At 44.1% G+C, this 288,358-nt stretch overlaps 2 protein-coding genes and 1 non-coding gene across 4 annotated transcripts; all 3 read left to right on the top strand.

Moving 5' to 3' along the window:
* Positions 1–52,317: 52,317 nt before the first annotated feature.
* On the top strand, positions 52,318–194,162 carry LOC120989571 (methyl-CpG-binding domain protein 3). 2 transcript variants are annotated; one of them, XM_040417764.1, is made up of 6 exons: positions 52,318–52,457; positions 141,291–141,450; positions 151,005–151,142; positions 151,233–151,323; positions 151,431–151,608; positions 193,735–194,162. In XM_040417764.1, exons 1-6 carry the CDS (start codon positions 52,390–52,392, stop codon positions 193,901–193,903), a joined length of 804 nt encoding a protein of 267 aa, XP_040273698.1. In that variant the 5' UTR covers positions 52,318–52,389; the 3' UTR covers positions 193,904–194,162. The 2 variants fall into 2 exon arrangements, with proteins under 2 accessions (XP_040273698.1, XP_040273697.1); XM_040417763.1 differs by having other exon boundaries at positions 52,320–52,499.
* Positions 72,306–72,391, top strand: LOC120992683. Its single transcript, XR_005777075.1, has one exon. It is a non-coding gene; the product is annotated as a small nucleolar RNA SNORD71 (small nucleolar RNA).
* Positions 194,163–269,307: 75,145 nt separating the features above from the next.
* LOC120990943 (zinc finger MYM-type protein 1-like) lies at positions 269,308–271,200 on the top strand. The gene has a single exon (XM_040419834.1). The coding sequence runs from the start codon at positions 269,308–269,310 to the stop codon at positions 271,198–271,200; it is 1,893 nt and encodes a 630-aa protein (XP_040275768.1).
* Positions 271,201–288,358: the final 17,158 nt, after the last annotated feature.

Raw genomic sequence — 288,358 nt, 5'->3', positions numbered from 1 at the left:
GAACGCCCAGTCCTGGGGATCACCCTGTAATCAGGAAATGATAATGCCCACGCGTTGACTCTCGGGCCCAGAGGACACGGGGCACAAACGGAAGTAAAGTTTACAACTCTCCTTAAAAGAGAGAAACTTCTTCCGGTCTCCAGAAAAGGTTTCTGGGAGCTTAATCTGGGGCTCAAAATGCGGACTGGAGGCCTGAGGAGTGGAAGAGCCTTGCCCTAACTCAAAAGAGCTGAGTTTTTCCCCTAACTCCTGCACCATCTGCGTCAGATTAGAGACATAGTCAGTCAGGGTCACCAGAGGATTCATAATACAGTGGTTATTGGGCCTGTTAATCTGTAACGGTCGTGTACACACACACACACACACACAGGGGGGAGGGAAGTGACCACTGCGCTCCACCCTTACCCCTGGCCCTGCCTACTTGCCTCGCGAGTCCTAATGACAGGGGACAACTGGACGGCAATCCCTAACTTGGAGTAAGTGCAGGGATGACAGACAGACAAACAACAGGACGTGAACGGACCGAGTCAATACCAGGAAAGCTGCAAAGTACAAATGGAGCAAGCAGAGAATTGTCAGGAGAAGCCGGGGTCATAAATACCAGGAGAGCAGAGAAGTACAAGAGGAGTCCTAAGAGAGTAGTCAGGTGGGAGCCGAGGTCACAATACCAGGACGGATGCGCAGTACAGGAGGATCAGGCAAAAGGATGGTCAAGGAACAGGATCAGGTAAGTATTCAGCAGTCCAACAAATACCAGGAACCTAGAAATTAACAGGCAACCTGTAGCCAGCAGGCTGCCTGTATTTATAGTGGGGAGTGAGGGTCATGTGACGTGGCCAGCGTCACATGACCGACAGACCAACCAGTCGAGCACCGAGTGATCAGCTCGGCGCTCAAGGCAGACTTAGGAGCAAGGAGCCACCCAGCTAGTAAAGCCGCCCTGGGAATGAGGTCAAACACAGAACCTCATTCCAAAAGCTAAGCAACAGTTCTGCAGGCAATGGGGGACCGAGTGCACCTTCGGAACCCCGTGACACATATATTATTGTACTCCGGGGCACTTCCTCATTCAATCCTATTTTTATTTTCATTTTACCATTATATTGCGGGGCAACCCAAAGTTGAATGAACCTCTCCTCTGTCTGGGTGCCGGGGCCTAAAAATATCTGACATGAAGCCTGATTCTCTGCTATGACATGAAGACTGATTCTCTGCTGAGTCGCTGACATGAAGCCTGAATCTCTGTTATGGGACCTCTCTCCTCTGTCTGGGTGTCGGGGCCTAAATTATATGACAATGGACTGTTCCAATGTTGGGTGACGTGAAGCATGATTCTCTGCTATGACATGAAGACTGATTCTCTGCTGACATGAAGCCAGATTCTCTGTTATGGGACCTCTCTCCTCTGCCTGGGTGCCTGGTCCTAAATATCTGACAATGGACTGTTCCAGTGGTGGGTGACGTGAAGCATGATTCTCTGCTATGACATGAAGACTGACTCTCTGCTGACATGAAGCCTGAATCTCTGTTATGGGACCTCTCTCCTCTGCCTGGGTGCCTGGGCCTAAATATCTGACAATGGACTGTTCCAGTGGTGGGTGACGTGAAGCATGATTCTCTGCTATGACATGAAGACTGATTCTCTGCTGACATGAAGCCAGATTCTCTGCTATGGGACCTCTCTCCTCTGCCTGGGTGCCTGGGCCTAAATATCTGACAATGGACTGTTCCAGAGGTGGGTGACGTGAAGCATGATTCTCTGCTATGACATGAAGACTGATTCTCTGCTGACATGAAGCCTGAATCTCTGTTATGGGACCTCTCTCCTCTGCCTGGGTGCCGGGGCCTAAATATCTGACAATGGACTGTTACAGTGGTGGGTGACGTGAAGCATGATTCTCTGCTATTACATGAAGACTGATTCTCTGCTGACATGAAGCCTGAATCTCTGTTATGGGACCTCTCTCCTCTGCCTGGGCCTAAATATCTGACAATGGACTGTTCCAGTGGTGGGTGACGTGAAGCCTGATTCTCTGCTATGACATGAAGACTGATTCTCTGCTGACATGAAGCCAGATTCTCTGCTATGGGACCTCTCTCCAATTGATATTGGTTAATTTTTATTTATTTTATTTTAATTTTAATTCATTTCCCTATCCACATTTGTTTGCAGGGGATTTAACTACATTTTGCTGCCTTTTGCAGCCCTCTAGCCCTTTCCTGGGCTGTTTTACAGCCTTTTTAGTGCCGAAAAGTTCGGGTCCCCATTGACTTCAATGGGGTTCGGGTTCGGGACGAAGTTCGGGTCGGGTTCGGATCCCGAACATTTCCGGGAAGTTCGGCCGAACTTCTCGAACCCGAACATTCAGGTGTTCACTCAACTCTAAAAGTGAGTTATTTTACTGAAACGGTCAACTACCACCAGAATCACTGTTCTCCCGGAGGAACTCCGCAGATCCGTAATAAAGTCCATAGACAAATGCGTCCAAGGACGAGACGGAATAGACAATGGAAGAAGTGAACCAGGCGGTCGAGTATGAGCAACCTTTGACCAAGCGCAGCTTTCACAGGCTGTCACGTAATTCTCAATGCTCTTACGTAACCCTGGCCACCAGAACCTCCGGGACACCAGATCACAGGTGGACTTACCACCAGGATGTCCAGCAAGGACAGTATCGTGATGTTCCTTGAACACCTTGTATCGCAGGCCCTCAGGAACAAACAACCTCCCTGGGGGACAAGAACCAGGAGCCCTCTCCTGGGCTCCCAACACCTCCATCTCCAATTCAGGGTATAGAGCGGAGACCACCACCCCATCCGCTAAAATCGGCGCAGGATCCTCTGAATCACCTCCCCCAGGAAAGCTGCGAGACAAGGCATCTGCCTTGACGTTCTTGACCCCTGGGCGAAAGGTAACCACAAAATTGAACCTGGTAAAAAACAGTGACCATCTGGCCTGCCTAGGGTTGAGACGCTTGGCAGATTGCCGGTAAGCCAAATTCTTATTGTCTGTATATACCGTAACGGGGTGAGGCACCCCCTCCAACCAGTGACGCCATTCCTCAAAGGACAACTTGATAGCCAACAACTCTCTATCTCCAACATCATAATTCCTCTCGGCGACCGAGAGCTTCTTGGAGAAAAAGGCACACGGGACCAACTTGCCAGGGGATAAACCCTGTGACAACACCGCACCAACCCCCACCTCTGATGCATCAACCTCCACTACAAATGGCTGACACACATCCGGCTGCACCAGAATGGGAGCAGACGCAAAACGCTCCTTAATAGCCGAAAAGGCCTGCAATGCCTCATCCGACCAGACAGAGACGTCGGCGCCCTTCTTGGTCATGTCAGTGAGAGGTTTTACTATGGTAGAGTAGTTTCGAAATAAATTTTCTATAATAATTCGTAAACCCCAAGAACCGCATCAAGGCTTTCTGATTCTCTGGTCGGTCCCATTCCAGAACCGCCCGGACCTTCTCGGGGTCTATACGAAAACCAGAATCAGAAAGCAAGTATCCCAATAACGGAAGCTCTTGCACCGCAAACAAACATTTCTCCAATTTAGCATATAATTTATTCTCCCGAAGGATCGTCAAAACCTGTCTCACATGATCCTGATTGGTCTTCAGATCAGGAGAATAAATTAAAATGTCATCCAGGTAAACTACTACGAACCTCCCCACCAAATGATGAAAAATGTCGAATGTTGACGAATCGCTGAAATACTGCTGGCGCGCTCGTCAACCCAAAAGGCATAACCAGGTTCTCAAAATGACCCTAGTGCGTATTGAAGGCCGTTTTCCACTCATCCCCCTCCTTGATTCTGATCAGATTGTAGGCCCCTCTCAAATCCAACTTGGAGAACACCTTGGCTCCCACAATCTGATGAAATAGATCAGAGATCAAAGGCAGGGGATATGGATCCCGGAAAGTAATACGGTTCAATTCCCGGAAATCCAAACATGGTCTCAGTGATCCATCCTTTTTCTTCACAAAGAAAAAACCCACTGTAACTGGAGACTTGGATGGTCTAATATGACCTTTTGCCAAACTCTCGGCGATATACTTTCGCATGACCTCTCTTTCGGGTTGAGAAAGGTTGTAAAGCCGAGACTTTGGCAACTTAGCCCCTGGGATAAGATTAACTGGACAATCATAGTCACGATGAGGGGGCAATTCCTGAGCCCCACCCTCTGAAAAGACATCCGCAAAATCTGAGAGATACTGAGGTAAAGCCGTAATGGACACACCAGAGATAGATGTGCCAAAACAATTATCCGAACAAAACTCACTCCAACCGATGATTTGTCTCGCTTGCCAGTCTATAATTGGGTTATGTTTAGTCAACCATGGCAACCCAAAAAACTATTTGAGCTGGCAAATCCTTCGAGACAAAACAAGAAATAATTTCAACATGTGAATCACCCACCCTTAAGTGAATACCATGAACAATGTGAGTAAGGCTCTTTTGAGAAAGAGGGGAAGAATCAATTGCAAAAACACGAATCTTGTTCTCTAAAGTGAAAATACTTAGTCCTAGATTTTGAAGGAAAAGAAAGTCAATTAGGTTTACCCCAGCACCACAATCAAGGAACACCTAAAAAAAACTCCAGCGCCACCATAGCTGGAAGGAGAAAACGGGAACTGCAGGGAGCTTGCATACCTGCCTGCTCCACCACACCATTCATGCTATCAAGTGTCAGGGAAGTTTTTTTTTTTTTCTTTTTCTCTAGCACTTGCGGTTTAACATAAGGACAAGCAAAAACAAAGTGACCACTCTTTCCACAATAGTAACATACTTTGTGTAATTTCCTAAAGTCTCTACTATCAGTATGGCAAGAAATCTGACCCAATTGCATGGGTTCCTCCGCTACCCCCGCGTTACCTGTAACATCACCCGGGGAGGCAGTAGAGATGAAACCACTCACAGAAGGGATACCTTGCGCAGGGGAAGCCCTATACCTCTCTCTGATACGTCTGTCAAGCCATACTGCTAAAGACATGGCGTTCTCCAAAGAGTCTGGGTATTCATGAAAAGCAAGGGCATCCTTCAATCTTTCAGATAACCCCTGACAAAACTGGCTACGTAACGCGGGATCATTCCACTCTGATTCAGTAGCCCATCTCCTAAATTCAACACAGTAAGCCTCTGCAGTATGTTCCCCCTGAAACAAATTACGTAATCGCGACTCTGCCATCGAGACCCGATCAGGGTCATCGTAGATTAATCACAGAGCCTTAAAAAATTCCTCCACCGACCGGAGCGCCCGAGAACCAGGTGGCAGAGAAAAGGCCCAGGATTGCACGTCCCCTTTAAGCAGAGAAATAATTATGCCTATCCTCCATCTGATGACGATGGACGCAGCCGAAAGTACAATTTGCAGGACTCTCTAAAACGGACAAAGTCATCCGTACCCCCTGAAAATCGATCAGGAAGAGCCACTTTAGGCTCCACACAACCTTGACCTCCTCCTGATGCCAGAGCACTCTGACACTGTGCGACCGAACCACGCAGCTCCGCAACCTCTAGGGATATCCCCTGCATGCAGTCGACTAATGCTTCAATTGCCGTCATCACAAAACCACTGAGTAATGACAGTCAGTTTTGGGCGGATTATAATGTCACGGCGGACGTGCACTCAGACTAACAGATAAACCACCAACCAGGCTCTAGGCGAGAGGCAGGGGAAGGGTCACCTCCTAGCTAATCCCTGACCTCTCTCCCTGCACTGCTCAGCCCACATGCAGACCTTGGTGGTAGGTATGATGTGCCTGGGCTGAAACACCCTAAATTCCCTGAGATGGTGAAGAGGGGAAATAGGAGCAGCCTACTCGCACAGAACCTGGATGGGAGAGATGACACAAAACAATCAAACTAGAAACCACACTTATCTTTCTGAGCTGGAACAGCCAACCTTCCCTCCTAGCTTCCAAGACCAAAGTGATTCCTATAATCCGCTCAGAGCACTGGGCTAAAGTGCTATTTAAACTAATGACCCCACCCAGTGCACCTGATGGGAGGCGGATCCAGCACGGCTCCAAAACAAAACACTAAACTCGTGCTGCTATTCTGGCCGACCTCCGCACATAGTCAGGGCGGGGCATAACAGTTCTCCCTGTAACAAACTGCGCAGCTTAGATTCAGCCATAGAGACCCGGTCTGGGTCATCATAAATCAAGCCCAAGGCTCTAAAAAATGCATCCACCGACCGGAGGGATGGTGAACCGGTCGGCAGAGAAAAAGCCCAGGACTGCGAGTCCCTATAATGATCCCCACTCTTTGATTCTCGTCACCAGATGACATCGGCCGCATACGAAAATACAACCTGCAGGACTCTCTGAACTGAATAAAGTAATCACCACCCCCTGAGAACCTATCAGGGAGAGCGACTTTAGGCGCTAAGCAGACCTGATTTCCTCCAACGGTGCCAGACGCCAAAGCATTCAGACACCGTGTAACAGAACTGCGGAGATCAGCAACCTCCAGCGATAATCCCTGCATGCGATCAACCAAGGCATTCATATCCTCCATTTTGCAAACAGCAGGGATATGACAGTTTTTTTAGGTGGGTTATAATGTCACGATAGGTAGGTAAGCGGGGAAATAACTAAACACAGGAAAACAAACAGAACAAACGACTAGGCCCAAAAGCTAGGGAAAAAAGGGTCACCTCCTAGCGATCCCTAAAAGCTTTCCCTAAACTGCTGTGCCCATGTGCATACTCTTAGGGTGGATATGCACATGCCCTCGTGCCTAAACCTAAACTCCCTGGGCAAACGCTAAGCAGCAGGAAAAAAGGGAAGAGGCAACCTGCTTCTTCAAACCAGGAAGAAGCAAGCGTCTCCCTAGAGGCCTAGATAAAACACACAAAGGGAAATGAAGGAAAGGACTTATCTTGAGCAAAGCTGGAGCAGACGATCCACCACAAATCAAGAGCTCCCAGGAAAGAACTATAACCCGCACAGGCCACTGAGGGAAGGAGGGATAAATAGCCTTACTAACAATGAAACCCAGTACACCTGAGGGAAGGTGGATCCAGCTCAAACCCAAATCAAAACAAACAAAGTCAGACATGTGCAGCCAGTCTGACAGATCTCCGCACATTCACAGGGCAAGGCGTGACATAAAAAACACACACCAGTTGTGGGTTTGCTTTTCACAAGAAGCATTGCTTGATGTGAATGATGCCTCTCACAAAAGAGCTCTCAGAAGACCTATGATTAAGAATTGTTGACTTGCATAAAGCTGGAAAGGGTTATGAAAGTATCTCCAAAAGCCTTGCTGTTCATCAGTCCACGGTAAGACAAATTGTCTATAAATGGAGAAAGTGCACGTTTACAGTTTGTACAAGAGCACCTGGATGTTCCACAGCAGTACTGGCAAAATATTCTGTGAACAGATGAAACCAAAGTTGAGTTGTTTGGAAGATACACACAACACTATGTGTGGAGAAAAAGAGGCACAGCACACCAACATCAAAACCTCATTCCAACTGGGAAGCACGGTGGTGGGGGCATCATGGTTTGGGGCTGCTTTGCTGCGTCAAGGCCTGGACGGATTGCTATCATCGAAGGAAAAATGAATTCCCAAGTTTATCAAGACATTTTACAGGAGAACTTAAGGCCATCTGTCCACCAGCTGAAGCTCAACAGAAGATGGGTGTTGCAACAGGACAATGACCCAAAGCATAGAAGTAAATCAACAACAGAATGGCTTAAACAGAAGAAAATACGCCTTCTGGAGTGGCCCAGAGTCCTGACCTCAACCCGATTGTGATGCTGTGGCATGACCTCAGGAAAGCAATTCACACCAGACATCCCAAGAATATTGCTGAACTGAAACAGTTCTGTAAAGAGGAATGGTGAAAAAATACTCCTCACTGCAACTACAGGAAACGTTTGGTTGAACCAGTTATTAAATCCAAGGGTTCACATACTTTTTCCACCTGCACTGCGAATGTTTACATGGTGTGTTCAATAAAAACATGGTAACATTTAATTCTTTGTGTGTTATTAGTTTAAGCAGACTGTGATTGTCTATTGTTGTGACTTAGATAAAGATCAGATCACATTTTATGACCAATTTGTGCAGAAATCCATATCCTTCCAAAGGGTTCACATACTCTTTCTTGCAACTGTATGTAATACGATAGATTCCGAGTTAGTGATTGCACCCCGGAGATGATTGGTCTAGATGATTGTTCTGTGTAATGCAAGGCACCAACGAAACAGACCAGTGAGGATGAAGTCAAAGGGGTTTATTAACAAAATAAACAAAGTTCAGATAAACTTCACTGGGCAAACGTCAAGCAAACAAAAAACAAAGGAAAGTCAGGAGTAGTCCCGATCCGTGCAAAAGTCTCTGTGCAACTTGCCAGGGAAACGGATGCGTCACAGAAAGAACCGGGTCCTGGGTCCCACTGGAACGGATGGAGTCTCAGCAAACTTCAGTCAGTAACTAGCAGTACTGACCTTCACCTGGATAAGGAAGGATAACAGTGGGCACTGACCGACCTGGGAGGCCACCTTTTATGTGCCTGCTAACAAATCCCAGGGCGCCAAGTGTCCACTCCCCATAGGTCATAATCCTGCTCTACACCTGAGTACAAGGCTTTGGTCGATCATTAGTCAATTAGACCAATGCCGTCACCCTAATCTGCTTTGAACTTGCAGCCAGGTGCTATTCCCTTCGCTGGTCGGCGAAGCGCATAAGAAGCGCGTGCGCGACCGCGTATCCCCTTGCGAACCAGTTTTCGAACGTACAGTACAGAACAAAAGTTGGAACACACCTTCTCATTCAAAGAGTTTTCTTTATTTTCATGACTATGAAAATTGTAGATTCACACTGAAGGCATCAAAACTATGAATTAACACATGTTGAATTATATACATAACAAACCAGTGTGAAACAACTGAAAATATGTCATATTCTAGGTTCTTCAAAGTAGCCACCTTTTGCTTTGATTACTGCTTTGCACACTCTTGGCATTCTCTTGATAAGCTTCAAGAGGTAGTCCCCTGAAATGGTTTTCACTTCACAGGTGTGCCCTGTCAGGTTTAATAAGTGGGATTTCTTGCCTTATAAATGGGGTTGGGACCATCAGTGGCGTTGAGGAGAAGTCAGGTGGATACACAGCTGATAGTCCTACTGAATAGACTGTTAGAATTTGTATTATGGCAAGAAAAAAGCAGCTAAGTAAAGAAGAACGAGTGGCCATCATTACTTTAAGAAATGAAGGTCAGTCAGTCAGCCGAAAAATTGGGAAAACTTTGAAAGTAAGGGCTATTTGACCATGAAGGAGAGTGATGGGGTGCTGCGCCAGATGACCTGGCCTCCACAGTAACCGGACCTGAACCCAATCGAGATGGTTTGGGGTGAGCTGGACCGCAGAGTAAAGGCAAAAGGGCCAACAAGTGCTAAGCATCTCTGGGAACTCCTTCAAGACTGTTGGAAGACCATTTCAAGGGACTACCTCTTGAAGCTCATCAAAAGAATGCCAATAGTGTGCAAAGCAGTAATCAAAGCAAAAGGTGGCTACTTTGAAGAACCTAGAATATGACATATTTTCAGTTGTTTCACACTTGTTTGTTATGTATATAATTCCACATGTGTTAATTCATAGTTTTGATGCCTTCATAGTTATGAAATTAAGAAAACTCTTTGAATGAGAAGGTGTGTCCAAACTTTTGGTCTGTACTGTAAATGTGGATGCACGACAGGCTCTGCGAGAGTGCGCGAGCGCGTCAACATGGACACCGGAATGGAATCCGCAATAGGCACCGGAGACAAGCTCGGCCGAAACGTACTGCCACTAGCCCGGCCAAGCTGTCCCCGAAAGCCATGCGGTCTTCCCCGCATCGGCTCGCAAAGGGGTCGGAGCTGGTGTATCAATGGAGACATGCGTAACCTGTCCCGCAGCTCCACGAGGACCCTTTTTGGTCACACCGGAGTGCGATACAGGTGAGGATCTTACAGTCTGCCTGGGGGATTAACAAGACTTTTTTGGGGGGATGATAACGGAACAGGAGAGGTGAGTGTGGATTCTGAACGGCAGTGCAGGTGTATGGAAAACTGTGTCGGTGGTAGATTTAGTGGGGCACAGCCTGCCATAATACCTTCACTAAAAAGAGTGGAGGGGATATACGTGGGGTGAATCTGTGGTGTATTATTACCGGTGACATTGCTAATGTCTGGAGAGAATAGTGGAGTGTGAAATTCCAGATTGGATGCTTCTGCTATGTTGTCTTTGAGGTTCAGAGGAGTATGTGTTTGTGGTTGGATAGTATTTACATGAACTTGTATTGGTGCCTGGTTGGTATTAAAGTTGTTTCGATACCCAAATTTTGATTTGGTTTCGATACCATAAAAAAGTATTGTGATACTCGATACCATTCAATACCACGCTGAATTTTTTTTTGAAAAAACACAAAAAAAACTTTTGATTATTTAAACTTAAAATGTTGATTTAATTAAACAGAAAAACCTCACTTACTATTAACGTTAGGCACATGGGGTCCAGTCCAAAAGCGGTGCATCAGGGGGGCTTCAAATGGGACATGGTGTCAAAAAACCAGTCCAGCAAAATCTGCCTTCCAAAAACCGTATGTCGTTCCTTTCCTTCTGCGCAATGCTGTGTGTCTGTACAGCAGTTTACGACCACATATGGGGTTTTTCTGTAAACTACAGAATCAGGGCCATAAATATTGAGTTTTGTTTGGCTGTTAACCCTTGCTATGTAACTGTAAAAAATGGATTCAAATGGAAAATCTGCCCAAAAAAGTGAAATTTTTAAATGTTATCTCTATTTTCCATTAATTCTTGTGGAACACCTAAAGGATTAACAAAGTTTGTAAAATCCGTTTGGAATACCTTGAGGGGTGTAGTTTGCAAAATGGGGACATTTTGGGGTGGTTTCTATTATGTAAGCCTCACAAAGTGACTTCAGACCTGAATTGGTCCTGAAAAAGTGGGTTTTAAAAATGTTCTGAAAAATTTCAAGATTTGCGTCTAAACTTAGGCCTACGCTTAGGCCTTCTAACGTCCCCAAAAAATAAAATCGCATTCACAAAATGATCCAAACATGAAGTAGACATATGGGGAATGTAAAGTAATAACTATTTTTGGAGCTATTACTATCTACAGTCGTGGCGAAAAGTTTTGAGAATTACATAAATATTGGAAATTGGAAAAGTTGCTGCTTAAGTTTTTATAATAGCAATTTGCATATACTCCAGAATGTTATGAAGAGTGATCAGATTAATTGCATAGTCCTTCTTTACCATGGAAAGTAACTTAATCCCCAAAAAAACTTTCCACTGCATTTCATTGCTGTCATTAAAGAACCTGCTGAGATCATTTCAGTAATCGTCTTGTTAACTCAGGTGAGAATGTTGACGAGCGCAAGGCTTGAGATCATTATGTCAGGCTGATTGTGTTAAAATGGCAGACTTGACATGTTAAAATGAGGGTGATGCTTGAAATCATTGTTCTTCCATTGTTAACCATGGTGACCTGCAAAGAAACGCGTGCAGCCATCATTGCGTTGCATAAAAATGGCTTCACAGTCAAGGATATTGTGGCTACTAAGATTGCACCTCAATCAACAATTTATAGGATCATCAAGAACTTCAAGGAAAGAGGTTCAATTCTTGTTAAGAAGGCTTCAGGGCGTCCAAGAAAGTCCAGCAAGCGCCAGGATCGTCTCCTAAAGAGGATTCAGCTGCGGGATCGGAGTGCCACCAGTGCAGAGCTTGCTCAGGAATGGCAGCAGGCAGGTGTGAGCACATCTGCACGCACAGTGAGGCGAAAACTTTTGGAAGATGGCCTGGTGTCAAGAAGGGCAGCAAAGAAGCCACTTCTCTCCAAAAAAAACATCAGGGACAGATTGATCTTCTGCAGAAAGTATGGTGAATGGACTGCTGAGGACTGGGGCAAAGTCATATTCTCCGATGAAGCCTCTTTCCGATTGTTTGGGGCATCTGGAAAAAGGCTTGTCCGGAGAAGAAAAGGTGAGCGCTACCATCAGTCCTGTGTCATGCCAACAGTAAAGCATCCTGAGACCATTCATGTGTGGGGTTGCTTCTCATCCAAGGGAGTGGGCTCACTCACAATTTTGCCCAAAAACACAGCCATGAATAAAGAATGGTATCAAAACACCCTCCAACAGCAACGTCTTCCAACAATCCAACAACAGTTTGGTGAAGAACAATGCATTTTCCAGCACGATGGAGCACTGTGCCATAAGGCAAAAGTGATAACTAAGTGGCTCGGGGACTAAAATGTTGACATTTTGGGTCCATGGCCTGGAAACTCCCCAGATCTTAATCCCATTGAGAACTTGTGGTCAATCCTCAAGAGGCGGGTGGACAAACAAAAACCCACTAATTCTGACAAACTCCAAGAAGTGATTATGAAAGAATGGGTTGCTATCAGTCAGGAATTGGCCCAGAAGTTGATTGAGAGCATGCCCAGTAGAATTGCAGAGGTCCTGAAAAAGAAGGACCAACACTGCAAATACTGACTCTTTGCATAAATGTCATGTAATTGTCGATAAAAGCCTTTGAAACGTATGAAGTGCATGTAATTATATTACACTACATCACAGAAACAACTGAAACAAAGATCTAAAAGCATTTTAGCAGCAAACTTTGTGAAAACTAATATTTTTGTCATTTTCAAAACTTTTGGCCACGACTGTATTATAAAAGTAGAGAAATTGAAATTTGCTAATTTTTCTAAATTTTTGGTAAATTTAGATTTTTTTAATAAATGAAAATAAAATTTTTTGACTAAATTTTACCACTGTCATGAAGCACAATACGTGATGAGAAAACAGTCTCAGAATGGCCTGGATAAGTAAAAGCTTTTTAAAGTTATCACCACATAAAGTGACACGTCAGATTTCCAGAAAATGGCCTGGTCCATAAAGGGAACCTGTCACCTCTACTATGCTACCCTCACTGAGCGTTTCTAAGTGTTCATTGTGTTAACCTAATCATATAAATTACACTTTTAATTTCATTTGCAGACAAATTCAATAAGTATTATGCATTTTTGTACTTCCCGCCTTTTATGCAAATTAACATAAAAAGTATCAGTGCCAGTCTGTATAGCATCAGTGCCAGCCTGTATAGCATCATTGCCAGCCTGTATAGCATCATTGCCAGCCTCTATAACATCAGTGCCAGCCTGTATAGCATCAGTGCCATCCTCTATAGCATCATTGCCAGCCTGTATAGCATCAGTGCCAGTCTCTATAGCATCAGTAGCAGCCTGTATACCATCAGTGACAGCTCACCTGCAGCTGGTGGTGCAGTGGTCGCAGAGTTGGAATTGACAGGCGCTGTGCTGGGGGCAGTTCTCCCTGCGGTACCGCTGGCCACCCCGCTCAGATCTGTGGAGTAGCCTGCATTCATCATGATGAGAGCCGCTGCAGTAGCGCAGTTGTTCTGCCAGCACAGGGAGCCACAGTAACACTGCCAGAGCCATTCCTGAAGTCTCCGGGAATACTACGCAGCGCTCATGTTTGGAGTAGTAGTCGTAGGATCTCTTCCTGCATAATCTTCCCCCGCAATGTGCAGTTTCCTTTCCCGCAGCTACTTGTAGTGCCTTCAACATGACTTGTTACACAGAATCCATGGACATCTGCGTCATCAGCACTGCCAGAGGAGTCTGACTGCGCGCGCTGATCAGAGCAGTCTCCCCCCTCAGACATATTCCCCCCCTCTCCACAACTCCCTCAGCTCTGCGCTATATACCCCCTCAGCCATATATCTATTAAGCTACCACCGGCTGGGCTGCACTGTACACCCGATTGTCTGTGTTTATCCAGCTTTGCTGCATGATTTACCTGTGTATATGGTTGCCAAAGTAGACAAGGATATTGATACTTTGGACCTGCTGATAATATGACAGTACATGAAATACCCTCGCTTAGTGCCCGCAGTTGAGCTAATGTCCCCATAATGTATGTCAGTATAAAATACCCCTATATAGTGCCCCAGTAAATGCCCTCATAGTGCTCCTCTCCCCCTTCCCCATAGTGTCCCCCATAATATGCCAGTAAAAAAATGCCCCTTAGTGCCCCCAGCAGATGCCCCTATAGTGCTCCTCTCCCCCACAATGTGCCAGTAAAAAAATGCCCCTTCTTAGTGCCACCATATGCCCCAATAGTGCTCTACTCCCTAATAGTGCCGCTCTCCCCTATAGTGCCTCCCATAATGTGCCAGTAAAAAATGCCCCCTTAGTGCCACCAAATGCCATAGTGCCCCCCATAATGTTCCAATACAAAAGGCCCCTTTAGAGCCCCCACTTCCCCATAGTGCCCCCAAATAATGCCCCTATAGTAACACCAGATGACCCATAGTGCTGCTCTCCCCTATAGTGCCCCCCAGAATGTGCCAATAATTAAAAAAAGCCCCCAGATACCCCCTTAGTGCTCCCCCATAATGTGCCAGTAAGAAATGCCCCCATAGTGCCAGCTCCCCTCATAGTGCCAGCCCCCCCCATAGTGCCAGCTCCCCCATAGTTCCAGCCCCCCCATAGTGCCATCCCCCTTATAGTGCCAGCTCCCCCATAGTGCCAGCCCCCCCAAAGTGCTAGCTCCCCCCCATAGTGCCATCCCCCTTATAGTGCCAGCTCCCCCATAGTGCCAGCCCCCCCATAGTGCCAGCTCCCCCATAGTGCCAGCCCCCCCATAGTGCCAGCTCCCCCTATAGTGCCCCCCATAGTGCCAGCCCCCCGTATAGTGCCAGCCCCCCCTATAGTGCCAGCTCCCCCTATAGTGCAGGCCCCCCCATAGTGCCAGCCCCCCCATAGTGCCAGCTCCCCCTATAGTGCCCCCCCCATAGTGCTAGCTCCCCCATAGTGCCAGCTCCCCCATAGTGCCAGCCCCCCCCTATAGTGCCAGCTCCCCCTATAGTGCCCCCCCATAGTGCTAGCTCCCCCAAAGTGCCAGATCCCCCACACAGTGCCAGCTCCCCCCCATAGTGCCAGCCCCCCCTATAGTGCAAGCCCCCCCCTGTAGTGCAAGTCCCCCTATAGTGCCAGATCCCCCCATAGTGCCAGATTCCCCCCATAGTGCCAGATCCCCCCCCATAGTGCCAGCCCCCGCAAAGAAGAAAAAAAAAAAAACACTAATACTTACCTCCATCAGCAGCGATGCAAGCCTCTTCCGGCCTGTGTCCCTGCTGTGTGCTGCCCGGCTCAGGCGTCGCGATGATAATGAAGTCGTCGCGCTGCCTGAGCCGGCCTCTGATAGGCTGCAGGCATTAGTGCCTGCGGCCTATCAGAAGAACAGGGGAGGGACACGCCTCTCCCTCCCCTGCCCCACAGCACACAGCACGGCCACAATTACATCCTGGGCCGCGCCGCCTGTGGTGATCGGCGGTGCGGCCCTGAATTATTTAGGGCGGCCTGGGGGGCAATTGCTAGCTGATACAGCTGATATTTATTCCTTATTAATGGCACAGCACCAGGCACCCCTCTTATCATGGCAACCTAGTTTCTCATCAAGTTCTGTAATTGTTTAATAATATTTAGTAAATAGACCCGTGCAGCCTCTTATCAAGTCACAACATTCCACTGACAATGATGGCAGATGTAGTCAATAGCAGCACTGGATAGGATGTCCTTTTCTTTCACTGTAGAATTATTTGTTTTAAGCTATATATGCATATTGATATAGTGTACCTTATTTTTTGCCCTATAAGACGCACCGGCCCATAAGACGCACCTAGGTTTTTGAGGAGGAAAATAAGAAAAAAAATATTTTGAACCAAGAGGTGTGCTTTTGGTGGGTTTTGAACTAATTGTGGTCTGTGGATGGCACTGTTATGGGGGATCTGTGGATGGCGCACTGTTATGGGGGATCTGTGGGTGACACTTATGGGGGATCTGTGGGTGACACTTATGGGGGATCTGTGGGTGACACTTATGGGGGATCTGTGGGTGACACTTATGGGGGATCTGTGGGTGGCTCTTGTTGGGGTCTCTGGATGGCACTGTTATGAGGATCTGTGGATGACAGTTATGGGGGGGATCTGTGGATGACACATATATAGCATCTTATGCTATGTGTCATCCACAGATCCCCTCCATAAATGTCCCTGTAGTGAATGACCCTCAATACACGCTGGGGGCCGGCCTCTGCTTTTATAATGACAGCGGGGCCCGTGCAGTGACTGTATTCTACTACACGGGCCCCGCTCACTGTATAATCCTATGTCTAATAGTTAATTGTAATTGTATGTAACCACATAAGGAGCGCTGTGTATTACCGGTACTTACAACTACAAGCGCTCGCCGGTAGGTAGCAGAGAGGAGGGAGGAGGCAGGCCGGGAGGACGGACGCTGGCAGTGTGAGTCATACGTCATGCGCCGCCCACTTTATGAATGAAGCAGGCGGCGTGGGTGCATGACGTATGACTCACACTGCCAGCGTCCGTCCTCCCGGCCTGCCTCCTCCCTCCTCCCTCCTCTCTGCTACCTACCGGCGAGCGCTTGTAGTTGTAAGTACCGGTAATACACAGCGCTCCTTATGTGATTACATACAATTAACTATTAGACATAGGATTATACAGTGAGCGGGGCCCGTGTAGTAGAATACAGTCACTGCACGGGCCCCGCTGTCATTATAAAAGCAGATGCCGGCCCCCAGTCCCGCCTCCCTCACGGCTGATACACCCGCCGCACGGCATCGCGGCGGGTGTATCATTGAAAACTCAGGAAAATCAGCAGCATTCGCCGTATAAGACGCACTGCTATTTTCCCCTCACTTTTGGGGGGGAAAAAGTGCGTCTTATACGGCGAAAAATACGGTACATTATCCAATTCCAAATTTGTGGATTTGTCTTTGTATAATGGTGTTTAGACCTCCTTTCACCTTCTATCCCATGTGAAGATATTTGAAGTCTTTGCAATATCTTATCTTCGTTTAAATGGGTTTGCCATTCTGAGGCACAGTGTTTTATAGATTCCCCCCTGCAGTGCAGGTAAATTTTCTCTAACCACTGTTATCAAATGCTAGTCAACATCAATCATCAGACAGGGGAAAAACTATGAATCCAAGAAACAGACTCCACTCTGAATCCCTAACTGTATACAGAGTATGCGACTGCACCGCATGTGATAGTTTGTCTGATATTTTATATTCACTAGCATTTGATAACATTGTCTAATACAAACAGTTCTGTGTTGTAAATGTACAATGTAGACACTGTGCTGTGTATTACATTTTTCGGTACACAAAATATTGTTTTATCCTTAGAAACAATGCAGTGTACAATATAATGAGTGTTAAAGGGATCGCAGTTGCATAGCAATCTTGTATTTGTAGAGACTCCATGAAGGTGAATAATACTCCTCTCGAGATGAGAAAACAATTTTACTTAATTTATCCTTGTGTCCTTATTGTCCACTCACAGGCTTTGCATTTGATTCAGTCACTTGCCAGAGTCCTGTCTTTTCTGACTCCTAGTCCCTGGTGGTGAGTAGTAAAAATATTGGTGTGGGAATTTAATTATACTTCATAATATTGTTCTTCTATTGTCTACTTACAGGCTTCTCAATTCATTTAGTCCTGCGCCATGATTATTGTCTGGTCTTATCAGACTTTCCAACAGTAATTCCAATTTTGTGTTTACACAATTATAATTTTTTCTAATTTGCTACTTATTATCCCCGTACAGGATTCACATTTGATTCACTTGTCTACGAGTGTCCGGTCTGATCAGACTTCCTGCCGGTGAGTAAAAGCCATATCCTTGTCTGTCATTTTTAACACTTTATAATTTAGTGAATTTTCAACTGTATACTTTAGTGTCCAGTGTTAATGGACTTGTACATAGTTTTGCGGTTGATGCTACAGATCGCCTGATTATAGTTCTGGGCAATATTTGTTATTATTCGCAACATCGGTGTTTGCCAATAAATATACCGATATTGCTGATCATGACCGCCTTGCCCATGACAAATTCTGCTGTCCTGGTGAGCCCACCAAGCTCTTTCTTACCTTCCCTTCATCTCCCCTGTCAAAATCTCCTGAGTCCTGCGGCCATCAGAGCGTTGCCACGGATTAACATGCCAACGCTCCATATGGCAGGCAGGCCGTGAGAATTATACAGCAGCTGGAGTTAGTTGCTGGGTTGTCCATGCCCCCAGACCACCAGGGAATCAAAATATTCCCCCTACCAGGGCATGTAAAAAGCAGGGAGTGTTTTAAAAAAACAAAATAATATTTGGTTCTAAAAAATACTAAATGTTTCAAGTTCTAAAAAATTAAAATGATCGCCACCCCATGTAACCCACACTACACCAACACACACTGCATTCATTATATACACACACTACACAAACACACATACCCTACATTTACTAATTAAATACTCTCACTGCATCCATTCCATACATAGATATTAAGTAAATCCGAAAATGTGAATGGCATATATATTGTGTGCTTTTACCTTAATTTCTAAAAATTGTTATTGCAATAATCAATATAGGTAAAACCATAGTTTATATACACTGCACGGTGTTGGATTTGACATTTTTCAGTGTGAAATGGATAGTTAGACTTAGTAGTTACATATGTTAACTAGTTGTTAATTAGGGCAGTTAGGGTCCTTTTTTTTTTGTACAGTTGTACAATGATAATTGTGTTTTATTTTTATAGGTAGACACAGAGGCAGACACTCAGGCGGTCCGCTGATAAATTCACTTTAAAGGGTGAGTATTATAAATACAGTCATTCTTATTAATTTGTACATATAGAATAGCAAAGAATGTAGCTCTTAATTTTTCATGTACATCAAAGATGGAGAGCTCTTCTTTGGAAATAGAAGATTTATTAAAAACGAGGAAGAAGGCTGGAGGATCTTCGTCCAATTTCATGCATCGCCCATCGGAGGACATTCAGGGATCAAAAGAACACAATCGGCTATCTCCACGAGATTCTTCTAGCAATCTAAGGCTACTTTCACACTAGCGTTCTGCTGTCCGCTCGTGAGCTCCGATTGAAGGGGCTCACGAGCGGAGCAGAACGCTTCCGTCCAGCCCTGATGCAGTCTGAATGGATGCGGATCCGCTCAGACTGCATCAGTCTGGCGGCGTTCAGCCTCCGCTCCGCTCGCCTCCGCACGGCCAGGCGGACAGCTGAACGCTGCTTGCAGCGTTCGGGTGTCCGCCTGGCCGTGCGGAGGCGTGCGGATCCGTCCAGACTTACAATGTAAGTCAATGGGAACGGATCCGCTTGAAGATGACACCATATGGCTCAATCTTCAAGCGGATCCGTCCCCCATTGACTTTACATTGAAAGTCTGAACGGATCCGCTCAGGCTACTTTCGCACTTAGAAATTTTTCTAAGTTATTAATGCAGACGGATCCGTTCTGAACGGAGCCTCCGTCTGCATTAATATGATCGGATCCGTTCAGAACGGATCCGATCAAGCGCTAGTGTGAAAGTAGCCTAAATGGGTACACAATAATTATCTGTCTCTTTTGCGATAACAATGAAAGCTGTACACAGGTTAACATCTCAATTCTTATAGATCCAGGAATGTGATCAATGCCAGAAGTCTGGAAAACCGATATCTGCTCCACAGCTGTTACAGTGTATTAAGGTAAATATCTACTATAGTATAACATACCCAAGGTATTAAAAGATTGTTAAATTGCAAATTAAATATATTTGTTTCTTCAAATTAGGTATTCGCTGTCTGGGAGCTTGTTGGGATTGACTTAACCGGTCCTTTTCCCCAAGACAGTGGATGGTTTTCAATACATTTTGACGGCTACCGATTATTTTTCCAAGTGGGTGGAGACTTTTCTACTGTGAACAAATTGTGCTGCTGAGGTGGTACGCCATATTTGCTCCATGGTGTATCGACATGGTTGTCCAAAGCGAATTCTTTCAGACCAGGGTAGAGAATTTGTAAATCAAGTATGTGTAATTCCCCTTTACTATTGTTTGTAACATTTATTTGGTAATTTGTTAGTTGATTGCAAATATGTTGTGAAATTTTTTGGTTTTTTATTTTAGTTTAGCTCAACGACCACTTGTGTACTATTCTTGGAATTGAAAGAAGCGTGACAGCGGCTTATCACCAACGACTAATAATAACCTCAAAAGGCAAGTTTAATTCGATGTCTGTTTTCATTTCTGCTTTTATTAGCACTTTGATCCATTTGGTCAGTTAAAGAAACAGTAAATAGTTCTGAATACACACCTTTTCCTGACACTATAGGGTTAAGGAAACATTTTTTTGTTCCAGGGCCCTTCTGCTTACTTTTAAATAGTTATTTTTACTCACATTTTCCCAAGTATTGTCATCTTTTTGTGGGTGGACCAGTTGATGCACCGTATCCTTGACTGAGATAATGAAATCTGAACATCTCTTAAAAATCTAGTCTTTTTCATATGAAAGCATTGGGAGGCTATAGGACATGTGTTGGAAAACGCAGCACGGCACAAATCGACATCTCCTCCGGTGGATTTTGCAGTGCACATGTTTATATAGTTTTCTGCTGCAACCAGTCAATTCTGCATTACTTATAATAGCCTTTTTCATAAGTGTATCTTGTATATTTTCTTCATTGTAGAGCTCTAACAAAATTGGTGAATGAGAAGCAAAACAATTAGGACGTCTATTTAGACGCTACACTATTTTCCATAAGATCCAAGGTCCAATCCACCACCAAATATTCACCATTTCTTTTGATGTATGGGAGAGAGGCAGTATTCCCCGCCGAGGTTTCCGTTGAACTGCCAGTGAGTTTTTTTTATGTGTCACCTACAGTTAAATATCATGATATAGCATACATAAAAAATATTTATTATGCACATATCTATAATCGTTCTGCTTGCTTTATTCTACATAAGTGCCACATGACATTGTTATAACCTTAGGACAGTAATTTGTTTGTTAACTATTATCTGATCAACTTTTCTGCCAAGACCGTATGTAATGATTGTGTTGACATTCAACCCCTTATGGACGGGCTCATTTTCACCTTAAAGGGTTTGGCCACCTTATGCATAAAAAAAAAAAAATGGCCCCAGATAATAACTAAAGCGATATTAGTATAATGATAGATATACTGTGTATGTATAATTTTTCTAATGTGTTCAGCATAGTATGCTCCCATAGATGACAGGCTGTGTGGGTGGAGCTACAGCAAAGTGAAAGTAAAAATCCCAGCATGCATCACATCAAGCATCTTCAGAGGAGTGGTCACATGACATCCCTGACCAACTGTGCTGGGCTCACAGTGGGTGTGGCTGGGCTCCTGAAACGTTACCTTACTTGCCTCATTTACATATTTTTTTTAACCTAAATATAAGCACTCAGAGCTATGCCAAAAGTATATTATGGACGTGCTAGCGGCTACCTAGCAGCACATGTCCACAGCTCCATAGTCAAAATCCAGGTCACATTATCCCTTTAAAAAAAAAAAATAATCTGTTTTACACAATGAAAGCATTTTAAAAAAATACACACATATATACATCTCCTCAAACATGACGGGTACATAGTTCTCCAGGGCTTCCCTGGAGAAGGCTTGTACGATGACCTTCTTCATGTGCTTGTGCTGGCTGTCATGCAGATTGGAGAGGCAGTCGGCCCCCAGGATGGTACGGACTAATTCTGGCCAGTGCAATAATTTTTTATTTTTTTTTAAGTATACATATTAGGTATCGCTGCATTTTTAACTACCTGCTCTACAAAAATATCACATGGCCTAACCCCTCAGGTGAATAAAACAATAAAATAAATAATGTGTAAAAACAACCAGTATATGTTCCCCATTTTGCGAACAACCCATATGTGCTCGTAGCCTGCTGTATTGGCGCACAGCAGGCCTCTACAGGCAAAGTGCAAAATATGGTTTTTGCAGGCCTGAATTGGCAGACATAGATTTTAGCTGCCATTCAAATCGCTCCCAGGTCATGGTCTGACTGTAATTTGGAGTCTGGTAGAAAATGTCCGAACTCCAATATTGTCAAACGTTTGGCTTCTTTACTACGCCCATATGCAGCACGAGTCCCCAAAACGTCTTAATCTCTGCTGCATCTATTGGGGTCCAACCTAGGGGTCTAGCGTATGGCAAACTAGGGTTCTGATAAATGAATTGTTGGTTATACAAATTGGTTTGGGCCACGATTAGAGTTACAAAATATTCAGAGAAGAAGATTTTGAAAAAATCTAGCTCAGTGAAGCCCGCACAATCTAACAGAATTCCTGAGTGGCCCACAAACTCAGAAATTTGGGGCTGAAAATTCTCAGGGGGTGGGGTCCATGTGGGCTCCATCAGCTGCTACCCTGGGGCACCTTCTAGAGGGTCCCTCATCAGCAGATGATGATGATCAGGAGGTAGAGAAGTAGAGGAAAGTGGCATCCTCTTCTCCCTCACTGCAAACTCGGTATCAGAGGCTAGCATGGCGTATGCCTCTTCAGCTGAGTATAGTCATTGGGATGAATGGGACATATATTTTTTTTGGGGTGTGAAACGTGTAAACCTTTATTTAGTGTGAGGGATGTGTATGTAGTGTTTTCACACATGAAGGGGCTTGTAATAAATTTTAAATTTAATTTAGAAAAAACGTTTTCTGCAAATATAATTTTTTTTGCGCAAACTGAGCAGACACAATCAGTAATGGACACAGGGCAGGGAACCAGGGTAACCACCAGGGGTTAATCAGGGTTAGGGGTACAGGGCAACAAGGGGTGTCCAGGGATAACCAGGGGATGCAGGGGTAACCCAGAGGTTAAATAGGACTATGGTTACCAGGGGGGGTATATCAGGGGTGTAAAGGGTTACCAGGGGTATCATAGGGGTTACCAGGGGTAATATATGGGATGGGGGATGTGGCGTTGGTGGGATAGGGGAATAGGGGTTAATAGGGGGGTGGTGATACTTAATGTTTCCGGTAGGGCTATTCCAGTCCAGAGCGCAGGACGCACTCTCCTGGGTCCGGTCCTTCAGGAGGGGGCGGCCAGGCACTAGGGTCCCGATCCTCCTCAGCGCCGAATCGCGCTCTCCTTCTGAAGGGGGGGTAAGGGCTGCAGGGGTCGGGTCCGGCTTCAGCCGGGGCGCAGGACGCGCTCCTCTTTCAGGTGGGGGGGGGCCGCGATCCTCCACCACGAGTGCAGGGGCCGCGTCCTAAGCGCCGATGCGCTTATCAAGGTGGGGGCCCTCTGCTCACTTTCAGAGTGCCGGGGCCGCCGGATATTTATCCCCCCGGCGGCCCGCACTCCCGCGCCACCAGGGGGCGCGCGCGCGCACCCACACCACAGTGCAGGACACGCGGGCCGGCGCGGTGAGATGACGTCACCGCGCCTGCCCGCGCGCCGCAGGGCCGCGTGCACTTGATGACAGGCGGGAGATCCTTTGATCTCCCGCCTGTAGCTCTAAGCATTCCTGGACATCGCAATGGTAATTGCGATGCCAGAATGCACATAATAGAGTGAGCGGAGGTATCTCCTCTCTCTCTATTATGCTTAATTATCTCCAGCAGGACTGCAGATAATTAGAACAAAAGGATTCAAATTCTATTGAATTTGAATCCTTTTGAGTTCACCAGAATGACCGGACCTTGTCCGGTCATTCTGGCGCCTTCACCCAGATTACATCAATGTAAATGCTTGGGGCACATCTACATTGATGCATCTGTGTCCATGTAGGGAGGGGGGGGTTTATATGGTATGGGGATATATATGATAAGGGGGCATTATAGGATACAGGGGGCATTATATGATATATCTATTAAGGGGGCACATACATATATGAATTCCCACAGGGGCATGAATGAGACCCTGGGGAATATCAGAGAGCACAAGCCCCTACAATAGCCTTTACATCATAAGGGGGCACAAGCCCCTACATCATAAGGGGGCACAAGCCCCTACCTCACATATTTCCCACAGGGGCCACCATGAGCCCCTGGGGATCACCATGGGCAGACGTGCGCAGATGCTGGGCACATCTGCGCACATCGTCCCATGATGCTATGTCTAATGTATGCACATATATACCATACATACCCGCACGTGTTTGCAGGCATGCATGGATATATATGCATACGTCTCAACCGTTCCTCAACAATCCCCCTGTTGTCGGAATATAATACGACAATATAATGGGGGAACGGGTTGAGATATATTTGCCCCCCTTCAACCCCATCTTTGGTGGAAGTTCAGGAAGAACTGTAGTGCACACTGATCTTTAGGTACTTAGACATCCCTCTTCCTCCGACCTTCCCTTCACCGTAACCTACTCCTCCGTCCACAGGATACACCATCTTCTTCTTGACATCTTTAGGATACCACACACCCACAGTCTTTTAAACAGTCTTTTCGTGTCGGCCACCCCCCCTTTGGAGTGACCACACCCCCACAGTCTCTCGGTAATTGCCGATCTTCAGGTGTCGTCCCCCCCCCCCCCAAATCTGGAGCGAGTTCACTCTTTGCAGTCTTTAACTGGCCTTTCTTCAACAGACTTTTAGTGTCAGCCACCCCCCACTTTGGAGTGACCACACCCCCACAGTCTCGGTAGTTCTGCCGATCTTCAGGTATGGCCCGCCTCCAAGGAATCTGGAGCGGGTTCACCCTCACAACCTCAGTCCCAACTTTCTTCAATCACCACTTTCGTCCAACATCTGTTTCCATCTTGATGGGTGAGGTTCTCCCATGGACAGATTAATAGGTCTTTACAAGGACGGTCAGAAGCGGCGATGTCACAGTACCTAAATTCTACTGCGGAGAACACCTCCGCCACACTACACCTCCAGCCCTTCCCTTAAGAACTTCACCGTTCCAGGGTTCAAGGTGGCAAATGAATGATGCCTGTCCCTATCGTGACCTAACCTTATCCCCATTCACACAAAATACAAGTCACATCCCTCCCAACACCACCAAATTCCATTAAATGTGTGTACCCATAGAGACTCATGCAACCTGGCATATCTCTACACCTCCAAAGACACAGGTAGGTCGCAGACCCCTGTGTCAATGGGAAACGACTATAGGATGCAAATGTGTACAGCCAAATTATAACTCACCGCAATGCGTTGGGCGAGTTTCCCTGGGTATAGGCTGTCACACATTTGTACCTAGAGTGTCTATGGGTACACAATCAACCAACAAACATAATCAATATATATACAATACAATGTGCTATGGGGTTTCAGGGTAGTACATGTTATACGTCCCGAACCCTCATAGGAAACAAAGTGTCCATAAAATATTTGGCTACAGGACAAAGTTGGAGTTATGTCCTGAGCCTCCTCCTCCGGATAGTTCTGTAAAGTTCTGTCTGGTTCTGGTGTATTTGGTCAGTAAGTCCCTTGACCCTCCGATTACGATGACCAGAACCAGAAGAAGTTTCACTGGGTGAAACAAGTGATAAGTTCTTCCACCCAAACGTCTCCCAAGTCTTCCTCCAGAGCCTTAAATAATGCTCCCGCTGGATTGTGGCACAGTCTTCTCTAGAACACCTCTAGGCAGAGGTCGCTTAGTTGCCAAAATCCAGTGGGATCCTCTGGAGCTTCACAACAGTGTCAGGGGGAATAGCTGGTCTCTTCTGTGGCGTCTCCTGGGTTTTTCTTCCGCTCCATATAAAATCACACCTATGGCAGAAGAAAATACCAGGCGCTCCCAGGGGAATTTCTCCCCTAACAGTGCAATTAAATGTGAAAATTCCCAGCACCAATACCTTTGACCCATGTGTAGAGAAAGGTATTGGGCTGCCCTTTATCTCACAGGGCTCCTCATTATCCCAACACTGGTGTCTGAACACCCTACCTTCAGAGGATAGCGTCCTCTGCTGCACATCCCTCTGCACCAACAGATAAGGATGGCCGCCCTACTAGGTTAGGATAACTGGAGTTCTGTGGACAAAGCACCATCTTGTTATTGATGGCACCGCATCCCTGTCCACTCATGTGTACCCAGGCTGACTTCCCCCTGTGATCCCGTCTTGTGGAGGCCCGCAGAACCAATGGCATAGTCATGCCCTGGCTCCCCAGGACCCCACAACACAAGAACACAGTCCACACTCTGCTGCCAAACACTCTGCGTCCAATCCCCATCAGAGCTGTGCTACCTGACCGGACTAGAATTAAGTGCGCAGCACAACATTACACCAATGTTGTCTGTCCGCCCCAGTCCCCAGCGCAACACAGCCCTACCGAAAACCTTGAGCACAACAGCGCTATCTGTATCGATCTGAGACCCTGGCTGCCCAGAATAAAATCACATCATCCTTTGTGTAGGATTTCCCGTGTGAAATTATCTGCTCGCAAGCCTATACGTTCTCGATCCACAGTATAACACTGTTCCACTGCAAGGGGACACAGAATGAAACAGACAGCAGATGGGACTTACACCACTACATAAATCAGCATGGTAGAACACATCCGCAGACAAGGACTACCACCATCAACATCAAGAAAAACTCACAAACAGATAACAAAAACACACAACATGGACATACACAGGGAACAAACGGTGTAACAAATAGTACAGGGGTGTCAAATGTTGCCTAGCCTAGCTTGGCCACTCTGACCCCTCAGCAGCTGGTGATGCTGCCGAGAGGTAACCCCGTTATGGCCAAGCTGACTAGACCCCACTGCCCAATTTGTTACCTGGCTGATACTGTTGGACACATTGCAATTACTTGCACAAGGGCAATTCCTTGCAATGTGTCCTTTGTTCCCACACCTGAAACACGTGACTTGGTTTCCTGTCCTGTGTGTTATGTTCCTATCTGTTTTGCAGTGTCTCGCTATGTGACCTAGGCCACCACATGCAAAACATCTGATGTTTGCTCTGCATGACCCAGGTCCATCTACACTGCAGCCGTGCTCCCTTCTCCTGAATTGTTCCATCCTCAGGGACGCACTCTTCACGACAGTTCTTTTTCCCAAAGTCAGGGAAAAATCTCTGTTAGTCTGGACCGGCTTGACCTGATGATCAGACCGGTCACAGACTACTCTCCCCCCTTGTGGCCCTGCACAGGGCAACGTTTTGGGAGATTCCGACCCTGGCTTTACGGAAAAAGAAAGGGCCGGCACCAACTTGGTGATAACCTGTTGCATGCCAGACATTAGCTGGGACCTTACAGCAACCTGAGCCTTCAATTTGTCTACCGTCACGTCAGAAGAGGCAGTCCGCTCCTTGAAGGCCTTGACCTCAGTAAAAGAATGAGTCAACTTAGCCTCAATTTCCTCCTTCTGCCTCTGCAGCTCTACTAACTGTGACTCTATCCTAGCCACCTGCGCATCTCGGTCAACAGTAGACTGCACATTCTCTGCCAGCTGTGCCCGCAATGCCGAAACCTGGTCCGAATTACTGGCACAGCATTGGCAGTGAATGGCCGGAGGAATTGTCTCAATTGACTGAGACACCAGCGCCACTTCCTTTGGCTTACAGATGCTAGCCTCAAACGTATGAACGAGTTTGGCGAGCATCCGAAGCCGTTTGGTGGCCTTGTTCAAAACCATCCGTTTGTTAACACAAAGCTTGTCATAAGTACAAGCCTGTGCCAACAAATCGGACCACAGCATTTCTGCTGACTTGTATGTAGTGGGGAGGATGGGGTTAAATGTGCTGTGTCTGCTCAAGTGTTGCAGTGTGGGGAAGTCCATACTCACCGTTTGATGAGCGTCCATTTTCTCCTTGGGGCCGTATGCCGCTACCACGAAGATGGATCTCCTTCAGTGACATGTCCGCTTCTCCCTTGCAATCACTTGAGCGATGCTTGTTGGTGCTGTACTTTTCCGTGTCTTCTTCTCTTACCCCAGCGACGGTGACCGTGTAGAGCAAATACAAAAATATTAGTACACAGATAGATTATAGATTCTCTGCTAAAGATTTTGTTTTATTTCTGGTACTCCAAGGGAAGTGTCGCTTCTCCTGTACGAATTATCGGGTACTAGACGCTCAGACACTCCGCTGACCGCATCTCTCCTGCCCGCTAATTCACAGTATCAGCGACCCTCAGCCTTAAGACCAAAAATAAACGCAAAATCCACGCAGTAGGCCTGGCTCGCCAATGTAAAGGGGGAATATTAATCACCAATATTTATGCAAATATCTATAATTAATATTTATAAATGGGAGGAACCATCTAGTGATAACTCCGCCCATTTATGCCTTTATATAATAACAATATCTTCGCTATTCTCTACACTAGTCACTTATGCTAACTGCACGCGCCTAACTAACTCACTACCGCTAACAAGTACACGCTACACAAAGGGTACAAATATAACGGTATTTATTACTTACAATACACTACGCACGCAATACAGTAAATACACACTACATTATACAATCCTAAACTACACTACACATTCCCAATTCCACCCATAAACTAACTAGACAATTCACACATACAAGTATATTAACAATCCACCCCACCTGACTATTCACTGTCCCTACGGGGTACGACGAAGGGTTAAAAAGGATTGTTTGCAGAGCAGAGGCATGCTCTACAGAGGATTTGTTTGCAGAGCAGAAGCATGCTCTATAGAGGAACCAGGGCAGGGAACCAGGGTAACCACCAGGGTTAATCAGGGTTAGGGGTACAGGGCAACAAGGGGTGTCCAGGGATAACCAGGGGATGCAGGGGTAACCCAGGGGTTAAATAGGACTATGGTTACCAGGGGGGGTATATCAGGGGTGTAAAGGGTTACCAGGGGTATCATAGGGGTTACCAGGGGTAATATATGGGATGGGGGATGTGGCGTTGGTGGGATAGGGGAATAGGGGGGTGGTGATACTTAATGTTTCCGGTAGGGCTATTCCAGTCCAGAGCGCAGGACGCACTCTCCTGGGTCCGGTCCTTCAGGAGGGGGCGGCCAGACACTAGGGTCCCGATCCTCTTCAGCGCCGAATCGCGCTCTCCTTCTGAAGGGGGGGTAAGGGCTGCAGGGGTCGGGTCCGGCTTCAGCCGGGGCGCAGGACGCGCTCCTCTTTCAGGTGGGGGGGGGTCCGCGATCCTCCACCACGAGTGCAGGGGCCGCGTCCTAAGCGCCGATGCGCTTATCAAGGTGGGGGCCCTCTCCTCACTTTCAGAGTGCCGGGGCCGCCGGATATTTATCCCCCCGGCGGCCCGCACTCCCGCGCCACCAGGGGGCGCGCGCGCACACCCACACCACAGTGCAGGACACGCGGGCCGGCGCAGTGAGATGACGTGCACGCGCGCCGCAGGGCCGCGTGCACTTGATGACAGGCGGGAGATCCTTTGATCTCCCGCCTGTAGCTCTAAGCATTCCTGGACATCGCAATGGTAATTGCGATGCCAGAATGCACATAATAGAGTGAGCGGAGGTATCTCCTATCTCTCTATTATGCTTAATTATCTCCAGCAGGACTGCAGATAATTAGAACAAAAGGATTCAAATTCTATTGAATTTGAATCCTTTTGAGTTCACCAGAATGACCGGACCTTGTCCGGTCATTCTGGCGCCTTCACCCAGATTACATCAATGTAAATACTTGGGGCACATCTACATTGATGCATCTGTGTCCATGTAGGGAGGGGGGGGGGGTTTATATGGTATGGGGATATATATGATAAGGGGGCATTATAGGATACAGGGGGCATTATATGATATATCTATTAAGGGGGCACATACATATATGAATTCCCACAGGGGCATGAATGAGCCCCTAGGGAATATCAGAGAGCACAAGCCCCTACAATAGCCTTTACATCATAAGGGGGCACAAGCCCCTACCTCACATATTTCCCACAGGGGCCACCATGAGCCCCTGGGGATCACCATGGGCAGACGTGCGCAGATGCTGGGCACATCGTCCCATGATGCTATGTCTAATGTATGCACATATATACCATACATGCCCGCACGTGTTTGCAGGCATGCATGGATATATATGCATACGTCTCAACCGTTCCTCAACACAGTATTAGAATGTATGGGCTCCGAGGAGCCAAAGTAAGTTATTTGCGAAGTTGCGCAAGACTTTATTGAATATCTCAGGTAGTTGATTTTTAAAGTGGAAAAACACTTTAAAACTTGAAACTGAACTCGGCTTCGGTTCAGAAATACTAGACTGGACCGAAACAGAGTTCAGTTTATAGTTTTAAAGTGTTTTTCAACTTTAAAAATCAACTACCTGAGTTATTCAATAAAGTCTCGCGCAACTTCGTGAATAACTTACTTTGGCTCCTCACGGCCCATACATTCCAATACTGTACGGAGACAAATCACTGTACAGTATTACTCCGACGTTTTGAACGAAGAAACTTAGGATGAAGCATCTGAAGCTCGCTTCGCTCAACACTGACCATTATAGACGCCTGCGTCCGTCTCAATGCACAGCTACAAGCGCCTAGAACACAGAAGAACTGAAAAAAAATTTAAATAAATAAATCAACAAAAATATATAGAAAAAATTTGTTGTTTCAACAATAAGTTTTTATTAAAAAGAGTCAAAAGGGCAGCTTTCACTTTGACTTGTACAGTAGAAAATATATAAGAATAAATATTGGGTGCGGAGAACATACAGAAAACCTGTTCTATTCAGTAAAATATGTCACATACAACGTGGCCTCCCCAGATAGCAGCCCGCAAACAAAATCACACTGCACCCCCCCCTCTGCATACAAAATCACACTGCACCCCCCTCTGCATACAAAATCACACTGCACCCCCCTCTGCATACAAAATCACACTGCACCCCCCCTCTGCATACAAAATCACACTGCACCCCCCCTCTGCATACAAAATCACACTGCACCCCCCCTCTGCATACAAAATCACACTGCACCCCCCCTCTGCATACAAAATCACACTGCACCCCCCCTCTGCATACAAAATCACACTGCACCCACCCCCCCCTCTGCATACAAAATCACACTGCACCCACCCCCCCCTCTGCATACAAAATTACACAGTCCCCCCCCCCCCCCATACAATATTAGGCTACTTTCACACTAGCGTTCGGGGCTCCGTTTGAAGGGTCTCACAAGCGGCCCCGAATGGATCCGTACAGCCCCAATGCATTCTGAGTGGATGCGGATCCGCTCAGAAGGCATCAGTCTGGCAGCGTTCAGCCTCCGCTCCGCTCAGCAAGCGGACACCTGAACGCTGCTTGCAGCGTTCGGGTGTCCGCCTGGCCGTGCGGAGACAAACGGATCCGTCCAGACTTACAATGTAAGTCAATGGGGACGGATCCGTTCGATGTTGACACAATATGGTGCAATTTCAAACGGATCCGTCCCCTATTGACTTTCAATGTAAAGTCTGGACGGATCCGTCTGAATAACTTTCAGACTTAGAATTTTCTCTGAACTATAATGCAGACGGATCCGTTCTGAATGGATCCAAACGTCTGCATTATAGGAGCGGATCAGTCTGTGCAGATATCAGACGGACCCGCTCTGAACGCAAGTGTGAAAGTAGCCTTACTCAGCCCCCTCCTGCACACAATATTACACAGTCCCCCCCCCCATACAATATTACTCAGCCCCCTCCTGCACACAATATTACACAGTTCCCCCCCATACAATATTACTCAGCCCCCTCCTGCACACAATATTACACAGTCCCCCCCCCATACAATATTACTCAGCCCCCTCCTGCACACAATATTACACAGTTCCCCCCCATACAATATTACTCAGCCCCCTCCTGCACACAATATTACACAGTCCCCCCCATACAATATTACACAGTCCCCCCCCATACAATATTACACAGTCCCCCCCCATACAATATTACACAGTCCCCCCCCCATACAATATTACACAGTCCCCCCCCCCATACCATACAATATTACACAGTCCCCCCCATACAATATTACACAGTCCCCCCCATACAATATTACACAGTCCCCCCCATACAATATTACACAGTCCCCCCCATACAATATTACACAGTCCCCCCCCATACAATATTACTCAGCCCCCTCCTGCACACAATATTACACAGTCCCCCCCATACAATATTACACAGTCCCCCCCATACAATATTACTCAGTCCCCCCCATACAATATTACACAGTCCCCCCCATACAATATTACACAGTCCCCCCCATACAATATTACACAGTCCCCCCATACAATATTACACAGTCCCCCCATACAATATTACACAGTCCCCCCATACAATATTACACAGTCCCCCCCATACAATATTACACAGTCCCCCCCCATACAATATTACTCAGCCCCCTCCTGCACACAATATTACACAGTCCCCCCCCATACAATATTACACAGTCCCCCCATACAATATTACACAGTCCCCCCATACAATATTACACAGTCCCCCCATACAATATTACACAGTCCCCCCATACAATATTACACAGTCCCCCCCATACAATATTACTCAGCCCCCTCCTGCACACAATATTACACAGTCCCCCCCATACAATATTACACAGTCCCCCCCATACAATATTACACAGTCCCCCCCATACAATATTACACAGTCCCCCCCATACAATATTACACAGTCCCCCCCATACAATATTACACAGTCCCCCCCATACAATATTACACAGTCCCCCCCATACAATATTACACAGTCCCCCCCATACAATATTACACAGTCCCCCCATACAATATTACACAGTCCCCCCATACAATATTACACAGTCCCCCCATACAATATTACACAGTCCCCCCCATACAATATTACACAGTCCCCCCCCATACAATATTACTCAGCCCCCTCCTGCACACAATATTACACAGTCCCCCCATACAATATTACACAGTCCCCCCATACAATATTACACAGTCCCCCCATACAATATTACACAGTCCCCCCATACAATATTACACAGTCCCCCCCCATACAATATTACTCAGCCCCCTCCTGCACACAATATTACACAGTCCCCCCCCATACAATATTACTCAGCCCCCTCCTGCACACAATATTACACAGTCCCCCCCATACAATATTACACAGTCCCCCCCATACAATATTACACAGTCCCCCCCCATACAATATTACACAGTCCCCCCATACAATATTACACAGTCCCCCCCATACAATATTACACAGTCCCCCCCCCATACAATATTACACAGTCCCCCCCCATACAATATTACTCAGCCCCCTCCTGCACACAATATTACACAGTCCCCCCCATACAATATTACTCAGCCCCCTCCTGCACACAATATTACACAGTCCCCCCCATACAATATTACTCAGCCCCCTCCTGCACACAATATTACACAGTCCCCCCCATACAATATTACTCAGCCCCCTCCTGCACACAATATTACACAGTCCCCCCCATACAATATTACTCAGCCCCCTCCTGCACACAATATTACACAGTCCCCCCCCCATACAATATTACTCAGCCCCCTCCTGCACACAATATTACACAGTCCCCCCCATACAATATTACTCAGCCCCCTCCTGCACACAATATTACAGTCCCCCCCATACAATATTACTCAGCCCCCTCCTGCACACAATATTACACAGTCCCCCCCCCCATACAATATTACTCAGCCCCCTCCTGCACACAATATTACACAGTCCCCCCCCCATACAATATTACTCAGCCCCCTCCTGCACACAATATTACACAGTCCCCCCCATACAATATTACTCAGCCCCCTCCTGCACACAATATTACACAGTCCCCCCCCATACAATATTACTCAGCCCCCTCCTGCACACAATATTACACAGTCCCCCCCATACAATATTATGAAGCACCCCTGCACACAATATTACACAGTCCCCCCCCCCCCCCAGGGTTGCCACCCGTACAGGATTGACCCGGACAGTCCGGGTTTGTAATCCTGTGCCCGGGTACAAGCTTTTCTTAGACCCGGGCACAGGATTCATTCAAACTGCAGTGTGGACGTCCGACCGAGACTCCGATGATCCGATCGCATAAGCTGTCACTGCGGCGGCCGGGTGATCAGCTGAGCGCAGCGATCAGCTGTCCCTCCCTCCTCTACAGTCTCTACAGTGATGCCAGGCAGCGCAGCCTCAGAGGAGAGCGCTGTGTTCAGTCTCTGGTCTCCCTCACTCCTCCCCTGCCTGCCTCCCTTCCTCTTAGTCCCTCCCTCCTTCTCTCTGATAAGAAAGTCAGGTCCACAGGAAGTGACATCAGAGAGAGAGAGAGGCAGGGAGCTCCGTGGGAGAAATCATTCTTCTTCTCCAGTCCAGCTCCAGCTGCAGTCTGCCCAAGTAGTGCCCACTGTGCCCTGCCTGCAGAGTGGTTTTCCAACCTGTGTGTTACCAAGACAGTCCTGACACCTGTCCTAGATAGGCACTTCTAAAAAGGTATATAAAACATTTGAAGTGTGTAAATGTAACAGTGTTTAAAGGGTTTCTACCACCAGAAATACTGTGATGTAGCTGACTGATATAGCGATGCGCTAATGTCAGCACTACATAACAGTATGTTTCTAACATTAGTCCCTGCAGCCGTTTTTGTAAAAAATGCACTTTTATTATATGCTAATAAGCCTCTAGGTGCTATGTGGGTGTAAAATCAGCACCTAGAGGCTCCGTCCACTCACCCATTATCCCGCCCAGGTCCCCTGTTCTGCCTGCCCCGCTTTCTTGATTGATGCCACGGTCCACCGCATCATTGACGAAATCCCGCGCCTGCGCCGTTCACTTGTCTTCAGCGCAGGCGCAGTGAGTGAAGGCTGCTCTCCTGATGCCGGCTTCCTCACTGTGATGTAGTCGGCGCAGGCGCAGTGAGGAATCCGGCACCAGGAGCGCATCATTCACTCACTGCGCCTGCGCAGAAGTGAACGGCGCAGGCACGGGATTTCGTCATCAATCAAGAGAGCGGGGCGGGCAGAACAGGGGACCTGGGCGGGATGACGGGTGAGTGGGCGGAGCCTCTAGGTGCTGATTTTACGCCCACATAGCACCTAGAGGCTCATTAGCATATAAAAGTGCTTATTTTACCAAAACGGCTGCAGGGACTAATGTTAGAAACATACTGTTGTTATGTAGTGCTGACATTAGCACATCGCTATATCAGTCAGCTACATCACAGTATTTCTGGTGGTAGAAACCCTTTAAACAGGTTTCTAAATCTGTCAATCAGAAAAAACGTTATGTTATGTAGCTGACTGACATTAGCGATGTCAGCAGTACATAACAGTGTGTTTTATAACTCCCTGCCTGTCGCTGCTGCCGTTCTCTTGAAATAAAGACTTATAATATGCTAATGAGCCTCTTCAGGGGCGTAATGATCGTGGTGCGACAGCGACCAGGGGTGGAGGCGGGGCATGGGTGTGGCTGGAGGCGGGACATGGGCGTGGCTGGATGTGGGACATGGGTGGGGCCTGGAAGGGGGCCCTCCCTCCATTCTGTTCGGGTTTGGCTTGAAGAAAAGGTGGCAACCCTACCCCCCCCATACAATATTACAATCCCAGGGTAAGGGAATCTGAGGTTTTCTGACAGAACACCCCCACCTCAGCATTCAGTTCTCGATCCTCCCCCCCTCAGCACGTCCACAGGACATGTACCTCCAGCACTGACACTCTCTCCCCCCTCTATCAGTGGTGACCTGCTCTGCAAACAGCCTGATCTCTCTATCTTCCGACACTTCATTTCCCGCTGGTGAGTGACTCATTGACGTCTGAAGGTCTGTTTCTTGATTGGAGTTAGCCCGTTTGGTGTCTGGAGTTTAGCTAAGAATAAAATAAGGAGGCACAATGAGGGCTGCAGAGAGGTGGGGATTGGGGAATCACACACAAGATCTTCTCCTCCGCTTATTCAAGAAAATAATGAGGCACATTGAGGGCTGCAGGGGGGGGGGGCTGCTGTAGTAGTGACAAGCTGGGCACACCTACCGTCAGGGGCTGCTGTAGGTAGGACGGTACTTGCACAGTGTACAGTTTAGGCTACTTTCACACTAGCGTTCGGGGCTCCGCTTGTGAGTTCCGTTTGAAGGGTCTCACAAGCGGCCCCGAACGCATCCGTACTGCCCTAATGCATTCTGAGTGGACACGGATCCGCTCAGAATGCATCAGTCTGGCAGCGTTCAGCCTCCGCTCAGCAAGCGGACATCTGAAGCTACTTTCAGACTTAGAATTTTTTCTACAATATAATGCAGACGGATCCGTTCTGAACGGATCCAAAGTCTGCATTATATGAGCGGATCCGTCTGGGCAGACCCCAGACGGATCCGCTCTGAACGGTAGTGTGAAAGTAGCCTTACCTCACAGGGGATCCGCCTGGTTCCCGCTCAGAAGTCTGACACAGAGTAGGAGCAGGGAGCGCGCCTGTGGCAGGGGCTGACTGGGCATGCGCATTTACACAGCAGCCATGGACGGATCTTCTCCATGTCTCGTGCAGCCATGGACGGACTGGCTGCACATCAGAGCGAGGCTCAGGGGGTGTGGCTTCAGATTGTTTAAAAAATAGGCATATCTTCTTAAAGACATATGTTAGGAAATGTCTTTTTTCCCTGCCTCCCACACAGTTGCTGAAAATACATGGAGAGTGGCCAACCCCTTTAAGGACCAGGCCATTTTTTGCAAATCTGACCAGTGTCACTTTATGTGTGAATAACTTTAAAACGCTTTTACTTATCCAGGCCATTCTGAGATTGTTTTTTCGTCACATATTGTACTTCATGACACTGGTAAAATGGAGTAAAAAAAAAAATAATTTTTATTTATAAAAAAATACCAAATGTACCAAAAATGTAGAAAAATTTCCAAGTTTCAATTTCTCTACTTCTATAATACATAGTAATACCTCCAAAAATAGTTCTTACTTTACATTCCCCATATGTCTACTTTATATTTGGAATTTTTTGGGAATGCCATTTTATTTTTTGGGGACGTTACAAGGCTTAGAAGTTTAGAAGCAAATCTTGACATTTTTCAGAAGATTTCTTAAACCCACTTTTTCAGGACCATTTCAGGTCTGAAGTCACTATGTGAGGCTTACATAATAGAAACCACCCAAAAATGACCCCATTTTACAAACTACACCCCTCAAGGTATTCAAAACTGATTTTACAAACGTCGTTAACCCTTTAGGTGTTCCACAAGAATTAGTGAAAAATAGAGATAACATTTCAAAATTTCACTTTTTTGGCAGATTTTTCATTTGAATAAATTTTTTCCAGTTACAAAGCAAGGGTTAACAGCCAAACAAAACTCAATTTTATGGCCCTGATTCTGTAGTTTACAGAAACACCCCATATGTGGTCATAAACTACTGTACGGGCACACGACAGGGTGCAGAAGGATAGGAATGCCATATGGTTTTTGGAAGGCAGATTTTGCTGGACTGGTTTTTTGACACCATGTCCCATTTGAAGCCCCCCCGGAGTAGAAACTCCAAAAAAGTGACCCTATTTTGGAAACTATGGGATAGGGTGGCAGTTTTGTTGGTACTATTTTAGGGTACATATGATTTTTGATTGCTCTATATTACACTTTTTGTGAGGCAAGATAACAAGAAATAGCTGTTTTGGCACCGTTTTTATTTTTTGTAATTTACAACATTCATCTGACAGGTTAGATCATGTGGTATTTTTATAGAGCAGGTTATAACGGACGCGGTGATACCTAATATGACTCTCGGTGATACCTACTTTTTTTTTATTTATGTACGTTTTACACAATTATTTAATTTTTGAAACAAAAAAAAAACATGTTTTAGTGTCTCCATAGTCCGAGAGTCATAGTTTTTGCAGGATGAGATGACGGTTTGATTGGCACTATTTTGGGGTGCATATGACTTTTTGATCGCTTGCTATTACACTTTTTGTGACGTAAGGTGACAAAAAATGGCTTTTTTTACACCGTTTTTATTTTTTACGGTATTTACCTGAGGGAATAGGTCATGTGATATTTTTATAGAGCAGGTTATTACGGACGCAGCAATACATAATTTGTGTAGTGCATTTTATTTTAATCAGTGATAAATGTGTTGTTTTTTTTTTGCTTTTTTTTTTTTTTACCCAGACCCACTTGGTTCTTGAAGTACCAGTGGGTCTGATGTCTGTATAATACAGTACACTATATAGTGTACTGTACTGTATTTTCACTTTACAAAGTCTCATCAGACTTCTGCCTTTAGCAGAAGTCTGATCAGCACCATGGACAGCAGGAAGCCTGTGAAGGCGTCTGGCTGCCATGGTAACCATCACTCGCTGCCACAACAGAGCAGCAGGTGATGGGGAGGGAGGGGGGCCGCCTCCCTCTCCCATCGGGGGCTGAAGAGGCACAGCAGCCCCCGATGGGAGAGGGAGGGAGCTCCCTCCCTGTTAACTCCTTCCATACAGCAGTCCCTACAGACCGCAGCATGGAAGGAGTTAAATGGCTGACATCACAGCACAGATGTCAGCCGTTTCAAGCAGAGTGTCAGCAATGTGCTGACACTCTGCTTGATAACTGCTCGGGCATCCTGAAAATGAGAGGGGGCGGGCGGGATGTCACGGACCGCGAGGATCAGAAACTTCCGAAAGTGCTGCAAACCACAGGTCTGAATTGACACACAGGACCAGGGTGCCTGCTGATTGATTTCAGCAGGCACCCAGTTCCGATCAACACCTGCCACGCGGCGGTGATTGGAACTACACATGACGTACCGGTACGTCATGTGTCCTTAAGTACCAGGACATCATGACGTACCGGTACGTCATATGTCCCCAAGAGGTTAACTAATCAAAATATATGGTTATTCATAAACATGGTAATCTTAAACATTAGTTGTCCTGTTTTCCATTAATATCTGTCTGCAGATACATCAAAAGTCACTATTATTTATCTGTATTACATTTAAATCTTTTTATCTTAATTTTTTATTTTTTTGGTTAAACAGACTTTTTTTTTTTTTATGTTTTCCCATAGCTTTCGAACATCATTCTTTCAGAGGAGAATACTTATGCTTCCTTTGTAGACAAAACAAAAACATCAATGGAGAAGATTAAGAAAACAACCAAGGAAAACATCGAAAAATCACAGGAAAAACAGAAGATGAAGCATGCGAAGAAAGTGCTGAAGAAAAACTAGGATGTGGTGTACAGTGTCGGCAATGAGGTCCTTCTTTACAATATGAAAAAGAGTGGTAGGAAAGGGAGATTGATAGAGTGTGACTTCTCTGGTCCTTACTTTATCAAGGAGCTGTGCGGCAAGGTGGTGAAACTGGCAAAGTCGGACGGGGTAACCCTTAAGAATAAGATAAACGTCGACCACATCAAGCCGTACAGAAGAAGTGAGAGAAGCGCACTTGACATGCAGGAAAGTGATGTCGACAGGCCTGAGGAAAACAACACCTGCGTGTCCTCCTTACCACAAAGGGCCTCTGTCATCTGTTGGGCAGGACGGTAAAAGGAAAGCACTTATGAGGTATGACAATATTGAATACCCGTCTGTACAGATATATATATATATATATATATATAAAAGAAAGTAGTTATTTATTTTTAGATAGCATATAGCTTTTTTGCATGACACGGAGTGTTTATTAATGTCACAATCAGTGTGAGGGAAAAACTCCACACTGAACACAGGAGGGAAGGGGAACAGTAACTGGGTGGGCCTGGGAACTAGGGTTACAACAGGTCACCTCCGAAACATCCATAATCCGGCCCCTAACTACCTATTAATATGAATAGACCTAGAAGGTATGATTATTAATATGCAGGATACCAATAACCTGATTTCCCTATATAGCCCTGGAATACAGTTCGGACCAGAGGCAACTAATTCCGCCCCACATGGACGAATGGAAGTCTCAGATACAAACAGGGAACATAACAAACACAATACACTGAGAACATGCTTACCTTGAAGTAGAGAACTGGCAACTCAAGCAGTATAACTAACCAGCAATTTGAAGCCAGGAAGAAAACCTATCAACCGCACCTCCATAAGTGAGAAGCTGGCAATTTATGTGAAAGGTAAATTACCATCAAGCAACACCAAAATGAAAGACACAATAAGATCCACAAGGAACTTGTCAATTTAACAAACGAGTTGCCAGTGTCTCAGATGTCCTGGTACCTTCCACTGGAATGTCCGTGGCACTTGTTCTATTTCTTCTTCCAATATGTACTATTGCAGTGTAAAGTAATGTTACCTGTAAGTGAATAATATTAATCTTGACATTTTTTTAAAGCCATCAGTATCTCTGAATGTCAGGCAGAGCATAGAAGACAGAGGTAGCAGTTACTGGTTTTTAAAATATTTGCTTGACCCTGTTGGTCATTTGTTTGGCCTTGCCCTGTTGGTGTGGCCTTTCACTCTGTTGCCGTTTCTGGCATTATATTTTTTGGTATGTATGAATTTTCCACTGTTTGGCAACATGTTTTATCCATTTCCTGTTAACATGTTTGAGATTATAACAAAAAACCTATACAGGTTGAGTTGTTCCCACTTTCATAAATGACGCATAACATAAGTGAATTGCATTTAGTATGATTAGCATATGTAATGCTTTTTATTTCTGTTTGGGGGTTATATTTTGATTAATTATTTGATCAAATTGTGTATTATTACAATACTTTTTTTATGAGTAGGCATACTCAACCTGTATTAGGTATCTGGCTCCAAAATGTATATTACCGACATAGAGTTAATATTTATTATTTTTTTTCTTAGTTCGAATGCTGTGGGAAGCTGAGAATGACTGCTCTGTGGAAGCAGTTGTGGGACCCTACAAGCTATATGTTTCATTGTTTCATACACTGCATGGGAATAATTGGCTGGTTGATGAGGTAAGAATGTACTTTGGTAATAATGGAAAGTTCAAATACCTAATAAGATTATATATATAAGAAATATATTTTTTTCATGCAGGTGATTGATGAATTCATCATCTGATTGCGAAGCATCAGGCAAGTGTTAATGACATTCATTCTTGTGTTATGTTCCTTGTGTTGTTATTTTGCGTGATAACTTTTAATGTATTGAAACAGGAACCTGTTCAACAGTTTGATGCAGTCCTATTATCAGTGTTATTTTACGGTAAAATAGAAAAGCTTGGCAAGGTTAGTGACTTGTTAGAAATCTATTTATACATATATATATATATATATATATATATATACACACACACACTCACCTAAATTATTAGGAACACCATACTAATACGGTGTTGGACCACCTTTTTCCTTTAGAAATGCCTTAATTCTACGTGGCATTGATTCAACAAGGTGCTTATAGCATTCTTTAGAAATGTTGGCCCATATTGATAGGATAGCATTTTGCAGTTGATGGAGATTTGAGGGATGCACATCTAGGGCACGAAGCTCTCGTTCCACCACATCCTAAAGATGCTCTATTGGGTTGAGATCTGGTGACTGTGGGGGCCATTTTAGTACAGTGAACTCATTGTCATGTTCAAGAAACCAATTTGAAATGATTCGAGCTTTGTGACATGGTGCATTATCCTGCTGGAAGTAGCCATCAGAGGATGGGTACATGTTCTCATTCTGTTTACGCCAAATTCGGACTCTACCATTTGAATGTCTCAACAGAAATCTAGACTCATCAGACCAGGCAACATTTTTCCAGTCTTCAACAGTCCAATTTTGGTGAGCTCGTGCAAATTGTAGCCTCTTTTTCCTATTTGTAGTGGAGATGAGTGGTACCCGGTGGGGTCTTCTGCTGTTGTAGCCCATCCGCCTCAAGGTTGTGCGTGTTGTGGCTTCACAAATGCTTTGCTGCATACCTCGGTTGTAACGAGTGGTTATTTCAGTCAACGTTGCTCTTCTATCAGCTTGAATCAGTCGGCCCATTCTCCTCTGACCTCTAGCATCCACAAGGCATTTTTGCCCACAGGACTGCCGCATACTGGATGTTTTTTCCCTTTTCACACCATTCTTTGTAAACCCTAGAAATGGTTGTGCGTGAAAATCCCAGTAACTGAGCAGATTGTGAAATACTCAGACCGGCCCGTCTGGCACCAACAACCATGCCACGCTCAAAATTGCTTAAATCACCTTTCTTTCGCATTCTGACATTCAGTTTGGAGTTCAGGAGATTGTCTTGACCAGGACCACACCCCTAAATGCATTGAAGCAACTGCCATGTGATTGGTTGACTAGATAATTGCATTAATGAGAAATAGAACAGGTGTTCCTAATAATTCTTTAGGTGAGTGTATATATAAAATCTGGAAAAGGTGTACTGGGTATGCGTCCTTATGCACAATTGAACAAATATAAGTGGGAGTAGGACGCTAAAACAAAATAACAAATATTTTCTTAACTTATTTTGTTAGAATAAAGGGGTATCTACTGAAACACTGCATAAAGCAGCAACGTAAATCTACACTCATTAGTGGGGCCCCACCTGAAACAGCCACACAGGCGGCGAGAAGGCCACCATGTGGCAACGATGGATCCCACAACTAGAACCCACCAACACTAAGGGGGCTGAGATACCACAGGTACAGGATGTTATGCCTGGGTAACTAGTACTATCAAGGTAGATACCTGGTACCGGAACACCAGGTATCTCTCCTAACAGTGAATGTCAGCGCACAGACATTTACTGCACTAACATAGTACAGGTGCAGGATACAGATCGGGCAAACACAGTTAGCTCCACTTAGTGTATCTGGAGCTATGATAGCCCTACCCTATCCTTGATGGTCTAGGCTCTACGCGTTTCCATGCATTAAAAATGCATTTCATCAGGAGAAACATGCACCATAGGTAGTACAGGCCACCACCTCTCAGTTGTATATTTAACCGAGGCTGTAGGCGTATACTATCAATGATATAGCCCAAGACCTCTGACGTGGGTGTGAACATAGACACCACAGGCAGTGCAGCCCAAAACCTCTAGGTTGTATATTTAACCGAGGCTGTGGCCATCCACCACCAGTGATGTAATAATAGGCAGCAGTAGAGTGATCTCGTTAGCACCAAATTCCTCTAGTGTGAGGTATGATGTGATCACTTATGATCCACTGTCCTGCCTAGGCTGACAACCTCTAGATTGAGGCGCAGCGTGCTGGTGTGCAGACTAGCCGGCGTTGTAATGGCGGCAAAGCGGCTCCTAGAACGCTGAGATTTACAGGATGAAACCCCGCCCTGCTAGACACACCCCCCGCCTGCCAGCCAATCCGGCCAAGAGGCTCGGTACAGGACACACCACTAGCAAAGCAGTGGGAGGAATTATATCAGTCTCAGGGGAAGCGCGATGCGCCGCATAATAACCAGGGAAAATCATAGCGGTCCAGTGTATACTGCCAACGCAGCTTCAAACCTAATAGTGAATATACAGTGGAGTGAACCACAACCGAGGATTCTCATTAGGAGTGCTGACACTCAGCTACATATGTGGACAAAGGCTCATGTGTATCTACAGAATATCCCTCTAATTAAAAACATGAAATGACGCAGATCTGAAAACAGATCGATGTTCATTCATATAAAGGGGACATATGAGATGGCATCATTGAGGCCGGATGGTTTAATAGTCTTCAAGGAAAAAATCCATCTTGCCTCTTTCTGTAACAGAATGCGGTCACAATCACCGCCTCTAGATGACATCTTCACAGAATCAATCTCCCAGTAACTGAGCAGATTGTGAAATACTCAGACCGGCCCGTCTTGCACCAACAACCATGCCACGCTCAAAATTGCTTACATCACCTTTCTTTCCCATTCTGACATTCAGTTTGGAGTTCAGGAGATTGTCTTGACTAGGACCACCCCCCCTAAATGCATTGAAGCAACTGCCATGTGATTGGTTGACTAGATAATTGCATTAATGAGAAATAGAACAGGTGTTCCTAATAATTCTTTAGGTGAGTGTATATATATATATTTTATGTATTATATATTTTTTTTCTTTTGGTTACATAAATTAATTTAGCTATTTGGGTTTCTAACTTTTCTTCAGATAAAGTTTCCTGTAGAAGATCTGTGGTTATGCCCTACTTCTGGTCGACTTGAAGCGCTTCAATGTATATTTGGTTTCATGGTGAAGGATAACCCCATGAAACCAAATATACATTGAAGCGCTTCAAGTCGACCAGAAGTAGTGGGATCGGTATCGAAAATCTGGTAGGAAAAAACTTGAAATCAACAGCCGCAGTGACATCTGACCTGTTTGCTTGATAGAGCACCTGTGCAGGAACCAAACTATACAAAACCACTGAGACGGCACTCCTACAATTGGTTACCGCAGATCCCTGAAACTACCTCCTGGAAGCTACATCGCAGCCTGTAAGCGTACTACTCGTGGGACGCCACGTTAACCGCAGCACAGCCGGCACAAACCTACAGAACTGTAAGTAAAACTAGTGCCGAATGAGTGTATACACAGGCAGAGCGATTTGATATACTGCTAATTTGTAGCAAAAGAAATGTGAGTGACCAAACTACAAGTCCTCACTCCGATCACATCGAAGCTAATTCGTGAACTTTGTTATCAAAATCCTGATCACTACGGACTGTGTCTGAATAGCTTGGATATTAGGTCCGCTGGACAAATATAATACAAACATACAGAGCAAGAGGAAGGAACAAAAATTTGAGACTCTAATAAGACACCTCTTCCCTAGGACCGTGCATATGAATTTATATTTTAGTGTCTTGCAATTTTATTTATTTTTATAATAATTATGTCTATATAGCATGCAAATTTATGTTTAATAATATTTTATGTATCACTACATATTTTTTCTGGTTTAAATAAATTAAATTGATTGGCTACAAAACTCTCCCATGTGTATTTGAATGTAGGTGTGCCCTACTACCCTTTTATCTATATATTCCTTTTGAAGATTGGGTGTAATCTTCCTTGTAGGTGCACCCATTCTAATTTTTGTCTAGGTAAGCCTTCTCTAGAACACATCTATATTTCAAAAGTGCAAGGGAACTGGAAGTACGGTTGTTTCGGTTAATACTTGTACCGTTGCTCAAGCTACTATTGAGAAGTTAATACATTTTTTGTTTTTTATCAATATTTATGTATTGCTTGTTTTACAGTATATTCTTGAGGATGTACAAGCTAGAAGAACAAGCAGCACAATGGAGCACATGGATCATGTTTCACAGCAACCAGCAGGATTCCAGTAGCTGTGGTGTTTTAATTTTGATGGTAACATTTTTTCCAACATACTAAAAGCCAGTGCTAACAAATGTATACTGCGCCTAAATTTTTTTATTATTATTCTTACAGTTTGCCAAAGAGTTCCTACGCACACGGACTATCTCGGAAGTCAAGACATCTGAAGGAATATATAAGGGATGCACGACTGGAAATAGCTTGTGCCCTACTCCAGTACAAAAGGTCTAGTATATCACACAATGGCTCAAAGCTTTGTCTTCAAACATTTTATTCATACTCAATGTGCACAGATAACATTACACCGTAAACCTATTAGTATTAAATCACTGCAAAACCACTGCATGTGAAAAAAACCATCACATGCCAATTTAACATGCTGCACCATAACATAAAATGTCTTGTTTAATTTTTGTAGGTGCTGTATGAGTCACATCCGGATGGCCCTTCTTTTTGCCACCATAATCAAAAGAGGTGAAAGCATGCAATAAGGTCAGTATATTGTAAGTACATTTTGGAATAGAACGTTTTGAAAATTATTACACCACTCCATTTACACTTACATTGTATTGAGTGGTTCGTGTTTGCAGAATATTTTAAAGACAGTCCAGCAAGACAGATAAACTTAAACACATCCTTTCGACTTTTCATGATCTGCTAGTTTTCTTTTTAAATGGCCTCCTTTCCTTTTATGCTGTATTTAGTTAAAAAGTTACTATAATTTTTTGCTTGTCATCGACTCCTGTATCTACATGTATTCACACTAACCTTGTAAATTTTTATTTTTGTGTCAACTGTGAGGAGCACTGCGGCGGAGGAGGGAGATGAAGAGTTCCATGTAAGATACTCACGGAAAAAGTACAGTGTTGACTTTAAAGTGAATTTTCTGAACTTGGAGTCTCCTTCAGCAGCCATTATTTTACTTACCTGTTTAGGACGTTGGGATACTGTTGTGCTTGTCATTGACTCCTGTATCTACATGTATTCACACTAACCTTGTAAATTTTTCTTTTTTGTGTCAACTGTGAGGAGCACTGTGTTCTGTGGCGGAGGAGGGAGATTAAGGGGTACATGTAAAATATTCACGGAGATGTATAGTATTGATTTTTGTTTGTCACATCTTCTAGTATCCCTTTCCAACCTTTTTTTAATGTATTTTTTCTGATGTTGGAATACTTTGGTACTTGTCATGGGTGACTGTAACGGTATTCTCTCTGCCTTTTTTTTTCTTCCTATCGGCCAGTTGATTGTACACTTGGCTGAAAATTCGGATGCTTCAGACAGGTAATTAGGGATATTAGCAGGCTTCGTTCCCAGTGTGGTTATTAAATCTTTATTTTTCTACTTATCTATAAAAGCCTTTTCTCGTAGGATGCATTGGGGGACACAGCAGCATGGGTATATGCCCAGTTACCACTAGGAAAAAAAAAAAAAGTTGGCTTCTCCCATCTGGGACATACCCTCAGCAGAAGTCAGGAGCTAACCACGTTTGTAAAAAAGCAGTAGTAGGAGAACCACTGACAAAATAACAGAGAACAAGTTCTAAAACAGAGAGAACCCTAACAGAAGACTGAACTATCCTGGGGTGGGATCTGTTTCCCCCAATGCATCCTAAGACAAAAAGGATTTTATGGCAAGTACTAAAATCCAATTTTTCTTGTGAATTGCATTGGGGGACACAGAACCATGGGACGTCTAAAAGCAGTCCACGAGGGAGAGAAGAAACAGCCATGTGGAGCATCTAACACACAGCCGCTTGAAGAATCCTGCCACCCAGAGTGTTATCGGAAGAGGCCAGGGAGTGGATATGGTAGAACTTAGAAAAATTGGGAATCGAGTCCCACGTGTGAACTTAACTATATGAACCCTTTTTTTTTTTTTTTGTTTACCTTTACCAAGTTTAGATAAGGAAACATAGATTTTCGGACAAGTTGTCAAACAGGACTCATCTTCTTTGATAAATGGGAGACGACGCCACATTGTTTTTGTAATAAAGATTTTTCTGTCTGGAGTATTCCATAGTCTTTTTACCAAATGTAACATGTTTTTATGGACTGGGAATACTTTTTTTTTTTTCCCCACATCTGTTCCAAGCCAATGGACTGACCTACAAAAAACCCTTTATCCTAAAGATCCATAGTCGCCAAGACAGCTTTAATTTGTTCTTTTGTGCCCTCAGAAGACAATTAAAAACTGTAAAACTCTGATTCAGATCCGGAAGTATGACGACAATCCCAATCGCCAGATTTCGACCCCTCCAAGTGTAAAGAAGACCTTGAAATCGAGATTTTGTTTTCCCTGTGTTTTGCAGTATAAAAACATGGCATTATACACAGACTTTAAACGATCGAGACTCTTATTTCATCCCGGCTAACCTCTCTTAGTTCCACCTCAAATGATGGATGGATGTATTTAGTTTTTTCCCCCCCCATCAGGATTTTTTTTATTGTTTTTTTTTAATGCAATCAAAATTAAAATTTTTACATTCATGTTTACAATATATATTATTAAACATCAGTTGTACAACAATTTCACTGGTTTGTTGTTTATTCATTAGAACAGGTAGTTGTATGAATTACATAACAAAGGTTGGGGATGCCAATGAGATTGGTTTAGAGAGTATATACAGATATTTAATTATATGATAAATATTCACACATGTATAATTTAACTAATACAATTATTTATGTATGTTTTCATGTTCACCTACACACACACACATAGTGACTAAATGAGTGTCCTTCCGCACATGGACCCACATGTCTGCGCTGAACACAAGGTAAAAAGCAGCTGGTTGGAAAAAATGTCAGCACCCTAATACCCAACTAGGGTCACAGCCCCACTGCTCCTTTATCTGCTCCAAAATTTTCAAGCCACAAAAACTAACACGCCCTGACAGTATTCCCAGAAACGGTTATATGGCTTTCCATGAAAATTCATCCGTATCATACATGGAGGGAGGGGACGACACTGAGGAGGAGCCAGAGGATACTAAAATATATACTTCCTGCCCGTACCTGGTTGTACCTAGCTGGAAACTGCACTTAGTGTATAATGCTTTAAAGGGAACCTGTCATGTGTATATATTTTGCATTATAATCTAACTAATTATATACAATCATTAACTACTAAAGAGTGCCTTAGATGTATTCACTTACTGGTGTGACAGATGGTTACCTCATAATATACACACAAAGATGCCACATGCCGCATGCTAATGAGCTGATTTGAGTCCAGCATGATGTCATTGAGTCCAGTGTATATTTAATTCAGAGATTTAGCCACTCCCCTGCCCACCTGCTGCTGATTCATATGGAAAATAACTGTCACTCAGCAGCAGGTAGGCGGGGAGAGTCAGGAGCTCATAAATATTCATGACTCATCATTATCAGCTGGAGCTTTTCAATATAAGATGTTGGCAGATTGACTGGGTCAATTAAAGAAAGTGACCCAGCATTTTGCTAAGAGAATCAGTCACTTATTTATGTTGCCCCTAGTTAGGACACCATAAAACTGGTGACAGGTTCCCTTTAAACAGCCTCCCTCAGCAAATGGAAACTTCATCTAGAATTTAGAAAACAGTCTCACATATAATGATTGAAACCTGATCAAACGAGGGTGCTATATCTAGAACTCTTTATTACCTTACCACCCCACCGCGATTAAAGTGTCATGGAGTATAGAACACCAGATTTAACCATTGATGAATCCCCATAAATATAAGAATTGTTTAGGAGACACAGTTACAGTATAAGCGTTGTTTAGGAGACACGGTAGTTTAATTATCCATCTTCACATTAATTATGGTTTACCTCATTATTATTACAGCCAATCACATAGGTTGAATTGGCAGATGGATACACATGTGAGCAGTAACACCACGTCAAGGCTTCAACCCTTGTTACTGACCATTCGCACACACCATACTTTTCATTCATTTGGTATTCCAGATATTTTGGACTACACATCTCATAATGCATTCCCAGCATTATGGGAGATCTAATTCACTGCATCTGGACTGACTAAGGTTACCTACCTTTGAACTAGCGGTGATCACAGTACACTATGTTGCAGTAGCTGTGCAAACAGGAGCAGCTTGTCATGTATCAGATGCTCCTTCAATACTACACCCAGGACGCGGGCCTAAAACATTGCCTTCTTTATTATACTTCATGTACTTCGTGTTGCATAAGCTTGTCAGAGTTGTCACACAAAAAAAAAAAAAAAAAATATTAGATTAAATGGCATATCAGACTGATGGTCCCCATATATTCAGTAGACAGACACGAGGATTGTGGGAGACACCGTATTAAATATAAGAATTGGGAGTACTAGACATTACCAATGCACACAGAGACGGAGATTACACAATTCACTGACCGACTGATTTGGTTGCAGATGTGGGACAGGCCCTCTGGCTGGGGTCCGGTTTCTCATCCTTCTCTCAGTGACTAGATCGCTGCAGTTTTGTAGCAAAAAGCATGTAATGGCATATGAGGTCTAGGAAATGAAGATTTGTTAGTGAAACTACAATTGGTCACATCTAACACACAGGCCACACGTACTGCACAGCCCCAAAATATAATACACTGCCCCCCCACATGTAACTTACAGCCACCTATATAATAACACTGCCCCCATCTACCCTCCAATATCTAATGCACAGGCCACCCCTATATACTTCACAGACCACCAGAATATACTTCACAGACCCCCCAATATACACTGCGCAGACAAGGCTGTCACTGATGCTATATAGGACTGATGGGGTAGAGATTGTAAAGTTGGTAAAAAAATAAAATACCTTACTTTGTGTCCTGGTAAGCCTTCTAACGTACTGCAGTAATAAATCAGATGAGATCAATCAGCGCAGCTCAGAATAGCTCCACCAAAGTATGACCGTTCGTTTAGTCACGCATGCGCAATGGCCCATAATTTTTGGCTACCCTCGGCGTGCATGCGCATTGGCCCATAAATCTCACCTACCCCTTGGCGCGTTCACATGCAGTGCAGAGAACTGTGAAATGTCCCTACGTGCCCAGCCAATGAGGTTGCGGGCAGTGCGCAGAGGCCCGTAAATTTCACCTACCGCCCGCCCCCCCAGAGATGGCAGTTGTGTGCTGGAGGGGGCAGCGATGGTGACCTGTTGTTCAGGGAGGGTAAAGATGGTGATCTGTGTGGGGGGTTCAGGGGCAGAGAGGGGTAGGTAGAATTTCCAGCGCAAAATGTTCCATCAGATCTCCCTACCCCTGAGTGCGCACGCGCACACAAATCATAAGGAGCAGTTCATCCTTACCACAGAGCTGAGAGCAAAATATCGAGGTCACCACATAGCAGAGCTGAGTGCAGGATATTGGGGGACACCGCAGAGCTGAGTGCAGGATATTGGGGTAATATCCCGCACTCAGCTCTGCTATGTGGTGACCTCGATATTCTGCACTCAGCTCTGCTATGTGGTGACTGCTAAGGATGAACTGCTCCTCATGATTTTGCGCACGTGCGCACGTGTGCACTCAGGGGTAGTGAGATCTGATGGAACATTTTGCGCTGGAAAATCTACCTACCCCTCTCTGCCCCTGAACCCCCCACACAGATCACCATCTTTACCCTCCCTGAACAACAGGTCACCATCTCTGCCCCACCGCCTCCATACAAGAGATTTACACCCCATAAAGCCCCCCCCTATATCTGCACCCTCATGGCCCCCAGAATATGCCACATGCTCCCTCCTCAGATTTACACCCTATAAAGCCCCCACACACAGATCTGCATCCTCATGTCCCCCAGAATATACCACATGCTCCTCTCCTCAGATTTACACCCTATAAAGCCCCCACACACAGATCTGCATCCTCATGTCCCCCAGAATATACCACATGCTCCTCTTCTCAGATTTACACCCTATAAAGCCCCCACACACAGATCTGCATCCTCATGTCCCCCAGAATATACCACATGCTCCTCTCCGATTTACACCCTATAAAGCCCCCACACACAGATCTGCATCCTCATGTCCCCCAGAATATACCACATGCTCCTCTCCGATTTACACCCTATAAAGCCCCCACACACAGATCTGCATCCTCATGTCCCCCAGAATATACCACATGCTCCTCTCCTCCGATTTACACCCTATAAAGCCCCCACACACAGATCTGCATCCTCATGTCCCCCAGAATATACCACATGCTCCTCTCCTCCGATTTACACCCTATAAAGCCCCCACACACAGATCTGCATCCTCATGTCCCCCAGAATATACCACATGCTCCTCTCCTCCGATTTACACCCTATAAAGCCCCCCCACACAGATCTGCATCCTCATGTCCCCCAGAATATACCACATGCTCCTCTCCTCCGATTTACACCCTATAAAGCCCCCACACACAGATCTGCATCCTCATGTCCCCCAGAATATACCACATGCTCCTCTCCACTGATTTACACCCTATAAAGCCCCCACACACAGATCTGCATCCTCATGTCCCCCAGAATATACCCCATGCTCCTCTCCACTGATTTACACCCTATAAAGCCCCCCCCCCCACAGATCTGCATCCTCATGTCCCCCAGAATATACCACATGCTCCTCTCCACAGATTTACATCCCATAAAGCCCCCCCCCCACAGATTTGCACCCTCATGGTCCCCCAAATATGCCACATGCCCCCTCACAGACTTACACCCCATAAAGCCCCCCCCCCCACACAGCTCTGTATCCTCATGTCCCCCAGAATATACCACATACCCCCTCCTCAGATTTACACCCTATAAAGCCCCCTCACACAGATCTGCACCCTCATGACACCCCTAATACGCCACATGCCACCCTCACAGACTTACAAACCATAAAACCCCCATACACAGATCTGCACCCTCATGGCCCTCAGAATATGTCACATACCCCCCATAAAGCCCTCCACCCCACACACAGATTTGCACCTTTATGGCTCCCAGAATACACCACATGCCCCCTTCACAGACTTACACCCCATAAAGCCCCCCCAGATCTGCACCCTCATGGCCCCCAGAATACACCACATGCCCCTTCCTTACAGATATAAACTCCTGTAATCGCACCAAATTCCACTCCACTACCCAGATATGTCTGCACTCCATAAAGCCCACTGCCCTGAGTGCTCCACATGCCATCCCCAGACCTGTACCCTCATATATGAAATCCATATGCTGCCCCTCACCTGCTCCCCATGGCGCTCTGTGTAATACAGGGCTGCGCACTGCCCACATTTGGTCATGTGACCATGAAGGAGCATGTGACTAGTGACGTTACAAACCTCCTTCCATCAACTCCATTCTAGTGTCTATCATAAGCGTGTTGGATTCCCTGAGAGTGACTGGCAGCAGGATGGAGAGGAAACGTTGGGAGTGCTCGGCTTTGCCTCAAGGTTGGAAAAAAGAAGAGGTGACCCGCAGGTCAGGCTTGTCCGCAGGCAAGAGCGATGTCTACTATTATAGGTTAGTTTAATTTGAGTTAGTAGAACAATAGCCATTGTAGTGATTGGGGCCTAGATGGAAGTCCCTCTGAAGCGTTGTGGTATGGTAACAGCGTGTTCCACAAGGATAGGGATCAGCAGTAAGAATAGGGCTGCGTCTAGATTGGAGTTGCTCCTGGCAGATCCTGCCTTTAGCAGCTCCATTCTAGACACTTCACTAGTGAGTTAACTAGAATGGAGGTAGAACCTGCAGGAGCAACTCCAATCTAGACGGACATGACTGCTGACAGGACTAGAATGGAGTGGCTGGCAGGACCTGCTGATAGAAACTCCATTCTAGTCCTTTCTCTACAGAACAGACTACATTGGAGTTCCTGTATGGAGGATGCTGGAGAAATGAGAATATGAAACACGTTTATCAATATTGGTGCAGAGGAGTTTATTAAAGGATAACTGTCACATTTAGATCCTAATTTCAATTTTAATATATGTAGTTACTAATAACATGATATTCCAGAATCAGTTACTATTAGACTGACTTACCCCATATTGAATAAGATTCAGCCCTTGGCAACCAGTCTGCATAAAACTGCAATTTCACTATTCAGTTAAGATGGCCATCACTGCCCTCACCCTGAGGCTAATCCCGCCTGCCCTCACTACCCAAAATGCATTGAGCTCCTCACATGCACTAGCCAGTAACAATAGCCCCCAAAAGTGTCAGTAACCAGAGCTCTTCCCCCTAAAGGGTTAAAGGGCTTATGCCACCCCCCAAAACTAATTTTTCATTTTTGGGCATATTAAAATCCTTATTGGACGACTATTCCCTATATAGGGCTCTTACCTTGTTCTGTGGCTTTGTTTCATTAAAAATCAAGCTTTGAAAATATGCAAATTAATTCACTACCAGCAAGTAGGGTGTCTACTTGCTGGTAGCCGCCGCATCCTCCTCCAGTTGATTGACAGGGCCAGCGAGCGTCTCCTCCTCCGGCTGGCCCTGTCTGCAATTCAAATCCCGCGCCTGCGCCTTACGTGTCTTCATTTGGCGTAGGCGCTCTGAGAGAAGGACGCTCGCTTCCTCAGCACTTCCTCAGTGACGTCTTCTCTTTCGAGTTTAGAGGTGACGTCATCGGCACAGGCGCACTGAGGGAGTGCTGAGGAAGCGAGCGTCCTTCTCTCAGAGCGCCTGCACCGAATGAAGACACGTAAGGCGCACGCGCGGGATTTGAATTGCAGACAGGGCCAGCCGGAGGAGGAGAGCGCTCGCTGGCCCTGTCAATTAACTGGAGGAGGGGGCGTTTTTTTTAAAAGGAGGATGCGGCGGCTACCAGCAAGTAGACGCCTTAGGCTACTTTCACACGAGCGTTCGGGTGTCCGCTCGTGCGCTCCGTTTGAAGGGGCTCACGAGCGGCCCCGAACGCATCCGTCTGGCCCTAATGCATTCTCAGTGGAGGCGGATCCACTGAGAATGCATGCGCCTGCCAGCGCTCAGCCTCCGCTCCGCTCAGTGAGCGGACACCTGAACGCTGCTTGCAGCGTTCGGGTGTCCGCCTGGCCGTGCGGAGGCGAGAGGATCCGTCCAGACTTATAATGGAAGTCAATGGGGACGGATCCGCTTGAAGATGACACCATATGGCTCAATCTTCAAGCGGATCCGTTCCCCATTGACTTTCAATGTAAAGTCTGAACGGATCCGCTCAGGCTACTTTCTGACTTAGAAAATTTTCTAAGTAATAATGCAGACGGATCCGTTCTAAACGGATGCAAACGTCTGCATTATCGGAGCGGATCCTTCTGATAAAACATCAGACGGATCCGCTCCGAACGCTCGTGTGAAAGTAGCCTTACTTGCTGGTAGTGAAGTAATTTGCATATTTTAAAAGCTAAATTTTTTATTTTTTTTTATGAAAACAAAGCCACAGAACAAGGTAAGAGACCTATATATTGAATAGTCGTACAATAAGGATTTTAATATGCCCAAAAATTAAAAATGAGTTTTGGGGGGTGACAGAAGCCCTTTAATCTCCTGCAGCACAAAGGGGTCCTCTTACCACATGTTGCTTTCATTTATACACTGAGCAGATGGCAGATCTCCTTTCCCTGGTGTGCGCTGCTCCAACTCTGCATTCTCCAGCTCTGCTGAGTGAGGGAGCGTCTGCGAAGTGCAGGGACAGGGAGAAGTGCACACAGCCCAGGCACTGTTATCAGCTGTTGCTGAGGACCTGGCTTTAATCATTTACTTACAGTCCCTGGCTGTCAGTAATGTGAGCCTGCACGCTGCGTGCTCCGTCTATCAACAGATAGACGGACCATGCCTAGCAACCCTATTTTAACCCCTTAAGGACACATGACGTATCGGTACGGCATGTTTCCCGAGTCCTTAAGGACACATGACGTACCGGTACATCATGTGTTGTTCCGATCACTGCCGCCCGGCCGGCAGTGATCGGAACAAGGTGCCTGCTCAAATCATTGAGCAGGCACCTTGGCTAAATGCATCGGGGGGTCCCGTGACCCCCCCATGTCGGCGATCGCAACAAACCGCAGGTCAATTCAGACCTGCGTTTTGCTGCGCTTTCTGATCGGGGATCAGAAACTTGAATATGCCTAAAATATATATGTTTCACCCCCCCCCCCCCTGCACCCCTGAATGATTTGATGGCGGAGGGAGGTGCAGGGGGGGGGGGGGGGGTTGTAGGCGGTGCGGGAGGCGGGCGGTGCCCGCCTCCCCTTGAATAATCGTTGGTGGCCAGTGGGTATACGATATAAACGGTTGACATCTGTGATGCGATGTCAGCCGTTTAACCCTTTCCATACCGTGGTCCGTACGGACCGCGGTATGGAAGAGCAGAGGTTAACAGTCGGGAGCTCCCTCCCTCTCCCATCGGGGGGCTGCTGTGCCTTTGCAGCCCCCTGACAGGATGGGGTGACAGAGGGAGGGAGCCCCCCTCCTTACCCTTCCCCGTCTGCGCAGTTGTGGCCACAACTGAGCAGGCGGGGAAGGTTCCCATGGCAACAAGACGCCTTCTCAGGCATCCTGCTGTCCATGGTGCTGAACAGATCTGTGCTAAAGGCATAGATCTGTTCAGACAAAGTGTAAGTAAAATACAGTACAAAACACTATATAGTGTACTGTACTGTACTATACAGACATCAGACCCACTGGATCTTCAAGAACCAAGTGGGTCTGGGTCCAAAAAAATGTAAAAATCCAAAAACACATTTATCACTGATTAAAAATGAAAAAAATAAAATCCCCTACACATGTTTAGTATCGCCGCGTCCATAACGACCTGATCTATAAAATGGTCATGTTACTTTACCCGAACGGTGAACGCCATAAAAATAAAAAACTATGATGAAATTGAAATTTTGCCCACCTTGCTTCCCAAAAAAGGTAATAAAAGTTGTATGTACGCCAAAATAGTGCCAATCAAACCGTCATCTCATCCCGCAAAAATCATACCCTACCCAAGATAATCGCCCATGAACTGAAAAAACTATGGCTCTTAGACTATGGAGACACTAAAACATTTTTATTGTTTTAAAAATGAAATCATTGTGTAAAACTTACATAAATAAAAAAAATGTATACATATTAGGTATCGCCGCGTCTGTGACAACCTGCTCTGTAAAATTACCACATGATCTAACCTGTCAGATGAATGTTGTAAATAACAAAAAAAAAAAACGGTGCCAAAAAAGCTAATTCTTGTTACCTTGCCGCACAAAAAGTGTAATATAGAGCAACCAAAAATCATATGTACCCTAAACTAGTACCAAAAAATCTGCCACCCTATCCTGTAGTTTCTAAAATGGGGTCACTTTTTTGGAGTTTCTACTCTAGGGGTGCATCAGGGGGGCTTCAAATGGACATGGTGTAAAAAAAAACACTCCAGCAAAATCTGCCTTCCAAAAACCGTATGGCATTCCTTTTCTTCTGCGCCCTGCCGTGTGCCCGTACAGCTGTTTACGTCCACATATGGGGTGTTTCTGTAAACTACAGAATCAGGGCCATAAATAATGAGTTTTGTTTGGCTGTTAACCCTTGCTTTGTAACTGGAAAAAAAATATTAAAATGGAAAATCTGCCAAAAAAGTGAAATTGTATCTCTCTTTTCCATTAAATCTTGTGCAACACCTAAAGGGTTAATAAAGTTTGTAAAATCAGTTTTGAATACCTTGAGGGGTGTAGTTTCTTAGATGGGGTCACTTTTAGGGAGTTTCTACTCTAGGGGTGCATCAGGGGGGCTTCAAATGGGACATGGTGTCAAAAAACCAGTCCAGCAAATCTGGCTTCCAAAAACCATACGGCGCACCTTTCCCTCTACGCCCTACTGTGTGCCCGTACAGTAGTTTACGGCCACATATGGGGTGTTTCTGTAAACGGCAGAGTCAGGGCAATAAAGATACAGTCTTGTTTGGCTGTTAACCCTTGCTTTGTTAGTGGAAAAAATGGGTTAAAATGGAAAATTAGGCAAAAAAATGAAATTCTCAAATTTCATCCCCATTTGCCAATAACTCTTGTGCAACACCTAAAGGGTTAACAAAGTTTGTAAAATCTGTTTCGAATACCTTGAGGGGTGTAGTTTATAGAATGGGGTCATTTTTGGGCGGTTTCTATTATGTAAGCCTTGCAAAGTGACTTCAGATCTGTAGTGGTCCCTAAAAATTGTTTTTTTGTAAATTTCTGAAAAATTTCAAGATTTGCTTCTAAACTTCTAAGCCTTGTAACATCCCCAAAAAATAAAATATATCATTCCCAAAATAATTCAAACATGAAGTAGACATATGGGGAATGTAGTCATCACAATTTTTGGGGGTATTATTATGTATTACAGAAGTAGAGAAACTGAAACTTTGAAATTTGCAAAATTTTGGGTAAATTAGGTATTATTATTATTTTTTTTATGCAAAAAAATTAATTTTTTTTACTTCATTTTACCAGTGTCATGAAGTACAATATGTGACGAAAAAACAATCTCAGAATGGCCTGGATAAGTAAAAGCGTTTTAAAGTGATCACCACTTAAAGTGACACTGGTCAGATTTACAAAAAATGGCCTGGTCCTAAGGCTTTGTCACTAAGGGGTTAAGCACAGGTAAAAATAGGCAGTACAGGGAACAAAAATGTGGAATTAAAGGGAACCTGTCACCAGTTTTATGGTCTCCTAACTAAGGGCAACATAAATAAGTGACTCTCTTAGCACAATGCTGGGTCACTTTCTTTAATTGACCCAGTCAATCTGTCAACATCTGATAATGATGAGTCATAAATATTCATGAGCTGCTGTCTCTTCCCGCCTACCTGCTGCTGATTGACAGTTATTTTCCATATGAACCAGCAGCAGGTGGGCAGGGGAGTGGCTATAGCTCTGAATTAAATAAACGCTGGACTCAATGACATCACGCCGAAATCAGCTCATTAGCATGCGGCATCTTTGTGTGTATATTATGAGGTAACCATCTGTCACACCAGTAAGTGAATACATCTAAGGCACTTTTTAGTAGTTAATGATTGTATATAATTAGTTAGATTATAATCAAATATCCACATGACAGGTTCCCTTTAAGGGGTAATTGAATACATAGTGAAAAATTGAAATAGGGCCACCAAGGTGATATTAATCACCACAATCCAATACAAAAAAAATTATAATAAATACGACAGTTATCCGTTAACCCCTTAAGGACACAGCCTTATTTCACCTTAAGGACCAGACCATTTTTTGCAAATCTGACCAGTGTCACTTTGTGGTGATAACTTTGCAACGCTTTTACTTATCCAGGCCATTCTGAGATTGTTTTTTCGTCACATATTGTACTTCATAACACTGGTAAAATGGAGTAAAAAAAATGCATTTTTATTTATAAAAAAATGCCAAATTTACCAAAATTTTGGAAAAATTTGCAAATTTCCAAGTTTCAATTTCTCTACTTCTATAATACATAGTAATACCTCCAAAAATAGTTATTAGTTTACATTCCCCATATGTCTACTTCATGTTTGGATAATTTTGGGAATGCCATTTTATTTTTTGGGGACGTTACAAGGCTTAGAAGTTTAGATGCAAATCTTGAAAACTTTCTGAAATTTTCAAAAACCCACTTTTTAGGGACCAGTTCAGGTCTGAAGTCACTTTGTGAGGCTTACATAATAGAATACCCTCAAGGTATTCAAAACTGATTTTACAAACCTCATTTACTCTTTAGGTGTTCCCCAAGAGTTGATGGCAAATGGAGATGAAATTTCAGAATTTACATTTTTTGGCAAATTTTCCATTTTAATCAATTTTTTCCACTAACAAAGCAAGGGTTAACAGCAAAAAAAACTCTATATTTATTGTCCTGACTGTGCGGTTTACAGAAACAACCCGATATGTGGTCGTACACCACTGTACGGCCCCATGTCAGGGCGTAGAGGGAAAGGAGCGCCGTGTGGTTTTTGGAAGGCAGATTTTGCTGGACTGGTTTATTTACACCATGTCCCATTTGAAGCCCCCCTGATGCACCCCTAGAGTAGAAACTCCAAAAACGTGACCCCATTTTGGAAACTACGGGATAAGGTGGCAGTTTTTTTGTTACTATTTTAGGGTACATATGATTTTTGGTTGCTCTATATTACACTTGTTGTGAAGCAAAGTATCAAAAAATAGAAATTATGAAATTTCATCTCTATTTGCCATTGACTCTTGTGGAACACTTAAAGGGCTTCTGTCACCCCACAAAACTTTTTTTTTTTTTTTTGGATAGTTATATTCCTTATAGCGCGATATAGGAGAATATAATAGTCTTACTTACTTTCATGCGGCCGATTCTTTAGAAAACGAAGTTTTATAATATGTAAATCAGGGCTCTACCAGCAAGTAGGGCGTCTACTTGCTGGTAGCCGCAGCAGAAAACCGCCCCCTCGCCGTGTTGATTGACAGGGCCAGCCGTGATCTCCTCCTCCGGCCGGCCCTGTCAGCATTTCAAAAATCGCGCGCCTCTGGTCATTCGGCGCAGGCGCTCTGAGATGAGGAGGCTCGTCTCCTCAGAACTCCCTCAGTGCGCCTGCGCCGATGACATCACCGAAAGAGAAGACGTCATCGGCGCAGGCGCACTGAGGGAGTGCTGAGGAGACGAGCCTCCTCATCTCAGAGCGCTTGCGCCGAATGACCAGAGGCGCGCGATTTTTGAAATACTGACAGGGCCGGCCGGAGGAGGAGATCACGGCTGGCCCTGTCAATCAACACGGCGAGGGGGCGGTTTTCTGCTGCGGCTACCAGCAAGTAGACGCCCTACTTGCTGGTAGAGCCCTGATTTCCATATTATAAAACTTCGTTTTCTAAAGAATCGGCCGCATGAAAGTAAGTAAGACTATTATATTCTCCTATATCGCGCTATAAGGAATGTAACTATCCAAAAAAAAAAAAAAAAGTTTTGTGGGGTGACAGAAACCCTTTAAGGGGTTAACAGAGTTAGCAATATCAGTTTTGAATACCTTGAGGGGTGTAGTTTCTTAAATGTGGTCACTTCTTGGAGTTTCTACTCTAGGGGGGCTTCAAATAGGACATGGTGTCAAAAAACAAGTCCAGCAAAAACTGCCTTTCAAAATCCATATGGCATTCCTTTCCTTCTGCGCCCTGCCGTGTGCCCGTACAGCAGTTTACGACCACATATGGGGTGTTTTCTGTAAATTAAAGAATCTGGGCAATGAATATTGAGTTTTGTTTGGCTGTTAACCCTTGCTTTGTTACGGGAAAAAATGGATTAAAATGGAAAATTTGCCAAAAAATACCTGTTTTGGCACCGTTTTTATTTACAACATTCATCTGACAGATTAGATGTGCTATTTAGATGTGCTATTTTTATAGAGCAGGTTGTTACGGACGCAGGGATACCTAATATGTTTTTTTTTTTTTTGATCAAATCTTTTTATTTAAGATCAATTTTTCTTTTTTTACATGTGAACAAAAGCAATAATACACATAAACCCACCCCAACCTCCCCACCCCCTTCCCCATCCCCAAAGTCCAGGTGCAGTTTGTCCCTGAGAAGAGAAAAAAGAAAAGAGTCCACAGCGTATTCCGGATTACAATCCAATGTACATTCGCACAGCAGCTCCTACTTATTACTTTTATAAGGTACCTTATGTTGTATTATACTCATTTTCCTTTATTACTACCTGTAACTTCCCTTTCTCTTTCCCTTTCCAGTCGTTTGTACTAAACAGTAAGATGAAAGTGTTCAATCCATGCATACCATATTTTGTTAAACTTTTTGTTATTTCCTCTTTTTTGATACACATAGCTCTCGAGTTGCACCAAGGTGTGTGTCGTTGTTATCAATTCACTTAGCTCCGGTGGGTCTTGAGCTATCCATCTGGATGCTATCCTCTTCCTAGCTTGATATAGAATGCGCTGGATTGCCAACTTGGCCTCTCTGGAACCTGACACTTCCCCAACACATCCCAAAATACATGCAATAGGAGAACATTCAATCGAAATCTTATAAACCTTAATAATGAGGTCTACCACCTCCTTCCAATATCTGCGTAGACGTGGATAGTTCCACATTAAGTGTATTAAGTCCGCCGACGAAGCACCACACCTTGGGCATGTATCATCAGTACGAAATCCTATTCTATACAACATTTTCGGGGTCCTATATACCCTATGAAGCAGTAGCAATTGCGAGACTCTATGGGCCTCACTCACCGCTATATTTGGAAAGTCAGCCAGCACCTTTTCCCATTGATCTTCCTTCAATCCTGGAACATCTTTTTCCCATTTTTCAAACAGTTGTAACGGATTTTTTTTATGTATGGCCTCCATCAAACTAAGGTAATGCAGCGATATCACTCCCCCCAAGCCACCACCAGTGGCCGTGAGGTCTATAATTAGATGCTTCTGGGCCGGCACCAATTTCTCCTGCCGCTCCTGCACTTGGATGGCGTGTCTCACTTGTAAGTATACATAGAAGAGGGATTTGGGCAATTTGAACTCCTGTTGTAATGTAGAGAAATCTTTAAGGGACGTGTCTCCAAATAATTGCCATATCCTATCCAAACCAAATTTCATCCATGTCCTAACGCTTGAAACCTTATTAAGTTCTGTATACATGATATTTGGCCAGATTGGAGTATACTTCGTATATCCTTCGATTCCTGCCATTTTCCTGGTTTTCCACCATACCCTATGTATTAGATCTAGTACCCCATATTTCTTCCCTATTTCTTTAAAAGCACCTTCCTCTAATGCTGATAGGAGGCATCTCCTGTTAAGCAAGTGTTTTACTATTGTACCTGTCTTATTCACCTTCTCTACTTCACCCCAGCCCCTCAAATGCTGCATTTGGGCCGCCAGAAAGTAAGCCAGGGGGTCAGGGACACTCAGTCCTCCCTGGGTCTTAGACCTACACATGGTACTCAATTTAATCCGAGGAGTTCCCTTCTTCCAGATCAAATCTCTAAAGATGGCATTGAAAGTATAAAACATCCTTAATGGAATCCACACGGGGGCGTTGTGTAGTACATAGAGGAGTTGGGGCATAAGGATCATTTTAAGCAGGTTTGTTCTGCCAACCATAGATAGAGGTAATTTCGACCATGTCTGTACTTTCTTTCTGAATTTATCTAATAATGGTATTATGTTCAGCTCTATAAAATCCCTATTATTCCTGGATACCTGTATTCCTAAATATTTAAAGTTCGACACTACTTGCAGCCCCCCTGCCGAAACAGAATCTACCGCCACGCCATCAGCAAATGGCATTAGTACCGATTTTGACCAGTTAATTCTTAGACCTGACATTTGTCCAAACCTATTAATTATTTCCATGGCAGCTGGCAAGGACGTTTCCCATTCATCTAGAAACATGAGCAAATCATCCTCATATAATGCTACTTTTTCAGTTACCGACCCGTATGTAAGTCCTTTAACCTCCGTTGATAAGCGTAGAGCTTCCGCCAGGGGCTCAATTGCCACCGCAAACAGTAGCGGCGACAACGGACATCCCTGACGGGTACCCCTCCCTAAGTTGAATATGTCTGAAAGGCCCCCATTTACCTGTATTCTAGCCGTAGGACCTGCATACAGCATTTTAACCCAATCAATAAATACTGATCCTACTCCCATCTTTTCCAATACCAGGAATAGGTATTGCCATTCCACGCTGTCGAATGCTTTGGCCGCGTCCAAAGACGCGACCGCCGCATTCAAGGCGTGGACCTGGCCCACCTGAATATTCAGAAAGAGTCTCCTGATATTTATTGCAGTTGACATGTTTGGCATAAAACCTGCCTGATCCTTGTTTATAAGTGTGGCAATAACCGAGTTAAGACGGTTAGCCAACATTTTGGCCACCAATTTGATATCAGCTTGCAGCAATGAAATGGGCCTATATGACTCTGCCTCTACTGGATCTTTACCTGCCTTAGGTATAACAACTATAATCGCCTCGTTCATTGTATCAGGCAATTTACCTACCAATTGGGCCTCATTAAGTACTTCCAATAACTTAGGCAATAAAATTGGGGCAAATTGTTTATAAATCTCGGCAGGTAGGCCATCACTCCCAGGAGCTTTATTGTTAGCCATGTCTCCCAATGCCACCTCTAGTTCTCTCAAAGTGAAGGGGCTGTCTAAAAGTGTCCTTTGGTCCTGATCCAAAGTGGGTAAACGTAAGGGACGGAGGAAATTCCGGATGTCGGCTCCTGTAGCTACAGTTTTAGAGGTATAAAGATTCCTATAGAACTCCAGCAATACTTGGGATATTTTCCCTGTATTAACCTGCACCGTGCCGTCCGTGTCACGCAGCGCCGCCACATAATTAGACTTCTGCTGAGCCCTAGTGATCAGAGCCAGCATCCTACCTGCCTTCTCCCCCTCTTCATAATACGTTTGTTTCAAGAAGAACCGCTTATTACGGGCATTTCTAAGAAGGCGCTCATCTAGCTGCTGCTGCGCCTCTTTCCATTGAGTTTCAAGCTCTGGCTTTGGATCCGCTATATATTTGTTCTCGGCTGTCTCTACCGCTAGGAGCAACTGTTTGGTTAAAGCGCTATTCTCTTTTTTCCGCCCATTAATTTTAGCAGCCAGTATCCCACGCAGATAGGCCTTCATCGTATCCCATACTATTATCTTACTGGCAGAGGGGAGATTTCGTTCAAAAAACTCAGTTAAATCATCTTTTACATCTGACAGATCGGCTAGGATATTCAACCAGAAGGGGTTGAACTTCCATTGAGTAGTTCTGCGCGACACGGACGGCACCATCTGGAAGGTCGCCACGATTGGTGAGTGGTCAGAAATTTGTCTTGGTAAGTATCTAATGTCATGCAATAGGTGACCCATTTCCTCATTGCCCAGAATGAAATCGATTCTGGACAAGGAGCCAAATGTGCTGGAGCGACAGGAGAATTGCCTAGTGTCAGGGTACCTTAACCTCCAGAAATCCAGAATGGCTGCCTCCTGTAGTAACCGGCCGAAGGGAGTGAGATCGCTGCTGACAACCTGTGGGGAAGCCCAAAATGTATCCATTGCCAAACAAGGTATGTTATTAAAATCTCCCATCATTACGGTAGGTACATTTGGTCTTTCCGCTATCAAAGCAATTAGCTGCTTCATCACTTGTGGGGAATACGGTGGAGGGATGTAGACACCAATAATTACACATTCAACTGAGTATAAGGAGCCATGTATGTACACATATCTACCCTCTCTATCTATTTTTTGGGAGAAACAGGAGAACGCGATAGATCTGTGTATCAAAATGCTAACCCCCCTTGCATAGGCAGAATAGGTGGCATGAAAGCAGTGAGCAGCCCATCTCGGTGTAAGAATGTCGGTTTGGTCTGGCAGTAAATGAGTCTCCTGAAGACAGCAAATCAGGGGCTGATACTTCCCAACACCATCTAAAACTGCCCTCCTTTTTTTTGCTTCCTTAATTCCCCTGACGTTCCAGCTGAAAAAGGTAACCTTACCAGCCATCAATACGAACCTTCCATCTATATATGAGTCGGGTCTTGGTCTGACCTGACTCAACAGCGTGTTTATACTGTGGTCTCATTAAGAATAGTAGTACATACCTGCATAACCTGGTTTCTAACTTAACCCAAACATAAAAACAGGACAGACAGAACAAACAACAAAAAGACAAGACAGGAGAGAAAGGAAGAGACCCCTCCTTCACTCCTACCTAAGGTAGTCTAAGACAAGGACACCGGTGTGTCCGACAGGTCCCTGCTATTGCTCCCAAGGGGACTGCAGGTTTAAAGAGTCAACCGTGTCAGAACCACCAGCTCCTCTTACATGTTAGACCTTTAGCGGGAGAAGCGTGACGCACCCTGATTCTTAAAACTATACAGTGCTTCTAAGAATTCACAGTACATTTACATTTCCGCTCTCCACTTCCTCTCTGCTATAATTCGCCTAATGTCATATGAACCCATTAAGTAAGTAAAGTACACAGTTTTCAACAGTGTAAGGCATATTAAAACAATAAACTGTAGATGATAATGCAGCCGCTATCCCTACGTATAAACTGTCTAATCACACAGACACATTATCACGCATTCGCATATATGCAGTCACACAAACCGAACCGCTACAGCCGTCCTTCAGTCGCCATCCGCCTGTGGTTCAGCATTTCTCAGACGGCTTTCGTGACTGTCCACCCATCGGAGGGCCTCTTTGGGGTCTTCGAAGAAATTGGTTCTTCCCAGAGCAACTATCCGCAGCCGCGCTGGAAACATCATGGAGTAAGGAACGTTCAGGCTGCGCAGTCGCCTCTTTATATCTATAAATCGTGATCTCCGCTTCTGGACCTCCATCGAGTAGTCTGGAAACAGCGACACCCTTTGGCCACCAATGGTTATTTCAGGCTGTTCACGGGCTTTACGCAGGAGAATGTCTCTATCTTTATAGTGCAGAATTTTCATGAGAACCGGTCTTGGCGGGGCCCCCGGTGGTAACGGTCTGGTAGGCACCCTGTGGGCCCTTTCCACAGCGAAAAGAGGTGTCAGTCTCTCTTCCAAAGGTATCTCTCGCCCATGTTTCAAAATAATCTGATGGGTTAGAGCCCTCAATCTTCTCCGGTACCCCCACTATACGCACGTTATTTCTCCGTGAACGATTCTCAAGGTCGTCCTGCTTGGCCATTAGAAGGGCTATTTTCTGTGTATGATCAGCAGAGGCTCTTTTTATAGAGGGTACGATATCCTCCATTCTCCCCTCCAGGGCAGTTGTGCGGTCCGCCAGGCGCTTCAGATCATGGCGCACTATGGACACATCTTCCTTTATGGAGCCCACCTGCATTCTCAGTGCCGTTAGTGATTTTCCACATTCGGTAACAGCTTTCAGCACATCCTTAAGGGTGGGTTCCTCTATATCAGGCTCCATTGCGTTGGTATCATCTGCCTCTGTATAGCCTCGCAGCACCTCATATCTGTTGGAACTGCTGGCGGGAATATCATGTGCGCTATTCTCCTCACCCTCACGGTTATGGCCGAGCCGAGACAAAGATCTGTCTTGCTTCCCGCTTGACTCCGGTAAGTCTTCACGTTCCGGTGAGTGCGCAAACTTCCCCAGCTTAGCAGCCGCTTCCCGCTGGATGTCTTTCGCGCGGTCACTGCGCCGTGGCGTGTCAGGCCCGGCGCCATCTTGCAGCTCCCTGCTCGGGCCTCTAGAATCTTTCTTTGGTCCCATTTTGCCCACAAATCAGCAAAAAAACCTTCAGTTTCGGGCGGACGGGTGACAGCAGCACCAGAGCTTCAACTGTGGCAGGTTAAAGTCGGTTTTTTAAGGGTTCTTTTCAGGATAAAAGACGAGGTGAAGCGGGAGCTTTACTCAGCACGTCTGCTCACATCCTCTGCTAGCCACGCCCCTGTCATGTGATACCTAATATGTTTAGGCTACTTTCACACTGGCATTTCTGGGTCCGCTTGTGAGATCCGTTTCAAGGCTCTCACAAGCAGCCCAAACGGGTCAGTTTAGCCCCAATGCATTCTGAATCGATAAGGATCCGTTCAGAATGCATCAGTTTGCCTCCGTTCAGCCTCCATTCCGCTCTGGAGGCGGACACCAAAACGCTGCTTGCAGCGTTTTGATGTCCGCCTGACAATGAGGAGCCAAACCCATCCGTCCTGACTTACAATGTAAGTCAATGGGGACGGATCCGTTTTCACTGACACAATATGGTGCAATTAAAAACGGATCCGCCTCCCATTTGACTTTCAGTGCAAGTCGAAACGGATCCGTTTGCATTATCATGGTAATGCAAACGGATCCGTTCTGAACGGATACAAGTGTTCGCATTATAGGTGCGGATCCGTCTGTGCAGATACCAGACGGATTCGCAACTAACGCAGGTGTGTAAGTAGCCTTACTTTTTTACATTTATTTAAGTTTTACACTAATATCACTTTTAAAACAAAAAATCATTTTAGTGTCTCTATAGTCTGAGAGCCGTAGTTTTTTCATTTTTTGGGCGATTTAGTTAGGGTCTCATTTTTCGCAGGATGAGATGTTTTAATGGTATGATTTTAAGGTGCATATACCTTTTTGATCGCTTGCTATTACACTTTTTGAGATGTAAGGTGACAAAATTATGGCTTTTTTTGCACCATTTTTATTTTTTATTTTTACGTTGTTCACCTTAGGGGTTAGATCATGTGATATTTTTATAGAGCAGGTTCTTACGGACACTGCAATACCTAATATGTGTACCTTTTTTTTTATTTATTAAAGTTTTACACAATAATATCATGTTTGAAACAAAAAAAACTTATTTTAGTGTCTCCATAGTCTGAGAGCCATATTTTTTATAATTTTTTGAGCCATTGTCTCATGTAGGGGCTCATTTTTTGCAGGATGAGGCGACGGTTTGAATGGTACTATTTTGGCGTACATACAACTTTTTTGATCACTTTTATTACCTTTTTTGGGAAGTAAGGTGGGCAAAATTTCAGTTTCATCATAGTTTTTATTTTACGGACGCGGTGAAATATAACGTGTAGGGAATTGAATTTTTTAAATTTTTAATCAGGGATAAATGTGTTTGTTTTTGTTTTTTTACTTTTTTTTTTCTTCCCCAGACCCACTTGGTTCTTGAAGATCCATTGGGTCTGATGTCTGTATAATACAGTACAGTACACTATATAGTGTACTGCACTTTATTTCACTCACACTTTGTCTGAACAGATCTCTGCCTTTAGCACAGATCTGTTCAGCACCATGGACAGCAGGATGCCTGAGAAGGCGTCCTGTTGCAATGGGAACCTTCCCCGTCTGCCACAACTGAGAGAGGGAGGAGCTCCCTCCCCTTCCATACAGCGGTCCCTACCGCATGGAAGGGGTTAAAACGGCTGACAATGAGCTGACACTCTGATTCAACCGCTCGGTCATCCTAAGCATAAACGGTGGGCGGACAGAAGATTGCGCACCCGCCCCCCACATTGCCGCCTGACTCCCGCACCGCCTGCAGGCCCAAAAACACAGAGGGCTGCAGGGGGGGGGCGTTAACTTAGAAATACAGGCATCAGAAACTTGCATAAGCGCTACAAACCTCAGGTCTGAATTGACCTGCGGTTTGTAGCGATCGGCAATGCGGGGGGGGGGGGGGTCACAGGACCCCCCTAGGCATTGTCACAGGGTGCCTGCTGAATGATTTCAACAGGCACCCCGTTCCGATCACTGCCAGCCGTGCGGCAGTGATCAAAACTACACAGGACGTACGGGTACGCCCTGTTTCCTTAAGTACCGGGACATCAGGGCGTACCTATACGCCCTGTGTCCTTAAGGGGTTAATGTATAAATGATACGATAGAGATAGAGATAGATAGATAGATATATAGATAGATATATATATATATATATATATATATATATATATATTCTAATTTTTTTTTTTTACATATAATCAGAATTTTATCTTTCATCCTTTTTTTTTATTTTATTTTTTTATTCTGGTTAATAGGAAGTAAGTTTTTAGTTTTTTCCTCCCTGCCTGGATCTAAAACGGTTTACTTTTCTTTTCACGCAGCCTTTAGGGCTCATGCACACAAACGTATATTTTTCCCCCCTTTCCGTTCCTTTTTTTACAGGTCCGTTTACGAAACCATTCGCTTCAGTTGGTCTGCAAAAAAACAGACATGACATGTGCATTTCGTTTCTATGTGTCCATTCCACAAAAGAATAGAACATGTCACAATGGATCCGCAAAAAACGGATGCAATATGGTCGTGTGTATGAGCCCTTATTATGTCTTATTCTTGAGCGACAAGTTGTATTATTTAATAGCACATTGTAAATTTTTTTTTCATTTTGATAGTTCGGACATTTTTGGCCTTGAAGATATCAATTATGTTTATTTTTTTTATTGTTTCTTATATGTAAATAAAATTAGGAGGTGCCTTGAATTTTTTATATATATTTTTTTTAATGTAATTTTTTTAGGGGACCTGTACTGCAATTTTCTGATCTCTCATACTAGGATGTTTACAGGCTGCCGATGAAACTGTATCTCAGGTTAAGGCCATATTCACACAAATGTGTGTCGGCCATTTCCGTGCTACGCAATGGACAGGCACCATCTGTGTACCCACCATCCGCATCTAGGTTCTGCAACGCAAAAAAGTAGCGTATGCGCTACTTATTTGCATTGTGGAAGCACGAATAGAAATCCACAGAACCACTCAGTAGTGCTTCTGTGGGCTTTCATTCCATGCCTCCGTTCCACACTGCACTGGACCCATTGAAGTGGCATGGCCATTGCCATTTTTGTGGTTTGCAAATTGCGGATCCACAAAATGTGGATACCTGTCGTGTGCATTCCGCAATTTGTAGAAGTGTCCTATATTTGTCCATAATGCGGACAAGGATAGGACATGTTCTATTTTGTTGAGGGGCTGTGGAACAGATGTAGATAGTACACGGGTGTGCTGTCAGCATAATTTATGGCCCCGCTGAAGTGAATGGGTCCTCATCAGACCCACAAAAATTGCAGATGTGATGGCGACCAAAAGTACGTTTGTGTGCATGAGCCCCTACACCTAGGAGGTCCTCCATACAGCAAGTCCAATCTAGCTGGTTCACTACTGAAATGACTAGAACGGAGTTTCTGAAGGGAGGTTCATAATTTCCAGACAGGTGATAGTTGCTACAGAAAGGTCCTTCATACAGCAACTCCAATATAGCTGCTTCACCACTGAAATGACTAGAACGGAGTTGCTGAAGGGCAGGTGGTAGTTGCTACTAGGGTTGTTTCAGGTATTGAAATTTCGATACCCAATCGATACTTTTATGGCAGTTTCAATTCGGTACCGAGATGTTAATTTTTTTTATACTAGGCTGCGCTACTGCGCATTCTAGTATCTGCTTTTATGAGAGAACATGGCCCTCAGCGCGCGCTATGTTCTCACCGGCCAGACAGTGGAGAAGGAGGGAGGGAATCCCTGCCTCCTATGACGCGGCCGCCGCTGAGCCCAATGAAGTCAGCGGGCTCTGAAGCTGCCCGCACCACTGCCACCAATGAATGTGTGGCTAATTAAAGCAGGTGACGGGATGGGGAGGTAATAAACTGCTGTGTCGTCTGAGCTAGTGAGCTCGGCGAGCGGCAGCCTCCTCCTCCTGAGTGTTGTGTGCTCCCCAGCATCATCTTCTTCATTGGTGGTACAGTGGCAGTTATGATCAGAGCCCCAGCAGTGTAATCCTGGGGTTCTGATCGGTTACCATGGCAGCCAGGATGCTACTGGCTGCCATGGTAATCTCCTTGCTGCTGTGTGCACAGGGCAGCAGGGAGACTGTGAAGTCCTATTCACCCTAGTAGATCTCTATTGGGATGAATAGGACAAGGGATTAAAATATCCCAGGTTCTAGCCCGTAGGGGGGGGGGGGGGGGGGGGGGGGAAATAGTTATTAAATAAAGTGTAACTAAGTGTAAAAAACAAAAAAATAAAATTAAGTATAAATTGCCCCCTCTTCCAATTTTACATTAAAATATATCTATATCTATATCTCTCTTTCTCTGTCTGGACGTTCTTTATGCGCGACCAAACGACTGGACCGATCTTCACCAAATTTGGCTCACAGGTACATCAGGTGTCCAGTAGGGATCGTTTTTACCGATATTAAGGATTTTGAACGTTATCGGCATCCACAGTATTTTGCTGATATACCGATAACGTATGGGGAACAAGGATCGCGCTGCTGACAGCGCTCTCCGTGTTCCCTCACCAGCACAGGGGAGAAGGAAGCAGTGTCTCCCTCCCCCCTTTGCTGCTGCCACCAATGAGAGGAGGGAGGACAAGAGGAGGGGAGGGGCTGTGGCCACTGCGCCACCAATGAAGATAACTCTCTCATTCATTCATATACAGGAGGCGGGAGCTGGCTGCAGAATCACATAGCCGGCTCCCGACCTCTGACAAGTAGCTGCAATCCGCGGTAGTTAACCCCTCGTGCCGCGGATCGCAGCTACCGCTCATAGAGGTCAGGAGCCGGCTATGTGATTCTGCAGCCAGCTCCCGCCTCCTGTATATGAATTAATGAGAGACTTGTCTTCATTGGTGACGCATTGCCCAGCCCCCCCCCCCCCCCCCCCCCCCAAGCCCCCCAGTATTAACCATTGGTGGCCACAGGGTCCCCTCTCCTCATCCTCCTCACTGGCAGTTTTGATCAGAGTCCCAGCAGTGTAATGCTGGGTCTCCGATCGGTTACCATGGCAGCCAGGATGCTACTGAAGCCCTGGCTGCCATGGTAAGCTCCATGCTTCTGTGTGCACTATGCACAGAGCAGCAGGGACAGTGTGAGGTCCTATTAACCCTGATAGAGATTCTAGTCCCTAAGGAGGCTAATAGTTAGTAAAAAAAAACAACAAAATATGAATTATAAATAAAAAATTAAGATTTACAAAAAAATAACTACACATTAACAATAAATATTCATTTTCAGAAGATTTGAGTAGGAATTTTTTATTTAAAAAAAAAAAATGAAAATTCACAGAATATCAGTATAAATTATCGGCTATCGGCCGGAAAGTTCACAGATTATCGGTATCGGCCCTAAAAAATCAATATCGGTCGATCCTTAGTGTCTAGGAAGGTTTTAGGCCGGGTCTCAGCTCTCTAGGAAGTACCGTTCCTGAGATATTCCCCAAAAATGACCCACCTCAGCCAATACAAGCCTGTAAGTCTTTCTCTTCAAATCCCAACTGCCATAAACACAGTTTTACTCCAGGTTTCCATAACAACCAGCCCTTTTTTTTTTTACTGCGTAAAGGGGTCGGCCGCTGCGGAGGTCACTGTTGTTAACCACCTCAGCCCCCCTAGCTTAAACTCCCTTAACCCCTTCACGACCGCAATCTGTATATATACGTGATAGCTGCACATACCCCGTGCAGCTACCACGTGTATAGATGTCAAGCCAGCTCTTTAATCCAAGCGCTGCAAAGCGCTTGGATTAAAGCTTCTGCCTCTGTCTTGCTGCTGTCACGGACAGCATACAGTCCAGTAATGTTGGCAAGGGACCAATCAGAGTGGCCCCTTGCCGACAATCGATCCGATTGGTTAGTCTGTGCAGACTAACTAATCGGATTGCGGTAGTGAAAAAATGCCGGTTTCAGGCTCTGAAATCAGGTAATGTGTCCTCGTGCCCCCCCCCCCCCCGATCTGTGCCTCCCATCTCTGCCCCTCCAAGCCTCCCCTTGTGTCCGCCTGCCGCTGAAGTGCTTATCTCCTGCCTCCTGCGGTCCGCCCCCTCAATGCTGGCCGTGACACACTCAATGCTGGCCCCTCAATGCTGCCCCCCCCTCCCCCTTTCCAGCGCTGCCCCATGCCGTGCGGTCCCCCTGCTGTGTGTGATGGCGGCGGCTCCATTCCTGAGCCGCCGCCATCAGCAGAGAGTGTCAGCTCTATGCTGACACTCTGCTGTAACCCCATAGATGCCACGGCAGCGGCATCCATGGGGTTAATAGAGGGAGGGGGCTCCCTCTCTCCACCATCGGGGCTGCTGCGCTGCGATTGCAGCGCCCGATGGTTGCCATGGCAACCGGACGCTTTGCAAAAGCGTCCGCTGTTGCCACCTACAGGGCATCTGATTGTATTATACTTTGCAATGCAAGAGCATTGCAAAGTATAGTACAGCCATCAGCCCCACTGGATCTTCAAGATCCAAGAGGGACTTGATAAAAAAAAATAAGTGAAAATAATAAAAGTGAAAAAAAGTAAAATTAAAAAAATAAATTGCTTTTTCCTATAAAAAATGAAAAATAAAATTAAAATACACATATTAGGCATCACTGCGTCCATAACGACCGCCTATATAAATATAACACATGATAGACCCCGTCCAATAAACACCATAAAAAAAATAAAAATAAAACTGTGTAAAAACAACAAACATTTTTGTCACCTTACATCACAAAAAGTGCAACAGCAAGCGATCAAAAAGGCTTATGACACCCAAAATAGTACCAATCAAACCGTTACCCCATCCCGCAAAAAATGATACCCTATTTAAGACAATCGCCCAAAAAAAAAAAAAGCTATGGCTCTCAGACTATAGAGACACTAAAACATCCTTTTTTTGGTTTCAGAAATGCTATTATTTGTGTAAAACTTAAGAAAAAGTATACATATTAGGTATTGCCACGTCCGTAACGATCTGCTCTATAAAACTGTCACATGACCTAACCCCTCAGATAAACGCTGTGAAAATAAATAAATAAAAACTGTTCCAAAACAGCCAATTTTTTGGTCACCTTGCCCCATAAAGTGTAATAATGAATGATCAAAAAATCCTATGTACCCAAAAATGGTACCAATAAAAACCTCAACTCTTTCAGCAAAAAACGAGCCCCTGCACAAGACGATCGGCAGAAAAATAAAAAACATATGGCGTTCAGAAAATGGACACACAAAAACATAATTTATTTTTCAAAATTGCTTTATTATTATTATGTAAAACTGAAACAAACAAACAAAGAAAGTAGACATATTTGATATCATTGCGTCCGTAACAACCTGCTCTATAAAAATAGCACATGATCTACCCTGTCGGATGAATCTTGTAAAAAAAAAAAAAAAACTGTGCCAAAACACCCATTTTTCAGTTACCTTGCCTCACAAAAAACTTAATATAGAACAATTAAAAAATTATATGTACCCCAAAATAGTACCAATAAAACTGGTACCTTATCCCCTAGTTTCCAAAATAGGGTCACTTTTTGGGAGTTTCTACTGTATGGGTGCATCAGGGGGGCTTTAAATGGGACATGGCATCTAAAACCAGTTTAGCAAAATCTGCCTTCCAAAAACCATACGGCTTTCCTTCTGCGCCCTGCCGTGCGCCCTTACATCAGTTTATAACCACATGTGGGGTGTTTCTGTAAACCGCAGAATCAGGGTAATAAATGTTGTTTAGTTTGGCTGTTAACCCTCAATGTGTTAAAGAAAAAAATGAAATAAAATGGAAAATCTGCCAAAAAAGTGAAATTTTGAAATTTCATCTCCATTTTCCTTTAATTCTTGTGGAACACCTAAAGGGTTAACAAAGTTTGTAAAATCTGTTTTGAGTAACTAACTTGAGGGGTGTAGTTTCTACAATGGGGTCATTTATGGGGGGTTTCCACTATGTAAGCCCCACAAAGTGACTTCAGACCTGAACCTGGCCCTTAAAAAGTGGGTTTTGGAAATTTTCTTAAAAATTTGAAGAATTGCTTCTAAACTTCTTAGCCTTGTAACGTCCTAAAAAAATAAAATGACATTTCCAAAACTATGCCAACATAAAGTAGACATATGGGAAATGTTAAGTAGTAAATATTTTATTAGGTATGACTTTCTGTTTTAGAAGCAGAGAAATTGAAATTTAGAAAATTGAGAATTTTTTTTTTTTTTATAAATTTGGGATTTTTTCATAAATAAAGGTGAAATATATTTACTCAAATTTATGACTATCATGAAGTACAATATGTCACGAGAAAACAATCTTAGAATGGCTTGGATAAATAAAAGTGTTCCAAAGCAATTACCACATAAAGTGACGCATGTCAGATTTGTAAATTTTGACCTGGACACTGGGGCATCAATGACCCTTGGTCATGAAAGGGTTAATGACCAGACCACTTTTTACAATTCTGCACTACACTACTTTCACGGTTTATTGCTCGGTCATACAACTTCCCACCCAAATGAATTTTACCTCCTTTTCTTCTCACAAATACAGCTTTCTTTTGGTGGTATTTGATCACTGCTAAGATTTTTCGTTTTTCCGATATTAATCAAAATAGGCCGCAATTTTCTAAAAAAAAGTGTATTTTTAACTTTCTCTGGTTAAATTGTTCAAATATAATTACATTTCTATACAAGTTTGTGTCAGAATTTATTGTGCTACATGTCTTTGATAAAAAAAATCCAATAACTGTATATTTATTGGTTTGCGCAAAAGTTATAGCATTTACAAACTATGGTACGAAAATGTGAATTTCCGCATTTTGAAGCAGCTCTGACTTTCTGAGCACCTGTCATGTTTCTTGAGCTGCTAGAATGCCAGGATAGTATAAATACCCCCCAAATGACCCCATTTTAGAAAGAAGAGGGGCATGGTGAGTTCATGTATGATTTAATTTTTTTTTTACAAGTTAGCGGAAAATGACACTTTCTGAGAAAAAAAGGGTTTCACAGGGCATTTTTTACGCATTTGGATTCCAAACTACTTCTCACGCTTTAGGGCCCCTAAAATACCAGGGCAGTATAAATACCCCACAAGTGACCCTATTTTGGAAAGAAGACACCCCAAGGTATTCTGTGAGGGGCATGGCGAGTTCCTAGAATATATATTTTTTCCATTACGCCCCATGACAGCACCTGTGAGAGATCCTCCCCATCAGGTGCTGTCATGGGCTCATGGAAAACATATTACCGGTAAGAGTAATTGAAGTATTTTTGGCACAAGTTAGCGGAAAATGATATTTATATATATATATTTTTTTTCTCTTACAAAGTCTCATATTCCACTAACTTGTGACAAAAAATAAAATTTACATGAACTCGCCATGCCCCTCACGAAATACCTTGGTGTCTTCTTTTCAAAATGGGGTCACTTGTGGGGTATTTATACTGCCCTGGTATTTTAGGGGCCCTAAAGCGTGAGAAGTAGTTTGGAATCCAAATGCGTAAAAAATGCCCTGTGAAATCCTAAAAGTACTCATTGGAATTTGGGCCCCTTTGCGCACCTAGGCTGCAAAAAAGTGTCACACCTGTGGTATCGCCGTACTCAGAAGAAGTAGGGCAATGTGTTTTGGGGTGTATTTTTACATATACCCATGCTGGGTGAGAGAAATATCTCTGTAAATGACAACTTTCCCCTTTTTTTATTTTTTTATTTATTTATTTATTTATTTTTTATACAAAGTTGTCAATTTACAGAGATTTCTCTCACCCAGCATGGGTATATGTAAAAAGACACCCCAAAACACATTGCCCTACTTCTCCTGAGTACGGCGATACCACATGTGACACTTTTTTGCAGCCAAGGTGCGCAAAGGGGCCGAAAGTCCAACGAGTACCTTTTAGGAGGGCATTTTTAGGCATTTGGATTCTAGACTTCTTCTCACGCTTTAGGGCCCCTAAAATGCCAGGGCAGTATAAATACCCCACATGTGACCCCATTTTGGAAAGAAGACACCCCAAGGTATTCCGTGAGGGGCATGGCATGTTCATAGAAGATTTTTTTTTTGGCACAAGTTAGCGGAAATTGATATTTTTTGTTTTTTCTCACAAAGTCTCCCTTTCCGCTAGATTGTGACAAAAAGTTCAATCTTTCAGGGACTCCATATGCCCCTCAGCGAATACCTTGGGGTGTCTTCTTTCCAAAATGGGGTCATTTGTCAGGTGTTTGTACTGCCCTGGCATTTAAAGGGTTTCTATCACTTCGTATGACATAATTAGCTGTCAGACACTAGCGATCCGCTAGTGTCTGCTCTGGCCAACCATCCTAATATAACAGCTTTTGGGGCAGCCGTTTTGCTAAAAAAAAGAACTTTTATAAATATGCTAATGAGCCTCTAGGTGCTATGTGGGCGTCATTAGCACCTAGAGGCTCCGTCTACCTTCATAAACAGCCACCGCCCAGCGCGTCCCTCCAGCCCGACCATGTCCTCCGGAATGCGATCCTCCGTGTGACGCAGCGGACGAATTCTCGCACATGCGCCGTGCGCGGCTGTATTCGGCGCATGCGCAGTGAATGTCTGACCGCTTCCCTGCTCAGACATCTCCACTGCGCCTGTTCCTTGGAGTACTATGACGTCATCGGCGCAGTGGAGATGTCTGAGCAGGGAAGCGGTCAGACATTCACTGCGCATGCGCCAAATACAGCCGCGCACGGCGCATGCGTGAGAATTCGTCCGCTGCGTCACACGGAGGATCGCATTCAGCAGGAGATGGGCGGGCTAGAGGGACGCGCTGGGCGGCGGCTGTTTATGAAGGTAGACAGGGCCTCTAGGTGCTAATGACGCCCACATAGCACCTAGAGGCTCATTAGCATATTTATAAAAGTTATTTTTTTTAGCAAAACGGCTGCCCCAAAAGCTGTTATATTAGGATGGTTGGCCAGAGCAGACACTAGCGGATCGCTAGTGTCTGACAGCTAATTATGTCATACGAAGTGATAGAAACCCTTTAAGGGTCTCCGCAATCATTACATGTATGGCCAGCATTAGGAGTTTCTGCTATTCTCCTTAGGCCTCATGCACACGACCGTTGTTTGGGTCCGCATCCGAGCCGCCGTTTTGGCGGCTCGGATGCGGACCCATTCATTTCAATGGGGACGCAAAAGATGCGGACAGCACTCCGTGTGCTGTCCGCATCCGTGGCTCCGCTAAAAAAATATAACCTGTCCTATTCTTGTCCGCGCTTTGCGGACAAGAATAGGCATTTATATTGCCGGGGCCCGTTCCGTTCCGCAAATTGCGGAAGTCAACACGGGCGCCTTCTGTTTTTTGCGGACCGCAAAAAACTGCACGGTCGTGTGCATGAGGCCTTATATTGATCTTGATTGTCTGCAATTGCGGACAAGAAAAGGCATTTTCTATATAGTTCTGGCAATGTGCGGATCCGCAAAATGCGGAAAGCACATTGCCGGTGTCCGTGTTTTGTGGATCTGCGGATCCGCAAAACACATACGGACGTCTGAATGGAGCCTTACAGGGGGGTGACCAGGTAGCAGGTATATCAGACGCTGTTAACAAAACTGCGTCTAATATACCTTTCTAATGTTAAAAAAATCATTCGCTGGCAGGCTGTAGATCAACTCGTTTACCTCTCGATCCTGTGAGTGCGCATACACAGGAAATCTCGCGTCTCGCGAGATGATGCGTCCAGGAGGAATAACCCAGCCGCCCGCAGGACGCATCCCTGCGTTACGCGGTCGGGAGGTGGTTAAAGGGGGCGGCCACTGCGGAGGTCACTGTTGTTAAAGAGGGCGGCTGCTGCGGAGGTCACTGTTATGGGAGAAACTGTCAATCTCTTTTTACGACACACGGAAACCTAAAATGAAATAGATGAAATATACCTGTGCGATGCCGGGTCCTTCTACTAGTAGAATATATAAACATATTACATATCGCCACATCTGAAAAGTCCAAACTATTCAAATATTTTTAAAAATATGCTGTTAACGTCGTAACAGAAAAAATTCTTAAAAAACGCGCGATTCACAATTATTTTTTTTTAGTCACCTTTGTCCCCCCACAAAATAGGACAGGACTGTTCGATTATGGGCTGGACTTAGGGGTGGGCGATATATGCACGATATAAATCGATACAGATTCTGTCCATATCGCCTGACCGCGATATGACCACAGAGCGGTAGTGAATTGAAGAAGCTTCTCACCGCTCCTGAGTCCGCACCGCGCTGTACTGGAATGGCCAGGGCCTGGCGTGCACACAGCTCAGCCTGCTGGCTGATGCTGTGTGTGACGTCAGGTCCTGCAATGCATGCTGGGAAGAAGACGCGACACCTACGGACTGCCGACTCGTCGAGCACCCTGCAGGAAAGGTAAGTATAGAGATTCTTCTGGGGGGGGGGGGCTGTAGGATCGGGGGGGAATCTATTTGCAAAGGATGGCCATGGGCCTGATCTGATGGCACTGGGGGACATGTCTGAGGCAGATGATGGCAAATGCCATGGGGCTTATGGCACTGGTTCTGGGGGACATGGCCAGGTATGGGATATGGCCGGCACATGTAGGCTATGTTTGTATTCAGGCATATTAACTATATCATTGGTGGCGCAGCCCCTCCCTTCTAATCCCCCTCTTCTAAGTATTATATTACTTGCGCGCCCCCCCCCCCCTCCACACGATTAATTCATTGGTGGCAGCTTCTGATCGGAGCCCGAGCAGTGTAATCGCGGGGCTCCGATCGGTTACCATGGCAGCCAGGACGCTACTCAAGCCCTGGCCGCCATAGTCAGCAGCAGGGAGTGTGTGAAGTCCTATTCACCTTAATAGAGCTCTATCAGGGTGAATAAGAATGGGTTCTAGCCCCTAAGGAGGCTAATAGTTATTAAATAAAAAGTTAAAAAAGGTTAACCCCCCCCCCCCCTGAAATATAGAATATATCACGATATAGTGCAATTTTATGTATGTATACCTCTTCTCATATGTATAGCGCTATGGAATGAATGGCGCTTAAATAATAATAATATCGCACATGCTTAAAATTATATCGCAATATAGATTTTAGGCCATATAGCCCACCCCTAGCTGGACGTTCCATAAAATGCGGAATGCACACGGCTTTTTAGGTGTTCGTGGTATTGAGTAGCGCTATACTTTTTTATGGTATCGAAACCGAATCCAAATTTTGCTATCGAGACAACTTTAGTTGCTACAGGAAGGTCCTCCTTCCAGCAACTCCAATCTAGCTGCTTCTCTACTGAATCGACTAGAACGGAGTTACTGAAGGAAGGTTCATCATTTCTGGGCTGGTGGTAGTTGCTACAGTGAGGTCAGGGGAGGGCTGGCAGCCTTAGTCCTGGGGGGCAAATCCAGTCAAGTGGCCCATTTTTAGCCCCGCCCATTATTAAAAGCCCCTCCTACATTTAATAGGCCACTCCCAACACACACTGTACAGCTGACATTCTATAGTTGAGGCCAGTCTCTACACATCATACGGAGAGGGGAGGGTCTGTCCTGGCTGCACTGCCTGCTTATACAACAAGCTACAGCCAGGACGCTCCTCCACTCTCCTCCCTCCCCTGATCCTGCTCAAGGCCTGTGGTTCCCCCCCACCATCTGCCACCCGCCCGTGGCCTGCTGCCCCCTTTGGCCGTCCTCGCCCAGCTCTGAATCCTCCTTCTGCAAATGGCAGGGGGAGGAGCCGGAGCATCTCCTCTCCTACATAGCGCCCCCTACCTCTTACATCCAGTGATGTCACCTTTGATGTAGACTTTCTCTTTCCTCATCTTCTCCATTCAGACCAGACCGCCATGATGATTTTCTGCCATCTCCCGTCTCTGCAGAGATTGAGAAACAGACATTAGTTTCCTGCCACCCCCAATACTATACTGCAGAAACAGTCCCCCTTTGAATACTACTACCACACAGATAGTGCCCCCAATACTGTACCCGCTATGCCCCTAATACTATACTGCAGGAACAGTCCCCCTGGAAATACTACTACCACACAGATAGTGCCCCCTTAAACAATTATTGGCACACAGTGCTCTAAAAAATAACTGCGCCCAGACACTAATAGAATAAAGATAATGTCCCCCAAAAATAATTGTGCTAAGCTGATACTATGCCAGGGTGCCCCCAAAGTAACAGTGCCCCCCAAAATCCCACCAATAGAAATAATTCTCTGCCAGAACACACTTAGTAGTAATAATGCCCCTATAGTGCCCTAGTAATCATGTTCCTCATAGCCCCCCAGTAGTAGTAAAGCTCCCCATAATACCCCCTAGTAGTACTAATTTTCCCTATAATATGACAGTACATGAAATACGCCCGCTTAGTGCCCGCAGTTGAGCTAATGTTCCCATAATGTATGCCAGTATAAAATACCCCTATATAGTGCCCCAGTAAATGCCCTCATAGTGCTCCTCTCCCCCTTCCCCATAGTGTCCCCCATAATATGCCAGTAAAAAAATGCCCCTTAGTACCCCCAGCAGATGCCCCTATAGTGCTCCTCTCCCCCACAATGTGCCAGTAAAAAAATGCCCCTTCTTAGTGCTACCATATGGCCCAATAGTACTCCACTCCCCCATAGTGCCCCCAAATAATGCCCCATAGTGCCGCTCTCCCCTATAGTGCCTGCCATAATGTGCCAGTAAAAAATGCCTCCTTAGTGCTACCAAATGCCATAGTGCCCCCCATAATGTTCCAATACAAAAGGCCCCTTTAGAGCCCCCACTTCCCCATAGTGCCCCCAAATAATGCCCCTATAGTAACACCAGATGCCCCATAGTGCTGCTCTCCCCTATAGTGCCCCCCAGAATGTGCCAATAATAAAAAAAAAAGCCCCTTTAGAGCCCCCAGATACCCCTATGGTGCCCCCCCATAATGTGCCAGCAAGAAATGCCCCCATAGTGCCAGCTCGCTCCCCCCATAGTGCCAGCTCGCTCCCCCCATAGTGCCAGCTCGCTCCCCCCATAGTGCCAGCTCGCTCCCCCCATAGTGCCAGCTCGCTCCCCCCATAGTGCCAGCTCGCTCCCCCCATAGTGCCAGCTCGCTCCCCCCATAGTGCCAGCTCGCTCCCCCCATAGTGCCAGCTCGCTCCCCCCATAGTGCCAGCTCGCTCCCCCCATAGTGCCAGCTCGCTCCCCCCATAGTGCCAGCTCGCTCCCCCCATAGTGCCAGCTCGCTCCCCCCATAGTGCCAGCTCGCTCCCCCCATAGTGCCAGCTCGCTCCCCCCATAGTGCCAGCTCGCTCCCCCCATAGCGCCAGCTCGCTCCCCCATAGCGCCAGCTCGCCCCCCCATAGCGCCAGCTCGCCCCCCCATAGCGCCAGCTCGCCCCCCCATAGTGCCAGCCCCCCCCCATAGTGCCAGCCCCCCCCTATAGTGCAAGCCCCCCTATAGTGCAAGCCCCCCCCATAGTGCCAGATCCCCCCCCATAGTGCCAGATCCACCCCCCCCCCATAGTGCCAGATCCACCCCCCCCCCCCATAGTGCCACCCCCCCCCCCCCCCCCCCCCCCCGCAAAGAAAAAAAAAAAACACTAATACTTACCTCCATCAGCAGCGATGCAAGCCTCTTCCGGCCTGTGTCCCTGCTGTGTGCTGCCGGGCCCAGGCGTCGCGATGATAATGACGTCATCGCGCTGCCTGAGCCCGCCTCCGATAGGCTGCAGGCATTAGTCCCTGCGGCCTATCAGAAGAACAGGGGAGGGACACGCCTCTCCCTCCCCTGCCCCACAGCACACAGCACGGCTGCAATGACATCCAGGGCCGCGCCACCTGTGGTGATCGGCGGTGCGGCCCTGAAGAATAAAAAATATAAATAATAATAATTTTTTAAGACGGGCGGCCCAGCGGCCGTTTATTTAGGGCGGCCTGGGGGGCAATTCCCTCCCTGCCCCCCGGCCCAGCCCGCCCCTGAGTGAGGTCCTCCATACAGCAACTCCATTCTTGCTGGTGACTATTGAACTGACTAGAATGGAGTTGCTGCAGGGAGGGTCTATATGCCGGTGCTTTTTGGGAGAAAAGTTTTGGGGTCTGTTGCTCGCTTTGCCGCAATCTAGATACTTGCAGTGTAATGTTTTTAAATTTCTATGTATGGCATCTTTGCTCCAGCAGTCTGGTAGAAGTTAGACTTTGGTCACATAAGAGATATCAGAGGGGTAATGCCTCGGCTATTATGTGCTACCAGCAGACATCTATAGCAAATATTATTGGGTCCCCACTTTTTAAATGTTTTCCATGTTCATGGGGGTCCACGCCACATTATAACGTGCCACACAGTAGTGATTTTGAATAAGATTGTGTAAGTTATCCACAGGATAGAGGATAACTGACTAATTGGTGGAGGCTGGGACTCCACAGATCCTGAGAAAAGGGATCCCGTTCCCCCAATCCAATGGTGATAACTATCTCCCCTTCTCCTGATCCAATGGAGCAGCAGGTCGGCCATGTGCCCTGCCGCCCCATTTATTCTCTATGGAGCCGCCTGACATTGCCCAGTGTTGTACTCGACTCTCTCCGGATGTCTCATAGAAAATTAATGGATTCCTGCCTGACCTGTTGTTCCATCACTCTTGTCACAAGTGCATGGGAATACATGCAGAAATAATGTGCATATTATGCAATGTGTGCAGGTGCCTTAAACATTTCAGAGAACATGGCGTCCTTAGTGACAGGATGGAAGTACATAGCCAACTTAACATATTTAAAGGGGATATCTGGTTCTAAGAGGAAACCAGTTACCCCACTATTTATATCAAACTGGTGTAAAGTAGAACTGGCTTAGTTGCCCATAGCAACCAATCAGATCCCACCTTTCATTTTCCAAAGGAGCTGTCAAAAATAAGAGGAATCTGATTGGTTGCTATGGGCAACTAAGCCAGTTGTACATTACACCAGTTTTATAAATGACCCCATAAATGATTACTTACCTGCCAGATCCCTCTCCAGTTTATTATAGTTAATGGGGCTGGCGGGCATTCTGGTAACATCCGGCAGTGCTGGATCCGGAGAACTCCGGCAGGCTGTTCTCTGTTGGAACAGCCTGTCTGAATTTATGCTGCAGATGTGGAAGCAACTTTATTGTTGTAATAAAACAAACAAAAAAAATCTAATCTTTCTCATCTGTTTTATTGAAACACATAACCACAAACCACACAAGACAGATAGAAATGTTTAAATATAAACCTTAACAAGCATCGGTCACAATGATCTCCGTACTAAAGCGTTCATACTGACGGGTAGAAGTGATCATGGTGAATTAAAGGGGGTTATCTGGGAATTTATATTGATTACCTTTCCTCTGGATTGGTCGATAATATCAGATAGCTAGGGGTCCGACAACCAGGACTCTGCCAATCAACTGTTTAAAAAGGGCGGTGGTCAGTGAGTGCTGCAGCCTAGGCCAGTGACATAAGTCAATGGGGCGGAGCTACAATACCAAGCACAGCCACTATACGATGTACAGTGCTGTGCTTGGAGAGCTGCCAGGGCGCCAGCTGAGCAGTGATCGCAGCAGCTCCCTGAAACAGCTGATCAGTGGGAGTGCTGGAACTCCCCCTCCCCCTGAGGATAGTAAATTATCAATTACTGGATAACCCCCTTCAAATTAGCCTGTATTGCTGCAAATCCGTACTTTTATTTATATGCAAATTAGGTAATTAGGGAGCTAGCCTAGTTTCAGAGCGCTGCTTTCCCTCCTCATCTCTCCCTCATCGCCATGACTTCATTGGCACATGTGTGGTTGATCTCACGAGGCTTTCCTACTGAGATCTGCACTAGGTAAGCTTCTATGTCAGTCTCCTCTCAGAAGAGTCTTCTTCCTTTTGGAGGAAACCAACATCAGTGCTTGCACAGTGCAGGCCTCAGTAGGGTTAGCCTTGTGAGATCAACCATACATATGCTGATGAATCTCACAGATACAAGCATGAGATTTCAGGGCTGGGCTTCCAAACAATGGAGATGCCTGACCCTGTGAAACAGGCCATGACAGAAATTGCAATGGGGAGAGAGAAGAAGCTGAAGTGGTGGTCCAAGGGGCTAGGCCTGCTTCCTAGTGCTCTGAGCATCTCATTGGGAAAATTAATGATTTTGCTACAACCAAACATGAGATTACAGTAACATAGGGGTCATTTAATTCACCTCGATCAACCTACTAGGCGCTATGTAAGGTAAAGGAATCTGTCGGCAAGATCTTGGACTATTACATGCGTAGCACTGCAGATAAGAATTCCAGATCACCAGTTTTTTCCCTTCACCCATGACAGCACCACGAGAGAGAGGATCCGCCCCCACAGACAGGAAACCTACAGAATAAAAGGGCGGACACACTCCTCCCAATTCAGTATGGTTTCCTGTCTCTGGGGAAGCCTGCAGTTTTTTTTTTTATTACAGGTCCTTCCCTCTGGCAGTGCCCCATGGAGCTATCCCATCGATACCTGCGGTCTTGTATTAGGAGCAGCATCGGCAGGACAAGGGACGGGCAGAGGCACAGCGGATCCCTGGAGGGTTTGATGTGTGCTGGGGCTTTACGGTGCAGGAAGATCGCTGGGCACGAATGCTGATACCGGGGGGAGAGGAGCTTCCGGCAGAGTGCCGAGTAAGTCCTTTGTTTCCGGTCACGTGATCGGCACACTGCGTCGGCCGTGATGTCATCGTGATGCGCCGGTTAAGAGGCGCACTGTTTTACAATGCTTTCGTCCGAAACTGAAGGAAAGGGTTCCCGGGCGTTCAGTTCATGTATCCTGGAGGAAGACAAGCTCACTGAGGAGTCTGCGGTCCCTCCTGCATCGGTACCTTTTAAGGGGTGAGTGACTGGGCTTTTAGCTTGGATTTTATATGCTTATACACTTGTATCTCAGCACAATCCTCCTCTTTAAATTGATATTTTTGTTTATCTGGGATAAAGCTCCTAAAATAGACGTGGCAATTTCCAAAGTCTCCAGGAAAACAGCGTTGCCCTTTTGATATGGGAATGTTAAAAGATCCATTAGACAAGAAGGAAGATTCTTTTCTTAAAGGGGCTTGGGAGGCATCAACTTCCTCCTTTAGACTTAGCATAGCCTCTACTTGTACGGCCCGGTCTCTTATGATATGGTTATCAGAGTTAGAAGACCAATTAAAAACTAAATGCCCTAGAGAGGAGATTCTTGCATCTCTGCCAACAATAAAGAAAGCAGTTGATTTCCTGGCAGACGCCTCTGCCGATTCAGTCAGACTGGCAGCAAAATCCGCCGATTTGTCTAATTCGGCACGCAGATCTCTTTGGCTGAAGAATTGGGTTGGTGACCTTCTTTCTAAGAGCAAGCTGTGTGGTGTACCTTGTGAGGGGGAATACCTCTTTGGGTCTGCCCTGGATGATTTATTAGACAAAGCGGCCGATAAGAAGAGGAAATTTCCAGGATTTCAAAGTTCCCGTCTAGGAATAAATTCAACCGTCCTTTTCGTCCCTTTAACCCCTTAAGGACCGGGCTCATTTTCACCTTAAGGACCAGGCTCATTTTCACCTTAAGGACCAGGCCATTTTTTGCAAATCTGACCAGTGTCACTTTAAGTGCTCATAACTTTAAAACGCTTTGACTTACCCAGGCCGTTCTGAGATTGTTTTTTCGTCACATATTGTACTTCATGACACTGCTAAAATTGGGTCAAAAAAGTTAATTTTTTTGCATAAAAAAATACAATTTTTACCGTAAATTTTGAAAAATTAGCAAATTTCAAATTTTCAGTTTCTCTACCTCTGTAATACATAGTAATACCCCCAAAAATTGTGATGACTTTACATTCCCCATATGTCTACTTCATGCTTGAATTGTTTTGGGAATGATATTTTATTTTTTGGGGATGTTACAAGGCTTAGAAGTTTAGAAGCAAATTTTGAAATTTTCAGAAATCTTCAAAATCCCACTTTTTATGGACCAGTTCAGGTTTGAAGTCATATTGTGAGGCTTAGATAATAGAAACCTCCCAAAAATGACCCCATTCTAGAAACTACACCCCTCAAGGTATTCAAAACTGTTTTTTCAAACTTTGTTAACCCTTTAGGTGTTCCACAAGAGTTAATGGCAGATGGAGAAACAATTTTGAAATTTATATTTTTTGGAAAATTTTCCAATATAATCAATTTTTTCCAGGAGTAAAACAAGGGTTAACTGCCAAACAACACTCAAAATGGGTTGCCCTGATTCTGTAGTTTGCAAAAACACGCCATATGTGGTCGTAAACTACTGTTTGGCCGAACGGTAGCACATAGAAGGAGGGGAACACCATATGGGTTTTGGAAGGCAGATTTGGCAGGACTGGTTTTGTTTATACCATGTCCCATTTGAAGCCCCCTGTTGCACCCCTAGAATAGAAATTTCAAAAAAGTGACTCCATCTAAGAAAGTACACCCCTCAAGGTATTCAAAACTGGGTTTACAAACTTTGTTAACCCTTTAGGTGTTCCACAAGAGTTAATGGCAGATGGAGAAACAATTTTGAAATTTCTATTTTTTGGAAAATTTTCCAATATAATCAATTTTTTCCAGGAGTAAAACAAGGGTTAACTGCCAAACAACACTCAAAATGGGTTGCCCTGATTCTGTAGTTTGCAAAAACACCCCATATGTGGTCGTAAACTACTGTTTGGCCGAACGGTAGCACATAGAAGGAGGGGAACACCATATGGGTTTTGGAAGGCAGATTTGGTACGACTGGTTTTGTTTATACCATGTCCCATTTGAAGCCCCCTGTTGCACCCCTAGAATAGAAATTTCAAAAAAGTGACTCCATCTAAGAAAGTACACCCCTCAAGGTATTCAAAACTGGGTTTACAAACTTTGTTAACCCTTTAGGTGTTCCACAAGAGTTAATGGCAGATGGAGAAACAATTTTGAAATTTCTATTTTTTGGAAAATTTTCCAATATAATCAATTTTTTCCAGGAGTAAAACAAGGGTTAACTGCCAAACAACACTCAAAATGGGTTGCCCTGATTCTGTAGTTTGCAAAAACACCCCATATGTGGTCGTAAACTACTGTTTGGCCGAACGGTAGCACATAGAAGGAGGGGAACACCATATGGGTTTTGGAAGGCAGATTTGGCAGGACTGGTTTTGTTTATACCATGTCCCATTTGAAGCCCCCTGTTGCACCCCTAGAATAGAAATTTCAAAAAAGTGACTCCATCTAAGAAAGTACACCCCTCAAGGTATTCAAAACTGGGTTTACAAACTTTGTTAACCCTTTAGGTGTTCCACAAGAGTTAATGGCAGATGGAGAAACAATTTTGAAATTTCTATTTTTTGGAAAATTTTCCAATATAATCAATTTTTTCCAGGAGTAAAACAAGGGTTAACTGCCAAACAACACTCAAAATGGGTTGCCCTGATTCTGTAGTTTGCAAAAACACCCCATATGTGGTCGTAAACTACTGTTTGGCCGAACGGTAGCACATAGAAGGAGGGGAACACCATATGGGTTTTGGAAGGCAGATTTGGCAGGACTGGTTTTGTTTATACCATGTCCCATTTGAAGCCCCCTGTTGCACCCCTAGAATAGAAATTTCAAAAAAGTGACTCCATCTAAGAAAGTACACCCCTCAAGGTATTCAAAACTGGGTTTACAAACTTTGTTAACCCTTTAGGTGTTCCACAAGAGTTAATGGCAGATGGAGAAACAATTTTGAAATTTATATTTTTTGGAAAATTTTCCAATATAATCAATTTTTTCCAGGAGTAAAACAAGGGTTAACTGCCAAACAACACTCAAAATGGGTTGCCCTGATTCTGTAGTTTTCATAAACACCCCATATGTGGTTGTAAACTACTGTTTGGCCGAACGGTAGCACATAGAAGGAGGGGAACACCATATGGGTTTTGGAAGGCAGATTTGGCAGGACTGGTTTTGTTTATACCATGTCCCATTTGAAGCCCCCTGTTGCACCCCTAGAATAGAAATTTCAAAAAAGTGACTCAATCTAAGAAAGTACACCCCTCAAGGTATTCAAAACTGGGTTTACAAACTTTGTTAACCCTTTAGGTGTTCCACAAGAGTTAATGGCAGATGGAGAAACAATTTTGAAATTTCTATTTTTTGGAAAATTTTCCAATATAATCAATTTTTTCCAGGAGTAAAACAAGGGTTAACTGCCAAACAACACTCAAAATGGGTTGCCCTGATTCTGTAGTTTGCAAAAACACCCCATATGTGGTCGTAAACTACTGTTTGGCCGAACGGTAGCACATAGAAGGAGGGGAACACCATATGGGTTTTGGAAGGCAGATTTGGCAGGACTGGTTTTGTTTATACCATGTCCCATTTGAAGCCCCCTGTTGCACCCCTAGAATAGAAATTTCAAAAAAGTGACTCCATCTAAGAAAGTACACCCCTCAAGGTATTCAAAACTGGGTTTACAAACTTTGTTAACCCTTTAGGTGTTCCACAAGAGTTAATGGCAGATGGAGAAACAATTTTGAAATTTCTATTTTTTGGAAAATTTTCCAATATAATCAATTTTTTCCAGGAGTAAAACAAGGGTTAACTGCCAAACAACACTCAAAATGGGTTGCCCTGATTCTGTAGTTTGCAAAAACACCCCATATGTGGTCGTAAACTACTATTTGGCTAAACGGCAGGACATAGAAGAAGGGGAACGTCATTTTTGGAAGGCAGATTTTGCTGGACTGGTTTATTGACACCATGTACCCTTTCAAGCCCCCTGATGCACCCCTAGAGTAGAAACTCCATAAAAGTGACCCCATCTAGGAAACTACGGGATAAGGTGGTTGTTGTTTTGGGACTATTTTTGGGGTAAATTTGATTTTTGGTTGCTCTATATTAGTCTTTTTTGAGGCAATGTAACAAAAAAATTTAATTCTAAAATTGTTTCTACATTCACTATTTGGTTTTGTGGAACACCTAAAGGGTTAACATAGTTTGTAAAGTAACTTTTGAATACCTTGAGGGGTGTAGTTTCTTAGATGGGGTCACTTTTTTGGAGTTTCTAGTCTAGGCTACATCAGGGGGGGCTTCTAATGGGACATGGTGTCAAAAAAAAAACTGTCCATCAAAATCTGCCTTCCAGAAACCATATGGAGTTCCCTTCGTTCTATGCCCTGCCGTGCGGCTATATAACCATTTACGACCACATATGGGGTGTTTCTGCAAACTACAGAATCGGGGCAATAAATATTTAGTTTTGTTTGGCTGTTAACCCTTGCTTTATTACCGGCAAAATGGATTCAAATTGAAATTTTGCCCAAAAATTGGTGTTTTGGCACAGTTTTTATTTTATATTTTTAACACCGTTCATCCGAGGCGTTTGGTCAAAAGTTATTTTTATAGCGACGACTTTTACGCACGCGACGATGCCCAATATGTATGGCTCTCAGACTTTGGAGACACTAAGCAGGCATCCTAAAACTGCGGCCCTCCAGATATTGTAAAACTACAATTCCCACCATGCCCTGCTGATGGCTGTAGGTTGTCTGGGCATGCTGGGAGTTATAGTTTTACAACATCTGGAGGGCCGCAGTTTGAGGATGCCTGCTCTAAAACTAATATTTTTTGGGGAAAGAAAAATTGTTTCCGTGTCTCCAAAGTCTGAGAGCCATAGTGTTTTATGTTCTCTAGTGGACTGTTGAGGATTATAAAAATTTAGTACTCCATGGAAGTGTGATACTCCCTGAAGCAATTGATAATGCAGAGGCCCGGATGATCGGGGCAAGTGTCACATTGAGTAGTGGTGTCCTTCCGTATCCCCCTCTTGTGACACACTCTGCACTTTTTTTGGGTTCGTCCCTTCTTTCCAGTATGGGGGACCACACCTGGAAAGTGTTGGCCAGGGACGATCCGGGCGCCTCCAATTCCCGAGGTACTCCGGCCTGCTCTTTCCCGGTCCGAAAAGATCAGGTCTTTGAGGACTGCCTCATAGAACTGGAGGAATGTCCCTGTGCTGCCAGCGCTTCGGGATAGTACAAAAGAGTTGTACATGGCAACCTGTACCAAGTAGACCGCAACTTTTTTGTACCATGCCCGGGTTTTGCGCATGGCGTTATATGGCGTGAGGACTTGATCAGAGAGATCAACTCCTCCCATATACCGATTGTAGTCGACGATACAATCGGGCTTGAGGACCGTTGCCGCGGTACCTCGCACAGGGACAGGGGTGGTGCCGTTACCGTGGATTGTGGACAGCATAAGGACATCCCTCTTGTCCTTATACCTGACCAGCAACAGGTTTCCACTGGTAAGGGCACGGGTCTCACCCCTGGGGATAGGTACCTGGAGGGGGTAGGCAGGGAGGCCGCGTTGATTTTTCCGCACGGTCCCACAAGCGAACGTGGATCTGGCGGCAAGGGACCTGAACAAGGGAATGCTGGTATAAAAGTTATCCACGTACAAGTGGTAACCATTATCCAGCAGTGGGTACATAAGGTCCCACACGAGTTTCCCGCTAACACCCAGAGTGGGGGGACATTCTGGGGGTTCAATACGGGAATCTCGCCCCTCGTACACACGAAATTTGTAAGTGTACCCTGAGGCACTCTCACAAATTTTGTATAGCTTCACGCCATACCTCGCCCGCTTTGTGGGAATGTATTGGCGGAAACTGAGTCTCCCCTTGAACGCAACGAGAGACTCATCAACCGCGACCTCCCTTCCAGGTACGTAGGCCTGCTGAAATGTGGCCCCAAAGTGATCGATGACCGGCCGTATCTTATACAGCCGGTCATAGGCAGGATCACTTCGGGGGGGACATGCTGCATTATCGGAATAATGCAGACATTTCCGGATGGCCTCAAACCGGTGACGTATCATGACCATACTGTACAGTGGGGTCTGGTATAGGACGTCCCCACTCCAGTATTGCCTGACACTGGGTTTTTGGACTAGACCCATATGCAGCACGAGGCCCCAAAATGTCCTCATTTCGGCTGCACTGACCGGCGTCCAGCCACCGGGTCTAGCCAAAACTGAGCCTGGGTTTTGAGCGACGAACTGTTGGGCGTACAGATTCGTCTGCTCCACCATCAAATTCACCAGTGAGTTACTGAAAAAAAAACTAAAATAGTCTATTTCAGTAAACCCCACTGTGGGAATCTGGATTCCAGGATTGCCAGCAAAATCCGGAATCTCAGGCTCAAAGTCCACTGGGGGACACCAGCTAAGTTCATCGGCAGGGGGCTCCGGTGGACTTATTTGGTGGGCCGGGAAACCAGTACGAACCCCAGGGCGGCTCGTACTAGGGTGGGCCACAGGATCCCTAGCATGTGGGGCCCCTGGCTCCGCCTGGCGGCGTCTCCGCCGCCTTGGTGGCTCATCGTCATCAGATGATGATGAGGAGGATGCGGATGACAAAAGGAATGTGGGGTCATCCTCATCCTCACTGGGGCTCTCAGAGTCGGAGGCAATCTGGGCGTATGCCTCCTCGGCCGAGAACATCCGGTGGGCCATGGGTGTGTGTGCGTGTAGGTGTGCGTGTGTGGCAAACTTTATTATATGTGCGTGTGTGTGGGGGCAACGGGTGTTCGCGTACTAAAAAGTCCAGGCAAAAAAATGGGCAAGTGTTAGAAAAAAAAAAAGTTAAAACTTGCTGATCAGCGGTACAACGCTGATCAGCGGTCGGTGGGGTGGTGGGGCGGGCGATGCGCTAACAGTGGACGGACGCTAAAAAGTGCCGGCCAGTCAGCGCACGCAGAAAAAAAAAAGTGGGGGTGGGGGGGTGGCTGGTGGGGGGGCAAGTGGCAGGAGGGGTCTGGGTTAGGGTTAGATGGAAGTTTGGAAGTTTGGAATAAAAGTACTTTTTTTTTTTTTTTTCTAACTTACTTTTCCCTTCTTTCCCTGCCTAACGGTGCCTCTCCCTCACTGACCCTAACCTACCTGGGTGGCGATGGGTGCAGGAGGGTGATGGATTCCGATTAGGGGGACACAGGAGCTGGTGCTGGACGATGCTGCACGGTCAGGGTGCTGGACAGGAAGAGGAGGGGAGAGAGGAGCGCAGGAAGTTTGAATCTCGCGCCTCTCTCCCCTGCACCAATCAGCACCTTGGACAGCGGCGTTCAGCACCAGGGCCAGCACCGCCTCTCCAAATCCTCGGACTGCGATAGGTGGTGTATAATTACGCCACCGATCGCAGTCTTTTTCCGGTTCATCGGGTCACAGGACACCCGAATGGACCGGAAACGCAGAAAACCGCAGGTCTGAATTGACCTGCGGTTTTCTGCGATCGCCGATACGGGGGGGTCAAATGACCCCCCCCTGCATTGTTACGGGATGCCGGCTGAATGATTTCAGCCGAAATCCCGTTCCGATTAACCCCTGCGGCGCCGGAGTTCCGATTTTAAGTCAGGACGTACCGGTACGTCCTCGGTCCTTAAGGACTCGGGAAATAGGGCGTACCGGTACGTCCTAGGTCCTTAAGGACTCGGGAAATAGGGCGTACCGGTACGTCCTAGGTCCTTAAGGGGTTAAAGGTGGTCAGGGATCAGATAAAAAGACCAGAGAAGATACAGTCCTGATAAAAAGTTTTAAGACCACTTGAAAAATGGCAAAAAAAAATAATATTTTACATTGTTGGATCTTAACAAGGTTCGAAGTAGAGCTTCAACATGCAACAAGAAGAAATGAGAATGAGACAAAACATTTTTTGAGCATTCAATTAATTGAAAATAACTATTAAACTGAAACAGGCTGTTTTTCAGCTGATCAAAAGTTTAGGACCACATGCCTTTTAAAAGGCCAAATCTGTGCAAAGATGTGTATTCATTGTCATTGTCTGTCAGGTAGTCACACGTTGTGATGGCAAAAGCAAAAAAAACTCTGCCTTTTTGAACGTGGTCGGGTTGTTGAACTGCATAAGCAGGGTCTCTCACAGCGCACCATCGCTGAGGTGGGACGCAGTAGGACAGTCATTTGGAACTTCTTAAATGATCCTGAGGGTTATGGAACAAAAAAGTCAAGTGGAAGACCCAAAAAAATTTCATCAGCACTGAGCCGGAGGATCCAATTGGCTGTCCGTCAAGACACTGGACGATCCTCGACCCCTATTAAGGCCCTTACTGGTGCTGACTGCAGCCGCATAACCATCAGACTGCATCTGAGACTGAAGGGCTTCAAAAAACGTCTTCAAAGACCTCGTCTCCGTGAACGCCACAGAACTGCTCGTTTGGACTTTGCAAGAGAGCACCAAACATGAGACATTCAAAGGTGTAAGAAAGTTTTATTCTCTGATGAGAAAAAATGTAACCTTGATGGTCCTGATGGTTTCCAACGTTACTGGAATGACAAGCAGATCCCACCTGAGATGTTTTCTATGCGCCACAGTGGAGGGGGCGCCATAATGGTCTGGGATGCTTTTTCCTTCAGTGGAACAATGGAGCTTCAGGAAGTGCAGGGGTGTCAAATGGCCACTGGCTATGTCCAGATGTTGCAGAGGGCATTCCTCATGACTGAGGGCCCTCGTCTGTGTGGTAACGACTGGGTTTTTCAACAGGACAACGGTGCAGTACACAATGCCCGCAGGACAAGGTACTTCTTCCAGGAGAATAACGTCACTCTTTTGGCCCATCCTGCGTGTTCCCCTGATCTAAATCCAATTGAGAACCTTTTAGGATGGATGGCAAGGGAAGTTTACAAAAATGGACAACAGTTCCAGACAGTAGATGGCCTTCGTGCGGCCGTCTTCACCACTTGGAGAAATGTTCCCACTCACCTCATGGAAAAGCTTGCATCAAGCATGCCGAAATGAATTTTGGAAGTGATAAACCATAACGGCGGAGCTACTCATTACTGAGTTCATGTTTGGAAGTTGGATTTCTGTTTTGGGGGGGGAGTTAGTTTTTTTTTTTTTTTTTTTTTTTTTTTTTTGGAGCTGTGGTCCTAAACTTTTGATCAGTTGAAAAACAGCCTGTTTCAGTTTATTTGTTGTTTTCATTAAATTGAATGCTCAAAAAATGTTTTCTCACTCTCCCATTTCTTCTTGTTGCTACTTGGAACCTGGTTAAGACGCAGCCATGCTAAATATGATTTTTTGCCATTTTTCAAGTGGTCTTAAACTTTTGATCAGGACTGTAGATTTCGTACCCAAAGGAAAGGTAGTTTTTTTCTTCAATCAGTCCTTTGGGGACAAGAAAAAACAAGATCAACAATGATGCCAGGGCACAGGTAGGGGGCAGATGAGGAAATTTGGGACCAGGCATGGAAGAAATTTCTTAGAGTCCGTGGATTCTGGACACCATTCGCAACGGATTAAAATTTGAATTCCGTCATATCCCTTTAGTAAGATTCTTGCCTAAGAAAACCAGACGGCTCATTCAGGACAATAGTAAATAAAACATTTTTTTTACCTTTTTTTTTTTTTTTTTTTTTTTTTTGGTTAGGAAGTTCAAAATGGAGACTATAAAATCTGCCATAAACCTACTTTTTCCTCACTCTCTCAAAGATGCATATTTTCACATCCCGATTTCTCCAGAACATCAAAGATTCCTAAGAGTCGCAGTCAGCATAGGGGTCGGTTGAGGCATTTCCAGTTCCAGGCCCTACCGTTTGGCCTCCCGATGGCCCCAGGTTTTTTTTTTACAAAAATCATTTTAGACTTAGTCTTAAAAGTTCTAACTCGTCCCCCATTTGAGCCAATTGAATCCATTTCTATCAAAAACCTCACCCTGAAGTTATGTTTGCTAATAGCTTTAACCACCTCAGCCCCCATAGCTTAAACACCCTGAAAGACCAGGCCACTTTTTACACTTCTGACCTACCCTACTTTCACCGTTTATTGCTAGGTCATGCAACTTACCACCCAAATGAATTTTACCTCCTTTTCTTCTCACTAATAGAGCTTTCATTTGGTGGTATTTCATTGCTGCTAACATTTTAACTTTTTTTGTTAATCAAAATTTAACGATTTTTTTGCAAAAAAATGACATTTTTCACTTTCAGTTGTAAAATTTTGCAAAAAAAAACGACATCCATATATAAATTTTGCTCTAAATTTATTGTTCTACATGTCTTTGATAAAAAAAAAAATGTTTGGGTAAAAAAAAAAATGGTTTGGGTAAAAGTTATAGCGTTTACAAACTATGGTACAAAAATGTGAATTTCCGCTTTTTGAAGCAGCTCTGACTTTCTGAGCACCTGTCATGTTTCCTGAGGTTCTACAATGGCCAGACAGTACAAACACCCCACAAATGACCCCATTTCAGAAAGTAGACACCCTAAGGTGTTCGCTGATGGGCATAGTGAGTTCATAGAACTTTTTATTTTTTGTCACAAGTTAGTGAAAAATGATGATTTTTTTTTTATTTATTTTTTTCTTACAAAGTCTCATATTCCACTAACTTGTGACAAAAAATAAAAACTTCCATGAACTCACTATGCCCATCAGCGAATACCTTGGGGTGTCTTCTTTCCAAAATGGGGTCACTTGTGGGGTAGTTATACTGCCCTGGCATTCTAGGGGCCCAAATGTGTGGTAAGGAGTTTGAAATCAAATTCTGTAAAAAATGGCCGGTGAAATCCGAAAGGTGCTCTTTGGAATGTGGGCCCCTTTGCCCACCTAGGCTGCAAAAAAGTGTCACACGTGGTATCTCCGTACTCAGGAGAAGTTGGGGAATGTGTTTTGGGGTGTCATTTTACATATACCCATGCTGGGTGAGAGAAATATCTTGGCAAAAGACAACTTTTCCCATTTTTTTTATACAAAGTTGTCTTTTGCCAAGATATTTCTCTCACCCAGCATGGGTATATGTAAAATGACACCCCAAAACACTTTCCCCAACTTCTCCTGAATACGGAGATACCACATGTGTGACACTTTTTTGCAGCCTAGGTGGGCAAAGGGGCCCAAATTCCTTTTAGGAGGGCATTTTTAGACATTTGGATACCAGACTTCTTCTCACGCTTTGGGGCCCCTAAAATGTCAGGGCAGTATAAATACCCCACATGTGACCCCATTTTGGAAAGAAGACACCCCAAGGTATTCAATGAGGGGCATGGCGAGTTCATAGAAAAAAAAAAATTTTGGCACAAGTTAGCGGAAATTGATTTTTTTTTTTTTTTATTTATTTTTTTTTTCTCACAAAGTCTCCCTTTTCGCTAACTTGGGACAAAAATTTCAATCTTTCATGGACTCAATAAGCCCCTCAGCAAATACCTTGGGGTGTCTTCTTTCCAAAATGGTGTTATTTGTGGGGTGTTTGTACTGCCCTGGCATTTGAGGGTCTCCGCAATCATTACATGTATGCCCAGCATTAGGAGTTTCTGCTATTCTCCTTATATTGAGCATACGGGTAATGAGTTTTTTTTTTTCCGTTCAGCCTCTGGGCTGAAAGAAAAAAATGAACGGCACAGATTTCTTCATTCGCATCGATCAATGTGGATGAAAAAATCTCTGCCAAAAAAAAAAAGGAGGGGAAAGGCCAGGACATAGGAGCTCCGCCCAACATCCATACCCACTTAGCTCGTATGCCCTGGCAAACCAGATTTCTCCATTCACATCAATCGATGTGGATGAATAAATCATTGCCGGGATTTTTATTTTTTTTTTTATATACAAAGTGTTTGCCAAAGCATAGGAACACCGCCACCTCCTCAGCTCATATGCCTCGGCAAACGTATCTTTTACTGCAGAGGAGAAATCTCGTCTTGCAGCGCCGCATACACCGACTTGCGTGTAATCTGACAGCAGCGCAATGCTTCTGTCAGAATGCACATCAGTGCTGCAGCTAGTCGATCGGTTGGTCCACCTGGAAGGTAAAAAAAAGAAAAAACCAGGCTGCAACACAATAATTTAATTAACTTTGGAAGAGAACATCTAAACTTTAACTTTTTGAACTGAACATTAACCTTTTTGCTTACTGGTGTTTGTTTTTTTTTTACCTTTATAGAACAAACCTCTCCTACCCCATGGGTCAATGTGCAAAGCGCAAATCGCCCAAAGATGTGGCGAAGTGCGTTATGCACTTTGTCCCATGTGAAAGGAGACGTTTGCAGCAGCTGTGAGTGAATGGGCCCTAATAGCCCTGTGTGCCTGTCCTGGTGAGATGTGATCCCTATGCTAGGTGTACCTGTGTGTGGTACTTCCAGAAACACTCTCCTAAGCATAGGGCAGGGTGGTCAGGACAGAAATAGCGGGTGTCACGCCTTATTCCACTCCTGCTACAGACACAACATCTTTTTCGGGGTGACGGTTGGGTTGAGGTACCAGCAACGACATTGGGGAAATGTCGCTCGTGTAGACGGCTAACTACACTGGTGGATGGGGCCACGGAACCTTCTGGATACAGGAGGTTCTCGATGATCTCTTCCTGGAATTTGAGGAAGGATCATGTTCTCCCAGCCTTACTGTAGAGAACAAAACTATTATACAGAGCCAATTGAATCAAATATACAGACACCTTCTTATACCAGCGTCTGGTTCTGCGGAAACTAAATACGGAGACAACATCTGGTCATTGAAGTCCACCCCTCCCATGAGCAAATTATAGTCGTGGACTGAGAGGGGCTTTTCAATCACACGGGTTGCTCGCTCAATTTGGATTGTCGTGTCTGCGTGAATGGAGGAGAGCATGTAAACGTCACGCTTGTCTCCATTTCACCGCGAGCAGTTTTTCGTTACACAAGGCAGCCCTCTCCCCCCTTGCAAGACGGGTGGTAACGAGCCGTTGGGGGAAGCCCTGGCGACTAGGTCGCACGGTGCCACAGGCGCAAATCCGTTCTAGAAACAAATGCCTAAAGAGGGCCACACTTGTGTAGAAATTGTCCACATAAAGATGGTACCCCTTGCCGAATAAGGGTGACACCAAGTCCCAGACTGTCTTCCCACTGCTCCCCAGGTAGTCAGGGCAACCGACCGGCTTCAGGGTCTGATCTTTTCCCTCATAGACACGAAATTTGTGGGTATAGCCTGTGGCCCTTTCACAGAGCTTATACAATTTGACCCCATACCGGGCACGCTTGCTTGGGATGTATTGTTTGAAGCCAAGGCGCCCGGTAAAATGTATTAGGGACTCGTCTATGCAGATGTTTTGCTCTGGGGTATACAAATCTGCAAATTTCTGGTTGAAATGGTCTATGAGGGGCCGAATTTTGTGGAGCCGGTCAAAAGCTGGGTGGCCTCTGGGACGGGAGGTGGTGTTGTCGCTAAAATGCAGGAAACGCAGGATGGTCTCAAATCGTGTCCTGGACATAGCAGCAGAGAACATGGGCATGTGATGAATTGGGTTCGTGGACCAATATGACCGCAATTCATGCTTTTTAGTTAGACCCATGTTGAGGAGAAGGCCCAGAAAAATTTTAATTTCCGAAACTTGGACTGGTTTCCACCGGAAAGGCTGGGCATAAAAGCTTCCCGGGTTGGCGGTTATAAATTGTGTGGCATACCGATTTGTTTCTGCCACAACTAAGTCTAAGAGCTCCGCAGTCAAGAACAGCTCAAAGAATCCCTGGGCCGAACCGATCTGAGCCGTCTCAACCCGAACTCCAGACTGGGCGGTGAAAGGGGGAACTAATGGTGCGGCTGAAGTTGGTGACTGCCAATCAGGGTTTGCCAGCACCTCAGGGATTCTAGGGGCTCTACGGGCCTGTCTGTGCGGTGGCTGTGATGGGGTAACTACTGCACGTGCCACCGTACCAGCTTCAACTGCCCTTCTGGTGCTCGCTACTTCACCATGTTGTACGGCAGTGCTGGTACTGGGTCCAGGAAGGGCTGCGCTGCTGGTGTACGCCTCACCACGTGATCCGGCAGCGCCAGCCCCACTCTGCTGCTCTTGAAGCGGATCCTGCGCAACCTGTGGTCTAGCGACACGGGGCCGGGTACGCCTGGTGCTATCAGGGACCTCAGCCTCCTCGTCCGAACTTTGGGTTCAGAGAGCCACTGCTTTCTACAGGTTCATATTCTGACCCGCTAGATTCGTCAGATGAGGGTTCCCACTCCTCATCCGACTGGGTCAGAATCCTGTAGGCCTCTTCAGAAGAATACCCCCTGTTTGACATTTGGACTACTAAATTTAGGAGTATTCCCTGAGACTACCCAAGAAAAAAAGCAAGCCTGTCTTACAAAGGGGAGGCTAGCGAAGTACCGGAGGCCGCTGCGGTTGATAAAAAATATCAAAACTGATTTTTTTTTTATCGCCGCAGCGCGTGTAAAGTGAATGTGCAGTGATCAAAAAATATATATTTTTTGTCACTGCGGCGGGGCGGGCGTGGGTGAACGCACGTGTGGGCGACCGATCAGGCCTGATCGGGCAAACACTGCGTTTTGGGTGGAGGACGAGCTAAGGTGACACTAATACAATTATAGATCTGACCGTGATCAGTTTTGATCACTTACAGATACTATAAAAGTACAAATGCTGATTAGCGATACGCTAAACAGCGAATAAGTGACTGCGGTGGGCTGGGCGCTAACTGATCCCTAAACTACCTAACCAAGGGGCCTAAACTATCCCTAAAACCTAACAGTCAATACCAGTGGAAAAAAAAAGTGACAGTTTACACTGATCACTTTTTTTTCCTTTCACTAGTGATTGACAGGGGCGATCAAAGGGTTAATTGGGGTGCAGGGGGGTGATCTGGGGCTACAGTGAAGTGTTTGGTGTACTCACAGTTCAGTCTGCTCCTCTGCTGGATCCAACCGACGAAAAGGACCAGCATAGGAGCAGACAAGCCATATAACAGATCATATTTACTAATATGATCTGTTATATGGCTTGTGATTAGTTTTTTTGAAAATCGCCGGCCTGCCAGCCAATGATCGTTGCTGGCAGGCTGGTGACGAACTTGTACTTTAACTTTTGCCGGCCCGCGATGCGCATGCGCGGGCCGGCTCTGACCGAAATCTCGCGTCTCGCGAGATGACGCACGGATGCGTCCAGGAGGAATGAATCAACCACCTTCCTTAGGCGGTCCGGAGGTGGTTAACATCTGCCCGCAGAGTGAATGAGATCCAGGCCATCTCCATCAACCCTCCATGTACCACAATCCTAGAAGACAAAGTGGTGATACATCCTTATCCAGCTTTCCTTTCAGAAAGTTGTTACTAAATTCCATAGATCTCATGAGATTTTTTTTCCGACTCTTTAAAGATCCTAGGTCAGAAGAAGAAAGATCCCTTCACTGCTTGGACGTCAGGAGGGCTTTAACTATTTATCTTGCACAAAAGATTGACGCAGAACTCCTTCACTTTTTGTTCTCTTTCAAGGAGTGAATAAGGGTGGCGCAGCATCCCAAAAACTCTATTGCTAGATGGATCGTCTCTGCTATCTCTCTGTCTTATCTGTCCTCTGGTGTTTCCCCTCCTGCGGGGCTGAAGGCACACTCTACCAGAGCGGTGGCCACCTCCTGGGCAGAAAGATCCTCGGTACCTATGGAGGATATTTGCAGAGCCGCCACTTGGTCGTCTCCCTGCACTTTCTTTAAACACTACCGATTTTGAATGGTTCTTCTTCGAGCTCCTCCTTTGGGGAAACGGTTCTCCTTTCTACTCTCCCACCCTCATTGTTTCCTTTGGCAATTCTCTCGTGGTGCTGTTATGGGTGAAGGGAAAAATGATGATTACTTACCGGTAATTTTTTCAGAGCCTATGACAGCACCCTTATATTCCCTCCCTGTTTGGGGTTTTTCTTTTCTGTGTGTTGGTTCTATATTCACACGGTGTAGCAAAAAAAAAAAAAAGTGTATTTAAACGTTTATCTAACAATATGTTGGCTGCCTTCCTCCGGTGCTTGGATATCACACTGAATTGTGAGGAGTGTCCGCTCTTTTATTCTGTAGGTTTCCTGTCTGTGGGGGCGGGATCACCTCTCTCGTGGTGCTATTATGGGCCCTGGAAAATCAAATTACCGGTAAGTAATCATCATTTTTTCTAATGCACCCCATTATGTCACCGAGTGCTCAAATCTGCCCTTAAATACACACCCTGGGCTGCCATGATGTACTAATCGAGGGGGCTTCTGTTAGGGTTAGCATAGTGGTCTGGACTCCTCTGTATTTTAGTCCAGCTCTGAGTACTGACAGTGGAGGAACCGAGGTTAGTAGAAAAAAAATAAAGATCTGGACTCCTTATCTGCAGGACTCCTCATATATTACTGCAGATAACAGTCCAAGACCACGGTGACAGATTCCTTTTAGGGGGAGGCCCTCTTGGAAGAGAGATGGTTTTAATTATGTTGGGTAACGCTACATTACATTGCCATGGGTTACATATAGTAAAATTAGTTGACATTCCCTGCTTATAGCTGCTCTTTAACAGTATAAATCTTTAAACTGAAGACTCTTTTAAAAAAAATTATATTAAATTAATGACCTTGAAAATAATATTGCTACTACAGGAGGGGGGGGGGGGGGGTGCAATGCTGGCATTGTAATACAGGAGGGGGAAGCTGGTGCTGCTGTTCAGTGTATACACATGTCAGGCTCTCATCAGATTCACTGACCACTTCTCCAAGCTCTTAGCATTGTTACAGCGCCCCCCGCTGCCTGAGTGTTTATACGCTGGGGGGGAAAAAGATAAAAACATAAAGTCACAAGCATCTGAGACCTATCTCAGATGATCGTGTTAAATACCCATTTAAAAGAAAAAAAAATAATGTGGGGCCACAAAGTGACGGTATACTGTATGGGGGCAGCCACAAGGTGACAGTATACTGTATGGGGGCTTATACAGTTGTCTGTTGCCCCCATACATTATAGCAATGTCTCCTTGTGGTCCCACTGTATGCGCCTACGCTACTCCCATTTTAGAAGCGCTCATAGCTGTTAAGTACGACCACCCCTATGACGTCACTCAGGGCCAATTCTAGCCTTTCTTCGGCGTGAGGCAAATATTTAAATGGTGCCTCCCCAAATTCTCAATCCAGCACCCCCTCCCAGCCCTACTGTTAGGCCTCCTGCACACAACCGTATCTGTTTTTGCTGTTCGCAAATCATGGATCTGCAAAATAGTGTCTATATTAGGGTTGCACTAGGTATGGAATGATCAATACTTTTGTACTGGTATCGTTTTGATACTGGGATTTGCCTTTTACCGATACTAGGCTGCGCTACTACTGCACAGCCTAGTATCCGAGAACATGGCGCACGCTGCTCTCAGCTCGCACCATGTTCGGTCAGTAGCACAGGGTGAGAAGGAGTCACTCTCTCCCTCCCCCCTGTGCTGCTGCCACCAGTGAGAAGCCAGAGGGGAAGAGAAGGGGAGGGGCTGTGGCCACTGCACCACCAATGAAGATAACTCACCCATTAATTCAAATACGGGAGGTGGGTGCCGACTGCAGAATCACATAGCCGGCACCCGACATCTGACAGGGAGAGCAGTTAACCCCTCAGGTGGCACTCTGATTTAGAAATCAATGAGTCCACATTTGATCTGCAAAAAATGCGGATCGGATGCGGACTAGAAATACAGCCTTAAAGGGGTTTCAGCAGCAATTTATATTGATGACCTATCCTCAGGATAAGTCATCAATATCTGGAGGTGTCTGATCAGCTGTCAGATGAGGAGGCGGTGCTCCATGCGAGTGCTGCTTCCTGGTCTTTACAATACGAGTCATCTCCTCTGGAGCATCGGTGGAGTGTAATTACAAGTACTCGCTCCATTCAGGTGAAAGGAGCGAGTATTTTGTCTGCACTTCCAAGATGACAGGCATTGTAATGAGCAGGAAGCATGGAGAGCGGCCTCCTCTTGAACCAGCTGATCGGTGGGGATGCCGGGTTTTGGACCCCCACCAATCTCATATCGATGACCTATCCTGAGGATAGAATAACAGCAATGCAGAGCAGCACCAGTAGGGGTGGGCGATATAGCCTGAAATCCTATATTGCGATATAATTTTAAGCATTTGCGATATATAGCGATATATTCTTTTCTTCTGTATGTATACAAAAAATACAAATTACAAAACTTTTCAATACATTTTTAATGTGTATTGTGTAACAGATCTTTTTTCCAAACAATGTAAAGATGAAGACTAAGTGTTAGTAAAACACAAATGTCCCCCAGAGCCAGTGCCATCAACCCCATGGCATTTGCCATCATCATCATACATCTCCCTCAGAGCCAGTGCCATCAGCATCATACATCTCCCTCAGAGCCAGTGCCATCAGCCCCATGGCATTTGCCAGTTGCCATCATCATACATGTCCCCCAGAGCCAGTGCCATCAGATCAGCCCCATGGCCGTCCTTTGCAAATAGATCCCCCTCCAGCCCCCCCAGAAGAATCGCTGTTATTATACTTGCCTTTCCTGCAGGGTGATCGGCAGCAGCTGGCTGATGGAATCCGCAGGTGTCGCGTCTTCTTCCCAGCTTGCATTGGGTGGGACCTGACGTCACACACAGCGTCAGCCAGCGGGCTAATGCTGTGTGCACGCAAGGCCCTGGCCAGTACAGCACGGTGCGGACTACGTAGTCGGGAGGCCACGGAGCGGTGAGTGAGAAGCTTCTTCATTTCACTACCGCTCCGTGGTCATATTGCGGTTTGGCGATATAGACAAAATCTGTATCGTTGCACAAATTCATATCGTGCATATCGCCTATATCGCCCACCCCTAGTTCCACCTATTTATTAAAACCTCTCCAATGAAACCTGACCTATTATTAATAAGTATCACCCAACCAACATGTGTGAGCTAAATAAGTGATTACCTCATAAGGTCATAGGTGTTTTCCACGTGGTAAATGGCAGGCAATGGAATCCACAGAACATGCACATCTGGTTCATCTCAGCATGTGTCCCATTCCCCTGCGCATGTCAGCATGTGATCACTATCACTTCCGTTGTAGACGCTTGACGTCAGCTCATCATGTGATTTAATATTAGTCACATGACCTACCCGGGACTCTGCTGGATAGTAAGCGTCTACATCTCTATGGAGATCGACGTCAACAATGCCGAGTTGAATCACCTGCGCATTATGTGACCTCCAAGCTTTACATAATCATCTCAAAGCTAAAGCTTGTCAGCTAGAGAAGCGCACTCTCTACCCCTGGAGATCAATCACATCATCCAGCGCAACACTCACAAAGCCCATCAGCCCGTCGCGCTATTAGGTCCCACGATCATGGCACAATGTAATATCGTAAAATCACGATCTATATACTGGAGAATATTTTGCTAAGATCATTACAACTACCTCTTTCTCGTGCATGATGTGGGTCCAGCGTCCACCACTTATCCATCTATAACCAAAAACACAATTAAAACATTCCCAAAAATTTTTATGTATACCCCATACTGATGAACGATAACTAGAGACTCATTCTATACCACTTACATTGAATTCTGTGTTCAACGGTCAACCCATGGGGTTGTAATTATTTTAGAGTAAAAATCCACCTTAATTCTTTTTTTTCGTAGAATCATATCCCTGTCCACTCCTCTATGTCGCCACCGAATCAATTACACGGAACCTCAATTGGTTGATCGAATGGCCACACTCTACAAAATGTATTGCAACTGGTTTGTTTAACATCTTTTTTCTAATGGTGCTTTTATGTTTTATTGATTCGCTCCCTAATTCCCATAATGGTCTCGCCAACGTATTTTCTTTTTGGGGACACCTACTACCAACAGAGGCAGGGTACGGCTATGGGGTCGAATGTATCCCCAACGTACGCAAACATCTACATGGCCCAGGTGAAAGACACGCTGGTGTATCAATCTGCATTTATGGAGAGGATCCTGTGCTGGTGGCGCTACATCGATACGTTTGATTTGGAGTGGGACAATGGAAGAGTTGGAGAATTTTCACAATTTTCTGAACAGGGGAGTCCCTGGACTACAATTTACTAAAACAGTGTCTGAACAGGAACTACAATTCTTGGATGTGAGGATCTATGTAGAGGAAGGTATCCTCAAGACAGATTTATTTTAGAAACTAACGGATAAGAACAATCTGTTAAGCTATGACAACAATCATCCTCGATGTATGATTGAGTCCGTGGAGCCAATTGTTTAGGGTTAGCAGAGTGGTCTCCGATGACAATAAGTTTGACAATGGGGTGGAGAAGACGTTTCTCTAAACGTGGGTATCCCCGCAAATTGTTGGGTCGATCCCGAGAGAGGATATCAGCGACAAGTAGAGAGGTCACCCTACAAAAGACGTCTAACAGCAATGCGATAACTAGGATTCCCTTTGTGTCAAAATTTGGCATATACAGTGGTAAGATAGACCTGGAGAGGCCTGGAAGCACTGTGAGGATGATGGTTTTTTTTATTTCTCCAGTGCTTTTAACACCGTCCAACCTGGACTTTTGAGGGACAAGCTGGAGATGGCAGGAGTGGACCACCACATGTCACATTGGATACTTGACTACCTCACAGAACGCCCACAGTTTGTTAAATCTCAGGGTTGTGTCTCTGACAAGCTGATCTGCAGTACGGGGACACCACAGGGAACGGTGCTGGCACCGTTCCTCTTCACCCTCTTCACTGCAGACTAGGGATAGACCGATATTGATTTTTTTTTAGGGCAGATACCGATAATCTGTGAACTTTGAGGCGGCACCTGAGGGGTTAACTGCCGCGGATCGCAGCTACCGCTCATAGAGGTCGGGAGCCGGCTATGTGATTCTGCAGCCAGCCCCTGCCTCCTGTATATGAATTAATGAGAGAGGTATCTTCATTGGTGGCGCAGTGGCCACAGCCCCTCCCCTCCTCTTGTCCTCCCTGATCTCATTTGTGGCAGCAGCACAGGGGGACAAAGGGGATCTTCTTTTTTCTTTTCTTCTTCCTTTTTTCTTTTCTTCTTCCTTTTTTTTCTTTTTCTTCCTTTTTTTTTCTTTTCTTCCTTTTTTTTCTTTTTCTTTTTTTTTCTTTTTCTTCTTCCTTTTTTCTTTTTATTTTTCTTCTTCCTTTTTTTTTTTCTTTTTCTTCCCTTTTTTTTTTCTTTTTCTTCCTTTTTTTTTTCCTTTTTCTTCTTCCTTTTTTTTTCTTTTTCTTCTTCCTTTTTTTTTTCTTTTTCTTCTTCCTTTTTTCTTCTTCTCTCTGTAGAATCCCCAGCAAATCCTGAGGCTCCGACCCATGGATGACGAGACTCTGCCCCTTCCCATGACATCATACCTGCCAGGAGCAACTCCATTCTAGTCACTACAGTGAGAATAGCAATTGGACTATGTTTTGATCACTCTAAGGCTACATACACGAACGTTGTTTGTTTCAGTGTCCGTTCCGTTTTTTTTTGCGGATAGAATGTGGACCCATTCATTTCAATGCATCTGCATCAGTATGTCCATTCCGTAGCCCCGCAAAAAAAAAAATAGAACATGTCCTATTCTTGGCCGTTTTAGCCATTGTTACAATGGATCCACAAAAAATACAGATGTCTACGGTCGTGTGCATGTAGCCTTAGATAGCACAGCACTGTGAAATATGTCTAATTTGGTGGAATGTTGGAAAAAAGTAGGAGCCAGTCGGCCACACATGTTTAAGCGCTTTCCTAATGTAAACCAATACATTTTACAACCAGCCTGATGAAATCCCATGGAGTCTGTATGTGGAATTATTTTTCTGTTAGGGAAGATGAACCCATAACTTGATTTGCCATGATATGCCATCAGATCTGACACTGATGCTGTTCCTCAAAGTAAGGGCTCGTTCACACGAACCTGCTGTGTTTTGCGGTCTGCAAATTGCGGATCCGCAAAACACGGAGGCCGCCCGTGTGCCTTCCGCAATGAACGGAACGGACTCCCCATTATAAAAAATGCCTAACAATAGGACATGATCTATAATTTTTGCGGGGCCACGTCACAGAGCAACAGATGCAGACAGCACGCGGAGTGCTGTCCGCATCTTTTGCGGCCCCATTGAAGTGAATGGGTCCGCACCTGAGCCGCAAAAAATGCAGCTCGGACGCAGAACCAAACCACAGTTGTGTAAATGAGCCCTAATGGAGAGCTCTGTTCACTTCTATGGCAGTTGCGAATATAGTTGAGCAAACACCGTTGACTATTTTTGGAACACCTATAGTGGTAAATGGAGAGCACACCACACATTAACGGCCACCTTTTCATTAATTGCTGTAGGACTGCCAGAAATAGCCGATCCAGCGCTCAGCTATTTTTTTTGGAGCACGCGCACGCTGCTTTCTCCACTTTGGGTGCCTCGTGCTGGGGATAGGAGGGCCACTTTAACATTGGCATTCCCTAGCGATATTATTATTAAAGGTGTTGTCTCACTTTAGTAAGTGACATTTATCATGTAGAGATAGTTAATACAAGCCACTTACTAATATATTGTTATTATCCATATTGCTTCCTTTGCTGGCTGGATTCATTTTTCTATCACATTATACACTGTTCGTTTCCATGGTTACAGACCACCCTGCAATCCATCAGTGGTGGTCATGCTTGCACAATATAGGAAAAAGCCAATTAAATGTAGATAAAGGAGAAGCTGGGCGGCACAGCTCGCACACCTTGATCACCCCCTCTTTTGCACAGATCATATAAACACTGAAATCCAGCGCACCCGAGTTAAACTGCGGTGCAGTGGAGCAGAGCCTCAGAACGAACAGCCCAAAAATTACAGAAATAAAAGATAAAAAGGCGGCACTCACCCAGCAGTAGTAAATCCAAAGATCCTTTATTTCATCTGGGATACAAGTAATACTTTACTGTCGGGGCGGACAGCAATTCATACATACACAGCGGTGATGGCCGTTTCGCACACAGGCTGGTGACGTGAGCGAGCACCACCACGCTACCTTTTAAACAACCCAGGGGGAGGTTGTCATGACAACGCATGACGCCCTACCCCCTTCCGGGGAAAATCACAATAAAAAGACAAATAGTCTGTCATTAATAGCAATACAATGCAACAATAGGAACACTTCAGAAATACACTGAGATCATTACGGTCATAAAATCATAGTTCACCTAGGGCATTCGCCCGCAGAATCCACCTTGCTTCTCTCTGTAGTAATAACCTATGCCCATCTCATCCTGCAGGGGGATTGGGTACTAATTCGATGCCAGCAAACTCAAGAGTTTGTCTCCCTCACATGTTTTGGGGCAGTCTGGGGCAGCCCTTATTTGATTGTATGGAATTCATATGTTCTCTTATCCTCTCAAAAAGGCATCGGATGGCTTTGCCTATGTAGAAATTACCACAGCCGCATCAGATCACATACACTACAAAGGTGCTCATGCAGGTAATAAAATCTGTTACCCTATGTTTTATGCCTATTGATAAGGAGATCACTCTGGGAAAACTTCCTCGCCCTTTCCAGGGCTACATTTAACATCTCTTGAGGGTAGCCCCTCTTGCTCAATCATTCTGCCAATTCCATGGCCTGTTTCTCAAAGCTCTCACATGTACTATTAATGCGTCTCAGTCTGATAAATTGCCCGTAAGGAACCGACTTCTTCACTGCATGTGGATGGAAACTGTCGTGGTGGAGCAAGGAGTTGGTTGCTGTGGGTTTACGATGCCCACTAGTGACCAACTCATCACCAACCACCCCGACAGTCACATCCAGAAACTCCCAAGTTTAGAACCTTCAAAGTCCAAAGTAAAGAACACACCCATGTCATTACTTGCATTAAGAAAGGCAACAAACTCAGTGCATTGTTCCCTGGAGCCAGACCAAATCATAAAGATGTCATTAACAAATCTTAAAAATAGCTTGATGTGGCATAAATAGGGATTCATGGTGTTGAACACACCATCTGTCCTCCAATCTAGAAAGGTAAATGTTTACAAATGTGCATGCGACAGGAGTGCCCATAGCCGTGCCTACTTTCTGTTTGTACCAGTTATTTCTGAACATAAACACATTGTTGGTAAGTATAAATAATAAAGCTTCACTTACAAAATCACAAAATAAAGTGCTCTTCCCCCATATTATTAAGGACGTCCTGAACCGCCTCCACACCCAGGAGGGATCCGGGTGTAGAGGCTCTCGGCGTCCAAGGAGACCAACTGATACCCATCCTGCCACTGAAAATCATTCCGTGCCCGGAGGAAATCGCCGGTATCCCGTAGATAAGCAGGGGCGCTAATGAGCACAGGTCTCAATAGCCAATCTAAGTACTAAGTACTTTGACAAGTGCTGCTCAGTCACTGAGCCAATCCCCGCCACAATAGGGCGTCCTGGGGGTCGGCTCGGTGACTTATGCACTTTTGTCAAAAAGTACCAACATGGCTTGGTCGGAAAAAGTGGTACCAGGCTTTCAGCCTTTTTGCTGTAAATAAAATCCAGCGACACATTTTTGCAGCAAACTCCTTAACCGTTGTTGCATAGTGGGTAAAGGATAATCTCGTAAAGACACATACACTGTTTCATCTTGCAGTTGCCTGAGGGCTTCAGACACATTGTACTCCTTTGTCATTAGCACTATGTTGCCCCCTTTATCGGCAGGTTTCACCACCACGTCACTCCGAGACCTGAGCCAACCTAATGCTGATTTCTCCTCCCTGGTGATGTTCTCAGGAACCACAGGGTAAATGAGAGCCTTTATGTCTCTAAGGACGTGGTGGAGAAAAAATGTTGACAGATCTGCCAGTGTACATAGGGGGACAGAACGTAGATTTAATACCACCCTTAAATCTGACATCACTTTAATCAACCTGAGACACTTCAGTAAGGTCATTATTGGTGAGAAATTCTAAACAGGATACTTCCATATCACACACGAGTCTCACCTTGTTTAATCATGCAAGGTTTCTTTGGTATATCCTTAAACATTTTAAAAATAAATAATTTAAATATCGCCTTGAACATATCAATTTCAAAAGTGATAGGATCAAATTGTTCCACAAGACTGTATCCTAGGCCCCGAGAAAGGACCCTGGATAAATCCAGGAGGTAACTCGCAGCCTGTAAGATTGATAACCAGATTTTCAGTCTCAGAGGGGTACTCTGTTCCTATAGCCGATGTTATCGTCTCCAAGAGACCTACTTTCTCCTGCGTAATGACTTCCTGCCGTCTTTTTTTTTTTTTTCCCCTTCCCCTTCTGATCCTCCTTCTAAAGGGTCCTGGGTGTGGGTCATTCCTGCAGGTGTATCCTGATTACTGGATTCTTCTGAAAGGCTGGAATCTGAATCTGTTGTCTAGAAATCACTTCTGCTGCGCCGTTGGTACCTCTTCCTACAACGTTGTTTCCTTTTATTCTAATCAATTTAATATTTGTTGATGACATCTTTATGATTTGGTCTGGCTCCAGGGAACAATGCACTGAGTTTGTTGCCTTTCTTAATGCAAGTAATGAGATGGGTATGTTCTTTACTTTGAACTTTGGAGGTTCTAAACTTGGAGTTTCATCCAGGATAAAAACCGCAGCTCGTTATACGAGAGAAGACCCAAAGGCAATTACAAATGTGGCAACTGCTCTTTCTGCAGATATAATTCCCAGAAGAGTGCCCTTAGTTTGGGAGGCATAAAACATAGTGTAACAGATTTTATTACCTGCAGGAGTACCTTTGCAGTGTATGTGATCTGATGCGGCTGTGGTAATTTCTACATAGGCAAAACAATCAGATGCCTTTTTGAGAGGATAAGAGAACATATGAATTCCATACAATCAGGTAAGGATTGCACCAGACTTATAAAACATGTGAGGGAGGGGGGCGTGGCCAGCAGCCGGCATGTGAGCACGCTTCTGTGAGTAGCTCCACTTACCCTCGATAATCCTTCACCATCCTGACAAACTGCCGACTCCAGGCACAGAGTGGACGGTGTGTAGGAGACGGAGGAGACCCCGCACACCGACTATGGGGCCCAGCAAAGCGCAAACGGCTGCGGAGAAGCTCAAAGAGTTCGCCAGGTCTGAGGCCCAAAGTGGAGTCACTACTCCTACACGTGCGGCTGTTACCCGCGGGCAGGCTGCCCAACAGGCGGATGCAGAGGAAGGCGCTGAGCAGGAGTTTACCCTCAAGGCAGCTTATGAGCAGTTACTAGTGGCAATATCATCATGCCAAACATCACTCACCGGGAAGCTGGAGGAGGTGAGAGTGGATGTGGGCCTGCTCCGCCATGACATGCAGCAGCTCAGAGACCGGGTCAAAAACACAGAAGATTGCGTGTCTGCGCTGGAAGATCTGACCAGACCCATGGCAGGGAAGATGCAAGACCTGGAGCGATCCGTAGGTCAGTGGCAACAGAAATGTGATGACCTGGAAAATAGATCGCGCCGCAACAATGTGAGGATCTTGGGCCTACCAGAGAAAGCTGAGGGCAGAGATCCTGCGGCCTTCCTAGAGGCCTGGTTTAGGCTGAGTTCACACTTCAGTTATTTGATCAGTTATTTCCATCAGTTATTGTGACCCAAAAACAGGTGTGGGTCAAAAACACAGAACAGGTGCAGCTCTTTCCATTATACCTTATCGCTGTGTAGCTTCCAATCCTGGTTTTGGCTCACAAAACTGATGGAAATAACTGACCAAATAGTTGATGTGTGAACTGGGCCTTAAAGAGCAGTTCCCTGAGGCACCCTTCTCTCCTGCATATACCGTGGAGAGGGCACATCGTGTCCCAGCCAGATGCTCCTCCTAGACCCCTCTTGGCGCTTCTGCTGAATTGGAGAGACCGGGATCTTATCCTTAGCCAGGCCAGAAGCAAGCAAGACATCAGGCATGAAAATGCAAAGATCTCACTTTTTCCAAGTTTTCTCTGCAGATCTCCAGAAGAGGAGAGCCACATTTGTTGCAGTTAAACGTCGCCTTCGGGATCTAAATCTTCAATATTCGATGGCTTATCCGGCCCGCCTTAGAGTCATAGACGGCAATAAAACTGTGTTTTTCAATGATCCTCGCGAGGCGGAGGACTGGGCCTCAAGAAAAGCTGCGCGTCCCGGACCGCGCTGAACTTTTCGCTGTCTGTTCACAGCAAGTATTAAAACATCCTCATATGTCTGATTCTAGGGAGACTTGTTCTTGTTTGCCCTGAGCATGACATTATTTAAGATGCAGCACAGCTGATATTGGTCACTTTTTCATGTTCTGGACTGCATTTGATAGTCTTATGTGTGTTCTCACTTAAATGCAGGGCGTCTCCCTGTACATAGCACCAGACACTTTGTCAACATGTTCCATTGTCATGTATTAAGGCCTGCAGTTTTGCATATATTAGCTGAATGGGGGGTAGGAGCAATACCTGTATGGTTATAACACCTATTTGCACTATACAGGTCCCCGAGTTAAGGGCCACCAAGTTGGTCGGATCAGGATTCGACACCTTTATGTTTATAATGTTATTGTTCTGTATTACATTTTTGTATGCTCAAGCTTATATGTCTCAAGTATGGCCATCTCTCTTCATGATAGCAACAGGGGAGTCTCTGCTCTATGTTGATCAAATGCCTAAACTGTCAGTGTATGCAATGTGGATGTGGGTATTTGTCCTTGATTCAAACCTGGTGATTCCATGGCCTCCATGAGAGTGATGTCATGGAACGTGAGGGGACTGGGAGACCCTAATAAGAGGATTGCAATTTTTTCTCAAATACGCTCCTTTAATCCTCATATTCTGGGCCTTCAAGAAACCCACCTCACCCCGGAAACAGGGAACAGGTTGAAAAAGCCCTGGGCGCAACACTTATTCAACTCATATGGGAGCTCTCACTCCAGAGGGGTGGCTCTACTGTTCCATAGAAGTCTCAGATGCGAGATTCACTACTCAGCTGTAGATCAGGGAGGGCAGTACATCTTCATACATGCGCATATTAACTGTGTTCCATATGTGATTGTTAATCTGTATAATTCCCCTCCTGCATCTTTATCCCTTCTAGAAGCAGTCACGGGTTTTGTGGCTAACTATCCCAATGCCCGTTTCATATGTATGGGAGACTTTAATCAAGTAGTCAGTGAGGACTTAGACAGATTCAGCTGTAGGGCAAATAGAGGAGGGACGGGAGGTAACAGCACGGTTCTTGCCAGAATATCGCAGGAGATGGGATGGGTAGACATGTGGAGAGCCAGGAACCCACGAACGAGGGAATACTCTTGCCTGCCAGGGGAGCCCTGTCCAGAATTGACTACTTGTTTGGCAATGCCATAGTATATACTGACCTGGTGAATATTAGGCACGGACCACAGGGCCCTTCCGACCATGCCCCATTGTTGGCGGAGTAGGCCCTGACTGATCATGCCGGCGCTGGCAGTAAGATGCGTATACACCCTTTCTGGCTGTCCTTGTTTGGTTTAAATGACAGAATCCCTGATCAGTTGAGGATGTTCTTTGAGGTACAGGGCGAGTCTACAGACGCTCTATTGCTTTGGGAGACAATGAAAGCGTACCTTAGAGGTTGCATCAAATCCTCCATCTCATACGTTAAGAGAGATTCGCAACGTAAGGAAAATGATTTACATGGCAGCTGTAAGGAGGCCGAGAGGGCGTTCACTGAGTCCCCCTCTGAAGAGCGCAGATTAGAGTGGTTATCCAGAGGGAGAATGTACATGCTGCATCTGGAGGAAAAGAGCAAAAGGAAGCTCTTTTTCCTTAAGCAACAGGCGTTTGAAACAGGCAATCAGACAGGGAAGTTACTTGCGCATATAGCACGCACTAATAATATGTCTCCCCCGGTACTCAGGATACAGGAGACTGACGGCCGCATAATGGAATCGGTGCAAGATATATTGAAATGCTTTCATAATTTTTACAGAGACCTATACAAATCAGCAGCTACTTACTCAGGGCTAGGATTAGAGTCCTACCTCACTGAAGTGTCTCATCCTCGGCTAGCGGACCTAGATAAGGGTCTTATGGAGGAGGATATTACATTAGAGGAAGTGGAGAGAGCCATTAAGGATCTACCGACAGGGAAAGCCCCAGGCCCAGATGGCATCCCGGTAGAGGTATATTCTAAGTATGGGGAAAATCTAAACCCTCAGTTACTGAACCTGTACCGAGCGGCGCACTCCCGTGGCTCCTTGTCAGATTCCATGTATGATGCATCAATTGTTGTGATCTTGAAGCCTGGCAAGGACCCATTGGAATGTGGATCTTATCGTCCAATTTCACTTTTAAACTTGGACTATAAAATCCTGACCAGAATTATAGCCAATAGATTGAATAAGGTCATCACGTCAATAATTCACTCTGATCAGTCGGGCTTCATGCCTGGAAGGTCCACATCAGACAACATTAGGAGGGCTCAAGTAATTGCGCAGCTGGGGGTAGCTAAGAAGGAGAGATGGGCTTTGGCCTCACTGGACACGGCCAAGGCTTTCGACTCGTTGGAATGGCCCTTTTTGACTGCAGTGCTGGGCAGCTTTGGCTTCGGTCCTAAATTCATTAAATGGATAGAAATATTATATAAAAAACCCACTGCTAGCATCCAACTGAACGGTTCCCACTCTGATAGGTTCCCCTTACTCAGAGGCACGAGGCAGGGATGCCCGCTCTCGCCTTTGCTGTTTGCAATTGCCATAGAGCATCTGGCCATTAGATTTAGACAGGACCAAGTTTATGCAGGTGTCTGCGAGGGAGATAGGGAAGACAGGATTGGACTGTATGCAGACGACTTGATCCTCTTTATGTCGGAACCGGAAGTATCTCTACTAAGAGCTATTGAAATCATAGAGCGCTTTGGGCAATTCTCCGGGCTGCACATAAACTGGGGCAAGTCTGCCATCATGCCACTCTGGAACCATGATTGGCCTAGTTGTCGAAACAACCTGCCTGTAGTTGATAGGTTTAAATACTTAGGGGTAGTAATCACTAAAGAGCCCCAACTCTCCTATGTATTGAATATTGAACCCTTAGAGACCATATTCCAAGATAAGGTTAAAACATGGGAGACCCTCCCTTTGTCGGTTATGGGTAGATTGAATCTGGTAAAGATGGTACTCTTGCCCAAGGGTTTAGACTTGCTGTCCCACGCCTGTACGCCAGTCCCCAGGGGATTTTTTAAACGTATCCATGCTATTATAGCCTCCTTTGTATGGGGTAAATCTAGGAGGAAACTCTCACTGTCAGTTTTACAGAGGCCGAGGCTACAGGGAGGAGCTACCCTTCCAGACTTCTTTCTTTATTATATTGCAAGTCAACTTAGATTTCTGAGATATTGGGTCACCGATGCCCTAAGCCCAAACGCAGAATGCTACCTGCACGAATATTTGCAAGTCCCAACGCTGTGGCCCGTTCTGGAGGGATCTCGCCATATTCAAAAGGGTCTTCTCCCAGTACATAAGCTAGCCCATCAGATATGGCAGGCATCTAAGTTAAATTCCTACAAGGATTTGCCAAGTGAAGTCCCCGTATGGGATAACTGTATGTTCCCACTCTGGTAAAGCTGAAGGGTGTGTCTGACTGGAAGAGGCATGGTATACTCACTTTGGGCGATCTATATGAGAGCGGGCAGCTTAGATCATTCTCCCAGATTCAGGATAAGTTTCAGGTGTCCCGTACTCTTTTCTTCAGGTACCTCCAATTGAGACATGCACTACAGGCCCAATTCAGAGGTGATAACAGGAGTATTTCTAAATACCCTATCATAGGTGTTTTAAAATCGCAAGGCCCGAGAGGCATAGTCTCAGCGCTATATACACACTTATTGGACTGCCGCCTGCTGGTGGCCCCGTTGGCCGTTGAGGGCAGATGGAAGTTGCTAATACCATCTTTGTCTTCTGAGGATTGGGAGGAGGCATTAATGGCTCCGACTAAGGTATCATCCTCTATAAATAATAGGATGATACAGCTTTTTATCCTTCATTGTAGCTATCTCACGCACACCAGACTTCAAAAGATGGGCAGGATTAGCCACTCCAGGTGCCATAGATGCGATGCTGTTGGAGCCAATTTTTGGCATATGATGTGGGATTGTGAGTTCATTCGACAGTTCTGGATTTCAGTTCTGGAGGTCCTCGCAACTATGGTTCCTGTGACATTGCCGTTATGCCCCAAGATGTGCATTCTGGGAGTCATTGATGAAGAGTCGTGGTCACACTACCACAGAATCTTCTTAGCGGAAACACTATTTCTAGCTAGAAAGGCAATTGCCATAAGATGGATGGGAGATTCCCCCCCCCCCCCCCCCCCCTCGAAGGGACAATGGCTCACTCTTGTGAACCACGCAGTCTCCATGGAGAACATTGTGTATAAGCATAGGGGGTGTCCACAAAAATTTTATAAAGTCTGGGGTGACTGGTGTGCCTCTCCTCTCACCTTACACTCATCGCGTCTGCACTCGACGGCTGACGGGTCACATTGCTCTTCGAACCAATATTCAGGTACTTTATAGCACTGTTATCACTGATGTTAATGTTGGAGCATTTATGTGTGTGATTTGTCTATTCTGTGAATATTGTATGCTGTCAGGGTTAAGAACATGTCCTTTTACATGCTAGAGTCCTGATAAATGTCAATGTCTTTATGTATCACTGTTCTCTTGGTATTTCTGAGGCGCCCCTGCGTGGGCCATCACATTGCTACATGTATGCCATACTTGTGTCATTCTCTTTTAATAAAACGAGTTTAAAAAAAAACATGTGAGGGAGACGCACAATGGTGATTTATAAGACTCTTGAGTTTGCTGGCATCTGATTTGTACCCAATAGGCATAGGTTATTACTACAGAGAGAAGCAAGGTGGTTTCTGCGGGCGAATGCTCTAGGTCAGTGATGGTGAACCTTTCAGAGACAGAGTGCCCAAACTGCAACCCAAAACCTACTTATTTATCGCAAAGTGCCAACATGACAAGATAACCTGAATACTACAGTCCAATATAGTATATCTTTCATGTACTTAATCATTCAGCTATAATACCCTGCCTACAATCAATGCGCTGCCTGCGCTGTTCATAGTGCGCGCTGCGCTGATGAATGGCTGGAAAAGTCTAAGGCATATTAGTACACCATAGACTTTTTCCAGGGTGTGGGTGCCCACAGAGAGAGCTCTGAGTGCCACCTCTGGCACCCGTGCCATAGGTTCGCCACCACTGCTCTAGGTGAACTAGGATTGAATGACCGTAATGATCTCAGTGTATTTCTGTAGTGTTCCTATTGTTGCATTGTATTGCTATTAATGACAGACTATTTCTTTTTATTGTGATTTTTCACCGTAAGGGGGGTAGGGCGTCATGCGTTGTCATGACAACCGCCCCCTGGGTTGTTTAAAAGGTAGCATGGTGGAGCGCGCTCACGTCAGCGACCTGAAGAGGCGCATTTGTGCGCGAAACTGCTGTCGCCGCTGTGTATGTTTGAATTGCTGTCCGTCCCTGCACGCTCCGACAGTAAAGTATTACTTGTATCCCAGATGAAATAAAGGATCTTTGGATTTACTACTGCTGGGTGAGTGCCGCTTTTTTATCTTCTTCTATTTCTGGAATATAGGAAAAAGCACTAGCCTATGTGAGCTCCCACTGTCCCGACCACCAGAGAGGCTGACGCTTTTTCCTATAGTGTGCAAGCATGACCACCACTGATGGATTGCAGGGTGGTCTGTAACCATGAAAATGAGCATTGTATAAGGTGATGTTAAAATGAATCCAGCCAGCAAAGGAAGCAATATGGAAAATAACAATACATTAGTACAGGGATGGCCAACCTGAGGCTCTCCAGCTGTTCCAAAACTACAACTCCCAGCAGGCCCAGACTGTCTACAGCTTTCAGCCTACAGCAGGGCATGGTGGGAGTTGTAGTTTTACAACAGCTGGAGAGCCGCCGGTTGGCCATCCCTACATTAGTAAGTGCCTTGTATTAACTTTCTCTACATGTGAAATGACACAGCCCATTTTAAGCTCCATTCATTCTCATGTGCTATAAATATAAAAAGGGGTATACATAAATAATATAAAACAATTGCCTTAACCACTTTACATCCGGGCCATTAACCTCCTTGCTGACTGAGCCTAATTTTGCAAATCTGACGTGTCACTTTATATGCTAATAACTTTGGTACACTTTTACTTATCCAAGCCATTCTGAGATTGTTTTCTCATGACACATTGTACTTCATGACAGTGGTAAATTTGAGTTGATATATACTTCACCTTTATTTATAAAATAATCCAAAATTTACCATAAATTTGAAAAATTCGCAATTTTTTTTATTTTTATTTATCTGCCTTTAACCACCTCCCGACCGCCTAACGCACGGATACGTCCTGGAGGCTGGCGATTCATTCCTCCTGGACGCATCCGTGCGTCATCTGGCGAGACGCGAGATTTCCTGTGAACGCGCTCGTTCGCTGGCAGGCTGGAGATGCGATTTTTTTAACCCCTAACAGGTATATTAGACGCTGTTTTGATAACGGCGTCTAATATACCTGCTACCTGGTCCTCTGGTGGTCCCTTTTGCTTGGATCGACCACCAGAGGACACAGGCAGCTCAGTAATAAGTAGCACCAAACACCACTACACTACACCCCCCCTGTCACTTATTTAACCCCTGATCACCCCCCTGTCATTGATCACCCCCTTGTAAGGCTCGATTCAGACGTCTGTATGTTTTTTACGCATCCACGGATACATGGATCGGATCCGCAAAACACATACAGACGTCTGACTGGAGCCTGACAGGGGGGTGATCACCCCATATAGACTCCCTGATCACCCCCCTGTCATTGATCACCCCCCTGTAAGGCTTCATTCAGACATTTTTTTTTTGGCCCAAGTTAGCGGAAATTGTTTTTTTTTTTTTTTTTTTTTTATTCTAGGAACTCTCCATGCCCCTCATGGAATACCTTGGGGTGTCTTCTTTCCAAAATGGGGTCACTTGTGGGGTAGTTATACTGCCCTGGCAATTTAGGGGCCCTAATGTGCTGGAAGTATTTTGAAATCAAAATGTGTAAAAAATGACCTGTGAAATCCTAAAGGTGCTCTTTGGAATGTGGGCCCCTTTGCCCACCTAGGCTGCAAAAAAGTGTCACACATCTGGTATCGCCGTACTCAGGAGAAGTTGGGCAATGTGTTTTGGGGTGTCATTTTACATATACCCATGCTGGGTGAGAGAAATATCTCGGTCAAATGCCAACTTTGTATAAAAAAATGGGAAAAGTTGTCTTTTGCCGAGATATTTATCTCACCCAGCATGGGTATATGTAAAAGGGGTTTAAGCTAGGGGAGCTGAGGTGGTTAAAACAGAAAGTGATACCTCATAAGATATTTGTTACTTAACATTCCCCATATGTCTACTTTATGTTGGCATCATTTTGCAAATGTCATTTAAATTTTTTAGGATGTTAGAAGGCTTAGAATTTTAGAAGCAATTCTTAAATTTTTTAAAGAGAACCTGTCACCAGGATTTTGTGCATAGAGCTGGGGACATGGGCTGCTAGATGGCTGTTAGCACATCCGCAATACCCAGTCCCCCATAGCTCTCTGCGCTTTTATTGTGTTAAAAAACCTTTTTGATCAATATGCAAATGACCTGATATGAGTCCTGTATCCGGAGATGAGTCAAGCGGAAAGGAGCCCAGCACCGCCCCGCGTCCTCCGAATCTCCTCCTTGCTGGCTGACGTCACAGAGCTGGAGCGACAAAATCTCCCGATGCGCGAGCTAGCGCATGCGTAGTTCGTTCCCTGTGCTGATGCCAGCACAGGGAATGAACATGATGCCGACACTGCGCATGCACTAGCTCGCGCATCGCGAGATTTCGGCGCTCCAGCTCTGTGACATCAGCCAGCAAGGAGGAGATTCGGAGGACGCGGGGCGGTGCTGGGCTCCTTTCCGCTTGACTCCTCTCCGGACACAGGACTCATATCGGGTCATTTGCATATTAATCAAAAAGGTTTTTTAACACAATAAAAGCGCAGAGAGCTGTGGGGACTGGGTATTGCAGATGTGCTAGCGGCCATCTAGCAGCCCATTTCCCCAGCTCTATACACTAAATCCAGGTGACAGGTTTCCTTTTTAAGAAAATTTTCAAAACCCACTTTTTAAGGACCAGTTCAGGTCTGAAGTCACTTTGTGGGGCTTACATAGTGGAAACCCCCCATAAATGAGCCCATTGTAAAAACTATACCCCTCAAGTTACTCACAACTGATTTTACAAACTTTAACCATTTAGGTGTTCCACAAAAATTAAAGGAAAATGGAGATGAAATTTCTAAATTTCACTTTTTTGGCAGATTTTCCATTTTAATCTATTTTTCTTTAACACATAGAGGGTTAACAGCCAAACTAAACTCAATATTTATTACCCGGATTCTGCAGTTTACAGAAACACCCCACATGTTGTCGTAAACGGATGCAGGGCAAGGGCACACAGCAGGGCACAGAAGAAATGGAGCGTCATATGGTTTTTGGAAGGCAGATTTTGCTGAACTGGTTTTTAGATGCCATGTCCCATTTGAAGCCCCCCTGATGCACCCTTACAGTAGAAACTCCCAAAAAGTTACCCCATTTTGGTAACTAGGGGATAAGGTGCCAGTTTTATTGGTACCTTTTTGGGTACATATGACTTTTTTAAATGCTCTATATTACGCTTCATGTGAGGCAAGGTAACCACAAATTGGCTGTTTTAGCAATATTTTTATTTTTTACAACATTTATCTGACAGGGTAGATCATGTGCTATATTTATAGAGCTGGTTGTTCCGGACACAATGATATCAAATATGTCTACTTTCTTTGCTTCCGTTTTACATAATAAAGCATTTAAAAAAAAATAAAAAAAAAATTTCTGTCTCCATTTTCTGAACGCCATATTTTTTTTCGACCAATCATCTTGTGCAGGGGCTCGTGGACTTTTTTATTGGTACCGTTTTTTGGGCACATATGATTTTTTGATCATTCATTATTACACTTAATGTGGCAAGGTGACCAAAAAATTGTTTTTTTTTAGCACAGTTTTTATTTATTTAGTTTTACAGCGTTCACCTGAGGGGTTAGGTCATGTGACATTTTTATAGAGCAGATCGTTATAGACGTGGCAATATCGAATGTGTATACTTTTTCTTATTTGTTTAATTTTTACACAATAATAGCATTTTTTAAACCCAAAAAAATGATGTTTGGGTCTCCATAGTCTGAGAGCCATAGCTTCTTTTTTTTTGACCGATTTTCTTAGTTGGGATGTCATTTTTTGCAGGATGAGGTGACGGTTTGATTGGTACTATTTTGGGGGGCATATGCCTTTTCGCTTGGTGTTGCACTTTATGTAATGTTAGGTGACAAAAAATGGCTTTTTGGCACTGTTTTTATTTTATTTTATTTACGGTGTTCACCTGAGGGGTTAGGTCATGTGATATTTTTATAGAGCTGGTTGTTTTACGGACGCAGCGATACCTAATATCTCTACTTTTTTTATTTATTTAACTTTAACACAATAATAGCATTTTTTCAAACCAAAAAACTTTTAATGTCTCCATGTTCTGAGAGCTATAGTTTTTGTTGAGCGCAGTGTATACAGCGATCTAGAAGGCAAGGACACCTGGGGACTGTCCCTGCCTTCTCTCTGGGTTGCCCTGCTGTCACTGACAGCGGGCCCCCCGCTCGGCAGCTGCCATCTCTAAATGAACGTTCCAGAACGTCCATTCAGATATAAACATCCACCCATGGGACGTTTGTATCCTATGGGCGGATGTGAACTGGTTAAAGGGGTTGTCTCACTTAAGCTAATGACATTCATCATATCGACAAAGTTATGCTAATTTCACATTAGCATTTCTGTTTTCCGGTATTGGGATCCGTCATAGGATCTGAATATCTAAGAAAAACGCTTCTGCTTTGTTCCCATTCATTGTCAATGGGGACAAAACTAAACTGAACAGAACGGAATGCTCTAAAAAGCATTCAGTTCTATTTGTTTGGGTTCCCATACCGGAGAGCAAACCACAGCAAGCTGCGGTTTTCTTTCAGTCATGACATGTGGAGCAAGACGGATCCGTCATGACCCACAATGCAAGTCAATAGGGGCGGATCTCTGACACAATAGAAAATAGATCCGTCCCCAATTGACTTTCAATGGAGTTCATGACTGATCCGTCGTGGCTATGTTAACCGCCTAACGCAGGATCGCGTTCCGGAGGCGGCAGCTCTGCGCACAGTCACGCATATATGCGTCATCTCGCGAGACGCGAGATTTCGCTCAAAGCCGGCCCGCGCATGCGCATCGCGGGCCGGCAAAAGTTAGAGGGGGGTCACGTCATCAGCTTGCCAGCCAATGATCGTCGCTGGCAAGCTGATGATTTTCAAAAAATCTAATCAGAAGCCAGTTAACACATTATATTTGTAAATATGATGTGTTAAATGGCTTCTCTGCTCCTCTGCTGGTCCTTTTCGTCGGTTGGTTCCAGCAGAGGAGCAGACATCACAGTGAGTAGCACCAAACACTTCACTTAACCCCAGATCACCCCCCATCACCCGAATTAACCCCTTAATCACCCCTTGATCGCCCCTGTCAATCACCTAGTGAAAGGAAAAAAGTGATCAGTGTAAACTGTCACTTTTTTTTCCCACTGGTATTGACTGATAGGTTTTAGGATAGTTTAGGTCCCTTGGTTAGGTAGTTTAGCGTCAGTTAGCGCCCAGCCCACCGCACCGCACCGCAGTCACTGATTCGCTGATTAGCGTATCGCTAATCAGCATTTGTACTTTTATAGTATCTGTAAGTGATCAAAACTGATCACAGTCAGATCTATAATAGTATTAGTGTCACCTTAGCTCGCCCTCCACCCAAAACGCAGTGTTTGCCCGATCAGGCCTGATCGGTCGCCCACACGTGCGTTCACCCACGCCCGCCCCGCCGCAGTGACACAAAATATATATATTTTTGATCACTGCACAATCACTTTCCAAGCGCTGCGGCGATAAAAAAAAAAATCAGTTTTGATATTTTTTATCAACCGCAGCGGCCTCCGGTACTTCGCTAGCCTCCCCTTTGTAAAACAGGCTTGCTTTTTTTCTTGGGTAGTCTCAGGGAATACCCTTAAATTTAGTAGTCCAAATGTCAAACAGGTGGTATTCTTCTGAAGAGGCCTACAGGCTTCTGACCCAGTCGGATGAGGAATGGGAACCCTCATCTGACGAATCTAGCGGGTCAGAATATGAACCTGTAGAAAGCAGTGGCAGTCTGACCCAAAGTTCAGACGAGGAGGTTGAGGTCCCTGATAGCACCAGGCGTACCCGGCCCTGTGTCGCTAGACCACAGGTTGCGCAGGATCCGCTTCTGGAGCAGCAGAGTGGGGCTGGCGCTGTCGGATCACGTGGTGAGGCATACACCAGCAGCGCAGCCCTCCCTGGACCTAGTACCAGCACTGCCGTACAACATGGTGAAGTGGCGAGCACCAGAAGGGCAGTTGAAGCTGGTACGGTGGCACGTGCAATAGTTACCCCGTCGCAGCCACCGCACAGACAGGCCCGTAGACCCCCTAGAGTCCCTGAGGTGCTGGCAAATCCTGATTGGCAGTCCGCAACTTCAGCCGCACCTGTAGTTCCCCCTTTCACCGCCCAGTCTGGAGTTCGGGTTGAGACAGCTTAGATCGGTTCGGCCCTGGGATTTTTTTGAGCTGTTCTTGACTGCGGAGCTCTTGGACTTAGTCGTGGCAGAAACAAATCGGTATGCCACTCGATTTATATCCGCCAACCCCGGAAGCTTTTATGCCCAGCCTTTCCGGTGGAAACCAGTCCAAGTTTCCGAATAAATTTTTTTTTCTGGGCCTTCTCCTGAACATGGGTCTAACCAAAAAGCATGAATTGCAGTCATATTGGTCCACGAACCCGATTCATCACATGCCCATGTTCTCTGCTGCTATGTCCAGGGCACGATTTGAGGCCATCCTGCGTTTCCTGCACTTTAGCGACAACACCACCTCCCGTCCCAGAGGCCACCCAGCTTTTGACCGGCTCCACAAAATTCGGCCCCTCATAGGCCACTTCAACCCGAAATTTGCAGATTTGTATACCCCTGAGCAAAACATCTGCGTAGACGAGTCCCTAATACATTTTACCGGGCGCCTTGGCTTCAAACAATACATCCCAAGCAAGCACGCCCGGTATGGGGTAAAATTGTATAAGCTCTGTGAAAAGGCCACAGGCTATACTCACAAATTTCGGATCTATGAGGGAAAAGATCAGACCCTGGAGCCGGTCGGTTGCCCTGACTACCTGGGGAGCAGTGGGAAGACAGTCTGGGACTTGGTGTCACCCTTATTTGGCAAGGGGTACCATCTTTATGTGGACAATTTCTACACAAGTGTGCCCCTCTTCAGGCATTTGTTCCTAGAACAGATTGGCTGCTGTGGCACCGCGTGAACCAGTCGCGTGGGCTTCCCCCAACGGCTCGTTACCACCCGTCTTGCAAGGGGGGAGATGGCTGCCTTGTGTAACGAAGAACTGCTCGCGGTGAAATGGAGAGACAAGCGTGACGTTTACATGCTCTGCTCCATTCACGCAGACACGACAATACAAATTGAGCGAGCAACCCGTGTCATTGAAAAGCCCCTCTGTGTCCACGACTATAATTTGCTCATGGGAGGGGTGGACTTCAATGACCAGATGTTGTCTCCGTATTTAGTTTCCCGACGCACCAGACGCTGGTATAAGAAGGTGTCTGTATATTTAATTCAATTGGCTGCATATAATAGTTTTGTTCTCTACAGTAAGGCTGGGAGAACACGATCCTTCCTCAAATTTCAGGAAGAGATCATCGAGAACCTCCTGTATCCAGAAGGTTCCGTGGCCCCATCCACCAGTGTAGTTAGCCGTCTACACGGGCGACATTTCCCCAGTGTCGTTCCTGGTACCTCAACCCAACAGTCACCCCGAAAAAGATGTAGTGTCTGTAGCAGGAGTGGAATAAGGCGTGACACCCGCTATTTCTGTCCTGACTGCCCTGACCACCCTGCCCTATGCTTTGGAGAGTGTTTCCGGAAGTACCACACACAGGTACACTTAGCATAGGGATTGCATCTCACAGGATAGGCACACAGGGCTATTAGGGCCCTTTCTCTCACAGCTGCTGCAAACCTCTCCTTTCACCTGGGATAAAGTGCATAATGTACTTCGCCACATCTTTGGGCGCTTTGCACATTGTCCCATGGGGAAGGAGAGGTTTGTCCTATAAAAGGTAAAAAAAAAAAAAAACTCCAGTAAGCAAAAAAAGTTAACTTTCAGTTCAAAAAGTTTAATAAAGTTTATATGTTCTGTTCAAAGGTTATTATAAAGTTCATAAAATTTGTTGCGGCCTGTTTTTTTCTTTTTTGTTTTGTTTTTATTACCTTCCAGGTGGACCAACCGATCGACTAGCTGCAGCACTGATGTGCATTCTGACAGAAGCATTGCGCTGCTGTCAGATTACACACAAGTTGGTGTATGCGGCGCTGCAAGACGAGATTTCTCCTCTGCAGTAAAAGATACGTTTGCCGAGGCATATGAGCTGAGGAGGCTGCGGTGTTAATATGCTTTGGCAAACACTTTGTATATATAAAAAAATAAATAAAATCCCGGCAATGATTTATTCATCCACATCGATTGATGTGAATGGAGACATCTGGTTTGCCAGGGCATACGGGCTAAGTGGGTATGGATGTTGGGCGGAGCTCCTATGTCCTGGCAGACGCCTTTCCCCTCCCTTTTTTTTTTTTTTTTTGGCAGAGATTTTTTCATCCACATTGATCGATGCAAATGAAGAAATCTGTGCCGTTCATTTTTTCTTTCAGCCCAGAGGCTGAACGAAAAAAAAAATCTCATTACCCGTATGCTCAATATAAGGAGAATAGCAGAAACTCCTAATGCTGGCCATACATGTAATGATTGCGGAGACCCTCAAATGCCAGGGCAGTACAAACACCCCACAAATAACACCATTTTGGAAAGACGACACCCCAAGGTATTCGCTGAGGGGCATATGGAGTCCATGAAAGATTGAAATTTTTGTCTCAAGTTAGCGGAAAGGGAGACTTTGTGAGAAAAAAAACCCAAAAAATCAATTTCCGCTAACTTGTGCCAATTTTTTTTTTTTCTATGAACTCTCCATGCCCCTCATTGAATACCTTGGGGTGTCTTCTTTCCAAAATGGGGTCACATGTGGGGTATTTATACTGCCCTGGCTTTTTAGGGGCCCTAAAGCGTGAGAAGAAGTCTGGGATCCAAATGTCTAAAAATGCCCTCCTAAAAGGAATGTGGGCCCCTTTGCGCATCTAGGCTGCAAAAAAGTGTCACACATGTGGTATCGCCGTACTCAGGAGAAGTTGGGCAATGTGTTTTGGGGTGTCATTTTACATATACCCATGCTAGGTGAGATAAATATCTTGGTCAAATGCCAACTTTGTATAAAAAAATTGGAAAAGTTGTCTTTTGCCAAGATATTTCTCTCACCCAGCATGGGTATATGTAAAATGACACCAAAAACACATTGCCCATCTTCTCCTGAGTACGGCAATACCACATGTGTGACACTTTTTTGCAGCCTAGGTGGGCAAAGGGGCCCACATTCCAAAGAGCACCTTTCGGATTTCACAGGGCATTTTTTACAGATTTTGATTTCAAACTACTTCTCACGCATCTGGGCCCCTAAAATGCCAGGGCAGTATAACTACCCCGCAAGTGACCCCATTTTGGAAAGAAGACACCCCAAGGTATTCCGTGAGGGGCATGGCGAGTTCCTAGAATTTTTTATTTTTTGTCACAAGTTAGCGGAAAATTATGATTTGTTTTTTTTTATTTTTTTTATTTTTATTACAAAGTCTCATATTCCACTAACTTGTGACAAAATAAAAAAAACTTCCATGAACTCACTATGCCCATCACGAAATACCTTGGGATGTCTTCTTTCCAAAATGGGGTCACTTGTGGTGTAGTTATACTGCCCTGGCATTTTAGGGGCCCAGATGCGTGAGAAGTAGTTTGAAATCAAAATCTGTAAAAAAATGGCTGGTGAAATCCTAAAGGTGCTCTTTGGAATGTGGGCCCCTTTGCCCACCTAGGCTGCAAAAAAGTGTCACACATGTGGTATCTCCGTACTCAGGAGAAGTTGGGCAATGTGTTTTGGGGTGTCCTTTTACATATACCCATGCTGGGTGAGAGAAATTTCTTGGCAAAAGACAACTTTTCCATTTTTTTTATACAAAGTTGGCATTTGACCAAGATATTTATCTCACCCAGCATGGGTATATGTAAAATGACACCCCAAAACACATTGCCCAACTTCTCCTGAGTACGGCAATACCACATGTGTGACACCTTTTTGCAGCCTAGGTGGGCAAATGGGCCCACATTCCAAAGAGCACCTTTAGGATTTCACAGGTCATTTTTTACACATTTTGATTTCAAACTACTTACTACACATTAGGGCCCCTAGAATGCCAGGGCAGTATAACTACCCCACAAGTGACCCCATTTTGGAAAGAAGACACCCCAAGGTATTTCGTGATGGGCATAGTGAGTTCATGGAAGTTTTTATTTTTTGTCATCTGGTGCCATCAGATACTGGAGAAAAATATATATTCAATAATGGTGAAGAGCTCCAAGCATTTAAGGCTGGGTTCACATCACGTTTTCCCTATACGTTTCACATATACAGACTGATGCCGTACAGAAGCATGCGTTTCTCGTAGAGTTCTATTGTAAAAAAAAAACACTGATTTGTGCAGAATTCAAGAATATGGTGTGCTGCTTTTTTGTATCCCTTTTTTTTCCTTTCCATCCACCATGACGGCCACAAGTGAGAGATGACCCTCGACCTCTGTAGGGGTAGGAATATACAGAGAGAGTTTAAATTGCCCCCACCCCTCCTCCCTCTGTGTTTTTCCTGCCCCTACGGGGTAAGCATGCAGAGAGAGTCCTCCCTGTCAGGAGGTGAAGACTTCAGATTTTTTACTTTCAGATCTCCCGCTACCTTCCCGCGGCAGGAGCTAAGGCTAGGCAGCGGGAGCAACATGGATGCTCGCTCCGGCTTAAGCTGGGACCTGTGCTCCATCGCTCGCTCCGGTTCGTGCTGTTCCATCCAGATTGCTATCCTGCTTCTACAGGGTACGCTCGATGAGACCTGGGTCACATGGGAAGGGCGCGTACAATGCTTGTGATGCGCACCTCCGGCTTCATATACCAGAAGCAGAGGGAGGCGGAGCTTTAGCGCATCATGCAATGCGCACATGGATGACGTCAGATGCCGGTTTTTGAAAGCAGGGTGCTCATGCAACCTTCATCTCCTGCACCCCGTTCAGAGGGCTCTGATCCCTCTCCGACTGCACCTCCTGTGAGTTCCCCTATGGGGAGTATGATTTTTGCATGTGTCTTTTTCCTTGACCCAATGTATGATACTTGGTTGCTCTTCTCTGTTCCTTAGGGAGCAAGAGAATCTAAATCTAGAGCAAGACCTCTTTAGGGCGCTACTTGTGCTAAGAGACTGCCTGATAACTACAAAAGTAAATTATGTAAAGTCTGCATTTTGGACATCGTAAAAGAGCAGCCATCTATCTTTTCTGAGAGAAAATCTTTTATTCAAGAAGAGATTAGATCTTCCATGGCGTCACTGAGAGCAGCTAGTCCCACTCCAAATCCTAAAAAACACAGACTGTTTGTTCAACCTTCCTCTGAGCCAGAGGACATTGACGAGGATGCCTCTTCCTCCAGACGAGTCTTTGAAGAGGATCTCTTGTCTGTGGGAGAAATTGTGGAGGATGATAAAAAATACTTCTTCTCCTCAGGATGGAAGAAATAATCAAAGCCATAAGATCCACTATGGGTATAGAAGATACTACCAAACCACGTACAGGATGAGATGTTTAGGGGTCTAAAAGCGAAAAAATCTAAAGAGTTCCCTATCAATGAAAACATTAAGGACATGATTATGGATGAATGGTTAGAGCCAGAAAAAAGGCTAGGAGTATCAAGAGAATTCAGGAATAGATTTAATATTTGATGCGACAGAATGTAAAATATTTGAAATTCCCAAGATCGATATCCAGGTGGCTAAGATAGTAAAAAAGACTGTGCTACCGTTTGAGGATTCCTCGCAATTTAGCGATCCTAAGGAAAGCTTGGAAAGCTGCAGTGTTTGGCGTCAAGACTAACGTTGCAGCTACATCTGTAACCAGAGCTATGTATTTCTGGTTATCAGAATTAGAGGAACATCTAAAAAATAAGACCCCAGGGAAGATTATATAAATTCTGTCCCACTCTTAAAATCGGCAACTGCTTTTTTGTCTGACGTATCGGCTGAGTCAGTGCGTTTTCCTGCCAAAGATGCAGCTTTATCCAATGCTGCCAGAAAAGCATTATGCATGAAAGCTTGGTTGGGGGATAAGGCCTCCAAGGCCAAGTTTATGTTGCATCGCCTTTTTCAGGCGAATTTGTATTTGGGCCAGTATTAGACAAAATACTGAAAAAAGTTGCCGACAAGAAGGGGTTTCCGGAAGATTAAGAAACTAAAAAGAAACCCTTTTGCCCGGGTTTCCGGAAGATTAAGAAGCTAAAAAGAAACCCTTTTGCCCGTTCTCTTCCCAATCTAGATCCTATAGAGGGAATGGTAAGACAGATCGTTGGAGCTACAGCAAGGGAGGCAAAAATAAAAAGGTAGGGTATTTATCCTCAATCCCCAGAATAAGCAGAACAAACAATAACGCCAAAGTAGGAGGAAGGTTAAAAGATTTTGTAGAGCAATGGAATCAGATCACATCAAATCCCTGGGCTTTACAGATCCTAGCACAGGCTTACAAGATAGCATTTTCTTCAACCCCTCCAGAAAGATTCACAATTACTACCCACTACATAGGAGTTCAAGAGAAGATCTGGCAGGGGTTTCAGGACCTGATCAGATCAAGAGTTATAGTAAAAGGGCCACATACCGAAATAGGAAGGGGATTTTATTCACGGCTCTTCCTAGTCAAGAAACCAGACAATTTGTACCACACAATAATAAATCTAAAACCCCTAAACGGTGCCTCAATCGTTCCTCTGATTCCGGAAGGTGCCTTTTTGCGTCAATAGATTCAAAAGACGCCTACTACCACATACCAATTCATCAGGCCTCTCAGAAGTATCTAAGATTTGCGGTAAAAGATCCCAAGGGTTACCTCCACCACTTTCAGTATGTGGCGCTTCCATTCGGCATTTCTTAAGCCCCAAGGACCTTCACCAAGCTGGTAGTAGAACTGGTGGCTTTCCTAAGATGGAAGGGAGCAAATATCGTCCAATACTTGGGCGACTTTCTAATAATTGGAGACTCGAAAGAAGAAACGTCCAAGGTAACAAGAGATTTTATTAACACTCTTTCAAATCTGGGCTGGTTGATAAACCTGAAAAAATCTACTCACCCCATCCACAAAAATAAGGTTCCTGGGTGTAGATAGATTCTGTATCCCAGAGGACGTATCAACCTCAGGACAAGATAAAATCCCTAAAAAACAAAGTGGCAACGTTTCAGAACTCTTGCAGATGCTCCATTCTGCAAGCAATGAGTCTACTAGGTACCCTAACTTCTTGCATAAACTCAGTCCTATGGAGCCAGGCACATACCAGAACCATGCAGAATTGGATCCTAAAAACTGGAACAAAAAGCAGTCATCGCTAGATAGAATAATCAGCATTCCATCGGTGGTCAAAATAGACCTGACCTGGTGGAAAATCTAGAAGCAGATTTCCTAAGCGGACAGTCCTTACATCCAAGAGAATGGTCCCTAAATATTTTTTTAGGAAATCACATCCAGATGGGGTGTTCCAGAGATGGACCTGTTCATCCAGAAAAAAAATACTCTGGTCCGCAGATTATTTGCTAGACCCCAGGGACAAACAATGGGCAGTAGACGCCCTGTCAATAAGCTGGAGATGGGGTCTTGTCATCCCTTTTCCCCCCTTCCCGCTGATTCCTCGTGTGATGCAGAAAATTCTGAGGGAACCAACAACAATGATCCTAATATCTCCTCACTGGCCGAAACTAAGCTGGTTCTCGGCTCTGAAAAGAATGGGACTGGAAGAGTCATGGAAAATACCCTTACTGGAGGGTCTCCTCTCTCGGGGACCAATAAAGCACCAAAATCCACAGATCTACAATCTAGCTGTCTGGATCCTGAGAGCGAATCTCTCAGGAGACGGGGCCTTTCAGACAGAGTAATTCGTACTCTTAAAGCAAGTAGCAAAAGTCACTTCAGCCATTTATCTCAAGATCTGGAAGAGATTCTGCAGTTGGCTAGGAGAAGAACATTTGGACACCTCTTCTCCTCCAATTATTAAAATACTAGATTTTTGCAGAACGGATTAGAAAAGACCTAGCACACTTAAGGTCCAGATATCAGCTCTTAGTGCCTTTTACGACACAAGTCTTGCAGAATACAGGTGGATAAGGAGATTCGTCAGAGCAGCTTCCAGATTAAAGCCGACCTTGAGATCTAGAATTCCTTAATGGAATCTCAACATAGTATTAGAAGGATTAACTAGATCTCCCTTCTTTCCCTTACCTGAAATCTGTATAAAGCACCTGTCCCTCAAGACTACCTTCCTGAAAGCCATCACTTCAGCCAGACGTTTAAGGGAAATTCGGGCCCCCTCCTGTAGAGAACCATATATTAAGATTTTTGAGGACCGAATAGTGCTAGATCCAGAATTCCTCCCTAAAGTGGTGTCAGATTTTCACAGAGACTAGGAAATTGTGTTCCCATCAGTTACCAGCTCTCCGGAAGATAAGGTAGAAGGAAAATGCAGCTACTTGATGTAAGGAACACCATCTTACATTATTTAGAAGTTTCTAAAGATTTCAGAGAAGACAACCTTTTAGTTCAGTTTGGAGGAAGAAATAAAGGAAAAAAGCTTTCCAAGTCCTCAATAGCTCGATGGATTAGATCCACCATAGAGGGCTGTTACTCCATTCAGAACATACCCTGTCCAGAGGGTATAAAAGCTCACTCTATCAGGGCTTCTTGGGCAGAAAAAGCTGGTGTTTCATTAGATTTAATCTCCAAAGCAGCTACCTGGTCTATTCTCACCACATTTGTAAAACCTTATCGCCTTAATCTTTCCGCCTCTGCAGATTTAGCTTTTGGCCAAAAAGTTCTGCAGGCGGTTTCCCACCCTAGTTAAGTATTTGTTAGTTCTCACTTGTGGCCGTCATGGTGGATGGAATGGAAAACCGCAATTAGACTTACCGGTAATTCCGTTTGCTTGAATACATCATGACGGCCCATATATATCCCTCCCCCCAACCCCCCCGCCAGTGCCGCCCATAATTATTCATACCCCAGGCAAATTTTGACTTTAGTTACTTTTATTCAACCATCAAGTAATTTTTTGACTGGAAATGACATAGGTGTCTCCCAAAAGATAATAAGACGATGTACAAGAGGCATTATTGTGGGGAAAAAAAAAAATTCGCAGCTTTTATTTACATTTGAGCAAAAAGTGTCCAGTCCAAAATTATTCATACCCTTCTCAATAATAGAAAAGCCTTTATTGGCTATTACAGCAATCAAACGCTTCCTATAATTGCAGACCAGCTTTTTGCATGTCTCTACAGGTATTTTTTCCCATTCATCTTTAGCAATGAGCTCCAAATCTTTCAGGTTGGACGGTCTTCTTGCCATCACCCTGATCTTTAGCTCCCTCCACAGATTCTCAATTGGATTCAAGTCTGGACTCTGGCTGGGCCACTCCAAAACGTTAATGTTGTTGTCTGCTAACCATTTCTTCACCACTTTTGCTGTGTGTTTTGGGTCATTGTCATGCTGAAATGTCCACTAGTGCCCAAGGCCAAGTTTCTCTGCAGACTGCCTGATGTTGTCGTTGAGAATCCTCATGTATTGCTCTTTTTTCATGGTGCCGTTTACTGTGATTAGGTTCCCTGGTCCATTTGCTGAAAAACACCCCAAAGCATTAGGTTCCCACCAACATGTTTGACAGTGGGGATGGTGTTCTTTGGGTTGAAGGCTTCTCCTTTTTTTACGCCAAATGAAGGAAACATCTTTGTGACCAAACAATTAAATTTTTGTTTCATCTGACCATAACACAGAAGACCCAGAAGTCAACGTCTTTGTCCAGATGAGCTTTTGCAAAGGCCAAGCAAACTTTTGTGTGCCTTATCTGAAGAAGTGGAACCCAGCAGTGTGCAGTGTCCGTTGGATTGTCTGACTTGAGACATTGCCACCAGCAGAGACCAGATTCACCAGGATGGCCTTGGTGGTGATCCTTGGATTCTTTTTCACCTCTCCAACTATCCTCCTGGCCAGCACAGGTGTATCTTTTGGCATCCGACCACGTCCTCTGAGATTTTCCACAGTGCGGAACATCTTGTATTCTTTGCTCAAATGTAAATAAAAGCTGAGAAATGTATTTTTTTTTCTACAATAATGCCTCTTGTACATTGTCTTATTATCTTTTGGGAGACACCTATGTCATTTCCCATCAAAAAATTACTTGCTGGTTTAATTAAAAGTAACTTAAAGTCAAAATTTGCCTGGGGTATGAATAATTATGGGCAGCACTGTGTGTATATGTGTGTGTGTGTGTGTGTGTGTGTGTGTGTGTGTGTATAATAATAATAATTATATATTTACACACACACAGCTTTTTGTTGATGTGTTTGTATTGGACATAAAGTAATATTCAAGGGGGGACGTATTATTGCTCACCTACCATTAGTAATTTGTAAAAACGCTGAGAGGGAGGAGGGGTGGGGGCAATTTTAAACACTCTGTATATTACTGCCCTTACAGAGATCAAGGGTCATCTCTCACTTGTGGCAGTCATGGTGGATTCAAGGAAACGGGATTACCGGTAAGTCTAATTGCGGTTTTTCTAACGTGCATGTCAAACTGAGGCATAAATGTGATATGACCCTGACAGAAACAGAGCTGAACAGACCCCATTGACTATGATGGAGTCCATCCCGTTTGTGTTCGGGATCTCTCTTTTTACTAGGCAAAAGTGCAGCTTTCAATGCAGATGTGGGCAAGTGTACACCTACGTATTATATATCTGAATTACTGCAACTTTCATACTCCTCCTTGGGTAAAAATACTCATCAAAATGGTAAGAGAAGTATTTTTATTATGGAAAAAATTGACTTCTGGACACAATAAAATTCATAAAAATGGAGTGTAGCAAGAATTAATGCCAGTGGCATGATTGAGTCCCTCTAATACAGTATGTAGCTTCCTAGTAGCTTCTTACCAATCCAGACACTGTGTATAGTGCTTCGTCCAACACCAGAAGGTTGTTAACCCTTTCCCAACATGTGACATAATAGTTCGTCACATGTCGGGTCTTTAAAGATGGCGACGGCTCCCGAGTGGAGCGGGTGCCATAGCAACCGGGCGCCTGCTGTTAACTATAGAAGACACCCACGTCTAATGTTTGAGACCGGCGCTAATGCTGATCGTGGATATTTAACCCTTCAGATGCCGTGGTCAAACCTGACCACGTCATGTGAGCGCTCTAGAAACCGAAAGCATGTGCTTCCGGTTATGCTCCGGCTCACCCGTGCAGTGATCAGAGGAGCCGGATCTTGTGTGCGGCAGCCCCCGTCAAAGTCTATGACAGGAGGCTGCTGCACAGTTTTTCCTGTAATAGGGCTCCACAGGAAAGTTCCCTATGGGAACTATAAAAGTGTTAAAAAAAAAATTATAAAAGTTTTTACAAATAAGAAATAAAATAATAGATTCAAATCACCCTTTCCCCAAAAATTTGAATAAAAAATAAATACACATCATGGGTATCACTGCGTGCATAAACCCCCGTACTATCAAAATATAAAAGTATTAATCCCATATGGAAAAAGGCAAAATAAAAAAAGTTTTGAAATGCCTGATTTGCCATTTTTGGGTTGGTTATCCTACCACAAAAAAATAAAATAAAAAGTGATCAAAAAGTTGTTCATGGCCCAGAATGGTATCAATACAATAAAGTTATAGGGGTCAGAAAATTATAGTGTTTAGTTTAAATTTTTTTCAGCATCAAAACGCAAGGGAAAGTATCCATATATGGCATTTCCGGATTCGTAGTAATGAACGCCGTAAAAAAAAACTAAAAAAAACTTAAAACGGGCAAAATAGTTTTTCTCCCAATTCCAATACCTTTTGGAATTTTTTTTTCTCCCACTACGTTTTATACAATATTAAATGGTGGTGTTGGAAAGTACAACTTGTCCTGCAAAAAATAAGCCAATTTGCTTATTTCGACAACCTCAACTAAAACCCCCCACATATTCAATTTGCTAATGGGTAACCTCCCTTGCGTGTCTTCCTCGACTCACATTAGCTTAAAACCAATAAAAATCTACTTTTGCCCTACACCTTTCGGTCATATGTTCCAGTTCCACCAATAAAATCTTACTACTAGCCCGCCATTCATTTTTTTCCCGATCACGTGGTATAAAACAAACAGTTACAAGTGGATACTAGTTCTTCATTCAATTCTTTCCCCAATCATGTGTTACAAAACAGCCAATGGGATGTTACTATTGGCGTTCCATTCATAAATCTCATTTATAGTTAGCCTGTGCATCATTCAATTCAGGCCACATATTCAAGGCTATCACTTAAGATTCTCTGATCTCGTTCATGGGTGAGTGCTGACTGTGTGTATCAAAGTATGACTAACTCTCAAGGGGTCTAAACTAAACACGGTTTCAGATCAAATTCAATGTTTAGACTGTGTGATTGCAAGTTCCTCATTTTATAAATCCATTCAGCCTCAAGTCGGTTGATTTTCGCTATCGGATCTTTCCCCCCCCCCCCTCCCCCGCCATCTATAATTAACCTGTTCAACACCAGTGAACATCAGACCAATTGGATTTTTAGCTTTTAAAGTATAGAGAGACACTGTGGGTCTCTAGTCCCTTTTTAATGATCCGAATATGCTCCTGATTTGTGGCCTTCAATTTTCTCAAGGTACGTTCCACATACTGGAGTCCACATGGGCACACCAGCATGTAGACGACACCCAAGTTTTTACATGTCACCTCTCCTTCAATCCTAAACTTGGAGCCATTCTTATTAGAGTGGACTTCATTAGTATTTGCGCTCTTATTTTCCGACTTACGGTTCCTACGCAGAAGACAGAAGCCGCACCATGTGAACTTACGTATTTTAGACTTCTCTTCTTTAGTTGGTAAGTGACTGTGAACTAGATGTTTTTTTTTTATTTTTATACATAGGGCTCTCCTAAAGACTACATCTGGCTTTTCTGGGATAACAGATCCCAAAACTGGATCATTCTTGAGGACCGACCAATTTTTCCTAAGGGCATTTTTAATCAGCCCTGCATGTCCATTAAATTAAGGCCCCCTTTCACACGGGCGAGAATTCCGTGCTGGTGCAATTCGTGAGGTGAACGCATTGCACCCGCACTGAATCCGGACCCATTCACTTCAATGGGGCTGTTCAGATGAACGGTGATTTTCATGTATCACTTGTGCGTTGCGTGAAAATTGCAGCATGTTCTATATTCTGCGTTTTTCACGCAACGCAGGCCCCATAGAAATGAATGGGGATGCGTGAAAATCACAAGCATCCGCAAACAAGTGCGGATGCAATGCGATTTTCACGCATGTTTGCTAAGGAGACGAGGGATGAGTTACCCGGGACGCCATTTACTTTATTATTTTCCATAATAACATGGTTATAATAGAAAATAATAGCATTCTTTAATTCAGAATGCTAATTAAATGGTCCATTGTGAGGTTAAAAATTAAATAAAACAAAACATATGTAACTCACCTCATCCACTTGATCGTGCAGCCGGGCTCGTCTTCCTTCTTCTTCTTGCAGGACCTGGCTGGAAAAGGACCTTCGGTGAAGTCCTCGCGGTCACCACATGGTGAGCGCGGTGACATCAGCGCAGGTCCTGCTGAATGAGCTCCATTGAAAGTCAGTGGGGGATGGATCCGTTTTCTATAGTGTCAGCGTTAAACTGCTCCTTCCCCGTTGACTTGCATTGTGGGTCATGCTTCGTCTTGCTCCGCATCCCGTGACAAAAAGAAAACCGCAGCATGCGGTGGTTTGCTCTCCGGTATGAGAACACAACGGAATGCATTTTGGAGCATTCAGTTCTTTTTACAGTATTGAGACCCTATGACGGAAATAGAAACGCTAGTGTGAAAGTGGCTTTAGTCACCTGCTCGTTGAAGCTCTGTTCTGGCCCCTTCCAACAGTCTTCTGGCCCTTGTTCTGTGAACTTCTCGACAGACGGGCATGTGCTGCAGCTAATGACTGTCCTCAGCGATGATGATTCCCAGCAGTGAGGTGCTGTCACAACTGAGGCCAATTTTCTGCATTGGGTAGTTGACCATATGGGTCACGTGTGGCTGTACCTTTTAGGCTGGCATCATAAATTCCGTTTTTGTTCCAGTTTTTGCTGCAGTTTGAGTCTTAGAGAATACATTACTTTTATACTCCTCCTTCCTGCTGGATCCACTTCTGGCTTAAGCACAAAAATAACCGCACTTCAACTTGCATCTGTGATGCAGACTAAGGTCTCATCCACATTTCAGTGGCACCTCCGTGAAAAAAAAAGCGTACGTGTTTCATCCGTGAAGATGTCCTTGAAGGATTCATGGTTGGTCCGTGTGTCAGTTTTTACCATCTGTGTGTCATCTGTAATACACTGACTTTGCTCAGCTGTGACCCCACAGCATAATACCACCACATATGGGGTGTTGCCAGAGAAAATGGGTAACAAATTATGGGGTGCTTTTTCTCCTGTTACCCCTTGTGAAAATGAAAAATTTGGGGTTAAAGCAACATTTTATTGGAAGAAATGAAACTTTTTATTTCCACAGCAAAGTGTTTACAAATTCCGTAAAACGCTTAGGGGGTCAAAGTGGTCAGAACTCCCCTTAATATATTCTTTAAGGGGTGTAGTTTCCAAAATGGGGTCACTTTTTGCGGGTTTCCACTGCAGGGGTACTTCAGGGTCTCTTCAAATACAAATTGGTGCCAAAAAGCCATTCTAGCAAAATCCTCCTCCAAACTCCATATGGCGCTCCTTTCCTTCTGACTGCCATGAGCAGTTTACCGCCACATATGGGGTATTTCTGTAAACTGCAGAATTAGAGTAATATATATTGATTTTTTTTTTTTTTGTTAACCCTTGCTGTGTTGCAAGAAAACATTCATTAACATAAAAAAATCTACCAAAATGTGAAATTTTAAAATTTCACCTCAATTTTCCTTTAATTCTTGTGGAACACCTCAAGGGTTAACAAACATCAGTTTTGTCTAATTTAAACTGTGTAGTTTGTAAAATAGGGTCATTAATGGGTGGTTTCCATTACGTAAGCCCGCACAAAACCACTTTATAACTGAATTGGTGCTTAAAAAAATGGTTTTGAAAAATTTGCTTCTAAGCTTTCTAACGTCCTAAAAAAATAAAATGACATTTACAAAGTAATGCTAACATAAAGTAGACTTATGGGGAATGTTAAGTAGTATTTTGAGGTATAATTTGCTGTTTTAAACGCAGAGATATAATAATTTTTCCAAATTTTGTGAAATACAGTATATTAACTCAAATTTATGACTGTCATGAAGTACAATGTGTCACGAGAAAACTTTCTTAGAATGGCTTGGATAAGTAAAAGCGTTCCAAAGTTATTACCACATAAAGTAACACTTTAGATTTTCAAAAATCGGCCTGGGATTTAAGGTGAAAAGTACTGAAGGGGGTTAAGGCTACTTTCATACTCGCGTTTTGTGCGGATTCATCATGGACAGATCCGTTCAGATAATACATCCATCTGCTTCAGTTTAGAACTGATCCGTTTGTATTCTCTTTAACATAGCCAAGATGGATCCATCTTGAACACCATTGAAAGTCAATGGAGGACGGATCCGTTTTCGATTGTGTCAGTGAAAACTAATCCGTCCCCATTGACTTACATTGTATGCCAGGACGGATCAGTTTAGCTCAGTTTCATCAAAGCGGAATGGAGACTGAACTGATGCATTCTGAGCGGATCCTTTTCTATTCAGAATGCATTAGAATGCAAACTGATCCCATTTTGGACCGCTTGTGAGAGCCCTGAATGGATCTCACAAACGGAAAGCCAAAACGCGAGTGTAAAAGTAGATTAAGGCTACATGCACACGACCGGTCCGCAAAAAAAAAAAAAAACTTGTGCCATCCGTTTTTTATTTTTTTGCGGATCCATTTTATTAATGCCTAAAACTGACAAGAATAGAACATGTTCTATTTTTTTTTTGCGGGGCTACGGAACAGACATACTGATGAGGACAGCACACATTTTTTGCGGACCCATTGAAATGAATGGGTCCACATCCTATCCGCAAAAAAAAAAAACGGACGGACATGGAAACAAACAACGTTCGTGTGCATGTAGCCTAAGCCACATTCTTATCTATAAGATACCTGAGCTATAATGAATGTTTATAATGTCAGATTAGAGATAAGGAGCCTGTCAAAAGTGAGCTGGCTGATGGAGCAGAGAGAAAATTCAGATCCTGCTACTAGAGAATCCCTGTACAAAATAAAGGCTCCATATTTTTTTTATAAAGACAAATATAAAAAAGTATTTTTAGCTCAAAATGAGTACAATGCAATAATAATTTAAAAAAATGCTCCCAAAGGTGTACATGGCCTTTAAGCATCGACTGCCCCTTTTTAAAAATTTTTGCGTTGTATGTGACCCCTGAAGAAGCGCTGTAGAGGTCATATGGTCCCAGCCACAAAAATGAGTACACCCCTCATATTGTTGTAAATATTTTATTATATCTTTTCATGGGGAAAACACTGAAGATATGAGACTTTGATACAATGGAAAGTAGTCGGTGTACAAGCCATACACTGACTACTTTCCATTGTATCAAAGTCTCATATCCTCAGTGTTTTCCCTGTGTATAACAGTGTACATTTGGTGTGCCCTCAAAATAACTCAACACACAGCCTTTAAATTCTAAACCGCTGGCCACAAAAGTGCCCAAAGTGTCAATATTTTTTCCAGCGCTGCCTTAACTCTCTTGGGCATGGAGTTCACTAGAGCTCACAGGTTGCCACTGGAATCATCTTCCACTCCTCTATGATGACATCACGGAGATGGTGGATGTTAGAGACCTTGTGCTCCTCCACCTACAGTTTGAGGATGCTCCACAGATGCTCAATAGGGTTTTAGGTCTGGTGACATGCTTGGTCAGTCCAGCACCTTTACTCTCAGCAAGTCAGTGGTCGTCTGGAGGTGTTTTGGGGTCGTTATCATGTTGGAATACTGCCCTGCCACCCAGTTTCCGAAGGGAGGGGATCATACTCTGCTTCAGTATGTCACAGTATATGTTGGCATTTATGGTTCCCTCAATGAACTGTAGCTCCCCACAGCCGGCAGCACTCATTCAGCCCCAAACCATGACTCTCCCACCACCATGCTTGACTGTAGGCAAGACACACTAGTCTTTGTTAAACAGTCCTTGTTTAACACACCTGCAATCTTGTAACACTGAGTCACATGACATCGGGGAGGGAAAATTGCTAATTGGAGCACAATTTGGCTATTTTCTTTTAGTGGTGTACTCACTTTTGTTTCCAGCAGTTCAGACATTAAAGGGGTATTCCAGTAAAGAAACTTATTTTTTTAAAAACTGCATTAAGGCTTCAACCTGTGACCCAACCAGAACCTAATAAATAAATATATATATATATATATATATATATATATATATATATATAAAATTTGTTTAGCTCCTGTGTGAGACTGCAACACAGAGTTTCATGGTGCCTGATCTTCCCTCACTACAATACCCACAATCCCTAGCCTTCCTGCTGCGAGTTTGTGCTTGTTCATGAGTGTTGATGTTTATTGATTGGCTACCTGATATTAGTCTAGTCACGCCCCCTCTGAGTAATCATTAGCTACAGAATTGATAGGTCGAGCATGCTCAGTTTGTTGCTAACAAAGGCTCAGAACTACAGGTTGATGCCATGGTAATTTATGAGGAAACCTAGTGGGTAGCAGAGGAAGAAAACTACTTTTTCCCCAGGCCTCTACAACGGCACCACCCGGAGGGTACTCCGCCTCCCAGGCACAGGAAACAACTAGGAGACCGGTGCTTTAAAAACCTCCGCCCTCTTACCTTCGCCAGTTGTTTTTATGCCCCTTGGGATGCAGGTGTGGACCAGCACTAGAAATCTCTGAAGCCTTTAGGTTTGTTCAACTTGGTATATTCATTATAGTGAATGGGACCGGAGCGGACCTCCGTTGGCAGAGTGCATTAGCGGTAGCACGGATCTAGCAGGCTGTTTCGCCCGCCGAAACAGCCTGCCGGAGAAGGTTGCAGCTAGTGTGAAACTAGCCTAAAACATGCGTGAAATCAGGGAAATTATGTGTAGGTTAATTATTGTGTTGACCATAGTATCCTTCTTTTTCAGCCCAAGTGGTAAGAAGTTCCGTAGTAAGCCACAGCTGGCACGTTATCTTGGAAACTCCATGGACCTAAGCACATTTGACTTTCGTACAGGAAAAATGTTGATGAGCAAAATCAACAAGAACAGACAGCGCATGCGATATGATGGGATGAATCAGGCCAAGGTATTTAACTCATTCTATATGCCTTGTGGGTCTTATTGAACAAGCAACTATTTGAATTTTTTTTTTGCTCGTTGCATTCCAAGAACTGTAATTTTTCTCTCAATGCTGTTTTTTTGCGGGACAATTTGTAGTTTTTATTGCACCATTTTGGGTTACACAATTATTGATTAACTTTCAACTTTCTCTGGAGTGGAATGGGATTATTCGGCCATTGCTTTTTCATGTTGTAAATTTTGCTCTGTGCCATTGCGGTATAAAAATAACACAATAACTTTACTTTCTGGGTCAGGACGATTATAGCGATACTATGTATGTATATAAATTATGAATACTAGTGAGTACTTTCGTTATAAAAGTGCTCTCTAGTATGCGGGAGGTGTGCGCAGTGGTGACTGTAGTTGTCTCCATGACAGCACGTCCTGAGACTGACTTTCCTCTGATAGGACAGGAAAAAACAGGTTTAAATCCCCTCCCCTTCCCTCCACCACTAGTGTTTTTCCCTCCACCACTAGTGTTTTGTCAGGCTGGGGGCTGGATCCAGGGTCTGGCTATCCCTCCCTCTATCAAGGCCTGTGCCTGGGACCCAGCTGGTTCTGTGTCCCCCTGCAAAGTTCCCTGCTGCAGCGGCCCAGGAGGGTTTAATGCACAGAGGTAGGGCGGCTGGAGCGACGCTATGACTCAATTCCCTTTGGCCGCCAGGTGGTGATGGTCCCAGGTCCTTGCACAGGCCATATGTGTGTAAAGTGCAGGGCCTGTGAGAAGATGGTGCCTAGCATTGAGCACCCTTCTGTGCAGCAGCGACAGCGTGAACAGGACTATTGCCATGAGTCGGGGTCAGGACCAGAGCCTGCCACCGTTCAGGGAACAGTGAGTAGCCTGACCTGAGGCCCCCTTTGTGCTGTAATACCCTGTCGTGGCTAGCCCAACTCTCCCTTGTATTTTTAGGGAGAAAAGGCATCATACTCCTCCGCTAAGTTAAAATCCAGGAAGGTGTGGGTTATGCTCCAAACGTTTACCTTCCTCTGGGACTAAGAGAGAGACCCAGATCTGTATTTCCAGTTCCTGACACTGTGCAAAAATTTAATCAGAGCGGAGTGGCAAAAAAGCGGAATTAAGACTCTACCCATTTGATGAGGAACTTTGCACTGACTGGGAATCAATCCCTAGGGTGGACTCACCTGTAGCTAAAGTAGCTAATTGCACGGTGCTTCCCTTTTGGAGATGCGGCCCAGCTGAAAGACCCTATGGATAGAAAGGGGGAAAGCCTTCTAAAAAGAACTTGGGAAGCCACAGCTGTGCTATTGAAGCCTGGGGTGGCTGCGACATCTGTAGCCCGCACTCTAAATGTCTGGCTAGAACAGTTGGAGTTTCACCTAGTGAATAAGACCCCTAGGGATCAGATTTTAGGTAGCCTTCCACTCCTGAAGATGGCGACCAGTTTTTTAGCGGATGCCTAGACTGAGTCAGTTCGTTTTTCTACCTGCTCTGCCATACTCTCCAATACTATTCGGAGAGTTCTTTGGTTAGAGGCCTGGTCTGGGGACATGGCATCTAAAAAAAAAAAAATTCTTGCCTTTTTCGTGGTCAATACGTGTTTTGTCCATGCAGTAAGCCGGATTGGGAAAATCCACTCTGACGCCAATAATATGCAATGGCTGGGTCAGGTGTAAGTGATAGTTAATAGTTTTGTTTGTGACGCCAATTGCAGAGTGCGCAGGGTTCTAACACAGGGCCCTTTAAGGTGTTGTAACTCATGTACCAGGTTAGGAATGCCAGAGTGGTGTAATGTCTCTGTGTGGTAATGGCAATAGTGTCAACGGTGTCTCCTACCTGGGTACGGCTAGACTCCTGGATCCTGGCTCACTTGCAATAAAATGAGTGTTGTGCTAGTAGGAGTAATTGAGGGATTTGCAGCAATAATTCAGATCCAGACTTTGGGTGAAGTTCAAACTGGTCTTTACTTGTTGCAGCATTAATCCACGTGAGATAGAGCATTAGTCTGAAGTCCCAGCAGGTATTGGCAATGTGTGGCAGGAATTGGCTTCTGCTCTATCATGTTCCTGGAGCTCTTTGCAGGATAAGTCGTCTGCTTGTAGCTCTGTAATGTGTCAGGAATTAATATCTTCTGCACTTACTATCTTCTGCACTTACTATCTTCTGCTATCTTGAGGAGTGACTAGCTGAGGAGGAATTTGGCTTCTCCTGGTCTCTGGACGGTACTCACAGTTGTGCTCACAGGGTATGCTTCTTACTGGAGTTCTGGAGGTGGCTGCTTGCTTTCACCAGCTGAGGCTGCAAGGTTCAGGCTGGGAATGATGATCAATTGTCTCAGCCGAGACAAAATCCTGGCTTTGGATCCCTATATCTTGGAGCTCCTACCAGCACAGCCTTCCCCTAGCCGGGGAGGCTGGCACACTAACTCTAACTTCCTTCCCTCCCCATGAGGCAGGATGTGGGAACATTCCACCCCTCCTCACAGAGGGGGGAGCTAAACTGGAATGTACTATTCCAGCCTAGAAACACTAGACTGTCTCTAAGGCCCTGCTAAACACATTGAAATTACAGCAATATACAATTAACAAGGCTTAGGATGCACATTAGTGAGGATGTGATGTAAAATTACACAAGAAGACAATGTAAATACACTTAAGAGATTGTAGCAGGGTAAAAGAGTTTCGTAACATAACTCTGGGATGTTACATTCAGACCTTGATAAGATCTTAGAGAATGCCACTGATAGGAAGAAGGAGTTTCCGGAGGACAAATCTTGCTCCAGAACCCAATTTTTTGTGGTAGACAATACCATCGCGATGACAAACAAGGAAAAGGAAAAATGGGCAGGTGGAGTTATGCAAAAGAGGGAAAAGGAAGGAAATTCCTTTTTAATCTCAACGAGGGGGAATCCTCCTCCACCCCAAAACAAGGACTGGATCCAGGTGGGGGACGGGACTCTGCTTCTTTTTAAACATCTGGGAGCAGACCATGTCAAATCCTTGGATAATCAGCATAATAAGAGAAAGTATTAAATAGAACTTCAGTCTCCTCCCCCTCAAAAATTTGTAGAATCTTTTCTCCCTCCTGTCCTGGTCAACAGTCCTGTCTGACCTCAAGAATAGCAGACCTTTTGCATTTACGGGCAATAGAACCGATTTCCTAGGTATAACAGGGCAGGGGTCATTACTCCAGACTTTGTCATATAAAAAACTAATGGAAAATTTAGGACTATAATAATTCTAAAACCACAAAAGAAATTTATTGCATATCAAATATTTAAGATGGAGACGGTGAAGTCGGCTGTGAAATTAATCCGGAAATGAGCAGTAATGGCCTCCCTACACCTAAAGGATGCCTATTACCACATTCCAATCCATCCCAAATCAAGGTGTCTTCTCTAGTTTTCAGTGCCACACTCATCATTTTCAGTTAACCTGTGACACGTTTGGAATCTCATCAGCTTCCAGGATTTTCACCTTGGTCCTTGCAGAAGTGGTAGTAAGCCTCAGACAGAAAGGCATTCTAGTAATCCCATACCTAGACGATTTGTTAGTAGTGGCAGACGATAAGGAACTTCTCCAGGATCATCTACAGTCTGTTCTGTCCCACCTCCAGACCTTGGGGGGATAAAAAGTCCAGACTGTTACCAGAAAGTCCAGAAAATTTTCCTTGGAATTTTACTAGATTCCAATCTTCAAAGATCGTTCCTCCCTGCTCAGAAGATTCAGGATCTGAAGAATAAGATGCGCCGATTCCAGAGAAGCCTGATGTGCACGATCAGGGAAAGCATGAAGATTTTAGGAACCCTGTCCTCATGTATACCCGTGGTAGCCTGGGCCCAGTTTCACATGAGACCCCTTCAGCAGTTTGTTCTCAGGATATGGAACAGATCTCAGACGACTGTGGAGCAGAAGATTATCCTGACCCAAGAGGTCAGGAACTCTTCTGGATTGGTGGTGTCAAGACAGAAACCTAGAAAACGGAGTATTTTGGGAACAGAAAACTGCCGTTTCTCTAACAGATGCAAGCTCCTGGAGCTGGGAAGCCCATGCAGGTCAAGAAGTGTTAAAGGGGACCGGGGACCAATGCCAAAAAACCTCTTTCATCCAATTACAAGGAACTAAAAGCAATTTGGGAGGCCCTGAGAACAGCTCAGTCATTTAAAAGATCGTCACACAGTCATCTATAAAGTCTGTCACACCAAATCTTCAGTTGGCTGAAAAGAATGTAAAATCCCTTTTTAGCAGTACACCTAAAGGGATCTCTCAATACAAAGGCAGATTTTCTCAGGAGTCTGGATCCAGGTGAATGGTCCCTTTCATGAGACTCCTTCCAGTTGATCATGAATCACTGGGGAACTCCGGCCCTGGACTTGCTTGCTTCAGGGAGAAATCACAAAGTTCCTTTTATTCTTGGACATACCTCCATCTTCACCCCGGCAGCCCCCCTGACATGAGCTAAATCGCGCTGGGCAAAGTAATTTTTTTGGAGATCCGGTGACGTACCATGGGGCTGCCAGTAACCCCGGTGACTTCACCGGCACTGATGGGCGGGATTTAGCGCTGCCCTAGCCAGTTAAACGGCTAAGGCAGCGCTAAAGCCCGCCCATCAGAGCCAGTGACGTCACCGAACACACAGACGGGCGGAAGTTTCCGCCCGGCCATGTGTTATTGAAAACAAAAGAGCCCGTGCCCTGCGCGATTTAGCGCAGGGCAAGGGAGCTCATCGGAGCATGAGATGCTCCGATGCTAGCCTCAGGGGGGGCTGCCTGGGTGAAAATAAGGCTATGTCCGGGTTCAGCTCTGAACCCGGACAACCCTTTTAACCACCTCCGGACCGCCTAACGCAGGATCGCGTTCCGGAGGTGGCAGCGCTGCGCAGAGTCACGCATATACGCGTCATCTCGCGAGACGCGAGACTTCCTGTGAACGCGCGCACACAGGCGCGCGCGCTCACAGGAACGGAAGGTAAGAGAGTGGATCTCCAGCCTGCCAGCGGCGATCGTTCGCTGGCAGGCTGGAGATGTGTTTTTTTTTAACCCCTAACAGGTATATTAGACGCTGTTTTGATAACAGCGTCTAATATACCTGCTACCTGGTCCTCTGGTGGTCCCCTTTGTTTGGATCGACCACCAGAGGACACAGGTAGCTCAGTAAAGTAGCACCAAGCACCACTACACTACACTACACCCTCCCCCCCCGTCACTTATTAACCCCTTATTAGCCCCTGATCACCCCATATAGACTACCTGATCACCCCCCTGTCATTGATTACCCCCCTGTCATTGATCAACCCCCTGTAAAGCTCCATTCAGATGTCCGCATGATTTTTACGGATCCACTGATAGATGGATCGGATCCGCAAAACACATACGGACGTCTGAATGAAGCCTTACAGGGGCGTGATCAATGACTGTGGTTATCACCCCATATAGACTCCCTGATCACCCCCCTGTCATTGATTACACCCCTGTCATTGATCAACCCCCTGTAAAGCTCCATTCAGATGTCCGCATGATTTTTACGGATCCACTGATAGATGGATCGGATCCGCAAAACACATACAGGCGTCTCCCTGGAGCCTTCCAGGGGGGGTGATCACCCCATATAGACTCCCTGATCACCCCCCTGTCATTTATCACCCCCCCCCCCTGTCATTGATCACCCCCCCCCCGTCATGCTGCATTCAGATGTCCGTATGATTTTTACGGATCCACGGATACATGGATCGGATCCGCAAAACACATACGGACATCTGAATGGAGCCTTACAGGAAGGTGATCAATGACAGGGGGGGTGATCACCCCATATAGACTCTCTGATCACCCCCTGTCATTGATCACCACCCCTGTCATTGATCACCCCCCCTGTCATTGATCACCCCCCTGTAAGGCTCCATTCAAACATTTTTTTGGCCCAAGTTAGCGGAATTATTTATTTTTTTTCTTACAAAGTCTCATATTCCACTAACTTGTGTCAAAAAATAAAATCTCACATGAACTCACCATACCCCTCACGGAATCCAAATGCGTAAAATTTTTTAGACATTTATGTTCCAGACTTCTTCTCACGCTTTAGGGCCCCTAGAATGCCAGGGCAGTATAAATACCCCACATGTGACCCCTTTTCGGAAAGAAGACACCCCCAGGTATTCCGTGAGGGGCATATTGAGTCCATGAAAGATTGAAATTTTTGTCCCAAGTTAGCGGAAAGGGAGACTTTGTGAGAAAAAAATAAAAAATATCAATTTCCGCTAACTTGTGCCAAAAAAAAAAAATTTCTATGAACTCGCCATGCCCCTCATTGAATACCTTGGGGTGTCTTCTTTCCAAAATGGGGTCACATGTGGGGTATTTATACTGCCCTGGCATTCTAGGGGCCCCAAAGTGTGAGAAGAAGTCTGGTATCCAAATGTCTAAAAATACCCTCCTAAAAGGAATTTGGGCACCTTTGCGCATCTAGGCTGCAAAAAAGTGTCACACATCTGGTATCGCCGTACTCAGGAGAAGTTGGGGAATGTGTTTTGGGGTGTCATTTTACATATACCCATGCTGGGTGAGAGAAATATCTTGGTCAAATGCCAACTTTGTATAAAAAAATGGGAAAAGTTGTCTTTTGCCAAGATATTTCTCTCACCCAGCATGGGTATATGTAAAAAGACACCCCAAAACACATTCCCCAACTTCTCCTGAGTACGGAGATACCAGATGTGTGACACTTTTTTTGCAGCCTAGGTGGGCAAAGGGGCCCATATTCCAAAGAGCACCTTTCGGATTTCACAGGTCATTTACCTACTTACCACACATTAGGGCCCCTGGAAAATTCCAGGGCAGTATAACTACCCCACAAGTGACCCCATTTTGGAAAGAAGACACCCCAAGGTATTCCGTGAGGGGCATGGCGAGTTCCTAGAATTTTTTATTTTTTGTCACAAGTTAGTGGAAAATGATGATTTTTTTTTTTCATACAAAGTCTCATATTCCACTAACTTGTGACAAAAAATAAAAACTTCCATGAACTCACTATGCCCATCAGCGAATACCTTGGGGTCTCTTCTTTCCAAAATGGGGTCACTTGTGGTGAAGTTATACTGCCCTGGCATTCTAGGGGCCCAAATGTGTGGTAAGGAGTTTGAAATCAAATTCTGTGAAAAATGACCAGTGAAATCCGAAAGGTGCTCTTTGGAATATGGGCCCCTTTGCCCACCTAGGCTGCAAAAAAGTGTCACACATCTGGTATCTCTGTACTCAGGAGAAGTTGAAGAATGTGTTTTGGGGTGTCATTTTACATATACCCATGCTGGGTGAGAGAAATATCTTGGCAAAAGACAACTTTTCCCATTTTTTTATACAAAGTTGGCATTTGACCAAGATATTTATCTCACCCAGCATGGGTATATGTAAAATGACACCCCAAAACACATTCCTCAACTTCTCCTGAATACAGAGATACCAGATGTGTGACACTTTTTTGCAGCCTAGGTGGGCAAAGGGGCCCATATTCCAAAGAGCACCTTTCGGATTTCACTGGTCATTTTTTACAGAATTTGATTTCAAACTCCTTACCACACATTTGGGCCCCTAGAATGCCAGGGCAGTATAACTACCCTACAAGTGACCCCATTTTGGAAAGAAGAGACCCCAAGGTATTCGCTGATGGGCATAGTGAGTTCATGGAAGTTTTTATTTTTTGTCACAAGTTAGTGGAATATGAGACTTTGTATGAAAAAAAAAAAATCATAATTTTCCCCTAACTTGTGACAAAAAATAAAAAATTCTAGGAACTCGCCATGCCCCTCACGGAATACCTTGGGGTGTCTTCTTTCCAAAATGGGGTCACTTGTGGGGTAGTTATACTGCCCTGGCATTTTCCAGGGGCCCTAATGTGTGGTAAGTAGGTAAATGACCTGTGAAATCCGAAAGCTGCTCTTTGTAATATGGGCCCCTTTGCCCACCTAGGCTGCAAAAAAGTGTCACACATCTGGTATCTCTGTACTCAGGAGAAGTTGAAGAATGTGTTTTGGGGTGTCATTTTACATATACCCATGCTGGGTGAGAGAAATATCTTGGCAAAAGACAACTTTTCCCATTTTTTTATACAAAGTTGGCATTTGACCAAGATATTTATCTCACCCAGCATGGGTATATGTAAAAAGACACCACAAAACACATTCCTCAACTTCTCCTGAATACAGAGATACCAGATGTGTGACACTTTTTTGCAGCCTAGGTGGGCAAAGGGGCCCAAATTCCAAAGAGCACCTTTCGGATTTCACTGGTCATTTTTTACAGAATTTGATTTCAAACTCCTTACCACACATTTGGGCCCCTAGAATGCCAGGGCAGTATAACTACCCCACAAGTGACCCCATTTTGGAAAGAAGATACCCCAAGGTATTTCGTGATGGGCATAGTGAGTTCATAGAACTTATTATTTTTTGTCACAAGTTAGTGGAATATGAGACTTTGTAAGAAAAAAAAATTTAAAAAAAAAATCATCATTTTCCGCTAACTTGTGACAAAAAATAAAAAGTTCTATGAACTCACTATGCCCATCAGCGAATACCTTAGGGTGTGTACTTTCCGAAATGGGGTCATTTGTGGGGTGTTTGTACTGTCTGGGCATTGTAGAACCTCAGGAAACATGACAGGTGCTCAAAGTCAGAGCTGCTTCAAAAAGCGGAAATTCACATTTTTGTACCATAGTTTGTAAACGCTATAACTTCTACCCAAACCATTTTTTTTTTTTACCCAAACATTTTTTTTTTTTATCACAGACATGTAGAACAATAAATTTAGAGCAAAATTTATATATGGATCTCGTTTTTTTTGCAAAATTTTACAACTGAAAGTGAAAAATGTCATTTTTTTTGCAAAAAAATCGTTAAATTTCGATTAATAACAAAAAAAGTAAAAATGTCAGCAGCAATGAAATACCACCAAATGAAAGCTCTATTAGTGAGAAGAAAAGGAGGTAAAATTCATTTGGGTGGTAAGTTGCATGACCGAGCAATAAACGGTGAAAGTAGTGTAGGTCAGAAGTGTAAAAAGTGGCCTGGTCTTTCAGGGTGTTTAAGCACTGGGGGCTGAGGTGGTTAAGAAGCGATTCTTTGAAAATTATTTTTCAGCTGTAAAGTGTCAGTAAAAAACGGATGCAACACGGACAGCAAAAAACAGACACACAAACCCAACACGGATCCTTCACAGACAGCTTCACGGATGGACTTGTGAATGAGGCTTAAAATCGTCCACTGGTATGAAAGTGGTTGTGCTGGCTAATTCTGAACACATCCTCAATTATAATAGGGTGTGCATACTTATGCAACCACATTATTTCAGTTTTAATTTTATTCCCCCCTCCTCTCTATATGATTTCAGTTTGTTTTTCAATGCAGTTATACCGATTATGGGTCACATTGTAGTTGTAAAAATATATATAATAATTTTTATTTTATTTTATTTTTTACATGACAAAAAATTGCATTTTTATAGGGGAGTGTAGACTTTTTTATATCTGCTTTAAGGTTACTCTCACAACTTAACTTTATTTATTTTTTGGTAGGGAAAGCCTGATCTGAACACAGCACTTCCAGTTAGACAGACTGCCTCTATCTTCAAGCAGCCAGTCACCAAGGTGACAAACCATCCTACCAACAAAGTGAAGAGTGATCCCCAGAAAGCAGTTGACCAGCCACGTCAGGTAACTAATTTCAAAATGTATTCAATACATTGTGTGAGGTGTACACCTTCCCAGGAGTAACCTTGTACTTGTTTTATCTGAAAAATACAGCTTTTTTGGGAAAAGAAACTGAGTGGTTTAAATGCTTTTGACATAGCAGAAGAACTTGTTAAAACTATGGAATTGCCCAAAGGGCTGCAAGGTGAGGTGTTTTTTTTTTTTAATTTTTAGTTTTTTTAAATATTATATTTTGTAATTATCCCACAAGCTTTCTAACGATTGTGTTCCTGACTTTGCTTTCATTCCTAGGGGTAGGGCCTGGATGTACTGATGAAACCCTCCTTTCTGCTATTGCAAGTGCCCTACATACAAGCACCATGCCAATCACTGGGCAGTTGTCTGCCGCAGTGGAGAAGAACCCAGGAGTGTGGCTTAACACTTCTCAGCCATTATGCAAAGCATTTATGGTGACCGATGAGGACATCAGGTAGATGCATTTCATTATTATATTTAAGAATAAAACGAGCAAAAATGGGGACTAGCTTCTGTATCTAACTTAACCCATTAGTGACCCCCAATACGAATTTTCATAGCTGTCGCTAAGGGGCCTTAGGTTGGTCCAGTCTAAGCTCTGCACAGGTCTCCCATGCAGAGGAGAGTGGGTGCTGATGCCAGTGCAAGCAGGCCAGGTGTCTGTCAAGCCCCAGGCCTGCCCCTCTCTTGCGCAGCCTACTAGTAAATGTCAGTATAGCACTGTATTAAAATACATTGTTCTATAGGAATAGTACAATGTATTTTAAAAGCGATCAAAAGATTGCTTATTGTAGTCCTCTTGTGGGACTGTTACATGATTAAAATATTAATTGTTTAAAAAATCCAAAGAAAATAAAACTTTTCCATTTAAAAATTTGTTTTTCAATAGAAAAAAAAAGTGCAAAAATATAATCTCCTTTACATATTTAGCATTGCCGCGTCTGTAACAACCTGCACTATGCAATCATCATGTAATGTATGGTGAACGCTGTAAATCAAACAAAACCAGTATTGCTGCTTTTTTCCTTATTCACCACCAAAAAACTGTACCCCAAAATGTTACCAATGTAAACCACAAGTACTGCAAAAATCAAGCCCAAGCCCAAATTTGGGTTGCAATGCAAAAAAAAATTCTGTTTAAAAAATGATGCTGTGATCACGCTTCCGGGATTCTTACTGACATCCTTTGCGGCCAGTGAGGAGGCCGGGAATTGATTTTAATGTGCTAGGTCTCGCTGAAGAGACCTGGGGCGTTTAAGCTGCAATTCTTATTTTAGCCAACATAAGAAATGGGCAATTCTGACATTTAAATGGACATAAAAAATCCATGACTGTTCAGAATTAGGCCTCTTACACACGAACGTTGGGCATCCGTTCCGCACATTGGGGACCGCAATTTGCGGTCCCCAATGCACGGGCAACGTCTGTGCCGGGCCCGGGACGGATGGAGACCCATTCAACTTGAATGGGTCAGTCATCCGTCCGCACCGCAAAAAAAAATAGAACAAGTTCTATTTTTTTGAGGTGTGAAAAGCACGGACAGAAACACCACGGAAGCACTCCGTAGCGCTTCCGTGGGGTTCTGATCCATAGAAACATAGAAACATAGAATGTGTCGGCAGATAAGAACCATTTGGCCCATCTAGTCTGCCCAATATACTGAATACTATGGATAGCCCCCGGCCCTATCTTATATGAAGGATGGCCTTATGCCTATCCCATGCATGCTTAAACCCCTTCACTGTATTTGCAGCTACCACTTCTGCAGGAAGGCTATTCCATGCATCCACTACTCTCTCAGTAAAGTAATACTTCCTTATATTACTTTTAAACCTTTGCCCCTCTAATTTAAAACTGTGTCCTCTTGTGGTAGTTTTTCTTCTTTTAAATATGCTCTCTTCCTTTACCGAGTTGATTCCCTTTATGTATTTAAAAGTTTCTATCATATCCCCTCTGTCTCTTCTTTCTTCCAAGCTATACATATTAAGGTCCTTTAACCTTTCCTGGTAAGTTTTATCCTGCAATCCATGTACTAGTTTAGTAGCTCTTCTCTGAACTCTCTCTAGAGTATCTATATCCTTCTGGAGATATGGCCTCCAGTACTGCGCACAATACTCCAAGTGAGGTCTCACCAGTGTTCTGTACAGCGGCATAAGCACTTCACTCTTTCTACTGCTTATACCTCTCCCTATACATCCAAGCATTCTGCTGGCATTTCGTGCTGCTCTATTACATTGTCTTCCCACCTTTAAGTCTTCTGAAATAATTACTCCTAAATCCCTTTCCTCAGATACTGAGGTCAGGACTGTGTCAAATATTCTATATTCTGCCGTGTTTCCATTCCGCATCTCTGTGATTGCGGAGTGCACACGGGCCAGTGCCCGTGTATTTCAGACCCGTCGTATGCGGGCCACAATACGGCCACGGCACACAACATTCGTGTGCAAGAGGCCTTAAAAACATTGGAATTTTTTTCCCTCTTCCCGCTACATTATATGCCAAAATAAATGGTGGCATTAAAAAAGTACAACTTGTCCCGTAAAAAATAAGCACTCGTACAGCTATGTGAACAGAATTTTTTTTAAAAGATATGGCTCAAGGAAGATGGGAAAGAAAAATAAGAATGCAAAATCGAAAAAACCTCCAGTATCCTAAGGGTTAAAAACAATGTTACATGGGAGGTGTACAGTGAAAATAATGCATATACCTACACCTTCCACTCGATCGGTCTATAATAAGGTATATTTCAGTGAGACAAAGTACCTAATTCATGAACCAGACAATTTTTTTTTTTTTTTTTTTGGAGACCAGTGCTTAAAAAGTGCAAGTGAAAAATGAGTGCAACAACTTGAGATGACAATGATGTCATCTAAATTGCTACAGTAAATGTCTCAAAGAGAAGAATACAGCAGCATTTGCAAGGATTAGTGATACAAAAGTTGAAATAAATACAATGAATACTAGTTTCACATATCGTTTGTAGTGGAAGGACCAAAACCCCACGCATACCCCTTTGTCAGGGGTAAGGCTGCCTGAGATTATGGGGTATAAATACCAGAAGGGCCTTGTGGTGGTGTCCAAAGGATGACAATGTTCTGGCGCAACACATGCTAGAGTAAGGCTTGGATATCAAATACTCAAGGCGAGGCATAGTACAAGACTTTTTAGTCTTGTCGCCATTTGCGACTAGACCCGCCGCTGCAGCTCTGCAGTTGAACACAGCGGCGGGGCACAGGAGCTGATAGTTCTCTGCCCCGCCACAGATGTTCTTCTCAGCAGCGCAGTGGAGGAGTCTCTCCCTCCCCCCTGTGCTGCCGCCGCCAATAAGAAGAGAGACAGGAGGAGGAGGGGCGGGGCTGTGGCCACTGTGCCACCAATGAAGATAACTGACCTGTTAATACAAATATAGGAGGCTGGTGCTGGAATCAAATAGCCGGCACCCGACCTCTATGACAGGGAGTTGCGATCCGCTGCAGTTAACCCCTCAGGTGCCGCACCTGAAGGGTTAACTCAACTGCCGCTGATCGCAGCTCCCTGTCATAGAGGTCGGGTGCCGGCTATTTGATTCCAGCACCAGCCTCCTATATTTGTATTAACAGGCCAGTTATCTTCATTGGTGGCGCAGTGCGCCCCCCCCCCCCCCCCCCAACACTCCAGTATAATAAACATTGGTGGCGCAGTGCGCCCTAACCTCCACCCCCCAACACCCCAGTATAATAAACATTGGTGGCACAGTGCCAATGAGGGTTAAAAAATAAATAAAAATGAACTCCTCACGCATTGCACCCGCGCAGAAATTTAGCCCATGTGAAAGGGGCCTAAGGGTGAATAGGACAAGGGTTCCAGCCCCTAAGGGGGCTAATAGTAAGTAAAAAAAACAAAAAAAAAACCACTAAGGGCTGTTTCACACGAGCGGATGCCGTGCATGACAGCCAAGACCCGATGCAGACAGCAGAAGCACGGAGCATTAACATGACTGATAATGCTCCGTGCCTCTCTGTGATCTCTTTACTACGAAATCACAGTGACAACTTTATCTCACTGTGATTTCGTAGTAAAGAGGTCACAGAGAGGCACGGAGCATTATCAGTCATGTTAATGCTCCGTGCTTCTGCAGTCTGCATCTGGTCTTGGCTGTCATTCACGGAGCGGATGTCACGCACGGCATCCGCTCGTGTGAAACAGCCCTAAGGCTACTTTCACACTTGCGGCTGTGTGATCCGGCAAGCAGTTCCGTCGTTGGAACTGCCTGCCGGATCCGCCAATCTATATGTGACTGAAAGCATTTGTGAGACTCATCCGGATGCGGATCCATCTTACAAATGCATTGCAAGAACGAATGCATCTCTTGCAATGCATGCGCCGACCGGAAGGACGGATCCGACATTCTGGTATTTTGAATGCCAGATCTGGCACTAATACATTCCTATGGGGAAAAATGCCGGATCTGGCATTCAGGCAAGTCTTCCGTTTTTTTTGCCGGAGAAAAAACCGTAGCATGCTACGGTTTTATCTTTTGCCTGATCAGTCAAAATGACTGAACTGAAGACATCCTGATGTATCCTGAACGGATTACTCTCCATTCAGAATGCATGGGGATATGCCTGATCAGTTATTTTCCGGTATAGAGCCCCTGTGACGAAACTCTATGCCGGAAATGAAAAACGCTAGTGTGAAAGTACCCTAAAATATTAAGTTTAAAACCCCCCTTTCCCAATTTTACATATAAAATATATAAACAATAAATAAATAAACATAGCGCTGCATCCGAAAAGTCCAAACTATTAAATTATAAAAAATTATCTCCTATGCGGTGAGCGCCGTAACAGAAATAAAAAACATGCGATTTCGCCATTTTTTTGTCACCCCAAAAAATAGGATAGGACTGTTCTATTATGGGCTGAACGTTTCATAAAATGCGAAATGCACGCAGCTTTTTTTTTTTTTTGCGTGGTATTGAGTATTGCAATACTTTTTTATGGTGACGAAAGCAAATCAAAATTTCGGTATCGAAACAACCCTACGCCGATCTGATCGGCGTAGGGTTGTCACGATACCAAAATTTTCGGTTTCGATTTGGCAACTAAAAATTTTATTGGGCTCCTAAATTTTTCAGTTCAGGAGCCAATGGCTACTAGGTATTTTTTTTAGTCTGGAGCACTGATCAGGGGGGCTTCAAATGGGACATGGCAGCTTAAAATTATCCCAATGAAATCTGCTTTCCAAAAAACATATGGGGTTCCTTTCCTAATGCGCAATGCCGTGTGCCCGTTCAGCAGTTTACAACCACATATGGGGTGTTTCTGTAAACTACAGAATCAGGGCCATAAATATTGAGTTTTGTTTGGCTGTTAACCCTTGCTTTGTAACTGGAAAAAATTGATTAAAATTGAAAATCTGCCAAAAAAGTGAAATTCTAAAATTTCATCTCAATTTTCCATTAATTCTTGTGGAACCCCTAAAGGGTTAACGAAGTGTGTAAAAGTGTGTCAGTTTTGAATACCTTGAGGGGTGTAGTTTGTAAAATGGGGTAAATTTTGGGTGGTTTCTATTATGTAAGCCTCACAAAGTGACTTCAGACCTGAACTGGTCCTTTTTTTAAAGTGGGTTTTGGATGTTTTCTGAAATATTTCAAGATTTGCTTCTAAACTTCTAACCCTACTAACATCCCCAAAAATTAAAATGGCATTCACAAAATGATCCGAACATGAAGTAGACAGACATATGGGAATTGTAAAGTAATAACTATTATGAGGTATAACTATCTGTTTTAAAAGCAGAGAAATAAAAGTTTTGAAAGTTGCAAATTTTTCAAAATTTTGGGAAAATTTGGTATTTTTTTTACTCAATTTTACCACTGTCATGAAGTACAATACGTGACCAGAAAACAATCTCAGAATGGCCTGGGTAAGTAAAAACATTTTAAAGTTATGACCACATAAATTGACACGTCAGATTTGCAAAAAATGGCAGGGTCCTGAAGGGATTAATATACCTAATAAATTCCCTCAAAGTTGTAGGGAGAGAAAATAAAATTGTAAAAGAAAAAGCAATAAAAGATGGAGATAATTATAAATTTGCTTTCTCCACACAATATTCCACAGTATGCCCACTGATTAAAAAAATACTAAAAAGAAACTGGGGAACCATCAGAAATTATACAATGTTGGTCCACTCTCTCCTGGAAAAACCTCCATTTATATTCAAGAGCGCCTACAATTGAAGATAAAATCATAAATGGTTGTTTGCAGAGAGGGGAAACGGCACCTATTAATGGCATGTTTTTGTGGTGTTGTTTTTGTGTTGGGTGTAAGTATAGATCAAAAGAAGAAAAACACAGTAGTTTGAAAAAAGGATTTTAAAGTGAGGGGGGGAAATATCCTATGAGAGCATGGGAGTAATATATGTGTCCATGTAAACTGCAATATGTGGGAATGACCCTCATAAAACTTAAAATAAGAATTGGTGAACATATAAGAAACATTAGAAAGGGACTAGAGACTCTCAGCGGATTTTAAAAAATGCCACCAAAAAAAATCTGGAGGGTCTAAAGTTTATGGGGGTGGAACGTGTAAAAAATATGTAGAGAGGAGGCGACCCAGTTAAACATATTAATAAAAAGGAGGCAGAAAGCAGGAGTTTTGATTTTAATAGGTCGTCATTTGTCACATATAGTTCATTCTGAAGAAACAGATGATGAGGGGAGGATATTACATCTCAATATCTCAGGGCCTTTTGGTGACTTTAGTTTATATAATATCTATGCTCCAAATCAGGGCCAAAAAGCCTTCTTTGATGCTCTGGGTACTAAAATCTTACAAGACACGCATAGTGCAAAAATAGTGGGAGGGGACTTCAATGCGGTAATGAACCAGAATGAGGATAGGAGGTCAGCTGGTGGTCATAGTAATCAATATTCTCTGGGGGACTTTGCCGAGTCGTTGTCTCTCAGAGATGTTTGGAGGTACTCCAATCCTCAAGGGAGGGAATTCACCCACTTTTCGCATGCGCATAAGAGCTGGTCCAGAATCGATTATTTGTTTCTGTCCGCAATGATGTTGCACAGAGTGGCGGATATTGCCATAGGTGATATGGTAATTTCAGATCATTCTCCTCTTCTTATAGATATTAGAGAAATGTATACTGGGGGCAGAGATTTCATTTGGAGGTTCCCAAATTATTTGGTAAAGGATGATGAATTTGTGAAACTAATGAAAGGATGGTGGATGGAATTTGTGGATGACAATAGGGAGCATGTGAACAATCCGGTATTGTTTTGGGAAACGGCTAAAGCTGTTTTGAGAGGTAGGTTGTTGGCTTATGTTTCCTCTATTAAGAAGGTTGCTAGGACGCAATATGAAAAAGCAAGCACATGTTTAAGAGAAGCTTACAGCAACTTTCTCTTGGCCCAGACCCAGACCGCCAAAGAACGCTGGGTTTCGGCTAAGAGAGACTTTGAAGCGTGGGCAGAGAAACTGGAAATTTCCAAAAAATCTCAGTTAGATGCTAGTTTACATAGATTTGGCAATAAATCTGGAAAGTTGTTGGCCTCATTGGCCAAGGGTAGGCGTCCAATGAATCATATTCAGGTAGTAAGGAAAAGTGATGGGACCAGGGAGCACAGACCGCAACAGATCAATAAATTGTTTGGACAATATATGGAGGCATTTTATCAAAATGCCGGGGATAGGGTGGAAGAGGGGAAGGCTTTCTTAGAGCGAATTTCCTTGCCAACTTTGACAGTAGAGCAGCTGGACACTCTAAATGCCCCATTGACGGCAGCGGAGGTGCAGGCAACTATTAAATCCTTTCCTTCTGGAAAAGCCCCGGGCCCAGATGGGTTTACGTCGGACCTTTACAAGGTGATGGATACTCAGGTGGTTCCATATTTGATGTTGCTCTATTCCTCTTGGGTTGAGGGGGGGGGGGGGGGGGTGCTGCCTGAACGAATGAATACGGCTCACATAACATTAATTCATAAGGCAGGGAAAGATCCGGAAAATCTAGAGTCTTACAGGCCAATATCCCTAATAAACCATGATCTTAAAATCTTATCGAAGTTGCTTGCTAATAGGTTGGCAGATGTTCTCCCCACTTTGATTTCTCCTGCGCAGGTTGGTTTCATGAAGGGTAGGGCGGCTGTCACCAATCTAAGGAAGGTTCTGCTTGCTCTTTCAGTGGCAGGGAAGGCGGAATATCGGGGGCAAGATCCGGCCATTCTCATTTTGGATGCAGAAAAAGCTTTTGCCAGTATCAACTGGAAATGGCTGGGTCTTGCCCTAGATTCGGTAGGTATTAATGGGTTGTTTCGCACGCTATTAGATGTTCTGTATATAGGCCCGAGGGCGAGGGTGTGCTCCGGGGGTTGTTTGTCTGATTCTTTCTTATTACAGAGAGGAACCAGACAAGGCTGCCCGTTATCTCCTCTTTTGTTTGACCTGGCGATAGAGCCATTGTCAAGATGGCTGAACTCAGAGGATTTGTTTGAGGGTCTGAGAATAGGTAGGAAGCAGATGAGTTCGGCTTTATTTGCTGATGACATTTTGCTTTTTATGTCGAACCCGGTTAGGGATATTGGGAGGATTACTGAAGCTTTGGAAGAATTTGGTTCCCTGTCTGGTTTAAAAATCAATAGATCTAAGAGTGAGTTCCTATTCTTGAAGGGGGGGGGGGGGGGGGGGGACAACGGATAAGGGTGAGTGATTTGAGGGGTATACCAATTGCACATTCTCATATAACTTACTTGGGTATTAGGGTGGGGACTACTCCTGAGTCCATATATAGACTTAATTATGACCCATTGATAGATAAAATAGATAAGGAACTGTGTAGATGGCATGATCTTCCGTTGTCGTTGCTGGGACGTAATCATCTAATTAAGATGATGTCAGTCTCTAAATTGCTATATCCCATGCAGACTATCCCCATCCTGTTAAAACATAAGGACGTTTCTAAAATTGTAAAAGCATTCAAGCACTTTTTGTGGCATGGTAAGAGGCCTAGGATACAAATGCGCTCTTTAATAAAAGGGATTGAACAGGGAGGGATCGCTTTTCCTGATATCAGAAGCTATAATTTGGCTTGCATGGCAAGACATGTTTGTGACTGGATAAATGAATCTGATTTCTACTCAACTTTGTCGCTAGAAAGGGAATTCTGTGCTCCTTGGTCTCCAGTGGCGTTGCTACATTCTAGGTTGCAGGTGATTCCGGTGTGGATCAAGCAATCTTTGTTGTTTAAAGATACAATAGCTGCGTGGAGGATTCTTCGGAAAAAATACTGGTTGTCTTATAGGATCTCTAAGCATCTTCCTTTATGGGATAATCCAGAATTTGTACAGGGTAGTGTAAACAAATTGTTTGAAGAATGGAGGCGGAAGGGGATTTTATATGTGAAACATTTACTACATGACACTGAACCGAGGTGGTTAACGAGTGAGGAATTGATTGCTAAGTTCTCTCTGTCATCCTTTCAAATTATTCAATGGTCCCAGGTAAGGGAGGCTGTGATAAATCATCTGGGGTTGGTGCAGAAAGAGATTCGTAGGAATGTTCTGGATAGGATCTTAGATTTAGGAGGTGGGAAGGTCTCAATTTCTACAATTTACACCGATATGAGAAAGGAAGATGGGACTGGGGATAGGAGTATTCGATTCGGAAAATGGGCCGAACAGTTGAATGATGGGGATATTGAACAAAAAATGGTGAAAGGTTGGGAAGTGGTTAGGAGGCATATTATTAATGAGTCGTGGAGGGATACTAAGTTTCGACTTATGTATCGTGCTATCTATGGCTTCAATATCCCCCCTCATCCAGCGAAACCAGATAGGATAACTAGTTGCCCGAAGTGTGGAGTGGGTTTCACTGATTTATTTCATGGGATCTGGTTGTGCCCACAAAGTAAGAGGTTGTGGGAGGAAGTGGGGAATTTAGTTAAGAGAATCTGGGGGAGAGAGCTTCCATTGTCCCCTCAACTATTTTTATTTCATTATGAGGAAGGAGAGGTAGGTCGAGAGGGGTTACCTCGTTTGTTTCATACGATATGTATGGTAGTCAAGCGTAGTATCCTACAAAAATGGCTGCAGGCTGATGCTCCAGGATCACAATTTATTATAGAACAACTAAAGAATGTATTTTATTTGGAGAGATTAAATTCTCTCGCGGCTAAAGAAAGTCAAGCTAAGGGGTTGTTTCAGAAATGGAAACCGTTTATTGTTCATTGTATGTCTGATGAGGAGATACAGTTAATTGTGAGACCGTTCACACTGACGGAATGGTACCTTGTGAGTCAATTGAAGGGGACCTTGGGTCGTCTGTTGCTCCGATCAGCTAATCTGTCTTAGTTCTATGGGAGAATGTCTTAATAATGTCATTGTATTTTAATAATGTCATTGTATTTTGATTGCTTGTACTGAATATATTGTACTCTTGACTATATAATGCCCCTATTTATGTATGTTACTGAAGTGTTCACTGCACTTTTAGTGCGGTTTTGTGTTCAGAGATGTACACTCTGGATATTTTGTTTGTCATGTTGATAAAATAATAAAGAATTGATTTAAAAAAAAAAAAGGAGGCAGAATTGGCACGCAACAAATAAATATATATTTCGTCTGCTACTGGGCAAAAACCATTTGTCCTATACTAGATTGAGTGTGCGGATTACAAATCCGAAGTCAGAATTGTTGTAACACGTCACGAAAGTTTTGCTATGCATAAGTATGCCTAAATGAATTAAGCATTAAATAATTTTGAACAGAACGAGTTTTCCTCCAACAATTACCTGAGGGACAGACAACAGAGGGTTATAGTCAATGGAGTATATTCCGATCATGGTCTTGTTACCAGTGGGGTACCTCAGGGATCTGTTCTGGGACCCATATTGTTTAATATCTTTATCAGCGAAATTGCAGAAGGCCTCGATGGTAAGGTGCGTCTTTTTGCTGATGACACAAAGATTTGTAACCGGGTTGATGTTCCTGGAGGGATACACCAAATGGAAAAGGATTTAGGAAAACTAGAGGAATGGACAAAAATCTGGCAACTAAAATTTAATGTTGATAAGTGCAAGATAATGCACCTGGGGCGTAAAAACCCAAGAGCAGAATATAAAATCAGTGATACAGTCCTAACCTCAGTATCTGAGGAAAGGGATTTAGGGGTCATTATTTCAGAAGACTTAAAGGTAGGCAGACAATGTCATAGAGCAGCTGGAAATGCTAGCAGAATGCTTGGGTGTATAGGGAGAGGCATTACCAGTAGAAAGAGGGAGGTGCTCATGCCGCTCTACAGAGCACTAGTGAGACCTCATTTGGAGTATTGTGCTCAGTACTGGAGACCATATCTCCAGAAGGATATTGATACTTTGGAGAGAGTTCAGAGAAGAGCTACTAAACGAGTACATGGATTGCAGGACAAAACTTACCAGGAAAGATTAACCACTTCAGCCCCCAGTGCTTAAACACCCTGAAAGACCAGGCCACTTTTTACACTTCTGACCTACACTACTTTCACCGTTTATTGCTCGGTCATGCAACTTACCACCCAAATGAATTTTACCTCCTTTTCTTCTCGCTAATAGAGCTTTCATTTGGTGGTATTTCATTGCTGCTGACATTTTTACTTTTTTTGTTATTAATAGAAATTTAACGATTTTTTTGCAAAAAAATGACATTTTTCACTTTCGGTTGTAAAATTTTGCAAAAAAAACTACATCCATATATAAATTTTGCTCTAAATTTATTGTTCTACATGTCTCTGATTAAAAAAAAAATGTTTGGGTAAAAAAAAAATGGTTTGGGTAAAAGTTATAGCGTTTACAAACTATGGTACAAAAATGTGAATTTCCGCTTTTTGAAGCAGCTCTGACTTTCTGAGCACCTGTCATGTTTACTGAGGTTCTACAATGCCCAGACAGTACAAATACCCCACAAATGACCCCATTTCGGAAAGTACACACCCTAAGGTATTCGCTGATGGGCATAGTGAGTTCATAGAACTTTTTATTTTTTGTCACAAGTTAGCGGAAAATGATGATTTTTTTTTCTTACAAAGTCTCATATTCCACTAACTTGTGACAAAAAATAAAAAGTTCTATGAACTCACTATGCCCATCAGCGAATACCTTGGGGTCTCTTCTTTCCAAAATGGGGTCACTTGTGGGGTAGTTATACTGCCCCGGCATTCTAGGGGCCCAAATGTGTGGTAAGGAGTTTGAAATCAAATTCTGTAAAAAATGACCTGTGAAATCCGAAAGGTGCTCTTTGGAATATGGGCCCCTTTGCCCACCTAGGCTGCAAAAAAGTGTCACACATCTGGTATCTCTGTATTCAGGAGAAGTTGAGGAATGTGTTTTGGGGTGTCTTTTTACATATACCCATGCTGGGTGAGATAAATATCTTGGTCAAATGCCAACTTTGTATAAAAAAATGGGAAAAGTTGTCTTTTGCCAAGATATTTCTCTCACCCAGCATGGGTATATGTAAAATGACACCCCAAAACACATTCCCCAACTTCTCCTGAGTACGGAGATACCAGATGTGTGACACTTTTTTGCAGCCTAGGTGGGCAAAGGGGCCCATATTCCAAAGAGCACCTTCGGATTTCACAGGTCATTTTTTACAGAATTTGATTTCAAACTCCTTACCACACATTTGGGCCCCTAGAATGCCGGGGCAGTATAACTACCCCACAAGTGACCCCATTTTGGAAAGAAGAGACCCCAAGGTATTCGCTGATGGGCATAGTGAGTTCATGGAAGTTTTTATTTTTTGTCACAAGTTAGTGGAATATGAGACTTTGTATGAAAAAAAAATAATAAAATCAGCATTTTCCACTAACTTGTGACAAAAAATAAAAAATTCTAGGAACTCGCCATGCCCCTCACGGAATACCTTGGGGTGTCTTCTTTCCAAAATGGGGTCACTTGTGGGGTAGTTATACTGCCCTGGCATTTTCCAGGGGCCTTAATGTGTGGTAAGTAGGTAAATGACCTGTGAAATCCTAAAGGTGCTCTTTGGAATATGGGCCCCTTTGCCCACCTAGGCTGCAAAAAAGTGTCACACATGTGGTATCGCCGTATTCAGGAGAAGTTGGGGAATGTGTTTTGGGGTGTCATTTTACATATACCCTTGCTGGGTGAGAGAAATATCTTGGCAAAAGACAACTTTTCCCATTTTTTTATACAAAGTTGGCATTTGACCAAGATATTTATCTCACCCAGCATGGGTATATGTAAAATGACACCCCAAAACACATTCCCCAACTTCTCCTGAGTACGGCGATACCAGATGTGTGACACTTTTTTGCAGCCTAGATGCGCAAAGGTGCCCAAATTCCTTTTAGGAGGGCATTTTTAGACATTTGGATACCAGACTTCTTCTCACGCTTTGGGGCCCCTAGAATGCCAGGGCAGTATAAATACCCCACATGTGACCCCATTTTGGAAAGAAGACACCCCAAGGTATTCAATGAGGGGCATGGCGAGTTCATAGAAATTTTTTTTTTTTGGCACAAGTTAGCGGAAATTGATATTTTTAATTTTTTTCTCACAAAGTCTCCCGTTCCGCTAACTTGGGACAAAAATTTCAATCTTTCATGGACTCAATATGCCCCTCACGGAATACCTGGGGGTGTCTTCTTTCCGAAATGGGGTCACATGTGGGGTATTTATACTGCCCTGGCATTCTAGGGGCCCTAAAGCGTGAGAAGAAGTCTGGAATATAAATGTCTAAAAAATTTTACGCATTTGGATTCCGTGAGGGGTATGGTGAGTTCATGTGAGATTTTATTTTTTGACACAAGTTAGTGGAATATGAGACTTTGTAAGAAAAAAAAAATATAATTCCGCTAACTTGGGCCAAAAAAATGTCTGAATGGAGCCTTACAGAGGGTGATCAATGACAGGGGGAGTGATCAATGACAGGGGGGTGATCAGGGAGTCTATATGGGGTGATAACCACAGTCATTGATCACGCCCGTGTAAGGCTTCATTCAGACGTCCGTATGCGTTTTGCGGATCCGATCCATCTATCAGTGCATCCGTAAAAATCATGCGGACATCTGAATGGAGCTTTACAGGGGGGTAATCAATGACAGGGGGGTGATCAGGGAGTCTATATGGGGTGATAACCACAGTCATTGATCATGCCCCTGTAAGGCTTTATTCAGACGTCCGGATGCGTTTTGCGGATCCGATCCATCTATCAGTGGATCCGTAAAAATCATGCGGACATCTGAATGGAGCTTTACAGGGGGGTAATCAATGACAGGGGGGGTGATCAATGACAGGGGGGTGATCAGGGAGTCTATATGGGGTGATAACCACAGTCATTGATCATGCCCCTGTAAGGCTTTATTCAGACGTCCGGATGCGTTTTGCGGATCCGATCCATCTATCAGTGCATCCGTAAAAATCATGCGGACATCTGAATGGAGCTTTACAGGGGGGTAATCAATGACAGGGGGGTGATCAGGGAGTCTATATGGGGTGATCACCACAGTCATTGATCACGCCCCTGTAAGGCTTTATTCAGACGTCCGGATGCGTTTTGCGGATCCGATCCATCTATCAGTGCATCCGTAAAAATCATGCGGACATCTGAATGGAGCTTTACAGGGGGGTAATCAATGACAGGGGGGTGATCAGGGAGTCTATATGGGGTGATCACCACAGTCATTGATCACGCCCGTGTAAGGCTTCATTCAGACGTCCGGATGCGTTTTGCGGATCCGATCCATCTATCAGTGGATCCGTAAAAATCATGCGGACGTCTGAATGGAGCTTTACAGGGGGTTGATCAATGACAGGGGGGTAATCAATGACAGGGGGGTGATCAGGGAGTCTATATGGGGTGATCAGGGGCTAATAAGGGGTTAATAAGTGACCGGGGGGGGGGGGGGGGGTGTAGTGTAGTGGTGCTTGGTGCTACTTTACTGAGCTACCTGTGTCCTCTGGTGGTCGATCCAAACAAAGGGGACCACCAGAGGACCAGGTAGCAGGTATATTAGACGCTGTTATCAAAACAGCGTCTTATATACCTGTTAGGGGTTAAAAAAAACACATCTCCAGCCTGCCAGCGAACGATTGCCGCTGGCAGGCTGGAGATCAACTCTCTTACCTTCCGTTCCTGTGAGCGCGCGCGCCTGTGTGCGCGCGTTCACAGGAAATCTCGCGTCTCGCGAGATGACGCATATATGCGTGACTCTGCGCAGGGCTGCCACCTCCGGAACGCGATCCTGCGTTAGGCGGTCCGGAGGTGGTTAAAGGACCTTAACATGTATAGCTTGGAAGAAAGACGAGACAGAGGGGAAATGACAGATACTTTTAAATACATGAAGGGAATCGACAAGATAAAAGAGGAGAGAATATTTAAAAGAAGAGAAACTGCTACAAGAGGACATAGTTTTAAATTAGAGGGGCAAAGGTTTAAAAGTAATATCAGGAAGTATTACTTTACTGAGAGAGTAGTGGATGCATGGAATAGCCTTCCTGCAGAAGTGGTAGCTGCAAATACAGTGAAGGAGTTTAACCACTTGCCATCTGGGCCATTTGCCCCCTTCCTGACCAGGCCTAATTTTGCAAAACTGACATATCTCACTTTATGTGGTAATAACTTTGGAACGCCTTTACTTATCCAAGTCATTCAGAGATTCTTTTCTCGTGACACATTGTACTTCATGACAGTCATAAATTTGAGTCAAAATATTTCACCTTTATTTATGAAAAAATCCCAAATTTACCAAAAAATTTAAAAAATTCGCAATTTTCTAAATTTCGATTTCTCTGCTTTTAGAACAGAAAGTGATACCTCATAAAATATTTATTACTTAACATTCCCCATATGACCAGTTCAGGTCTGAAGTCACTTTGTGGGGCCTTCATAGTGGATACCCCATAAATGATCCCATTGTAGAAACTACACCCCTCAAGGTATTCAAAACAGATTTACAAACTTTGTTAACCCTTTAGGCGTTCCACAAGAATTAAAGGAAAATGGAGATCAAATTTTTAAATTTCACTTTTTTGGCAGCTTTTCCATTTTAATCAATTTTTTTTTCTTTAACACATCGATGGTTAACAGCCAAACAAAACTCAATATTTATTACCCAGATTCTGCGGTTTACAGAAACACCCCACATGTGGTCATAAACTGCTGTATGGGCACACGGCAGGGCACAGAAGAAAAGGAACTCCACATGGTTTTTAGATGCCATGTCCCATTTGAAGCCCCCTGATGCACCCTTACAGTAGAAACTCCCAAGAAGTGATCCCATTTTGGAAACTAGGGGATAAGGTGCCAGTTTAATTGCTACTATTTTTGGGTACATATGATTTTTTGATCATTCATTATAACACTTTATGGGGCAAGGTGACCAAAAAATTGGTTGTTTTAGCACAGTTTCTATTTATTTATTTTTACAGCGTTCACCTGAGGGGTTCAGTCAAGACATTTTTATAGAGCAGATTGTTACGGACGTGGCGATGCCTAATATGTATACTTTTTCTTATTTATTAAAATTTTACACAATAATAGCATTTTTGAAACAAAAAAATTATGTTTTAATGTGTCCATGTTCTGAGAGCTATAGTTTTTTTATTTTTTGAGAGATTTTCTTATGTAGGGGCTCATTTTTTGCGGGATGAGGTGACTGTTTTATTGGTACCATTTTGTGGGACATACGCGTTTTTGATCACTTGGTGTTGCACCTTTTGTGATGTAAGGTGACAAAAATTGCTTGTTTTGACAGCGTTTTTGTTTTTGTTTTTTTACGGTGTTCATCTGAGGGGTTAGCTCATGTGATATTTTTATAGAGCTGGTTTTTACGGACGCGGCAATACCAAATATGTCTATTTTATTTTATTCTATTTTTTCATTTTTTTTTTTATTCCTTACTTGGGGAATTTTTTTTTTTTTTACATGTGAAACCTTTTTTCTATTTTATTTTTTCAACCCTTTATTTTTTTATTTTACACTTTTCGTCCCCCATAAGGTCATACAAGACCTCTGGGGGACATTTACTTCACTTTTTAATTTTTTTTTTCACTGTTGATTTCTCCTGTAACTGGGGCTGACATAGTAGCCCCAGTTACAGGAGAAATACACCCCCCAGAGAGGCTGTACAGCATAATTCTGCGCTGTACAGCCTCAGAGCACGGCTGATCGAGGTCTGTGAAAAACCTCACACAGCTCCTGCACTCTCCGGTCCCGGCGGTCACATGACTGCCGGGCCGGAACAGGAAGCGCATAGCGCTTCCTGCTCTGCACACACAGCGCTCGGTGAGCGCTGTGTATGCAGCGATCCAGAAGGCAGGGACACCTGGGAACTGTCCCTGCCTTCTCTCTGGGTTTCCCTGCTGTCACTGACAGCGGGCAACCCGATCAGCAGCTGCACGATTAGCGTGCAGCTGCAGTTTCTGAACGGACGTTCTGGAACGTCCGTTCAGAAATAGAGAACCACCTCCCGGACGTTTATCGTCTATGGGCGGACGGGAGGTGGTTAAAGGGTTTCTATCACTTCGTATGACATAGTTAGCTGTCAGACACTAGCGATCCGCTAGTGTCTGCTCTGGCCAACCATCCTACTATAATGGCTTGTGGGGCAGCGGTTTTGCTAAAAAACGAACTTTTATAAATATGCTAATGAGCCTCTAGGTGCTATGTGGGCGTCATTAGCACCTAGAGGCTCCGTCTACCTTCATAAACAGTCGCCGCCCAGCGCGTCCCTCCAGCCCGCCCATCTCCTGCTGAATGCGATCCTCCGTGTGGCGCAGAGGACAAATTCTCGCGCATGCGCCATGCGCGGCTGTATTCGGCCCATTTGATATGTCTGAGCTAGCAGACGAATTCTCGCGCATGCGCCGTGCGCGGCTGTATTCGGCGCATGCGCATTGAATGTCTGCTCCCAGCTCAGACGTCTCAAATGCGCCGAATACAGCCGCGCACGGCGCATGCGCGAGAATTCGTCCGCTGCGTCACACGGAGGATCGCATTCAGCAGGAGATGGGCGGGCTGGAGGGACGCGCTAGGCGGCGACTGTTTATGAAGGTAGACGGAGCCTCTAGGTGCTAATTAGGGATGTCCCGATACCATTTTTTTAAGACTGAGTACAAGTACCGATACTTTTATTTAAGTACTCACCGATACCAATTACCGATACTAATTTTAACAATAAAATACACACATGTATTTTGTGACCACTGACCAACCAAAAGGCCCAAAAACAGAACTATAACATTCCAAGGAGACGTTATACTGTATGGGGCAGCCACAAGGAGACGTTATACTGTATGGGGGCAGCCACAAGGAGACGTTATACTGTATGGGGGGCAGCTACAAGGAGACGTTATACTGTATGGGGGCCACAAGGAGACGTTATATTGTATGGGGGCAGCCACAAGGAGACGTTACACTGTATGGGGGCAGCCACAAGGAGACGTTATACTGTATGGGGCAGCCACAAGGAGACGTTACACTGTATGGGGGCAGCCACAAGGAGACGTTACACTGTATGGGGGCTGCCACAAGGAGACGTTATACTGTATGGGGGCAGCCACAAGGAGACGTTATACTGTATGGGGGCAGCCACAAGGAGACGTTATACTGTATGGGGGCAGCCACAAGGAGACGTTATACTGTATGGGGGCAGCCACAAGGAGACGTTATACTGTATGGGGGCAGCCACAAGGAGACGTTATACTGTATGGGGGCAGCCACAAGGAGACGTTATACTGTATGGGGGCAGCCACAAGGAGACGTTATACTGTATGGGGGCAGCCACAAGGAGACGTTATACTGTATGGGGGCAGCCACAAGGAGACGTTATACTGTATGGGGCAGCTACAAGGAGACGTTATACTGTATGGGGGCAGCCACAAGGAGACGTTATACTGTATGGGGCAGCTACAAGGAGACGTTATACTGTAAGGGGGCACCACAAGGAGACGCTACTGTAAGGAGTCGGGACAACAATTTTTGAAGCCCCCCCTCCTCAGTATAATAGTCTTGTGGCCATCATACAGTAATGTATATTTCTTCTTGCCCTAATGCCTGCTTTTAGAGATCAATGTGCAGCTTGCAGGCAGGAAGGGAAGGACCAGGGCCATAGAAGACAGACACTATCACCTTTAGAGGGACTCGCTCCTGGCAAACACAGCTCTGCTGCAGTGAATGCAGTGGAGCAGACTGATGTAATTATAGTTATTGCAGGGACTCAGAGAATCGTCTGCTACATGCACCCTGTACACACACAGCTCCACTACATGCTATGCTAATAATGCCCCCCACCCCCCCCTTCCCCCGGACACACAGCTCCACTACATGCTATGCTAATAATGCCCCCCACCCCCCCCTTCCCCCGGACGGACTTACAGGGAGCCGCAGAGCAGGAAGCCTGGCAGGGACTCGGTGACGATTCTTTTAACTAATAAATTGTCAGACGATTCTCTGAGTCCCTGCACTGTGAGTCAGTGCTGGTTGCCTCTGATTGGTTGGAGGGCGGGGAGGGGCGGGGCGGAGCTATCTTCCACTCTAGGCTCCTATTACACAGTGCCTGCTGCTGCCTCTGAAGCTGTTAGCTGTGCGAGATGCAGGGGCTGCGGAGACACATAGAAGCGGCGCACAGGTATCGGCAGTGGTATCGGGGAGATTTGCACGAGTACATGTACTCGTGCAAATGCCCGGTATCGGTCCCGATACTGGTATCGGTATCGGGACATCCCTAGTGCTAATGACGCCCACATAGCACCTAGAGGCTCATTAGCATATTTATTAAAGTTCGTTTTTTAGCAAAACCGCTGCCCCACAAGCCATTATAGTAGGATGGTTGGCCAGAGCAGACACTAGCGGATCGCTAGTGTCTGACAGCTAATTATGTCATACGAAGTGATAGAAACCCTTTAAGCATGCATGGGATAGGCATAAGGCCATCCTTCATATAAGATAGAGCTAGGAGCTATTCATAGTATTCAGATATATTGGGCAGACTAGATGGGCCAAATGGTTCTTATCTGCCGACACATTCTATGTTTCTATGTTAATTACCTGATCCACATCAAAGTTTGCGTAGTAAACAGGGTATGAAAATGTAATGGAATAACAGCATTTCAAAAAGTCTTGTCTTGTTTTTCAGTTTAAAAGTCTTACTTGAGCAAGGCCCAGTACTGTTAAGTGTTTCAGGCATCTGCTTTTGCGTTTGTGAACGGTCGTATTTTACCGTTGCAAAAACCAGCATTAGTCCACCATCATTTTGGGATTCCAGCGGCCTTGATACCTGTTCTCCATTGTGGAAATATCTTTATGGAACCGCTCTCCATGTTAGTCACTTACGTGTCCCGAATTGGGTGGGAAAAAGTCAAGATGGTAATGTAAGAAATTAATTTGGCAGCCAAGTTGTTCATATGCTGTAAGCATTTTGTCTAATTCAGCATAGTTTGCAGCTCGTCTGTTCCCAAGGAACTTCTGCACTACTAGCACAATTGCATCCCAAGCTGATTCTTGCGCTGATCATAAGTGGTGTATTTGCCACATATGTAGCAGAAATTGTCTGGATCGTTAACACATTTGCGTTTATCCATCTTAAGTTTCAAAACTGATAGCACTATAATAGATCCCTTTATGAAAATCTGTCCAGCTTGCCTTATATACCTGCTGCTGACATCAGCCTGAGTGCGTCCGGACAGGTCTGGACATGTCCATTGGAATATCTCCAATATAATGCATTAATATTATAACTGAATAGGCTTTGCATGTATAACTTAACCCTTAAGGACCTACATGTACGGCGGAAGTCCGGTCCCCAAACATGGCGCCCGCTCGCACGTGCAGCAGGCGCCATAGCCGCCGGGTTTCTGCTATTTTAAATAGCAGAGACCCGCGGCACATGTATGTGATAAGCCATAAGGTTGATCGCATACATTTTCCCTTTCAGATGCCATGGTCAAATATGACCACGGCATCTGCGCAGTCCGGAAGTGGAAGTCGCACACTTCCGCTCCAGCAACAGCCTTCCCCGGCTGAAATCGGGGAACCTGTTACATTGATGTAATAGGCTGAAGCCTCAAGCAGGCTTCGGTGCCTATTAGATGACTATACCAATACAGGCCACTAGGTGGCAGCATTGTATTGGTATAGTGCAAATGAAGTGTTCAATGGTCTCTATATAGACATCAATGAACACAATAGGCAATCTAATAATTGGCAGTTATTGTCACCCAAGGTGACTGCAAAAACTTTTTTTTTTTTTGTTTTACATGTTTTATTTTTTTTTAAATGTGAAAAAAAACTGAAAGTTCAAATCACCCCCCTTTCCTTAAAATAAAAATACTTAAACAATAAAACAAAATTAAACATGGGCATTGCTGCGTGCGAAAATGCCCATGCTATTAAAATATAACAATATTAATGGCAAATGGCGTAACGAAAAAAAAACCTGCCAATTTGCAATTTTTTGTCACTTCAACTACCTACTAATTGTTTTTATAAAAGGTTTTCAAAAAGTCGCATACACTTTAAATTGGTATCACTGAAAAAAACAGATCGTCCCACAAAAAAATCGGCCCTCACACAGTCCCGTGCACAAAGTTATAGGGGTCAGAATTAGGGTTGTTTTGGGTATCTATCTAATTTTAGATACTCAATCGATACTTTTGCCTGGTATCGACCTCGATACCAGGATTTGCCTTTTTTTCGATACTAGGCTTCAATATTGAGCAGTCTAGTATCAGAGAACAATCAGTGCTCATTGTTCTCCTCAGCAGCACAGGGGAGAAGGAAGCAGTCTCTCCCCCCCCCCCCCCCCCCTTTCCCCCTGTGCCGCAGCAGCCAATGAGGAGAGACGGGTGCACTGCGCCACCAATAAAAGTAACTGGACCTTTCATCTGGCAAAAAATTTTGAACTAAGTATCATGATATGTTCTCCTGGGCGTCTCCTTCACTAGCGCTGGAAAATCGCAGTGCAGAGCTCACAGCCTGGAAGAAAAAAACCTCCCAGGCTGTGAGCTCTGCGCTGCGATTGGCCAGCGCTACAGCCTGGGAGAAGGAGACACCCAAGAGAACAAGGGCAGACTCCTCCCAGTATAACCAAGTCCCAGTAGATACTGGAGGACATAGCGGGAGAACGGAGCGGCGCCCATGGATAATAGTAAGTGCAGTGAGATCCCTGGGCGCCGCTGTACATATCATGATACTTAGTTCAGAATGTTTGCCAGATAAAAGGTACTCTTTAATACAAATCCTAGAGGCGGGTGCTGGCGGGGAGCTGCGATTAGCACCCGCCTCCTTTATTAAATGTTATATTCCCAGTATTAAAATCATTGGTGGCAGTGGCCACAGGGTCGCCTCCCCTCCTCCTCATTGGTGGCAGTTCCGATCGGAGACGCAGCAGTGTAATCCTGGGGCTCCGATCGGTTACCATGGCAGCCAGGACGCTGCTGAAGCCCTGGCTGCCATAGTCTGCTCCCTGCTGCTGTGTGCACTATTCACAGGTCAGCAGGGAGAGTGTGAAGTTCTATTCACCCTAATAGAACTCTATTAGGGTGAATAGTATAAGGGATTAAAAGATCCCGGGTTCTGGCCCCTAAGGGGGAAAATAGTAAATAAAAAGTAAAAACTAAGTTAAAAAAAAAATCTAAATATTAAAGGGATTCTGTCATCAGAAATGAGCCCTATAAGCTAAACATATGGCAAAGTCCCTTGTAAAACACTGAATCCTAAAGTGAGTTTAGCAAATGCCCCTTTGGCTCTATATTCATAAAAAAGCGGTTTATATCACCTGTCAATCACTTAAAAATGTGTCCAAGGGGATGTCTCATGGTGCCCAGCCACGCCCGCCTGTGAAGGAGCCCAGCACTGCATATGTCTCCTCCTTTCATCAACGATAGCCATAATCTCGCTATGCACTAGCTTGCGCATGCGCAGTGTCGGTATAGTGTTCCTTCCCTGTGCTGGCATCAGCCTCAGGGAAAGAACTGCGCATGCGCAAGATTACGGCTATCTATTGTTGATGAAAGGAGGAGACATAGGCGGTGCTGGGCTCCTTCACAGGTGGGCGTGGCTGGGCACAAGAAAGGTTAGTCACCTGAGGTAGGCGGATCGAATGAAAGGGAGGGCGGCGATTTCAGCTCAGAAGGCGGCTCTGGGCACCTAAACAGCCGGGCACCTTTCACCATGAGACGTCCCCTTGGACACATTTTTAAGTGATTGACCGGTGATATAAACCTCTTTTTTATGAATATAGAGCCACAGGGGCATTTGATAAACTCACTTTAGGATTCAGTGTTTTACAAGGGACATCGCCATATGTTTAGCTTATAGGGCTCATTTCTGATGGCAGAATCCCTTTAAGTATAAATCACCCCCTTTCCCAATTTTACATATAAAATATATAAACAATAAACAAACAAACATATTACATATCGCCACGTCTGAAATGTCCACACTATTAAAATATTTTAAAAAATGTCCTATGCGGTGAGCACCGTAGCAGGAAAAAAAAAATGCGCAATTCGCCTTTTTTTTTTTTTTTTTTGTCACCTTGTCCCCCAAAAAAATAGGATCGGACTGTTCTACTATGGGCCGGACGTTCCATAAAATGCGGAGTGCACGCGCCTTTTTTTTTGTGTTTTTGATTTTTTTTCCGCATGGTATCGAGTAAATGGTGCCTTTTCGAAAGTACAACTTGTCCCGCAAAAAATAAGCCCTCATAAGGCTGTATAAATGGAAAAATTAAAAAAGTTAGGACTATGGGAAGCGGGGCGTGAAAAATAAAAAACGCAAAAATGGAAAATCCCAGGGTCCTTAATGGGTTAAAATCTAGACATGTCAGGAAAATTTCGAGTTCATATTTGGAATCAGCGCGCTTATTTTAGTATAAATCAAATGTTTTTCTCTCAAAATCATTGTTGAGCGGTGAATATGCAAACCCTGCATCCCAAAGGGTTAAATATACAGGGAGTGCAGAATTATTAGGCAAGTTGTATTTTTGAGGATTAATTTTATTATTGAACAACAACCATGTTCTCAATGAACCCAAAAAACTCATTAATATCAAAGCTGAATATTTTTGGAAGTAGTTTTTAGTTTGTTTTTAGTTTTAGCTATTTTAGGGGGATATCTGTGTGTGCAGGTGACTATTACTGTGCATAATTATTAGGCAACTTAACAAAAAACAAATATATACCCATTTCAATTATTTATTTTTACCAGTGAAACCAATATAACATCTCAACATTCACAAATATACATTTCTGACATTCAAAAACAAAACAAAAACAAATCAGTGACCAATATAGCCACCTTTCTTTGCAAGGACACTCAAAAGCCTGCCATCCATGGATTCTGTCAGTGTTTTGATCTGTTCACCATCAACATTGCGTGCAGCAGCAACCACATCCTCCCAGACACTGTTCAGAGAGGTGTACTGTTTTCCCTCCTTGGAAATCTCACATTTGATGATGGACCACAGGTTCTCAATGGGGTTCAGATCAGGTGAACAAGGAGGCCATGTCATTAGATTTTCTTCTTCTATACCCTTTCTTGCCAGCCACGCTGTGGAGTACTTGGACGCGTGTGATGGAGCATTGTCCTGCATGAAAATCATGTTTTTCTTGAAGGATGCAGACTTCTTCCTGTACCACTGCTTGAAGAAGGTGTCTTCCAGAAACTGGCAGTAGGACTGGGAGTTGAGCTTGACTCCATCCTCAACCCGAAAAGGCCCCACAAGCTCATCTTTGATGATACCAGCCCAAACCAGTACTCCACCTCCACCTTGCTGGCGTCTGAGTCGGACTGGAGCTCTCTGCCCTTTACCAATCCAGCCACGGGCCCATCCATCTGGCCCATCAAGACTCACTCTCATTTCATCAGTCCAAAAACCTTAGAAAAATCAGTCTTGAGATATTTCTTGGCCCAGTCTTGACGTTTCAGCTTGTGTGTCTTGTTCAGTGGTGGTCGTCTTTCAGCCTTTCTTACCTTGGCCATGTCTCTGAGTATTGCACACCTTGTGCTTTTGGGCACTCCAGTGATGTTGCAGCTCTGAAATATGGCCAAACTGGTGGCAAGTGGCATCTTGGCAGCTGCACGCTTGACTTTTCTCAGTTCATGGGCAGTTATTTTGCGCCTTGGTTTTTCCACACGCTTCTTGCGACCCTGTTGACTATTTTGAATGAAACGCTTGATTGTTCGATGATCACGCTTCAGAAGCTTTGCAATTTTAAGAGTGCTGCATCCCTCTGCAAGATATCTCACTATTTTTGACTTTTCTGAGCCTGTCAAGTCCTTCTTTTGACCCATTTTGCCAAAGGAAAGGAAGTTGCCTAATAATTATGCACACCTAATATAGGGTGTTGATGTCATTAGACCACACCCCTTCTCATTACAGAGATGCACATCACCTAATATGCTTAATTGGTAGTAGGCTTTCGAGCCTATACAGCTTGGAGTAAGACAACATGCATAAAGAGGATGATGTGGTCAAAATACTCATTTGCCTAATAATTCTGCACGCAGTGTAGAATGGGATATTAGGTCTGTCTGTACATATTAGGGAAAGAATTGACCATATCGCAGTCACGATCTGAAAAATAGATGATTAGCCCTAGGTCTTTATATGTTAAGGAAGTGAGTATGTTCTTTTGTCCAAAAAAGAGGAAAATTGTCACCAGCCGAGCTAAGTAGCGATACCGGCGCAGTACCAAGAGGAATGAAGTTTGAGTATCTATATGCAGTTTGTGTTAGGAGCTAAGAAAGTAACTATAATTCTCAGCGTTATGAAGGGGTCCCTTTCCGTGCAATGTTAGAGTCGGACAATCTCTTAGGCCTCATGCACACGACCGTTGTTTTGGTCCACATCCGAGCCGCAGTATTTGCGGCTTGGATGCGGACCAATTCACTTCAATGGGGCCGCAAAAGATGCGGAAAGCACTCCGTGAAAAAAAAATACAACCGGTCTTCTATTAATGGCTGTCCGTGCCGTTCCGCAAATTGCAGATCGTACACGGACACCATCCGTGTTTTGCGGACCGCAAAGCACACAACGTCGTGTGCATGAGGCCTTAGGGAGAGAAAATTTTAATCGGGATTATAGAAATATGTATGAAGATAATAGAAGATAGGGACCAACATATTGAAATTATAGAAGATAGGGATTAATGTGTGGGATATCAGGAGGAATTTGCGACTTAGGCTACTTTCACACTAGCGGTTTAAATTTCTGGTATTGAGATCCGTCATAGGGGCTCAATACCGGGAAAAAAACGCTTCAGTTTTGTCTCCATTCATTGTCAATGGGGACAAAACTGCACTGAACAGAACGTAATGCTCCAAAATGCATTCCATTCCGTTTAGTTGCATTCACATACTGGAGATCAGTTTTCTCTGCCACAGTAGAAAACGGATCCGTCCCCCCTTGACTTTCAAAAGAGTTCATGACTGATCCGTCTTGGCAATGTTAAAGATAATACAACCCGATCTGTTCAGAACGGATGCAGATAGTTGTAATGAAAGCTTTTTTGCTGAACCCTGCCGGATCCAGTAAAAACGCTAGCCTTACCTGACATGTGCACGTATCTGTGGCCGGATGAATAGCATAACATAGCACACGGGTTGAGAGAACGTTGATTTCTTTTAGCAAATGTGTTTTATTTTAGACGAATATCAGGCCAAATCGTTAATATGGCCAAGTATAGTGGAAATTATTATATGCTTTTTAATAATTTTAACAAGTGTATTTTAAAATTTCTAAGAGAGGAAATGATGTGTGGTGTTGTACGAATAAATACTGCCCCTACCTGAGTAAAACCAGGACACCCCAGAAGAGGCAGAGCGAAACCCAGGTCGGGCATTATTTTATATTTTATGCGAAAACCAAGACAACCAAGTGTTTTAGAGAGAATCTTTTAAGCGGGTCTGTGCTATGTCAATGCTTTTTTAAAGGTGTGGTATATGAGATCCTGAGTTGCCCGTGGGTTGAAAGACACTGATGCTGTGGCCACAGGTAGAATAGGAGGAATATAGCGGAACAGTGTGTTGGAGAATCAGCGTTTACCTGGTTGATCTGTCTACCTCACAGTACTAACTGCTACGTCAGCGCGTAACCAAAAGTGTGTGTTTTATATGCTAGGAGTTGTAGTTTTGCAACCGCTCTAGTGCCGCAGGTTGGCCATACCTGCTCTAGAGAATGCTTACTACCACATTCCAATTCATCCATCTTCCCAAAAGTATTTAAGGGTGGTAGTATGGATAGATGGAAGCCTACTTCTTCTAAAGTACAGGGCTCTCCATTTTAGCATTTCTCAAGCTCCAAGACTGTTCACCAAGGTGATGACTGAGATAACCGCCTTTGTGTGATTAAGGGGTCTTTCCATGGTGCCTTATCTGGACAATTTACTGGTCTTCGCTCAGTCAAAAGAGGATATAGAGAAGGATCTAAGATTCCTTTTCACAACCTTGGAAGAATTAGGATGGAAAATAAATCGGGGAAAAATCCAATCTCCTACCATCTCCGATATTTGTCTCCTTAGGAATCCAGTTGGACTCAGTACTGCAGAAGACTTTTTTTGCCACCAAAAAAGAAAGGTTCCAGGTATCCGGGCCATTTTAGATTTCTTGCAGGCAGGCCTGGATAAAAGTCTAAAATCCTCCACCCTAATGCCTCTTGCAGACAACCGTATGGCTTTTTCAGTGTTTTGCAATCCGCCAAAAATACGGATGACGTCCGTGTGCATTCAGTTTTTTGCGGAACGGAACAGCTGGCCCCTGATAGAACAGTACTATCCCTGTCCGTTATGCGGACAATAATAGGACATGTTCCATCTTTGAATTAAAATAGGGAAACAGAAGGCATACGGAGTACCTTCCATTTTTTTGCGGATCCTTTAAAATGAATGGTTCCATATACTGTCTGTATACAGAACACAAAAAACGAAACATAAAGGGAAAAAAAAATTGTGTGCAAGAGGCCTAAGAGTTCAGGTATCAGCCCTCAGCTATTTTTTTTACAGCAAATTAGCAGAACATCCTTGGCTTGGGAGGTTTTTAATGGCCCCCTCTAGAATACATCTGTCGATTCGTCAGTCATCTGTATTAAGTTGCTTACATTTAAAATGGCCTAGCTATAACTTCAGCTAGGTGGGTTTCAGAATTACAAGTATTTTTGGCCTTCCCTCCTTATACTTAAAGTTTGGAGGAGAAGGTAATTATCAGACCAATTCCTTCCTTCCAGCCCAAGGTACTCTCAGATATTCATATAAGTCAGGATATAGCCTTTCTATCTGTCTGCCTTAAAGGATAACTGTCGTGTGTATATATATATATATATATATATATATATATATATATATATATATATATATATTTTTAGTATTGGATAGTGGTGATTAATATCACCTTGGTGGCCCTATTTAAACTTTTCACTGTGTATTCAGTTATCCCTTAATTCTACATTTTTGTTCCCTGTACTGCCTACTTTTACCTGTGCTTAAAATAGGGTTGCTAGGCATGGTCCGTCTATCTGTTGAAGGACGGAGCTCGCAGAAGCAGGCTGCGTGCAAGGTTACATTACTGTCAGCCAGGAACTGTAAGTAAATGATTAAAGCCAGGTCCTCCCCAGCAGCTGATAACAGTGCCTGGGCTGTGTGCACTTCTCCCTGTCCCTGCGCTTGGCAGACGCTCCCTCACTCAGCAAAGCTGGAGAATGCAGAGTGGAAGCAGCGCAGACCAGGGAAGGGAGATCTGCCATCTGCTTAGTGTATGAATGAAAGCAACATGTGGTAAGAGGACCCCTTTGTGCTGCAGGAGATTAGCCTTTTTGGGGGGAGGGCTCTGGTTACTGACACTTTTGGGGGGCAATTGTTATTGGCTAGTGAGGGTAGGCGGGATTAGCCTCAGGGTGAGGGCAGTGGCGGCCATCTTAACTGAATAGTGAAATTGCAGTTTTATGCAGACTGGTTGCCAAGGGCTGAATCTTATTAAATATGGGGTAAGTCAGTCTAATAGTAACGGATTCTGGAATATCATGTTATTAGTAACTACATATATTAAAATTGAAATTAGGGTCTAAATGTGACAGTTATCCTTTATTCCACTAAATCAGCAGGAAAAGTGTAATTGTCTTGATGTGAGATGTTTATTTCAGTATCGTGAATCCACAGCAGACTGTAGAATAGACGAAAACCTTCTGTTACAATTTCAAGGTAAATCCAAACGTCATAAAGCATCTACCAGTACGATTGCAAGATGGGTTAAGAGTGATATCTCTCTTTCTTACCTCTCATGGGTGAGGGGAAAACAAAAATTGCTTAACGGTAATTGTTTTTCTTGATTGAAACCCCATACATTTCCACCCTATATAAAAAAAAAAATTAAAAAAAAAAAAGGTATGTGTGGAGTAATACGAATTAAAGGCAGTTGTAAGCCCTTAAAGGGTTTCTGCAATTTTTTTAAACTGATTATCTATCCTCTGGATAGATCCTCAGCATCTGATCTGCGGGGGTCCGACACCCGGGACCCCTGCCGATCAGCTGTTTACTGCAGGCCCTTGTGACGTCACGACTAGTATCAATGGCCTGGGCGGGGCTAAGCTCTGTTCACTTGAATTGAGCTTAGCCCCGCCCAGGCTATTGATACTAGTCGTGACGTCACTGGGCCTGCGGAAAACAACGATAAGGCCGCGGTGCTACTGCCAGTGCCGCTGTCTTCTCAAACAGCTGATCGGCAAGGGTGTCGGACCCCTGCCGATCAGATGCTGATGATAATCAGTTTAAAAAATTGCAGAAACCCTTTAAGGTTGAAGATTAATATAAACCATTTCCTTCTATACTGACATGCCTCCGGAGAGTCGGTTTTAATAATCGCTGAGTTGTGGTGGGGGTGTGAACCTTTTTATCTCTTATGGTTTCCTGTCCTGGATGGGAGTTTCACGGCGCGGTGTGGGTGGTAAACTCACCGAATTCAGGAGGGAAGGGAAGAGGTACTAGACCTGGAAACTAGAGAAAGGTCACCACCTAGTAAATCCCTTAATCGTGCCCTGACTACTATCAGTATGAAAACCGACCAAAAGGAGTGGGTCAATATAGTACAAAGAACACTAATGGTACCAAAGTAATCCAAAATAGCATAATTTTATTAGAAAATCACAAAAACGCACACGATTGACACAAGTCACACAAAGACATTTAACACAGGTCACAATACATATTAAAAACCAAGAGGACCAATGGTGAACTGCTGGTATATATTATAATAAAGTGCACGTGCAAAAATCTTGATTGGTCATCAGTAAAAAGGTTTATTAGACCTAACCGCTATGGCTCCAAAATTGCATCATACAACCCATATGCATATATTGTACAACAGATACCAATTTTGGGGGTGATAATACACACCACAAAGGCTAACTGAGGCAATATGGTGACTACAATTAGAATAGACACATAGAAAATACTGACCAAGCAACTGAATATACCACGCAGCAACACCACCGGTCCGCTCCCCAACGCACGTTTCGCGTTCAGCTTTTTCAAGGGGTACTGTAAAAGCTGAACGCGAAACGTGCGTTTTGGAGCGGACCGGTGGTGTTGCTGCGTGGTATATTCAGTTGCTTGGTCAGTATTTTCTATGTGTCTATTCTAATTGTAGTCACCATATTGCCTCAGTTAGCCTTTGTGTGGTGTGTATTATCACCCCCAAAATTGGTATCTGTTGTACAATATATGCATATGGGTTGTATGATGCAATTTTGGAGCCATAGCGGAGCAGTGTGCGCCCGATCACTGCAGGGGTCCGGCAGTCCCTGGTAGCCGGGCCCCTGCTGTATCCCCCAACATCGCTGTTTACAGCAATGTCGGCGTATTAACCCCTTCTATGGCGCTGACTGCAACATAGTTGTTTCCGGCGGGTGAGGGAGCGCATCGAGTCCCCGCCACAGCTGTGTCAGAAGGCAGCCCGATGCCGTGCAGAGGCTGCCCAATGCCTTGCACGGCATCGGGTACTGCCTTCTACGGGTGCTGAGGAGATCCTGTTATGACTAACAGGCAATGCTTTTAACAATACAGATGTATTGTAATGCATTGCAGAGGGGATTAGACCCCTAAAAGTTAAAGTCCCAGAGTGGGACAGAAATAAAGTAAAAAAAAAAAAAAATTTGTAAAACAAAGTGTTTTGAATAAAAAATAAAAATAAAATAAAGTTTTAAGTTAAAAAAGGAAAAAAAGCCCCTTTTACATGATTTTATAATAAAAAAAGGAAAAACGCACATATTGGCTATTGTCGCATCCGTAACGACCAGTACTATAAATATAACTGCAATATTCAAACACGGGGGGCACACCAAAAATGGTGAAACAGAGTGCTGGCCTGGTATATATAGAGAATATGAATAAAGCTAGACAAAGAAATACCATACAGTGGCCGCACCTCAAAGAAATATACAATTTATTGAAATATAAGGATTAAAAACAACAACATTAACATGGGGCAAACCCCAAGGAATATAGCAATATGTGGCTATGCGTGTGTGGTAATGTCCCACAGAGAGAGAAATGCATGAACGAATACAACAGTCAAATCCCTGCAGAATAACCTCCCTCAAACCTGTGGTGGTAGTACAAACATGATGGTAACACACAGAGCATACAAAACCCATCCAAGAGGAGTGCACTTAAGCCTGACGCCTATCGCTAGTGCCTGGACTAGCTTCCTCAGAGGTCCATGTACATTCTAATCCTGGGACATCGTCCTATATAGTCAGTGAATCTAATTTGAATAATATATATCAGCTGTGGTCATACCTGTTAAAAAACTCTCATTAGGTAGGGAAGCCAGAGGGAAACAGCCGATAGAGGTCACTTTGATGTGTCCCAGTGCATGGTCCGCGCGCACCTGTGGATGCCAGCAAGTGCCGGCGTGTTGACTACACAGGTGCGCATGCGCAAAATGGCTCCCGGAACAAGCACCAGCGTCACAATGCGTTCCAAACGGCGGAAGTGCAGTGAGGCGCCGGACGTCATATCCTGGAGCCAGATCGCAGCTAAGTCCCAATGGAGCGCAAATTGTACATAAAGACAGGCGCAGCAAAACTGAATATTAGATCAGAGGACACACATGATTGAGCATAATTGATTGCATGATTGTTGCATACTACAAAATATATATATATACATAATGTTACAATTAATATTCAGTTTTGCTGCGCCTGTCTTTATGTACAATTTGCGCTCCATTGGGACTTAGCTGCGATCTGGCTCCAGGATATGACGTCCGGCGCCTCACTGCACTTCCGCCGTTTGGAACGCATTGTGACGCTGGTGCTTGTTCCGGGAGCCATTTTGCGCATGCGCACCTGTGTAGTCAACACGCCGGCACTTGCTGGCATCCACAGGTGCGCGCGGACCATGCACTGGGACACATAAAAGTGACCTCTATCGGCTGTTTCCCTCTGGCTTCCCTACCTAATGAGAGTTTTTTAACAGGTATGACCACAGCTGATATATATTATTCAAATTAGATTCACTGACTATATAGGACAATGTCCCAGGATTAGAATGTACATGGACCTCTGAGGAAGCTAGTCCAGGCACTAGCGATACGCGTCAGGCTTAAGTGCACTCCTCTTGGATGGGTTTTGTATGCTCTGTGTGTTACCATCATGTTTGTACTACCACCACAGGTTTGAGGGAGGTTATTCTGCAGGGATTTGACTGTTGTATTCGTTCATGCATTTCTCTCTCTGTGGGACATTACCACACACGCATAGCCACATATTGCTATATTTCTATTGTACCATCCTTGGGGTTTGCCCCATGTTAATGTTGTTGTTTTTAACCACTTACCGTCACGCTAACGCCGAAAGGCGTCATTTCTGCGGCGCTCCCAGGTCACACTAACGCCGATTGGCGTCATCTCGCGTGAGCCGAGATTTCCTGTGAACGTGCGCACACAGGCGCGCGCGCGCTCACAGGAACGGAAGGTAAGAGAGTTGATCTCCAGCCTGCCAGCGGCGATCGTTCGCTGGCAGGCTGGAGATGTGATTTTTTTTAACCCCTAACAGGTATATTAGACGCTGTTTTGATAACAGCGTCTAATATACCTGCTACCTGGTCCTCTGGTGGTCCCCTTTGTTTGGATCGACCACCAGAGGACACAGGTAGCTCAGTAAAGTAGCACCAAGCACCACTACACTACACTACACCCCCCCCCCCCGTCACTTATTAACCCCTTATTAGCCCCTGATCACCCCTGATCACCCCATATAGACTCCCTGATCACTCCCCTGTCATTGATTACCCCCCTGTCATTGATCACACCCCTGTAAAGCTCCATTCAGATGTCCGCATGATTTTTACGGATCCACTGATAGATGGATCGGATCCGCAAAACGCACACGGACGTCTGAATGGAGCCTTACAGGGGCGTGATCAATGACTGTGGTGATCACCCCATATAGACTCCCTGATCACCCCCTGTCATTGATTACACCCCTGTCATTGATCACACCCCTGTAAAGCTCCATTCAGACGTCCGCATGATTTTTACGGATCCACTGATAGATGGATCGGATCCGCAAAACACATACAGGCGTCTCCCTGGAGCCTTCCAGGGGGGGTGATCACCCCATATAGACTCCCTGATCACCCCCCTGTCATTGATCACCCCCCCTGTCAGGCTGCATTCAGATGTCCGTATGATTTTTACGGATCCACGGATACATGGATCAGATCCGCAAAACACATACGGACATCTGAATGGAGCCTTACAGGGGCATGATCAATGACTGTGGTGATCACCCCATATAGACTCCCTGATCACCCCCCTGTCATTGATCACCCCCCTGTCATTGATCACACCCCTGTAAAGCTCCATTCAGACGTCCGCATGATTTTTACGGATCCACTGATAGATGGATCGGATCCGCAAAACACATACAGGCGTCTCCCTGGAGCCTTCCAGGGGGGGTGATCACCCCATATAGACTCCCTGATCACCCCCCTGTCATTGATCACCCCCCTGTCATTGATCACCCCCCTGTAAGGCTCCATTCAGACATTTTTTTGGCCCAAGTTAGCGGAATTATTTTTTTTTTTTCTTACAAAGTCTCATATTCCACTAACTTGTGTCAAAAAATAAAATCTCACATGAACTCACCATACCCCTCACGGAATCCAAATGCGTAAAATTTTTTAGACATTTATATTCCAGACTTCTTCTCACGCGTTAGGGCCCCTAGAATGCCAGGGCAGTATAAATACCCCACATGTGACCCCATTTCGGAAAGAAGACACCCCCAGGTATTCCGTGAGGGGCATATTGAGTCCATGAAAGATTGAAATTTTTGTCCCAAGTTAGCGGAAAGGGAGACTTTGTGAGAAAAAAATTAAAAATATCAATTTCCGCTGACTTGTGCCAAAAAACAAAATTTCTATGAACTCGCCATGCCCCTCATTGAATACCTTGGGGTGTCTTCTTTCCAAAATGGGGTCACATGTGGGGTATTTATACTGCCCTGGCATTCTAGGGGCCCCAAAGCATGAGAAGAAGTCTGGTATCCAAATGTCTAAAAATGCCCTCCTAAAAGGAATTTGGGCACCTTTGCGCATCTAGGCTGCAAAAAAGTGTCACACATCTGGTATCGCCGTACTCAGGAGAAGTTGGGGAATGTGTTTTGGGGTGTCATTTTACATATACCCATGCTGGGTGAGAGAAATATCTTGGTCAAATGCCAACTTTGTATAAAAAAATGGGAAAAGTTGTCTTTTGCCAAGATATTTCTCTCACCCAGCATGGGTATATGTAAAATGACACCGCAAAACACATTCCCAAACTTCTCCTGAGTACGGAGATACCAGATGTGTGACACTTTTTTGCAGCCTAGGTGGGCAAAGGGGCCCATATTCCAAAGAGCACCTTTCGGATTTCACAGGTCATTTACCTACTTACCACACATTTGGGCCCCTGGAAAATGCCAGGGCAGTATAACTACCCCACAAGTGACCCCATTTTGGAAAGAAGACACCCCAAGGTATTCCGTGAGGGGCATGGCGAGTTCCTAGAATTTTTTATTTTTTGTCACAAGTTAGTGGAAAATGATGATTATTTATTTTTTTTTTTCATACAAAGTCTCATATTCCACTAACTTGTGACAAAAAATAAAAACTTCCATGAACTCACTATGCCCATCAGCGAATACCTTGGGGTCTCTTCTTTCCAAAATGGGGTCACTTGTGGGGTAGTTATACTGCCCTGGCATTCTAGGGGCCCAAATGTGTGGTAAGGAGTTTGAAATCAAATTCTGTAAAAAATGACCAGTGAAATCCGAAAGGTGCTCTTTGGAATATGGGCCCCTTTGCCCACCTAGGCTGCAAAAAAGTGTCACACATCTGGTATCTCCGTACTCAGGAGAAGTTGGGGAATGTGTTTTGGGGTGTCATTTTACATATACCCATGCTGGGTGAGAGAAATATCTTGGCAAATGACAACTTTTCCCATTTTTTTATACAAAGTTGGCATTTGACCAAGATATTTATCTCACCCAGCATGGGTATATGTAAAAAGACACCCCAAAACACATTCCTCAACTTCTCCTGAATACAGAGATACCAGATGTGTGACACTTTTTTGCAGCCTAGGTGGGCAAAGGGGCCCATATTCCAAAGAGCACCTTTCGGATTTCACTGGTCATTTTTTACAGAATTTGATTTCAAACTCCTTACCACACATTTGGGCCCCTAGAATGCCAGGGCAGTAGAACTACCCCACAAGTGACCCCATTTTGGAAAGAAGAGACCCCAAGGTATTTCGTGATGGGCATAGTGAGTTCATAGAACTTTTTATTTTTTGTCACAAGTTAGTGGAATATGAGACTTTGTAAGAAAAAAAAAAAAAAAATCATCATTTTCCGCTAACTTGTGACAAAAAATAAAAAGTTCTATGAACTCACTATGCCCATCAGCGAATACCTTAGGGTGTCTACTTTCCGAAATGGGGTCATTTGTGGGGTGTTTGTACTGTCTGGCCATTGTAGAACCTCAGGAAACATGACAGGTGCTCACAAAGTCAGAGCTGCTTCAAAAAGCGGAAATTCACATTTTTGTACCATAGTTTGTAAACGCTATAACTTTTACCCAAACCATTTTTTTTTTACCCAAACATTTTTTTTTTATCAAAGACATGTAGAACAATAAATTTAGAGCAAAATTTATATATGGATCTCGTTTTTTTTGCAAAATTTTACAACTGAAAGTGAAAAATGTCATTTTTTGGCCAAAAAATCGTTAAATTTTGATTAATAACAAAAAAAGTAAAAATGTCAGCAGCAATGAAATACCACCAAATGAAAGCTCTATTAGTGAGAAGAAAAGGAGGTAAAATTCATTTGGGTGGTAAGTTGCATGACCGAGCAATAAACCGCTAAAGTTGTGGAGTGCCGATTTGTAAAAAAGGGCCTGGTCTTTAGGGGGTATAAACCTGTGGTTAATCCTTATATTTCAATAAATTGTATATTTCTTTGAGGTGCGGCCACTGTATGGTATTTCTTTGTCTAGCTTTATTCAGTACTATAAATATATTACATGATCCACCCCGTCTGATAGACACCATAAAAAATAAACACTGTCAAAATAAGCCATTTTTGTCACCTTACATCACTAAATGTGCAACACCAAGCGATCAAAAAGGCATATGCCCCCAAAAATAGTACCAATCTAACAGTCAACTCATCCCGCAAAAAATTAGCTCCTACATAGGACACTCGCCCCAAAAAAAAAAAAAACTATGGCTCTCAAACTATGGAGACACTAAAATATGATTTTTTTATTTTTTTTATTCAAAAATGCTTTTATTGTGTTAAATGTAAACAAAGAAAAGTATACATATTAGGTATTGCCGAGTCCGTAACAACCTGCTCTATAAAAATACCACATGACCTAACCCCTGTCAAAAAACTGTCAAAAACTATTTTTTTTTGTCACCTTACATCACAAAAAGTGTAATAGCAAGCGATCAAAAAGTCATATGCACCCCAAAATTGTACTGTCATCTCATCCCGCAAAAATGATACCCTACCTAAGAGAATCGCCCAAAAAAAAAAAAACTATGGCTCTCAGACTATGGTGACACTAAAACATGATATTCACTTTATTTTTATTTTTTTATTTTTATTTTTTTAAATGATGTGTATAAAACCTTTAAATAAAAAAAAGTATACATATTAGGTATCGCCACGTCCGTAAACACCTTCTCTATAAAAAATATCACATGATTTAACCTCTCAGATGAACACCGTAAAAAAATTTAAATAAAAACAATGTCAAAAAGAAAAATATGGCTTTCAGAATATGGAGACACCAAAATTTTTTTTTTTTCAAAAATGCTTTATTATGTAAAACTGAAACAACCAAACAGAAAAACTAGTCCTATTTGGTTTTGTCGCATCCGTAACAACCTGCTCTAATAAACTAGCTCATGATCTAACCTGTCAGATGAACGTTGTAAATAACAAAACATAAAAACAGTGCCAAAACAGCAATTTTTTGTTACCTTGCCTCACAAAAAGTGTAATATAGAACAACCAAAAATCATGTGTACCAATAAAACTGCCACCTTATCCCGTAGTTTCCAAAATGGGGTCACTTGTTTTGTAGTTTCTACTCTAGGGGTGCATCAGGGGGTCTTCAAATGTGACATGGCAAGTTAAAATTATCCCAGTGAAATCTGCCCATTCAAAAACCATATGGCGTTCCTTCTGCGCCCTGCCTTGTGCCCGTAGAGCAGTTTATGACCACATAAGGGGTGTTTCTGTAAACTACAGAATCAGGGCAATAAATATTGAGTTTTGTTTGGCTGTTAACCTTTGCTTTGTTAGCGGAAAAAAATTATTAAAATGGAAAATCTGCCAAAAAAGTGAAATTCTGAAATTTCATCTCAATTTTCCATTAATTCTTGTGGAACACCTAAAGGGATAACAAAGTTTGTAAAATCAGTTTTGAATACCTTGAGGGGTGTAGTTTCTAAAATGGGGTCATTTTTGGGTGGTTTCTATTATGTAAGCCTCATAAAGTGACTTCAGACCTGAACTGGTCCTTTTAAAAAGTGAGTTTTGGAAATTTTCTGAAATATTTCAAGATTTGCTTCTAAACTTATAAGCCTTTTAACGTCCCCAAAAAATAAAATGGCATTCACAAAATGATCCAAACATGAAGTAGACATATGGGAAATGTAAAGTAATAACTATTCTGACGTATCAGTATCTGTTTTAAAAGCAGAAAATTTTTAATTTGGATAAGTAAAAGCGTTTTAAAGTTATCATCACATAAGTGACACTTGTCAGATTTGCAAAAATCAGTCTAGTCCTTAAGGTGAAAAATTGCCCGGTCCTTAAGAGGTTAATGAGCCGGTGTAACGTTATACTTCCTTACTTCGTGAGATTTCCCTACCCTCGTCACTTCCGGTCGCACCGGACATGACGTGAGGTGTGCAGCGCAGGCGCACAACCACTGGTTAGGTAAATTTCACAGCAGCGTGTGCATGCGCCGGGAGCCTCGCCGGCGGTTAGGGTAGGGAAACATTATGGGCCAGTGCGCAGGCGCGGTGATCGGATGTTCTCAGCTTGTCATATATCTTCTATATGAAAAAGAATCTTCATATAAAAGAGAGGATAAAAAATATAAAAATTATATTATCCTTCAGGCGGACATAAAAAAATGCCTCTAAGTTCTTTTTATCAAGTATCTTAATTTTGATTTGTGCAAGCAGTGAAACAAAGGAACAATTGTATATGCAAAAATATATAATCGTTTATTATAAAAACAAAGAATATAAAAACAATACAACTGCAAAACAAATGATAAAGTTACAAAGTAACACCCAAAATGTACCACACGGTGGTGTTAACATACCCCTATCTGATCAGCACAATATGATTTAATGATTTATGACAACCAGTGTCATACTTTTAACAAACTGACTCATATACCAAGAGAAACTTAGGATCTTCTGTTATCAAACAGGCTATAACAATAAAACACGGATTTACAGGAAAATAACTGTTATCCCTTGACTCTGTTTTCCTATGACCAATCAAAAATATATGATATTAATATGATAATATATTCAGCTCGTTAATCAGACTAAGGAAAATAACTTTCCAAGGGTTTAGTCCTCTTTTCAAATAATGTCAGATCTTCTATTAACAATATGCATCTTTGCTAAGAGAATAATCAGCATTATGGAGGCGCCTAACACTATATATTCCCACAATATGGGAACTCTTGGCTATATACAGAGAGAAATATCTTATTAATATCATGAGTAGTAAACAAAATATACGTTACCGGGTCAAAGGTAGACAGAGTTCAGATGGGACCAGTTCTGAAAAATTTTCCTAGTAATCCAAAAAGAATAATCCAAGTTTCTTTTGGTAAAGTTTTTCTTTTTGATTGAATGGATGGATCAATGGATATATGGCTCTTTTTCTCTAGCTCTCCCTTGCTACCCCGCACACGAGTAATTATTCCCCCCCTTATCTAAGAATCATCCCCTTTAGATTAGGGATTCCCAATTAGGTAAAGTGGGTGTATTCGCATGCTAATAACATCATGATGTCATATCAAACCCCTAATATGGTATAGAACAAATAATGAAATAATCTAATATTGTCCATCTGCCTCCAGATGGCACTGCGGTACTGTAGATGAACATCACAACTTTTAAGTATTAAAATTAAATATCTAATAATATGTTCACATGAACTCGTTGACCTTTCTTAATAAATCATTGAGGAAGGCCTTTTCCTGACACTTTTAATTACCTATATCCTGGACTTGTTGGAGTTGACTGTCTTCTCCTATCTTTTTGAAATATAGGTTGACTTGATGAAAATTTTATATAGCGGCTTTGATGCTTGGCATCGGAACTTGTACATTTCACTTCTCTACATCCATGAATAACTATTGTTTTGAAATAGCATTTTTATATCCCAGAAATCCAATTAACATAAACTCACTTGTTTCTGTACCTTCTACAATACCTTCTAAATGGTAAATACATGGTATGACATATATATATATATATATATATATATATATATATATATCGATACATTGTTACACATAGATAACACATTATATGAATTATTGATTAACATATGTTGTAAACTAAATATACCATGCAGATATATATATATATATATATATATAATATAATATAATATAATGAATATATAAATTGAACCTCATACAGCAGGTGTGCCTCAAGGATATGAGTCCTTATCAAGTAACCTTGTTCCCTCCAGACAGACATGTCTTAGGGAGTTGACTTACTCCTTACAGATGGTCCCATATCTTTAGCAATAACTTTTTAAATACAATGTCCGTTTATGTTCACAATTATTTTTTATATAAACTGAACTTGCCATGAACTCAGCCACATAATAGAACTTTGGTTCAGGCTGATCTTATTCTTAAAGGCAATGAGATGAGCATTCATTTTGATTATAATGTCATTAGATAATATTGTATACGTATGAAAATGCACAACAAGCTGGACACCGGCCGACACTGCGGATGCGCTAGGAGCCTCACCAGAGGTTAGGGTAGGAAAAAAGCACTGGCCCGTACGTAATTTTTCCCTTCCCTAACCGCTGGTGAGGCTCCCGGCGGATGCACAGTGTCGGCCGGTGTCCAGCTGAGAACATCCATCCGATCACTGGCCCATAATGTTTCCCTACCCTAACCGCCGTCGAGGCTCCCGGCGCATGTGCACTCTGCTGTGAAATTTCCCTAGCCAGTCGTTGTGGTGCTGCACACCTCCTCACGTCATGTCCGGTGCGACCGGAAGGACGAGGGTAGGGAAATCTCACGAAGTAGGGAAGTATAATGTTACACTGGTCAAAGAAATAAGAAATTAAGTGGCACTATTCAGATACATTTTATTGAATAACTCAGTAGCTATAATACATTTTTAATTACATGCAATTACAAAAGTATTCAGATCTAGGTTCTGGTTTGAACATTGTAGAATATTTTCTGTGGGATAGCCCCTTTAACTCTCTTCTCTGCCCCCCCCCCCCCCCCCCCCCCCCCGCCATGCACCCATTCTCAGCTGAGGACTTTGCCACATGCTTTAAACTAAAGATTGACCACATCAGAGAAGGCTTCAGCCTACAGTCCCCACAGCCCCTCTACACAAATTCAGTCCTCTAAGCTAAAATCTGATTCTCCACCATTACAGAGGAAAACCTTTCCACCCTATTCTCCAGATCACATCTCGCCACCTGTGCACTTGACCCAATCCCATACCACCTCTTCCCCAACCTCACCACAGTGTTAATTCTGCCCTAACTCATCGCTTCAACCTGTCAATAGCCACTGATGTCTTCGCCTCTGGTTTAAAATATGCTACCATTACACCCATCCTCAAAAAGCAGTCTTTTTTTGTCTAGTTATTGCCCCATATCAGTTCTCCCATACGCCTCAAAACTGCTTGAACAACATGTCCACCTTGAACTGTCCTTGCGCCTCCCTTTCTGCTCCCTCTTTGACACCGGTACAATCTGGATTTTGACCACACCACTCGACTGAAACTGCCCTTACCAAAGTCACCAAAAATCTGTTAAACTTCCAAAGCCAAACAACATTGCCTATCCTCCTTGACCTGTCCTCTGCCTTTAACACCGTCAGCCACTCCTTTCCGTTACAAATTCTCTCATCTCTTGGCACCACAGACTTGGCCCTCTACTGGATCACATCATATCCCACAGACTGAACATTTAGTGTCTGGCATTTGCACACTACTTCCTTGTTTTATACTCTCTCTGTTGGTGTCCTCAAGGTTCTGTCCTGCTCTTCTCAAGCTACACCTTTTGGCCTGGGACAGGTCATATGTCATAGTCCCATGGATTTCAGTATTGCTTTCATGCTGATGACACGCAGGTTTAACTCTCTTGTCCAGATATCACCATTGTACTATCCAGAATCCCACAATCCCACTTCTGTATCATCCTCCATAAAACAGAATTTATCATCTTTCCACCATCTCACTCAACCAACTGCAGAAGTATCCAATTGACACACTTTTTTATTTATTTATTATTTTTTATTTATTTTTTACTTCTTGGCAGAGGACATAACATTTTTTTTGTTAATGTGAAAAATATGGCGTGACTGTAGCAGCCTCACTTATTTGTATGATCTGCAGACCCATATTCCTGCATACACATGCTTACCCCCTAGTTTGCTACTACATCGTAATCTCACTTCTGATTCCCTGCTATTATTCTAGCCATTTCAGCAGAAAGAAAAGGTTTCTTTAACCCAAACACACACCATGGTTCCCTGACTTCTTATGAAAATAATCAAGTGGTGGAGAATGGAAGCAAGCTGGAACAAACACATGAAGAAGCAGCTAAATGCATGTTCCTCTTGATAGAATTTTAACTGAGGGTTGCAAGGCTACAGTGCTGGTCACTGGGACACTAGCTTTACTTGTTTGTTACAATCCAACATCTTGGTTTTCCATGTAGGTTTATTCTAGGCTGTTTTAATTTTATTATTGAAACCCAAATATACACACTTATATCTTCTGTTAATTTTTCAGGAAACAGGAAGATCTTGTACAGCAGGTGAGGAAAAAGTTGGAAGAAGCTCTTATGGCTGACATGTTTGCTCACGTAGAGGAAATATCAAAGGACGGTGGTGCCCCACTTGATAAAGATCTTGATGAGGATGAAGATGATATGAGAGGTCAAGAAGCAGATGATTTATAAGTACGAAGTGTTAAGGATTCTGTCTATTAATAATTGTGGAGATTTTTTTCCTTTAATCAACAGGCCTGAGACATTCCACCCAAATGTTTGCCACTACCTTCTTGTCAGAGTTATTTTAACCATCAAAGTAAATCTGAAGTCCTTCTTTAAGCAAGGGTTATATAGTTTAAGTATAGTTACATTTGTTGAAGTATTGCGTGGGGTGAATATTGTTTTTTTTTTGTTTTTTTTCTTTTCTTTGTGTGTTTCCTTGAATATACTCCCCTTCTTATACACCCATTAAAAAATCTGCACTATGAGAACTTATGTTTTAAGAAATACCTGCTCTAATAGTATGTCAGTTTTACAATAAAAAAATTTGTTTTAAAAACAAAGATTAGTGTCGGCCTCAGTGTCCTATCTCTTTCTATCCCCTCCTCCAAGCTGAGCATGCGTGTGTTGTGAATCGGAGAGGGGAGAAGGCTGCTAAAACACCTCTAAAAGATGTCCTCTTCTCCCAGAAATCTGACGCATAATGTGTATGAATGGTTTGAAATGTAACCCAGATTTAAACATTTACTATCTGATGCGTTGATCTACTTTTCTTATGCTGATCCCAAGTTACATCTATAAGTATTGTTGCATTTTCTATTTGTCAGTCCCTTACTGCTTTCCGTTATGATCTCTTAGGTAGAAGTCTAAAAAGATGATAAAAGAAATTTAGCACATGTACAGATGTGAATGGAGCCTTAATTTGACGCATCTTTGACTGTCCATGTGATACAAACATAACTTTATGCCAGCTATGGGCTAGCCTAGATTTTGGCTATAGTTTATACCATTTTCTGGCATAAATTATGCATGATAAATGTAACATAGTAACATAGTAACATAGTACATAAGGCCGAAAAAAGACATTTGTCCATCCAGTTCGGCCTGTCATCCTACAAGTTGATCCAGAGGAAGGCAAAAAAAAACCCTGTGAGGTAGAAGCCAATTTTCCTCACTTTAGGGGAATAAAAAATTCCTTCCCGACTCCAATCAGGCAATCAGAATAACTCCCTGGATCAACGACCCCTCTCTAGTAGCTATAGCCTGTAATATTATTACACTCCAGAAATACATCCAGGCCCCTCTTGAATTCCTTTATTGTACTCACCATCACCACCTCCTCAGGCAGAGAGTTCCATAGTCTCACTGCTCTTACCGTAAAGAACCCTTTTCTATGTTTGTGTACAAACCTTCTTTCCTCCAAACGCAGAGGATGTCCCCTCGTCACAGTCACAGTCCTGGGGATAAATAGATGATGGGATAGATCTCTGTACTGCCCCCTGATATATTTATACATAGTAATTAGATCTCAAGGAGAAGCATCTCCACCCCTTCTCTGAAAAAATTTTGAATTTCGTATGCCACAAGACTAGTATACAGTTATGATAAATCCCTTGTTCCCCATGCAATTAAGGCTAACACATTTGCGTTGTCAGTTTTGATAGCAGTAGTGTGCACCTATTCTAAAACTTTCACAGACAAAGTGACATCTTTAAGGACCCAAAATATCCTGAAGCGTCTGTAATTTCTCTAAAAGATACATAAATTTAGTAGAGCAAAGATTAAATCTCAATCCCATAATCTTCCTTGTTTGTGGGTTATTGTACTACTGTATCTATTGATGAATAGGAACACCAGGTTGCTGACTAGTATCCAGCTATTTCTTTGCCACTAACTGGTTGTTCCATGTTAGCCCTAGCCTGGGGATTTCTTTTTAGATTTTCAATAAATGATTTTCAATGTTTTTCAATTAATAGTAATGCAAAAATGTTTAATTTTCACAGATTGCCGTATAGATATACAAGGGTTTTATGCAGCAAAGATTTTATGACAAATCATTGAACGTAGGTGCAGTAAGCTCTAATGGAGTCTCTTGTGCAGATTAAACATAAGAGATATTCATGTTTAAATAATGCACACTGTTTCATTAAGAGAATATGTAGAACCATGTTAAAGGGGTCATCCAATGCATTAAAACTTTAGCCTGAAGATTAGGAGCACTTAAAAATAATAAACTAATATACTCACCCGTATAAGTCATTGGGCAGCAATCGCTTGCCTGCTAACCATGTGACTGCTACAGGCAACTACCAATCTCTGTGTTAATCACCATTGAGACCATTGGCTGGCTTCAGTGATCACATGTTTAGATGGCATGTTGGAAGTGAATGGGAATCACTGGACTGTCGGTAGGTTAGAGGACCTGTCGCCATACCACAAATTGTAATCTTCAGGCATCATATTTTAAAGCAGGAGAAGCTGAACAGATTGATTTATAGTATTGTGGAAAAGATCTTTATCTCTGATTTGTCAGAACTTTTCTACCGCCCCTTGTGTACAGCTATCTCTGTATACACTGACTGCTATCAGTCTCTGATAACACTTCCCCATGTACAACTGAACTCAGAAAAAGCAGAGATTTGAATGTATTAAACACAAGTTCTACAGACTCTTTTCCCACAAAACTATATATTGACCTGCTCATCCTCTAAAACAACTGTCGATTGCACTTCATTTGTGGTGACCATCTTTAACCACTTAAGGACCACAGTTTATACCCCCCCTAGTGACCAGGCCCTTTTTTACAAATCGGCACTCCACAACTTTAGCGGTTTATTGCTCGGTCATGCAACTTACCACCCAAATGAATTTTACCTCCTTTTCTTCTCACTAATAGAGCTTTCATTTGGTGGTATTTCATTGCTGCTGACATTTTTACTTTTTTTTGTTATTAACCTCTTGCCGCAACTGTAACGCCGAAAGGCGTCATCGCGGCGGCTCCCCCAGGCTACGCTAACGCCGATTGGCGTCATCTCGCGTGAGCCGAGATTTCCTGTGAACGCGCGCACACAGGCGCGCGCGCTCACAGGAACGGAAGGTAAGAGAGTGGATCTCCAGCCTGCCAGCGGCGATCGTTCGCTGGCAGGCTGGAGATGTGTTTTTTATAACCCCTAACAGGTATATTAGACGCTGTTTTGATAACAGCGTCTAATATACCTGCTACCTGGTCCTCTGGTGGTCCCCTTTGTTTGGATCGACCACCAGAGGACACAGGTAGCTCAGTAATATGTTGCACCAAGCACCACTACACTACACCCCCCCCCCTGTCACTTATTAACCCCTTATTCACCCTTGATCACCCCTGATCACCCCATATAGACTCCCTGATCACCCCCCTGTCATTGATCACCCCCCTGTAAAGCTCCATTCAGATGTCCGCATGATTTTTACGGATCCACTGATAGATGGATCGGATCCGCAAAACGCATACGGACGTCTGAATGGAGCCTTACAGGGGCGTGATCAATGACTGTGGTGATCACCCCATATAGACTCCCTGATCACCCCCCTGTCATTGATCACCCCCCCTGTCATTGATCACCCCCCGTCAGGCTGCATTCAGATGTCCGCATGATTTTTACGGATCCACTGATAGATGGATCGGATCCGCAAAACACATACAGGCGTCTCCCTGGAGCCTTCCAGGGGGGGTGATCACCCCATATAGACTCCCTGATCACCCCCCTGTCATTGATCACCCCCCCTGTCATTGATCACCCCCCCCTGTCAGGCTGCATTCAGATGTCCGTATGATTTTTACGGATCCACGGATACATGGATCGGATCCGCAAAACACATACGGACATCTGAATGGAGCCTTATAGGGGGGGTGATCAATGACAGGGGGGTGATCACCCCATATAGACTCCCTGATCACCCCCCTGTCATTGATCACCCCTCTGTCATTGATCACCCCTCTGTAAGGCTCCATTCAGACATTTTTTTGGCCCAAGTTAGCGGAAATTATTATTTTTTTCTTACAAAGTCTCATATTCCACTAACTTGTGTCAAAAAATAAAATCTCACATGAACTCACCATACCCCTCACGGAATCCAAATGCGTAAAAATTTTTAGACATTTATATTCCAGACTTCTTCTCACGCTTTAGGGCCCCTAGAATGCCAGGGCAGTATAAATACCCCACATGTGACCCCATTTCGGAAAGAAGACACCCCCAGGTATTCCGTGAGGGGCATATTGAGTCCATGAAAGATTGACATTTTTGTCCCAAGTTAGCGGAAAGGGAGACTTTGTGAGAAAAAAATAAATAAAATCAATTTCCGCTAACTTGTGCCAAAAAAAAAAAATTTCTATGAACTCGCCATGCCCCTCATTGAATACCTTGGGGTGTCTTCTTTCCAAAATGGGGTCACATGTGGAGTATTTATACTGCCCTGGCATTTTAGGGGCCCTAAAGCGTGAGAAGAAGTCTGGGATCCAAATGTCTAAAAATGCCCTCATAAAAGGAATGTGGGCCCCTTTGCGCATCTAGGCTGCAAAAAAGTGTCACACATCTGGTATCTCTGTATTCAGGAGAAGTTGAGGAATGTGTTTTGGGGAGTCATTTTACATATACCCATGCTGGGTGAGATAAATATCTTGGTCAAATGCCAACTTTGTATAAAAAAAATGGGAAAAGTTGTCTTTTGCCGAGATATTTCTCTCACCCAGCATGAGTATATGTAAAAAGACACCCCAAAACACATTGCCCAACTTCTCCTGAATACGGCGATACCACATGTGTGACACTTTTTTGCAGCCTAGGTGGGCAAAGGGGCCCACATTCCAAAGAGCACCTTTAGGATTTCACAGGTCATTTACCAACTTACCACACATTAGGGCCCCTGGAAAATGCCAGGGCAGTATAACTACCCCACAAGTGACCCCATTTTGGAAAGAAGACACCCCAAGGTATTCCGTGAGGGGCATGGCGAGTTCCTAGAATTTTATATTTTTTGTCACAAGTTAGCGGAAAATGATGATTTTTTTATTTATTTATTTTTCCTTACAAAGTCTCATATTCCACTAACTTGTGACAAAAAATAAAAACTTCCATGAACTCACTATGCCCATCACGAAATACCTGGGGGTGTCTTCTTTCCAAAATGGGGTCACTTGTGGGGTAGTTATACTGCCCTGGCATTCTAGGGGCCCAAATGTGTGGTAATAAGTTTGAAATCAAATTCTGTAAAAAATGACCAGTGAAATCCAAAAGGTGCTCTTTGGAATATGGGCCCCTTTGTCCACCTAGGCTGCAAAAAAGTGTCACACATCTGATATCTCCGTATTCAGGAGAAGTTGGGCAATGTGTTTTGGGGTGTCATTTTACATATACCCATGCTGGGTGAGAGAAATATCTTGGCAAAAGACAACTTTTCCCATTTTTTTTATACAAAGTTGGCATTTGACCAAGATATTTCTCTCACCCAGCATGGGTATATGTAAAATGACACCCCAAAACACATTCCCCAACTTCTCCTGAGTACGGCGATACCACATGTGTGGCACTTTTTTTTGCAGCCTAGATGCGCAAAGGGGCCCACATTCCTTTTAGGAGGGCATTTTTAGACATTTGGATCCCAGACTTCTTCTCACGCTTTAGGGCCCCTAAAATGCCAGGGCAGTATAAATACCCCACATGTGACCCCATTTTGGAAAGAAGACACCCCAAGGTATTCAATGAGGGGCATGGCGAGTTCATAGAAATTTTTATTTTTTTGCCACAAGTTAGCGGAAATAGATTATTTATTTTTATTTTTTTTCTCACAAAGTCTCCCTTTCCGCTAACTTGTTACAAAAATTTCAATCTTTCATGGACTCAATATGCCCCTCAGCGAATACCTTGGGGTGTCTACTTTCCGAAATGGGGTCACATGTGGAGTATTTATACTGCCCTGGCATTTTAGGGGCCCTAAAGCGTGAGAAGAAGTCTGGAATATAAATGTCAAAAAAATTTTACGCATTTGGATTCCGTGAGGGGTATGGTGAGTTCATGTGAGATTTTATTTTTTTGACACAAGTTAGTGGAATATGAGACATTGTAAGAAAAAAATTAAAATAAATTTCCGCTAACTTGGGCCAAAAAAATGTCTGAATGGAGCCTTACAGGGGGGTGATCAGGGAGTCTATATGGAGTGATCACCCCCCTGTCATTGATCACCCCCCTGTAAGGCTCCATTCAGACATCCGTATGTTTTTTACGGATCCACGGATACATTGATCGGATCCGCAAAACACATACGGACATCTGAATGGAGCCTTACAGGGGGGTGATCAATGACAGGGGGGTGATCAGGGAGTCTATATGGGGTGATCACCCCCCTGTCATTGATAACCCCCCCTGTAAGGCTCCATTCAGACGTCCGTATGTTTTTTACGGATCCACGGATACATGCATCGGATCCGCAAAACACATACGGACATCTAAATGGAGCCTTACAGGGGGGTGATCAATGACAGGGGGGTGATCAATGACAGGGGGGTGATCAGGAAGTCTATATGGGTTGATCATCCCCCTGTAAGGCTCCATTCAGATGTCCGTATGTGTTTTGCGGATCCGATCCATGTATCAGTGGATCCGTAAAAATCATACGGACGTCTGAATGGAGCCTGACAGGGGGTGATCAGGGAGTCTATATGGGGTGATCACCCCCGTCATTGATCACCCCCCTGTAAGGCTCCATTCAGACGTCCGTATGTGTTTTGCGGATCCGATCCATGTATCAGTGGATCCGTAAAAATCATACGGACATCTGAATGGAGCCTTACAGGGGGGTTCTCTTTAATTTAAATTTTTTTACTTTATTTTTTGTCCCACTCTGGGACTTCAACTTTTGGGGGTCTGATCCCCTTTACAATACTTCTGTATTGTAAAGCATTGGCTGTAAGTGTATTACTGAATGTAATACACTTACAGATTCCCGCCTGTGAGATCCAGGGGGCTGGATCTCACAGGCTGTCACAGAAGGCAGCCACGATGCCTAAGTAAGGAATTGGGCTGTCTTCCCTGCCATTGGGCATATGTCACAGCAGCGCGGGGACCCGATGGCTGCTCTCTCCCTCCACACATCGCACTTGCCACGGCACATCAAGGGTTAATACGCTGGCATTGGTGATTTCAGCGATGTCAGCGCATGCAGCAGGGGTCCGGCTATCAGCGACTGCCGTACCTCTGCCGCGGTTCGGGCAGGCGCATGTCCTGCACCCGCCCGATCACTGCGCCGTACATGTACGGCGCTGGTCCTTAAGTCACGGACATCTGCGCCGTACATGTACGGCGTAGATCCTTAAGGGATTAATTATGTTCTCTATGTACGAATTTATCATGTTTTTAATGAGATTGCGGTTATATTTTTGACGATATAGTGATTAATGGAATTGATAAGAATTATTTTTTTTTTTTTATTAAAAATCTCTGGTGGGGTAAGAGATTCCCTGGAGGCCAGAGGTGACCTTACTTTCACTTAAAAAAAAAACGATTTGATACATATGCAAATTAACCAGATGAGTCCTGTTCCGGACTCATCTCACATACAGGACTCATCTCAGGTTAATTTGCATATATATCAAATCGGGTTTTTTTACACAATAAAAGCACACAGAGCTATGGGGACTGGGTATAGCGGATGTGCTAGCGGTCATCTAGCAACCCATGTCCTCAGCTCTATACACAAAATCCCGGTGACAGGTTCCCTTTAAGTTTTACAAAAAAATTTAAAGTTTCAAGTAAAATAAAGTTAAAAAAAATGTGTAAGAAATAGGGAACAAAAGAAAAGTAGACATATTGGGTATCACCGCGTCCGTATCGACCTGTTCTATTAAAATATCACATGACCTAACACCTCAGATGAACACCGTCAAAAAATTAAATAAAAACTGTGCTAAAAAAAACATTTTGTCACCTTATATCACTAAAAGTGCAACACCAAGCTATTAAAAAGGCTTATGCCCCCAAAATAGTACCAATCTAACAGTCGCCTCATCCAGCAAAAAATGAGCCCCTACCTAAGACAATCGCCCAAAAAATAAAAAAAACTGGCTCTGGAGACACTAAGATTTTTATTTTTTTTGTTTCAAAAATGATATTGTGTAAAACTTAAATTAAAAAAAGTAGACCTATTAGGAATCGCCACGTCCGTAAGAATTTGCTGTACATAAATATCACATTACCTAACCCCTCAGGTGAACACCATAAAAAAATAGTGTCAAAAAAGCCATTTCTTTTTCTCACCTTACATCGCAAAAAGTGTAATACCAAGCGATCAAAAAGTCATATGCACCCTAAAATAGTACCAATCAAACCGTCATCTCATACTGAAAAAAATTAGCCGCTATATAAGACAGTCGCCCCCCCCCCCCCCAAAAAAAAACTACGGCTTTCAGAATGTGGAGACACTAAAAAATCATTTTTGTTTTCAAAAATGCTTTATTATGTAAAACTTCAGTTTTACATAATAAAGCATTTTTGAAAACAAATATGACTATTCCCTTACGTCCTACCAGCAGCACAGATGGGGTTAACGGCCCCCTGTGGACTGGTAGGACCGGCGGAATTTTTAATGAGCCCAAGAACCAATAATAAAGTTCCCACTTCCTCAAAAGGAGGGAACTACCCCCCCGCCACCGTGTTTTTTTCTGTCCTTTAGACAGGTGGACTGGCGTGCAGCTCCCCCCTCCTTTTTTCCTTAGTTGGGGGTAGCATAAGATTGGGGATATGGCAGATGTCTTTCCCCTTATATTTTCCTTATCTTAGGGCTTTGCGATTGCCCTTTTTTTTTCTTGTGACCCCTCCTCCCCTCTCTAACCTGTTGTATCTTTTCCTCAGGGGATCTCTGAGTTCCGGTCCTCTCCTCGCTCTAGTTGCGGGCTCCGGCTGAGTGATTCCGGCGGCGCGCTGTCTTCCCTGGATGACGTCACCAGCGACGTCACTTCTGTGCGGCTCCTCCTCGCCGGCAGCGCATAGCTCGCTCCTAGCAGGGGAGGGGGAGGGATTGAATGACCCTTTGGGTATAGTTTGTTTGTTTGTTAGGCAGGGGTATTATTAGTCCCCTGTTTTCAATGGGGAATAACTTCCCCAAAAGAGAAAAAAAAGAAAGAGAGGACAAAGTAGGAGGGTAAGAAGGCGGCGGCATCAACTCTGATTCATTGCCTGCAATAGTTCCGCCCTAGGGCGGTCCCTCACGCCTCCTTATATGCCCTCAGTTGCCTTTACTCAGTCTCTGGTTGTGCAGCTATTTTAGCAAGCCTCCAGAGCCCTATTGCGCTGAGAGAGAACTTCTCTAGCTTTCCTTGTGATACTGAGACCGAAGCTTCGTTCCTGTTTGGTGGGCTTATTCTTAAGGTGGTGTTTTGTCTTCTTATTGCTGAATAAGATTTTAATCCTCCTCTTTCCTTTTCGCAGTCATGTCTTCTCCACGAGACTCTGACCAGCGGAAATCCACCGCCAAACGCAAGCACTTGGCCTGTTTCGACTGCAATACCCCCTTAGACGATGACTGCCCGTATTCAAGATGTGACAGCTGCCGTTCCCGTACCACTACTGAACCCACAATGCAGGAAATGTATCAGTGGGCTAGGTGCTATGTGGATGACTCAATCAAGGGGGGAGTTAAGCTTTTGAATGAGAGATTGCCGGGACCCTCCCAAACTCCTATGGAGGTCACCGCACCAAGCGAGAGACCCGCTGTTTTTTCTGTGGGCTCATCATCCTTGGACGAGGAGGAATTAACCCCATGTTTTTTCCCTCCAGAAAAAAACTCTAAAGCTTTTGAAGTCCATCAGGTCGGGGGACCAGGATGTTGACGTTGGGGAGTCCTCCGATCCCGCCGGTCGGGCACAGCGTGTCTTCAAGGCGGATGAGACCCTCCGTTCAGTCATGCGTACTGAATGGAAGAAACCGGAGAAAGGACCAGTCCTGACTCGCAAATTCAAGATGATGTTTCCAATGGCGAAACCCTTGATGGAATCGTGGGGTTCCATTCCCAGGGTTGACATGGCCATAGCCAATTTGTCTAGACGCACTCTGGTGCCTGTAGATGATGGGTCGAGTCTGCAAGACCCTCTTCCCTTAGAGTTAATCTGCAAATCGGCTTCCTGGAGCTCCGAATCGACCTTTATCTCGCACTACAGAGTTGGTGCTAAGTTTGCGGAGTTTTCGGCCTTTGGGCAGACCATTCTTAATTCTGCCAGGCAGGAAGGCCCTCCCTAGGGGTTCTTCTTGTTATCTCCCTGTCTGTGCTGCTGGTAGGACGTAAGGGAATCGTTAATTTCTAACGATAATTTGTTTTCCCTTAGTCCTAACAGCAGCACAAAAATTTCCCACCCTAAGTACGTATGCTTGCTGAAAACACGGTGGATGGGGGGTAGTTCCCTCCTTTTGAGGGAGTGGGAACTTTATTTTTGGTTCTTGGGCTCATTAAAAATTCTGCCACTCCTACCAGTCCACAGGGGGCAGTTAACCCCGTCTGTGCTGCTGTTAGGACTAAGAGAAAACAAATTATCGTTAGAAATTAACGATTTTTGTTGTTTGTTTCAACAAGCAACAAAAAGTCATATTTTGTATTGTCGCATCCGTAACAACCTACTCTATAAAATAGCACCATGATCTAACCTATCAGATGAACGTAAATAACAAAAAATTTAAAACTGTGCCAAAACAGCTATTTTTTGTTACCTTGCCTCAGAAAAGTGTAATATAGAGCAACCAAAAATCATGTACCCTAAAGTAGTACCAACAAAACTACCACCTTATCCCGTAGTTTCCAAAATGGGCTCACTTTTTTGGAGTTTCTACTCTAGGGGTGCATCAGGGGGGCTTCAAATGGGACATGGTGTCAAAAAACCAGTCCAGCAAAACCTGCCTTCCAAAAACCATATGGCGTTCCTTTCCTTCTGCGCTCTGCAGTTTACGACCACATATGGAGTGGTTGGAGTTAATGAAGGGCCTGAGTCAACCCAAATATCCTTTTAATTTTAATGCATACATTCTGTAGCATTTTACTTATCGGACACTTTCCCATCCATTACTCCCAAATAACCTGCTTTTAGAATATTAAAGATGTCTTTATAGGTCCCTTTAGATTCACTTATTAAATCAAACTTCCGTGTTTATTCACGCAAAAAGCAAAAACAAAACATCACTTTGCAGTCTTGGTGTTAGTTCACACACAATGGAAAGTCCAAATAGCAAAAATCACCTTGGTGGCAGTTCTGCCTCAGAAGGTCCAAATACAGGCTTTAAGCGGCCTGTTCCCCTGACACATGGGTCTCCGCTCTCCAGCCCAGCACAGGCCTCAGATCCCAGCACAAAGACCTTCTGAGCTCCACTGTCAGACGGAGGTAATCCTCTCCACCTGGCAGTGCTGGCTGGTTTTATGCCTGGCAAAACCCGGCCCCGAATGTGGGGAGTGGTCACCCACCCAGCACTTTGACTACTCTCAGTAAGAGCATTCCTGGATCAGCCAGGAACCTCGGTGACACATATCTTCCGTCAACGATGGTCCCTTGTGTCTTCCTACATACCTCCCCCCTTTGTTCAACCCTGAGGGGGTCAACACTTGCCAGACAGTGTACCCGGGACAGGGCATTTGCGTTTTCCTGCAAGCGGCCTGCCATGTGTTCCACTGAGAACTTGAAGTTCTGTAATGACAAGAACCATATGGTTACCTGAGCATTTCTCTCTATGGCCTGGCTCATCCATTTAAGAGGGGAGTGGTCGTCGGTTACCAGACGGAAGTTTCTCCCCAACAGATAATAGCAGAGAGACTCAAGTGCCCACTTGATGGCCAGGCACTCTCTCCACTATTCTGTACCTGGTCTCGGCTGGGGTGAGTTTGCCGCTTAGAAAAACAACAGGATGTTCCTCCCCATTGATTTCCCATGAAAGTACAGCTCCAAGGCCTACTTCAGAGGCATCGGTCTGTACCACAAACTCCCTCTTGAAGTCGGGCGTCACCAAAACCGGTGCCCCGTACAGGACCAACTTCAATGTGGAAAAAGCCTCTTCCGCCTGGCCATTCCAGCGGACCATCACGGACTTCCGTCCCTTCAAGAGCCCTGTCAACGGAGCTGCTAAGGTGGCAAAATGTGGAACGAACCTCATATAATAGCCCACCATTCCCAGGAATTACTTTACTTGCCTAGTGGTGACAGGTCGGGGCCAATTTCATATTGCCTCTATTTTGTTCACTTGGGGTTTGATGACTCCGCCCAATGACATACCCCAGGTACTTAGTCTCCTCTAACCCCATCGTACATTTTTTTGGGTTAGCGGTTAGTCCTGCCTTCCGAAGGGAGTCTACTACAGCCTACGCTTTGGGCAGGTGACTTTCTCAGTTGGTACTGTGGATGACAATATCGTCGAGGTAAGCTGAAGCCTACTGACGATGTGGACGCAGCACAATGTCCATAAGCCATTGAAAAGTGGCGGGGGCACCATGCAGACGAAAGGGTAGTGCCTTGTACTGATACAGCTCTTCAGGTGTGATGAAGGCAGTTTTCTCTTTGGCAGCCTCCGTTAAGGGCACCTGCCAGTACCCCTTTGTGAGGTCCAAAACCGAAAAATACCGGGCTTGTCCTAACCTCTCGATAAGCTCATCCACCCGGGGCATGGGATATGCATGGAATTTGGAAATCTCGTTCAGTTTACAAAAATCGTTACAGAACCGTAACGTCCCATCTGGCTTGGGTATTAAGACTATAGGACTGGCCTACTCACTTTTAGACTCAATGACATCTATAGACCACCTGGTCAAGTTAAAGAACTAGATGATCTACTAGTTGAAGAAATAGCTAAAATGACAATGAAAGGAGAAGTTATCATTATGGGAGATTTCAATCTTCCAGATATAAACTGGAAAACCAAAACAGCAAGTTCTACCAGGAGTACAGATATTCTAAATTCCCTACTGGGGTTATCTCTACAACAAGTGGTTGAGGAGCCAACCCGGAGGGAGGCCATTTTGGATTTGGTATTCACAAATGGGGATTCGGTATATGATGTCATTGTAGGCGAAACCTTGGGATCTAGTGATCACCAGTCAGTGTGGTTTAATATAAGAACTGTGAAAGAGTCCCACCACACAAAAACAAAAGTTTTAGATTTTAGAAAAACGGACTTTGCAAAAATGAAATTAGTAATAAATGAGTCCTTATCAGACTGGAACGGATTACATGGAGTCCAGGAGAAATGGGACTACTTAAAAGGTGCATTATTGAAGGCAACAGAAAATTGCATTAGACTTGTCAGTAAAAGCAAAAAAAGGGAGAGACCACTGTGGTACTCAGCAGAAGTGGCCCAAATCATTAAAAATAAAAAGCTAGCATTTTGTAATTATAAAAAAAAACAGAGCAATGAAGATAAAGAAATCTACAAGATTAGGCAGAGAGAGGCCAAGCAAGTTATAAGAACTTCTAAAGCGCAGGCAGAAGAAAAACTAGCTCAGTCTATGAAAAAAGGGGATAAGACATTCTTCAGATATATAAATGAAAAAAGGAAATTAAAACAAGGAATAACTAAATTAAAAACAAAGGACGGAAGGTATGTAGAAGAGAATAAAGGGCTAGCCGACTGCCTTAACCACCTCAGCCCCCAGTGCTTAAACACCCTGAAAGACCAGGCCACTTTTTACACTTCTGACCTACACTACTTTCACCATTTATTGCTCGGTCATGCAACTTACCACCCAAATGAATTTTGCCTCCTTTTCTTCTCACTAATAGAGCTTTCATTTGGTGGTATTTCATTGCTGCTGACATTTTTACTTTTTTTGTTATTAATCGAAATTTAACGATTTTTTTTGCAAAAAAATGACATTTTTCACTTTCAGTTGTAAAATTTTGCAAAAAAAAACAAGATCCATATATAAATTTTGCTCTAAATTTATTGTCCTACATGTCTTTGATAAAAAAAAAATGTTTGGGTAAAAAAAAAATGGTTTGGGTAAAAGTTATAGCGTTTACAAACTATGGTACAAAAATGTGAATTTCCGCTTTTTGAAGCAGCTCTGACTTTCTGAGCACCTGTCATGTTTCCTGAGGTTCTACAATGGCCAGACAGTACAAACACCCCACAAATGACCCCATTTCGGAAAGTACACACCCTAAGGTATTCACTGATGGGCATAGTGAGTTCATAGAACTCTTTATTTTTTGTCACAAGTTAGCGGAAAATGATGATTTTTTTTTTTTTTTTTTTTTTTTTTTTATTACAAAGTCTCATATTCCACTAACTTGTGACAAAAAATAAAAAGTTCTATGAACTCACTATGCCCATCAGCGAATACCTTGGGGTCTCTTCTTTCCAAAATGGGGTCACTTGTGGGGTAGTTATACTGCCCTGGCATTCTAGGGGCCCAAATGTGTGGTAAGGAGTTTGAAATCAAATTCTGTAAAAAATGACGAGTGAAATCCGAAAGGTGCTCTTTGGAATATGGGCCCCTTTGCCCACCTAGGCTGCAAAAAAGTGTCACACATCTGGTATCTCCGTATTCAGTAGAAGTTGGGGAATGTGTTTTGGGGTGTCTTTTTACATATACCCATGCTGGGTGAGAGAAATATCTTGTTCAAAAGCCAACTTTGTATAAAAAAATGGGAAAAGATGGCTGTTGCCAAGATATTTCTCTCACCCAGCATGGGTATATGTAAAAAGACACCCCAAAACACATTCCCCAACTTCTACTGAGTACGGAGATACCAGATGTGTGACACTTTTTTGCAGCCTAGGTGGGCAAAGGGGCCCATATTCCAAAGAGCACCTTTCGGATTTCACTCGTCATTTTTTACAGAATTTGATTTCAAACTCCTTACCACACATTTGGGCCCCTAGAATGCCAGGGCAGTATAACTACCCCACAAGTGACCCCATTTTGGAAAGAAGAGACCCCAAGGTATTCACTGATGGGCATGGCGAGTTCATGGAAGTTTTTATTTTTTGTCACAAGTTAGTGGAATATGAGACTTTGTATGAAAAAAAAAATAAAAAAAATCATCATTTTCCACTAACTTGTGACAAAAAATAAAAAATTCTAGGAACTCGCCATGCCCCTCACGAAATACCTTGGGGTGTCTTCTTTCCAAAATGGGGTCACTTGTGGGGTAGTTATACTGCCCTGGCATTCTAGGGGCCCAAATGTGTGGTAAGGAGTTTGAAATCAAATTCTGTAAAAAATGACGAGTGAAATCCGAAAGGTGCTCTTTGGAATATGGGCCCCTTTGCCCACCTAGGCTGCAAAAAAGTGTCACACATCTGGTATCTCCTTATTCAGTAGAAGTTGGGGAATGTGTTTTGGGGTGTCTTTTTACATATACCCATGCTGGGTGAGATAAATATCTTGGTCAAATGCCAACTTTGTATAAAAAAATGGGAAAAGTTGTCTTTTGCCAAGATATTTCTCTCACCCAGCATGGGTATATGTAAAATGACACCCCAAAACACATTCCCCAACTTCTACTGAGTACGGAGATACCAGATGTGTGACACTTTTTTGCAGCCTAGGTGGGCAAAGGGGCCCATATTCCAAAGAGCACCTTTCGGATTTCACTCGTCATTTTTTACAGAATTTGATTTCAAACTCCTTACCACACATTTGGGCCCCTAGAATGCCAGGGCAGTATAACTACCCCGCAAGTGACCCCATTTTGGAAAGAAGACACCCCAAGGTATTCCGTGAGGGGTATGGCGAGTTCCTAGAATTTTTTATTTTATGTCACAAGTTAGTGGAAAATGATGATTTTTTTTTTTTTTTTTTTTTTTCATACAAAGTCTCATATTTCACTAACTTGTGACAAAAAATAAAAACTTCCATGAACTCGCCATGCCCATCAGCGAATACCTTGGGGTCTCTTCTTTCCAAAATGGGCTCACTTGTGGGGTAGTTATACTGCCCTGGCATTCTAGGGGCCCAAATGTGTGGTAAGGAGTTTGAAATCAAATTCTGTAAAAAATGACGAGTGAAATCCGAAAGGTGCTCTTTGGAATATGGGCCCCTTTGCCCACCTAGGCTGCAAAAAAGTGTCACACATCTGGTATCTCCGTATTCAGTAGAAGTTGGGGAATGTGGGAAAAAATCATAATTTTCCACTAACTTGTGACAAAAAATAAAAAATTCTAGGAACTCGCCATGCCCCTCACGGAATACCTTGGGGTGTCTTCTTTCCAAAATAGGGTCACTTGTGGGGTAGTTATACTGCCCTGGCATTTTCCAGGGGCCCTAATGTGTGGTAAGTAGGTAAATGACCTGTGAAATCCGAAAGGTGCTCTTTGGAATGTGGGCCCCTTTGCCCACCTAGGCTGCAAAAAAGTGTCACACATCTGGTATCGCCGTACTCGGGAGAAGTTGGGGAATGTGTTTTGTGGTGTCATTTTACATATACCCATGCTGGGTGAGAGAAATATCTTGGCAAAAGACAACTTTTCCCATTTTTTTATACAAAGTTGGCATTTGACCAAGATATTTATCTCACCCAGCATGGGTATATGTAAAATGACACCCCAAAACACATTCACCAACTTCTACTGAATACGGAGATACCACATGTGTGACACTTTTTTGCAGCCTAGGTGGGCAAAGGGGCCCAAATTCCTTTTAGGAGGGCATTTTTAGACATTTGGATACCAGACTTCTTCTCACGCTTTGGGGCCCCTAAAATGCCAGGGCAGTATAAATACCCCACATGTGACCCCATTTTGGAAAGAAGACACCCCAAGGTATTCAATGAGGGGCATGGCGAGTTCATAGAAAAAAAATAATTTTGGCACAAGTTAGCGGAAATTGATTTTTTTATTTTTTTTTCTCACAAAGTCTCCCTTTCCACTAACTTGGGACAAAAATTTCAATCTTTCATGGACTCAATATGCCCCTCAGCGAATACCTTGGGGTGTCTTCTTTCCAAAATGGTGTTATTTGTGGGGTGTTTGTACTGCCCTGGCATTTGAGGGTCTCCGCAATCATTACATGTATGCCCAGCATTAGGAGTTTCTGCTATTCTCCTTATATTGAGCATACAGGTAATGAGATTTTTTTTTTTTCCGTTCAGCCGCTGGGCTGAAAGAAAAAAATGAACGGCACAGATTTCTTCATTCGCATCAATCAATGTGGATGAAAAAATCTCTGCCAAAAAAAGAAAAAGGAGGGGAAAGGCGTCTGCCAGGTCATAGGAGCTCCGCCCAACATCCATGCCCACTTAGCTCGTATGCCCTGGCAAACCCGATTTCTCCATTCACATCAATCGATGTGGATGAATAAATCATTGCCGGGATTTTTTTTTTTATATATACAAAGTGTTTGCCAAAGTATATGAACACCGCCACCTCCTCAGCTCATATGCCTCGGCAAACGTATCTTTTACTGCAGAGGAGAAATCTCGTCTTGCAGCGCCGCATACACCGACTTGCGTGTAATCTGACAGCAGCGCAATGCTTCTGTCCGAATGCACATCAGTGCTGCAGCTAGTCGATCGGTTGGTCCACCTGAAAGGTAAAAAAAAGAAAAAACCAGGCCGCAAAGCAATAACTTTATTAACTTTAGAACAGAACATATTAACTTTTTTTAACTTTTGTAACTTTTTTACTTACCGGTAATTTTTTTTTTGTTTAGTTTTTTTTACCTTTATAGAACAAACCTCTCCTTCCCCATGGGACAATGTGCAAAGCGCAAATCGCCCAAAGATGTGGCGAAGTACGTTATGCACTTTATCCCAGGTGAAAGGAGAGGTTTGCAGCAGCTGTGAGTAAAAGGGCCCTAATAGCCCTGTGTGCCTGTCCTGTGAGATGCAATCCCTATGCTAGGTGTACCTGTGTGTGGTACTTCCGGAAACACTCACCTAAGCATAGGGCAGGGTGGTCAGGGCAGTCAGGACAGAAATAGCGGGTGTCACGCCTTATTCCACTCCTGCTACAGACACGACATTTTTTTCGGGGTGGCGGTTGGGTTGAGGTACCAGCAACGACACTGGGGAAATGTCGCTCGTGTAGACGGCTAACTACACTGGTGGATGGGGCCACGGAACCTCCTGGGTAAAGGAGGTTCGCGATGATCTCTTCCTGGAATTTGAGGAAGGATCCTGTTCTCCCAGCCTTACTGTAGAGAACAAAACTATTGTACAGCGCCAATTGAATTAAATATACAGACACCTTCTTATACCAGCGTCTGGTTCTGTGGGAAACTAAATAGGGAGCCAACATCTGGTCATTGAAGTCCACCCCTCCCATGAGCGCATTATAGTCGTGGACTGAGAGGGGCTTTTCAATGACACGGGTTGCCCTTTCAATTTGGATTGTCGTGTCTGCGTGAATGGAGGAGAGCATGTAAACGTCACGCTTGTCTCTCCATTTCACCGCGAGCAGTTCTTCGTTACACAAGGCAGCCCTCTCCCCCCTTGCAAGACGGGTGGTTACAAGCCGTTGGGGGAAGCCCACGCGACTAGTTCGCGCGGTGCCACAGGCGCAAATCCGTTCTAGAAACAAATGCCTAAAGAGGGCCACACTTGTGTAAAAATTGTCCACATAAAGATGGTACCCCTTGCCGAATAAGGGTGACACCAAGTCCCAGACTGTCTTCCCACTGCTCCCCAGGTAGTCAGGGCAACCGACCGGCTCCAGGGTCTGATCTTTTCCCTCATAGATCCGAAATTTGTGGGTATAGCCTGTGGCCCTTTCACAGAGCTTATACAATTTGACCCCATACCGGGCACGCTTGCTTGGGATGTATTGTTTGAAGCCAAGGCGCCCGGTAAAATGTATTAGGGACTCGTCTACGCAGATGTTTTGCTCAGGGGTATACAAATCTGCAAATTTCTGGTTGAAATGGTCTATGAGGGGCCGAATTTTGTGGAGCCGGTCAAAAGCTGGGTGGCCTCTGGGACGGGAGGTGGTGTTGTCGCTAAAATGCAGAAAACGCAGGATGGTCTCAAATCGTGTCCTGGACATAGCAGCAGAGAACATGGGCATGTGATGAATTGGGTTCGTGGACCAATATGACCGCAATTCATGCTTTTTTGTCAGGCCCATGTTGAGGAGAAGGCCCAGAAAAATTTTAAGTTCGGAAACTTGGACTGGTTTCCACCGGAAAGGCTGGGCATAATAGCTTTCCGGGTTTGCGGTTATAAATTGTGTGGCATATTGGTTGGTCTCTGCCACGACTAAGTCCAAGAGCTCCGCAGTCAAGAACAGCTCAAAAAATCCCAGGGCCGAACCGATTTGAGCCGTCTCAACCCGAACTCCAGACTGGGCGGTGAAAGGGGGAACTACAGGTGCGGCTGAAGTTGGTGACTGCCAATCAGGGTTTGCCAGCACCTCAGGGACTCTAGGGGGTCTACGGGCCTGTCTGCCCGGTGGCTGCGACGGGGTAACTACTGCACGTGCCACCGTACCAGCTTCAACTGCCCTTCTGGTGCTCGCTACTTCACCAGGTTGTACGGCAGTGCTGGTACTAGGTCCAGGAAGGGCTGCGCTGCTGGTGTATGCCTCACCACGTGATCCGGCAGCGACAACCCCACTCTGCTGCTCTTGAAGCGGATCCTGCGTAACCTGTGGTCTAGCGACACGGGGCCGGGTACGCCTGGTGCTGCCAGGGACCTCAACCTCCTCGTCCGAACTTTGGGTCAGAGAGCCACTGCTTTCTACAGGTTCATATTCTGACCCGCTAGATTCGTCAGATGAGGGTTCCCACTCCTCATCCGACTGGGTCAGAATCCTGTAGGCCTCTTCAGAAGAATACCCCCTGTTTGACATTTTGGACTACTAAATTTAGGGGTATTCCCTGAGACTACCCAAGAAAAAAAGCAAACCTGTCTTACAAAGGGGAGGCTAGCGAAGTACCGGAGGCCGCTGCGGTTGATAAAAAATATCAAAACAGATTTTTTTATCGCCGCAGTGCGTGTAAAGTGAATGTGCAGTGATCAAAAAATAATAATTTTTTGTCACTGCGGTGGGGCGGGCGTGGGTGAACGCACGTGTGGGCGACTGATCGGGCAAACACTGCGTTTTGGGTGGAGGGCAAACTAAAGTGACACTAATACTATTATAGATCTGACCGTGATCAGTTTTGATCACTTACAGATACTATAAAAGTACAAATGCTGATTAGCGATACGCTAATCAGCAAATAAAAGTGACTGCGGTGCGGTGGGGTGGGCGCTAACTGACGCTAACTACCTAACCAAGGGGCCTAAACTATCCCTAAAACCTAACAGCCAATACCAGTGGAAAAAAAAAAGTGACAGTTTACACTGATCACTTTTTTTCCTTTCACTAGTGATTGACAGGGGCGATCAAAGGGGTGATCAAAGGGTTAATTGGGGTGCAGGGGGGTGATCTGGGGCTAAGGTGTGCTGTTTGGTGTACTCACTGTGAAGTCTGCTCCTCTGCTGGATCCAACCGACGAAAAGGACCAGCAGAGGAGCAGAGAAGCCATATAACAGATCATATTTACTAATATGATCTGTTATCTGGTTTGTGATTCGATTTTTTAAAAATCAGCAACCTGCCAGCGACGATCATTGGCTGGCAGGTTGCTGATGCAACTCTCCTCGAACTTTTGCCGGCCCGCGATGCGCATGCGCGGGCCGGCTGTGACCGAAATCTCGCGTCTCGCGAGAAGACGCGCCGGCGCGTCCACTCGGAATGAAACAACCACCTCCAGGACGCGTCTGTGCGTACAGCGGTCCGGAGGTGGTTAATGAATACTTCTGTTCAGTTTTTACAAAAGAAAAAGGAGAAGGACCTCCACTAGAAAGGATGACTAATAAATCATTTGATGCATGTATCTTTACAGAGGAAGATGTTCTAAGTTTGCTGTCTAAGGTGAAGACAAACAAGTCACAGGGGCCTGATTAGATACACCCAAAATTATTAAAAGAGCTTAGTGGTGAGCTGGCAAAACCGCTAACAGATTTATTTAACCAATCATTAGTAACAGGAGTCGTCCCGGAAGATTGGAAATTGGCAAATGTCGTGCCCATTCACAAGAAAGGTAGTAGGGAGGAATCGAGCAACTATAGACCAGTGAGTCTGACATCAATAGTAGGCAAATTAATGGAAACCCTATTAAAGGATAGGATTGTGGAACATCTAAAATCCCATGGATTGCAAGATGAAAAACAACATGGGTTTACTTCAGGGAGATCATGTCAAACAAATCTTATAGATTTTTTGGACTGGGTGACTAAAATAATAGACGGTGGAGGTGCAGTAGACATCGCATATCTAGATTTTAGTAAGGCTTTTGACACTGTCCCACATAGAAGACTTATCAATAAACTGCAGTCATTGAGCATGGACTCCCATATTGTTGAGTGGATTAGGCAGTGGCTGAGTGACAGACAACAGAGGGTTGTAGTCAATGGAGAACATTCAAAACAAGGTCATGTTACCAGTGGGGTTCCACAGGGATCTGTACTGGGACCAATTTTGTTTAATATCTTCATAAGTGATATTGCAAAAGGCCTCGATGGGAAGGTGTGTCTTTTTGCTGATGACACAAAGATATGTAACAGGGTTAATGTTCCTGGAGGGAAACGCCAAATGGAAAAGGATTTAGGAAAACTAGAAGAATGGTCAGAACTCTGGCAACTGAAATTTAATGTGAATAAGTGCAAGATAATGCACCTGGGGCGTAAAAACCCAAGGGCAGAATATAGAATATTTGACACAGTCCTGACCTCAGTATCTGAGGAAAGGGATTTAGGAGTAATTATTTCAGAAGACTTAAAGGTGGGAAGACAATGTAATAGGGCAGCACGAAATGCCAGCAGAATGCTTGGATGTATAGGGAGAGGTATAAGCAGTAGAAAGAGTGAAGTGCTTATGCCGCTGTACAGAACACTGGTGAGACCTTACTTGGAGTATTGTGCGCAGTACTGGAGGCCATATCTCCAGAAGGATATAGATACTCTAGAGAGAGTTCAGAGAAGAGCTACTAAACTAGTACATGGATTGCAGGATAAAACTTACCAGGAAAGGTTAAAGGACCTTAACATGTATAGCTTGGAAGAAAGAAGAGACAGAGGGGATATGATAGAAACTTTTAAATACATAAAGGGAATCAACTCGGTAAAGGAGGAGAGCATATTTAAAAGAAGAAAAACTACCACAAGAGGACACAGTTTTAAATTAGAGGGGCAAAGGTTTAAAAGTAATATAAGGAAGTATTACTTTACTGAGAGAGTAGTGGATGCATGGAATAGCCTTCCTGCTGAAGTGGTAGCTGCAAATACAGTGAAGGGGTTTAAGCGTGCATGGGATAGGCATATGGCTATCCTTCATATAAGATAGGGCCAGGGGCTATCCATAGTATTCAGATATATTGGGCAGACTAGATGGGCCAAATGGTTCTTATCTGCCGACACATTCTATGTTTCTAGTTGCAGCATTAACTGCACTTCCTCCGAGATGGCTTGTCGCCGAGCCTCGAGTACCCGGTATGGTTTTAACCGGACTTTGGCCTGAGGTTCCGTTACAATGTCATGCTGGATTGTGGAACTGCGTCCAGGGAGGTCCGAGAACACATCCGTATTCCGACTTACGAACTCCCTGGCCTCCTGAGCCTGTTTAGAGGAGATGCTGTCAGCAATTCTTACTGTGGAAACCGCTTCCCTTGCTTCAGACAGAGGGGCCGAAACCGCTTCCCCTAGAAAACCTGGCCATGGGCTGTCTTCAGTACAGGTTTCCCTATCTTTCCATGGTTTGAGTAAATTCACATGGTACACCTGCTCCGGCTTTCGCCTCCCTGGCTGGTGTACCTTGTAATTTACCTCTCCAATTTTCTCACGTACCTTGTAGGGCCCCTGTCACCTGGCCAGGAACTTACTGTCCACTGTCGGCACCAGAACCAAAACCCAATCACCCGAGTTAAAGATCCAGACCCGAGCTTGCCCATTATAGACCCGACTCTGGGCTGCCTCCATATGCTCCCTAACAAGATGCAAAACGGTCTTTATCTGCTGTTGCATCTTGGTAACGTACTCCGGGACACTTTTATGCGGAATGGGTTGCTGTTCTCATGCCGCTTTGGCTACGTCCAACAAACCGGGAGGATGTCTGCCATAGAGCAATTCGAAGGGTGAGAACCCAGTAGAGGCCTGGTGCACCTCTTGCACAAAGAACATGAGATAGGGCAGAAGAAGGTCCCAGTCTTTCCCATCTTTAGACAAAAACCTTTTTAACATGGTTTTTATTAAACCTTGCAACCAGACTGTCCGTTTGCAGATAGTAAACGGAAATCCGTAACTGTTTGATATGCAGCAACTTACAGAGCTCCCTCATGACTTTAGACATAAAAGGGATCTCCTGGTCAGTCAGAACCTTTTTAGGTAGCCCCACTAGGGAGAACATTTCCATTAGGTCCTTAGCTATCAATTTTGCCAATGTATGTCGCAGTGGCACCGCCTCCGGGTACCGAGTGCGTAGTCTAGGACGACCAAGATGTGTTGGTGTCCTCCAGCGGACTTCGGTACTGGGCCTACGAGGTCCATAGCGATACGCTCAAACGGTACATCGATGATCGGGAGAGGTACCATGGGACTACGGAAAAGGTGCTGGGGGCTAGTTACCTGGCCGGTCGGGCAAGACTTACAGAATTCGTCCACCTCCCTAAACACTCTGGGCCAGTAAAACTGTTGTAGAATCCGGTCCTGTGTTTTCTGCATTCCCAGATGACCCCCGAAAACATGTTGGTGGGCTAACTCTAACACGAGTTTGCGATAAGCCTGTTGCACCACCAAATGTTCAATGGGTTCACCCTGCAGCTGGTTTACCCGATACAACATATCATGCTGAACCACAAATGGGGGGGGGGGGGGGGACGACGACACCGACTCTGCCCCAGCTTGTTGTGTTTCACCATCTACTATTAATACATTTTCCCAGGCTCGGGATAGGGTGGGGTCCCGGTGTTGTGCAGTACCAAAATTATCCCCGAAGACATTGAGGTCTGCCAGCTCAGGCCCCAGGGCAAGTCCTCCACTTCTCCCACCATTACATTGAGTGGAGTTGTCTCCCCCTCTTCCACCGAAGTGACGGTCACCCCTATCGCTGGCCCTTCAGCCTCTGGTTCCCAGGGTTCTGGTCTCCTCTTTGAGGCAGGCCACTCTGCTGGGGTTACCCCTGTCTCATAGGTATCAGTCACTCTCGTAGCAGGCCACAGTGCCGGAAAACCCGGGAAGTCTCTCCCTATTATAAGTTTGTAGTGTAAATTTGTGGCAACTGCCACTTCGTGAGTCCACCTACTGGCCCCTGTGGTTGGAGACACCAGGGAGGTGGGATAGTCTTTTAAGTCTCCATGGATGCACATGAGCCCGACTTTCCGGCTAGTATACTCCGTGGACCGTACCAGGGGAGCCCTTACTAGGGACACCAGACATCCTGAGTCCAGCAGAGTCTCCGATGGAGTGTCTCCCACTTCCACCCGGCACAAGTGGTTTAGAGTTTCTGGGGTACCTGCTGCACACAGCTTCCTGGCATATAACGACTGATGGTAGCCATAGTTAGTATCCGTGGGTTCCACCTGATGTGGACAGTCGGGTCTCACATGGCCAGGCTCCTGACACTGCTGGACTACTGGAGCCAGGTTTGTTGGGTTGGTACAGGTCGCCGGGTCTGGGATGGAGATTTACGGGGTTTGACTGCCCAAAAGAACCCCCCCATAAGATTAAGTAGCCTCGTAACGCTCCACCAGGTCCACCATTTCTAGGGCATTGCCAGGAGACACCTGGTCGATCCAGTGCTGGAGAGGGGGTGGCAGAGCCCTCCAGAACATATCAGCCAATAATCTATCCAGCATAGCCTTGGAACTCAGCACATCAGGCTGTAGCCACTTTTGCAAGAGGTGAAGTAAGTCATAATACTGGGGTCTTGCAGCCTCTGCCGTTTTAAACCCCCACTTATGTACCCGCTGGGCCTGGACCAACACATTCACCAGTCTTGCCAAAATCTCACCCATGACCTCAGCCCACTGGTCTCAGGGTAGCTTCTCCCTTATGGCCACTTTCTCGTACATCGCCAGGTAGGTTTCGATGTCGTCTGCAGGGGTCATCTTAGATATCACGGCACGGACTGATTTCCGGGCATCGTGGATGTTCGGGGTTGCTCCTGCTCTTCAAAGCCATCACATGTTGTAGCAGCTAGCTATAGTAAAAGGTTAAGAAGGTGGCACTCACCCATGCAGTTCTATAAAAATAATCCTTTATTCATCCGGGATGCAAATATAATTTCAGAAGAGGTAAAGGGGGGCGGATTGCAGATGATCCACACATAGCGGCTACGGCCGTTTCGCGCAAAATCGCGCTTCCTCAGGCCACTAACGTCAGCGCGTAACAAAGCGCTGTGTTTTAAAACGTCCGGAGCAGGGTTGTCATGACAACACATAACTAGCAGCTCTTTTTGACGAACATACAAAAATAAAACATAACATCCAAATATAAGAACAAATGTACAACAATAATAGCAGTTACAGAAAGATACCTAAATCATTGTGGTCATTAAGTCCTAGTTGACCCAGGGCTCCTGGAAACCAATTCAATACCAGCAAAGCTGATGGTTTTGCAACTACTATTGTGTATTTCCCTCATATGCTTAATAAACCTGGGGCAGCCCTTTCCTGACTCTACAGAATTAACGTGCTTCACCCTTTCGAAGAGGCATCTGATGGTCTTCCCTATGTAGAAATGGCCGCAATTACATGTAAGAAGATACACTACAAATGTACTTCTACATGTGATGAAGTCAAAAACTCTATGGTGTACACCTCCAATATTGAGCACCTTCTTTTGGGAATTGAATTTACAGAATGAGCAATTGCCACACTTAAAATTACCTTTTGGTCTTCTGTCACGTAACCAATTACTATTTGTTCCCTGTGTAAAACGATTCCTCACTAACCTGTCTCTGATAGTGTGACCTACAGTCTATCTGCATACTTCATGAGTGCGATATCTCTTTTCAGAATCTCCCAGTTCTTCTATATAGATCTCTGTATGCAGTCAGCCAATGAACTGAACTTAAAGGAGAAGACAAACCTCTTTTCCTGGCCCTCCTCAGCAACCCCAAAATGTTTCACATTTTTATGAGATTTTCTCCTATTGGTAAGTAAATCAAGTTGGGAAAAATCGCTAGCTTTTTTCATGGCAGTGTCTAGCATTTTTTTCAGGATAAGGGCTCTTTCACACTTGCGTTCTTTTCTTCCGGCATAGAGTTCCATCGTCGGGGCTCTATGCCAGAAGAATCCTGATCAGTTTTATCCTAATGCATTCTGAATGGAGAGAAATCCGTTCAGGATGCATCAGGATGTCTTCAGTTCCGGACCGGAACGTTTTTTGGCCGGAGAAAATACATCAGCATGCTGCGCTTTTTGCTCCGGCCAAAAATCCTGAACACTTGCCGCAAGGCCGGATCCGGAATTAATGCCCATTGAAAGGCATTAATCCGGATCCGGCCTTAAGCTAAACGTCGTTTCGGCGCATTGCCGGATCCGACGTTTAGCTTTTTCTGAATGGTTACCATGGCTTCCAGGACGCTAAAGTCCTGGCAGCCATGGTAAAGTGTAGTGGGGAGCGGGGGAGCAGTATACTTACCGTCCGTGCGGCTCCCGGGGCGCTCCAGAGTGACGTCAGGGCGCCCCACGCGCATGGACACGTCATCCATGCGCATTGGGCGCTCTGACGTCATTCTGGAGCGCCCCGGGAGCCGCACGGACTGTAAGTATACTGCTCCCCCGCTCCCCACTACTACTATGGCAACCAGGACTTTAATAGCGTCCTGGCTGCCATAGTAACACTGAACGCATTTTGAAGACGGATCCATCTTCAAATGCTTTCAGTTCACTTGCGTTTTTCCGGATCCAGTGTGTAATTCCGGCAAATGGAGTACACGCCGGATCCGGACAACGCAAGTGTGAAAGGGCCCTAACCTCTTTTTTTTCATGTGTTCTCTCAATTCTAGGGCTTTTTCATCATATCCTTCCTTTGTACTATTAATACGCCTCAATCTAATAAATTGCCCGTAAGGGACAGATGTTTTTACACGCTCTGGATGAAAATTGCCAAGATGAAGCAAGTAGTTGGTCTCCGTGGGTTTATGGTACCCACTGGTGACCAACCCGTCGCCAACCACCCTGACCGTCGCATCCAGAAAGTCGAGGATAGATCCTCCAAAATTATGAGTAAAGAACATGCCCATATTGTTACAATCATTCAAGAACGTAACAAATGCACCACATTGGTCCTCAGTGCCAGGCCAGACCATGAAAATATCAACATATCTTAAAAAAAAAGTTTAATATGACACAAATAGGGGTTGCAATAGGAAAAAGATTATTGGTGCACTAATATAGTACATCAATTGATACCTTCTGGCGCAAAGACAAGACCTCAGTAGATAGATAAAAGGGTCTTTTATTGGTGAATGACAATGCGTTTCGGAGTTAGTAGACTCCTTTTTCAAGTCTAAGAAATCACAAATTTAGAGGGTTTTTTTTTTGGTACAGAAGAAAAATAAAATGTATACACATAGTCATTATATTAAAATGAATTAGGAATAAATGTGCATGTAAAAAATCCGTGCACATATACAAGTCAAATAGAATAAAAAGCAAAAGCACTAAAATGCGTGGTTGGGAAAGATTAAAATTGTCCACGCATTTAGAGAATATCACAAATGAGGACGGGTAAAGAAATAATAATATAAAATGCATATAGATATATGTGTATATGGGGGGATATATGAAAACACACATTTACGCATCAGGTGTATATACGTATACGTGGCCGCATGTATAATCACATATAGAGCTGGAACCGCTGTTGGAAATAAATATATAGGCTGGAATGCCATAGATATGGTGATATATACCACATACAAATATTAAGGATGAAGATTTTAGAAACCAAAGCCAAATCATCAAAAGAAGATTTCAAAAGAAAGGGTACCCTAGGGAAATTATAGATGCAGCATATCAGCGAGCTGAGGAGCACACCCAAACAGAGTGCCTCACATCATGTACAACCAAACCAGGTGACTCAAAAGCCACATCAAATTTTAAATCCACCTTCATTACGACGTACAATACCAATCACAATACTTTGCGGAATACCCTTTTTATTTTTTAGGTTTCTGGCAAGTGGAGAAAGTTTCAGCTCACTCCATTTTCAATTTCCCCTTGGCATATCAACTGTCTCCATAATTGTGAAGGAGACATGCCGTGTTTTGTGGGAACAACTGCATGATGAATTTATACCACATCCAACTAGACAGCATTGGACAGAAATAGCTGAAAGATTTTGGGATGTTTGTCAGTTTCCCAACTGCATAGGTTCGGTAGATGGGAAACATATTCGGATTATCAAGCCCCAAGGAACCGGATCAGATGTTTACAACTACAAGAAATATTTTTCGATAATCCTAATGGCCATCGCAGATGCACAATATCGTTTTGTTGCCGTCGACGTAGGGGCCTATGGACGCACCAACGATTCAATGGTATTAAAAAATTTGTATATGAGCCATAGTCTATATAACAGACAATTTGATTTTCCTCTTCCTCAACCACTGCCAGGTACTGATGGCCCACCCATGCCATTTGTATTGGTTGGTGATGAGGCCTTCATAATATGTGGAAATCTTGTTAAACCGTATTCAAGCCGCGGATTAGATTTAAAAAAATGCACATACAACTACCGCTTGACCAGGGCTCGAAGAATGGTTGAATGCACATTTGGAATTTTGGTAGCAAAATGGAGGATTTTCACTAAACCAATTCATATGAAGGTTTAATCCGTCGACGAGGTTGTAAAGTCTGCTGTGGTGTTACACAACTACCTCCTTAAAAAAAAAAACACTCAATTTGGAACAGGTACCACGGATGAGAGACTGTTTTGCAGATTATTTCTGCTCTGAAGCAGGAAGGGTGGACTGGCAGGACCGATTTGTATAAACATTTTGTTCATTTTCAAATAACCGTTAATTTCTGTTTGTTTGCCTGTTTGTTGGTGGTTACAGTGTGTATTTGTTTTCGATTGGATTCAATAAATATTGTTTTTCAACTTACTGGAAAGTTTTTTTAAATATATTTATGTGCCCACGATAGAGGAGAAACACATTCTTGCGTTGCTCCACTGGCAATGGTATATTATGTGAGGCATGTTTATAGAGACTCATTTTCAATCTCCACACGCTAGAGAAGCAACACATACTTGTGTCGCTCAACTGGCGCTGGTAGATTTAATCAGGCCTGTTATGGAGACTGAGGTTAAATCTGCCCACGCTAGATGAGCGACACATACTTGTGTCGCTCCACTGGCGCTGGTAGATTTAATCAGGCCTGTTATGGAGACTGAGGTTAAATCTGCCCACGATAGAGGAGCGAATAGTTGTGTCACTCCACCAGTGCTGGGAGATTATGTCTGGCCTCTTATACAACTATCTTGTCCACAATCTCCCAACGCTGGAGGAGCAACAATTAGTTGTGTCTCTCCGCCAGTGCTGGGAGATTTAAATTGTATTAAAAAAAAACTTTTTAGATTCATTTAAAAAAAAATTAAGTAAATAAAACAGTCATTGGATTTAAATAACATTTATTATAAATAACAATAAAATTAAGATAAATATTTACAAATTAAGGAAGGTATGGTGGGGTGTGGAGGGAAGTGATTGGTTTGGGTCCACTCTGTCCTGTTGTTCTGCCACTGTGGACAACAAAGTGCATGTTGGTGCAAGTGGAACAGAGGGAGTATTAAGAGTGGATTGGGCAGGAGAAGGAGTTTCCTGAGCAATAGTAGAGGGAGTGGTGAAAGAGGTAGGAGCATAGTAAAAAGGAGGAGAAGAAAAGTGTTGAGAAAAGAGCTCGGGGTTTTGGGACGGGGGTGGTTTGTGGGAAGGGGAAGGGGGAGGGTGGGAATGCAGAGCCTGTGGAGGCTGTAAAGAGGGATAGGTGTGGGATGGGGATAGGTGTAGGATGGGGGATAGCGGTGGGGTGGTGGAATGGTTGTTGGGCGGTGTGCCAGTTGCCACAAGATGCTGTCCATTTGTCTTCTGGCCTCATACTGCTGGTCGGGTGATAATCGTTCCAGCGCAGGTACCAACGATACAATATAGTGATGCATCGGACTCATTTGTGTCGTCATCACCGCCCCCTCCTGAAGACGATGCAAATGATCCTCCACAGATGCAACCCTATTTGTGATCCCCACCAAGGACTCATACATGAGCCTTGTGAGGTCTTCGTAGTCCGCCTGGCGGCTCCTACCTGACCTCTGGCGACGCATGAGGGCCTCAAAAAGTGGAGCCATCATGGACATTGTTGCGTTGCCAGAGGGCCCAGGTAGGGGAACGGGTAGGGAAACCGGGTGTTCCTGACCAACAGTAGGAGCAGGACGAGAGGGACCCCAGGTGGCTTGCTCTTCAGTGACCGCCTCCTGTGGAACTTCGGTCTCCAGAGTGCTGCTTGATGTTCTGTGAAGCAAAGAAAAAAATAAAATAATTAGCAATTTTTTTTGATGGGAGAAACTCTGGAATAGAGACTTCAGAAGCTACATAGGAAGTTGCATTCCAAAAAATACATAAACATACTGTACATAGATAGAGGCCATGCATTAAATTAGTTTTCAAGGAAGTGTCTATGTACAGTATAGCCTTTTTTGTGGAAAGCAAATTCTAATGCAAAATCGGAAGCACGCATCGCTCATCTGTACTCCACTAAATACAATGTGGATGTCCAAGACAGAGTGCCAAATGACAGTCTGCCTGGGCCATACACCTAGTTTGAGAAGACATAATCTATAGAAACCATATATCTTACCTTCGCAGCTCTAGGGTTCTTCATAGGAACCCCAAGGCGGCAGAATAGCGGTATTCCTGCCTCGGTGCCCGAGTGGGTCGGGAGGAACCTCGAAGTTCCTCATTAAAGGCCTTCTTGTAGCAGTCCCTGATTGCGCGCCACCGAACCATGATCGTATCCCCTATAAAGTAGTAAATAAAAAAATGATGTATATTCAAAAAATCTGTGGTTTAATCAAAGATGGTTTACAATTTAATTGAAACAGCCACAAGAAGAATTTATTCGAAAAAATTTCAGTAGCGGTGATAAAAAAATAGACTGTAAACCACTTTTGATTAAAAAATGTGTCTGCTATCTACAAATTATACTGCTATCTACAAATACTTTATACTTACGGCACTGCTCCCGTTGCCTCTCTGACGTCGTCCCAGTTGGGCAGAATGGCCGCACATATCTCGTTCCAGAGGAGCCGTGTTCGCTGATGGTCTGTGTGGCGGCGGTCGATGTGGTCCCACAACGGTGGACACTCCTCCACCATATGGATGAGGAGGTCATTGTCGATATAAAATCGTTCGACGTCCTCCTCATGCCTTCTGGTGGAGATTTGGGAACCCTAAAAGAAAAAAAATATATAGAAAAAAATAAAACTTTAATCTTTGATAAATTTGAATTTAATAAAAACCATAACTTTACAATACTCACACGACCGCCGCGTGCTCCACGACGTCCTCTGGCAGATGGTAGATGACCTCTCTGACTGGCAACGGGACGAGATGACAAAAAAAAATCAAAAAATATATAACTTAAAAATAAATAAATAATACAATGCCTTAACTTTGAAAAGTATAACAAAAATATTAACCAACCGTTTCTCCTCCACCCCCGACTTCCACCTCCCCTGTTCCTCTGGGTTGACAGGGACAACTTTCCTCCATAGATGCTGACTGATTAAAAAAAATATATAATTATTAGAATAATAACACAATATACAGTTTGGAATGCTAAGGAACTTTACATACCACATCCTGGCGGCACCGTGATCGAGGAGGAGAGCTCCCGGCCTCACTGGATGACGAAGATATGCCTATAAAAAAAATTATTATTGTATATTTAGACTTTAAATAAAAGAACAGACCGACAAAAATAATAAAAAAAAAATTGTTGGTCTAGAATTTTTTATTTTATTTGGACAGGTGGTCATATTGTTGAACGAAAAAATACTACTTCTAACGTGCATTATGTACTTATATTACCTGCAATACCTATGCTACAGTACATAGGGGTTGCAGTTAATATAAGTACATAGTGGAAGCTATGAGTAGCAGTAGACAGGACTACTACTCCTAACATGCACTATGTACTTATATTACCTGCAATCCCTATAATACAGTACATAAGGGTTGCAGTTAATATAAGTACATAGTGGATGCTAGGAGTAGCAGTACCCAGGACTACTACTCCTAACATGCACTATGTACTGACAGCTACTATGTACTTATAGCTCCTATGTATAAGTACATAGGAGCTGTTTATATGTCATTTTTCTGTCAAAAAATAAAAAATACTGTACTCACCTTCTCTGGCTTGCTCCCGACTCCCTCGCAGGCAGGATCCAGACAGGATGTTGCAAAACTTGCTCCTCCTCTATCCTGCGCAGGCGCAGAGAGGATATCCGTATCAGCCGTTGCGTCGTTCGCGGGAACATTTTAAGCCGGTTCCGTCCTTAATACAATTCAATGGAAATTAAGGACGGATCCGGCGTTACGGCGATTGCTACGGCTTTTGAGCCGGAGATGAAAATGGAGCATGCTACAGTTTTGTATTTCGCCGGAAACGTTGAAAAGACTGAAGCGGAGCAATCCTGGTGCATCCTGAAGGCCGTAATATCCATTCAGATTGCATGGGGATAAAACTGATCAGTTCTTTTCCGGATTTGAGCCCCTAGGACGGAACTCAGCGACGTAAAAGAAAAACGCAAGTGTGAAAGTACCCTTATCTTGCACAAAATGGATGTTTTTTTAAAACCAGAATATAGGGGGCGGAGGCTAGCAGCAGAGCTGGATGCAGGCGTTTTAGAGAGCTCTGCTGCAATCCGGGTTCAACCGAGCTATAAACAGCATCTTTTTCGCTCAAAAATGGGAAAGACTATAAGAGAAAAGTCCAAAGAGACCCCAGGGAAGTTGAAGCAAGCCCTAAACCAAGGGGATCTAGACAAATTTATAAAAAATATCCGGGGTCCGTTATGATCCCAAGATGGCCGCCACACGCCAAGCTTCTATCCCGGCGGGAACTGACAGAGACTCAGAAGCAGAGGAAGATAGTGAAAGGGAAGACTTCACAGCCCAGGAAGACTTACCTCTGTCCAGAAGCTTTATGACATCCTTTCTAGTAGAAGCGCTGGAGCCCATACACAGCGATCTGGCAGACAAAAAGAGAGATATGCATCAGCTAAATGTCCGGATGGACGACTTGGAAACATCACAGCAAGCCTCACTGGACTTCCACGGTCGAGTAGCAGGCAATCTGGACAATACTCAAGCGCACGTAAACTATCTCTACTCACTGGTGGAAGATCAGGATAACAGAGCACGGCGCAATAACATTCGCATGAAAGGGATCCCAGAGTCCATCACCACAGAATATCTGGCGCAAGAGGTACAGAGATTTTTCATGTGTCTTTTACCTGATCTGCCGGCCGACAAGTTTGAGATGGACAGAGTACATAGAGCGCTCCGGCCACTGCCTAAACCGCAAGAGCCCCCTAGGGATGTCATCTGTCGCCTTGCGAACTTTCAAGTCAGAGAGCAACTTATAATCGCAGCACGAGCGAATCAGTCGGCAGAGATAGGAGCTCCTGTGGCCTTATACCGGGACTTATCTCCAATGACTCTAGGAAAGCGGAGACAACTGAAACCTCTCTTAGAAATCCTGAATCAAAAGAAGATAACATATAGATAGCTACATCCCTTTGGGCTTCTGATCAACACGCCCTACAGAAAGCAAGTAGTCAGATCCCACGCAGACTTGCCTAGAGTTTGCGACGTTCTTGGAACACCTAAGATAGATATTCCAGACTGGTGCCCTGCTCAGAATATCGCATCATTACCATCTATACCAACGTATGCTACGTGGCAAACGAACTCTCCCAAGCGCTACAAAAGCAAGCGGCATCAAGCTAATACTGTGGCCAGATCCGAGATGACTGCAGCAGGAGTGCCAGACCACTGAAGGACGCAAGAAGGGTCAAGTATTATGTGCCTTGATAATATTGTGTGGACTGACAGGTTTTCTTTTATACTTGTCCACCCATTCAACATCTTAACATTTTTTGATGTTCTCCACAAGTTCTCATCTCTACCATGAATGGTTAAATTCTCTAGACCCACTAGGTATACCTTACAGAAATATTCACTGGTCTCATGGCGGCATCTAGTGGAAGTTATATGTTATTGCAATTTATGAGTTACATGCTCAGTCTGTTGATAACCCATTACAGCTAGCTCGGGAGGGTACCCGGTCCCTCAGAATAGCTCCCCTCCCAGAGTTAACAAGTTAATTACTCTTAATACTTTTTACTAAGTATGTTATCAGTAATTTTCATAACTGATGTGATTATATGTTTGGATCCGTTGAAGTGGATCAATTGTTCCCTTCCCCCTTTTCCCTTGTTTTTCCTACCCCCTATCCCCTCCACCATATACACTTTAAGATCCTTAGCTAGAACTAGGGAATATGGTCCTATTTACACTAAATATGGCTAGTCTACAAACTTGCTGGTATAATGTGAAGGGACTTAAAGGGAGTCTGTCACCAGCATTTCACTTTTTTAACCCTTCCCACAGCTCCCTAGCATGCTTACAGTTAATAAAAACGTTACCTCTGGCATCAATCCTGGACTTATAGAACCCTCAAAAACGATCTTTATAAGATATGCAAATGAGGACTCGCAAGTGCCCAGGGGCGGCGTTACTCTCTTAGGTGCCCTGCTTGCTCAGCCTTTTTATTGCGTCCCCCTGCCCCTTCCTACCCCCCGCCCACCCATCCTTTCCCTCTGACCGCCTTTGTACTAACTTGCTATTCTGCCGATATCCCGCGCCTGCGCACTCATTCCTTTGGCCGGCGCATGCGCACTGCGATGCCCATTCCTTGTACGGCATCACAGTAACTATTGCGCATGCGCTGGCTAACGACGCGAAAACACAACAAAGGAGGCGGTCCATCGGCGTCGTTAGCCGGCGCATGCGCAATAGTTACTGTGATGCCGTACAAGGAATGGGCATCGCAGTGCGCATGCGCCGGCCAAAGGAATGAGTGCGCAGGCGCGGCATATCGGCAGAATAACAAGTTAGTACAAAGGCGGTCAGAGGGAAAGGATGAGCGGGCAGAGGGTAGGAAGGGGCGGGGGGACGCAATGAGAAGGCTGAGCAAGCAGGGCACCTAAGAGAGTAACGCCGCCCCTGGGCACTTGCGAGCCCTCATTTGCATATCGTATAAAGATCATTTTTGAGGGTTCTATAAGTCCAGGATTGATGTCAGAGGTAAAGTTTTTATTAACTGTAAGCATGCTAGGGAGCTGTGGGAAGGGTTAAAAAAGTGAAATGCTGGTGACAGACTCCCTTTAATGCTCCTCAAAAAAGGAGTCAAATATGTCATTTTTTACATAAAAGTAAAAGTGTAAGTAGCAGGTCTGCAGGAAACACATTTCCGATCAAATCATGTTCCTAGACTATTACATATGCTATATAATGAGTGGTTTCACAGCACCTCGCCAAGAGCAGCAACCAAAGGTGTGAGCGTAGCGTTCCATAAAAATATGCAGTTCGTCCATATCTCCACGCTGACTGACACGGAAGGTAGATATATTTATGTTAAGGGAACGATAGGCCCACAAATGTACACCTTTGGTAATGTTTATGCCCCAAATGTGTCTCAGGTCTCATGGCTTATTACAGCTTTAACAGCTCTGAATAGTTTTGAAGAGGGCATTGTCGTTCTGAATGGAGATCTAAATCTCACGTTAATACCTAGACTAGACTCTTCCACAGAGTCTTCTGCCCTATCCAATACTGCCCTTCAGAAAATTAATACTACATTAACACAGGCCACAGGCGGGCTTTGTAGATGTTTGGCGAATTATGCACCCAAATGACAAAAACTACTCTTTCTACTCAGTGGCCCACAAAACCTACCAGAGATTAGATTATATATTTTTTAAAGTGCAATCTATCCAATTCTGTAACTCCTCGAATATTGGTGCTATTCTATTATCTGACCATGCCCCGGTATTCCTGTCTTTGGTGATACCCAATATGCCGAAGACAGAATTCCGAGGGCGGCTCAAAGAGACATTGCTCAATAGTTCCAATATCCCGAAGTTATCCCAGCTCTTACAAGAGTACTTCCAATTAAATAGCGTGGGTGACCTATCGTTTATGACTTTATGGGAAGCTCATAAGCCGGTTATGAGGGGTCATCTGATAGCTCTAGGTGCCTACACAAAAAAGCAAAAACAAAATAAAATTGAGGAATTAAGCTTGAAAATTGAGCATTTAGAGAAACGCCATAGGCAGTCTCAGTCTCAGTGTATTAGCAAAGTTGGAGACTCTCCGCTCGGAAATGGAAAATTTGCTGAACGCCAATACAGCAAAATTATTACTCTCCACAAGATATAAATTCTATGCTCACAGTAATAAAGCCACTAAAGTACTCTTGTCCCAGAAAAAAAAAAGGAAAATTTCCGCTTATATATCCAATATTAAGACACCAGAATCGAACATAGTACGCAACACCAACTTGATTGCTCAGCAATTCTGCGACTTCTATAGCCAATTATACAACCTAAGAGGGACCCTTTCTCCTACTAGAGAGGATTATTTAAAACAAGCCACCAAACGTTGGCTAGATGACCTTAGTTTGCCAGTTTTAAGTAAAGAACAGACATTATCCATAAGCACCCCTTTACTACAAACTGTGTTAAAAGAATCACCATTACATAAAAGTCCAGGGCCCGATGGATTCACAGTCTCGTATTACTCTACCTTCAAAGAGATTTTACGCCCAATGTTTTTAAAAACGTGTAATGAGGCGAGGGAGAGAGGAGCCTTCACTAGTGCATGTTGCAAGCACAGATCTCCATCATCTCCAAACCTAAAAAAGACCACTCACTCTGCGCAAACTACAGACCTATATCGCTGTTAAATAATGACCTCAAGCTCTATGCAAAAATGTTTGCAAACAGACTGAAAAAATACTTACCAGATCTAATCTCCCCTGAACAAGTAGGTTTCGTGCCGGGCAGGGAAGGAAAAAACAACATTATTAGAGTGATACATCTTATGCAATTGCCAAAACGTACATCTACACCTTTGATTTTGCTTAGTATGGACGCAGAAAAAGCGTTTGATAGAGTGAATTGGCAATTCATGTCTCAAACCCTGGCTAAATTTGGTATTCCTCAATCATTTATTGATGGAGTAATGGCAATGTATCAACATCCAACTGCAAGGGTCTTGGTGAATGGCACTCTCTCCCCTACCTTCAATATAACAAATGGCACTCGGCAGGGATGTCCATTGTCCCCTCTATTGTTCATATTGACGATAGAAACCTTACTACAGCCATTCCGACAAAAAACAGAGATAACTGGGATGACCGTGGGGAAGACAGTACACTCAACAGCTGCATTCGCAGACGACGTCCTACTAATAGTCACAAACCAAAAAGAAGCTTTCCCAGCGATCATGTCTGTTATAGGACAATTTCACGAAATCTCTAACTTTTCTGTTAACTTTTCGAAGTCTACAGTTTTAAATGTATCCCTGCCGGCACATGAACAAACTATTTTGCAAAACACCACGTCTTTCCAATGGACGTCAAAGGCGATAACATTTTTAGGAATAGAACTTACCCCTGAGTTCAATCAGCTATTTAGTGAGAACTTCTCGTCTATCCCTCAACAACTAGAAGACTTATAAGCAGCTGGGACATTCCCTTTGTCTCCTGGTTTGGCCGTAAATCCCTTATAAAAACAATACTCCTCCCAAAAGTGCTATATTGTCTGCAGGCTTTACCGATCCCTATCCCCCTAGCTTTCTTTAAAAAGAGTTCAGAAGATTTTTCTTAAATTTTTATGGGGAGGGAAGAAAGCGAGAATGCCCTCGGCATACGTAATCCGTCACCCCACGAGAGGAGGTATGGGAATACCGGACATTCACACTTATCATAAGGCAATTCTTTGTACTAGAAGTTTAGATTGGCTGCATCCTTCTCCAGGTCGACTAGACCAGTGTTTCCCAACCAGTGTGCCTCCAGCTGTTGCAAAACTACAACTCCCAGCATGCCCGGACAGCCTTTGGCTGTGCGGGCATGCTGGGAGTTGTAGTTTTGCAACAGCTGGAGGCACACTGGTTGGGAAACACTGGACTAGACATTAGAGTGGAAGAGGCAATGTCGAACCTCCCTTTTAAGATCCTTACTTTTCCTTGATCTGGCGAGAGTAAACAAAATGCTTATAACACCCAGCTCGATTACTAAACACACAATAACCCGATGGTGTACATTGAATATGCTTCAGAAGAAGATGCCTAATTATGCTATACTCATGCAAGTAAGAGACATTCTGTGTCAGTCAAATTTATGTTTCTGGAATACGGTAAAAGAGGGAGACGAGAATAATATGACGTCGATACTGTCCTTGTGCCCAGACGCTGATATGCCATCATTATCAGAACTGGAATCACATCCTGCTTTGGCTCAGTGTACTATATTCCAAATAGCACATTGCTATTACATCTTTAAAAAACTAACTAGGTCTCCAGTATGGGGCACAGACCACACGAAATTCGAAAAAATGGCTTTGCAAAAACTAGAACCTAAGAAGATTTATCAGTTATATTCCTCGATTATCTCCTTCACTAATACAGATAGATGCAAATTTATTGATAAATGGGAAGAGGAACTAGCAATAAAGTTTGATGAATGGGAATTGCCAAAAGTATTAATAGCTCCAGGGAAAGTCTCTAGGTGTGTAAAACTGCAAGAAAATAGCTACAAAGTCTTTACACACTGGTACTATACACCACAACCTTTGCATAGTATGTTCCCAGTGGTCAGTTCCTTTTGCTGGAGATGTGAAATTGCTATAGGGACACAAAGTCATGTTTTGTGGTCGTGTAATAAAATACAAACTTATTGGCAAGAGATTTGTAAAATACTCTCCCAGGTCTGCAAAGTAAAGGTTCGAGCGTCGCCTAAAATGGGTGTTTTTGGTCTATTGGGAGAATTTGGCAGTTCAAAATCAAGAGAGGTACAAACTTTGTGTAAGACACTCCTTGCATCTGCCCGTCTTCTTGTGGCTGTATACTGGCGGAAAACGGACCCCCCCATCATTACAACATTGGTTTCAGAAATGTGACCAGATCTATAGATTAGAACAAATCGCGCATTGGGACGCCAGAACGCCTCCACGATTCTCGGATATCTGGGGACCATGGAAAAAGTTTAGAGGTTTTGCAGAATAAAGCCTAAGGTTACTTTGAAAAAGGTATACTATTCTCTAGTGATAGTGTAAGAAGTGAGATGTCATTATCTACATTATCCTTTATCCTCCTCCCCTCAGACTTTCCCCAAGAACCCCCTCCCCCCCTACTTCCTACTCCTTTTGTAGTGGTTTTCCGAGTTTATGTTCTTCCAGATAACGCGATATGATGATTGTATCACTGTATTTATAACTATTGTACTAGTTATTGTATAAGCATACCGATATGTATGTGATCTAGTCATTTTTAATTTTCTTTCGCCTATCGGTGTACATACTTATGAAAATAATGAAAAAAACTATTTGAAATAAAACCAGAATATAACTGCATAATTTAAAGCTTGTATTGAACTGTCACAAATGCAGCAAAGGCACAAAATGTTATTTTTTTGGAAAATATGAATATAACAGCGGTATTTAACGCTTGTATTGGACTGTCACAAATTCAGCAAAGGCCCCAAATGTAGGGTCTTGCACAAAATGGTTGTTTTTTGAAAACCAGAATATAACTGCAGTATTTAAAAAAGCTTGTTTTGGACTGTCACAAATGCAGCAAAGGCCACAAATGTATTATCTTGATCTAAATGGGTGTTTTTTTAAAACCAGAATATAACAGCAGTATTTAACGCTTGTATTGGACTGTCAGAAATGCAGCAAAGGCTCCAAATGTAGTGTCGTGCACAAAATGGATCGTTTTTGAAAAACAGAATTTAACAGCGGTATTTAATGGTTTTATTGGACTGTCACACATGCAGCAAAGGCCACAAATGTTTTATCTGGAGTCGGGAAGGAATTTTTTATTCCCCTAAAGTGAGGAAAATTGGCTTCTACCTAACAGGTTGTTTTTTTTTGCCTTCCTCTGGATCAACTTGCAGGGTGACAGGCCAAACTGGATGGACAAATGTCTTTTTTCGGCCTTATGTACTATGTTACTATGTTATTGAACTGTCACAAATGCAGTAAAGGCCCCCAATGTAGGGTCTTGCACAAAATGGGTGTTTTTTGAAAACCAGATTATAACAGCGCTATTTAACGCTTGTATTGGACTGTCACACATGCAGCAAAGGCCACAAATGTATTATCTTGCACAAAATGGATGGGTTTTTTTTAAATCTGAATATAAATGCATTATTTAAAGCTTGTATTGAACTGTCACAAATGCAGTAAAGACCCCAAATGTAGGGTCTTGGACAAAATGGGTGTTTTTTGAAAACCAGAATATAACTGCAGTATTTAAAGCTTGTTTTGGACTGTCACAAATGCAGCAAAGGCCACAAATGTATTATTTTGCACAAAATGGGTGTTTTTTTTAAAACCAGAATATAACAGCAGTATTTAACGCTTGTATTGGACTGTCTCAAATGCAGCAAAGGCCCCAAATGTAGTGTATTGCACAAAATGGGTGTTTTTTTTAAAACCAGAATATAACAGCAGTATTTAACGCTTGTATTGGACTGTCACAAATGCAGCAAAGGCCCCAAATGTAGTATATTGCACAAAATGGGTGTTTTTTTAAAACCAGAATATAACAGCAGTATTTAACGCTTGTATTGGACTGTCACTAATGCAGCAAAGGCCCCAAATGTAGTATCTAGGACAAAATGGGTGTATTCTTAAAAAACTGAATATAACTGCAATATTTAAAGCTTGTATTGGACTGTCACAAATGCAGCAAGGGCCCCAAATGTACTATCTTGCAAAAAATGGGTGTTTTTTTTAAAACAAATTATAACAGCAGTATTTAACGCTTGTATTAGACTGTAACAATAGCAGCAAAGGCCCCAAATGTAGGGTCTTGCACAAAATGGGTGTTTTTTGAAACCAGAATATAACAGTGGTATTCAACGCTTGTATTGGACTGTCAGAAATGTAGCAAAAGCCCCAAACGTAGTGTCTTGCACAAAATGGGTGTTTTTAAAAACGAGAATATAACAGCAGTATTTAGCCTTTGTATTGGACTGTCACAAATGCAGCAAAGGCCCCAAATGTAGTATCTAGGACAAAATGGGTGTTTTTTGAAAAACAGAATATAACTGCAGTATTTATGTTTACTTCACTTTATTATTTCCAAATATATCTATCTTGAACAATGATCGCTCAAGATTCAGAAAGCAAAATAATAATAAAAGATCTCGCAGGATCCACATTTGTCTGTGGCAATCAAGGTATACAATCAAAGAAAGTAGGTATATAAAACAATAAAATTACAGATAATAGTTTCAATAAAGCAGCATTGTACATATCATGCAGCTAATTAGAAACCTATCACCCCACCACTAGGGGAAGCCTATAAATCGAGTGAAATCAGCTCGCATATATCTTCTGTGAAATATAAACTGACCACTCAGGGCCTAAGAATAGATAGAGAGAATGACACATAGATGGAAACCATTGTGTATGTGTTCCCAAGGTATTCAGTGTGTGAGTTAGGAAAAGGAAAGTGGAAGAAAAGGAAGCTATTTAAGCGTGTTGCAATTCCATTAATCCCTGGGCCTCATCCCATCTTCTATATTACTGAGTTCTCCCACTAATCTCGAAAAATCTGTAGAATGAAGAAATTCCACTAAAGAATTCCATCTGCTATAGAACAAGCCCTCCATATTATACGAGTGTGCTGTAAGTTCTTCCATTCTTAGCAAATGTCTGAGTTCGGACGCCCATGCACAGAGAGAGGGAGCATCCACCTTTTTCCATTGTCGCGGAATTACCATGCATGCTGCCACAAGAAAGAACTGTAGCGGGTTCTTCTTTAGACTAGCCAACGAGCCTGGGATTAGCAATAAAAGAGCAATTTTAGGGGAATTGGGAATGGTTTTACCTGTAAATTTACAGATGAGGAACACTTGGTCCCAAATTTTTTTTATTATTGGACATGCCCACCAGATGTGTAAAATTGAGCCTACCTCAGAATTGCATCTCCAGCATAGGTTAGAGACATTCGGGAACATTTTGTTGAGAGTCGAGGGGCAATAATACCACCTGGCTAGGATCTTAAAGTTCTTCTCCTTCGCGTTGGGATTTGTGCCAAATCAAAAGATTAGATGCCCTTTCTCCTACCAGAAAATCAGGGTTACCCATGATTGGAGTAATAGGACCTTTTTTTTGCGAAATCTGAAATTTCGAGGTCCAATAATCTCAGCAGGCCAAGGCGTGCCTCACCAAGAAAGGCCAACCCTCCTGAGCTGGTCTATTGTTCACCCAGGGTGCTACTGACAAGTCTATTGGGGAAAGCTCCCTCTCCATCTTAATCCAAAGTTTCGGGGAGTTCCTATCTGACCAATTTATGATTCTTATCAGTAACGCTGAAGCATGATATACTTTAAGATCTGGTAGACCCAACCCTCCCTTATCTCTATGTTTAGTTAAGACTGAAGAGCTAATCCTAACTCTACTGGAATTCCAAATGAATTGAGTAATGGCCTTCTGAAGAACCACAAAATACCCTCTGGGTACACTTATTGGGACTGTTTGAAAAAGATACAGAAATCTTGGAAGAATGTCCATCTTAACGACTCCAAGTCTTCCAAACCATGAGATGTGCTTCACAGAGTATTTCTGTAAGTCTTCCAATACTTTCTTTTGCAAGGGTAGGTAATTTAGAGGTTAGAGTAAATGGAGCTGTCTCAGGATTTGTAGTCCTTGATATGTTATACTGATGTTCTGCCACTTAAAGGGAAAGTTGCTTTGAGTCTGGGAAGCTACGTCTGACGGGAGTGAGATATTGAGCATCTCGCTTTTAGTGGGATTCATTTTAAAGTTACTAAGTAGGCCAAATTCCTGTAGAATAGATGGTATAGCAACATGAGGGTTTGAAATGTACATAAGGAGGTCGTCAGCATAGAGGGCCAATTTATGATGTGCGTTCCCCAATTGTATGCCTTTTATATCCGTGTTAGTTCTTAAGGCATTAGCTAAATGTTCCATAGCTATCACATACAATAAGGGTGAGAGCGGGCACCCTTGCCGAGTTCCATTTTTTATGTCAAATAAAGAGGCCAGTATGCCATTGGTCCTCACTCTGGCTGTGGGATTCGTGTATAAAGCACAAATTTTCCCTATTACCGTGGGGCCTAAACCAATCTGTTTCAGTGCCGCAATCATAAATCTCCAGTTAACTCTGTCAAACGCTTTTTCTGCGTCGACTGCAAAGAGACAGAGAGGCTCCCCCATGCTTTTTGCTCTAGAGATGAGGTTAATTGTGCGGATAGTGTTATCCCTAGCTTCTCTACCAGGTATAAACCCTACTTGGTCACCATGGATGACACCAGGAAGTATTTTATTAAGGCGATTCGCTATGAGTTTGGAATATACTTTGATGTCACAATTGATCAGGGATATGGGGCGATAATTAGTGCAAACTTTTGGGTCTTTATTAGGTTTCGGAATTACGACTATGTGAGCTTCCAGAGACTGTTTAGGAAAGGGACACGTAGGAGAAATGCTATTGAATACTTTCTTTTTTTTTGTAAATCTCTCTTTTTATTGTTTCCAATACTGTAAACATAAGGTGTGTGTACATTGTTGAAAATTACAATGTGCATATGAATACAAATTTTTGTCAAAATACACAGTCATTACAAATATTTAACGACAAGTGAGGGAAAGAAGGGAGGGGAGAATGTGAAATAATACTAAAAAGATGGGACGAAATAATAAAGAGGTATGTAAACCAATAGGCTCTCCAATAGCATCTGATTAATACCCTTATACAGGTAATGTTAAAAATAATGTACCAAGGTACATATGATATTGTCAACAAATAATGTACTAAGTTTTCCCATTAGTCATGGTTGCGTCAAGATCCCTCAGACCTAGTCCAGGACTGGTGTGGAGATATCCCGTAACCCACTCCAGGTAGGACCTTCATTTACAAGTGAGTCAGTGACGTCTATTTAAGGTCACATGACAAAACCATTCAGGTACCCACTGATTCTAGAACTTCAGAATCTCTGACCGCCTGAGACCTTTTCCAAGGAAGCCAAGTCTCCAAATATCTGAGCCTACTACCATGGATCCATCCCACCATCTCCTCCATTCTGTGAATCTGGTGCATTTTGGTGAACAACATTTTAAAATCTGGTGGGGAAGGGTCCCTCCATTTTGTTGGGATGAGCAGTTTAGCTGTAGCAATCATATGAGTAGGTAAATCTGCTTTTGATGGCCTGAAGTTGGAAGTAGGGATCCACAGCAGCACAGGCTCGGGAAAGAGGGTTATACATGTTGAACAAATGGAGTTAATAGTCTTTTCGACATCTTTCCAAAACTGCTTAACTAATGGGCAAGACCACAAAATGTGAATCATAGATCCTACATCTGATTGGCATCTCCAACACTGATCAGTGGGGGAAAGTCCTATGGAGCGTAAATACTCAGGGGTTTTGTACCATCTAGTAATGGTTTTATAGGAGTTCTCCTGATAGCGAACACAAGAGGAGAATCCCTGTGTATGGGAGAGAACATATACAGATTCAGTGTCTGAGAGGCTCCTTCCCAGGTCTTTCTCCCACTGATGTATATAGTATGGTTTGTGTATAGTAAGATCAGTCAGTAAGTTGTTATATGTGACTGAGAGTAACTTCTTTAAAGTTGAAGGGAGGACAGTGAAGTTTTCGAGCCATGTGGGCTCCAAAAACGTGTGATCTGACTCTTTATCATATTTCTTGCACGTGTTTATGAAATCCCAGCTTTGTATTAGGGTAGGAGGCCCTCTGCCTAATTTATCATGAGCTTCTTCTAATGATAAGAAGTGGCTGGTTTCTGTTACATCACCTATCCTGACATTCCCCCATGAGTGCCACCAACTTTTGTCACCCCCTCCCATCCTGTCAAATAGGTAAGGTAGAACATTTAGTGAAGTTATTTTTGAGACTTTCCTTCCCCTTAGTGAAGCTACTTTAGAGTTACGATAATTCACCAGCATACTCTTTGTGAGTGTGCACATTTCCTGGCAGAGAGAGAGCGGAGCTACTGGTAGCCACATTAGAGCATGTCTATGTATACCTAAGAGAGTCCTCTCTATATCAAGGAAGGGTGATTGTATATTTTCATTCGCTAAAAGCGCCCATCTAGCCAAGTGAATGACTCTATTGTACATAGCCATGTCAGGCAACGATATACCTCCTTTGTGCTTCCTCTGGGTAAGAAGTGAATAGGCCAACCTGGGTCTTTTGGTTTTCCACAGAAATTATGTAAAAATTCTCCTAAATTGCGTTAGAAAAGATGCAGGTATATGTATCGGGAGGGCTTGAAATAAATACAAAAGTTGGGGTAGGACAAACGTAGCCAACAAGTTTTTCCTACCAAACCAGGACATGTATGGCACCTTTAATGAGGAAACAAAAGATCTGGTCTTTGCGAGTAACTGGGTGTAGTTCATTCTGAACAGCAAATTCAAATCTGCCGGGACATTGACACCCAGAAATTTGATTGCTGTTGTTGGCCATTTAAACAGTGATGAGCGTTTGAGTCCAGGACCTTATTTGGGATGTTAACCTGTAGTGCTTCCGATTTGGAGAAATTAATCTTAAAATTGGAGACTACGCTATATTGATCAAATAAAGACATAACGGTGGGAAGGGCCTCTTCAGGATTAGAGATTATGATTAAAAGGTCATCTGCAAAGGCTGCAGTCCTATGATGGTATTGACCTAGAGAAACACCTTGAATTTTGTCTGATTGTCTAATTTTTAGAAGGAACATCTCCAAACATAAAATAAAAAGGGTGGGTGAGAGAGGGAAGCCTTGCCTAGTCCCATTCCTGATGGGGAAGGCATCTGACAGGGCACCGTTAACCAAAACCTGAGCCATAGGACAAGAATATAATGAGAAAATGGCCGAAACAAATATAGGAGGGAAACCAAATTTCAATAAAGTGGCTCTCATGAAGTCCCAGCTTACCCTGTCGAATGCCTTCTCAGCATCTGTTCCCAGTAACAGCAAAGGCGTGTTCGTGACACGGGCATTATGGATCAAGTGGATCAGTCTCCAAATATTGTGTTTCCCCTCTCTTCCAGGGATAAACCCTACCTGTTCAGGGTCTATGAGTCTGTTCAGCATGGGGGAGATCCTGTACGCCAGCAGTTTGGACCGACATTTCAAGTCACAGTTAAGAAGGGATATAGGTCTGTAGCTCCCGCAGTCCTCTGGATCTTTCCCTTCTTTATGTAGGATAGTGATATGCGCCCTCAAGGCCTGGGGAGCCAAAGACATCCCTCTCAGCAGCGAGTTGCAGAGATCTGTAAAGTGAGGAAGCAGAATCTTTTTAAATTTTTTTAAATAAATAATAGGAAACCCATCTGGGCCCGGGCTGTTCCCTATGGGGATAGAATTAAGGACTTTCTCTACTTCTGTTATGGAGAAGGGTCTAAGAAGACGTTCATTCTCCTCTTCTGATAGCGAGGGAGCTTTAATTGAAGCTAGAAACTCTTCAATTAGGGAGACATTCATTTTTTCACCTGATTCTGAATCCACATTTGGGACTGGGAGATTATAGAATTGTGAATAGAATGACTGGAAGGCTTTAGCTATGAGGGGGGTTGAAGTAACTCTTAGGGTAGGGCCAGATTTTATCGAAGAGACAAAGGTTTTTTCCCTTCTTTTTTTTATTAAGTAGGACATCATTTTATTCCCCTTATCCCCATGTTCATATATTCTAATTTTCAGACACAGTAGGGACCTGGCTCCCTTGATATTAAGAAGGTCCTTAACTTTACGCCTAAGCGTAACCAAGGCATCTTTGTGAGTTTCAGAATGTGTTAGTTTATGCAATTTCTCTTGTGTTTGAATCTGGGAGAGTAGAGACATCAATTCCTTTGTAGATTTATTTTTAACATGTGAGCCCAGTGCTATCAACTCTCCCCTTATGTAGGCCTTATAGGCTTCCCTTAGCATTGGGGTGGAGGTCTCTGGTGTGGCATTGGTTTTAAAATAGTTGTCCAATTTGTCTGCCAGTGTGTCCACATAAGATTGTGTCTCTAAATGTGTGGTATTTAACCTCCACGACCATGCTCTATGTGGGAGACACTGGAGAGAAAGCGACATTGTAACAGGTGCATGATCTGAAATCACTAGGTTCCCTATCTCCACTCCTTTCACACATGTTATATATGTATCTGGCAAGAAAAGATAGTATATACTACTATATGAGTTATGAACGTGGGAAAAATATGTGGTCTGTTTCTGATGGATGAATGGTCCTCCATACATCTACCAGACGCACTTCTGCCAATGCCATCATTAATTTCCCCATTTGTTTCTTAGTGATGTTATGAGATCTTGGTGTAGTAATGTCAAGTGAAACATTAAGATCTCCCCCCACTACTAGCATACCCTCCGAGAATTCCTTAATTTTCCTAAGAGCCTTAGTCAGCCAGGGGATTTGACCCGCATTTGGAGCATACATGTTGGCTATGGTGATTTTGTGGTTAAAAATGGTGCCTTGAATGATAAGTATACGCTTTTCTGGGTCAATAAAGGATTTAACAAGTCTAAATGGGATAGAAGAGCTGATAGCAATGGATACACCTCTGGAGGCAGATGAGTGTGTTGCATGGAACTACTGTGAATACTTTGATGTGGGCAATGAGGGTATGTGACCATGACGGAAGTGGGTCTCCTGCCAAAGGACAATGTCAGCTTTCTGTTTAAGTAGCAGATTAAAGATCTGTCGTCTCTTTTGAGGGATATTAAGAACATTCACATTATGTGACAATACATTTAGATTAGCCATAACCTATATGTGGAAATACGAGTTTTGAACCTTCATGAGCCTTGCACAGATAAGGAACTGGGGAAAACCACTTTTTACAGTGAACCATAATAATGAAAAATAAGTTGTTAATGGTTATTGATACAATCAATAATGGAGGTGGTAGCGTTCCACCCAGACCAACCACGCCATCCCCATCACGTGAGTAGGAAGGGCGGGCCAGGCCCAGTGCAACACCCCACCTCTGCTTGCAAGGGAAGGAAGCCTTTGACATCAAGACTAGCTGCCTTTTCATAAACAGTATGGTTTAGACCGTATTGTGCAACGGGTGAAAATATAAAGTTAAATAAAATAAAATATGAACCTAAGATGGAGAGAAAGCAATATCAACTGCTCTAGACTTCTTCGGTCAGAAGTGACATGAAAAAACTAAATCATATATGTTTTAAGATGCTTCTCCACTATGCAGAGATTGGTTTGTGTTAACATAACAACATAAACATATGACCTCGGATGATAATAACGCGTATCATCTGACGACTTCCAACTTACAGGCGCCCTCAATGATGGTATACAAGGGCGAATGTAAAGAACTACTGAGGAAGATAAGTAAACATATAAAGACAGTTCTCAGCTATTTTCAGGTGATCTTCCTATTCTTTAACGATTTTGGTTTCTTGACTACCTGCCATGTTGGAATCTCAGGCAGGTCAGGTATACCCAGGTCTTCTGGTACCGGCATCCATGACTGTACCTCAACAGGGGCAATACCCAGCTTATCCCAGGCAGCTGCTAAGTCCTGCGGTGTTCTGATGATGATCTGTTGACCTGCTTTAGAGGTTGCAAGGCCAAATGGAAATAACCATCTTACTGGCAGCTTATGAGATCTAAGAGCCTCGGTAACTGGCTTCAGTGCTCTGCGTTTTGCCAGAGTGCTAGACGCTAGGTCCTGAAAAAATTGAATACGGGCCCCGTTATAAGAAATGTTCTTGGCATCTCTTGCAGCTCTTAAAATGGAGGTAGTGTCTAGGAAGTTCAACAGGCCGCATATAATATCTCTAGGGGGGCCGTTCTCAAGTGGCTTAGGCCTTAGGGCTCTGTGGGCCCTCTCAATCACTATCTGTGCTGCCTTTTCTTCCCCTATTAGTGAGGCAAATATGGCGGTTACCGCGGTTGCGATTTCTCCAGGAGGAACATCCTCTGGGACCCCTCTTAGGCGGACATTCTTCCGCCTACTCCTGTTTTCCTGGTCTTCCAGGTGGAGAAGTGTTGAGGTAAGGTACGCATTATGGTCCTGCAGGACCTTTCTCACGGCCTCCCCGTGGCTAGTTATAGCCGCTTGCGTCTTCTCCAGCGCCATGACGCGACCCCCAATCTGTTTTACCTCCGTCTTTATGTCGGATATGTCCCTTTGCAGGGGCTGCAGCGCTTTGTAGAGTGTCTTCTCAAAGAAGGCCCTGGATAGAGGTAAGTCTGCAGGCTCTGTACCTTCAGACATGGCGCAGGAGCTCTCTCCATCAGAGTCTTCTGGCAGCGTGGCGGCTCTGGCACCCTCCTTGGATCTGTGTGCCGGCGAATAACTCTGTTTTTTAAGAAATCGATCCTTCTCTGATTGCGTTTGGCACGATTTTTGAGTGCCCTGTGCTGTATCGCTCTTCTCTTTATTAGTTTTCACCATCTTAGGGGAATATATCACCCGCTATACCGAAGCTGCAGCAGCGTCTGTGAGGAGCTCTGAGATCAGACGTCCATCTCGGCTCGCGGCTAGCTCCGCCCCCCTGCTATTGAATACTTTCAAGAGAAAAGGTGACAATAGATCTCAAGTCCTTGAAGAAGGGTGCAGTAAAACCGTCTGGGCCTGGACTTTTCCCCCCTTTTAATGATTTCAGAACTTCTCCTATCTCATAGTCTGTAAAATCACCCTCAATTTCTGTTCCCTTTTCTATGGGTATCATGGGAACAGCTGTATTTTCTATATATGTTTTTATTCGTTCATCAAGCGTCTCTTCTTGCATGTCCGCAAATTGCCCCCTTATGTTATATAGACCCTCGTAGTATGCTTTGAAGGTTTCCGCAATTTGTCTCGGATGATATACCAAAGCACCTCTAGCATCAAATATATTTGGGATAAAGCTAGCTTGTTGTTGAGGGTGTATATAACGTGCTAGCGCCTTCCCGGGTTTATTGGAATGCGCAAAGAGATAGCTTTGAAAACGTTCAGTGTTCCTAAAAATAGAGTCTGAGAGTAACCCTTTAAGCTGATCTCTAGTTGATGTGAGCTCAGAAAGGATGTTTGAATCCAGTGATTGCTTGTGTGACTGTTCAAGATTAGCTATCTGCCTTAAAAGTTGACGTATCTTTGCTCCCTTCTCTCTCTTGAGTCTGGCTCCGTGACTTACTAGGGCACCTCGCAGAACACATTTTAACGCTTCCCACTGTAGGGGAAGGGCCGTGTCGTCTAGTGTGTGATTCTCAAAAAATTGTTTAATAGTAGATTCTAAGTCGGCCCTACATACACTGTCCCTCAACAAGGTCTCATTTAACCTCCATGTCCACTCTTTGGCTATCAGGCCCGGAAGTTCTAGGGATAAGAATATTGGTGCATGATCTGACCAGATTGGGGTGCCAATATATGAGCAAGGAGAAAGGGACAATGCATGATGGGAGATCAGAAATCTATCTAGTCTGCTGTAGGATTGGTGCGCCGGGGAAAACTAAGTGAAATCTTTATCCTTAGGATGAAGTATCCTCCAGACATCTACCAGCTGTCTGGCATATAGCAGATGTTTGGACCTAGTGATTGTTGACCAGGGAACCGATGTTCTACCCGTGGAGGAATCCAATAAGGGCTCCATAATCATATTGAAATCACCTCCCAGCAGCACCAATCCCTCAGGAAAGGTATCTAACTTATTAAGAATACCTGATAGAGCTTTACTTTGTCTGGTATTTGGTAGAGATTCCCAATGGTGTACACTCTCTCATGGATCCGCAGCTTCAGGAACAGGAACCGACCCAGAGGATCCAATTGTGACTCTAGAAAAGTATAAGGTGGAGATTTATGAAGAGCGATTGAAACTCCCTTAGATTTAGAATCCGGATTAGTACTATGAGCCCAATAAGTATAGTGTTTTGACAGGATTTTTGGAACATGGTCCCTTTTGAAATGCGTTTCCTGTAACAGCAGTATGTGCACCCTCTCCCTGTGCATGCCGTACAAAACCCCTGAGCGCTTCTCCGGGGTGTTAAAACCTCGGACATTTAGAGAGCCCAGTTTCACTTTACGTGGGCCCGCCATTCTGGGAATCTCAAGTAATTCACTCAAATGCACTCAAGACCGTTGTAGTGGGGGATAGTCAAGGGATCGCCCAAACCGCCCCAAGAGTACACGGCGTCTTGAGGAAGTCTGGTGTTCTCCGACTATCAGGGCAAGGAGGTGGAAGTAGAGGGGAAAGAAGGGTAAAAGAAAGGGTAAAAGAAAGAGAAAAGAAGGGGTAAGTTGCAATATCGAGTAACTGTCCCAAGTAGAGGGACCGACTCGTCCTATACCTGATAGAACGAGGGTTACAATAGGAGACGGACTTCCAGTGACGGAACAAGGAAGCCGCCACAAGGCTGAGAAGCCGCGAGAGCTTTGACTAAAAGGTGAACATGAAAACATTCCAATACAACCCTCAACATTTAGCGGAGCATTGTCTAAATATGAAGCTCCAGATAACAAATAAACTTTGTAAAAATAAGGAGGAAAAAAAAGGGCAAGTTAGCATTAGACGTAAATGTAACACAATTGGAGAAAAGGAGGCACATGTGCATTTTCATTCCCAACTTGTGATCTCTCGCGTCTGAGAGTGTCCCTGGAACATTATGAGAAACGGTTACATGTAAGTCCCAGCATCAAATTCACGTTGGCTGCTGAGAATACGCCCTCCCAGAGGTTGCTCTTCTCAAGTTACCACCCGTGGAACAAGATGGTAGAGCTGGAATGGCCTGTCAGTCAGGTAGATGGATTGGTGGCAAGTTCAATGCAGACAGGAACATATCAAGGTCGTCGGGATCCCGCAATTCCACACGGTGGCCATTCTTGCTGACTACCAGTTGAAATGGAAACCCCCATGAATATGGGATGTCCTTTGACCTCAAGAGGTCTAGTAAGGGTTTAAGTGCCCTTCTTTGGGCTAAGGTGTTCCTGGATAAGTCCTGAAGTATCGTCAGAGTGGCCCCATCAAATTCAATTGTAGAAAAATTGTGCGCCTTTTTCATTATAGCCTCCTTTACCAGATAATAATGGAGACGGCAGATCACATCTCTGGGCCTAGAGGGGTCTGAGCTGATGGGGTCTAGAGCTCTGTGTGCTCTGTCCATTTCCAACCGGTTTGTGACAGGTTCTCCCAGAATGGTACTAAAGAGTCCCTGTAATGTAGATATCAAGTCCTCCGTCTTGGTGGCCTCAGGGAGTCCTCTAATCCTGATGTTGTTCCGTCTATTATGATTTTCAATGTCGTCATGCAGACGGTAAAGGTGACTAATGTGACGATCTCTTACTTCCCCTTGATTCATAAGCTCATCCACCTGAACAGCTGTGTGATCATGCAGGGATGCCACTTCCTCCAATTTCTCCTCAATAGCCCTCACATTGGATTTGATTGTGGATAACTCTTGCTTATATGAGTTTTCTAGCCGCTCCACATATTTTTCCATTTCTTGCTTAGTGGGCAGGAGTTTAATATATTCTCTAATGTCCCAGCTTTCTCCTGCTTTCCCTCCTTCTGCCATTTCTATAGTACCTGAGGGTTGTGCTGCAGCGTAGCAGTGCTGAGGTGATAACACTGCGTCCCAAGATGGCGACTGCCTCATGGTGCCGCCTTGCAGATGATCCTGCTTGGACCGGAGCGGGTCAGGTGAGCGTCTTGCCTCTATGTGACTCTGGGTCTGATCTCGGGATCCCTGAGTGTTCGGCAGTACCTCTGTCTCCGAAGAGTCGCTCCGGTGTGAAGGGAGCCGCGTTCGGGTTGCGGCCTGTCTTGTCTCCAGCCGTCCCCGCCGCAAAGTATTTGAGCAACCCGCTCCTATCGCCGGGGGATCTTGATGAGGGATCACCCGCTAGTGACCCTTTAATGTTTCGGGCGCATTAAAAGGAAAATAGCTCCTGTGTTCTCAGACTTGTGGCGGGAGCTCCACACTCGTGCGTCCTCACACCGCCATAGTCAGGCCACGCCCTAACTGCAGTATTTAAAGTTTGTATTGGACTGTCACAAACTCAGCAAAGGCCTCAAATGTAGGGTCTTGCACAAAATGGGTGTTTTTTGAAAATTATAATATAACTGCAGTATTTAAAGCTTGTATTGGACTGTCACAAATGCAGCAAAGGCCCCAAATGTATTACCTTGCACAAAATGGTTCTTTTTTTAAAACCAGAATATAACTGCAGTATTTAAAGTTTGGATTGGACTGTCACAAATGCAGCAAAGGCCTCAAATGTAGTATCTTGCACAAGATAGTAGTTTTTTTTTAATCAGAATATAACAGCAGTATTTAATGCTTGTATTGGACTGTCAGAAATGCAGCAAACGCCCCAAATGTAGTGTCGTGCACAAAATGGGTGTTTTTTTAAAACCAGAATATAACTGCATTATTTAAAGCTTGTATTGGACTGTCACAAATGCAGTAAAGGCCCCAAATGTAGGGTCTTGCACAAAATGGGTGTTTTTTGAAAACCAGAATATAACATCTGTATTTAAAGCTTGTATTGGACTGTCACAAATGTAGCAAAGGCCCCAAATGTAGTATCTAGGACAAAATGGGTGTTTTCTTAAAACCAGAATATAACTGCAATATATAAAGCTTGTTTTGGACTGTCACACATGCAGCAAAGGCCACAAATGTATTATCTTGCACAAAATGGGTGTTTTTTTAAAACCAGAATATAACAGCAGTATTTAACGCTTGTATTGGACTGTCACAAATGCAGCAAAGGCCCCAAATGTAGTGTATTGCACAAAATGGGTGTTTTTTAAAAACCAGAATATAACAGCGGTATTTAACGCTTGTATTGGACTGTCACCAATGCAGCAAAGGATGCAAATGTAGTATCAAGCACAAAATTGGTGTTTTTTGAAAACCAGAATATAACAGCAGTATTTAACACTTGTATTGGACTGTCAAAAATGCAGCTAATGCCCCAAATGTAGTAACTAGGACAAAATGGGTGTTTTTTTTAAACCAGAATATAACTGCAGTATTTAAAGTTTGTATTGGACTGTCACAAATGCAGCAAAGGCCCCAAATGTAGTGTCTTGCACAAAATGTGTCGTTTTTGAAAAACAGAATTTGACAGCGGTATTTAATGCTTGTATTGGACTATCACACATGCAGCAAAGGCCACAAATGTATTAGGCTACTTTCACACTTGCGGCAGACTGATCCGGCAAGCAGTTCCGCCGCCGGAATTGCCCGCAGGATCCGACAAAACGCACATTGTCGCACATTTTTAACGCAACGGATCCGTTGTTCCGTCGAAGGTAGTTAAAGCCGGATCCGTATATTCAGTTTTCTTCCGTTTTTAAACGGAAAGACGGATCCGGTATTCAAATTTTTGAGATAAAAAGACGCAATCTGTAAAGCAAATACTACAGGGCCTTTAAAAGACAACCGAAGGTCACTTACCACTCAGAAGTTCCTTCAGCAGATTGCAAGGATGATGTCGGACCATATTCATTTTGGATTACGGGCTCTAATTCTGGTTTCACGCTGGAGAAGACGTCTTCGAGCCAGACGGCGTAGAAAGCGTCTCTATTGGGTGCATCCAATAACCTCTGCAATAATAAGAAGGGGAGTTTTTGAAACTGTTTTCTGAATTGAGGGATTATCCTGAAAAATTCTTTACTTACGGATGACGGTAGAAAGTTTTGATCTTTTACGTGTGTCACCTCACATTCAAAGACAAGACACCACTTTCCGCCGCTGTGTTTCCCCAGCAGAACGCCTATTGTTGACCATAATGTAAAATACATACTTATTATATATAGTACCAATTAATTTCTGTCAAAATTTTTTAAAGCTGCTCTATGGTAGTGTGAAACCATAAAAGTTTTTGAACTAAAATTTGCTCAGTTTTTCTGGGATCATTGTACAAAGTGCCTAATTTTGGCAACAATTGATGCTCAGCATTATTATTTTTAATTCTACATCTTGTATGTAAAAGTTTTAATCCATATAATGGTCATTAACGATGTAGAATGAACTGTGATGAATATTGGTCACCATGGAGAACAAACTTTTATCTGTAACGGGGTTCCGAAGGTGCACTCGGTCCCCCATTGCCCGCAGAACTGTTGCGTAGCTTTGGGAATGAGGATCTGTGTTTGACCTCATTCCCAGGGCGGCTTTACTGCTGGGTGGCTCCCTGCTCTTAAGTCTGCCTTGAGCGCCGAGCTGATCACTCGGTGCTCAACTGGTTGGTCTGTCGGTCATGTGACGCTGGCCACGTCACATGACCCTCACTCCCCACTATAAATACAGGCAGCCTGCTAGCCACAGGTTGCCTGTTAATTTCTAGGTTCCTGGCTATTTGTTGGACTACTGACTACTCACCTGATTCCGTTCCCTGACGATCCTTTTGCCTGCTCCTCCTGTACTGCGCATCCGTCCTGGTATTGTGACCTCGACTCCCACCTGACTACTCTCTTAGGACTCCTCTTGTACTTCTCTACTCTCCTGGTATTTGACCCCGGCTTCTTCTGACCATTCTTTGCTTAACCGTTTGTACTGCGTAGCTCTCTTGGTTCTGACCCGGTCCGTTCATGTTCCGTATTTTGTCTTGTCTGTCTTCCCTGCACGTATCCTAAGTTAGGGACTGTCGTCCAGTTGTCCCCTGTCATCAGGACTCGTGAGGCAAGTAGGCAGGGCCAGGGGTGAGGGTGGAGCGCAGTGGTCACTATCCTTCCCCCTGTGTGTGTGTGGACGTGACCGTTACAGATTAACAGGCCCAATAACCACTGTATCATGAATCCTCTTACTACCCTGACTGACCATGTCTCTAACTTGACACAGAGGGTGCAGGAGCTAGGAAAGAAACTCCGTTCTTGTGAGTTAAGGCAAGGTTCTTCCACTCCTCTGTCCTCCAGTCCACATTTTGAACCCCAGATCAAGCTCCCAGAACCCTTTTCTGGAGACCGGAAGAGGTTTCTCTCCTTTAAGGAGAATTGCAAACTCTACTTCCGTTTGCGCCCCGTGTCCTCCGGTCCCGAGAGCCAACGCGTGGGGATTATCATTTCTCTACTACAGGGTGATCCCCAGGACTGGGCATTTTTGTTACCTCCTGGGGCCAGTTGTCTACTTCTGTGGAGGGGTTTTTTCAGGCCCTGGGTACCCTCTATGATGAACCAGACTGGGCCCTGGTAGCCGAGACGTCTCTTAGGGCACTGGTTCAAGGCCATCTCCCTGCGGAGGAGTATTGCACCCAATTCAGACGGTGGTGTGTCCCCTCAGGATGGAATGAACCAGTCTGAAGAGTCAGTTTAGGTCTGGTCTATCTGATAATTTAAAAGATCTATTGGTCAATTACCAAATTCCTGAGACCTTAGAGGAGATGATGACCCTAGTTGTCCGACTTGACAGACGAGTTAGAGAGAGGCGACAAGAACGACAGTTCTGTTCTCAGACGGTGGTCCAGCCAGAGGCCTTTTCCAGGGACAACACTGAGGTCTCCACCGAGGATCCCATGCAGGTTGGCATGACCCGGGGTAATCTTCGTCGCAGACGTGGAGAGTGCTTCTACTGTGGAGATCCTGGCCATTGGATCAACAAGTGTCCTAAGAGGGTCCTCTCTGACAAGTTTCCTAAGGCAAGACAACCTAAAGACCAGGTACACCCTGATTTTTCTAAAGGTAAGCTTTTGGTACCCATAACAATTTCTCTGGGGGTTAATAAGTGGCCGGGTAAGGCCTTTATTGACTCCGGTTCAGCGGCCAGCTTTATTCACTTTGTGTTTTTGCTTGTAAATTGGGTATTCCAATGTTTGATTTACCTACACCTATCCATGTCATGGCTATTGATGCTACTCCCCTGATTGGTGGTACGGTGAGGTCATGTACCTCTGAAATTTCTCTGTCCGTGGGTGTGTGCCACTCTGAGAGATGTTCTCTTCTAGTCCTGAAGAACCTACCGGTTGAGGTGGTACTAGGGTTGTCTTGGCTCCGTTTACATAACCCCACAATTGATTGGTCCAAAGGAGAGTTGGTGAAATGGGGACCTAAGTGTGACCCATGCTTGTCCGTGGTCCAGGCTGGGGTTTCAGTAAGGTCTAATACATTACCCTCTGTTATTAAGGAATATTCTGATGTGTTCTCGTCCCTTACTACAGAGGTTCTACCCCCCCATAGACCTTATGATTGCGCCATAGAGCTAATTGAGGGTGCCGAATTTCCTAAAGGTCGAATTTATAATCTTTCAGGGCCCGAACGCAAGGCTATGGAAGATTATATTAAGGAGAGCCTTGCTAAAGGGCATATTAGACCTTCAGTCTCTCCTATGGGAGCAGGGTTTTTCTTTGTTAAAAAGAAGGATGGTGGTCTTAGGCCTTGTATTGATTACCGGAGATTAAATAAGATCACTGTCCAAAATAGATACTCTCTCCCATTGATTCCGGATTTATTTAACCAGGTTCTGGGGCAACCTTGTTTTCCAAGATAGACCTGAAAGGGGCATACAATCTAATCCGAATCAAGGAGGGAGACGAATGGAAGACAGCGTTCAATACTCCGATAGGACACTTTGAATATCAGGTGATGCCTTTTGGACTCAGCAATGCCCCAGCTGTGTTCCAAAACTTAATGAACGATATTCTTAGGGAGTTCTTAGGTAAATTTATTATTGTCTATCTTGACGACATTTTGATATTCTCTCCTGACTTCGAATCCCATGTGTCTCATGTTAAACAAGTATTAGAGGTGTTGAGGGAGAATCAGCTATCCGCTAAACAAGAGAAATGTGTCTTTTGTGTACAGGAGATTCTGTTTCTAGGGCATGTTCTGACTCCTCACGCCTTCAAGATGGATCCTGGTAAGGTACTAGCAATTAAGGAATGGGTAAGACCTTCATCCTTAAAGGCCTTAAAACGGTTCTTAGGTTTCGCCAATTACTATCGTAAATTTATTATGAATTTTTCCGTAATTGCTAAACCGTTGACCGACCTTACTAAGAAAGGGGCGGATTTGGAGAATTGGTCTACTGAGGCCATTTCTTCATTTGAAAAATTAAAAAAGGCATTCAGTAGCGCTCCCATTCTGATCCAGCCTGATCAGGAGAAACCTTTTATTGTGGAGGTGGATGCGTCCGAGGACGGCGTAGGAGCAGTCCTTTCACAAGGTCCTGCTAGCCTCACTAATCTGAGACCATGTGCCTTCTTCTCCAGGAAATTCTCTCCCACGGAGAGAAACTACGACATAGGGAATAGGGAGCTGCTGGCCATTAAATGGGCATTTGAGGAGTGGAGGCATTTCCTGGAGGGGGCAAGACATTGTGTAACTGTTGTCACTGACCATAAAAACCTTATGTTTCTCGAGTCTGCTAAGAGGTTGAATCCCCGTCAAGCCAGATGGGCTCTGTTTTTTACTCGTTTTGATTTTTCCATCACGTTCAGGCCCGGGAAGTAAAAATGTGAAGGCGGACGCATTATCTCGGAGCTTCCAGGCTTTTCAACCTACTGAGGTACCACCTGAATCCATCCTACCAGCAAAAATCTTCTTAGCAGCTCTTACCCAGGATATCTCGGCTCGCATTAGGTCTGAACAACATCTGGCACCGGTATCCACCCCAACAGATAAGTTGTTTGTTCCCGTACAATTTCGTCTCCAGCTGTTGGGTGAGTGTCACGATTCTGCCTTGTGTGGACATCCGGGTGTTGAGGGCACTAAGGATCTGGTTTCTAGATCTTGATGGTGGCCCACTCTAACTAGGGATGTCAAGTCCTACGTGTCAGCCTGTGAGGTTTGTGCCAGGTCCAAGACACCTAGGACTCGCCCTGCTGGTAACCTACGACCCCTACCCATTACCAGTAGACCCTGGTCCCATATCTCGATGGACTTTATAACTGACCTACCGCTGGCGGAGGGTAAGACTGTGGTTTGGGTAGTGGTCAATAGGTTTAGCAAGATGGTTCATTTCATTCCCCTGTCTAAACTTCCGAATGCTAAAACCCTGGCGTCTATTTTTGTGAGAGAGATTGTTCGTTTACATGGCATCCCGGAAAATATTGTTTCTGACAGGGGTGTGCAGTTTGTGTCCAAATTCTGGAGGGCCTTCTGTCAAAGATGTAAAATTTCATTGTCTTTTTTTTCCGCCTACCATCCTGAGAGTAATGGGCAGACTGAACGCCTTAATCAGTCTGTGGAACAATTCTTGAGGTTGTATGTTGCTGATGACCAGCAATTATGGGTCAAATTCCTTCCGTTGGCTGAATTTGCTTTGAATAACCGTGTCAATTCTTCTGCTGGGGTCTCCCCTTTCTTTTGTAACCATGGTTTTCATCCCCGTTTTCATTCTGGGTCGTCCGTCTCCTCCTCTAACCCTGAAGCGGATAAACTCTCCTCCGAACTGTGCACAGTTTGGGCCCGGGTTCAATCGAACCTAGAAAAGGCTCAAAGTTCTCAATAACTCAAGGCCGATAGGAGACGTTCAAGGGGGGTAAACTTTCAGGTTGGGGATAAAGTATGGTTGTCCTCCAAGAATCTATCTCTCAAGGTAACTTCTAAAAAATTTGCTCCTCGTTTTATTGGACCATATAAGATCACGGAAGTGATTAACCCGGTATCTTTTAGGTTGGAGCTGCCTGAGTCATTCCACATTCATAATGTGTTCCATAAATCTCTGCTTAAAAAATATTTTGAACCGGTAGTACCATCAAAAGCCTCGCCTCCGCCGGTTCTTGTTAATGATGCTGTCGAGTATGTGGTGTCTAAAATAGTGGATGTCAGGAAGGTGCGTAATTCCTTGCAGTACCTGATTCACTGGAAGGGGTATGGACCTGAAGAGAGATCTTGGGTACCTGCCAGGGAGGTTCATGCTCCTAGACTTGTTCGTAAATTTCATTTAGAACACCCTGAAAAGCCATCGCCTGAAGTCTTGGGTCTGGTGGCCCCTCGTAAAAGGGGGGGTACTGTCACGGGGTTCTGAAGGTGCACTCGGTCCCCCATTGCCCGCAGACCTGTTGCTTAGCTTTTGGAATGAGGTTCTGTGTTTGACCTCATTCCCAGGGCGGCTTTACTAGCTGGGTGGCTCCCTGCTCCTAGTCTGCCTTGAGCGCCGAGCTGATCACTCGGTGCTCGACTGGTTGGTCTGTCGGTCATGTGACGCTGGCCACGTCACATGACCCTCACTCCCCACTATAAATACAGGCAGCCTGCTGGCTACAGGTTGCCTGTTAATTTCTAGGTTCCTGGCTATTTGTTGGACTGCTGAATACTTACCTGATCCTGTTCCCTGACCATCCTTTTGCCTGCTCCTCCTGTACTGCGCATCCGTCCTGGTATTGTGACCTCGGCTCCCACCTGACTACTCTCTTAGGACTCCTCTTGTACTTCTCTGCTCTCCTGGTATTTATGACCCCGGCTTCTCCTGACAATTCTCTGCTTGCTCCATTTGTACTTTGCAGCTTTCCTGGTATTGACTCGGTCCGTTCACGTCCTGTTGTTTGTCTGTCTGTCATCCCTGCACTTATTCCAAGTTAGGGATTGCCATCCAGTTGTCCCCTGTCATTAGGACTCGCGAGGCAAGTAGGCAGGGCCAGGGGTAAGGGTGGAGCGCAGTGGTCACTTCCCTCCCCCCTGTGTGTGTGTGTACGCGACCCTTACACATCCCCTGTTGAGCAATTTCTTCTTGCTCTGAAATACTGGCCTACTGGGATTCCTCTTTTCAGAGGTGTTGGGTGGTAACCTGACCCGTGGAGGAGGCTGTTGCTTGACGTGGGCTTTCTGTAAATTTCTGTTATTATAGTTCCATCTTCTGAGAGGCTGAGGGCTCCATCCAGAAAATTGAGTCTGTTTTTGTCAATTTCACCAGTGAATTTTAATCCAATTGTGTTTATGTTGAGAATTTTAACAAATTCATAGAATTCTTCTTGTGTGCCTTCCCACAATATTATGACGTCGTAAATATAACGACCCCAATAAGTGATGTGTTTGGTGAAATGGCTGTGTGCTTCTGTGAACACTATTCTATCCTCCCACCACCCTAAAAAAAGATTTGCGAAATTTGGTGCGCATTTCGTACCCATTGCGGTACCTGTGATCTGTAAATGCAAAAATAAGTGCCTCTACATGTGCAGGGTATACACAATCTGTAATTTACAGAAAGCCCACATCAAGCAACAGCCTCCTCCATTGGTCAAGTTACCACCCAACACCTCTGAAAAGAGGAATCCCAGTAGACCAGTATTTCAGAGCAAGAAGAAATTGCTCAACAGAGGATGGTTTTGAACGCAAAAGTAAAATACTATATCAAAAATTTTTGGAACGAGGATACCCCAAAAAAGTGCTACATAAAGCATATCGGAAGGCAAAAGAAAAAGACAGAAATTACCTATTACAGGACCGAAAAAAAGTAAGCACTGAAAAAATAGTGCGCTGTATAGGCACATATGACATTAAACATCAAGAAGTCAGTAATATTCTAAAAAAATATTGGAATATCTTAAGACTGGATGAAGATATTAAAAGTGTCATCACTAAATATCCTACAATAACATACAGAAGAGGATCAAACCTCAGAGAACAGCTTGTACATAGCCACTTTCAGTGGAACCCTCAACAAGTAGAAAAAACCACATGGCTAACCACAAAAGGGTCATACCCATGTGGAGATTGCCAATTCTGCAGTAAAATGCAAGTATGTCAAGAATTTGAAAACCCGGTTGATCATAAAAAGTATAAAATTGCTCACTATATAAACTGTAAAACAACAGGAGTGGTGTACGCGATACAATGCAGTTGCCCCAAAATTTATGTGGGCAAAACTATACAAGAACTCCGGAGAAGAATATCAAAACATTTCAGCGACATCAATTTAAAAACAGATACCACACTATCCAGACACATACAAGCAGAACATAGCGGTAAAAGTAACAGTTTGAAAATATGGGGGATAACCAAAATCAAATCAGGCCCCAGACAGGGCGATATAGACAAAAAATTACAGCAGGAAGAAACCCGCTGGATATACAGACTAAAAAGCCTTTCACCCCAGGGCCTAAATGAAGGTTTCACCTATGCATCTTTCCTGTGAAAATAATAATAATTAAAAGAAATAGAAAAAAGTAGAACTCTTAAAAGAAATAAATCAAATCTGACCTCCTTGAATAAAATAACAGAGTAGTGGCGAAGAATTAAATAATGCTATCAAAAATTAATCAGAAAGAAATAAAATTGAGTATATTACCTCCCAATGGATCCGGCAGTGAGGACTGACCTGTAGGAAAAATAAGAAAAAATATATAAAAATGATAGTAATACATAATAAAAAATTAATATAATTAAGAACAGGGGAATAAACACCTAGCTAGATTACCAACAAAAAATTAAATCAAGACATATGAGCTAAGTAACAGAGCAAGCGCAAAATTAATAATAATAGAGAGAAAGCATTAGAGATATCAATTGAAAAAGAAAAAAGGAAAAAATATCTAAGTATAGAGACATGCGCAGCACTCTGGAGTGATAATTTCTCAGATTCAAAATAAAAAAATAAAAACTTGCGCAAGGATTAGTAAACCCTCATGATAGTAAGCGCCAAACCTGCTACAAGAAGATCAAAGAACTATATAAATTAATAATAAAACTATAATAAGATCGCAAGTATCCTAGATTTTTGATAGATCAGTCCACAGATCGGAACCAGCTAAAATCTCTAAGTACAGTGACATGCGCGAGATCAGAGAATGATCGCGTGAACATTGACGTCAGGACCAAGCGAACAAAATAGCCATTCAAGATACAAGCAATAGGAATGAATCCAATAAGAAGTAAAGCTATTTGCCAGAAGTCGATCACGTCACAAGAGTAGGAGGTATTAAATACACCCGGCAACGCCAATCTCTGTGCAGACTGCCCGATCCCCTGAAGACGCCATGTATATGGCGAAACATGTCGGGGGGCAGTGTTTAGTATTTTAGGCTACAGCAGACCCAGTATAAGTGTGCAAGCTACCAAGTAGCTAGTAGGTAGTTTAGTTAGCGATTGCGCCGCCACCAGAATTGAAGCACATGAATCGAATGAGCGAAAGTAGACAGTTAGAAGGCAGCAAGTGCAGCAACTGAATGGCTACCAATAACAGTTACAAACAAGGGCAACAATGTTATACCAATGTGTCAGAAGGAATAGACACTGAATAGCTAGTAGGCAGTATAGAAAGTAACAGCGCCGCTACTGGAATTACAGCAGATACAATGCGTATATAGAAGCAGATAGCGAAAAAGACAGCCAGTCTAACAATACGCTGCTACTGCAATATTAGCTACTACAAGAGAAAAATAAATGCAAGTATAGCACACAAAGGGTCTACTGTAGAGAGTTTTAATTTAGTAGGTTAGATATAAGTGTTCACAATTGATTAAATAAAGAAATAATAAAAGCTAATTTTTATCAAAAAATACCAAAAAACCAAACACGCACATGTCAAGAGCAGGCAACTAGTAGTCTTAGACTACGCGCCGTGCCCCAAATTGGAAGTAGGAGGACCAACCAAGCATCTTTTTCCATCTCCCGGTTCCTAAAATCTATTCCATACACGTCCCCTGATAGGGGACGTAACAGGGATTAAACTGATAGGAATAGTACTACTTAACACACCACTCATATCTGGTAGTACAGTACATTGTACGGAGCACGCGCAGTGCCCCAAATTGGAAGTAAGAGGACCGACCAAGCATCTTTTTCCATCTCCCGGTTCCTAAAATCTATTCCATACACGTCCCCTGATAGGGGACGTAACAGGGATTAAACTGATAGGAATAGTACTACTTAACATACCACTCATATTGGGATTGCACAGTACATTGCATGGCGCACGAGCCGTGCCCCAAATTGCAGCTAAGAGGAACGACCAAGCATCTTTTTCCATCTCCCGGTTCCTAAAATCTATTCCATACACCGGGCCTTGATAGGGGACAAAACAGAGATTAAACTGGTAAGAACAGATTTTTTTTTTATAACAAAAAAAAGGACAGCCTCTGCGGAGCTGGGTATTTTTAGGCCGTGTTACTGAACGCTCATACACAATGGCTGTAGGCTCATGCGTCCTTTTGCGGAGGTGACAAACCTGATCAGTCAAACCCAAGGAAACATCATCGACCTCATCCCATATGCGTTTTTTCTGGAGCGTGACCTGCGAAGAGTGCTGGATCAGGCCGTAGATGAGCATGAAGAGGAAGAGTTGTGGTCACCATCACCACCAGAAGCAGCCTTGTCGTCGTCGATTGCTGGACCTGCCGCAACGCAGAGAGAGGAGTCTGAAGAAGAGGAGTCAGAGGAGGACGATGGCTTTGAGGAGGTGGAAGACCAACCACAGCAGGCGTCCCAGGGCGCTTGTTGTCACCTTTCGGGGACCCTTGGTGTTGTACGTGGCTGGGTGTAGGAAGAGACCTTCAATGACATCAGTGAGGACAAGGAACGGGACATGGCTAGCTTGGTATCCAAACTTGTGCAAATGGGGAGTTTGCGGTTGTGCAAATGGACTGTTTGCGGTTGTTTGCGTTGCGTTAAACGGGGAGATTGGTCTGTCACTGTGAAGCGGGTGTAACCCTTGCACTACCTGATCGATACAACATCATACCTGATCGTATACACACACTGGATGTTTTAAAGCACGTTATTCCAAACAATTTAGGAATGTTAGGTGATTTATGCCCTTTATGGATTAAAACCCGACTCTGCGTCAACTACATAATTTTCCATAGGAGTTTTGCCATGGATCCCCCTCCGGCATGCCACAGTCCAGGTGTTAGTCCCCTTGAAACAACTTTTACATCACTATTGTGGAAAGAGTCCCTGTAGGTTTTAAAATTTGCCTGCCTATTGAAGTCTATGGCGGTTCGCCCGGTTCGCCCATTCGCGAACATTTGCGGAAATTCGCGTTCGCCGCTCGCGAACGGAAAATTTTATGTTCGCGACATCTCTATATAACAGCGGTATTTAACGCTTGTATTTGACTTTCAAAAATGCAGCAAAGGCCCCAAATCTAGTAACTAGGACAAAATGGGTGTTTCTTTAAAACCAGAATATAACAGCAGTATTTAAAGGGCTTCTGTCACCCCACTAAACTCTTTTTTTTTTTTTTTTTGGGTACTTATAATTCCTATACTGCGATTTATCCATGCATAATGTAAATAATCATTTTGGTTCAGTAGATACTGCAAAAAACGTACTTTTATAATATGCAAATTACCTGTCTTCCAGCAAGTAGGGCGGCTACTTGCTGGTAGCAGCCTCATCTTCCTCTCATAAAGACGACCCCTCCTCATGTTGATTGACAGGGCCAGCGGACGCGCTCGTTCTCTGCTGGCCTTGTCTGCATTCAAAATCTGGCGCCGGCGCCGTACCTGTCTTGAGTCGGCGCAGGCGCGCTGAGGGGAGGACGCTCGCTCGGCCGCTCCTTGCTCAGTGCGCCTGCGCCGGGTGTAGATGTGATGTCACCTGCGAAGGCGCCATGAGGATGGAGCGGCCGAGCGAGCGTCCTCCCCTCAGTGCGCCAGTGCCGATTCAAGACAGGTACGGCGCTGGAGCCAGATTTTGAATGCAGACAGGGCCAGCAGAGAACGAGCGCGTCCTCTGGCCCTGTCAATCAACATGAGGAGGGGGCGTCTTTATGAGAGGAGGATGCGGCTGCTACCAGCAAGTAGCCGCCCTACTTGCTGGTAGACAGGTAATTTGCATATTATAAAAGTACGTTTTTTGCAGTATCTACTGAACCAAAATGATTAATTACATTATATATGGATAAATCGCAGTATAGGGATTATAAGTACCAAAAAAAAATGAGTTTAGTGGAGTGACAGAAGCTCTTTAAAGTTTGTATTTTACTGTCACAAATGCAGCAAAGGCCCCAAATGTATTATCATGCACAAAATGGGTGTTTTTTTTAAAACCAGAATATAGATGCATTATTTAAAGCTTGTATTGAACTGTCACAAATGCAGTAAAGTCCCCAAAGGTAGGGTCTTGTACAAAATGGGAATTTTTTGAAAACAAGATTATAACAGCGGTATTTAACGCTTGTATTGGACTGTCACAAATGCAACAATGGCCCTAAATGTAGTATCTAGGACAAAATGGGTGTTTTTTTAAAATCAGAATATAACAGCAGTATTGCTGCCTTTCAGAAATGCAGTAAAGGCCCCAAATGTAGTGTCTTGCACAAAATGCTCGTTTTTGAAAAACAGAATTTAACAGCGGTTTTTAATGCTTGTATTGGACTGTCATAAATGCAGCAAAGGCCCCAAATGTAGTAACTAGGACAAAATGGGTGTTTTTTTTAAAAGCAGAATATAACTGCAGTATTTAAAGTTTGTATTGGACTGTCACAAATGCAGCAAAGGCCCCAAATGTAGGTTCTTGCACAAAATGGGTGCTTTTTGAAAACCAGATTATAACAGCGGTATCTAACGTTTGTATTGAACTGTCACAAATGCAGCAAAGGCCCGAAATGTAGTATCAAGCACAAAATGGTTCTTTTTTTAAAACCAGAATATAACAGCAGTATTTAACGCTTGTATTGGACGGTCACAAATGCAGCAAAGGCCCCAAATGTAGTATCTGGGACAAAATGGGTGTTTACTTAAATATTGCTGTTATATTCTGGTTTTAAGAAAACACCTATTTTGTCCCAGATACTACATTTGGGGCCTTTGCTGCATTTGTGACAGTCCAATACAAGCGTTAAATACCGCTGTTATATTCAGGTTTTAAAAAAAGAACCATTTTGTGCTTCATACTACATTTGGAAGCTTTGCTGCATTTGTGACAGTCCAATACAAACATTAAATACCGCTGTTATATTCTGGTTTTAACGCTTGCATTGGACTATCAGAAATGCAGCAAAAGCCCTAAACGTAGTGTCTGGCACAAAATTGGCTTTTTTTGAAAACTAGAATGTAACAGCCGTATTTAACGTTTGTATTGGACTGTCACAAATGCAGCAATTACCCCAAATGTAGTCACTAGGACAAAATGGGTGTTTTTTTAAAACCAGAATATAACAGCGATATTTAACGCTTGTATTGGACTATCACAAATGCAGCAAAGGCCTCAAATGTAATGTCTTGCACAAAATGGGTCATTTTTGAAAACCAGAATATAACAGCGGTATTTAAGGCTTGTATTGGACTGTCACAAATGCAGCAAAGGCCCCAAATGTAGTATCAAGCACAAAATGGGTGTTTTTTGAAAACCGGAATATAACTGCAGTATTTAACGCTTGTATTGGACTGTCACAAATGCAGCAAAGGCCCCAAATGTAGGGTCTTGCACAAAATGGGTGTTTTTGGAAAACCAAAATATAACTGCAGTATTTAAAGCTTGTTTTAGACTGTCACAAATGCAGCAAAGGCCACAAATGTATTATCTTGCACAAAATGGGTGTTTTTTGAAAACCAGAATATAACAGCGGTATTTAACGCTTGTATTGGAATGTCACAAATGCAGCAAAGGCCTCAAATGTAGTATCTTGCACAAAATGGGTGTTTTTTGAAAACCAGAATATAACAGCGGTATTTAACGCTTGTATTGGACTGTCAAAAATGCAGCAAAGGTCCCAAATGTACTAACTAGGACAAAATCGGTGTTTTTAAAAAACCAGAATATAACTGCAGTATTTAAAGTTTGTATTGGACTGTCACAAATGCAGCAAAGGCCCCAAATGTAGTGTCTTGCACAAAATAGGTGTTTTTTTTTAATCAGAATATAACAGCAGTATTTAACGCTTGTATTGGACTGTTAGACATGCAGCAAAGGCCTCAAATGTAGTGTCTTGCACAAAATGGGTAATTTTTGAAAACCAGAATTTGACAGCGGTATTTAATACTTGTATTGGACTGTCACAAATGCATCAAAGGCCCCAAATGTAGTATCTAGGACAAAATGGGTGTTTTTTGAAAACCAGAATATAACTGCATTATTTAAAGCTTGTATTGAACTGTCACAAATGCAGCAAAGGCACCAAATGTAGTATCAAGCACAAAATGGGTGTTTTTTGAAAACCAGAATATAACTGCAGTATTTAACGCTTGTATTGGAATGTCACAAATGCAGCAAAGGCCTCAAACGTAGTATCTTGCACAAAATGGGTGTTTTTTGAAAACCAGAATATAACAGCGGTATTTAACGCTTGTATTGGACTGTCACAAATGCAGCAAAGGCCCCAAATGTAGTGTCTTGCACAAAATGGGTCATTTTTGAAAATCAGAATTTGACAGCGGTATTTAATGCTTGTATTGGACTGTCACACATGCAGCAAAGGCCACAAATGTTTTATCTTGCACAAAATGGGTGTTTTTTTAAAACCAGAATATAACAGTGGGATTGTCACGAGGGTGTCAAGAGCCACGTCTGACTCTGTTCTACCCGGGGTCAGGAAGTCGCAGCGTGTGGCTACGCGCTCTATGTCTTAAGATCGCGCTATTACTCAATGGTAGCTTTCTGTGTTTGCCTTACAATCCTTTTTGTCTCACTCAGGGATCCGTAGCTTCTTCTCCTCGGCTGTTTCTTGTCCAACACTCCCAACCTCTTTATATTCCCCTCTCCCACTTCTTTGGTTGCCAGATATAGAGCTTCCTGCCTGGACTTCTATACTGACCCACTGGACCTGTGTCGCTGTTATTCCTGGTTGTCGTACCAGAGCATTACCCTCCGGATCCCTGTTGGTTTTTTATTGTCCGCTGTAGTCGCCCACCTAGGATTATATGTTTTATCAGTATTGTCTGTCCTCTCCCTGGTGTTTCCCTTTAGTGTTAGTGGTGCGGACTAGTGTTCCCACCGCCCTATTCACTACTTAGGGCTCATCTTAAGGAAAGCCAGGGTTTAGGCACGTGATCGGCGTACGGGTGAGAAACCCGTCTAGGAACGTCAGGGCAGTCAGGTGTCAGCCTCTAGGTGAGTTAGGAATCACATTCTTTCCCTTGGACAGGGCCTCCCTTTTCCCTTCCTTTGCGTCATGTATGTGATCGGCACGCCAGTCGTGATAGGTATTTAACGCTTGTATTGTACTGTCACAAATGCAGCAAAGGCCTCAAATGTAGGGTCTTGCACAAAATGGGTTGTTTTTTTAAAACCAATATCTAACAGCGATATTTGATGCAGGAAAGGCCACAAATGTATTATCTAATTGATGTTTTTTTAAAACCAGAATATAACTGCATTATTTAAAGCTTGTATTGGACTGTCACAAATGCAGCAAAGGCCCCAAATGTAGTATCAAGCACAGAATTGGTGTTTTTTGAAAACCTGAATATAACAGCAGTATTTAACGTTTGTATTGGACTGTCACAAATGCAGCAATTACCCCAAATGTAGTCACTAGGACAAAATGGGTGTTTTTTTAAAACCAGAATATAACAGCGATATTTAACGCTTGTATTGGACTATCACAAATGCAGCAAAGGCCTCAAATGTAATGTCTTGCACAAAATGGGTCATTTTTGAAAAACAGAATATAACAGCGGTATTTAAGGCTTGTATTGGACTGTCACAAATGCAGCAAAGGCCCCAAATGTAGTATCAAGCACAAAATAGGTGTTTTTTGAAAACCGGAATATAACAGCGGTATTTAACGCTTGTATTGGACTGTCACAAATGCAGCAAAGGCCCCAAATGTAGGGTCTTGCACAAAATGGGTGTTTTTTGAAAACCAAAATATAACTGCAGTATTTAAAGCTTGTTTTAGACTGTCACAAATGCAGCAAAGGCCACAAATGTATTATCTTGCACAAAATTGGTGTTTTTTGAAAACCAGAATATAATTGCGGTATTTAACGCTTGTATTGGAATGTCACAAATGCAGCAAAGGCCTCAAATGTACTATCTTGCACAAAATGGGTGTTTTTTGAAAACCAGAATATAACAGCGGTATTTAACGCTTGTATTGGACTGTCAAAAATGCAGCAAAGGTCCCAAATGTACTAACTAGGACAAAATGGGTGTTTTTAAAAAACCAGAATATAACTGCAGTATTTAAAGTTTGTATTGGACTGTCACAAATGCAGCAAAGACCTCAAATGTAGGGTCTTGCACAAAATGGGTTGTTTTTTTAAAACCAATATCTAACAGCGATATTTAATGCAAGAAAGGCCACATATGTATTATCTAATTGATGTTTTTTTAAAACCAGAATATAACTGCATTATTTAAAGCTTGTATTGGACTGTCACAAATGCAGCAAAAGCCCCAAATGTAGTATCAAGCAGAGAATTGGTGTTTTTTGAAAACCTGAATATAACAGCAGTATTTAACGTTTGTATTGGACTGTCACAAATGCAGCAAAGGCCCCAAATGTAGTGTCTAGGACAAAATGGGTGTGGTTTTTTTTAAACAAAATATAACAGCAGTATTTAACGCTTGTATTGGACTATAACAAATACAGCAAAGACCCTAAATGTAGGGTCTTGAACAAAATGGGTGTTTTGTGAAAACCAGAATATAACAGTGGTATTTAACGCTTGTATTGGACGCTCATAAATGCAGCAAAGGCCCCAAATGTAGTATCTACGACAAAATGGGTGTTTTTTTTTAAATCAAGAATATAACTGCAGTATTTAAAGCTTGTATTGGACTGTCACCAATGCAGCAAAGGCCGCAAATGTAGAGCCTTGCACAAAACGGGTGTATTTTGAAAACCAGAATATAACTGCCGTATTTAAAGATTGTATTGGACTGTCACAAATGCAGCAAAGGCCCCAAATGTATTACCTTGCACAAAATGGTTCTTTTTTTAAAACCAGAATATAACAGAGGTATTTAACGCTTGTATTGGACTGTCAAAAATGCAGCAAAGGCCCCAAATGTAGTATCTAAGACAAAATGGGTGTTTTTAAAACCAGACTATAACTGCAGTATTTAAAATTTGTATTGGACTGTCACAAATGCACAGTGGCGTTGCAAGGGGGGTGCGGGGGGTGCGGGCCGCACCGGGTGACACCAGTCTGATGGGGTGTCACCCGGCCGCCGGAGGCCCGGACTGACTCACTGCCGAAGTGCAATTACATCATTGTGTATACTAATTAATCACCTTGGTAGGTCTGGCTGGCGGCTGCTGCTACAATGGGGTGTCACCCGCCCCCGCCGGAGGCCCGGACCGACTTACTGCCGAAGTGCAATTTCATTGTGTTACTAATTAATCACCTTGGTAGGTCTGGCTGGCGGCTGCTGCTACAATGGGGTGTCACCTGCCCCCCGCCGGGGGCAGGTGACACCCCATTGTAGCAGCAGCCGCCAGCCAGACCTACCAAGGTGATTAATTAAATGATGTAACACATTGAAATTGCACTTCGGCAGTAAGTCCGGCCGGGGGCCTTACATACTATTTACTTACAGTGCGGGCAGCGGGCCTGCGGCTGTCCTACTCCTGCCTACATGTGTGCCGGCTCAGGCCAAAGGAGGCGTCACTGACTGTCAGTGGGGCCGCGGTGGAGGGAGGAGAGGAGGCGGAGCTGCTGTGGCCTGTAAAAGCTGCCCCTCCAGGCTGGCAGCAGAAGAACACAGTGGCATGCTGTTGGAACTTCGCCGACCCTGCTGGACTCTAGTCTGGACCCAGGAGAAGACACCTTAAGGCAGAGCCAGGCCAGCTGAGATTGGAGCCAGGACCAGACCGACCCCACTCCAGCCAGACCCCAGTGATATATCAGGTACTGACACTGTAAATGTATTGTAATTGTAACAGAGAGGGGGAGATGGGGGACAAAATGTACAAACATGTCTGTGCCATGGAGCCTGGAGGGGAAGAGAAGAAATGTCTGTGCCACCGACTCCAACATTGTCCCTCATCATGTCACCCCCCCTGATGGCGCAGACTCCAACATTGTCCCCCATTAGGGAGCATAATGGATGGGGGCTGACGGCTGTCATGGGGGGCATGATGGCTGACATGGGGGGGCTGATGGCTGACATGGGAGTAATGATGGATGGGTGCTGACATGGGCATGATGGATGGGGTGCTGACATGGGGGGCTGATGGCTGACTGCTGACATGGGGTGCTGACGGCTGACATAAGGGGCATGATGGATGGGGGCTGACGGCTGACATGGGCATGATGGATGGAGTGCTGACATGGGGGGCTGATGGCTGACATGGGGTGCTGACGGCGGACATGAGGGCATGATGGCTGACATAGGGGCATGACGGCTGACATGGGGGGGCATGATGGATGGGGGCTGACGGCTGTCATGGGCATGATGGATGGGGTGCTGACGGCTGACATGGGGGCATGATGGCTGACATGGGGGGCTGACGGCTGACATGGGGGGTAATGATGGATGGGGGCTGACATGGGCATGATGGGGTGCTGACGGCTGACATGGGCATGATGGATGGGGTGCTGATGGCTGACATGGGCATGATGGATGGGGTGCTGACATGGGGGGCTGATGGCTGACAGCTGACATGGGGTGCTGACGGCTGACATGAAGGCATAATGGCTGACATAGGGGCATGACGGCTGACATGGGGGCATGATGGATGGGGGCTGACATGGGCATGATGGATGGGGTGCTGACGGCTGATATGGGGGTCTGACCTGAGGTATAATGGAAAATATTGTTTCTTATTATACTCCTCTAAAACCTATGTGCATCTTATAGGGCGAAAAGTACAGTCCTCAAACCAGATTGAAGCAGAGAGAAGATATCAGGACCACACAGAGGAGAAGCCAGCTGCTGCAGACAGAACCAGGACCAGGCGAGCTGCGGGCGGGGAGGGGGGGGGGGGGGGGTCACCGAGATGTAGCTTCGCTTGTGTTGCCAAAAAATCCTTGCACAGGCTCTGGTCACGTCCACGTTACAGGGCCGGTGCAAAGAGTCCTACAGTACATAATGTGGGCAAAATATACCTACTTACATAACATTCCCAATAAATACATTTATTTTTTTGTGAAAAAAGGCTATTTTACATTTTTATTAGTGATACTCTAAGGTGCCAGGGGGTGTACCCTGGCATTTTTATTATGGTACACCACCTGGCACCATTTTCCACATAAAAATAAGTTTATGTATTGAGAATGTTATGTAATTAGGTATATTTTGCCCACATTATGTACTGTGGGACTCTTTATTTATTATATAAAAATATAGGGGACACGTACTGTGCTGTAAAAATATTGCTATTGCCAAAGTCAGGAGGTAAGCAGGGTGGCCACCTCCAGGCTCTATCATTGTGCCACTCTTTGGCCTTCTCATACTGCCGCCAACTCCTCACTCTGTCATTTTGCCTCTCGGTGGCCTTCTCCTGATGCTGCTGCCCTGAACTCCAGACTCTGTGCTTGTGCCACTCGGTGGCCTTCTCCTGATGCTGCCAACTCCAGACTCGGTCAATGTGCCACTTGTTGGCTTTCTCCTGACACTGCTGCTGCTGACGTCAACTATAGACTCTGTCATTGGGCCACTCTGTGGTCTCCTCATGCTGATGCCAAATCCACACTCTGTCATGCTGCCGCTTTGCGCCTACTTAATTATATTTGGGGGCAGGGGGCATTTCCAAATTTTAACCTGGACTCCAGGTTGGACCTGGAGAGATGTCAGGCACTCAGAGCCCTCTCTGTGGGCACCCATCCCACACCCTGGGAAAAAGTCTATGGGTGTACCAATTTGCCTTACACTTTTTCTGCCATTCATCAGTGCAGGGCGCGCTATAAACAACACAGGCAGCGCATTAACTGTAGGCAGGATATTATAGCTATGTAAATGATAAAGTACATGGAAGACAGACCATATTGGTATTCAGCTTAAATTGCCATGTTGGCACTTTTTTATAAATAAGTGGGTTTTGGGTTGCAGTTTGGGCACTCAGTCTCTAAAAGGTTCACCATCACTGCTCTATACTGGGCCCCCTTATATCCTATATCCAGTCACTTTATGCCGGTGTTATCCAGTCACTGTATGTAGGTGTTATCTGGTCATTGTATGGCGGTGTTATTATTTGGTTTGAGGACTGATATATTTACAGTGTATACTGTAGATTCCAGTATATTATGCTGTAGTGTGCCCTGTATTTCTCAGTAATGTAAATTAGCCTTGTAGAACACAGGCCACACCACTGACCACCAGGACCAGCCTTCTGTAATATAGCCTACAGTTAATCTTTTAGTGTGACAGTCAATTTGCATGTGGTCATCACGGGACCATCACACCGGCCATAGTGTCATAGTGACACTACTATGGCCTAATGGCCGGCATGACAGTCCTGTGATGACCACATGCAAATCGACTGCCATACTAAAAGAGTTCATTAAAGGGTTTCTACCACCAGAAATACTATTATGTAGCTGACTGACATTAGCGATGCGCTAATGTCAGCACTACATAACAGTATGTTTCTAACATTAGTCCCTGCAGCCGTTTTTGTTAAAAAAGCACTTTTATTATATGCTAATGAGCCTCTAGGTGCTATATGGGCGTAAAATCAGCACCTAGAGGCTCCGTCCACTCACCCTGTATTCTGCCCAGGTCCTGTGTTGTGCCCGCCCAGCTCCTCTTGATTGATGCCACTGTTCCCTGCGTCGTTGGCGAAATCCCGCGCCTGCGCCGTTCACTTCGGTCTTCGGCGCAGTGAGTGAATGATGCGATCCTGGTGCCGGCTTCCTCACTGCGCCTGCGCCGACTACGTCACAGTGAGGATCGCATCATTCACTCGCACTGCGCCGAAGACCGAAGTGAACGGCGCAGGAGCGGGATTTCGCCAACGATGCAGGGAACAGTGGCATCAATCAAGAGGAGCTGGGCGGTCAGAACACTGGACCTGGGCGGGATAAAGCGTGAGTGGACGGAGCCTCTAGGTGCTGATTTTACGCCCACATAGCACCTAGAGGCTTATTAACATATTATAAAAGTGCATTTTTAACAAAAACGGCTGCAGGGACTAATGTTAGAAACATACTGTTATGTAGTGCTGACATTAGCGCATCGCTATATCAGTCAGCTACATAATAGTATTTCTGGTGGTAGAAACCCTTTAAAATGGCCCTAGCCCAATGATTTTAGCATAATTCAAGTTGCCTTCCCAGCCTGAGCCTGCTATTATTTTCTGTCTGCCGACACAAAACAATCTGGAAGTGCTCCTCCTGAGACCGAGCTCTGGATCCGCCACTGCGGGTGGGTGCTCTGCAACCCCCCCCCCCCCCCCCACAAAGTTAAACCAAACGACGGTGTATGATATGGTTTATCCATACCATTAGCAAAATATGAGAAGCACAAGAGACAAATTATATGTTTTCATGCTGTCCTTTTTTCAAATGGATTTCAGAAAGCAAAGTCTGAATTCCTAAGCGAATATTCCACCATGCCACATGGAGTGCATAAGTCAAAGAGGCCAAGTGGATTCCAGCAAGGGAGAACAAAAGAGGCAAAAATTCAAGCAATCAAAACCCTTGCTGGATCCATGCTCAAGTATGTCAAAAGACCAGATGATGGCCAGGGTTCATCAAAAGACACTCCGCCAATTGATCAAGCTGATTCTTTTGATGCTTTTGCTAGAAAGCTTTCTGCAGAGGAACAAGAAGTGGAAATGGCAGAATCTGAAGAAGAGCGAGGAGGGAAAATAGAAGAATTTGAAGCAGAAGAGCAAGGAATGGAAATGACAGAATATGAAGCAGAAGAGAGTGCTGAAAGTGACTCAAGCCATAGTCCGTATACTATGAAAGACATGACTGCAGTTACGGAGAAAGATTTGCAAATTTTATCTGATGTGTCCTTCTGGGAGATACCGGTTCCAGATCATTTTCGGGTAGAAATTGTGAAAAGAGGAAGTGCTTCTTTCCAGAACCAAGATGGTCCTTTTAGTGTCACCAAAAGGCCAGATGAAAAAGCTGCATCAAAGGGAGAAGTGCGCCAACTTTCAAAAGTGTGGTTTTACAAGGTCATGCCAAATGGAGAGAAAATTCTGAGGACATGGATGGTTTACTCACCTGTCAGCGGGAATTTATATTGCTTTTGTTGCCGACTCTTTACCAGCTGTACTACAGATACAACATCCAAATTTGTCACTGGGTTTCAGAAGTGGTGGAAACTGAGCCCAAAGGTATATAATCATGAGACATCCGAAGAGCACTTATACTGTCTGGAAAAGTGGAAAACTTTGGCAGCAGGACTGAGGCTGCATGAAACCATTGATGCCCAAACTATTTCTACGATGGAGACTGAGAAGAAAAAGTGGAGGGACATTTTGCACAGATTGCTGGATATTACATTGTTTCTTGCCAAGCAGAATCTGGCATTTCGTGGTCACAAGGAAGATGAGTCTTCTTTGAATAAAGGGAACTTTCTTGAGATGGTTGAGATGCTTTCCAAGTATGATCCGGTACTGAAGGAACACCTAATTAAGTTAAAGCAGCACATCTGTAAAGTTAACATGTCTGTCTCCTATCTTTCTCCACAAACTCAGAATGAGTTTATAAGTGTCCTGGCAAATCATGTGAAGGCGAAGATTGTAACGGACATAAAGTCTGCAAAGTACTTTGGCATCATGTTTGACAGCACGCCTGACGTATCGCATACTGATCAGATGTCTGAAGTGATCAGATATGTACACATCACCAACAGGAAAGTTGAGGTAAAAGAAGTTTTTTTAGGATTTTTCCCTTTAAAGGGGAAAAAAGCTGCTGACCTCAGTTCTGACATTCTTCAAAAATTAGAAAGTGATGGACTCGACATAATGATGTGCCGCTCTCAGGGTTATGATAATGCTGCTACTATGGCTGGAATCCATGGAGGTGTACAATCCATTCTGAAGGGGAAAAACAGGAAGGCTATTTTTAATGGATGTGTGGACCATTCCCTTAACTTGTGTGGTCAGCACTCTTTTGCTCAAAATGCATCTTGCGTGACCTTTTTTGGAACTCTGCAGACAATGTTTTCTTTTTTTGCTGCTTCCACCCATCGATGGGATGTGTTAATTGACCATGCTGGAGTGTCAGTAAAAAGACTATCCACAACACGCTGGAGTGCTCATTATGCTGCAGTTAAGCCAGTAAAAGAAAAATTTGACATGTTCGTGTCGGCACTTGGAGCTCTTTGTGAACCATGTGAAAATATGGACACAAGAGGAGCAGCACAGGGTCTTCTACCTGCTGTCTGTGACTTTACTTTTCTATGCTACCTGCACTTCTGGTCTGATGTACTGAGGGAAGTTAATGATGCACAGCAGTACAGCAGTACCTGCAGACTAAGGGCTTAAGTCTCGATAAAGTGGTGACAAAGCTTGAGACACTAAGACTTTTTCTGTGTGAGGAGCGCAGTCACCTAGTTGAAAATGCAATTCAGCAGGCACTTTTAAAAGCTGATGAATATGGAATTGCAGTAGAGAGAAGAACCAGGTTCAAGAAGAGGATGGCAGGGGAACTGGCAAGAGATGCTGGAAGCCCAAGTCTGCAAGAAGAAAATAAGAGGGTGATGTTTGAGTGCATTGATCGCTTTCATTTGGAACTCCAGACCAGATTAAGAGCCATCATGGAAGTAGCAGGCATGTTTGAGGCTGTTCAAGCAAAGAGTCTCATATCTGCCACTGAAGGAGAATTAAAGGTGTCCATTCCAAAACTGACCAATTTCTATGATGAGGTATCTGAGAGTGAGCTGTTACTGGAGATACCAAGGTTCAGAAGACACCTAAAAGCAGCAAAGTTGGACCTAGAAGAAGTCAAAGATTGGGCAGCTTTACAAGTTTTGACCTTCATAGCTGAATGGGATTTTATTGAGTCTCTCCCACACCTTTCACTATGTCTGAAATTATTCCTCACAATCTGCGTATCTGTGGCTTCGTGCGAGAGGAGCTTTTCAAAACTTAAACTTATCAAAAATTATCTGCGATCTACAATGGGAGAGTCTAGGCTTTCCAATCTTGCACTGTTGTCAGTTGAAAGCGAATTAGTGCAAACCATTGATTTCGATGAAGCAATTAATAGTTTTGCAGCTTTGAAGGCCAGGAAAGCAAAGTTCTGAATTGATTGAGATGTTCTTTAAGTGCACTTGTATTTGTTCCTGTTCAATTTTCTGTTATTTAATTATTTATTTATTTATTAGTCATGTTGAATTTTGTGTTATTTAATTATTTATAATTTTATCCTGTTAAATTTTGTGTTGTAAAATGTTATTTGTTCAGTAAAGGGGTTGGATTTAAAATAAACGTTATTTTTTAAAAGCATTAACTTTGACTTCTTTCATTCTTTCAACATATTTTTGGTTATATGACTAAAAGATTATTGCTCGGGAAGGGGGGGGGGGGCAGGTTGGGGTGACACCATTTTCTACCGCACCGGGTGACACCAGCCCTAGCAACGCCACTGCAAATGCAGCAAAGGCCTCAAATGTAGTATTGTACATAACATAATACATAAGGCTGAAAAGAGACATTTGTCCATCCAGTTCGGCCTGTTATCCTGCAACTTGATCCAGAGGAAGGCAAAAAAAACAAACCCTGTGAGGTAGAAGCCAATTTTCCCCACTTTAGGGAAATAAAAAATTTGTTCCCGACTCCAATCAGGCAATCAGAATAACTCCCTGGATCAACGACCCCTCTCTAGTAGCTATAGCCTGTAATATTATTACGCTCCAGAAATACATCCAGGCCCCTCTTGAATTCCTTTATTGTACTCACCATCACCACCTCCTCAGGCAGAGAGTTCCATAGTCTCACTGCTCTTACCGTAAAGAATCCTTTTCTGTGTTTGTGTACAAACCTTCTTTCCTCCAGACGCAGAGGATGTCCCCTCGTCACAGTCACAGTCCTGGGGATAAATAGATGATGGGATAGATCTCTGTACTGACCCCTGATATATTTATACATATTAATTAGATCTCCCCTCAGTCGTCTTTTTTTCTAAAGTGAATAACCCTAATTTTGATAATCTTTCAGGGTACTGTGGTTGCCCCATTCCAGTTATTACTTTAGTTGCCCTCCTATGGACCTTCTCCAGCACTGCTATGTCTGCCTTGTTTACAGGAGCCCAGAACTGTACACAGTACTCTGTGTGGTCTGACTAGCGATTTGTAAAGTGGTAGGACTATATTCTTATCACGGGCATCTATGCCCCTTCTGATGCAACCCATTATCTTATTGGCCTTGGCAGCAGCTGCCTGACACTGGTTTTTGCAGCTTAGTTTGCTGTTTATTAAAATTCCTAGATCCTTTTCCATGTCAGTGTTACCGAGTGTTTTATCATTTAGTATGTACGGGTGACTTGCCTAATTCCTTCCCATATGCATAACTTTACATTTGTCAGTGTTAAACCTCATCTGCCACTTATCTGAAATATCTCGGTCAAATGCCAACTTTGTATAAAAAAATGGGAAAAGTTGTCTTTTGCCGAGATATTTATCTCACCCAGCATGGGTATATGTAAAATGACACCCCAAAACACATTGCCCAACTTCTCCTGAGTACGGCGATACCAGATGTGTGACACTTTTTTGCAGCCTAGGTGGGCAAAGGGGCCCACATTCCAAAGAGCACCTTTAGGATTTCACAGGTCCTTTTTTACACATTTTGATTTCAAACTACTTCCCACACATTAGGGCCCCTAAATTGCCAGGGCAGTATAACTACCCCACAAGTGACCCCATTTTGGAAAGAAGACACCCCAAGGTATTTCGTGATGGGCATAGTGAGTTCATGGAAGTTTTTATTTTTTGTCACAAGTTAGTGGAATATGAGACTTTGTAAGAAAAAAAAAAACATCTTTTTCCGCTAACTTGTGACAAAAAAAATAAAATTCTAGGAACTCGCCATGCCCCTCATGGAATACCTTGGGGTGTCTTCTTTCCAAAATGGGGTCACTTGTGGGGTAGTTATACTGCCCTGGCATTTTAGGGGCCCGAATGTGTGGGAAGTAGTTTGAAATCAAAATGTGTAAAAAATGCCCTGTGAAATCCTAAAGGTGCTCTTTGGAATATGGGCCCCTTTGCCCACCTAGGCTGCAAAAAAGTGTCACACATCTGGTATCGCCGTACTCAGGTGAAGTTGGGCAATGTGTTTTGGGGTGTTATTTTACATATACCCATGTTGGGTGAGATAAATATCTCGGTCAAATGCCAACTTTGTATAAAAAAATGGGAAAAGTTGTTTTTTGCCGAGATATTTCTCTCACCCAGCATGGGTATATGTAAAAAGACAACCCAAAACACATTGACCTACTTCTTCTGAGTACGGTGATACCAGATGTGTGAACTTTTTTGCAGCCTAGGTAGGCAAATGGGCCCACATTCCAAAGAGCACCTTTCGGATTTCACAGGACATTTTTTGCAGATTTCGATTTCAAACTACTTCTCACGCATTAGGGCCCCTAAAATGCCAGGGCAGTATAACTACCCCACAAGTGACCCCATTTTGGAAAGAAGACACCCCAAGGTATTTCGTGATGGGCATAGTGAGTTCATGGAAGTTTTTATTTTTTGTCACAAGTTAGTGGAATATAAGACTTTGTAAGAAAAAAATAAAAATAAAATCATCATTTTCCGCTAACTTGTGACAAAAAATAAAAAATTCTAGGAACTCGCCATGCCCCTCACGGAATACCTTGGGGTGTCTTCTTTCCAAAATGGGGTCACTTGTGGGGTAGTTATACTGCTCTGGCATTTTAGGGGCCCTAATGCGTGAGAAGTAGTTTGAAATCAAAATCTGTAAAAAATACCCTGTGAAATCCGAAAGGTGTTCTTTGGAATGTGGGCCCATTTGCCCACCTAGGCTGCAAAAAAGTGTCACACATCTGGTATCGCCGTACTCAGAAGAAGTAGGGCAATGTGTTTTGGGGTGTCTTTTTACATATACCCATGCTGGGTGAGAGAAATATCTCGGCAAATGACAACTTTTCCCATTTTTTTATACAAAGTTGGCATTTGACCAAGATATTTATCTCACCCAGCATGGGTATATGTAAAATGACACCCCAAAACACATTGCCTAACTTCTCCTGAGTACGGAGATACCACATGTGTTACACTTTTTTGCAGCCTAGATGCGCAAAAGGGCCCAAATTCCTTTTATGAGACATTTGGATCCCAGACTTCTTCTCACGCTTTAGGGCCCCTAAAATGCGAGGGCAGTATAAATACCCCACATGTGACCCCATTTTGGAAAGAAGACACCCCAAGGTATTCAATGAGGGGCATGGCGAGTTCATCGAAAAAAAAATTTTTGGGCACAAGTTAGCGGAAATTGATTTTTTTTTTTTTTTTTTCTCACAAAGTCTCCCTTTCCGCTAACTTGGGACAAAAATTTCAATCTTTCATGGACTCAATATGCCCCTCACGGAATACCTTGGGGTGTCTTCTTTCCGAAATGGGGTCACATGTGGGGTATTTATACTGCCCTGGCATTTTAGGGGCCCTAAAGCGTGAGAAGAAGTCTGGAATCTAAATGTCTAAAAATTTTTACGCATTTGGATTCCGTGAGGGGTATGGTGAGTTCATGTGAGATTTAATTTTTTTTACACAAGTTAGTGGAATATGAGACTTTGTAAGAAATAAATAAATAAATAAAATAATTTTCCCTAACTTGGGCCAAAAAAATGTCTGAATGGAGCCTTACAGGGGGGTGATCAATGACAGGGGGGTGATCACCCCATATAGACTCCCTGATCACCCCCCTGTCATTGATCCCCCCCCATGTAAGGCTCCATTCAGACGTCCGTATGTGTTTTGCGGATCCGATCCATGTATCCGTGGATCCGTAAAAAACATACGGACATCTGAATGGAGCCTTACAGGGGGGTGATCAATGACAGGGGGGTGATCAGGGAGTCTATATGGGATGATCACCTCCCTGTCATTGATCACCCCCCTGTAAGGCTCCATTCAGACATCCGTATGTGTTTTGCGGATCCGATCCATGTATCCGTGGATCCGTAAAAAACATACAGACGTCTGAATGGAGCCTTACAGGGGGGTGATCAATGACAGGGGGGTGATCAATGACAGGTGGGTGATCAGGGAGTCTATATGGGGTGATCACCCCCCTGTCATTGATCAGCCCCCTGTAAGGCTCCATTCAGACGTCCGTATGTGTTTTGCGGATCCGATCCATGTATCCGTGGATCCGTAAAAAACATACGGACGTCTGAATGGAGCCTTACAGGGGGGTGATCAATGACAGGGGGGTGTTCAATGACAGGGGGGTGATCAGGGAGTCTATATGGGGTGATCAGGGGTTAATAAGTGACAGGGGGGTGTAGTGTAGTGGTGTTTGGTGCTACTTATTACTGAGCTGCCTGTGGCCTCTGGTGGTCGATCCAAGCAAAAGGGACCACCAGAGGACCAGGTAGCAGGTATATTAGACGCTGTTATCAAAACAGCGTCTAATATACTTGTTAGGGGTTAAAAAAACGCATCTACAGCCTGCCAGCGAACGATCGCCGCTGGCAGGCTGTAGATCCACTCACTTACCTTCCGATCCTATGAACACGCGCGCCTATGTGCGCGCGTTCACAGGAAATCTTGCGTCTCACGAGATGACGCATAGATGCGTGACTCTGCCTGGAGCTGCCGCCTCCGGAACGCGATCCTGCGTTAGGCGGTCCGGAGGCGGTTAAAGCTTGTATTGAACTGTCACAAATGCATCAAAGGCCCTAAATGTAGTATCAATCACAAAATGGGTGTTTTTTTAAAACCTGAATATAACAGCGGTATTTAACGCTTGTATTGGACTGTCACAAATTCAGCAAAGGTCAAATGTATGGTCTTGTACAAAATGGGTGTTTTTTGAAAACCAGAATATCACTGCAGTATTTAAAGCTTGTTTTGGACTGTCACAAATGCAGCAAAGGCCACAAATGTATTGTCACCTCCACTTCTGTGAGAAGGTCTGACAGACGTCCTTTTCTACCTTTTGCATGATGTTCTTTGTTTTTGTTTCACTTTCTCATCTCATTTCCTTCTCCCAGGTGTCACCTATTTAGACTAATCCTCTTTCCTTTATATTCCCTCATATACTGCCTCACTTTGCGGTTTATACTACTTCCTGGATTGAAGTGTTCACTGCTGGAGACTTCTGCTGCTGCTTGTTCAGATAAGTCCTTTCATGTATTGTGTTTCCTTGCTGGCTTGATTCTAGGTGACCCTGACTCCCTCCGTATGAAGTGCAGGGAGCCGGTGGTCGTGTCCCCTCACTATTATAGGGTTTTCAGGTGTCACATAGTCTAGGTACGTGGGCATGCAATCGTCTACCTCTGAGACCCTTGTATGTGCTTAGCAGTCAGGGTGAGCTGTTAGGGTTTTATAGGGGTCACCTATATGCTCCTTAGTTTGGGATCAAGCCAGTCGGACGTTTATTCATAACTTCCAGCTATCTGCAACATCATCCGTGACATTATAAACTGCCATTACCGTCTTAAGCATGGATCCGGTTTCAACCTTGATTGACCGCATGCAAGGTCTTTTACTGGAGGTAGCAAATCTCCGTAAAACTGTGTCTCAGTTTCAGGTGATCGGTTCTGCTTGCATTCATGGAGTTTGTTCCGAGCCTAAGATCTCGCTCCGGGGGTAGTGAGAATTTTGTTTGCTTTAGAGAGGCTTGCAAACTCCATTTTTGACTACTTCCCCATTCCTCTGGTGATAAGGAGCAGAGGGTGGGGATCATCATCTCGCTGCTCAGGGATAACGCTCAGTCTTGGGCCTTCTCGCTGCCGGTGGGGGCACGGCCCCTCTGATCGGTGGATGAATTTTTTGTAGCCCTGGGACAGATATATGATGACCCGGATCGTATTGCTCTGGCTGAATCTAAACTGCGTCTTTTATGCCAGGGTAAACAGTCCGCAGAGATATATTATTCTGGATTTCGGAGATGGGCAGCTGATACTGGTTGGAACGATGCTGCACTCCGAAGTCAATTTTGCCATGGTCTTTCGGAAGGATTGAAAGATGCATTTTCTTTTCATGAGAGACCTGCCTTGTTGGAGTCTGCCATGTCTCTAGCTGTTCGTATTGACAGGCGTCTTAGAGAGAGATGAGAGACCACTCCTTCCTGCCATATTCAGCCAAAGGACAGTGGGGCTGTCTCATTCAGTACGCAGGGGTCTCAGTCTCTCTCAATCCCCTCTGAGCAGGAGGCCATGCAGCTGGGTTTGCTTGCCTCTGATAGTAGAGGATTCAGCTCTCAGAGGAGGGTTTGTTTCTGTTGTGTAAATTATTTGGCTAATGTTTGCCCCTCTAGGAGATTTATGGAGTTTTCTGAGGGTAATAAAGAAACAAAAAGAAAAAAACCCTCTAAAAACTTTCCATTTGCTACTATTGGCAAGGTTGATGCGGAAATTGAAGGTTTGCCGTTTGCTTGTAGTTCTCGTTTTCTCCTACCTGCCAGGGTGGCACTAGACAGCAAGAACATTGTGAGATTTTTGTAGATAGTGGAGCAGCTGTCAATCTCATTGATAATCTATTTGCTATAACACATGGTTTCCAGGTATGCACTTTGGAAAAGGATATACCTGTTTTTGCTAGCGATTCCGCTCCACTTTCTCAAAAATCGTTAAAGGGCATAGTTCACAAGATCCGTTTGACTGTGGGTGATGCTCATGTTGAGGATATGTCATGTTTTGTCCTAAGCGTAATACCTACTCCTCTAGTATTGGGGCTACCCTGGCTCACTAAACATAACCCCACCATTGATTGGCAAGCAAGGCAAATAAATGGACTTTTGCAGAGAGAATTGCCTCACGCCGTCTCTTGCAGAGGTTTCTACCAAGACTGTACCATTTTTTCTCTCAGAATTTTCAGATGTGTTTTCCGAGAGTGGTGTCCAGGAGCTGCCCCCTCACCGGGAGTACGATTGCCCTATTAATCTCATCTGCCAAAATCACGTTTATACAATCACTCCCAAACTGAAAGAGTCCCTATGCGTACTTATATCTCTGAGAGCCTGAGAAAAGGACACATCCGACCCTCGAAGTCACCTGTTGCCGCTGTTTTTTTTTTTTTTTGTTAAGAAAAAAGATGGTTCTTTAAGACCTTGTCTGGATTTCAGGGAGCTGAACCATATCACAATTCGTGACCCATATCCGCTTCCTCTGATCCCGGACCTGTTTAACCAGATTGTTGGGGCTAAAGTTTTTTCTAAGAGGGGCATACAACCTAGTCAGGGTCAGGGAAGGGGACGAATGGAAGACGGCCTTCAAAACCCCTGAGGGTCATTTCGAGAATTTGGTTATGCCCTTTGGTTTGATGAATGCTCCGGCCGTCTTCCAACATTTTGTGAACAGCATTTTTTGTCATTTTAATGGGGAAATGTGTACTGGTGTATCTAGATGACATTTTGATTTTTTCTGCAGTTCCGGAGATTCAATTTCTTGGTTTTCTTCTCTCCGCTTCTGGTTTTCGCATGGACCCTGAGAAGGTCCGCGCTGTGCTTGATTGGGAGCTTCCTGAGAATCAGAAGGCGCTGATGCGGTTTTTTGGTTTTGCTAATTATTACAGAAAGTTCATTTTGAATTATTCCTCTGTTGTTAAGCCAATCACTGATATGACTAAAAAGGGGGTAGATTTTTCCTCCTGGTCGGTAAATGCGCTTAAGGCCTTTTCTAGTATCAAAGAGAGTTTTGCTTCCGCTCCCATTTTTGTACAACCTGATGTCTCTCTACCTTTTATTGTTGAGGTGGACGCTTCTGAGGTGGGTGTGGGTGTGGTCTTATCTCAGGGTCCCTCTCCTGCCAAATGGCGACCGTGTGCTTTTTTCTCAAGGAAACTCTCCTCCGCAGAGAGAAATTACGATGTGGGCGATAGGGAGTTGTTGGCCATCAAATTAGCTTTTGAGGAATGGCTTTGGCTAGAGGGAGCCAGACACCCTATTACCGTGTTTACCGACCATAAGAATCTGGCCTACTTGGAATCAGCCAAGCGTCTGAACCCGAGACAGGCCAGATGGTCTTTGTTCTTTTCTAGGTTTAATTTTGTTGTCCCGTTCCGCCCTGGGGTTAAAAATGTGAAGGCGGATGCCCTGTCACATTGTTTTCCGGGAGGGGGGAACTTTGAAGACCCGGGTGTCACTACCAGAGCTTTGAGACGTTCTCACAGCTCTGTTTCTCCACCCCTGTGATGATGTCACTACTAGAGCTTGGAGGAGTTCTCACTGCTCTGTTTCTCCGCCCCTGTAATGAAGTCTTTACTTTCTGTTTCCTTCCTCCCAGCTGTTCCTCCTGCGGTTGATTTCCCTGCTTTTAAATCACCCCTCCTCCTATTGTAGGGCGTGGATTATATTTCTCATTTCAGTTGTAGCTCTTGCTTGAGTATCTTCACTTGTAGCTATCAGTTCACTGGACCTGTGTTCCGCTGCAGCAAGCACTCCGGATATTGCCAGCTGTCCTTGGATGCGTCTTCTCTGCGGCTGCAGCTCCTTCAGCTAAGTGCAGACATTGTTGTGTACCTGGTTATTTTCTGACTGGATCTGTTCCCTCCATATACTGAGCAGGGCACCGGTGGCCGTGCCCCTTCCACTATTGTAGGGGTTACAGTGGTCATCAGTCTTAGGTACGCGGGCATGCCTCGTTCCGCCATTTGCATCCGGGCATGTGCTTTAGCAGCATAGGGAGAGCTTTGAGGGTCTGACAGGGGTCACCCTTTATCCTCCCTAGTTTGGGTCCGGTCAGTAGCTCTTTTTACTGTGTATACTCTTGTTGTTCACATACAGCCGTGACATTATAATCCACCAAAACCGTCCTTTTTTGACATGGATCCGCTTTCTGGCCTGGTTGACCGCATGCAGGGTCTTTCTTTGGAAGTAGCGGATCTCCGTCAATCTATGACTCAGCTTCAAGCATTGGGCTCTGCTCCGGCTCATTGAGTCTGTTGCGAGCCAAAGGTCTCACTTCCGGAAACGTTCTCCGGGGGCAGTGAGAATTTTGTTCGCTTCAGAGAGGCATGCAAACTCCATTTTTGCTTGTGTCCCCACTCCTCTGGTAAGGAGGAGCAGAGGGTGAGGATTGTCATCTCCCTGCTCAGGGGTAATGCTCAGACTTGGGCTTTTTCGCTGCCATCAGGGGATCCCTCCCTTCGATCCGTGGAAAGATTTTTTGTGGCCCTGGGGCAGATATATGATGACCCGGATCGTGTTGCTCTGGCCGAATCTAACTTACGTGTTTTATGCCAGAACAAACTGTCTGCGGAGCTTTATTGTTCTGAATTTCGGAGATGAGCAGCTGATTCAGGTTGGAATGATGCTGCACTCCGGAGTCAGTTCTGTCATGGTCTCTCAGAGAGATTGAAAGATGCGTTTGCTCTCCATGAGAGACCAACGTCCTTAGAGTCTGCCATGTCATTGGCGGTACGCCTTGACAGGCGTCTAAGAAAAAGAAACAAGACCTCTCTGTCCAGCCATTGTCAGTCTAGGGGCAATGGTGCAGACTCATTCAGTGTGCAGGGGCCTCATCCTGTCTCGCTCCCCTCTGAGGAGGAGCCCATGCAGCTAGGTCGACTTGCCCCTGATAAAAGAGGATTTAGTCCTCAGAGTATGGTGTGTTTTTGTTGTGGGGGCATAGGTCATTTGGCAAATGTTTGTCCGTCTAGGAGATTCTTGAACTGTACTAAGAGCGATAATAAGAGAAAAACCTCAAAAGGTAAATCATCAAATTCTGCTTCATCTGCTACTTTGGGCAAAGTTGATGTAGGAATTGATGCTTTTCCTCTGACCTGCAGTTCCCGTTTTCTCCTGTCTGCCAGGGTGGCGCTAGAGAGCGAAGTCATTTCTTGTGAGATTTTTGTCGATAGTGGAGCGGCCGTCAATCTTATTGACACTCAATTTGTAGCCATGCATGGTTTTCAGGTTTGCACATTAGAAAAGGATATACCTGTTTTTGCTATTGACTGCTCCACTCTCACAGAGATCTCTGAAGGGCATTGTTCACAATATCCGGCTAGCTGTAGGTGACACTCATGTGGAGGATATATCTTGTTTTGTCCTTAACGGATTGCCTTCTCCTCTAGTTTTGGGGTTACCCTGGCTCACTAGACATAACCCCACTATTGATTGGCAAGGAAGGCAAATAAATGAGTGGAGTGACTTTTGTAGAGAGAATTGTCTCACAGCGACTTTTGCAGAGGTGTCTACTAAAACTGTGCCATCATTTCTCTCTGACTTCTTGGACGTGTTTTCCGAGAGCGGTGTTCAGGAGCTACCTCCTCACCGGGAGTTTGACTGTCCCATTAACCTCATTCCCGGCGCCAAGCTGCCAAAGGCACGCCTCTACAATCTCTCACAACCGGAAAGAATCGCAATGCGAACTTATATCTCCGAGAGTCTCGATAAGGGGCATATTCGTCCCTCAAAGTCACCTGTGGCCGCGGGTTTTTTTTTTGTTAAAAAAAAAGATGGCTCTCTGAGACCTTGCCTAGATTTTAGGGAGCTGAACCGTATCACGATTCGCAATCCCTATCCCCTTCCTCTGATCCCGGACCTCTTCAACCAAATTGTTGGGGCCAAGGTGTTTTCCAAATTGGATTTGAGAGGCGCGTACAACCTGGTCAGGGTCAGAGAGGGGGATGAATGGAAAACGGCCTTTAATACCCCTAACAGGCATTTCGAGAATCTCGTTATGCCTTTCGGCCTGATGAATGCTCCGGCCGTCTTTCAGCATTTTGTTAATAGTATTTTCTACCATTTAATGGGGAAATTTGTATTGGTGTATCTTGATGATATTTTGATTTTTTCCCCTGATGTTCAGACCCATCAGGATCATCTTTTTCAGGTTCTGCAGATTCTGCGGGAAAATAAATTGTACGCCAAGCTGGAGAAATGTCTTTTTATGGTATCGGAGATTCAATTTCTGGGTTTTCTCCTCTCTGCTTCTGGTTTTCGCATGGATCCGGAGAAGGTCCGTGCTGTACTTGAGTGGGAGCTTCCTAAGAATCAGAAGGCATTGATGCGCTTTCTGGATTTTGCGAACTATTACCGAAAGTTCATTTTGAATTATTCCTCTGTTGTCAAACCCCTTACTGACATGACAAAAAAGGGGGCGGATTTTTCCTCTTGGTCGGAGGAGGCGCTTGCAGCCTTTTCTAAGATTAAAGAGAGTTTTGCGTCTGCTCCCGTCTTGGTGCATCCCGATGTTTCCTTACCTTTTATTGTTGAGGTGGATGCTTCCGAGGTGGGTGTGGGTGCAGTTTTGTCCCAGGGCCCTTCTGCCAAATGGCGACCCTGTGCCTTTTTCTCTAAAAAACTCTCCCCGGCAGAGAGAAACTATGATGTGGGAGATAGGGAGTTGTTGGCCATCAAGTTGGCTTTCGAGGAATGGCGCCATTGGTTGGAGGGGGCCAGGCACCCTATCACCGTTTTTACCGACCATAAGAATCTGGCATACTTGGAGTTGGCCAGGCGTATGAATCCGAGACAGGCCAGATGGTCTCTGTTCTTCTCCAGATTCAATTTTGTCGTTACATTCCGACCTGGGATCAAAAATGTGAAGGCTGATGCTCTCTCTCGCTGTTTTCCGGGAGGAGGAAACTCCGAGGACCCGGGTCCCATTTTGGCGGAGGGGGTAGTTGTTTCTGCTCTATATTCCGATTTGGAGGCCGAGGTCCAGGCTGCCCAGACTGAGGCACCTGCCCGTTGTCCTTCTGGGAAGTTGTTTGTGCCTCCTGAGCTACGTCACAAATTCTTCAAGGAGCATCATGATACGGTTCTTGCTGGTCACCCCGGGAGTAGAGCCACGGTATATCTCATTGCTCGGAGATTTTGGTGGCCAGCTCTTCGTAAGTCGGTGGAGGGTTTTGTGGCTGCTTGTGAGACGTGCGATTGCGCTAAGGTCCCTCGTTCACGGCCTTCAGGTTCCCTTCTCCCGTTACCCATACCTTCCCGTCCTTGGACACACCTGTCCATGGACTTTATCACGGATCTTCCTCGTTCCTCGGGGAAGTCGGTGATCCTGGTGGTGGTGGACCGTTTTAGCAAGATGGCTCATTTCGTACCTTTCCCTGGTTTACCCAATGCTAAAACGTTGGCGCAAGCTTTTGTCGACCATATTGTTAAATTGCACGGCATTCCCTCTGATATTGTTTCCGATAGAGGCACGCAGTTTGTGTCCAAGTTCTGCAAGGCTTTCTGTTCTCGCCTGGGGGTTCGGCTGTCCTTCTCTTCTGCTTTTCACCCGCAGTCGAATGGTCAGACTGAGCGCCTCAATCAGAATCTGGAGACATATTTGCGCTGTTTTGTGGCAGAGAACCAGGAGGATTGGTGTTCATTTCTCCCTCTTGCCTGAGTTTGCTCTGAACAACCGTCGTCAGGAATCTTCTGATAAGTCACCATTTTTTGGTGCATATGGGTTCCATCCGCAGTTTGGGACATTCTCGGGAGGGGCTCTTTCTGGTTTACCTGAGGAGGAGAGATTTTCCTCGTCTTTGTCTACCATTTGGAAAAAGATTCAGAGTAATCTTAGAAAGATGAGTGAGAAGTATAAGCGTGTGGCTGATAAGAGACGTGTGCCTGGTCCGGACCTGAATGTGGGTGATCTGGTGTGGTTGTCTACAAGAAATATTAAACTGAAGGTTCCCTCCTGGAAATTGGGTCCCAAGTTTATTGGGCCTTATAAAATCTTGTCAGTCATCAATCCTGTTGCCTTCCGTCTTGATCTTCCACGGGTTTGGAAGATACATAATGTATTTCACAGATCTCTCTTAAAACCATATGTCCAGCCCACGGTACCCTCCTCTTTGCCTCCTCCTCCGATTTTGGTTGATGGCAATCTGGAGTTTGAGGTTTCCAGAATTGTGGACTCTCGCATTGTCCGCGGTTCTCTTCAGTACCTCGTTCATTGGAAGGGTTATGGTCCTGAGGAGAGGATGTGGGTTCCGGTGTCGGACATTAAAGCCACTCGCCTCATCAGGGCATTTCATAGGGCTCATCCTAAGAAGGTGGGTCCTGGGTGTCCGGAGTCCACCCGTAGAGGGGGGGGGGGGTACTGTCACTACCAGAGCTTTGAGACGTTCTCACAGCTCTGTTTCTCCACCCCTGTGATGATGTCACTACTAGAGCTTGGAGGAGTTCTCACTGCTCTGTTTCTCCGCCCCTGTGATGAAGTCTTTACTTTCTGTTTCCTTCCTCCCAGCTGTTCCTCCTGCGGTTGATTTCCCTGCTTTTAAATCACCCCTCCTCCTATTGTAGGGCGTGGATTATATTTCTCATTTCAGTTGTAGCTCTTGCTTGAGTATCTTCACTTGTAGCTATCAGTTCACTGGACCTGTGTTCCGCTGCAGCAAGCACTCCGGATATTGCCAGCTGTCCTTGGATGGGTCTTCTCTGCGGCTGCAGCTCCTTCAGCTAAGTGTGCAGACATTGTTGTGTACCTGGTTATTTTCTGACTGGATCTGAGGTGGCCACGGTTCCCTCCATATACTGAGCAGGGCACCGGTGGCCGTGCCCCTTCCACTATTGTAGGGGTTACAGTGGTCATCAGTCTTAGGTACGCGGGCATGCCTCGTTCCGCCATTTGGATCCGGGCATGTGCTTTAGCAGCATAGGGAGAGCTTTGAGGGTCTGACAGGGGTCACCCTTTATCCTCCCTAGTTTGGGTCCGGTCAATAGCTCTTTTTACTGTGTATACTCTTGTTGCTCACATACAGCCGTGACACCGGGTCTCATTTTGGCTGAAGGGGTGGTTGTCTCTGCTCTTTATCCTGATTTGAAGTCAGAGGTTCAGGCAGCCCAGGCAGAGGCTCCTGATCTTTGTTCTCCTGGGAGGTTGTTTGTGTCTCTCGCTTTACGACACAAGGTTTTTAAGGAGCACCACGATACTGCCCTTGCTGGGCACCCGGGGAGTAGAGCCACAGTAGATCTCATTGCTCGGAGATTTTGGTGGCCGGCTCTTCGTAAGACGGTTGAGGGTTTTGTGGCAGCCTGCGAGACCTGCGTTCGTGCCAAGGTCCCTCATTCACGGCCATCGGGTTCTCTCCTCCCGTTATCCATTCCTTCCCGTCCTTGGATGCATCTGTCCATGGACTTCATTACGGACCTGCCTCGTTCCTCGGGGAAGACTGTGATTCTGGTGGTAGTGAACCGTTTTAGAAAAATGGCGCATTTCATTCCCTTTCCTGGGTTACCCAATGCTAAGACGTTGGCGCAAGCGTTTGTTGATCACATTGTTAAATTGCATGGCACATATTGTTTCTGATAGGGGCATGCAATTTGTTTCCAGATTCTGGAAGGCCTTCTGTTCTCGCTTAGGGATTCAGTTGTCATTTTCTAATGCTTTTCACCCGCAGTCGAATGGTCAGACCGAACGCGTCAATCAAAATCTGAAAACATATCTGCGCTGTTTTGTGGCGGAGAATCAGGAGGATTGGTATTCTTTTTTGTCCCTTGCTGAGTTTGCTTTAAATAACCGTCGCCAGGAGTCCTCTGATAAGTCACCATTTTTTGGTGCATATGGGTTTCATCCACAGTTTGGGACATTCTCTGGAGAGGGGTCTTCTGGTTTACCTGATGAGGAGAGATTTTCCTCGTCTTTGTCATTTATTTGGCAAAAGATTCAGGGTAATCTGAAGAGGATGAGTGAGAGATAAAAGCGTGTGGTGGATAAGAGACTAGAGATGTCCCGAACTATTCGCCGGCGAATAGTTCCAGGCGAACATAGCTTGTTCACGTTTGCCGCGGCGGGCGAACATACGCGATTTTTGACTGTAATATAATAGCAGTCAGTTGCTGCCACGCGCGTGTGTTTCATGCCCTGCAAGTGTCACCAGTGCAACTCATATCTGGTGTCACATTCGATTACATTTAAAGAAAAACAACAATTTTGACTGTGAATAAATAGCAGTCAGTTGCACACACGTGTTTGTGTGTTTAAGGCCCAGCTGAAAGTCCATAGTGTCACTTCAGCGCCATTCATATCTGGTGTCACATTCGATTACATTTAAAGAAAAACAACAATTTTGACTGTGAATAAATAGCAGTCAGTTGCACACACGTGTTTGTGTGTTTAAGGCCCAGCTGCAGTGCATAGTGTCACTTCAGCGCCATTCATTTCTGTGTAAATTATTATTTTATTTACATTTTATACTTATTTTTTTCATAAGTACGAAAAGGTTACATAAACCATCTGATCATAACAGTACACAATTTTGTAGCAAAAATAACACATCGATTTACAATGTAAATCATAACAAACAGCAATCAGTTAAATGGGAAGGGAATAGGGTAGGAGGGGTGGTGGGGGAAAGCATTGTTACTAATCAATAACGCCCTGTCACAAACTAAAAAGTGTAAGACAAAATCTGACTTAGCTTGCTCATACAAGTGAATAACTTGTTGGAAGAAGCTAATTACTCGTGAGCCTAAAACTATCTAGGTACATTATAACGATCATCTGTTTTAATCTAAGCAGAGAAGATATCTGATTTATCCGCATCTAGCCATCTTCTCCAAATCTTCTCAAACTTGTCTGGTCTGTTTGCCGTAAGCCATCTTTTTCGTTCAAAATCGCATTCTTTATACAGTTCAGTGAACCAGTCGTTCAAAGTCGGTGGGTCTTTCTGAAGCCATCTCCTTGGAATAAGTATCTTGGCAATGTTTAGAAAAAAGTTGCAAAGATCTGATTTTGCGACATGCTGATGTGTGTTATACAAGTTAAACAAAACTAGGTTAACAGATAGAGTAATGTCCGTGCCAAAAATCTTATTGATCACACTGCATATATCCTTCCAGAAGGTGGTGAGAGAAGGACATGAGAACCATATATGCTCATAATTTCCGATGCCCTGTCCGCATCTCCAGCACACATTAGAAACTTCAGGGTTATACCTACTTAGTAGCAGTGGAGTTCTATACCATCTAGTGGTGATCTTATATTGGTGTTCTTGGTAATTGTATGCTGGAGAATTGGAGAGCGCACCGGTCAGTATCGCTAATTTCTGAGTTTCAGATAGTGGGTGTTGAAGTTCTTTGGACCAGCTTTCTAGAAAACCTGGTTCGCTTGAGGGAGTGTTAATCAGTCCATAGCATTTCGAAAAAATATGTGGAATGGGGGTTTTGGTGGAAATAACTTTGAGCCACCAAGAATTCTCACAGAGGGGCGAAATGGGGACCTCAAAGGCTTTAAGGAAATGGAATAGCTTCTTAAACTGATCCTCGGGAATGTTCTGGCAAGCAATAAGCGAGCTCAATTGTGATTTATCTAGCGGTCTGCCCTTAACCCATAGTGCCTTTAAAGGAATCATCTCCCCTTTGGCGTCACACTTCAAATTGTCATGCCAGAACATCCACGTGGTAGGGATGATGCAAGTAATTGGTGATTCCCTGGACAAATCTTGAACAAAGTGTAAGTTAGCTTTCAAGGAGTGCCACTTCCTTACTGTTTCCCTAGTTATTACATTTTTAATTCCTTTTCGTCTTTTTGGGAAGGTAGAGGTCTTCCAAAGCAGAGACGTTAAGT

Source organism: Bufo bufo, chromosome 2, assembly GCF_905171765.1.
Source record: "Bufo bufo chromosome 2, aBufBuf1.1, whole genome shotgun sequence".
In the NCBI taxonomy this organism is placed as follows: Eukaryota; Metazoa; Chordata; class Amphibia; order Anura; family Bufonidae; genus Bufo; species Bufo bufo.
The sequence above is the reverse complement of the archived record's forward strand: the minus strand, read 5'-3'. Positions and strand labels throughout refer to the sequence as shown.

Coding starts and splice junctions, on each gene's coding strand:
- LOC120989571 (XM_040417763.1), top strand. CDS start 52,390: ATGGAGAGGAAACGTTGGGAGTGCTCGGCTTTGCCTCAAGGTTGGAAA. Junction 52,500..141,290: donor AGCGATGTCTACTATTATAG/GTTAGTTTAATT, acceptor CTTCTTTTTCAG/CCCAAGTGGTAAGAAGTTCC. Junction 151,143..151,232: donor CAGTTGACCAGCCACGTCAG/GTAACTAATTTC, acceptor TGAAAAATACAG/CTTTTTTGGGAAAAGAAACT.
- LOC120990943 (XM_040419834.1), top strand. CDS start 269,308: ATGCCACATGGAGTGCATAAGTCAAAGAGGCCAAGTGGATTCCAGCAA.